Source organism: Rhinatrema bivittatum, chromosome 4 (assembly GCF_901001135.1).
Source record: "Rhinatrema bivittatum chromosome 4, aRhiBiv1.1, whole genome shotgun sequence".
NCBI classification, from domain to species: Eukaryota; Metazoa; Chordata; class Amphibia; order Gymnophiona; family Rhinatrematidae; genus Rhinatrema; species Rhinatrema bivittatum.
In genome coordinates this window covers 172,929,421-173,217,778 of record NC_042618.1, presented here as the reverse complement: position 1 = coordinate 173,217,778, position 288,358 = coordinate 172,929,421, and the positions used below count along the sequence as shown (strand labels likewise).

At 46.3% G+C, this 288,358-nt stretch overlaps 3 protein-coding genes and 2 long non-coding RNA genes across 7 annotated transcripts; 4 read left to right on the top strand and 1 right to left on the bottom strand.

The window, feature by feature from the left end:
- Positions 1-42,709: 42,709 nt before the first annotated feature.
- Positions 42,710-68,750, top strand: LOC115089470. Of its 2 annotated transcripts, none has more exons than XR_003856096.1 (3): positions 42,710-43,103; positions 46,111-46,262; positions 68,025-68,750. It is a non-coding gene; the product is annotated as an uncharacterized LOC115089470 (long non-coding RNA). The 2 variants fall into 2 exon arrangements; XR_003856097.1 differs by lacking the exon at positions 42,710-43,103 and adding an exon at positions 45,237-45,374.
- A 10,627-nt stretch (positions 68,751-79,377) lies between these two features.
- RPL38 (ribosomal protein L38) lies at positions 79,378-83,773 on the top strand. Its single transcript, XM_029599247.1, has 5 exons — positions 79,378-79,489; positions 79,664-79,692; positions 80,010-80,070; positions 82,575-82,697; positions 83,688-83,773. The coding sequence occupies exons 2-5, from the start codon at positions 79,690-79,692 to the stop codon at positions 83,711-83,713; spliced, it is 213 nt and encodes a 70-aa protein (XP_029455107.1). The 5' UTR covers positions 79,378-79,489; positions 79,664-79,689; the 3' UTR covers positions 83,714-83,773.
- Positions 83,774-107,964: 24,191 nt separating this feature from the next.
- On the top strand, positions 107,965-179,266 carry TTYH2 (tweety family member 2). The gene is made up of 14 exons (XM_029599246.1): positions 107,965-108,224; positions 119,599-119,771; positions 125,143-125,254; positions 134,332-134,552; positions 147,488-147,583; positions 150,403-150,475; positions 165,872-165,941; positions 167,008-167,063; positions 168,466-168,558; positions 170,118-170,210; positions 170,901-171,043; positions 171,488-171,673; positions 173,199-173,277; positions 175,979-179,266. The coding sequence occupies exons 1-14, from the start codon at positions 108,096-108,098 to the stop codon at positions 176,057-176,059; spliced, it is 1,605 nt and encodes a 534-aa protein (XP_029455106.1). The 5' UTR covers positions 107,965-108,095; the 3' UTR covers positions 176,060-179,266.
- Positions 179,267-193,461: 14,195 nt separating this feature from the next.
- Positions 193,462-198,239, bottom strand: LOC115090321. The gene is made up of 3 exons (XR_003856370.1): positions 198,196-198,239; positions 193,972-194,301; positions 193,462-193,520 (listed from the first exon to the last, which is right to left on the bottom strand). It is a non-coding gene; the product is annotated as an uncharacterized LOC115090321 (long non-coding RNA).
- Positions 197,858-281,356, top strand: DNAI2 (dynein axonemal intermediate chain 2). 2 transcript variants are annotated; one of them, XM_029599245.1, is made up of 15 exons: positions 197,858-197,955; positions 211,760-211,870; positions 213,269-213,457; positions 228,227-228,388; positions 229,460-229,581; positions 231,004-231,146; positions 231,731-231,844; positions 232,061-232,200; positions 232,381-232,503; positions 250,750-250,973; positions 264,668-264,803; positions 265,524-265,670; positions 266,240-266,467; positions 280,117-280,158; positions 281,215-281,356. In XM_029599245.1, exons 3-15 carry the CDS (start codon positions 213,275-213,277, stop codon positions 281,218-281,220), a joined length of 1,770 nt encoding a protein of 589 aa, XP_029455105.1. In that variant the 5' UTR covers positions 197,858-197,955; positions 211,760-211,870; positions 213,269-213,274; the 3' UTR covers positions 281,221-281,356. The 2 variants fall into 2 exon arrangements, with proteins under 2 accessions (XP_029455105.1, XP_029455104.1); XM_029599244.1 differs by having other exon boundaries at positions 197,868-198,013.
- The last annotated feature ends 7,002 nt before the right edge of the window (positions 281,357-288,358 follow it).

Below are 288,358 nucleotides of genomic sequence, written 5' to 3'. Positions count from 1 at the left end.
CTCATCTGTATCCGTGGAGACCAACGACAATACCAACCAGCCAGGTCTTGTTGAAGACCCAGTTGGACAAGTTAAGACAGAAGTAGGAATATTCTCTATCTCCTTTATCCCATTGAACTGGGACAGAATTATATCGACTTTGAGACTCTGTGGCGCTGGCTTACAACTGGTCCGGCTCACTCCGAAAATGATGAAACTTCATTCTTGGAGATCCTCCCGTCAGAAAATCTGAATTCATATGTTAGAGATTCCAAAGTACCTAAAACCTGTAGACAACACTGACAAGAGAAATGGAACTATTCCCAGCACAGAGATTACCCTGGGTGGCAACTCTTGAGTCAGAGAATGTGTACAAATGGTAGATGGAGATTTAATCCCTGTGGCTGAAGGTTGTAACCCAATTTCCTCTAATTCATAGTGAAGAAAGATTTGGTATAATGGGTAGCAAAAGGGAGTCTAGAAGGCGATACTTGTGAGCAACTCTTGGTACACCAGCCTTACTGCTAACAACTGCTGCAACTAACCTGCAACAACCTCCTAGGAGGCCACCTAAGGGAGAAGAAAGCTATTGAGAAAATCCTGATTCAGTTCTGTTGGCCTGGCTTGTACCTGCCCTATGTGTCAACTAACTAAACTTGCTGGATTTCAAAGAACTTGCCTGGTGCCGATGCCATTATAAAGACTGTCTTCAAAATTGTTGCTATGAACTTAATAGGACCCCTGGAGAAGTCCAGCTGAGGGAATAAATACATTTTGGTCATCCTTGACTACACAACCAGGCATCCAGAGGCTGTACCCTTGCAAAATATGAAGACTCAAAGAGTAGCCACAGCCTTGATGGAGGTCTTCTCCCAGGTTGCGTTACTCCAGGAGATATTGGCCAACTAAGGGACACCATTCATCTCCAAAGTGATGAAACAAGTTTGTGCCTTACTGGGAGTTAAAACTCTGCGAACCTCAGTTTACCATGCACGAACCGATGAGCTGTGGAATGCTTTAGAAAGAAACAACCCTCAATCAGATGCTGAGGAAGATGGCAAGAACTGGGACATGTTGTTGCTCTATATATTGTTTGCAGTCCGAGAAGTCCCTCAAAGCTCAACTGGGTTTACCCTGTTCAGACTAAGAGGGATTCTAGATGTAATCCAGGAGACCTGGGAGAAGGAACCAACATCTGGACAGAACCTGGTTGACTATGTGATGAAGATGCAGCAACAACTAAAAAAAGCAGAAGCTGCCCGTCTTTGCTTGGAGAAGGGCCAGGCTACCCAAACCTGGGAATATAATTGGTCTGTTGTTCAATGGGTCTTCCAACCCAGAGACTATTCTCGTACTGCTACCATCTTCAGAAAGTAAATTATTATGCCGGGTAGTGGAGAAAATAGGTTTCATGGATTACAAGGTGGCCCAATCGGATAAGAGGAAGAAGGTCTAAATCTTCCATGCGAACCTCCTAAAGAAGTGGGTTGCACCAACTTGTGGCCTTGTCCATGGAGAACATTTTGGCCTTGAAATATCTCCAAACCCTGGACCCTTACATGTCCCTTTTGGGGACCAACTCTCCGCCCCATGGAAAACAGATCTGGACCAGCTGGTAAACCAGAATAAAAATGTCTTTTCCATTATTCCAGGGCAAACTCACTTTGCTTGCCATGATATAATTACCCCCTCCTGGAATGGTAGTTTGATAGCGGCCATGTGGATTCTAGAGGCCATATGTCACATTCTAGAAACCGAGGTGAAAGAGATGCTCTGAATCGGCATAATACAAGAGTCCAATAGTGACTAGTCCTTACTTATTGTACTGGTTCCTAAACTAACTGACAGCATCCGTTTCTGCACTGACTTCAGAAAAGTCAATGAAGCTTCAAAGCTAAATGCCTGTACAATGTCCCATGTAGAGAAGCTCATCGAATGGCTGAGTGGCTGGGGACAGCCCATTTCATCTCCACGCTTGACCTAACAAAGAGATACTGGCAGGTCCCCCTCACATTGGCAGCAAAAGATAAACATCTTTCTTTACACCTGGGAGGGTACTTCTAGTTTATGGTGCTGCCATTTAGACTTCATGGAGCTCCAGCTACGTTCCAGAAGTTGGTCAACGACCTGCTGCGCCCACAACAGGGCTCCGCTGTGGCCTGACTTGATAACATTGTCATTTTCAGTGGTGACTGAAAAACACACCTAAACCAGGAAAGCCAGGCTGAGAGCCAACCCCAAGAAGTTCCTGCTAGAGGACCAAAAAGTACAATACCTGGGATACTCCCTTGGAAAAGAGGAAGATCCACCCCCCCAAGCATGTAAGACAGAAGTGATCACTGGGGTACCAGTCCTGCAAACGAAGAGTAAGCTGACAACCTATGTAGGCCTGATCGGATACTACAGATGATCTATACCAAACCTTTTGGAAAAGGCCACATGTTTGCTACAAAAGAAGGCCCCACAAAAGGTCAGATGGTCTGTGGAGGAAGAAGAGGCCTTACAAGGTCTAAAGAAGGCCCTATGCTCAGAGCCAGTTCTGCTGAGCCTGGACTTTACTAGGCCCTTCATAATAGACAGACGCATCGGAGATGGGGCTAGGAGCCCTCCTGGCACAAGAGAAAGAAGGCTGGAACATCCAGTAGCCTTCATTAGCAGGAAGCAAATGCCTAGAGAGAGAAAGTATTCCACAATCGAGAAAGAAGCCTTTGCTGTTGGCTTTAGAGGCTTTCCATTACTACCTACTGGGCCGCCAGTTTATACTGGTGACGGACTACCAACCACTCATGTGGATCGCACAGAACAAGGAATCTAATGGGTGGGAAATGAGATGGTTCTTGGCACTCCAGCTGTTGAATTTTGAACTACAGTACATCACAGAGCCAGGAAGGAGAATGCAAATGCTGACTTCCTTTCCAGGAAGGTGGCCCTGTAACCGGGAGGCACTCAACCAAAGAAGGTTGAGCTGAGGGGGAGGTTTGTGTGAAGGGTCTGTAAGAGGTTGTCCCAGAACACCTTAAGGGACTGGCTCCAAGTATCTGGTCTGGTCCACCTTAAGGTCCACCCCAGAAAGAAAGCTTAGTCCCAGAGCCTTTCCCTGAGCAGGGGGATAAGAAGGCAGGATCTGGAGGGGACAAGGAAGGCCCCAGGGAGGAGAAGGAAGCCGAGCATATGCTTATATTTAATTGCTGCAACTTTATTTTCAAGACTACAGCCCTTTTTCTGATTCTTCTGTGTAAATAAATAAAAGATTTTGTGAAGAAACAGCCGGAGTCCAGACTCTGTTCTCCAGCATGTTTCCCAAATTGTGGGTCGCTCCCATGGCTTTACAGTCAAACAGAAAGTCAGTGATTAAAGCTAGGATTAGAACCAAGGCACAAGAAGAAGGAATGACGTCCAACATCAGAGAGAGAGAGTGCCTGGCAGAGCCAGGATTAGAAACCGTCACTGTTGTCTCTCCAGATCACCTTCTGTCATCAGTGGATCAGTCTTTGTGATATAATTTTTTTTTTCATTCTCCATCCAGTATATGGAGAGCCAGGGGCCAGCAAAAGGGGTACATTCAGCATGCCCTCCATCGTTTCTGCTGGTCTGATGACCTGCACATTGTCTGCCTTTTACTGGTATTAAGATTTATTAATCTCAGGGAAGTCAATAAAGTCCTGGATATAAACCATTGCAAAATAAATTAAAAATTGGTTTTTCAATAGCCTCTGATGAAATTCTTTCAGTCCCATTTCAATTCAGTTCAGAATCATAATTCTGGCTGAGGAATGTTGCTGCATATCTCATATCCGGTCCCCCATTAATTCCTACTGTCAGATTTGTAGATTGGGAGGCAGGATTGATTTCCCTATTAGTTCACATTGTACTACCATTCTTTCCTCCCCTCTCCCCTCTCCCCTCCCTCCTTCCCACTTCCCACACCTTTGCTAATGGTTTGTTAGAAAATTGGTAATCCAGAGAGGCTCATTAATGCAGCCGAGGGACTCTGATATTACAGAAAAGGATTATGTTTTTTGTAATGTGCCTGCTCTTTATGAATGTGTTGATGTTCCTGTCAGAGGGGGGAGAGAAGGGGGGAAGCGAGGAGAGATAGCTTGCTTGGTCGAGACCAGAACTAACAAGCAGCAGGGGAGTTAGCTGCACGTTGGTAGCTTATGTACAGAGTAAATCCTTTCGATGAATACATATTAATGTCTTAAAGAGCCACGGCTGGAAGCGCTTGGCAATGGCACCCCTTGCCTTTATAGTTTTGTACTGCTGTTAAGAAATGGGGCCCCTAGATATAAGGATCAATACAAGCCTCAACTGACCACCCTCTAATCATATGTCTTTCTGGGGGCCATTACTTGAGGTGTGCATTAATAACACTCATTGGGGGGGAGGGGGCAGCGCAAGATTCTACTGAGGTATTTAAACTTCTCCAGTGATGCAAGGAATGAGATAGCGCATGCATTCGGTGTCATTGGCAACAGTGGTTTAGGAGCCTTGGACCTATTCTTCACGTGGGCATCACTTACCTACCTGATCACTTGTTGCTATTGCTAATCATGGAATGCTGTACCACGGGATTATTTTCCCGTAACCAGTTAATATAATGCTGCACTGTGGAATTATTTCCCCCAACAGCCCATCGCTGCAGTAGTGCATCCTGGGATAATTTCCCCCCCATAATCAGTCACTGTAAAGCTGTACTATTGGCCCACTGTCCACATTGCCAGTGGTTGCAAGGCTGGTACTGTATCAGAAGGGATAATTGTCTCAGCCATATTTTATGGGATGTCTATGAACTCAACCATCCTTTAAACACCTCTTTTATTGAGCAATCATTAAGTAAACTTCCTGCAGGCATTAAATATAGGGCTCTTTTTTTTTTTAATCTTTCCAGAGCTCTAAGCATTACTATAGAATTTAAATACCAAGACTGGCAGCTATTCTGTAAAATTCCTGAGCAGCCTAAGAGGATGCAGCTCTAAGAGTGCTGTCTTAGCCCACCCAAAATACAGTAAAAATAAACAACTTAAAATCAGTGGGATGATTTACTTTGCACTCATTTTATAAATCTGGAAATATTTGGCAAGTGACAATTTTACTCCTGCATGAGGAGCTATTTGGGCCAGCTCCAGGGATTGCATGATTTTGTCCTTCAGAGATTCATACCTCCACATTTTGCAAATCCGAAGAGAAATAAAAAAAACCCCACGTGTCAACTGTTAAATTGGATTCCCCATGTCCTGAGAGTTGAAATAATAAAGCATGGCCACTTTTTAAGACTACCTCCCCATTTTGGGAATCTGGTGATTTTCATCCTTGTGTTCTGGGGAATTTGATCAGGCTTTTCTACAGAAAGGATAAACTAAGAGCCCTGCTGACAGATTCGTGTGGAAGGTCGGGGATGGGGAACAGGAAAAGAGGAAGACAGAAGAGCAAGCAACTGGATGGGATCGTGACATATGTTTCTGCAGCAATTTAAGGATACATGTAGGTCATCTGGGAGAGAGCAGCTCCACCAGGAGTCAATGCTGACTTGGTTTTAGGTTTAATTACTCACCTGTTCAAATCCAAGATACATTCAGGTACCATAGGTATTTCCCTGCCCCAGAGGGCTTTCGCCCTAGATGCACTAAAGCAGGGCTTCCCAAACTTTTATCCGAAGTGACCCCATTTTGGAACTTGAAAATTCATATGACCCCAGAGGCATACCTAGGAACTTTTGATTTCCTGCCACCCTGAGATTGTCGAGGGGGGGGGGGGGGAAGGAGGCGATACCAGCATGCACACAAACTTTATCTCTCATACATAAGCCCACTCAAATGTTCACTCACTCACATACATGCTTATTCTCACATTTTCGTTCATTACTCTTCCTTATCCACATACATATGCACACTCACTTCTCTCCTTGTTCCACACATAAATGCACTCAGAACTCTCCATTTTATACACATACTCAATCTCTTCCAAACACATACATGCATTCACTCCTGTTTTCCACACACACACAAACTCACGTCTCTTCCTCTTCTATACATATACATGCACACTCACTCCTCTCCCTTTTCCACATATGACCATAAATTAATACACTCACACACACATACACACTCATTTACTTCTCTCCCTCTTCCACACACATATGAACTCATTCTCTCTTCTCACCTCAATTCTTATTAGCCACAGGAGCCTCCTCTTTCCCCAGGCCCACAGGACGTGCTCCACTTCCTCCTCCTCTTGCAGTGTCAGGCTGTTCTGTCCTTGTTTTATTTTCAGCACGCGACCCAACATTTGTTGCTCCTCCTTCTGAGTCTGTAGTTTCTTATTTCCCGTGGGGGAGGGCAACGCGCCTGCTCATCTCACTTTTCACGTCATTTTCCTGAGGCACAGGTGCTGACACTCCTCCTTCCTTGAGCCTGCGCTGCTCCAGACCCTTTTTCTTCCGGCCATCTGCAGCAGGGCACCCGGAGTTATCAGGTGTTGGCCCAGAGACCCAGCAATTTGTTCAGAATTCCGGAGTCTCCAGGCCAAATCCGGAGAGTTCCCAAGTATGCCCAGAGGACAACCAAAACAAATTAGCAGTGATGCAGTTCCCCTCCATCAATCTCTCCTTCTCACCCTTTCTGTACTCCATCTAATGCCCTCTCTTAACCTCCTCCCCTCTTTCAATCTCTGTATCTCTCACTCCCCAGCCCACCCCTTCTCTCTCACCTCTTCCAGTCCTTTTCACGTCTTCCAGTTGATTCTCTGTCATCCGCTCCCTCTCACGCCATCTCCCATTGCCTCCTCCCTCTCATCCTCTCTCTCAAACCTTCCAGCTTCATCTCCTCCCTCCAACCCTTTTTTCACATCTCCATTCTTTTTCCATCCCTCAGTTGATCTTCTGTCATTCCTTCTCTCTCACGCTCCAGAAGTAATCCCTCCCCACCTTATCCAACACAAAAAAAACCCTCTTGACTCTCATCCCTTTCTTCAGATAGCCCGGCCTCTTCCAAACATCTCACTGGCCAGAGTCAATGATAAAATTTTCCTTTGGGCTCTGGGCAAAAGGTGGATGATAACAATGGGAAGAGAGAGCAGGCTGATGACAGGGGCCAACATTTTTCTCTTGGTTAGGTTCAGTGGTTGCTGAGGGGAAGGCGGCAGTGAAAATCTCCACTGGCCATACACACAACCCTCCCCTTCTTTCATGGCTGGTCCCGAGCTGCTGCTGCACGCAGATCACATCAGGCCCTGCAGCAGCCCTGATCCCTCCTTGTGCGGGGCTTCCTGCAACTACAGAAACTCATGCACGGGCTGTGCCACTGCACAAAATATGAGTGTGTGCTTATTTACAGGCCCCCACTACTAATGCTGCTGGCGTGTAAAGAGTGCTGCCACTTGAGGCACTTGTGACCCCCAACTGAAGGATGTATGACCCCATTTGGGGTCCTGACCCACAGTTTGGGAAGCCCTGCACTAAAGAGTTTTCCCATTATGAGGAAAATTCTTAGTAGTTTGTACTTGGATAGTGAAGTGATTGGCCCAGGGTTATAAAGAATATCTGTAGGAGAAGCAGGATTTGAATTCTGACTTTCTTAGCACTCAGTCCATTGCGCGAACTCTAGGCTCTTCCTCCACTCTCCCCTTGATGGCACTTGAATAAATCATCTCCAACCCCAAACTGCCTCTGCTGCGGCGCCAGGATTATGGTAATCCTGACTGGGACCTGGTAAAAGGATTCAGTAGCAACTCCTTAGCTATGTTTTGCTGCCAGGTTTCAGTCCATAGCTGCCCTATGGTTAGTGGGGTTATTGCACAGCAGGAAGACAAAGTCAGGGACAGATTTTATAGCAGCACTTGTGGAAATGTGGCTTTTTTATTCTTTAACAAAATACATAAAATGAAGATGGCTAAATAAAAATAGCTCAGGATAGGTTATACACTGCCTGATCATTACTGTTTGAGAGGAAAAGCTGCCAGGCATCTTCCACCATTTGCTGAATAATAACACCTGGGGTTTATGGAAAACTTTTCTTCCATGTAGTTTTGCCAGGGGTTTTCCGATTATACTGCCCTATGCAGCCACCTCTGGATAGAAGGTCTGGCAACACATTTTTGGTGCCTTAACTTCATAAAAACTTGCAAAGGGGTGGAGAAACCACTGCTTATTCCTAGGAGTGAGCAGCAAGAAATAGATCTACTTTTCGGGATCTGCTGGGTACCTGTGACCCGGACAGTTCAAGGCGGGGTACAGATTAGCATTCATAAACACATTTACTATAAAAACTAGACAAACAAGCAAAGGACAGGAGCTACTTCAATGTCTGTCAAACTCATCTTGAGTTCACTCATCCCTCGTGTACAGCCTTGCGTCATTCTTGTCAATAGGCAGGGCGCGCACGGGATGCTGGGCTCGATGGACCTTTGGTCTGACCCAGCATAGCATTTCTTATGTTCTTAAGGGGCATTATTATTCTGACCATCAGGCTGCATGCAGATGGATAGTGTGAGGCACGGGGAGCTAGAGGGGCAGATACATAGCCACAAATACAAGGGCCCAGGTCCCGCTCTCCCCCCCTCCCTTCAGCAGAGTTGCTGAAACCCTCTTGCAGTCACACCCCGCTGAGAGTATAAGAAAAGATTCATGTTTTTAATGAGGAAGTTAATCATAGCCTGGAAGTCAGATGTAGACGTTCCACGAATCTTTGCTTGGTAGAAGGGGATTCGTTGAGTATCTCTTGCACAGCCCTGAGCGGTGCGAGCTGACTTCCTTCTTTCGGTCCCCTTTCCCCACGCATTTCCTTTGGCCGCTGGGAAGCCTTGCTGGGAACAGTCTTTTCCTGGGCGTGCACTCGCCATGGATTACAGAGCCCAGAAGGAGACAGACGCAGCATTAGTTCCGGCTCTGTGCTATCTGATCCCAAACAGGTAACACCTTCTCGCACCTGATCCACGGCAGCGAGAGGGCCTGAGGATGCTCGGTGAGGCCGGGACCTGAGTCTCAGCTTTCTCCAGGGGATGGCAGAGATTGCTGGCAAGTGTTTCATAGGGCTGGGGTTAATGAAAAGCATGACAAATGAAAGGATGGGGTTTTAATAAAAAGGACTTCTGCCTACATACATCTGTTTGCAGCAGTTCAGCTGCTGTCTGAGCCAGTGTTCTCACTGGCTTTCTTTTTCTTTGGCTGATGTCTCAGCTCCTCATCTGCCCCTGTACTGGGAATATTTATTTATTCAAATTTATATTCTGCTGGATCAATTATTCAAAGCGAATTACATATTTTACATACATAATAAGATGACAACTCTGTTAATGCAATTCAATTAAATAATATGATATAAAAATTAAATAAAACTGTTTGAGTTTTTTTTTAGCAAACAGTGCCCGGCATACTGCTTGAAAGTGATTAGGAGCATCCGATGGCACTGGAAGATGTGATGTGCAAAAATTCATGACATCTTTCTATGAGTGTCTGAACTTCACTGCCTTTTTCCCATGCTCTTCCTTCAGAGCCTCCCAGCTTTCATCTTGGCTCCTGGGTCTCTCAGTACTGGGCATACGATGTGAGCAGGCTGATCATTCGTACCGGTTCAAATTCTTCATTCTCAGTGGCAGATCCTGCAGTGATTGGGGGGCGGGGGAGGGCTAACTGCTCAGGATGTCCCCATGTTTACAAGGTGAAACATCACAGGTCAGCAGAGGTTAAAGGAATTACAGAACCAACCATTCTGAGGAACCAGTAGGGAGAGATGGGAAGGACAAAGTTAGAAAAAAAATGGGGCTAGGATGAAGAGAAGAGGAAGAGAAGTGATGCGAGAACAGGGGATGGAAGTGAAGGAAGAGGAAAGGAGGAGAAATGAGAGGGGAGTGGCCAAGAGGGAAGAAGAGAAATAAAAGTGAACAGGATAGCAGGAGTGGCCTCTTATTTGTATTTCATTGTGTATCATGCCTGTCTTGACTAGATTTTAAGCTCTAAGGGGTAGGGACTATCCATTATATGTCTCTGCGCAGCACTGTGTACGTCTGCCGTGCACTATACAAATGATTATTATTAGTGATAACAACACTAACAGAAGACAGGGAAGCAGAAACGAGAAGAGAAATTTCTGAGTCCGATTTTTAGGTGTGGGAGGGAGCAGAGGGGTAAAAAAAACTCTCCACTGGAGCAAGAAGGGACTCGGAATGAGAGCATGCGTGTAGGCCCTACTCCCAGCCTGTCATCCCCGCGGCCTGTCACCAGTGGCCCATTCCTCCCCCCCTTCCCCTCCCTCTGATAAATGAGAGTCATTTCCCAGCAAGCATAATTTCCTTAATTTATGGATCTGAAATAGAATCGGCTCGATAATAATAATAATAACAAAGTCTACTAATTCCTTTCATAGCGGTCACATTACCAGCCGTCCAGGCTCATTTGGTTTCCCTTTTGTTAGCACACCCGGCCCATTTCATTACATTTCAAAGAAAATATTATTCCATGCAGTGTAACTCTGCTGTTATTATTCATCTTCCCAGATCCCTACTGATGGAAGGGGCCCTGATCCTTCCTCTGTTTTTTTCCCATGTGCACCTTGTCTATTGACAAGAATGATGCAGGGCTGTCCACGTAGGATGAGTGAGCTCAGATGAGTTTGACAGACATTGAAGTGGCTCTTGTCCTTCACTTGTTTGTTCAATTTTTATGGCATATGTTTTTATGAATGTTGATCGGTGCCCCGCCTTGAACTGTGTACTAAATGCAGGTAACACATTTTTTAAAATAAATTGAGGGTGTGAAGCCACCCCATGTGCAGATCCCTAGGCAGGACTGTAACCGTCTCTTTTTAGTCAGTAAGGAGGCCCAGACAACTGATCCGTAAAGATAGACTTTTATTGCCAGCAAGATGCAGCTAAGACAAAGGCTCAGTACAACTGCATGCCACGCCCCCTTCGGAGCAAACCTTTATACACTTTACAGTTCTTATCTTTCACACATGCGTTCTGGTTTTGCTGAATAAACATTTTACAAACTGCTGAGCGAGCATATTCCGGCTGAAGGGGCTACTGACCCCCTCCCTAGACACCCTGGAACTTTCGTGAAACTTCTCCCATGTTCTGCAGGAGAGGCTGCCCCCATACGTGACTTGGTACATCTTCAAGTCTTTTGCCAGTTGCTCCCCGAACATCGTGGGTGAGTGCTTAAATCCTTGCGGTAAGCGAGTCCATGTGTACTGCTGCTTGATTCCAGTTTGTGCATTTTCCCATGTGAAGGCAAAGATCTTCTGGCATTCTTCTGCTACTGGAACGGAGAAGAAAGCATCTTTGAGGTCAATGACACTGTACCACTTGGAGGTAGGGGAAACTTGAGGTTACAGGACCAGTGGATGGCAGCAGCATCTCCGGAGGACAGGCACAGGAAGGAACTGGGGGAACACCTTATGCAACTTTTAGGTGCCTTGAGTTACATCAAGAGACTGGTTTTAATAACGTTACTTCTCTTAGAGCAGCTGGTCAGGACAACTCTACTGGCTCTTAAAGAAAATCATTAAGTATCTCCATTTTGTAAAAAGAATATTCTCACAAGGATTATATTTGTTTCAGGTTTCTGAAAGCTCTTCCTACTTAGTCACACGAAGCTCAGTGAACCAGGGTGATGATGCTGTGCTGATTATCATCAATCAACCCCCTCCCCTGTACCCCATGTTGGTGTCACACAGATATATGTAAAGCATAAATACAGCACAGAAAGCTGTTCTTCAGTAGAGGTGCATCATGTGGGTATCACACTGATGCATGAATACAGCACAGACATATAGTCATTTATTTAATTTATATGCTGCTTTTTCAGGCATTTCAAAGTGGATTACATTCAGGTACTCTAGGTATTTTTCTATCCCCAGGGAGCTTACAATCTGAGGGTCCTATTTATTAAGCATTTTTCCCATAGAACCAAAATGGGAGAAAACCTTTAGGTAATGATCCCCTAAATTTATACCTGAGGCAATGGAGGGTGAAGTGACTTATCCAAAGTCACAAAGAGTGGCAGCAGAATTTGAATGCTACTTTCTCTAGTTTGCAGCCCACTGCTCTAACCATGAGGCTACTCCTCCACTCCATGCCATTCCACTTCGGCAGCTGAAGAGCAGATCTTCATCAGACCCCCAGGTAGGTGTCATGCTAATACATGTTATTGTTACGCCCGTCGGTCACAGACGGCTGCGACCGCTGTTGCTCACCTCCTTCTTTGCAGCTTTGACTCCCGTGGGAAGATTTGCAGCCTCGGCCAGCTGTCGCCGGCCTGCCTACCACTCTCAGGCCTCCCTGGACGCTGCGGATGCTGCCGACCACCATCTTGCCCTCGGAATCCCTTAGGCGGGCGCGCGCATGAGCCAGTCTTAAGCACATCATGGTGGGAACCTCGGGGGTGTCCCCTCCGGATGATGTCATTCCTCTCCAATACTTAAGCCGGCTGGCCCTGCCTACCAAAGACTTTCCAACGAGTTCCCTCATTGCTGAATCCACTTCGCTCACTATGGACTTCCCGTTCCTGTTCCTACTTCATTGGCGTGAGATGCTCTGGGTATCTGCTCCATGGAGGCCCTTCCTCGTCTCTGGCTATCCGCTCCTCGGAGGGCCTATCGCCTTGGACTTCTGTTTGCCCCGTTTCCTGGGGCTTGGAACCTTCGCCTACTGTGAGTACTTATGTGCTGTGGGCCACTACCGTGCCAGCTCTAGTGAAGAACCCTCATCAGTGTACTCCGCGCTGTGGACCACTACCGTACAATCTCTATGTGAGGAACCTTCATCGGTGTACCCCGTGCTGTGGACCACTACTGTGTCATCTCTAGTGAGGAACCCTCATCGGTGTACCCCGCGCTGCGGACCACTACCGTACCTTCTCTATCTGAGGACCTCTCACCAGTGTATCCTGCTTCACGGACCACTATCGCATCACTTCTACTGAGGAGCTTCATCGGTGTACCCCGCTCTGCGGACCACTGCCGTATCTTCACTACAGAGGTATTCCCCTGGGTATACCTCACCGTACAGACTCTGTGACTCTCTCTTGCAAGCCCCGCTCCACGGGCCATGCTTCTCTATTTCTCTAATAAAGACTATTCCACAGCTGTGTCTGATGTCGGCTGAGACCTCGCCTCCCGACTGTGAGGCTCACAGGGCTCCTCCCTGTGGGCGGTACCATCTCTCACCTCGGCCCAGGGCCCACATACCTACAAATCCTAACAGTTATAAAGCATGAATACAGCACAGACATGGTTCTGCCGGATACATGTGAACCAGACTGGTCACTACTGGAGACAGGATACTGGACATAATGGACCTTCAGTCTGACCCTGCATGGCACTTCTATTGTTCTTATGACAGATGTGAAAGAGAGGGAAATAGGAGGAAAGCTTATGTAAATATTTATTTGATTTATAATTTTAAAAAAACCCACTCAAGGCTATAAACAATCAAAGGAGGGTGGAAAAGTAAAATTGCAAGAAATATTCCAAACAAATATAAAACTTATTATAAAAATGACTGGGAAAACAAAGGAGAATTATGAATAAGACCAAAAGAAGCAAGCTGATATTTTGTAAGTTGATATTTTGATGCATCCAGCTAATATTACTGGATTGAAGATTTTGACTGAGGATTCTTCGGCTTCATCTGGAAACAGGTCCTTGTCTTTGCTCTTTCTACCCATTTATTCCTCCTCTCTTGCTGCTTGCCTTCTATTGTGTCTGTGAACCCTTGGGCTGAGGTGAGATTGGCTCTGCCTGCAGGGAGGAGCCCTGCAGGTTCTCACAGTCAGCAGGCAGACTCAGGGGAAGCAGAGACCAGTCAGGAGCTTCACCTTTACCAGCCCATGTTCCCCTCGGGTGAACCTTTGGGTGCCAGGGCCGGCAGGATTTAGGTGAGGGTCTCTGCAGATGACTGGAGACGTTGTCCAAGGCCAGACTAGGGTCATAGGCAGGCAGAAACCAGGCATATCCAGAGTATAGGCGGGAGTCGAAACCAGGTATCCATCTCAGGAAGAGGAGAAGGGACGGATAGGGCTGAGGCAGGCTGGGCAGGCAAGGCAGGAACAGTCTGGGCAGATGGAGGCTGGAACAGGTTAGGTAGCAACACACACTACTTAAGGTAGCTGGACTTGTTTCAGAGGCAGGAAGCAACAGGGGAACTGCTCTTATATAGGTTAGTGCTAGTGACATCATCACTAGGGGCTGTGGGGACTTTCCCACCGCGGTCCCTTTAAATAGGCCGAAGTCGGGCATGCGTGCACCTGAGGAAAGGCATGGCACGTTGAGGCTGGCGGCATCCTGCAGTGTGTTCGGCAGCATGTTGGCAGCGTTTCACTGTGACGGGGGGCAGAGTGGCCTTACCTTACAAAGGTAAGGCCAGAGGTTTGCGAGGGCAGCCCACAGACTGCCAAATGCAACAGTACCCCCTCTCTCTAGCCCCCCCCCCCCCCCCCAAGGCTTTGGATTTCCTGGGGTACCATTGATAAAAGCCCTTTAGAAGGTTGGGATCCAATATGTTGGACAATCGCTCCCATGAATTTTCCTCTGGGGCATAGTTCTTCTAGGAGATCAAATATTCTATTCTTTAGCCCCTCCAGCGGGAATCCAGGACCTCTCAGACTTTGTATACTGTGTTTCCATCAGCAACAACCTCCTGGGGTTTGGGCAGCACTCTGAAAGGCCAAGAACGCACTACTGGCTTGAGCAGAGCGATGTGAAACATGCTGTGGATTTTTAAAGTAAGCGGCAGCTTTAGCTGGTATGTGACAGGGCCTACTTGCTGTGACATTGGAAAGGCCCAATGAAGCGTGGTGCCAAATGCATTGAGGGAAGCCGCAGTTGTAAGTGTTGGGGACTTAGCTAGACTTTTTCCCCTGTCTTAAATTGGGGGGTTGGCCTCCTTCGGGCATCTGCTGTCCTCTTGGCTCATGCGGCAGCCTTTTTAGTCAACAGATTGGTTTGTTCTCATAGATTATGCAATTCTTGTGCCGAGAGTTGAGCCACAGGTGAAGGAACTGTCATGGGTAGTGGCAGCGAAGGAAGGGTCTTTTTCCCATAAACCAACTGGAAAGGGGAAGAGTTGGTGGCTGTGTTGACATGATTGTCATGGGAGAATTCTCCCAAGGCAGGAGGGTGACCCAGTTGTTCTGGCGCTCATTGACATAGGAGTGGAGGAATGTTTTAAGAGTATGGTTAGTATGTTCCACTTGCCCATTGCGCACGAATGATAGACTGTCGTATAGTCAAGTGTGATACCAAACTTCTTGCAAAGAGAGCATCATTATTGTGCAGTGACGTGGACTCCTCTATCTGATAGGATATATTTTGGTAAGCCATGTTAGCGGAAGATATGAAGGATGAAAAGACGTGCCAATTCTGGAGTGGAAGAAAGACCAGACAATGGGACGAAGTATGTCATCTTGGAGAATCAATCAATTGCCACCCATATCATGAAGGTCCACAATAAAGTCCATGGACAAGTGACTCCAGGATTCCCTGAGGGCTGGCAATGGCTGTAACAGCCTCCAGCGTCAGCTATGCAGTTTTTTGCCATGCACAGGTAGGGCATGAGTTGGCATAGGCCTTAACATCCTGCTTCATTTGGGGCCACCAGTAGTGCCATTGAAGCAATTCAAGGGTTCAGGCACATCCAGGGTGTCCAGCTACACAGGAGTCATGGGCCCATTTTAACTTTCATGCACAATCTGGAAAGCATTACTGTCTTCCCTGAGGGACAGGTACCATTGTGGTCAGATGTATCTTGGTGGGATTGATGATATGCATTGGAGATTCCGGAACATCCTTGGTCTGAAAAGAACAGGAGAGGGCATCTGCTCATTAATTCTTGAGCGCAGGGTGATATCGCAACTCTAGTGATTTTTAAATGAAGTCACGGAATATAAAACCATTAATAAATAAATAAAATCAAAGCGGGCAAAGAACAAGGAGCAGTAGGTCTGCCTAGCATTGAGCTGCTGAGCTTGATGCAGATGTTCAAGGTTTTTGTGGTCCATGTATATAGTGACGCGATGTTGAGCCTCCTGAAGAAGATAGTGCCATTCTTCTAGGACCAACTTGATTGCCAAGAGCTCCTGATCTCCTGTAATTGCAGCTCTGCTGAGGAGAATTTCTTGGAGAAAAAGGAACAAGGACGAAGCACCCCTTCAGAGCTATGTTGACTGAGGACAGCCCCTATCCCAAGGGTAGAGGCATCTACCTCCAGGATGAAGGGCCATGTGGGATCCGGGTGGTATAGGCAAGGTCCATAAGCAAAGGTGTCTTTTAATTTCTGGAAAGCCTCAGTAGCCTCTGGTGGCCAGTCCTTGGTGTTAGCGCCCTTACAGGTGGTAAGTGGATTTGCCAAGGAAGAATAATTAGATATAAACTGGCGGTAATAATTAGCAAACTCCAGGAACCTTTGTAAGGCTCAGAGCCCTACCGGGTGAAGCCACTTCATGATGGCTTTTACCTTGGCTGGGTCCATCTGAAATCCGTCTCATGAGACTATATACCCAAGAAAGGGGAGTTCCTCTTGCTCGAAGAGATATTTTTCCAGTTTGGCATAGAGGTTATTTTCCTGAAGGCACTGCAAGACGGTTCGAACATCTTTATGATGGGAGCTCAAAGTCTGGGAAAAAATCAGTACATCATCTAGGTATATAATCATGTAAGGGTACAGCAGGTCACGAAAGATCTCATTAACCATTTTGTGAAAGACCACTGGGGCATTGCAAAGCCCAAAGGACATGACCAAATACTCGTAGTGCCCATTGCGGGTATTGAAAGTGGTCTTCCATTCATCACCAGCCTTGATGCTGTTGCGCCGGAGGTGGACCCTTGGGCCGAGGTGGGGTTGATGCTACCCGTAGGAGGGATCCTACGGGTCCCCACTGTCAGCAGGCGGAGTGGGCTGAAGGACCGAAGTCAGCTGGTACTTCACCAATACCAGCCCTCGTTCCCTGAGGGTTAAGCCTTTGGGGACCGGGGCCAGCTGGACTTAGGTGGGCCTCCATATGTTATCGTCGATGAAAGGATTGAGAGGTCAGCCCAGAGACAGCAACAATGGAGAAAAGGAGTCTGTACTGGATGAGGCGGAGTCCTGGAGACCCGGGCACCAATAGAACCAAAGTCAGACACGGTGCGCCTGAGCAAGAACAGGCCGAAGCCTGAATAGGCCAAGTCCAGGATATAGACTGAAGAAGCGTCATAGGGCAAGCTGGAGTCAGGGCAAGTGGCAATCTGGAAGCAGTGGCAAGCAGGTTGAGGTCTGGACGAGGAGAGAGTCAAGAACGTGGTCAGGCAATGCAGAGGTCCGGTGCTTGGAGAGAGGCAATAATGTAGTAAGCAATGCAGAGGTCTGGGCTTGGAGAGAGACAATGGAGTAGTCAGGCGATGCAGAGGTACGGTGCTTGGAGAGAGGCAATAGAGTAGTCAGGCAATGCAGAATTCTGGGCTTGGAGAGAGGCAATGGAGTAGTCAGCAATGCAGAGGTCTGGGCTTGGAGAGAGTCAACGGCGTGGTCAGGCAAAGCAGAGGTTCGGGCTTGGAGAGAGTCAACGGTGTGGTCAGGCAAAGCAGAGGTCCGGGCTTTGAGAGAGTCAATAGCGTGGTCAGGCAAAGCAGAAGTCGTAATTCGAGAAGGCAATCTGAGAGTAGGTTAGGAATGACAAAAATGTAAATGGAAAGTGTCATAAAATGATGGGATTCTTACCTATAAATTATAAAGGGTCTTCTCCCCAGTTAAGTTTCTCCCCTCCACCTCCCTTCATTAGGTCTATGTTTCTGCCAGCTGGAGACATATTGATAGTGGCAGAATAGTGCTATGGGAGTAAACAGTTTGCTATTGTATTCCCCTCTAGGAGCAGTCACAATAGTGCAGTCCTGGGCTGGGTTAGAGCAGACCCAGAATATTTTGGTCAGAAGGGTAGGAGCTGAGAGTAAGAGAAACCTCTCTGTAATGTTGGGAAGGGGGCAAATCTGTCTTTGGTCAATGTAATCCGAAATCAGGCCTAGGTCAATCTAGGTATCCATCCGAAGGGAAGAAGGGACTGATAGGCAGGGAGGTCCAGTGAGGTGAAGCACAGAAGGTAAGGGACATTGAAGACAGGACTGAACTGTAGACAATGAAGACGCTGAAGACAAGGCTGGGCTGAAGACAAGACGCTGTAGCAATACACTCCACTCGGAGTAGTGGGACCTATTGTTGAGGTGTGTTGCAGCTGGGAAGCTGCCCTTCTATAGACCAGCACCAGTGACATCTCCAGGTGCCGTGGGGGATTTCCCGTCATGGTCCCTTTAAATGTTTCAGCTTGATGCGTTGCACGCCTAGGGAGAGGTGAGAAGCGCTAAAGTCGGCAGCATCCCGCTGCGTGAAGCCCAAGAAGCTTCCTGGTGTGTCTGGGGTGGCATCCTGCCACGTGAAGGGATGGCAGGGCCCTGCCGCTATGAAGGAAGGCATGGCTGGCCTGAGACTGAAGGTGAGGGTGGCGGTTCGCGGGATTAGTCTTTGGACCGCCAAACGCAACAGCATCAGAGAATACATGCCAGGGTTTTAAGACTGAGTTGAGACTTAGCCCTAATATCAAGTGTGCTCTCCAGCTAACTGCTTCCACTGAGAAGAATGGCTACATATTTATAGATCAAGAGCTGCCTAGGCCCCTTTTTTAACATATTATTGATTTTGATTGGTCCCCTGGCTTTTTGACTGTCTCTTATTACAACAGTCTGGCCTCATGGGGCTAATTACCCATCAAAAATACAAAGGGGTTGAGTTAGCACAAGTTTAAACCTAGAAAGTGTAGGGCCAATGGTCAAGACTTCACCTTGAGCTATGGTTCATTTGTACATCTAATGAAGCCCCTTTGTATATGCTAAGAGGTGTCCAATATGTGCACATTCATCTTCCATCAAAATTAAAATCTGTCAATTAACTCCAACTCATCAGGGTCACCAGGAATCAGGCCAGGTTTGCAGAACTGCTTTTTTCCAAGAATATGGTTATGCAAAGCAGAAGAAACCACAGGAAACTAAAGGGTGACCCACTAACTACGGACCAATTACCTCACTTTCATTCCTTTCCAAACTCTTTGAAAAATTAATCCTCAAGCAAATACAGCATTTTCTGGATAATCTTGACACAAAAAATCTTTTGCTAACAACCTTAGATGTATTCAGACATGGTTTTGAGATGTCCACTAAGTATATTTTTGTCTTACTGGATATCTCGGCCACATTCAACACACTTAATCATCAGTTATTAATATCCCATGTGAAGGAAATCAGTATGTATACTAAAATGGTTTGAATCATTTCTCACAAATCGATTTTATGAAGTGAAGGTCGGTGCTCAACAATCAGTCTTGTATCCTGTAACTACTGGAGTCCCTTAAGGATCCACACTTTCCACCCTTTTATTCAATATCTATCTTCGGCCAGTCTGTAGCCTACTCGCCAATTTGGAAGTGGGCTATAGACTTTACGCAGATGATATACAATTCTTTATTCCTGTCACAACATCAGTGTCCAACGCATTTGTTGTGTTTGTGGCATTGTGTGGACCCTTAGTCGCAGTGGAGATGACTCCTCCCATGGGGAGGGGCCCCGTGGGGAACCACAGCGATAGGCTAAATGCAGAGAGGGGACACTTGTAGGTGGAAAGCTTTATTGTACTGCTGTAGATAGATGGTATGAGGCAGGAAGGAAAGGTATTGGAGTCCGGCAAGGTGCCAATATATTCAGACAGTCTCAGATGTAGAAGTCTCACCCAGATGTTCAAGGTAGATAGGAACCCGCGGTGCAGGCTAAGCCGAGCCTGGTGGGTGGAGTTGGAAAACCGGATCATAGAAGTACTCGCTGGAGTGTAGTGCAAGCGTCTTCCTGGCAATGAAGATGGTGGGACCGAAGGCCCATGGTGCAAGATACACAGACTGGTAGGCCCTCGAGGAGCGAGTACCTGATAGTACAGGAGATCCTGAAATAAAGAGAGAGACCCCCGAGGAATGGTTGTCAAGTTAGTAGAAACCCCGAAGGGTAGTTGGAAGCGAGAGGCCCCCGAGGAGCAGGTGCCTAGAGCTTCGTCAGGAGCGAGATTCCCCAGAGGGTAGTGAGGTGTCTAAGCGAGCAGCTTAGAGCAGTCAGAGTAGCTAAACCAAAGTCCTTGCTAACTCAAAGTAGGTAGCGTAGCAGAGGCTTAAATACCTGGGGGTAATGACGTCATGCGGTGGGGACGCCCCCGAGATTCCCGCCATGACGTGTACATAGGAGTAGGCAACGTGCGTGTGCGCACCCTAGGAGGCCACAGGAAGGAGCATGGCGGACTGGGATGCCCATGCTGAATTGGAGACACCAAGGGTTTCAGCACTTGGCACCAGAGGCAGCCCTATTGCCCAAGGAGGAGGAAAAGGATAGAAAAGAGGTAAGGCAGAATGGTCGCAGCTGTCTGTGACCGACGGACACAACAGCATTAAACACTGTGGGCCTTTGTTTAGGCTCCATTTATGAGTGGATGTTCGCAAACAAACTTGCCTTGAATATTGAGAAAACTAACCTAATAATATTTGATAATATTCCTTCTGGAAGTGGTCGTTAAAAATCTCAGCCTCTGTAAGGAACCTAAGCATACAACCAGAATCCAATTTGTTCCTAAGAGAGCAAATGAAAAGCATAGCATCTAGTGCATTCAATAAACTCCGCACTCTGCATGCTGTCAAGCCATTTTTAACCACTGAAGATTTTCACACTAATACAAGCATTTGTCATTTCTAAATTAGATTACTGCAAATCACCACATGTAGGATTATCAGCATATATGTTAAGATGTTTGCGAGCAGTCCAGAATTCAGTTTCCAGATTCATCACGGATGCCAGACCATATGACCATATTACCCCTATTCTATGCTCATTTCACTGGCTCGCTCTACAGTGGAGAAAAAAGTTTAAGATTGTCTTTTTAGTCCATTATGCCCTCAGGAAAGATACACCATTGTGCATCAGTGCGCTCCTCAAAGCAGCTGCGCGTCTAGGATTGTATTTTTAAACAATGTCCATGCCTGTTGAGTACTTTTAACCTTTGCAGCTGCATCTTTCTGTTTTTTTCTAACTATTTTACTCATTTTATCGAAGTTTCCCTTTTGAAAATTTAGTGTTAGAGCTGTAGATTTACTTGTCCCCTTCCAGTTATTAGTTTAACTTTGATCATGTTATGATCAATATTGCCAAGTGGCCCCACCACCATTACCTCTCTCGCCAAATCCTGTGTTCCACTAAGAATTAAATCTAAAATAGCTTCCTCTCTTGTTGGTTGCTGAACCAATTGCTCCATGAAGCAGTCGTTTATTACATCCAGGAACTTTATGTGTCTAGCATTTCCTGATGTTACATTTACCCAGTCAATATTGGGGTAATTGAAATCTGGCCAAAAGAACAGCGAGCATACGCTGCACTTCAACAAATACTATCCAACAAAAAGTGCAGACAAACCAGGTCAAGTCCCAATCGAGAATGAATTCCAAATAAAAGTTTATTGATATGTTGTTGTTTTTAGTTTGGCAACTCCACTGACTTAAATTACAAGCATCTTTTTACAAAAGTCCCCCAACACGGTCCCGTGTTTCGCCAGAGGCTGCATCGGGAGGGACCAAAAACTTCACAGGCAAATCTATAAATAAAGCATATAAACGATCAGGACAAAAAATGGACTTAATGCCAACCCACAAGAGTAGTACATGTCACATTCAACAGGTTACCATACCTGGATGCAGAAACTTCTAACATGGCAGGGAGTGCATTGAACCTCAATACAAGCAGGTATTTAAACCTAACAGAGTTAGGCGCGAAACTCAGGTGAAACGATCGTGATACTCCAGGAAGCCAATCAGCGGCTCTCCCGACCCTGAGGCGCCAATGGCAGTCAAGTGAACAGGTGCCATTCAAGTTCTCGATTCTCGATGGTAGTCAAGTGAACAGGTGCCATTCAAGTTCTCGATTTAAGGAAGAAGGGAAGGGACAGGATGAGAGAAGAAGCAAGGTGAAGGGAGTGAGAAGGTTGAGAGAATGAGTGGAGTGAATGAGAGAGGGAAAAGAAGGCAGAAGGTATGGAATAGGCTTAAATGAAGACAGGGAAGAGATGAAAGGGAAAGGTGGGAAGGAAGTGAATGTGTAGGAGGGAATATGAGAGGTGAGTGGAGGGAAGATCATAAAGAAGATGGGTGCTAGCAAGGCTCTCTCCTCCCCCCCCCCCCAGCAGAAAGACAACCTAAGAAGAGGAAGAATATTGGATGAGTGGGGGGGAAGGAAAGGGAAAGAAGGTGTGTGGGTGAGTAGGGAGGACAGAATTAAGCCTGGCATGGAAGAGAGGGAGAGATGTGTGTGCCGGGTAGCTTTTTTTTATGTTTTAAGGGGTGTGTGCATATATATATGTAAATTATATATGTAAATTATATTGTATATGTAATTGGGTACCCATGGGCCAGTATGGAGAAAAATCCCCCGGGCCACTATTTTCCCTCAATCCGCCCCTGATTACTGCACTGCCAAATTGGTTAGCTTCCCTGATTTCTCTTAGCATTTCATCATCTGTCTGAGTATTTTGTCCAGGTGGATGGTAGTATACTCCTATCACTATACTCTTACCTAACACACATGGGATTTCTACCCATATAGATTCTACTGAGCATTTAGTCACTTCTATGATCTTTACCCTGTTGGACTCTATACCCTCCCGGACATAAAGCGCCACACCCCACCAAGTTGATCCTCCCTAACATTGCGATATAATTTGTACCCTGATATAGCACTGTCCCATTGGTTATCCTCCTTCCACCAAGTCTCTGTGATGCCAATTATGTCAATCTCATCATTTGCTGCTATACACTCTAACTCTCCCATCTTACTTCTTAGGCTTCTGGCATTGGCATACAGACATTTCAAAGTGTGTTTTTTGTTTGTATTAACAACCTGCTTTTCAGTTGATAGGGATAATTTGGAAATCTTTTACATATAGGCACATGGACTACGTTTACTTTTATTGGAGCCTCTCTGTTGGGATGTCCTAACTCTCCTGTTTCATTAGTATCCTTCAAGGATACATTGCTCCGAACCATGCATTCCTGAGTGACTTTCAGATTTCCCCCTTGTTCTAGTTTAAAAGCTGCTCTATTTCCTTTTTATGTTTACACAATTTTTATTGAACAGTATTAGAATACAAGCCACTCGGTTGACACTGGTTTCCGGAACCAACCAAGTAACATTTACAGAGATCTAAGTTTTCCATTTTAATGTTACAATATTTTCCCCTTCCTCACCCACCCCCTCCTTCCCTTGACAAACATAAGTTCTATAGTAATTATACTTTCTGAGTCACCTTCTGAAGGATGTTAAAGCCTAAGTATTACGAATGAGGCTGCGGGATGAGGCTGCAGGATCTGTGAGATAACGACTGTATATATGGGCTCCAAATCAACAGGAATTCTCTGGGGAGAGCAATGTGATGAAGTATTTTCCATTTGCATCATTTTATGGAACATATTACTCCATTGCCAATATGGGGGTACTTTAGAGGACTTCCAATAGGTTAGAATTATCCATTTACCAGTTAGGCAGGCCTTCTGTATTAACATTTTACTTCCAGTCCCTTGTACCTTAAGATCAGTAAAGCTGGCAAAAAGAACTAGTCTATATGAAATAGGGAGTGTCACACCTATTAGGTTAGATAAATATTGTATATAAATCTTTCCCAGAAGGAGAAAATAAATGAACACTCCCAAAAAGCATGGGACAAGTGATTTACTCCCTGATAGCATTTACTGCAGACATCCGTATCAATTAATCCTGCTTGATAAGCCACATGCCGAGATATATATATGCCCTACATAAAAATTTGTATTGCATTTCTCGATAATACATATTCTGTGATACTGTCATTAACTTATGGAGGTTATCGTGCAGTACTTCAGCTTGTATACTAAACACTCCTTCTTTTGACCATCTTTCTGCAGAAGTTTGGATAAAATCTGTTTTTCTAGATTTCCAAATGGCTTTATTCGTGGCTGCTAGAGATAGCTTCCGTGTGCTGTGAAAGCGAAAGATGTTCTCGTATCGGTCCAAAACTGAAGAATGAAATGCGTTGATCGGCAATGATCTAATGTAATGGTGAAGCTGTAAATAAGAGAAATATTGTCTGTTAGTGAATCCATATGTTGTTTGGAGGACTGCAAAAGAGGAAACAGTCCCATCACTTTCTATCATATGAAAAATCAGGCTCAGGCCCTTCTGCCGAAATATTGCAAACCCTGCTGAGTCCATGCCTGGGGTAAAGTCCATATTGCCCTGAATAGGCAGAAAAGGAGAGTGACACTTTGAAGTCCCAAGCCGGTGGGAGAGTTGACTCCAGGCTCATCGAATAGGAGCAATCAAGGGTTGTTGGGTGATTTGAGATGAGAGTTGAGTAGGCTAAGTGTGTAGAATATAACGCAAATCTAAAGGTACACCCAACGCCTGTTCTTCATGAATGTTTATAGAGTCCTCAAGAAGCCAGTCTCAGACAATATGTAGTAAACTTGCCAGGGAATAGGACTCCAGATCAGGAAGACCCATACCTCCATGCTGCCATTTTGATTTGAGCCAATGTAGCGAAATTCTTGGCTTTTTCTTATTCCAAATAAACTTCCGAATCAAGGGGTCCAGTGTCTGTTGTTCTTTAGCTTTGAATGGAAATGGAAGATGCTGGAAAACATAAAGCCATTTTGGGAGGAGGGCCCTTTTAAACAGAATTATACGCCCTGCCAACGAGAGCGGCAGATCTTGCCATGCTCGTAACTAAGCCCGAAACACCTTCATTAATGTGGACACATTAAGCTCATAAATACCTTGAAGATCCAAGGTAATTTGTATTCCCAGATACCTGATAGAGCTCTCTACTGCTTTCAAAGGAAATGTTTCTTGACACTGAGTTAAAGTGGAATGTGGGTATGCCAAGGCTTCTGATTTTTCAATATTCAATTTAAATCCAGAAAAAGACCCAAATTTTTTGAATAACACCATTAGTGAGTTAAAGGACCAGACCAGATCTGTTAGAAAGACCAGAAGGTCAACTGCATGCGCTGCATATTTGAATGCTATTCCTCCCATCACGTTCCCTTTAATAAGCGACGAGGCCTGTATACGTAGCAATAAAGGCTCCAAGGCTAACACAAATAAAAGAGGGGATAAGGGACATCCCTGTCATGTTGCTCTGGTAATAGGGAACCTCGCTGATTGAGTCCCATTAACTAGTATCACTGCCTCTGGAGAAGCATAAAGTAAATGGATAGCCTGCAGAAATATACCATTAAAGCCCAGACCAGTTAAAATATAAAACAGATATCGCCATTCTACCCTGTCAAACGCTTTTTCAGCATCAAAACTGACTACTAGATACGGGCTGCCTTCTGCGCTGACAAAGACTGATTACTATCATCAAAGATCGTATATTTGTCTGCAAAGAACGCTGTTTTACAAATCCTACCTGGCATGGGCCTATAAGGGAAGGCAGTATTGCAGCCAGATGATCTGCCAAGATCTTTAATAGCAATTTCTGGTCAACATTTAGTAATGAAAATGGTCTTGTCCCCTGGTTTCACACTCTCAGCCTATAAGAGGAGGGAGACAGCGGATCTCGACCCAGCTTGGGTATTATCATTTGTGCTAAATTAATATGTAATGGGTTACCACCCTGTCTAATTAAGGTATTGAACGTAGAGCACAAGGGATCTACAATCAAATCCTGAAGTGTTTTTAAAAATTCAGAATTATATCCATCCGGGCCTGGGATCTTGAACCGTTTAGCTTGTTGTATACTCACCGTGACTTCTGCACTTGTAATAGGGTTATTTAATCGTTGTAACTGTTCCAGCGTTAACTTGGGGAATTGTAGCATGTCACAAAAGGTTTTACAACTTGATTCGTTCCAGCTCTATCTCCTTTTTAAAAGTTAGTGCCAGCAGCTTGGTTCCACTCTGGTTAAGGTGGAGCCCATCCTTTTGGAAAAGTCTTCCCCTTCCCCAAATGTTTCCCCAGTTCCTTACAAAACTGAGTCCCTCTTCCCTGCACCATTGTCTCATCCACGCATTGAAACTCTGGAGATCTGCCTGCCTCTGGGGACCTGCACGTGGAACAGAAAGCATTTCAGAGAATGCCACCCTGGAGGTTCTGGATTTCAGCTTTCTACCTAGAGAGTAGAGAGGGGATTGGACAATTCAGAGAAAGAGAGGGACAGAGCTAGAGAGAGGCAGAGCTCAATTTCCATATGTGGTAGTAGACAGTGGATTGGACAAAACAGAGAGAAAGAGGAGTGGAACTGGAGAGTGTAATGCCTTGTCAAAAGTGGATCCCAAACAGCATTTGACGCACCCTACCTTCTGGCAGCAATCAAAAGGCACCATAGCAACAGGTCCTCCTGCTTCAAATTAGTTGTTTGTTGCTTCATCCTCTTCATGCCTCATTCGAGCTCCCAGCCTGTCCCAGTTCCTTGCCTCGCTCCATTCTCCAGCCTGGCTCTAGTTACTTGCCTCATTCCAGCCCCAGCCCCAGCCTTGTCCCAGTTCCTTGCTTCGGCCCAGTATACAGCCTTGCTCCAACTCTTTGCCTCATTCCAGGTTCCTGCCTTGTCCTCGTTCCATGCCTTCTCCAGCTCCTTGACCAGCTCCAGATCCTTGCTCCTGTCCTTACCATGCTTCTGCTCCGTGCCTCGATCTTCCGCTTGGATACTGACTCTGCCTGACAACTGCCTGCCTTGACCTTCTGCTTGGATACTGACTCCGCTTTACCACTGCCTGCCTATCCCCTCGGACTTCTACTGTAGCTGTGGGCCTCCAATAAGTTCTGCTGGCCTCCAAACTCAAAGGCTCGACCCATGAGGGAAGAAGTTGGTATAGGTGAAGCTCCTTCTAGCCAGTAGCATGTCCACCTGCTATTGGCATGGGCCCAAACTGTGCTCCATGTGCTGGGCAGCATCAACCATGCCACAGCCCAGGGACTTAAACTCCATAACACAGAGAACAGGGTAAAAGAGGGGCAGAAGTCAATTTCCATACAGAGAGAGAAGGGGCAGAGCTGGAGAGTACAGGGAGGGAGAGGGACAGAGCTCAATTTGCATACCAGTTTTGCAGTTGTGGGGCAACTTTCCCATTTAGTATAGTTAGATGGTGAACCTTAGGAATGAATGACTCTTTGAAAGTGTTGAACTAAAATCAGAAAGCAATGAAAGGAAGAGGGTTTTTGGTGCAACACAATTTCTGCTTGGTATATTTATTTATTTATTTATTTATTTATTGGTTTTTATATACCGGAAGTTCCTGTATGCAATACATATCACTCCGGTTCACATTTAACAGGTATAACTATCGCCGGGGAGGCGGTTTACAAGGAACATATCGAATATAATGAACGGAAAACTAAAATACAGTATAATCTATTGTGAAGTAGAGGAACAATGAAATAATTGATATCTTGCACTGTTTGATTTTTGTTTATTCATTGTGATATATGTGCTATCAAATGTTATGAAGTATTTTCTGCCAATTGCTAGAGTTTGTTTTAGTAAAATGTCTTCATCTTAAAATAAAAGAAAAATATATTTGAAGTGTTACAATAACAAATTGTCATTTTTTTCAACCAAAATTTACTTGGCTCTTGTTTCCCCTTCCTGCTTCTGGGAAACAAACAGGTCAATACAGTAAAGTGCGGCTGCGGTTACCCTGCTTCTAACCCGCTTTCTACTCACTTTTCGGCCGCGTTAGTCCAACCCGCGATTCACTATCCCCTTTAACCCATTCTTACCGCCTCTTTAAATCACCGGGTAACCCCTTCCGCCCGCGGCATGTATATTAGATGTAAACGATCGAATTAGCTATTCCATCCCATACAGTAACGCGCGCCCCGACTATCAACTTTTTACCCTGCCGTTTTGCCGCGCGTTTAACCTGCTAACTTACCGCCTACCCTTACCCCTGCGTTAGAGGCAGGGGTAAGGGTAGGCGGCAAACTTTCCCCCAGCCCCGCTCACCTGCCCTGGCCGCGTCCATGGTTGCTGGTCTCCGGGGCAGCCCCAGTCCTCTCTCCCCTCCTCCCAAAGCAACGAAAGCGGAAAAAGCGAATTAAAAAAAAAAAAAGTAGCAACGAAGCGACTTACTTTTCTTGCAGCCCTCCTCCAGAGACGGACCGCGGCTCCCCTGCCTCCCGGAAGGGAAGCATTTGTGGTTTGCAAGCAAATCAACGAGTCTCCAGCGATCACGGATCCTCCGGAGACGGACCGCGGCGGAGACGGACCGCAGCTCCCCTGCCTCAGGACTTCAGCTGTCGGCGAAGATGGATGCCTGCACGGGCGAAAGCGGCCCCTGTGCGTGCAATTTGGCCGCTCAAGGCGTGACGTCACGACGTTTGGCGTCACGGCATGTGACGTCACGTCTTCAGCTGCCAAATTGCACGCACAGGGGCCGCTTTCGCCCGTGCAGGCATCCATCTTCGCCGGCGGGGCTGCTTTCGCCGCCGGCTGCCCCCCGGGAGGCAGGGGAGTCGCGGTCCGTCTCCGGAGGAGGGCTGCAAGAAAAGTAAGTCGCTTCGTTGCTTTACACTTTACATGTCGTTTCACCAGTCCTCTCTCCTCCCCTCCCTGCGCCTTGCTTCGGGAGGAGGGGAGAGAGGACTGGCAATCCCGAGCGTAGGAGAACCGTCCACTTCCTGGTACCTGTCATTTCAAATGACAAATGACAGTTCTTGCAGGATATTACTTCCTATTCAAGTCAATTTTCTTTGTTGCCTTCCTTTTTGGTTCTCCACCATCCTAGTTGATGAGCATACAAGTTCCCATACTTTGTCCAACATCAGTTGACCAGAAATGTTATCTGATGACTAAAAGATTGTTTCTTGAGGTCTTCAGATGGATCATGAATCCCTGAGGTTAGGACATTACCGGAAATGAAGGATTAAGCCCTGCGGTTAGGGTGGTACCTGAGATGGATTATTAATATCTGCTACATCTAGGTATGTTGGAAATTCCTCTGGTTTATGTACTGAACCTACAGGTAATTAAATATCGCTTTATCAGTTCTAACTTGTAACTAACTCTATGCTCGATATGCTATAGGCAGTAAATTATACAGCTTTTCATCTTTCCATAAGAGGCAAGAAAATTGTTTTGTTTTTTTATAAAGCACACAAATTGAAAAGGTTTGTTTTTCATCTTCTATGATTTAATTTTACAGTTTGTCAGGTTAATTAAGTGAAAGCATGCTTCAGTTTGGAAGAGTTACTACATTATTACTTACTTATCCAAACAGTAGAAGAATTTCATTATTAACTACACAGCTTCTCAGTCTCTCTCCCTGTTTCTTTCTCCTTCCTTTCTCCCTCTGGAGTTTTCTCTCAGCCTCTTGCATGTACAGTATTATAAAATTATTTCCTGTAGGATAATCATTTCCTGTTCCGTTTATCTTTCTCCATCTCTGTACCCCTCTCTCAGGCCGATGCTATCCCGTGTGCTGGCTGCAGCACACAGTTTAACCTGCAATTGGACGCGTGTTTTGGATGGGCGTCCATAACCCCCGATGTAAAACAGCACGTCCAAAACGCGCGTCCAATTGCACGCATAGGTAATAGTGCTCATCACAAGCACATGCATGTTGATGAGGCTATTATCTATTCCCCCCCATGCAAAAAAAAATTAACACCTGCTCCGGAGCAAGTGTTAATTTTGGAGAAGCCCAAAAAGTGTACAGAAAAGCAGAAAAATACTGCTTTTCTGTTCTTCCTCTGATTTAATATCATGGTGATATTAAGTCGGAAGAACTAAAAAATTAGAAATGTTCCCACCCCTCCCCCAAAAAAGAAAAGTGTACCGGCGGTCACATTAGGAAACGGACGCTCTAAAATTGAGCTTCCGTTTTCCTAACTGGCTGTCAGCCATTTCTCCCAGGCCGCCCGCTGCCGAGGAGATGCTAGGGGTGTGCAATTTGCATTTTGCATTGGGCACCCCAGAGATGTGGATCAGTGCACGTTGAGGGAGCAGGCGCTCAATATTGCATCAGCTTTTGTCTCTTCCCCCCCCCCCCCCCCCCCACCAGGGTTCCTGTGGAAAGTATTCCTCTTTAAGTGAACTGGGCTAGGCTCCAAACATCCTGTCAGGGAATGGCTGCTTTATTTCTCCAAGAGAGGGGCTAATTTTTTGGTTTGTAACACATAAAAGTAGGCCCCCAGCTGGGTATTTTCCGTAAGTGGAAGCATTTTAGATTGCAGTTTGCAATCACATTTTAATAGTCCCCAGTGCTTTTTTTTTTCTGGAAAGAAAGTTGACAATACTCAGGTTCAGAGCTATCCTGGGGGAAAGGGGGGAGGGAAAAATTGGGGCAATCGCTCCACTTCCTGCAAATGGCTGCAAGGTTCTGTCACTTCATAACTTTCCCCCCTCTCTCTGGCAGCAAACATAAAATAACACTGCTTTTACCTGCTGGTGGCCTTGTCTGCCACCTTTATGGCATTGGAAAAATAGTGGGGAAGGGGGTTGAAAGAGAGAGAGGCCCTCTTCCTCTCTCTACTGATACTTTGATCAAATTAGATTCAGGAAATTTTATTGTTATGACGAAAATGTGTATATAGGTTGCCAAAGTAATATGTAAACAGTTTAAAAGGTTCTCCTCACCTCGGTGGTGGGAAAATTAATGGAGACGCTGCTGAAGGAAAGGATAGTGAACTATCTACAATAGGTTGCTGGACCCGAGGTAGCATGGATTCACCAGAGGAAAATCCTGTCAGACAAATCTGATTGACGTTTTTGATTGGGCGACTAGAGAATTGGATCAAGGAAGAGCGCTCAATGAGATCTACTTGGATTCAACAAAGCATATGATAGGGTCCCGCAAAGGAGGCTTGTGAATAAAATAAGAAGCTTGGGAATGAGCACCAAGGTCGTGGTGTGGATTACAAACTGGCTGACTGATAGGACACAGTGTGTAATGGTAAATGGAATCTACTCTGAAGAGAAAGCCGTGTTAAGCTGAGTGTCACAGAGATAGGTGTTGGGACTGGTTCTGTTCAATATCTTTGTGAGCAACATTGCGGAAGGGATAAAAGGTAAAGTATGTTTATTTGTGGATGATACAAAGATCTGAAACAGAGTGGGCATGGCTGAAGGAGTAGAGAGAATGAATAGAGATTTAAGAAAGCTGGAAGAGTGGTCAAAGATTTGGCAGCTGGGGTTCAGAGTCAAGAAGTGCAGAGTCATACATCTGGGATGCGGTAATCCAAAAGAGCTGTATGTGATGGGGAGTGAAAAACTGATGTGCACGGACCAGGAGGGGGATCTTGAGGTGATAAGTGTCTGGGGATCTGAAGATGGCAAATCAATGTGACAAAGTGATAGCTAAAGCCAGAAGAATGCTGGGCTGCATAGAGAGAGGAATAACTAGTAAGAAAAAGGAGGTGATAATGTCCTTGTACAGATACTTGGTGAAGCCTCATCTGGAGTATTGTGTTCAGTTCTGGAGCCCATATCTCAAAAAGGATAGAGACAGGATGGAGGTGGTCCCGAGAAGGGCGATGGAAATGGTGTGAGGTCTGTATCAGAAGATCTATGAGGAGAGGCTGAAGGATCTGAATATGTATACCCTGGAAGAGAGGAGGTGCAGGAGAGATATGATAGACCTTCAGATACCTAAAAGGTTTCAATGATGTATGGACTTCGAACCTTTTCCGTTGGAAAGAAAACAGTAGAACTAGGGGTCATGAAATGAAACTCCAGGTGGGATGACTCAGAACCAACATCAGGAAATATTTCTTCATGGAGAGGGTGGTGGAGGCCTGGAATGCCCTTCTGGAGGAGGTGGTGAAGAAGAAAACAGTCAAAGATTTCAAAGAGGCATCGGACAAACACTGTGGATCTCTAAAGGCTAGAAGACAGAAATGAGATAAGCGTGCGGGGGGGGTAACTTGCTGGTACAGTGGTTACCACCTTAGCAGAAGGCATGGAGATGACTACCCATAACTGTAATGCTTTGCTGCTTTTAATGCAGCTGTAACATTGCTCCCCATTTAGTCGGCGGGAGAGAAGAGGAATTGGATTCAGAAGAAAACTGAGGGTCCCGACATCCATGGTCTGGGATAGTGATAAGCAGACATAAGGGAAAAAGCACAGGACTGCTTTTATGGCCATGTCCTAAAGGAAACGAAGAAAGAGTGCATGGGGATAACTTATTAGTGCGGCAGTTACTACCCTTAACCAATAAGCTTAGATACTTTTGATGCAACTTCAACATTTGCTCTCTGCTTCAACAGCAGGGGAAAAGGGGAATTGGATTTAGACAGCAACCAAAGAGGGCCCTGACTTTTAAGGTTTGGGAAACTGATAAGCACGGGAGTAACCTGAACAGAGCAGAAGTTACTACCCTTAGCAGACGACATGGATTGCTACCCTTAACAAATAAGCCTTGATGCTTTTGATGCAACTGCAACATTGCTCTGCTCTCTGCTTCATAGGAGGGGGGTGGAGGGTGGAGGGAAAGAGAAATTTGGATTCAGGGACAACCAACACAAGCCATGACGTTTTTACAGTCTGGAGTACTGATGCGCAGACATTAAGGAAAAAAAAAAACCTGGACCTCTTCTACAGCCAAGTCCATAGCATAGCACGTCAAGCTCTACTGACTGATACATGGGGGTACCCTGCATGGCAGATACTACAATGGGAAGATTGCTGAAAAGACTGGATGGATCATTGCTCCTTTTCTGCCATCATTTCAATGTTTCTATGAGAATAAAAAGAAAAAGAAAATACATGATATTGCTAACGACAGTAATTAAAATTATAGGGTACAGAATGATCATGGATCATTATTAGGTGCTGGTACTATTCTGTATTTTCCCTGTCAAAGCTTACAAGGCTAGTGCTCCAATTCTATTGGCCAGTGCTATGCAGAGAACAGCTCTCTGCTTCCTGCTCTGTCCAGTCCCTCCCAAGCAGCAGCCTGTAGAGATAAAGAGAGGAGGGGTAAGACTGGAGCAGACAAGAGTTACTCCTTTATCCAGCCCCTCTCCTCCTGTCATCTCCAGGAGCTGATGCAGAAGGGGAAAAAAAGGTGTCAGTACAAAAAAATAGGCCTGATGGTTCTAGAAATAAGGTTTTAAAAAATGAAGTTTCCTTTGAGGTCGATTTTAAAAGGAGCAGGCACATGGACGCGTGCATGTCATAAAATCCATTCGCCGGGAGCACATGCGAGCCGGATTAAAAAATCCACATGTGCATGTGCAGGCGGCATGCGCAGGGGGGGGGGGGGTGAATTTTACTAAATTATGTGCAGCAATGCAATTTGGCCTTCCCCAGTTCCCTAACCCAGTCTAACCTTCCTTCCCTTTCCCCTCTCCCCTCTCCACCCTGACCCCTATCCCCTACCTACCTACCCGAAAATTTTTATTTTATGACTTACTGCTGCCAGCATGTGCTTCCCTGGGACTGCGGATAATGGCCACTGTCCCAGTTGGCCTCCATCCCGCCCTGCCTCCTAGCCTGCCCCTTTTTCAGGGCCCAGCACTTGTGCGCGTATTGGTACTTATGCGCATGACCGGGCCCAGCACGTACTGTGCGCATTTTCAAAAGGGCCCGGCCGCGCGTGTAAGTGCCGATTTTTACACATGCGGCTGTTTTAAAATCCGGCCTTTGGTGTGTAATCGAAAAACAGGTCCTTGTCTCTTTTTGTCGTGCTGCTATCCCAGAAAACATCGTTTGCCCGGAAACATATTCGTAGTTCAGCCAATCAGAATTGTATCAAGTTGCAATGTCAGTTCTTGACTTTATGCACTAAAATACACCCTTTCTCAATTATAAATCTTTATTTCCAAGCCATGGTACTGGAAATTCCTCATACTACTCCAAACTCCTGAAAGTAGCCAAAGATCAGAACACTTTCACAAATGAGCTCACATGAAATGGGATCTCATTAGTTCACACAATTTATGTGATGTCATAGCATACAAGGCTAGTCAGTGAGGGCCAATTAGATCTGATGAATGTGCATTAATGTCTGCAGAGGGATTTCAGGGGACTAGTTTCAAGACTTTCAAAAGATAAGGTTCTAACTCTTGGTAGCACTGCTATATGAATCAGAGTGAGTGATGTAATATGTACATTATGGAAATATCACACAGTACCCAAAGGGGTGTGACTGTCAGATAGGGCCATGCTGCTCCAGAGATAGAAACGCAGAGACTGAGCAGTCACAGAAAGATGAGGAGTTACATGCAAGCCCTAGGTACCATGAACTCACAGGTATATGCATGATAGCACAAAATGGTTCATTAATGGATTTAAAACCTCAGGCCAGTAAATATGTGCATTCATTAGAAACAAATGGATAAAATCAATGAATGAGTCTATTTTTGTTTCATTTGTGGTTTCCTGAAACAAATGGAGGGGTCCACACAAACAAAACAAAAATGTTTGTCTCATTTGTTTGTTACTCATTTAAATCTATGGCACATTCAAATCTATGGCTGTGTATTGCTGAGCAAGAAAAAAAACAAACAACAAACTGATAACTATGGCAACCAGCCAGTCAGGGCAAGTTGGCAAAGAGACAAGATAGAGCACAAATTACAATGCAGCATCTTTTTAACTAGCTTATAACTGCCATCTGGATCAAGTGACACTGATATCCTCCCACTGAAAGTTCTGAGTTTATGCAAGACATTTCCATTTTCTCTCTAGTACTTGGTAAAGAAGGTTCTGTTTTTGAGAAGCTTCCTGAGAGTTCAAAAACAAAGCTTTAAAAAATCTTAGCTTTGGCATGGTTAAAGAGCTGTTTCTGATCTCTATTGCAGTGGCCTCAATCACTGTGCCAGAAAGACAGGCAGTGGCACTGCTGCTTTTTCTTTTCACTAGGGGAAGGTCAGGGTAGGAGTGTGGAGATTGCAGCAGTACTAGTGATTTTTTTGTCTCTATCTTGTGTGAGATAGGACAGAAGTGAGGGTAGCACACTGACAGACTGAAGAAAAGTCTTATCAGGCTGCCAGTCCTTTTGGTTCTATTTTAACAGGGTTTTTTTCTATGTGGCTTGGAAAAGGAGTCAGTCAGCACTGAGTGTACACAAAACCCATTGACACTATATGTGTGTGTGTGTGTGTGTGTGTGACAGACAGTTCTCCACACATACAGTAGAGTAATATTATCAATGGGGGTACAGTTACAGTACAAAAAAATAAATTCCTTTGTAACATCCAAACTCCAAATTCCACCATGACATTGAGAGGAAAAAGGAAAGCAGGGAATGGCAGGCTTGACAGCTTTGGCAGGGGTAGAGGATTTGCTGTAGTGCCAGTCCAGCCTAGCAGTAGCAGCAAAAAAAAAAAAAAAAGGCAGTCGAGTCCCTAAATTGAAAATAAATGTAGCTATAGAATACTGGCCATGCATCCACAGCAGCAACCCATCATAAAGGAAATGGGGGTGTTTCATATCACTGTCCAAGGGCAAGAGACAAGCAGCATCCAAAGTAGTACTGATGAGCATTAGGGAAATTATTGCCCTGGATGACCAATCCCTACAGGTAGTGAAGAACATGGGCTTTAAGCATCTGCTGTATGTGTTAACCTCCAGTTACAAAATCGCCTCCAGTACCACATTTAGAAGACAGGTCATCTCCACCCTGTAGAACTAGTCCTCCACTTCTCCCGCCGCCGGTGGGATCGGGTTAACCGGCGGTAACGCTGGTCTCTCCTTGTCCCGATGCCTCCCCACCGGGTATGCCACCCTGTGCAATTGCACGGTTTGCACACCTGGTGCATTGGGCCTGCTCGAAGGGTAGGAGAGTGAGATTGGACTGCCATTGCTTCCTTTTCTCTGAGTTGGGAAGTGGGAAGAATTTGATTTTTTTTCTTTGACATTTTTGGGAAATGTGCATCAAGTCATTTCTATTTTTTTCTTTAAAATCCGGGAAAATGCAATTTTTATTTATTTCTCTGGTGTTTTACGGCAGGTAGAGTCTGGCTTTTTGGGGTTTCCAGTTCCACTTTTGTTTCTCTGATTCTCTTTCTAATTTATGGTCATTTATTCTTTATTTGGTGAGGGGATAGGCCATGTGCTGTAATGAGACTGCAGTGACTAGTGCAAGTCTGGGAAAAAAGAACAAATTTGGAATAGTTTTTCCTTTTTATCCTGATGGTCAGAAGTGGAAAAATTGTAAATTTTTGGAAAAATTTAGAAATTTTCCATCCCAGTCCTTGACCGTCAGTCTCAGTCTTTCTCAGAGGCTGTTTTTGTTTGCTTACAGTACCACAGAGGGAAGGGGCAAAGGAAACTCTATTGGTGGCCTGTCTGCAGGCAGGGAAGATTTTTGTCCCATAGGCAGCTCACAATAGTCTGTCAGTTCATTTCTTTTCTGAGATTTGAATTAAGTGTGACCTTCTGTGACCGCAAGCATTTCTACAAGGAGGATGGTGGAGGAGAGGGTGGTGCAGGGAAGGCAACACAAATGCATTGGCCCCCACCCCGGGCGTCGGAGACCCTCAGTACTTCCCTGTCATGCAATATTCTATCAGCCATAAGAAGGGTGCTGGAGAGTTAGCAGCTGGATCGGAGAGGCAGGAGTGGTTAGGCAGGTTTCTTTGTGACAGACTGAGATGCAAAGATGGTAAAGGCAATAGAAGATGGGGGCTTTCAGGGTATCCATTACTTTGCACACTTGCTGCACCTGGCAGTGAGGGATGCCCTGGGGCTGCGGCTCAAGGATCACAGGAATCTGTTTCTGAAGGACATGGTAGAGAGGTGCGGGAAAATAGTGGGGCATTTCCATCAAAGCGTAAAGGGGTGGGGACAGCTTCTCTGTGATCAGGAAGTCTGATTCAAGATGTTGGCACCCACCAGAAATCTACCTATCTGATGCTGCAGAGTTAGTGGAGCAGCAGGCACCCTTTAATGATCTGTCTCTGGAAGCAGAGGCCTAGAGCCACTAAGCAGTGATTTATTTCCGTAAGAGGGGTCCCACTAGGGGGGAAGGGGGAGGTGCTGCCGCGATAGTGGGCCCTTCCACCAAAAAGAGATTGCAGTTCTATGGCGCATTCTTTTCTCCCACAGCCAAAAGGATGCGGCGAACAACTCTTTGGGTGTTGATAGCAGCCTCAACCTCAAGGGACTGCCATCGTCTTAAAGGGCCACTATCTGAAAAAAAAAAAACCCAACAACAACAAAAAAAAACAAAGCCTCAGCAAAAAGGAAAGGTTGAGCAGGGATCAGGGCTGACCCTCAGCTCAACCTGGTGCCGCCACTTGAGGCAGCCTGAATCCTTCATGTAAAAAAAATGCTTTAAATTTACACGTGGTGACAGCCCCCCTCCCCTCCAAAGTTTTAAATAAAGGTAATTAGAGATTCGGGGGTTCTCACCCCAATTGAGACGTAAAGGCATTGTGGTATAGGTTTCCCCTCAGGCACCCGCTCCTCCTCCCCCCCCCCCCCAAAGGTGTGAAATGAAAAAATTATGATTCAGGGACACCCCCCCCCCCCCCGCACTCCTAGGCACCCCTCTCTCTGACCCTCCTTCTGCTCCCCCCGAGCCTTCAAAATAATAATCCAGTCCTGCAATGGGGCCGGGGCACAACCTAGCACCCTGCCCAGTTGATTCCATTTTTCAAAATGAGACTGCAGTAACTAGTGCAAGTCTGGAAAAAAGAACAAATTTGGAATAGTTTTTCCTTTTTATCCCGTGACATGATGGGGCAAGATCCAGGGATAAGACCTAGACCATTCTGCCTTGCAGCTTCCTTGGCCTTCTGCCTTGCCTTGTGGCCTTTCAGTCTTGCCCTGTGGCTTTCTAGGTCTTCCTGCCTTGCTCTCTGGCCTTCTAGGCCCAGCAACCCAGCACCAGCAAAACTTTGATTCAGCATTTCAATTCCAAGTGGCCTTTTCTCCTTTCAGGACCTGGACTATGCCAGTTGGACTCCAGGAAACCACAGCCCCCATGGCAAATGGGACCCAGGAGGTGGGGGTCTTAAAAGGGCAGGGTACTGTCACTGTTCTGCCTGCTACGCAGCCCCCCCCCCCCCCTCCCTGCAAGCCTTGCTCCCAGCTGCTTTAGCTGCCTTCTTGCTGATCCTATGAAGAGGCGACTCCAGCCCTACTGAACCAGGTCTATCCATTCTCTCCTTGCTTCTTCATCAAGCCACCTTGACTCCTTGACCTGGCCATTCTGCCTTGCCCTGTGGCCTTCCAGGCTTTACTGCCTTTGCCTGTTATCTTCCAGGCTTCTTGCCTTGCTCTATGGCCTTCTAGGTTTTCCTGCTCTACCTTGCAGCCTTTGGGCCTTCTAGGTTCGTCTAGCCCAGCCTTGTACCCTGATTGGGCCTTCTTGTTTATTGTTGCTTGTTCAGGTCCTGTCCTTGTCCAGTCCTTGCTAGTCTTGTCCTGTTCGGTCCTGTCCTGCCTAGACCAATCCTTGTCTTGTCCTGTCCAGTCCCTGTCTCCAACCCAGGCCTTGTCTTGTCTTGTCCTGTCCAGTCCCTGTCTCCTACCTAAGCCTTGCTTTGTCTTGTCTTGTCCTGTCCAGGTGTGTCTCCAGCCCTAGCCTAGTCCTTGGTTCCAGCCCATGCCTCCAGCCCTGCCTGTACCCATCTCTTGCCTGCCACCTGTACCAGCCTTGTCTCCAGCTCTCAACCTGTGCCTTGTTTCAGCTCCCAGCCTGCGCCATGTTCCAGCTCCAGCCCTATTTCTAGTCCCAGCTTGTCCGGTTCCAGCTAAGTCCTGCCAACCACCAGAACCTAAGGGCTCAACCTGCGAGGGAGGTGGCTGAATCAGACAGAAGATCCAGTCTAGCCTTATCCCAGAGGCTGGCTCTGCTCCTGTAGGGGTGATCCCTGATCCCAGCCTTCCTGACCATGACAGTGCCATGCTTCCTTCTCCTTCCTAAGCCATCAAAGTACACCTTGGGGATTTTTTGGTTACTATTCTTGCTGTGTTGCTCTGTTCTTACAGTTTCAGATTTTAATAATTGCCAGTGCCACTGCTGCCACTGTCACTCCAAGCCAGTTTTCATACATTAGAGTGCTTTCTTCACTGGCCCAGCTGGCATCTTGGTGCTTTCTAAATCCCCTTCCCCATGATACTTGCCAACTCTTGATCTTACTATGGCCATCCTTTATTTTGCACGCTTGCTGCACCACTTCTCAGTCCTTTCATGCCACTCCAAGTACCACTTTGCCTCTCCTGGTGCCTTTGGCTTTTGATGCCATTCTTCTCCTCCTGCCTCAGCTCTCGAGGTAAACCTTGAGGGTTTTCATCTATTTCTCTTACTATTTTGCTCTGCTCCTACCATTTTTTTTTAAATTACCGCCGCTCCAAGCTAGTCATGGTACCTTAGGATAGTAGTTCTCAACCCAGTCCTCGGGGCGCACTTAGCCAGTCAGGTTTTCAGGATATCCACAATGAATATGCATGAGATAGATTTGCATGCACTGCTTCCATTGTATGCAAATCTCTCATACTTATTCATTGTAGATATCATGAAAATCTGACTGGCTAGGTATACTCTGAGGACAGGGTTGAGAATCTCTGCCTTAAGGTGCTTCCTCCACTGTTCCAGCTGTCTTTTTGGTGCTTTCCAAATCCCTTTTCCCTATGGTACTTGCCAATTCTTGGTCTGATGCATTTCATATGCCTTACCCACCCAGTTATTTTATTTATTTTTTTTTATTATATTTTCCAGGCAGAAGAGAAGGTAGGAGCAGGCAGCGAGTCAGGGAACATGGGCCCTCGAGGAGCGAGGAGCAAGTACCGGTTTCCTGATAGCAACCTGAAAAGCAAGTGAGGCCCCTGAGGAGCGGGTACCCCGTTAGCGTTAAGAGTCCAATGGAAAATTGGAGAGGCAGAGTAGCTGGGTACGGAGAGCGAATCCCATCCGTTGATTACCCCATTGCTAACTCAAAGGCTAGCAAACATCGAAGGCTTTAAATATCCGGGCAGCGTGACGTCATCACAGGGGGACGCCCCTGAGGTTCATGCCAAGTAGGAAATAAGAGTGAGGGTGCGCGGCGCGCGCACCCTAAGGTACCAGCGGTGCATGGCGGGAGGCAGTGCCCAAGCCGGTCTGGGGACGCCGGAGAGGACGGCAGGCAGACGCCGCGGCAGTCAGGCGTCCATCCATAGCGAGAGGAGGTGCAAAGAAAGAAAGGTAGGCGGAGTGAAGCCGTCGGGAAGGGACGGTTGCAACATGGTTTCATCCAGTATTTAGCCTTCAGTAGATTATGCCTCAGCAACAGGCAAGGGCTGCAGATGTGCAGCACCCAAAAGCAGGATAGTGCTCCTCTATGATTGCTGCTTCTGAGCTAATGGAGGTAATATTTGCAAAAACCAATTTAGAAGAAGAATTGGGTCCTGGATTCCCTGAATCACTGGATATTAAACAGCTAAAGACCATTTGGTGCTCCTGGTCAGTAATATCTTAGCATCCAGTAAAGACTAATTTCAAGCCCAAACAGCTAGCTCCTTCACTTAATGATGCCATACAGAAATTACAAAAAACCTCTTCCAGGAATTTCTTCTGGCTTCTCCCTGCTTAGGGCTTTCTACTAATTTGGTTATGACCTTTGCCCCTTGTTTGGCACCTTGGGGTGTTTTTGCCACTCTGGCTGGCTGAGTAGCTGATTTGCTTTGGGGTCTTCATACCACTCTTTCACTTACTGTGAAAATCTATAACTGTCTTGACAGGTTTTCTGCCTCTTTTGATGCTTTTTTCTGCCTTCATGGTGCCTTAAGCTATTCATACCACACTTGGAATAGCTTTGCTCCTCTTGTTCAGCCTTGGGGGGGGGGGGGGGGTACTTGCTAATGTTTGTAGCCTTTGTCCCACTTCTGCAGCCTTGCGGTGATATGGTCACTCTTACTGCTGTTCTGCTCCTCTGATGGTACCTTGGAAAACTCCTGCCACTTCTGGTACCATTTTGCCCCATTGCAAATCCTCTTCATGCCACTTTTGGTGCCACGTTGACATAGTCTTGATGCATTGGCATGCCTTCACCCTTCTGATGATGACTACCTACTAGTTTCGTTAGACATGATTAGAAAATCCCAATTTAGAAGCCCAAAGTAACCTGCGTTGCTTTCCTCATTCACTATAATGGTAAATAAAATGAACCAAAAAACTTAGCAAACTATTTTTTTTTTCATTTGAAATGAACCTAATCAATTACTAAGCAAATGAATAAACTGAAACCAATGTTTGACTCTACCCATGCCTATCGGCCAGCATAAGTCTATAACTTTCTAAGCGCCATTTGAATTCTGCATGTACAGCTATTTCAGGTTGAAAGGAGCGCAGCTGTTTTGTGATGTCATCAGGTGTAGTCTAGACCATATTTTCATTGGATGATATCTAAGCAGGTATGCAAATGAGAGTGAAGGCTTCACAGACCTGTGAAATCACCATACTATTGATTCAATTTAGAGCAGAGAGAGGTAAGAGAATTTAATGAGGGAATATGTAGGACAATATCTGAACATTTAGATGGCAGCTTAACCACCTCAAAAAAAACCTTGCTAAGATGAACATTTAACTGTGTGTGTAATTTATTTTGCTGCTGCTCAGCCCTGATCATCAATCTTGCAGTCCCCTGGCAACTGTGCAGATATGAAAGGTGGTGAAAAATTCCTCACAGCAATATAGCAAAATTGTGAAATGAATGTTCAGGGATCCCGCCTGCCCATTATACAGAAATAAACTCAACTAGCAGCACCCCCTGCAGGGAATGCATCTGCATGTGCCTACTACCACAGCAACTCAGAAAGAGGAAGGTATCCACTGACCTCTACTGGGAAACACACCGGCTCCCAGTTAACTATTTCACTGCCCAAATGCGCATCCACCACTCTAGCATCTTCTCCTCTCTCCTAGTCACTTTTATTTTCTTGTATCTGCCACTGATTTCTCTCTGTCTTCTCCCTGTCTTTCTCTAACTTCCTGTCTCTCTCTATAACAGATTCAATTGTGGTGGCTCCTGCTGTTTTACTGAAAGCTTTTACAGCTGGTTCACAGCAGCCACAGAGGTGCCAAGTGACCAAGGGGGGAGATTTTAAAACGTGTCCAGCTTTCTAACAACCCCTGTCCTGTTGGGGTCTGGGACCTGCAGCACTGGTTTCAAATGGCAGACCCAGGGACTACAAATACCATCATGCACTAGGATGTAAGTTCAAAGAGTAGAACTAGCCAAAAGTCTTCCACCTTCAGCTGGATCCCTGGACAGCTCTGCAGTCAGCACTGGGCTGCAGTATGGAACGAGACAGGATTACCTTGCCTTGATTACCCCAGTGATGAGGAGCTCATGCCTGGAACAGCATGTATACAGCAAATTATAACAACAGGACACCATCAACAATTTTAATTTCCTTTGTGTTGTTTCCAGTAAGAATCCCGAGATGAGTGTCTCAGGCAGTTTATTTACCACAACGCCTGCACAGCTAATTAAATTTGACTAGAAATTCGAATCCAATATGCTCGAAACTTGTGTGCTGCACCTGAGCTGACAAATGCACTGCAAATTAGATCCATCCTTGCAAAGGTTAGTGAGTTAGTTTATGACATTTAATTGTTCTGCTGATGAGAAGGCAAAATCCACATATGACCTGAATAAACTGACCTTCCTCATAATCAAACAGGATTCAAGGCTGAAGGTCATTAGATTATTCATGCATATACCAAAATGTGTCAGTAATAGAAGGGCAGCCCTTCCCTTGGTACAGACTGACCTGCAGTGTCAGGACTGGAAGGTCAGCACCTCTGTCTGTGCAGCCACCCTTTCCCTGTCTGCGCTGAATCTTTCCTGCCTTATATTTCTAACATGGTATTTGTCTGTAGCTGTAACCAAGACCCACCTCTTATTGACTACCAGTTTGAATCCATTTTACTAATTAATTAATGCAAATATGATATTTTTACTTCAGCAGTATCCTTGCATAAAAATGTTCCCTTTAGGGTTCATAAGTATTGTTTAATGAATGTGCACATTAGGTAGCATTTGGTGCTCAGAGAAGCAACATTAGAAGTAATCCTAGGGGCCAGAGGGCGCTATATGCCATCAGGCAGGGAATGTGTGCTGAGTTCCAGTGCAGGTCAGCTGTGTGTGAGCCTGTGGACCTTCACTTTTCAGGTGGGTTTCCAAATTCAAGCACAGTACGGGTATCTTAACCACTCTTGCTTGATATCTTTGACTTATTAAATCTCCTGCGCTTTATTACTAATGCCCTCAAGAGCGGCCACTATCTGTGTGTTATAGTGCGTACTCACGCAGAACATAAGAAACGCATTACTGGGTTAGAGCAAGCCCAGCATCCTGTCTCCGACAGTGACCAGTCCAGGTCACAAGTACCCAGCAGGATCCCAAAGAATAGATCCAATCCTTCTTGCTCATAAGCAGGGATAAGCACTGGCTTTCACTCAGTCTACATGGGTGATAATGGTTTATGGACTTATCCTCCAGGAACTTGTCCAAACCCTTTTTGAACATCTTTGTGGAAGATAACCTCCTACTTACAAGGTTCCTAACCCAAACTGCTTATAATTATAAGTTTGAATATCGAGGATCAGAGGTCACAGCATGAGGGGCAGAGGTGGAATTGGAACTTGCATTCTCAGGTTTGACAGTTTGAGCTGTGAGCATTAGTTGTTTTAGACAGCTGATGCCTTCCAGGCAGATCTGCACTCAGAAAATGCCATTCTATCCATTTTGGTCTTTTAAAAGTGATTCATATTTCTCAGTTTTAGTATAAGCACAATTCAGAAATGGTACTTGGCAGTATTAGAACCGCTGATTCACAAGCTGATTCTATTTACCTCTCTGATTCTATTCACTGCTGACTCACAATCTGAATCTATATACCTCTCTGAATCTATATACTGCTGACTCACAATCTGAGTCTATACATTGCTGATTAACAATTTGATTCTATTTACCTTTCTGGTTCTATATACCTCTGACACAATCTGAGTCTATATTCACAATCTGATTCTATATAACTCTGTGATTCTATATACTGCTGACTCACAATCTGATTCTGTAAACTCTCTGATTCTATATACTGCTGACTCACAATCTGATTCTATATACTGCTGATTAACAATCTGATTCTATATACCTCTCTGATTCTATATACTGCTGACTCACAATCTGAATCTATATACTGCTTACTCATAATTTGATTCTATATTTATCTCTGATTCTATATACTGCAAACTCACAATCTGAATCTATATACTTCTGAGTCTATATATTGCTGACTCACAATCTGATTCTATATATTGCTGATTAACAATTTGATTCTATTTACCTCTCTGATTCTATATACTGCTGACTCACAATCTGAATCTATATTCCGCTGACTCACAATTTGATTATACCACTGATTCTATATACTGCTTACTCACAATACGATTCTATATACCTCTCTGATTCTATATACTGCTGACTCACAATCTGATTTTATATACTGCTGACTCATAATCTGATTATACCACTGATTCTATATACTGCTTACTCACAATACGATTCTATATACCTCTCTGATTCTATATACTGCTGACTCACAATCTGATTTTATATACTGCTGACTCATAATCTGATTATACCACTGATTCTATATACTGCTTACTCACAATATAATTCTATATACCTCTCTGATTCTATATACTGCTGACTCACAATCTGATTCTATATACCGCTTACTCACAATCTGATTCTATACACTGCTGACTACAGTCTGTTTCTATATACCTCTCTAATTCTACATACCTTTGGCCCACATTCTGATTCTGTATATTGCTGACACACTCTGAGTCTGTATACTGCTGACTCTTAATCTGATTCTACATACCCCTCTGATTCTACATACTGCTGATTTACATTCTGATTCTGCATACATCTTCTTTACTTTGTTTTATTTTCCTGCTTTTGGTTTCTAGAATCAAGGATCCATCATTACCAATACATTTAAAGTCATTAAAATACAATAAAACAGAAATTAAACATAATTACTCTTAAAAGTATAACTAATTGAAACATCAATTGTAATTTTTATGATCTCCATTAGACATGTGATATTTCAGTGCAGACAGGAAAAGCAAAATTATTTTAGGGATTTATTGTGAACACATGATTGTTGTCAGTTCCACTACAATTCTTCCTTTGATGGTCAGATCTTCTTACTCAGAGGATCTCTTGCATCCTTTCACTTCTTCATACTCTCTTTTCTTTAAACTCTGGTTTGAAGGAGCTATTGCTCCTAACCACACTGAGCCACAGAAGCTGCCTTTCGGAGAGGTGGCCAGGATCCAGAGCTTGATGAAAGTGACAGGGCCGGAGAGTGAGAGAGTGGAAGCAAATGCCCCTGGGCCCCAGTGCTACAAGAGGCCCCCTTTTGAGAAGGTGAATGACAACACTAAAGCAGAGTTTCCTTAGTTGTTGCCTTTGGCTTGTGTGTATAACCCCAGCCCTAGAAAGTGGGTGCAGCAGGCTGACTGACTGCCTGTCATTGAATCAGGTGCCTACTGTCCTTGTCCAATCTCACATACATTGCACTGCCTCCCATTCCCCCCTCAAAGTCGTTGAAAGAACTGCATCCTGCCTTCTAATCTGCAAGATACTTCAGTTTAAATACAGCCCAGATGTTTGCGAAACCCAGGGATATAGCTTAAGCTGTGCATGATGACTCCCTGATGAGATCCAGATGGGACACAGAAAGGAAAGACTGAATGCCTGACTCCCAGCTGAGTGTTACTATGTGTGTGTTTGTTTAGCAGTTACCTGAAATTTCCTTCACTTTTAACTCTTTCTCCCCACACCTGGGTAGCTCAGCTATCACAGCTAGTCCTCATTCCTGGACAGCAGCAGAGAGGTCTTAGGGAAGGAGTTTAAAAACAACAAGAATCATGGTCATAATAAGCGTTACTACCTTTTATTTAAAAAATGTGTAAAGGTATAAGGAATGCACATTGTAACACAAAAGAAAGGAGACCTAGGAATAATACCAAAAGAGAAGCCATAGTGGCAAAAGCACCAGTTTTTCAGGCTCCTATATTTTAGTTTGTTCTTCTCAGACAGCACACCTTATTTGGTTAAGAGTTACTGTTTTCAGCTGCCTTTACTTTTTTTTAATCCACAGTTAGCTGGAGTTCAGATGCAAACCCAAAGACCAACGCAAGACCTCCAGCTATCTTTCCACCTCTAAAGAAGAGCTCTGGATCTCTTCCCCTCTGGCTGTGCTGGCACATATACATCAGGCTCCCATGATTAACACGTGTACTGCCCTTAATGGTAAGTTTTAAATAATGTAATTAAGCAATCTTTTATTCTGTCGGGAGGAATTCCTTTGGGAGGAAAAGGGACATCAGGAGAGGTGCCCTCTATCCAGGGATTTGCTGTACAGTACTGGGACACTTCTACCATGATGTGCTTGTATCACCAGAGCAGCACGAACAAACTCATTATAGAAATAAGCCTTGTGATACCTGCTGCAATCAGATCTAGTCTGTGACCATTAAGTGCTTCACTGGTACTCCAGCCACTTAATGGTCTCAAACCCTCTCCCTTACCACTGCCAGTTCATGCTGATCACAGCGGTTAGGCTAAGGAATTGTGTTTCCAATTTTAGGACAACCTATAATTTTGCCACTGATCCCTGACAGGTCAGGGTTACATAAATAACTCCACCTCCCAGCTGTGTAAAAAAGGATTATCGAGGTTCCTGATACAGTCTTGGGTTGTGAATCTAAGTGAGTGTTTTGCTAGGTTTCTTAGTACCAGTTAAGAACATAAGAACATGCCATACTGGGTCAGACCAAGGGTCCATCAAGCCCAGCATCCTGTTTCCAACAGTGGCCAATCCAGGCCATAAGAACCTGGCAAGTACCCAAAAACTAAGTCTATTCCATGTTACTGTTGCTAGTAATAGCAGTGGCTATTTTCTAAGTCAACTTAATTAATAGCAGGTAATGGACTTCTCCTCCAATAACTTATCCAATCCTTTTTTAAACACAGCTATACTAACTGAACTAACCACATCCTCTGGCAACAAATTCCAGAGTTTAATTGTGCGTTGAGTGAAAAAGAACTTTATCCAATTAGTTTTAAATGTGCTACTTGCTAACTTCATGGAGTGCCCCTTAGTCTTTCTGTTATCCAAAAGAGTAAATAACCGATTCACATCTACCCGTTCTAGACCTCTCATGATTTTAAACACCTCTATCATATCCCCCCTCAGCCGTCTCTTCTCCAAGCTGAAAAGTCCTAACCTCTTTAGTCTTTCCTCATAGGGGAGTTGTTCCATTCTCCTTATCATTTTGGTCGCCCTTCTCTGTACCTTCTCCATCGCAATTATATCTTTTTTGAGATGCGACGACCAGAATTGTACACAATATTCAAGGTGCGGTCTCACCATGGAGCGATACAGAGGCATTATGACATTTTCTGTTTTATTCACCATTCCCTTTCTAATAATTCCCAACATTCTGTTTGCTTTTTTGACTGCCGCAGCTCACTGAACCGACGATTTCAATGTGTTATCCACTATGACGCCTAGATCTCTTTCTTGGGTGGTAGCACCTAATATTGAATCTAACATTGTGTAACTATAGCATGGGTTATTTTTCCGTCTATGCATCACCTTGCACTTATCCACATTAAATTTCATCTGCCATTTGGATGCCCAATTTTCCAGTCTCACAAGGTCTTCCTGCAATTTATCACAATCTGCTTGTGATTTAAAGTTTTTCTCCAATTTCCTTTCTTCTGAATCTCCAGTGACATGCCTGTGGAGCTGGGAGTCTCTCTGAAGGACGTGCCTTCTCCTTCCTTACAAGGGCCAATTCTGACCAGGAAAGAAGAATTCTTGGTCCTTCGGTGCTCAGTTACCTGAAAGCGCTGTGCATCCTGAGTTTCATATAAGTCCCATGAGCTAAAGAGAGGTGGAATAGGCTATCCATGAGCGCACTGGGCTGTGATTTAGCAGGACAGGTGTTCAAGACTTATCTTTATTACTGACTCTATCTATGACTTTGGGCAAGTCATTGTCTCTCTCTGCCTCTGGACCCAGTTAAAAACAAAGCATTTGTCTTACTCTGTCTTTCTTTAAAGTGTCCCTGGGCTGATAAAAGTCACAATGTAAATTGAGCCTTTCCTCCTTCCAGTTCCCTTGGCTTTGACAGCCCTGAAACTTCCAGCGTGGTAAAAATGACTGGGTTTTTTTTCAGTGTAACTGCTCAGTGGTAATGGATAATGAATCTCAGGTAGTGTTCTTCCCTGAGATATAATTAGACAATTTTTATTTGGTGTTTTATCTGTATACGAACAGAAACCCCCCCACCCCCCAAAAAAAATAAATTCCAGATTAATACTCCCAACCCAACTGCACTACTGTTTACCCCCACCCCACCCTAAACTATCCCTACCACACTGTCTTCTCCCCACCATAACTCACCCTCATCACCCCTTCCCTAAACCCATCCCCACTACTGTCTCCCTTGCCAAAACCCATCCCCACTATTCTGTCTCCCTCACCACAACCCATCCCCACCATTCTGTTGCCCTCTTACCCCCACCATATTCCATTCTTACCATTCTCTCTCCCCCTCGTCATAATCCATCCTCATACATTAATTCTCTTCCTTCCCCCCCCAAACAACATATTCCCACCACTCTCTCTTGGTTTGAGTCCTGTTGCTTTATGACATCTCTAACCCCATTAAATCTGCAACTGAAAAAAAGGATTGCAGGAAACCTGGTGTTTCATTATGTACAGATTTTGCCTGCTTCTTGACATGGAGCCACTGCAGGAGATTTAACACAGGCAGCTGTTAGCATGACAGAGGAAGAGGATTATTTTTTTTTTAAATAGAGAGTGCTGGCTGTGTACACAGCACTGGACAAGATACACACATAGAGATACAATGAGTGAGCTGCACAAGTTACACAAGCTCTCTAGAGATTAGAAAAATCTCTGTACCAAAAAGTTTATAAACTAGAGAAGAAAGCAGGGCTTAATGGGTCTTATTCAATTAAGATTGTTTATCTGTAGGCACAGAATGGGGAAAAGTCTTTTTGGATTAAGGCTGATAAGGCCAGATGGACTAAGCATTTTCCCCATAGAAAGAAGAGATATGAAGATGGGGAGTAGCTGGCATGGTGTAGTGTTGGAGCACAGAAGGGATATTGGATTTAGTGCAGATTATCCTGATGCCTCTGAAGAAGTGCACCTTCACTATCCTGCAGTGGGATAGAAAGAAGACTTCCTGAGCTTTCTGTTCAGTTTTCATTATGCAGTAACCACAGGGGTTGTGTGGGGGGGGGGGATTTCAAGCAAGAAATGGGATAAATGTGTGCTAGAAATCACTAAGGAAACATGGCAAGGGTTAAGCGGTGTGCAGGCAGCAGCAGAGGAGGAGGATCCTTAAAGCAGGGTCATTCTTTTAAGGTTGCCAACCACGCAGACTTCATTTACTGTAATTAATTGGCATGCTGCTGCTGTCTTCTCCTATTAATGGCTGTTGTCCAGCAATGCAAACCGGCGGGAGGCAGCCATGAGCTGCCTGTCAGCCCTGAACATTTCCTCAGCAGCCGGCAGCTGAATTATTCAAACTTGCAGCTGTTGATTGCTTTCCATGCTGATTGACCTTTGGTGAGCAGTCCCACCTTGGCAGCGTGAAATAATCGTGCTTTGGGTAGGGCACTTTGCTTGCTTCCTCCTTACTTTTCCCCTTTAATCCATGCCTTCAGGACTGCTAAGTGACCCAGGCTCTGCAAGGACACGTTTGGTCACTCCTAATTTTGGAACTTATATCCACAGTGCATTGTAGGATTTGTAGTCCCTACTTTTTCCATTTGAAATCCACGTTGCAGGTTTTGATTTCAAATGGAAGAAGGTGCAGAAAACCAGACATTGTGCTAAAGGAGAAATCCACGGAGAGCGGATGACGTCACCGCGCAGGACGGACGGCTAAATCCGGCTGGCCGCCTCCCGCTCTGATAATCCGGTGGCATCGGCGCCCCTGCGCTTCGGTTTCCCTCCCAAACCGAGGAACGGCATCTGCAGGAGCTGCCATGGCAGCCACGAAAAAAAAACTGGACCTCAAGCGCTTCTCCTTTGCCGCAGCCGCGGCGGAGCTGGAGCTAGAGGGCGCAGACAAAATGGCGGACGGAGCGGCTCTGCTCGCGGTATCGGAGGAGGAGGCAACGTCGGGGCCTGTGGAATCGGGGGATAGTGGTGCACCTTCCCGGGCCGAATTTTCTGCTTGGTTTGGGGCTCTGAGAGCTGACATGGCTCAATATAAGAAAGATATGGAAGCTATCATGTCTGGGCTGAAAACGGAGGTCTCGGAGCTCGGTCACCGCGTGGAACTCGTGGAGGAGGGGCTGGAGGAACAGCAGATGCACAGCCAGGTACTCAGAGAGGAACACCAGAAAGCCAGAGAATCCCACGACAACTTAGCCAGGCAAGTGGAAGATTTGGAAAATAGACTAAGAAGGTCTAATCTAAGGTTTAGGGGTGTCCCTGAGATCCCTGAAAACGCGGATTGTATAAAAGTTGTTCAGGATATTTGCATGACCCTGCTTGGTGGGGACCAGGCTGCAGATGTAGAACCTTCTATTACATTGGACAGAGCTCATAGATCCTTGGGGACCCCCAGGAACAATCAAGCTAGGGACATCATCGCTTGTTTTCATAATTTTACAATGAAGGAACTGGTGATGAATGCTGCCCGGAAGCAGGGCTCTCTGCAGTGGCATGGGAACAAGATTGAAATTTTCCAGGACTTGGCATTCACCACAATTCAAAAACGGAGAGAGTTCCGGGCAGTGGTGCAGGTACTGCGAGATCAGAACTTTCGCTATAGATGGCTGTTTCCTTTTGGACTGAGTTTTTCTATCAATGGCATCACTTCTAAAGTGCAGCAAGTCTCGGAGGCTGAGGATATACTGAGAGCTGCGGGATTCATGTCGGAGCCACGGCAAACGTCGACAGCAGGGGCACCGGAGGCCCCCCAACTGAGAGAGTGCCCAAAGTGGCAGAGAGTGCCTAAAGGCGGGAAACGGCTGCGCAGGAATTCTGAGGACTCCACTGCATCCAAGGGCCCAGGATGAGGCGAAGGGACTCTGTGGTAACCATTCTAAAGTCTGGACTTGAGCTTCATGAGGAGGTCTGGGGTCACTGCGGCCTGCACAGGCTGGGTTCCTGGTTCGGTTAAGATTTTTCATTCTTACAGGTTGATAGGTCACCGTTGTTATGCATGTGTTTGTGGGAGCGGGCGGGAGGTGGGCTCGAGCTTGTCCGGTGATGTCATCACTCTCCAGGGTCGAAGCCCACGTAGTTAGTGGGCGCATTGGGGGCAGGGGAGGGGTAGCTGATGGGAGACCAGCTCGGCCTTATGCTATTCTTGGATCAGCAGGGGCTACAGTGGGGTGGGGTGTTAGGTGGATTCTCAGCCGGGCTACTTTGGGGAAGCGTCCCATACGGATCTCTAGGAAGGATGGGGCACGGGCAGTTCTACACACACCACTTAGATAGATGGATAGTTTAAAACTAATTTCTGTGAATACTAAAGGGCTGAATTCACCCATGAAAAGGAAAACCTTCTTACAGGATATGAAACGTGTCCATGCTGATATTGTGTTCTGTCAGGAAACACACTTGACCAAACGGTATGAAAAATTGCTGTCCTCCAGGGATTTTCCTCTCTTTTTCCACGCAGCAGCATCTAAAGGGAGTAAATACTGCGGGGCGGGCATTTTGTTCTCTCAGCATCTTACGCCGGAGATAGGAAACATTTTAAGGGACGTGGAGGGCCGTTTCATTATGTTAAAAGTGCGGATTCACCATACACTTTACACGTTGGTTAATGTCTATGCGCCCACAAGTGACCAGGCAGGCTTCTATGGGAAGATTTCCAAGATCTTGGCGGATTGGGCGGAGGGTCATGTCATTGTAGGTGGGGACTTCAATATCACCAGAAATCCATATCTGGATAACACGGGTTCTAGTTCGGGAGGGCGACGTAAGGATAGGCAAGCATTAAAGCATTTGATCGAGGACAGGGGCCTAACAGATATCTGGCGGTTATTGAACCCCACTGCTAAGAACTACACTTTCTTTTCTAACCCGCACCAATCTTATTCTAGGATAGATTATTTCTTAATCGATAAATCACTGGTGGGCCAAGTCCTTGACTCGGACGTGGGCAACATTACCTGGTCAGACCATGCTCCGGTTTGAGTTACCTTACACCAGACGGGGGGGGGAGCGGGGGACCCGGTTTTGGCGTCTTAATGAGCATTTACTTGATGATAAGGGTTTTGTTGAACAAATTAATGGGGCCATACGGGACTTTCTGGATACGAATGACACCAGGGAGGTGGGCCCATGTACACTTTGGGAGAGTTTGAAGGTGGTCCTCCGCGGCCTTTTTATCTCCCGGGCAGCGTTTGTCAAACGGGACAGTGCAAAGAAGCGATTACAGCTGCTTGAGTCCATTGCTCAACTAGAACTTCGCCACAAGCAGACTCTGGAGTCTTCTGTGGCACAACAGTTAAAAGAGGCCCGTAGGGCGCTTCACGATTTAGAGGTAGGAAAGATAGCCCATCAATTAGACCTCTTGAAACAGCGGCATTTTGAATATGGTAATCGGGCAAGCAAACAACTGGCACGTAAATTGAAAGAAAAGGAGGCTGCCACACAAATCACGAAAATTCGCAATATAGATGGGACATTTCTGCATGCACAGGGGGCAATTGGTGAGAGATTTAATGCTTTCTATCAGGAACTCTATGACTCTGACCAGACCATCACTGCTCCAGAGATCTCCAGGTATCTGGAGGGGGTTACTCTACCTGTTCTAGCTGAGGCAGATAGACAGCGGCTGGACAGAGAGGTGACACAAATAGAAGCTCTACAGGTTATTAAAGAGCTCAAGTTGGGAAAATCCCCTGGTCTGGACGGGTATTCGGGGAAGTTTTACAAAGTGTTCGGCCCCTTACTGGTGACCCCTCTTGTAAACATGTTTAACGATCTCAGAGATATGGGCCACATCTCCCAACAGGCTAATACCGCGGGCATTACTATTCTGGCCAAACCTGGGAGGGATCATACCTTGTGCGGCTCTTACAGGCCGATATCTCTTATTAATGTTGACTTAAAAATTTTGGCTAAAATTCTAGCCAGGAGGTTGGGACATGTGGCTCCTCTTTTGGTGGCTCAGGATCAGTCTGGGTTCATTCCTGGGAGGCTTGCATCCGATAATGTGCGCCGAGTTGTTGAACTGATTGAATTTGTACAGAATAACGATATACCTGCTACACTTCTCTCAGTTGATGCTGAAAAGGCATCAACTGAGAGTTGTGAACAGAGTTCACTGGCCCTATCTCTTCCAAGTATTGACAAAAATGGGGTTGGGAACCAATTTTCAGACCTGGGTAGCTAAACTGTATGACCACCCACACGCCCGTATTAAGATCAATGGTGCGTATTCCCCACCTTTTGAGGTTCGGAGGGGCACCAGGCAGGGATGCCCCTTGTCGCCTCTTCTATTTGCTTTGACACTGGAACCACTGGCAGAGACTATCAGATGTTCCCCGAATATCTCAGGGTTACCGGTGGGAGGGTCTGAGTATAAAATCTCCCTTTTTGCGGATGATCTGCTTTTCACTGTTACTAACCCTGCCACCTCCCTCTTTGAGCTAGCGCAAGCAATCAGATCTTTCGGGAGGGTGTCCGGGTTCAAGATGAACGAGGACAAATCTGAGTTGCTCAATGTCTCTATGCCGGAGTCTGCGTACACGCAGTTGGCGGCTCAACTACCCTTTAAGAAGGCTAAACAGTGGATTAAATATTTGGGGGTCAAGATCAGTCCTGATTTACGGCAACTATTTGAGTTAAACTATACGCCTCTTCTGCACTCCATCCAACATAGCTTTGATAGATGGGACAGATTAAGCCTGTCCTGGTTGGGGCGCATTGTGGCTGTTAAAATGACAATACTTCCTAAATTTTGTTATTTGTTCCAGACTCTACCTGCCAAGGTTCCTCTCAAAGCCTTGACTCTTTGGCAGCGGAAGTTATTTCGATTTGTTTGGAAGAGGAGACCCCCTTGGGTGGCTAGATCGGTGCTATATAGAGATAAATTGCATGGGGGACTTAACTTCCCTAACTTACTCTGGTACTATGTGGCTAATCTCCTAGCTGTGATAATTAATTGGCACTGCCAGACTCATCCCAGGCCCTGGATCTCCATAGAGAAGGAGATCGCCCGAGCTCCTCCACTGACAACCAGGGTTTGGGCGTACCCTATGCCACCGGGGGGTGGTTCAACAACCTTTACGCAATTGGTGCTGCAGACTTGGAAGCACTGGAAAAGCAAGCTGGTGGGCGACCATGTGGCGTATTTACTTACCTCCTTTCTACACAATCCATTGTTTCCCCCGGGGATGGATGAAGCGTTCATTAGCAAATGGCAGCGTAAGGGCATTACCACCTTGGGGCAACTTTGGAGGGGGGGTAAACTAATACCTTTCACTGACTTACGGGCCCAATACCACTTAGATCAGTCAGATCTATATCCCTACCTGCAACTATCTCACTTCTTCTCCACACATAGGTTAAACAGGCTGTTCGCCCAAGAGCAGCCGTTATTTCTGACCCTCTGTGGGAATGCGGATCGGGTTCAGCAGCACGTCTCCAGGCTTTATGCTTTGCTGAACGAGGGATCGGGAGGGAAGCCCGCACATCAGGCACTCTGGGACTCAGACCTGGGGGGTGCCTTGACTGGGAAGGCCTGGGACACTTGCTACCTACGTATTTCTCGGTGCTCAGTCTCAGCGACATTGAAAGAAAATGGTTATAAACTCCTTTATAGATGGTATCTCACTCCGGCTCGCCTGCATAGAATGTCCTTACGCCCCACTGCTAGATGTTGGAGGCGGTGTGGCCTGGAGGGCACCTTCTATCACATGTGGTGGGAATGCCCAGCAGTGGTAAAGACCTGGGCGGGCGTTCAGGACTATATTCAAAAGACTTTGCAATTCCAGATTAATTTAATGCCCCAGCTATGCCTCCTACAGGCTGATATGGAGGAGGGTAGCGCTGGGGAACGAGCGTTGACAACGCAGGTAGTGCTAGCGACCAGGTGCAAAATTGCGTTCTGGTGGAAACGGGCTGAAACTCCTTCTCTGGGTGATATTCTGCGGCGACTAGATAAGGTGTACCTTATGAGCCATCTTACCGCAATTAGGCAGGACCAGTTGCCTAAATTTCTGAAGATATGGGCGCCCTACGTTGGGGGGAAACTTCGGGACTGATCTGGTAGTCAATCCACTATGGGCGGGGTGGTGTCTTCCTCCTGGAGCTCTTAGGTTGTATATTTCTTCCTTTAATTATGCCACCTTCGCTTTACCCCACTGTCCCTATGATGGGACTTATTTATTTCTAAGGATGGGACTCATAGGGATTCACGGACGAGCTGGCTGGTGGGGGGGAGGGGGGCAGGGGGGAGGGGCAAAGGGAAGGGAGGGGTTCAGTGGCAGCAAAGATTGAGAGGGTCTCATTATAGTTTTAAAAGTTTTATTCATTAGTTAGTTTCACACCACTAAGTTGCTGTTACGCAGTGTGATGTACCTGATTCATATATATACTATGTCATGTTGCGATGCAGCGGTGCTTTTGAAGCCTGGAATTGGGTCCTCTCCTCGCGGGAGGGGGAATCCTCTTCAGCGGGTTCTTGATGTCTCCGAGGTTTGACACGCTTGTATAACAGTACTTTGCTTTCACTTTGCATTGTTTGGAGTGTACACTGTATATACTTCTGAGCCTTAATGTTTTCTTCATTGTGGAGTGATATTACCTTTTGTATGTCCTTCAGTTTTCCCAATAAAATACAAATTTCCAAAAAAAAAAAAAAGGAGAAATCCACAAAAACAGTATTGCTAATAGAAGTTTCAGTTCCAAGAAACTCTTTTGCACAACCTATTGAGAGAGAGAAGATCCCCAAGTGTTAGGTGCAGGGAGGCCTTGAGAGGCCTTCGCAAACTGTTATGTGAACGCAAGCTTTGGCTAGATGTAGCAAGAGATGCCATGAGCAGCTGCTGCAAGAGAATAGGAGATGTGTGCCCTTGGACCTCGGTGAACCCAGGGAGGAGCTCCGGGGAAACACCGAGGCTGGTGAGACAAATCGTGTCTGGGTTGAGACCAAGCCCAGGCCCCTGCCAACCTGCATGCCTCAGTGAGACCAACCACCCTTGGTTGGTCTCTGAGTGGTCCTCCGACTACTCCAAGCCCTTTCGGACCTGCCGCTGGGAACGGCAATGGCATCAGGCTGGAGAGGAGACGAGGGCAGACGAAGGCACTGGAACATGAACACTAAAACAGGAGACCTGGGGCGTGCAGACTCAAATGAGAAGCTTGGGATGTGAAGACTCAGACGAGAAGCTTGAGCACGAAGACTCAGGATCAAGGTTTAGGAACAAAGTCAAGTACTGGGTTGAGGCTGCCATGCAGCACGCCCTACACAGCCCTCCGACATGGGCGGACCCCATGGGCTGGTCACGGACCACGCTTGAGAGCAAAGCGGACTCCAGACAAATACGTGGTAATTGAAGCCGGAACATGGCGAAGATTCAGTAGAAGCCTGTACCAAGGCACGCCCTACACAGCTGCCCATGGCTGGTCGCGGACCATGCTGGAATGACACAGGTTCAGTCAGAGTCTTAGGCATGGACGGAGCAGCCACTAGAACATCCGAGGGCCAAGATGATTTCCAGAGTAAGGGACCAAGATGAGACTTGGCTTCAAGCATAGGGTAGGGGACCAAGACGAGACTTGGCTTTAGGCATGAAACATGGGACCAAGACAAGACTTGGCTTCAAGTGAAGATGGTCCTCCGGAGACTAGTGCTGCAAAACGAGAAGGCAGGCCCAAGCCATGTGATGAGACACAATGTGACACGCCAGAGAAGGTAGCAATGAGGAAACAAGGGTCCAGGAAGCAGAAGCGGAGACGAGGCATCAGGAAGGAACATCAGGAAGGCCACGAGACATCAGGAAGATGAGGGATAATCCAGAAGAGACCAGGAACATGAAGAACAATGAGGGATCCCACGAAGAACAGGAAATACCAGCAGGAGCGAAGTCGAGAAGTCCTTGAGACAAACTAACTCCTTGCGAAGGCAACTAAGGACTGGAAGCTGGGCCCTTATATAGGGCTGAAGATCAGGAGACGCCCTGGAAGGAGTCCAGGTGGGGCCCATGGCATTTCCGGCCATGGCCCTTTAAATCAGTGAAGGAGGCACGGCCTGCGCCCTAGGAGACAGGAAGCAGGAATTAATTCAGAACCATGGCCAGTGGCCATGCACAGACGCTGACAATGGAGGAGCAGGGCTGTGCCGAGGAGCAGGCCCCGATGTCAGCAGCGGCTCCTGCCGCTGCAGGAAGGATCGAGGGTGGCTCCAGCCGCCAGAAAAGCCCGAGGACTGCGGCCTCCGGGCCGCGAGGCTGAAGAGAGCGTCGGCGGCAATTCCTGCTGCGAGAAGGTCCCGGTAACAGCGGCTCCATGCCTCGCCGAAGGACGCCGAAGTCCGCGGCTCCCTGCCGCGGTGAAGAGAGGCTGACTGCGGCTCCGTGCTGTGAACGTAGTCGGCGGCTCCGTGCCGCGATGGTAAGTACAGAGTCATAAAACCAAGTACCAATTGATACAATCACAGACTTAGAAATCTGGCAGAAAGATACAGACAGAGCCCCAGTTGCACTGGGCACCACTGGCCTGATTAAAAAGGACTTCCAAGCACACCTTGATAGGTTGGCTATACATGTTACATCTTATGAACTCCAGAAGGAAGCTCTCTTTAGCACAATGCAAGTACTAGGAAGAGCACTAGAAATACATTTGAGAGCTTGAGATTGTATCCAACATACCCAGGCTTACGAAGGAAGTTCATTTTTGTCATGGTGTGTGCAAAACAGAGGATAACCAATGGGACACTCTGATACCAAGGTACAAATGATATTGGAATGATAGGGCAGGAGACAAAATGCCTTCTGGAATCTCTATAGCTAAAAATGCCATGTGTGATGGGGATGAGTGTATGGGGGGGGGGGGGGGGGGAAGGAGAGACAGTCTGCTGGCCAGAATGAAGAGACAGGCAGTAAAATGCTAACAGAAATTCTGAAACGCTAACAAATTAGGCTACAAAATAATAATGGGAGATTTCAGTTACCCCAATACTGAATGAGTAAATGTCTCATCAGGACATGTTAGGGGGGCTAAGTTTATATATGCTATAAGTGACTGCTTCGTAGAGCACTTGGTCCTGGAACAGATGAGTGGGGGTGCAGCTACTAATCCTCACTGCAATGCAGGATCTGGTGTGAGAGGTGACTGCGGTGGAGCTGCTTGGCAATAATGATCATTGCTTAATCACATTTTTATATAATCACTGAAGGGAGAACACAAAGGAAAACCGCAGCAGTAGTATTTAACTTTTAAAAGGGGGACTATGATAAAATGAGGAAATTAGAAAAAAAAACAAACCTAAAAGGAGCAGTTGCAAAGGTTAAAAGTTTGCATGCAACAATGGATACTGTTTTTTTGTGTAAATCATTTTTATTAATATGAGGAGCAGGGTTATACAGTATGACTTGTAACAGCCAAAAATGCCAAACCAGTAAACAGAAAAACATGGCTCGAAAGAACAGAAAGATCAGAATGCATAACAACCAGGAACATGCAATGTACTTTAACAGAGAAGGGACATATCGAGGCAAGGAGCTTCACCCGGTGAAACCAGGAGTCCCACATGCGGAGGAACCACGCTATCACCCATTTGTATGACATTAGTGAAAAAAAACCCCCTCTCTCATTTTTATATTTTCCCACTAGAACTCAAAAAACTTGCCCTCCCACCCCCCCCTCCCCCTGTTTCTACTGGTACCGACAGTGGAAGAATGACTGTTAAACTGCAAATGAGAACAACACAGAAGAAATCGAAAAATACAGAAGTGGCACAACCACAAAACCATTGCCCTAGGTACTGTTAGATACCGCAGTGTCCTATGTCCATCTAGGTGAGGCACCCACTTCCCATCCCAACGGAGCCAGATCAGAGTTCACCCCGGAGTTAGCGAGGCAATAGATCTCTCTCGCCCTCTGGAAGCCTAAAAATGTAGGCAGCCCAAAGTTGCTTAGTAGAGGCAAACTTGGAAACAGATATTTGCCTGGCAGTCAGCAATTCCATATGCAGAAGCCATGTCGTCTTCTTTTTCCACACAGGTATATACTGAGGTCTGTGCTCCGTCCACTGTGCCAAAATCGCAGTTTTTGCAATGAGAATGAACTTGTCCAATAATTTTGCCTGGCATTTTGTCAACGCACCCCTTGGACGCTCAGGCACTCCAATGAGCCACTGCCCAGGATCCAAGGGCGGAGTCCAGCCCCACAACTGGGCCACGAGATGTTGTAGAAAAAACCAAAGCGTCTGCACCGCTGGGCAGGTCCAGAAACCATGATAAAAGTTTGGAGAAGGGTCACCACAACGTATGCACTGACTGCCGGCAACCAGCCCCATGTGGAAGGCTTGGGTTTGAGAGTAATAGGCTTGATGCAGAAATCTGAACAGCTTTTCCCTCAAGGGCACATTTTCAACTGTGGTCGGAATTTTTAGAAAGCACGCTCTCACGTCCACCACCGAGATTGCATTTGGGAGAAATAAATTCCATTTTGCGGTAACGGCCAACAAGCCCTGGTGCTCAACAAGGCCCTGCATAGCGGCATAATATTGAGAGCAAGTGTGGCGTTTGCCATCTTCTCCAGCCAGCAGCTTGCCCAATACAGCATACTGAGAAAAGTTAGGTTGAAGCTGCAAGTCATGCAGGAGGAAATGCCTTAGTTGCAGGTAGCCATAGAAACCCTCCTTAGGAAGCTGATGACGGTCCCGCAACTCTTGGAAGCTTAAAAGTTGAGACGTGCCAGCCTCCGCCCCAAGGACCTGCCACATGCATCTGAGGCCCAAACTCGCCCATGTTTTAAAGAGGGGTTGAGACATGCCCGGCACAAATCGTGGATATCCTCGTATGGGCAGATATGCCGTGGAACGCGCATCTTGCTTGAGCTGTTTACAGAGAGCCCGCCACTGCAAACGTAGCGGCTTAATAATCACACTCCGTGCAATATAATCCGGCAAATCCCGGCTGTCCATATGTAATACAGCCCCAGGAGCATACGGGGCCAGCCAGTCTTTATACAAGTCCAGTGGGGAATGAAAGTTTGTATCCAGTATCCAGTCCCGCACATGTTGAAGTAAACTCGCTTGGTTATATCTTTCCAGGTCTGGGCAGTGGAGACCTCCTTCCCGCCTGGACAGCATGAGTGTCTGTAGGGGAATACGCGCTCGCTTACCATTCCACAAATAGCATCGGAGGCTCTTACGAACGTCCAGGATATCCTTCTTTTTAAGCCACACAGGGAGCATACTGAAGAGATAGAGCCATTTTGAAATTTCCATCATTTTCAATAGCAGTATTTTCCCCGAGAGGGAGAGAGGCAGTCCACGCCAACTGTCCAGGCGAGTAAGCAGTTTTTGTTTTAAGGGGCCTATATTTAAGTCATACAGTTGATATGGCTTGGCTGGTATATAAACCCCCAAGTACTTGAGAGCAGTTTGGACCCACCGCAGAGGGAAACACCCCGGCCAGGAAGCGTGCAACGATCCCAACACATCCAGGGCCTCAGATTTTTCAATATTGATCTTTAGCCCGGCAAACTGCCCAAAGTCAGATTGAAGCTGTAATACCTGTGGCAATGATGCCACTGGATCGGTTAAAAAAACCAGCATATCATCTGCAAAAGCAGCTACTTTAAATTGGCTCTGCTTATAGACGAGCCCTCTGATACCTGGAGCTTCAGCAATTTTCCGTAATAAGGGGTCCAAAATCAGGATGTACAAAATAGGGGACAGAGGGCAACCCTGACGGACTCCCCTCTGCAGTGGGATCGCTTGAGAGGTTACATCATTAGCCCTGATATATGAAATAGGAGACTGATACAGAATAGAAATAGCATCAATAAAAGGTACTGGAAACCCAAAACGGTGCAACACAGAGAACATATAGTCCCAGGATACTCGATCAAATGCTTTTTCTGAGTCGAATCCTACGGCTAAAGCTTCAATATGAGAGGCATGGGCCCGTTCTATCGCCGAGATTAACCGTAAGACATGAGCACCCGCGTTTCTGCCTTTCACAAACCCTGCTTGATAAGGGGATATGATTTCCTGTAACAGGGAGGTCATGCGCCCTGCAAGGATCCTAGCATAAAGCTTAAGGTCGCAATTTAAAAGGGAGATAGGGCGATAAGACGCCGCCTGACAAGGGTCTTTCCCCGGTTTGGGTAACACCACAATATGGGCATCCGTGAAATGTGCCGGGAAACCCCCGTTCTCTCGGGCACCATTAAAGAAGGCTGTCAGAGGCCCTAGTAAGCAAGGGGTTAAGATCTTATAATATTCGGCCGTAAGGCCGTCCGGCCCTGGGGATTTATGAGGCTTACTAGTATGAATGACGGCCCGAAGCTCCCCCTCTGTGATAGGCCTACTGAGGAGGGCCTGCTGGTCTAAGGGCACCTGGGGTAACTTTAATCCCTGAAAGAAAGCTGACTCTTCCAACCTCCCCCCTGGCCTGTCCTCTCTATAAAGACCCTCATAGAACTTGCGAAGGATTTCACAAATCTCGGGACTGGACGTGGCTGGAGACCCCAGCGGGGACTTCAGACACCCGATAAAGGTCTTTTTCCATTTAATAGCCACCAAGCGCGCCAATAACTTCCCAGATTTGTCCCCATAACGAAAAAAATTATGTTCCAAGGTCTTTAGGGACCGTTGGGCTCTTAAATGTAGGTGCGCATTTAACGCCGTCAAGCACGCTTTATAGGCCTCCTTATAGGGGGTAGTTGGGTACTCAGCTAAATCTTGTTTAGCTCGCGACAGCTGTGATTCTAATTCCAGAATGTCGGCATTGAGCTTTTTCCTGTGTGCTATGGAGTAAGCAATGATTTCCCCTCTCAGGACCACCTTACTCGTTTCCCAAAACAAAAGAGGGTCCCCCAGGTGTTGGCTGTTGTTTGTTGTATAGGCCTCCCATTTTTGCCGCAGAAACTGATGAAACGTCTTATCCGCTGTTAAATTACCCGGGAATCGCCATATTCTCTGACTCTGCCGAGGCCCAGAAAGCCAAAATTCCACCCAGATGGGGGCATGGTCGGCCACCACTATATCCCCTATCTCCGCCCCTTCCACCCGGGCAAAGAGAGGTGCCGGGATGAGAATATAATCAATCCGGAAGAGTGTATTGTGGGCCTTAGACACGTGAGTATACTCCCGCATTTCAGGGTGCAGCACCCGCCAGACATCCAACAGCCCCAGAGACTTACAGTAAGTGGAGACCCCTGGTTCATCTGCCAACCTATGCCGGACTGGCAGCTGCGACTTATCCAAAGTTGGGTCCAATACACTGTTAAAATCCCCAGCAAGAAAGAGATCCCCCTGCATGTTAGTTAACAGGACAGTAGTAAGCTGATTAACAAAAGCACTATCAGGTTTGTTAGGTGCGTATAAATTACATATGGTAACAAGCTGTCCCGCCAGCCGGCCTATAAGAATAATATATCTACCCTCTTCATCCTTAATTTCATGCGAAATGGAAAAGGGAGTGTTTTTGTGGATTAGTATCGCTACACCTCCCTTCTTTCCTTTAGCTGCGGAATAATGACATGCTATAGCCCATTCCCTACAAAGCTTTGCACTCTCCATGGGGCCCTGGTGAATTTCCTGGAGGCATGCAATATTTACGTGCAAACGCTGTAAATGTTGAAAAACCTTTTTCCTCTTGATTGGGGAGCCGAGCCCGTTAACATTCCAAGAAATTAAGCGATATTTGTTCCCCATCTAACCGGGATCCCATTGAAAGTAAGATGGACTAATACAGGGGAAAAGATACTTGTAGAGAGCAGGCTCCCAGCCTAACCCGCCCTCCTGCCAAAACAACTGCAGAGTCAACACACGGGCCCGCAGGGAGCAGCCTAGCCCCAAGGAGTAGTACAGAGCAACAAGGCCACCCAAAGCAAAAAACAGAATCAGTACCAGTAGATTCCCCCTCCCCACCCTTTCCCCATTACCCCATAGGAAACCCCTCAAAAGAACAGGACACATCAGGTCCCACAAGGAGGTCAGAGTCGTGTGCGTGATCAGGAAGCACAGCGCTCCCACCCGCCACCCTAAGGAGCTGGTATACTGCTAGCCACAGAGAAAAAGAAAACATAGCATCACATCAAGATATGCTACTTATTAAGCGAGTCCAGAAACTTTTTCGCCTCTTCAGCCGATTCATAGGCCGTCCATGTTCCTCCATGGTTAATCCTCAATTTCGCTGGGAATTGGACCGAAAACCGCATATTCAGGTCAATTAGCTTACTACATATTGGCCCGTAGGCGCGCCGCATAGCTGCCACCTTGACCGAGTAATCTGGAGCCAAACGAATCGCAGCCCCCTGAAAGCTCAGCGCTGGGTGCTTCCTTGCCGCTTGTAAGATCAGGTGTTTGTGGTGAAAGTTTAAAATTTTAGCAATCACCGTGCGAGGGCGAGTCATCCCCTCCCTCCGTGCCCCGATGCGATGAATCCGTTCGATCTCCAGGGTATCCTGTAATTCGGAGAGCTCCAGCACCTCTGGCAGCCATTTTAAAAGCGCGGGCCGAAGGAGGTGATCCTCAAGAGTCTCAGGGATGCCAATAAAACGTATATTGGCCCGTCTAGCCCTGTTTTCAAGGTCCTCTAATTTGTCCTCTTGTGCTTTCACCGTGTTTTCCAATGTTAACACCTTCCCTTGTAAAGCGGTGACGCCATCTTCTAAAGAAGAGGTTCTGTCTTCTATCTGGGCAATACGCGGAGCATAGTCCCGCAGGGCCTCTTGCAAGGAGGAAAGTTGCGCCGATATCCCCTCCAATTTTGTGTCTAACACTGCACTCACAGCCTCCTTGATCTCCGCCGTCATCGGGTGCACCGCCAGCCCCTGCTGCTCCTTTCTTCCAATCCCTGCTTCAGGGGAAGCGACCGCCATTTTGGGGTCCGGGCTGCGAGATTTTTCTTTGTCCTTTTTTGCTAATTTCGGAGGCATCACGGAGGGCGATTTTGACATAAATGAGGTTATCGACATAGGCGGTTCAAGAATAATCAAGTTTAAATAGCGTAGTAGGTCTCTATCTGGCGGATGGTGGCGGGTAGGAGATGTGCCGCCCGGAGCGAGAAACGGTGCGACCGGTCTCGCTCACCACATCACGTGACCTCCATGGATACTGTTTAATAACACCATCTTGAATACCCAAACAAGATGTATTCCATGCATTAATAAAAGTAGAAAGAAAACCAAATGACTGCCAGCATGGTTAAATGATGAGTTGAAAGAGTCCATTAAAGCCCTAAGGACGTCCATTAAAAACTGGAAGGTGGATCCAAATGAGGAAAATAGGAAAGAGCATAAGCACTGGCAAGTTAGATGTAAAGCATTAATAAGGCAGGCCAAAAGAGAATTTGAAAATAAACTTGCCAGAGAGGCAAAAACTTGGAATTGAAATTTCTTCAAGTATATTCGAAGCAGGAAGCCAGTGAAGGAGTTGCTTGGACAATTAGACGACGGAGAGTTCAAGGGGCACTCGGGGGAGAAACAATAAACTAAATTAATGATTTGCTTCGGTTTTTACTGCGGAGGGTATTGGGGGGGGATATGTACACTGGTAACATTCTGTGAGAGTGATGATTCAGATGAAATGAATGAAATCACAGCGAACCAGGAAGATGTAATAGAGCAAATCGACAAACTATAACTAAAGAGTAACAAATCACCAGGACAGTCTGGTATAGACCTGAAAGAACTAATAAATGAGACTGTAGACTTACTGCTAGTAATCTCTAACTTCTTAATCAAATTGACTATGGTGCCTGAGGGTGGCCAAAGTAACACCCATTTAAAAAAAAAAAAAAAAAAAAAAAGGCTCCAGAGGTTTATTCAGGAAACTACAGACCAGTGAGCCTGGATTTGGTGCCAGGAAAAATGGAGAAGCTATTCTGAAAAACAACATTAGTGACCATACGGATAAGCGCAGACTATTGGAGCAGAGCCAAAATGGATTTAGCAAAGGAAAGTTTTGGCTTACAAATTTGTTAGATTATTTTGAAGGAAATAAACATGTGGATTCGGGCGAGTTGGTTGATATAGTGTATCTGGATTTTCAGAAAGCATTTGACAAAGTCCCTCATGATAGACCCACCAGAGAATTAAAGAGTCATGGGAGAGGAGACAAGGTGAATTGGTAACTGGATAAAATATAAGAAACAGAGAATAGGACTGAATGGTTATTTTTCTCAATGGAGAAAGGTAAATAGTGGAGTGCCCCAGGGATCGGTACTGGGACTGGTGCTTTATAATATATTTATAAATGATCTGGAAAAGGGAGTGATGAGTGAGGTGATCAAATTGTCAGATGACAAAGATTGTTCAAAGCTGTCACATCACCAGCCAATTGTGATGAATTGCAAGAGGACCTTGCAAGACTGGGGGATTAGGAATCTGCATGGCAGATGAAATTTAATGTTGACAAGTGCAAAGTGATGAATATAGGAAAGAATAACTCAAACTATAGGTAAATGCTGGGTTCCATATTAGGTATCATCACTTAGGAAAATAATTTTGGAGTCATTGTGGGCAATAATTTGAAATCCTTGGCCCAAAGAAAACAAACAAAATGTTAGGTATTATTAGGAAAGGAATGTAAAATAAAATAGAGGATATCATAATGGCTCTGTAGTGATCCATGGTGTGACCGCAGCTTGAGTAATGTGTGCAATTCTGGTCGCCCCATTTAAAAAAAGATATAGCAGAGCTAATAAAGGTACAGAGAAGGGTGACCAAAATGATAAACATGTTGGAACGGCTCCCCTATAAGGTAAGGCTAAACAAGTTAGTGTTCTTCAGCTTGAACAAGAGATGACTGAGAAGAGATATGATAGAGGTACATAAAAGCATGAATGGGGTAGAATGGATAAACAAAGAATGGTTATTTATCCTTTCAAATAATGCTAGGACTAGGGGACAATCCATGAAGCTAGTAGGTGGAACATTTAAAACAAATTGGAAAAAGTATTTTTTTCACTCAGTGCACAAATAAACTATGGAATTTGTTAACAGAGGATGTGGTGAAAGCGGTACAGCTGGGTTCAAAAAGGGTTTGGACAAGTTCCTGGAGGAAAAGTCCATAAACCACTGTTTATCCCTGCTTATGAGCAAGAAGGATTGGATCTATTCTTTGGGATCCTGCTGGGTATTCGTGACGTGGCTTGGCCACTGTCTGAGACAGGATGCTGAGCTTGGTGGGCCTTTGGTCTGTCCCAGGATGGCATTTCTTATGTTCTCTTGATCCATTTGGAGACAGTAACACTGTGAGAGGCCCCAGGAAGGCAAGGGGTGGATGGTGTCAAAGGCTGGACTGGCCTAAAGTTTCCAGCCTGAATCTGAGTCTTGAAGCACTTCTAGCTCTTTCTGTCATTTTTTTGGACATCATGGTGCTGGATTCAGTTATCATACAGGTTCTGGTTTTATCCAATGTTATTTAATTCTGAGGGGTCGTCATGACTTGTGCCCCCACCAGGACAGAGAAAAAGCAAAGAAGGGTCAAAAGTGTGCCAAGATTGGTAATGTTTAAAAGCATTTTTTTTTTAAAGCTTCTCTACTTTTTAAATTTTAAATGGGCATGTCTTCCCTTGCTACCAGCTGTCTTTTTGGATTGTTTGCCTGCTCTTCTCCTCGCCCCCTCACCCAGCATTCAGGGTGATTTTTCCTGTCACGTCTTTAGATGCATACACAAAACCTGCAGTTGTAACCAGAATGTCTAACAAAGCTGTTAAAAGGTCAAAATCATTTGCACTTGTCCTCATGTAACATCAATGCAGACACTTACAGTAATCACAGCCCCTAAATTCCCCCAAATAACACTCATGCCCCCCCCCCCCCCCCAGCTGTCCCCTTAGCCTGTTTAGCTTCTTCTGGATTTCATATTAAAACTGGAATGCTTTCATTTACAAATGCAGAGAGATCTTAATGGCTCAACATGTTCTAGGTAGGTAGGGCCAGTGCGTCCATTAAGCAAATTAGGTGGTTGCCTAGAGCGCCAAAATATTGGGAGGGTAGCAAAATCCCACCAGTGCAAGGCCTAGAGGGCTGATGTGCCAGAACCAATGACACCAAGGAAGGGAGCGCTCTGCTGCAGCCATTGGCGCCAGTAGGAGGGAGCAGTGTGTTAGAGTTGCCTCCAATAGATAAGTTGGGAGAGGTGGGGGGGAATGACTGAGAGTTCTCCTGGGGCCCCAAATACTCTTCCACCAGTCCTGTAGTAGGTAATGTTTCTCAGATTTTCAAGTTGTTTAATGGGCAGGATAAAATCGTCCTTTGCTGCTGACATCTTCTGTGTTTCCAGGGGCCTGATTTACTTCTTCCATTCTGTGTCTATAGTAAAAAAATAAAAAATAAAAAAGCAAGCTTAGTAAATCAGGCTCCTGTGTTCCTAACATTTTCTCAAAGATGCGAGCGTGCTCATTCAAGAGAAATCCACACTATTGTAAATCAAACCTTCCTTTCCTTTCCCCGAGCTGTTCTTTAACCTTTTCTATGTCCCACAGGTTGTTCTTAACCTCTTTCAGTCAATTTGCCCTTTGCAACCTAAGGTGGGGATGAAATTGAAAGTGAAAAAAAAAAAATTAGCAGATTAATATAAAAGTGAGCTTCTGATCCCCAGAGGGCTCCCTGAGCAGACCTGCTATTGCTGTTCTATTTCACAGTTTCTGTTTGGCTGGGAGGTCTAATTTTTTTTTTCTCTTTGGGTTACAAACTATGGCCGCTACCTTCATTGAAAGCACTGAACCCCAATAATGGAAGAGATTGGAACAATCTGGGGATTACTTCAGTCGTTCTTTTCCTCCCTTTGTAATTTGCTTTATCTTCACCAGGGACTGATGGGGTTACCAAACCGTCGAAGAAAGAAAAGTCAAGGTCTTTCTTCTCTGGCAGTTTGAAATCACTCGAAGACTTTCAGCACAAGGAAATAATGGCAAAGCAATGTGGGGAAGCGCATCACCGTGTTCACAAAATACCTTTTTCCCATTGTCTGTCTATGGAAACATCTTTATTGACTTCTAAGGTTCAACAGAAGGCTGAATTTATCAGATATAAATAGTTTCTGCAGCCACCTCTGGGGTGGAGCAAATACATGATTTTGGGAGCAGCGTGCTGGTGACTGGTCAAAGACAGGAAAGCAAATATCAGAGAGGCAGTTCAGCGTACTGAGGAGAAGTCATCGGCTCGGCTCCTGACTTTATCCGCCTGGCACATACCTCAGGGGTTTGGTCCCGCTCTGGCGTGAGTTTGTTAAATCGGCACGCCTTGAGGAAACTCACGGAAAATCGTTCTCCATAGCAGGTCCGGCTTTTTGGAATAGTCTCCCTGGACATTTGTGAACATCCTGCAATAAGTCTTTCAAGAAACTATTGAAGATGCATCTGTTCCAGTTAGCATTGGATGAGCTGTGCACTTTGTGATCTGGCTCTTTATTTGTATTTGTATTCTATTGTATTTTGTTTTCAGAGTCTTTTACTATTGTTCCTGTCTTCTTTTTGTTGATTTTCTGAATGTAACATTGTAAACCGCTTTGAACCTAGACTAAGGGGCAGATTTTAATAAAGTACACCCGCGCGTACTTTTGTTCGCGCACCAGGTGCGAACAAGAGTACGCCGGATTTTAATAGATACACGCATAGCCGCGCGTATCCTTTAAAATTCGGGGTTGGCGCGCGCAAGGCTGTGCAAAATCGGCAGCCTGCGCGCCCAGAGCAGCACAGCCTGCCTCCGTTCCCTCCACACACACACACACACACACACACACACACCCCGCACCTTCCCCCCCCCCCAGCCCTATCTAAACCCCCCTACCTTTGTTTGAAGAGTTACGCCTGCCAGCTGCACGATTCCCCGGCCTGGGAGCAGTTTCGGAGGCCTCGACCACGCCCCTGAAATGCCCCTGGGCTGGAACCATGCCCGCAGCCCCGCCCCTGATGACACGCCACCACGACATGCCCCCGACACACCCCCCTAGCAAAACCCTGAGACTTACGCGTGTCCCAGGGCTTGTGCGCGCCGTTGAGCCTATTCAACATAGGCTCAGCGTGCGCAGGGGGAGGTTGGGGCAGGTTTTCGGGGGGTACGCGCGTATCTTACGCGTGTACCCCTTTGAAAATCTGCCCCTAAGTGTTATAGAAATGAGTTAAGTAAATAAATAACCGTGCTCAGGATTGCCATGGCCGAGGTATGATGACCTCAGCCAGCCTGAGCATTCAGGACGGCGGTTTAAAAACCGTGACCAACTCCAAGTGTCTCTGATAGTCTGTAAGCTGCTTGGAACATTATATGGAATGGTGGACTATACATCCAAAGTATTATTGTTACCATAGCTGGGTGGGGCACAGGGAGTTACTAGTCATCAGCTCAGATAAGCTCTGAAAGACATCTGATTGAAGTTGTAGGGTAGTACACTTGTCAGTTATTACATATATCGTTTTAAACAATTAATTTAATTTATTTTCCTTACTCCTTGTAAAAAAAAATACTATCAATAAGTTACAAATTAAAAATAATACAGATATTTGTAACTTGTAATATACAGACAGTACAGACAACAAATGGCACCACAGTAATTGTACAAAAAAATCTCCTTTCAAGAACCCCCCCTCCCCACCACCTGTGATCAAAGCTGGAGGCGGTGCTGTGAATGCAAGTGCAGCTTTCAGCAAACTTGGGCCAGAATTCTACTTTTTGCATTGCTTCCTGTCTCCTTGTGGGGAGACGCAAAGTCTGTGTTTACCAGGTGGCTTCTACTCCACAGACCAGCCCAATGGACAGCTTTGGGGTGCATACAGTGGCAGCTGTGGTGCAGGTTCTGGCAGTTTAATTCCTATAGCTAGGGATAGAAAGGTGGAGATTGTGGGGAGGTAGCATTTGCTAGAGCCCCTCCCTTTGAGGGAGCTGGGATGGATGTTTCCCCTGCTGAGGAAATAAAAGCAGCTCTCTCCTGAGAGCTCTGGAGGCAATGCAGTTTGAGTTTAGAGTTTGGAGGACATACAGGAGGTTTTCCTTCATTTGATTTTTGAGCCTACTTGGAGGATCTGGGCAAACTCTGCCTGGTGTCCTTCAGAAAGGTCAAGAAACTGCCTTCCAGTCCACTCTGTGGCTGGCTGGGTGTTTTTTCCAGGGTTATTTTGTTTTTTTTTGTAATTTTTTTGGTAAGTAGCTTGTGAGATCCCTGGGCATTGCCTGGAGAGAGGTCATGGGTAAAAACTTTCCCTGGGGCGCCCAGGGTAAGGAAGACTTGCCCTTCTGCAACCTCCTAGAGGACAGAGGTACGGTGGTGACTTGCTGCAAGACGTTTCTGGTGATCTAGAATTGTTTTTTTGGGAGAAGACTTTTTGGTTAGAGGAACTCGGAGAAAGAATTTTGCTGACCCCTTCCTACCCTGAAAGAGGAACATCTGAGTGGATTCAAGATAGACATTTGGAGAACTATGAGTAAGATCAAACTAAATCTAATTCTGCGGACCCCCACTTGGAGTCTTCACCCCTGGGGAGAGGAAACTGGGACTCTGTATGTAGACTGTTTCTATCATTTTTGCCAGCATTGGATAGGTTTTTCCTGCCCACTTGGAAACCTCATTAGTCCAAGCCCTGGAGGATGAGTGGTTCCCCTGCCCTGGTATTAAGAGACCCCCTGCACAGATAGAGGAGGGACTGTAAACTGCAAAGATTAAGCCGTGGCGATAAGTGTCTGAACTGTGCCAATTAATTATCTGATTCACCTTCAGTAAAGTATTTATTTTGGACACTCAAAATCTAAGACTCCTGTGCATTATTGGCACCTTCAGTACCCATAGTAGTGAAAAAAATGTACCTCTCCCAGGGAAAAGTTACAGAATCACCCCTGCTACTCTGGGTCTTGAAGGAGAAATGTTTCCCCCCATCATCAAAGGACATAAACCCTGGGGAAAGAGAATTGTATAAGAGCTAGTACGAGTGGATCCAGCTCCCAAGAAATACAAATCCTCTTATGGCCCTGTTGGTAGCTAGCTGCTACCTCAAAATAGGGTTACATGTAGAAATGACAAGTAGAGGTTGATTGGATCAGTTAATGACAATGAGATGAGATGCGCATAGGTGAGAAAGCACCTCCAGGGAAGATAATCAAGGAACCACTATGACTTACTATAACCCAGCTGGAGGTTCTTAAGGCTACTGGGTTTGAAACTCAGTGTTTGAACTTTCCTTTCAAGATCCCGGAAGCAAAATCTAAAACCTTTGAAGAAAAAGTGGTATCTGAGGAGAAGAGTTTTTCTGGGATGAAGGTTCTTTGTGATACTTTGCAGAAAGAGAACATTTCTCTTTGGAAAAATGTGAAAGATCAGGAAATCAGACTAAAGAATTCAAATCTTGGGTTGTTGATACGCATTCCCGAACTGGCCTCTGGTACTGCTTGTGATCTTTTTCATGGGTATTTGCTTGACATATTAACATTTCCAGAAACCCCCTCCCCCACCAGTGGCTAAAGCATGTTGGGACTCCTTTTCTTTTTTTGAAGAAGGGGTAATCTCAAAGCCATTTATGAGCATAAAACACAGTTAATGTGCGTATATGGCTTGCTGTAAAACTATGCGAGGTTTATGCAGGGTTGGTGCTAGATTTTATGCTGCCCTGGGAGAACAATTACTGTGCAGTAGGGATGTGAATCGTGTGATCGATCGTCTTAACGATCGATTTTGGCTGGGGGGGGGGGGGAATCTGATCGTCTTAGTTTTTTAGGTTAAAAAATCGTTTTATCGGGGGAGGGGGGAGGGCGGGAAAACCGGCACACCAAAACAACCCTAAAACCCACCCCGACCCTTTAAAATAAATCCTCCACCCTCCAGAACCCCCCCAAAATGTTTTAAATTACCTGGGGTCCAGTAGGGTCCAGTGGGGGGGGGGCCCGGCGCAATCTCCCGCTCTCTGGCCACGGCTGCGTTACGAGAAATGGCGCCGGTGGCCCGAGTGCAGAAGGTCGCTCCCGGACCCCCGCTGGACTTTTGGCAAGTCTTGTGGGGGTCAGGAGGCCCCCCCAAGCTGGCCAAAAGTCCCTGGGGGTCCAGCAGGGGTCCGGGAGCGATCTCCTGCACTCGTGACGTCAGGTCACAGGAACCAAAATGGTGCCGGCGCTACCGGTATGATTTACATCCGATGAAAGAATGTCGGTATATAAAAATTAAAAATAAATAAATAAATAAAATAATACTAAAATCATACTAATATTTCAAAAAAAGCTGATGAATAAAAGATCAAATAATTAAAAACTCATATACAAGTTTTTTTAAATGTCCCAAACACCAATGAAATATTTCAAAACAGCAGACACCTCAAATAAGACCTGAAAAATAAAAGTAAAAAGGATTTTAAAAATTCACTCTCTCCATACCTGGGAACTTTGATTTCCAGTCACCCTGAAATTGTCATAGATTAGTGGGAGAGGAATGCACAAACTTTCTCCTCTCTTTCTTATATATATACACACATACCTCCATCTCAGACAAACCCACAGGCATCTCCAGCTCTTCTTTAGATGGGATCTACAACAGTGTCAGGCCCACATCTTTATTTCAGCTGCTGGCAGGTTGGAATCCACCTGCAGCACCCATTCTTTCGCTCTCTCTCTCACACACACACACACACACAAAACCCAGGCAGCTCCCTTTCTCTCTCTCACACACACAACCCAAACCCCCTCTCTTTCTTTTGCCAGCAACCTCTGAGCCTCTCTCATTCCTCTGCTGCCGCTGTCACTGCTGTCATGTGGCTATTGAGGAGGTGCCGATCACTGCTATTGGCACTGAAGCCCATTCTGCTGCCTCCTCTGTGCAGGCCCCGCGGTATTAAACATTTCCAGGGCTTCCAGTTCCTCTGTGCTGATGTCGTACATTGCGAGTTCAGAATAGAAAAAGTGCTACTCTTGCACATTCCCAAAGATAACATATGCCTAAAAATTAAAAAATGATTTTTTTTTATCTTTGCTGTCTGTTCTTAGTTTTCTAATCAGTTGGTCACAGGCTTTTTTTTTCCACCTTCCCTTTCTTGGTCTTTTACAGGGTCTCTTTTTTTTCTGTTTCTTCTCTACCTGTTTTTTTTTCCTTCTTCCCTCCTTCCCTCAAACACACACTCAGGTTCTCATTCTCACATGCTGTCTCTATCTTTCTCGCATACACAAACACACTCACAAACACAGACACAAGCTCTCACATTCACATGCAGTATTACACACAGCTCTCATTCTAAAATGCTCTCTCTTTCAAATGCTGTCTCACTTTCACACACACACAGGCTCTCACTCTCACATGCTATCTTACACACACACACACAAAGGCTCTCACATGCTGTCTCTCCGATCATACAGTCTCTCACTCCCACGCACAAAGTCTCAACTCTCTCTCACACACACACTCAATCTCTCAACTCACTCTCATATACACACACTATACAGGGCCTCAGCCTCTCTCTCACCTCTGGGGATCCACTTTGCGAATCGCCAAGGGGTGGGCTCCACGGTGGTGTTGATCTTCTCGGGCCGCCGCGAGGTGGAATCCGTATTGGCCTGTTGCTGGGCCTCCTCTTCTCGGGCCACCATGAGGTGGGATCTCATCTCGCAGCAGCCCTGACACAAACCCTGCTCCTCTTCTGCATGCGGCCGATGCTCCTCCTCCTTCCTGCCTGTGCGGCTCCAGCAACATTTTTCTTCCGGGGCTGTGCAGGCAGGAAAGAGAAGGAGCACTTGGACGTGACTTTTTCTTCTGCCACCAGAGGACCCAATCCCACCGGCAGCACCACGCCTCCACTTCTTCCACAGCCGATGGGAACGGGTCCACCGGCAGCAACATGGGCCACTCTCTCCTCCCAATGCTGCCCCACCGAGTGTGCCACCCTGTGCAATTGTATGGTTTTTACACCTGGTGACGCTGGGCCTGAGTTTATGTGCATAACTGTATGCAACAGAACCAGATTTTGTACAAAGTTTTATGCACAAAAAAGATAGGCATTCTGTTGATTTTAAAAAGTATGCGCGTAAATTAACACACACAGGTTAGGCCCTGCAAAGAGCAGGTTGTAAGTTTGTACGGGTTATATCATTTTCAAAGAAAACGTATGCAGATATATTTTTGGAAAACATAAGTTAGATGGGTTGTCATGAAGTTACCCTCTCTACGTGCGAGATCCAAAAATAAAGTCATCTGGGGAAAGTTGAGGCCAACAAAAGGTTATTCCATCTGATATGATAAAATAACCTGAAAGCGTTCTGTCTATATCCCCACTGAAAGCCAAATTTATTGTTTGAATTTGTATTCCCTAAGGATTGGGACCTTGTCCTGTAGAACTTTTTTTTTTCTAACAGAAAGAGAAATATTATTTTGTCTCTTAAAATTGCTGTTCCTCGGACATTTCCAGGCCCAAAGAAAAAAAAATGTCTAAACCTTCAGAATGAGGTTTTGAAACTTGAAGCTATTTTCTCAGTACAATTTCCTGCTAAATGTACAGTGATTTCTAAAGATGCAGCTTGTCTCCAGTGATGGGGGCCAACTGGAAGAGTCACTCTCTGACATTGTGTTCTGTTTAGGCTGTTCAGGAGAGTCTGACAGATTCTTTATCAGAATGGGTTGGTAACGTACGAGATTGCTCTTGCTTTTCTCTTATTCTGTTTCCTAGCAATTATTTTCCACCCTCTTGATCTAAGTTTCTTTTTTTTATCTGTGCTCTTTCTCCTAAGTGACAGGTCTGGGCTTCAATATGGTTCTGTTTTTATTCCTATTCTCATTTAATTTGTGAAAAATGTGTACTTAAGGGGAAAAAAAATGTGAGTTTTCTGTTTATTTGCTCAATTCAATAAATATAATACTAAAACTGTACAGAAAATGTAATAGCTTGATACTGCAATGCCTTACATATTCCAATAACTACCAAAAACAAAACTATTTTTTCTATCAGTGTTGACTAAGGGATTTTTTTTTCCATTACAAGGTTTAGCAATCTTTGCTCTTGTCTGTGATCTGAGTCCTTTTCTTGGTTTTCCCCTTTTTACTTTTCTTTATGTCTCCTCCTTTCTCCATCTCTCCCGCCCCTTCCACCTCTCTTGCCAACATTCTCATTTTCAACTCACTTTCTTCTTCTAATCTTCACCTCTAACCTTCTGCTATACAAAAACCCCTGCACTTCTCCCCATTTCGCCTATCTTTCATATTCATCTTTATCTCCCACTTTGCCAGCTCCCCCTCTCAATCTCTAACCTCCACTTCCCCCTTTTCTACCCCCTTCTCTTTCCTTTTCCCTTTCTCTCACTCACCCTCTTGCTTGCCTTTCTCATCTATGCCCCTCTCTGGCTTTCAACTGTTATCTTAAGCCCTCTACCTCCCATTTTCCCCTCTCAGTGAAACACAGTCTTCCACCTTCCCCTTTCAGTCCCTCATCACTTTGCCCTATTTCCCCTTCTAAGTCTCTCTTCTTAATCTCCCTCCCTTAGTGCTACACCCAGCCTTACTCACCCTTCTCCAACAGAACATAGCTGGCCGTGTGTGCCGCGGGAACATCGAAGAGAAGGTGCACACTCACTGTCACCAAGGCAGTTCTGCCGCCATCTCCAGTCTCAAAGAGCTGCTGGCTGTGATCCTCAGGGGGAAGATGAGTGGGGCTGGAAGAGGGCAGAAGCACGGTGGGGTACCTACATTGCATTGCATTGCACTCAGCTGGCCACGTTCCACTGTTGCCAGATGCAGAGCACCGAGAGTCATTAGAAGCACAGGCCAGCGCAGGGGCAGTAATTTGAATGAAAATCTGGAGACCATGGTTGGAATCTGGAGAGTTTGCAGCTTTATTAATGACTTCTTTTTTGGGGGATGCCAGCAGAAACCGAGGGAAGGCAATGGCGGAAAAAGAGGCAGACAAGTATATACGAACTTCAGAAAGTTCACTGAAGTTTGAAAAAATAATATTTCAGGGATCCCAAAACCAACCAAGTTTAAGGGGGTCACCAAAGTGTTCCTTACTATTGTGTCATCATGGACACTGGTACCTGAGATTGAAGGGAGTAGAGTGCAAACATATGTCTAGAAGAAGTCTCAAAGAAGAGGGGAGTTAGTCTCATTATCCTTGTCTGTCAGAAAGAGAGCTCTTCAGTGTTTTGGATATGGATGTGATTGGGACAAAATGTCTTTTTTTAGCTCACGTTTCATTTCGGGGGCTTTTTTAATTTTGGGTTTTTCTTCATTTTTAATGCTTATTTTGGTTCAGTTCATTTACCAAACTGAAATAAACATTTAAAGTAAAAAAGAGCAGAAGAACAGAAATGATGCTTCCTGCACCCCTCTGGCTCCTGTTTTCTTCCCCCATCAATTTTGTATTTACAAGGTGAAGGGCTTTGGGCCTGGAGGTAGGGCTTAGCACAGGCCACTTTTTTTAAATTTTGAAATTCGTGCTGCTTTAGGAGCAGTAGAGAGGTGGGAGAGAGGGTCTCAGACCCTCACACGCAGATTTCTACACTCAGGCTGGGGGGGATCACCTTAGTAAAATGGGCAGGAGTGGACCCCAGTTGCTCCTGCTCCACAGCTCCTGCTAGAAAAATGGTGCTGGCGAGCTCTGAGATCTACACCAAAATGTTTTAAGGACTGTGCCTGCCCCTTTTTTCTGTGGAGACCTCCATGGAAAGGGTAAGAGGAACCAGGAAGGTTGCTGAAGGTAGTGGAAGGTGGCAGGGTTTTAAAAATATCACTATTTGCTGAAACAAAAATATCCCAAAAATGTTTGTGGTTTTCAGAATGATTTGGTTTTCTGTTTGGCTTAATGAACCAATCCAAAAAACGAGTAATGTATCATATTTTTAACAAATGTATATCCCTAGCTTTGGAGAAGGAAGATATTCTTTGTGGGGAGTCAGAGAGCAGATTGTCTTGCAGAGAGAAAGTCCAAAAGTCCTTTGTAGACACACATGCAGCCCTGGATTTGTCAATAGACACCCATTATATCTGTGCCTAGGGGCAGCAGGATGGCTAAGATTTGTTGCCTTCCAGCTCTGCTGAATCTGCTGTAATATACCCTTACAGGAGGTGGGGGTAAAAGCACCAAATGTGCCTAGGAGCACAAAATCCTAAATGTGTCTCTGCAAAGGTGGAGCAGAGCTGCAGTGGTATTTTCATCTACTGGGTTTGTTTGTGTTACTGTGGCTCCCTCTAATGGCAGAGAAAAGCAATGTACCGCAAACATAAGAATGATACAGGTGTGTGTGTATTGTAAAGATGTCATCAAATGGTACAGATGCAGCCCCTTAGGTGAGATAGCAGATTTCAATTAGTGGAAACAAAAAGCAAAGCTGTAAGCAACAAACTGTGCTGTAAATGTTGGCAAAATATGAGACAGTTTCCTGTGAAACATATGGATCTGGTGAGTGGTAATAAGAAAATCCCAACATACTTTGGTTGTGTCAGTTTGACACTGTTGGTGTCAAACTGACACCAACAGTGAGTTTCATTCTTCAAACTAATTCACATGCAAGGGTGTTAAAAAATCACTTTAGAAGCTTCCTACTTTAAAAAAGAATTCAATTATTTGTGTGGCCAAGGCATGATTTGAAGGAAATTATGTTTTGTGGTCTGCTTTCTTTCTTGTGTTTGTTCTGTGCATAACATGCCAGGATTGAACCTTACTCTTAAACTGAATGACATTGGATATGATCTTGGTCTCTCAAATTTATTCCTATTGCTCTTAATTCTTGCATGGAATGGCTGTGTTTCCTTTTGTTGTTGTGATGTAGGCGCTAATTTCTCCGGGCACCGGGAAAGTGCACAGAAAAGCAGTAAAAACTGCTTTTCTGTGCACCCTCCGACTTAATATCATGGCGATATTAAGTCGGAGGTCCCGAAAGTTTAAAAAAGTTGAAGTCGGCCCGCGGCTCGCAGGTTGAAAACCGGATGCTCAATTTTGCCGGTGTCCAGTTTCCGAACCCATAGCTGTCAGCGGGCTTGAGAAACGATGCCGGCAAAATTGAGCGTCGGCTGTCAAACCCGCTGACAGCCGTTGTTCCTGTCCAAAAAGAGGTGCTAGGGACGCGCTAGTGTCCCTAGTGCCTCTTTTTACCGCCGGGCCTAATTTGAATACTGAATTGCGTGCACCCACTCTCCTGCGGACTTTACTGTATCGGCCCGTTTGTCTGTTAGCATCAGTTACTCACACTGAACCTCAGATTGCACATGCAAGAAGCAGGACAAAAAAAAAATGACAGCTGTATATTGTGCTTGCAAACGCCACCCAAAATATGGGTGTGTGCTGGCAAGTGGGGCGTTTACCATCATGCTCTTCTAAAATGAAATATAAATAATGCAGGAAAGAAATGAAACAGATAAAATGTCAAACTTGCAATTAGCACACCATCACTGTTGCAAATCCAAACTCAGCAACTGGCCAAAAGCCTCCATGCAGAGACTGGGTGTCCACCATCTTGAATCATTAAACTGTTATTTTCAGCTGCTTATTATTATTAACATTTAGTGTTGAAATTCAGTGAGAAAGAGGAACTGTGAGATATGAAAACAGCCAGTGCAGGATATTACTGTGTGAAAAAAGTGCTTGCCAAATATTAATTATCTTCAGATAATGATGCCACACAAGTAGATTTCTAATATTTGAGGTTATCATATAAAAGCTATTTACAGTGCACTCACTGGAAACAAAAAGTTGTGCTTACATACACATAATCATTTATTCTGCCCCCCTCCCCCCCAAAATGGGATTCATTTATGCCCCTTTTGTTTTATGCACAGAATATTACAGAAGATGGCTTCATTCAAAGGTTCAGTTGCATCTTCAAGCTTTAAGTAAAAAACAAACAAATAACTTGGCTTTTAATTTTAATATTACTTACTACCCTTAACATAAGGCTTGGGAGTAACCTGCATAGAGCGCCAGTTACTACCCTTAACAGAAACATGGGGGTAACCTGCACGGAGCGGCAGTTACTACCATAAGAAGCTTGCAATGCTGGGCAGACTGGATGGACCATTTGGTCTTTTTCTGCAGTCTTTACTATGTTATTACATTAACTTCGTCCACTATTTAAATTTTGGGATGATTTTCATGTTTTAGATAGAAAATAAAAATGGTATACTCGCAGAACCTTTAAACCATTTGGGTAACTGTTTCTTCCACAGAGGGACAGCTCTGGTCCTGTTGCTATAGTTCTCTCTTTAAGGTGCAAGGACTGCGCCTTAGCCTGGTTTGTTCCTGCGCAGCCACCGTAGCGGCGTCCGGCCGCTTTAATTTCCCGGATCCGGAAGTGCCGGGTCTTTCTTCCCTTAAGGCGCTGGCGAAGAGTGAGTAGGTTTTGGGTTCTGTGGGGTATCCAGTATCATCCTGAGCTGCGAGAGCCCGGACTATGCCGGATCCTGTCCAGACTGGGAGGATGGTAGAGGGGAGATGAGAAGAGGTGTTGGGCAGGCGGATGCGGCGCAACGCTGACGTCTTGTTTCTCTTTCTTTCTCTTTTAGGTTTCTGACTCCAGTCCCGGCCCGCCATGGTAAGGTTTTCTGGGTCTCGGGGTGTGGTGCGGAGTAGCGTTCTTACTGGGCATGGGGGTTGGGGTAAAGAGGATGTGTTTAGATCCTAGTTGAGGCGGTGGGGTGGGGGATTAGTGTATGGGGTTGGTCATGAGACGATGTAAGCGCTCCCCAGGCCTTCGATAGGGGAGGCAGTCCCTAGTACTGAGTCTGGGTTCGGTTTCTAGGCTTTCTAGCGCTGGCTGTGGGAACGGGAATCATTGGTTTTCTTCAGCTATGAAGCTGTTGCCGTGACAAGACTTCTATACCGTGTGCTTAACTTTCATTTTCTTTTCAGCCTCGCAAAATTGAAGAGATTAAAGACTTTCTGCTGACGGCCAGGAGAAAAGATGCAAAATGTAAGTCTGATCATTATTAGGTCCAAATGCCATTGGCTGTGGGGAACAAGTGACATAGCCAGCTATGGTGTATTCTTTGAGACCTGTACTGAGTGGAAGAGGCCTGACTGGGAGCAAAGTTTGTAGTTAAAATGTTTCCCCAGTTTTTTGGGTTTTTTTTTAAATCAACTAGTGTAAGGGCTTATCAACAATGACAGGTTAAAAAGGATTTGTGTGTGCAGGTGTTCTATGCTGTTTGTTGTAACAACCGAGTCTTGGATAACTTTTTTAGATGTTCAAACACAGGGGCACAAATCTAACAATTTATCTTTAGGGGGGGAGCCATGCATAGCACAGCAGCCCTTGCTTTCACAGAAGCAATTCTCATGTTGATTGATACAAGAGGCTTTTTGCTTTATTTACAGAAGGCATGCTATAACTCAAATGAGGAAACTGCCTGTCTGGTACTTGCAGTTGGATTCATTAGTGTAGAAGACTTGTATGTCTTTTTGTGTGTTGCTGATAAAGCTGTTCACCTGCAGACCACCTGAACTTTGACATGTTTCTAGTACCTGTAATTATTCAGGCTGAATTGGGTGAAACCATTGGACCCTTAGCTGAGCAGCTCTCACCAGCTCCTTGATCCAGATTGTTCTTTGAATAGGCTTTCTGATTCTCCTATGAAACTCTCTCCTCACTAGATGTCTCACTTCCTCCACACAGGATATAATGCAGAAGACAAGATTTAGACAAGTCTCACTTTTAAATTACTGTATACTTCCAAAACTATGGACTATGTGGTGTTTGTAATATGGGAGTTATTGTGTAAAAGCTGGGCATGTTTGGAACACTTTCACACTTGTGAAAAAGACAATTCAATCATTACATATTCTGTGAGACATTTTAATTGTTTTTCATATTTACTGAAGGCTTTTTAAAGGATGGTAAGATAATTAGTGGGATGGGAAGAAGAGATTGTAAAGTGAAAAAATCATTAAATCTTCAGAAAAGGGACTACAAGCATGACTAGCACACATGTAGCTTGCATATAAAAAAGTTTTCTTTTTTTCTTCTGATAGTCAGTTTAGTTCTGTTCAGCTTATGGTGTGCTACCTATTGTAAAACAGAGGCGGGGTCAATGGGTGTCGTGTGGTAAATGGTGAGGGGGGGGGTTCCTTTATGGTACCTTGAAGACTTTTTGTTTAGATTGTTTGTTTCTGGTCTTAAGCATGTCTTTTTATGTAGGCATTGTGTTTCCTCTGTTCAGTGTGTACAGTTCCTGCAGTGAAAGTATTAAGAAAATGACATACTGGGTCAGACCAAGGGTCCATCAAGCCCAGCATCCTGTTTCCAACAGTGGCCAGGCCATAAGAACCTGGCAAGTTGCCCCCACCTCATACCCTTTTAAAATATCTTTTGGGGTGCCTTAGTTTTTACTCTCAAATGTTGGTACTCTAAGCACAAATGTCTGAGTAGGGGTACCAGGTCTAGTTTTCAGGGTATCCACAACAAATATGCATCAGGTATATTTGCATACATAGCCTCCATTGTATGCAAATCTCATATATAGTCATTGTTGCTATCTTGAAAACCAGATCTGACTAGCATTCCAGTACTAGAGTTGCCTACACAAGTATCTTGCAGTATTTAGATCTGCAGCTGGGAGTGATTAATTTACTTTAAATACAAAACTTACATCCAGTAGAAAGAAATTAAGCATAGCCTGCTGTCTGTGTTCCCAAGAGTGAGGTTCCTTGACATGCTACAGGATCTGCTGCCTAATAACACTTCTGCAAGGATGGTGGCTTGAGGGGCAGAATTTAAAATATTTTCATGCCTTGGTAGGAGAGAAAGTACAGTTGGGATGATGCAAGGGCCCAGTGAAGACAGTTGTACTGTTAAGCTAGTCAAAGGAAAACTTATCTGAAAATCTGCCATGGTATCCAGTGCAATACAGTTCATGCTGCCCACCCTGCTTTTAATTCTCAACTCAGGTGAATTTGCAATGGTCATAACAGTTCCACTTATTGAACCTGTGTGGTGGCTAAGACCTGCTGAGAGTAACTTACTAAAGTTGATAAGTGATGTAGTCTGACATGGCTGGCAGGATCAGATTTGTCAATTTGTGTAGAGCTGGCCCAGTGGTTCAGTGACAAGTGCTGTACACTTCCATGCAGAAAGTCCCTGGTTCCAGTTTTGGGTTGTCTGAGGGTACTGTGGAGGTAGTGCTCACAGCCCCTGCTAAAGGGAGGGAGTCATGATCTACCATAAGGGTGACACCTGGTGACTAACTGTAGAGTCCATTATACAGGGTTCCGTAAGCCCTGATGCCTGACTCCTGGTCTTAGTCTGCTCATTGCAATAGTCTGAAGAAAAGTGAGGGTACATAAAAACAGGGGGGAAATTCCTGGGTAGTTGTGAACTTAATGGTGCCAGGATCCCAGCATGCAACTTTCCTTGGAGAGAAGGAACTACTGGGCCAAAAGGTCTGTGCTGTGCTGAGTGGTGTCTTTCTAACTTTGCAGCTGTTAAAATCAAGAAAAACAAGGACAATGTGAAATTCAAGGTGCGTTGCAGCAAATACCTGTACACCCTGGTCATCACAGACAAAGAAAAAGCTGAGAAACTCAAACAGTCCCTACCTCCAGGTGAGTCCCATACATGCCTTAGGTAGATGAGGTGACTGGACTCTTGCTGTAAATATTATATGCCATGGATTGTGCCTTGCAGGCAGAAAGTGGGTGACTAGAAGTGTTTCCAAGGCATACTGCTTTGGACAACTTGAAGGTTTGACCTTTTATGGAAAGGCAAGGTCCATAGAGGGCATCGTGTCTGCCTCCTTGACTTCAAGTAGCAGTTGTAAGCTGTGACTTCTTCCTTGAAAAATCAAATTCACAAGCATTCTCTAAAAATGAATAAGCTAATGGCAAGCTTAGTAGCAAGTGTTGTATGCTGCTATGTGGAGGATTTGGGTTCAGTTGCTGCAGAGGTAGCATTCACAACCCTTTGGAGAGTGTCTTGGCCATCACTCAACAGCATTACTTAATCGTCAGACTTAGGATCTATATTAGCCAAGTTCTAGAGGGAGCCATAGTTTGTGGTCTCCAGTCAATGACACTTGCTGGGGGGAGGGATCCCAGGTAGCTGTGAATGAGGCTTATAGTACCAGATACCAGTTCCAGTTCTGAATGACCTAGAAAACCCAAGAGGAAATGGCTGTGTCCAAAAATAAAGCACTATGTGCAGCTACATGTGTGTACCTGCAGAAATATACCAATGGTTAGAACATTTCATGGAAGATGGTGTGGCCATGATTCAGTAACCTCCTGTGACAAAAAGCTTTGAAGTACATTAATTACATTCTTGTGATGACATTTGATGGCAGATCTGTGGTGTATAACCTGGTGTGATCAATGTTCTTTTTGGACTTGTAGTTTGCATGGCATGTAGTCTGAACCAGTGTTCCAGTATAAGCTGCAGCTTGTTGCATTAATTAGGCAATTAGTGTTTCACAAGCAGTCCTGTCTTTAAGAACAGGCATGAGCTTCTGCTTCAGCACAAGCAGGGTTCCTAATAGTCATGTAATGGCAATGTAGAGTCCACTTCTTGTTCTTCATCTGTCTTGTCTTATTTTCTAGGTTTGGCTGTCAAGGAGCTGAAGTGAACTTGCTGTGTACAGAATTTCACTGTTGTATTATAATAAAAACATGGAAAAAAACTGACAGTCCTGTGTCTGTCATACTGACTTCTGGAAAGTATTGAAATTCTAAATGTAAATAAGCAGAACATCTGTGGTAAAATTCATAGTGAAACTAAATTGATAACAAACTGACTTTCATGGATGCATAACAAGGTAACTTATTGCCTCTTGCTGGAAATGTGCTTTAGCCAAGTTTAGAGATGAGAACTGTAAATACAATTTACCACTAATTATCTAAATATTTTTTTACAAACATGTGTCTCAAAACTTCCCAAAAAGTGCTATACTTGTCCTTTAGAAACCAGCATTTAGGCTTTTTTAATGGCATAGATCACTTGTTTCCACTCTATTAAACCCAAACCGGACCATGTTTTGATAACATAGTTGGGGGTCAACTCTAAATCAAAACTATTTAAAAATACAGGATTAACACAAAGCAATAAATGCATATAGAGGACAGTTATCTACATATATCCCACCCACACACACTTAAGTTCTACAAATTCAAAACAATGCATGTGGGAGATGCTGTAAGTTCCCTTTGTAAAGACTAACACTGCCAACCAATCACCATGATGAAAAGTGGCCAATGGGAAACTTCCATAGACACAGAAAAACTATTGGCTGAGTGTGGAGACTAACTTGCATTCAAATGACTTACCAACCTCACCATATCAAAAAATCTTAAAGCTTATCCACTTGATCTCTTTATTGAACTCTCTTGGTCTTTGTACTTTTAGTTGCCTCAGGCTATAGATCAACTAAAAAAAAAAGTAAAAGTAGAAAAGGAGTGCAATTCCTCCCAAGGGGTTCCAGCCTATCCCCCTTGGTAGTAGGCAAGGCTGGGGTATTTGCTTGGAGTCTGTTCTCTTAACCCGGTAATTAGGGGGATTTACCGGTGGGCCAGTCCCTCCCCCTAGCAGCTGAGGCATGGTTATTCCTCTGGTGGGAGCCTCTGTTGCTCATCTCAGACCCAGGGACGTTTCTTTCCCCTGGTTGATTAAGAGCAACACACAAAAAAATCTCTGGGTCTCCGGAGGGGATATTTGTTTTGTACCCAGCTGCTTACTTCACCATGGCTCAGTGTTAAATGCCACATGGGTCGCAGTACTCAGCCTGCAGGGAACCAGCAGCGTGGCTCTCCCGTGATGGCATCTGCTCCCGATGCATTCCTGAGGGAGAGGGTCTGTTGGAGCTGCCTACTTAAAGCAGGGGGAGTGTCCATCAGGTGGTCACGAGGTGCAGGAAGGACTCTGCAGGCTCACAGACCTCGGCCTGCCCTGTTCCCGATCAGCGCGGGAACAGTGGCCATTTTAGCTCCTCCAGGCTCTGAAGTGCAGTGCTCGGGGGGGAGGGGAATTCCCACCGCAGCTTTCACCGCCCAGTTTGAACCCTGTAAGGCCTCCAGATTCAGTTCCTGATTCTCCCCTCCCCCCCCCCCCCCCCCGGTCAATCTTTGCGGGGGGGGGGGTTCGTCTTAGAGTCAGCACCCTTTTTCCTCAGTTTGTGCTTTTGTTGCACAAAGCATATAGGGAGGCAGAGGTGGATTTTCAATTGCAGGAGCCTCCTCCAGCAAAGGTCCCCAGGTCTGCTGAGGGTCAGGATGCTCCTCGGGTGCGAAAGGTCAGTGTGCCTCCGGAGGTGTCAGTGGCCCTGCTAGCTGACCCCCCCCCCCACCCCCAAATCTTACACCCCAGGATCCTCCCAACGTGGATATGACTGACCCTGAATCTGTCCGGTAGAAGGGGATGAGCAGTGTGTACTCCAGTTGTTTCACAGGGAGGAGCTGGACCCTATGATTCCTCATGTTCTGTCGGAACTCGGGATTCAGACTCTGCAGCAAGAGAAGCTGGAAAGCTATGAGCACAAATGCTGGTAGTTTGGGCAATAAAATCTCAGATCTGCAAGCCCTAATGTTGGAAGCGGACTTGGATGTTGTTGCTGTCATGGAGACATGGTTCACAGCATCTCATGATTCGGATAGCGCAATACTAGGCTAAACTTGTTAAGGAAGGACGGGGAGGAGTGGCTCTTTATGTCAAACAATATCAAAGCATCTGAGCTGCAAAGAAGAAGCACCATGGGATGACCTAAAAAAAAAAATGGGGCATCCATTTTTATTGGAGTAAACTTTATTGGAGTGGGTTACAGGCCTCCAAATCAAAAAGGAGAGTTTGACAGAGATCTGGTTGAAGACATCCAAAAGATGGAAAAGAAGGGAGAAGTGGTGGTTGGCAATTTTAATCTGCTGGATGTAGACTGGAGAATCCCTTCTGCAGAATCTAACAATAGTAGAGAGATGGTGGATGCCCTGCATGGGGCTCTGTTCAAACAAATGGTAATGAAACCCATGAGGGAGGGATGTTATACTTGTTTTAGTGCGCACTAATGGAGATAATGTCTCTAATGTCCAGGTGGGTGCCCACCTCGGCACCAGTGATCATCACACAATATAGTTTCATATCACAAATAGGATACGGAGAAGAAGCAGGAAGACCCAAGTTTTGCAGTTCAAAAACAGACTTGGATGAAATGGGGAAGTTCCTGGAGGAAGAACTAGAAGGCTGGGAGAACAAGAGATGTGGAACAAAAATGGACCAAACTAAAAGGAGCAGTTACCAAGGCAACTAATCTATTTGTTAGAAAGTAAAGAAAAGCAAAAGAAAAATGAAACCTATCTGGTTCTCAAAGGAGGTGACTGACAAAATAAAAGCTAAAAACAGTGTTCAAGAAATATATATAAAGGATCTCAAAGGGAGGAGCACAAGGAAGAATATCTGGAACTGAGGGAGATGAAGAAAGTAGTCAAGCGGAAGAAAGGATTGCCAAAGCGGTAAAGCGAGGTGACACAACATTTTTCAGATACACAGTGAAAGGAGAAAAGTCCAAAGTGGTATACTGAAATCGAAAGGTGAAAAGGATCAATGGGTGGAGACAGATGAAGAAATGGCAGAAATATTAAACGAATATTTCAGTTCAGTGTTCACTAAAGAAGACCCTGGAGAAGGACCGTCGCTAGTTACAAGAAACTGGAGAAGAGTGGAATGGATGAAACTCCGTTTACGGAAGAGAATGTATGGGAAGAGTTAGGAAAACTGAAGATGGACAAAGTCATGGGGCCTGATGAGGTTCATACCAGGATACTGAGGGAGCTCAGATGTGCTGGAAGCTCCACTGTGTGACCTGTTCAATAGGGATGTGCAGAGGGATGCCATAAGTTATTCGGATTCGTTGGGAGGCAGATATATTGCATTCGCCCGTATGGCGCCCTGATACGTTGATTCCTATTCGTTTCCCTACTAAAATTAAATTAACTATGGCCGGAGTGCAGGAGGTCATTCTCTGACATAGTGAGGGCAAAGGCTATCGGTGCCATTTTGAGTACTGGCACCCGATGGCCCGAGTGCAGGAGGTCGCTCCCGGACCCCCACTGTACTTTTGGCAAGTCTTGTGGGGGTCAGGATGGTCCCCCAAGACTTGCCAAAAGTCCCTGGTGGTCCAGCGGGGGTCCGGGAGCGACCTCCTGCACTCGGGCTGTCAGCTGCCAGTAATCAAAATGGTGCCAATAGCCTTTGCCCTTACTATGTCACAGGGGCTACTGGTGCCATTGGTCAGCCCCTGTCACATGGTAAGAGCACAAGATGGTGCCGGTGGCCATGTGACAGGGGCTGACCAATGGCACTGATAGCCCCTGTGACATAGTAGGTCAAAGGCTATTGGTGCCATTTTGAAACTGGCACCGAGAGTGTGAGCAGGGGATGGCTCCTGGACCCTGTCCTGGACCACCATGAAGTTTTGGTAAGGCTTGGGAGGGTGGGGGATTTGTTTAAATTGGCTCCTAGGCAGCCGACTAATTCGGTGAAGATTCGTTGTATTTGTGGGGGAATTGCGATACGTTTCGCTTCCCCACAAATACAACGAATAGGGCCCTATATGTTGCAGATTCCCAATTCGTAGGGAACGAATGCACACCCCTACTGTTCAATAGATCCCTGGAAATGGAGTGGTGCCAAGTGATTTGGAGAAGAGTGATGGTGGTCCTGTTTCACAAGAGTGGGAGCAGAGAGGAGGCTGGAAACTACAGGCCGGTTAACCTCACCTCAGTGGTGGGAAAAGTACTGGAGTTGCTGCTGAAGGAAAGAATAGTGAACTATCTGTTATTGTTGGTAAGGTTTTGGGTGGACCCTTGGACACTATGGCAGATGACCATGACCATGGCGGGGGGGGGGGAAGTCCCATGAGGGGCCACAGGTCAGGCTCAGCTTTAGGACACACAACACAGAATTATCTTTTATTAAACAGAGTTGAGAAGCCACCAGAGGTGGCAGTAGTGAGTAGAGATGAAGCCCGGCTGGGCTTGTAGTCCCTCAGGACACTGGAACAGCAATCCCTCAATAGCTGTGCTGTAGTGGAGAGAAACTGAGATAGTGAGTACAGTGGAGCATACACAGGGTTCTGGTATAGAGCCTCGTTGATTAAGTACACACACAGCGGTTTCTCCCGAAAGGTAACACAGAAGCTGGAATAGAGGCAGGTCCTCAAGGAGCGAGTTACCTGGTTCCAGGGAACAGCTCTGAGAGAATAGAGATGGTAACTCACTGATGGTGTAGGCAGCGGTTTCTTCCAAGCAGAAGTGAGCTCAGGCAGCGAGTCCGGGACCATGGGCCCTCGAGGAGCAAGTACCGGTTCCAGAAAGCGACCTGAAAGAAAAGAAAGAGGCCCCCAAGGAGCGGGTACCCCGATTAGAGTAAGTCCAATTAAGGAGAGGCAGAGTATCTAGGTACGGAGAGCGAATTCCATCCATAAGGAGTCCCTTCACCCCCTTGTTAACTCGATTAGCTAGCAAACAGAGTAGGCTTTTGTATCCGGGATGCGTGATGTCATCACGGGGATGCCCGAGGTTCGCGCCAAAGAAGGAATAAGAAGCAGGGCTGCGCAGCGCGCCCTATGGTAGCTGAACAACATGGGATGCGGCGCCCAAGCCGGACCAGGGATGCCAGAGAGGACGGCAGGCAGATGTCGCAGCAGCCAAATGTCCATCAACCGCGGGAGGAGTCGCCAAAGAGGTAAGGAGGGTGAAGTGGAGACATCGGGCAGCGACAGTCGTAACACTATCTATAAGCTGCAGAACTGATGGACCAGAGGCAGCATGGTTTCACCAAGTGAAGATCCTGTCAGACTAATCTGACTTTTTTTTTTGATTGGGTGACTAAGGAATTGGATCGAGGAAGAGCGCTCTGTCATCTGCTTGGATTTTAGAAAAGCTTTTGATGCGGTCCTGCACAGGAGGCTTGTGAATAAAACGAGATGCTTGGGTGTGAGTGCCAAGGTGGTGGCCTGGATAGCAAACTGGTTGAAAGACAGAAGACAATGTGTGATGGTCAATGGAACTTACTCTAAAGAGAGAGCAGTGATGAGCAGAGTGCCGCAAGGGTCAGTGTTGGGACCGGTCCTGTTCGATAACTTTGTGAGCGACATCGCGGATGGGATAGAAGGTAAGGTTTGTCTATTTACGGATGATATTAAGATCTGCAACAGAGTGGACAGGCCGGAAGTAATGGAGAGAATGAGACGGGATTTAAGGAAGCTGGAAGACTGGTCGAAGTTATAGCAGCTGAAATTCAATGCCAAGAAGTGCAGAGTCATGGAAATCCGAAAGAAATGTATTCGGTTGGGGTAGGGGGTGAAGGGCTGATGTGCATGGAGCAGGAGAGAGACCTTGGGGTGATAGTGTCTAACAATCTGAAGTTGGCGAAACAATGTGACAAGACGATATCTAGAGCCAGAATAATGCTGGGCTGCATAGAGAGGAATATAGAGTAAGAAAAGGGAAGTGATCATCCCTTAGTACAGGTCCTTGGTGAGGCCTCACCTGGAGTACTGTCCTCAGTTCTGGAGACTGTATCTCCGAAGGGACAGAGACAGGATGGAGGTGGTCCAGAGAAGGGTGACCAAAAAGGTGGATGGTCTTCATCGAATGACTTAGGAGGAGAGATTGAAGAATCTAAATATGTATACCCTGGAGGAAAGGAGGAGCAGGGGTGATATGATAAAGACTTTCAGATACTTAAAAGGTTTTAGTGATCCAAAGTCAACAACAAACCTTTTCCGTTGGAAAAAAATCAGCAGAACCAGGGATCATGATTTAAAACTCCAGGGAGGAAGACGCAGAACTAATGTCAGGAAGTATTTCTTCATGGAGAGGGTGGTGGATGCCTGGAACACCCTTCCGGAGGAAGTGGTGAAGACCAAAACTGTAAAGGATTTCAAAGGTGCGTGGGAAAAACACTGTGGATCCATAAAGGCTTGAGCATGTGCATGAAGAGAAGCGGCATGGGGGTGGCTTGCAGGAATGATGGCTACTACCTGGTGATCAATACCCTTATTCAATAAACTTTCACATGTTGCGACTCCAACATTGCTCTATGCTTCATTGGCAAGAGGAAATGTGGAAAAGAGGATTTACATTCAGGCAACAACCAACAAAGTAGCACAGTCTGGGTAAACAAATAAGCATGGGAGTAGCTTGCTTGTTGCAGCGGTTACTACCCTGAACCAATTAAGCCTGTTACTTCACTTGGAAAGCATATCCAGTGCAGCTCACTGCTTCAATGGCAGGGCGGAGTAAAGAAATAGGATGTACATCCAGACAACATCTAACAAGGCATTGACCTGAGCAGTATGAATATACAAACATCGGGATAACTTGCTTGATACGATGGTTAATACCCTCAAACATTAAACCTTATACTTCACTTTGATGCAGCTCCAACACTGCTCTCTGCATCAATGGCGGGGGTGGAAGGAAATTAGAATAAAAAAAGTTACCAATAAGGGCCCTGAACTCAGCGATCGGAGTAACAGAAGCATGAGAAAATAAATGTGAAAGCTTGCTGGGCAGACTGGATGGGTCAATTGGTCGTCTTCTGCCGTCATTTTTATATTTCTATGATGGTGCCTATAAGCAACAATAGAGGCCATCCTATGGTAAAAGTGCAGCCTTTGTAAAACTGGTTGTAATGAGGGGACTTCCATACACTTCTAATAGAGTGCCAATTCACTTCTTGCAGCTATGAATACCTGCTGATAAAAGCATTGGTACTTATCCAGAGGTGGGTGGGGTATGGACAAATCCCATACTCCTATAATGGTTTCAACCCATTGTAATATTTGGGACCAGAATGTAGCAACTCTGGGACAATCCCACCAAATATGCATAAATGTACTTCACCCATTACAGTTCTTCCAGCATTTATCATCAATTCTGTGATTCATGTGATGCTATCGGGAAGGGATGAGGTACCATTTCAATATTTTATAACAATTTTCCTGTAGAGAAGAGGAAAGCGAGCATTTGCTTGTAGAGAGAAATACTTGGTCCCATGTTTCAGGGGTTAAGGTAGTGCCCAAATCAGTCTCATAGGCTCGAGAGTATGGAAAGGGTTCCTTTACTATACCTAATACTAGGAATGTGAATCGTGTGCCTGATCGTTTTAACAATCTGGATCGGCTGGGGGGAGAAAAAAATCGGATCAGGATGATTTTTTTTTTTTAAATCGTTTTTCTGAATGGTGTGCACTAACGCGCGTTGGTGCGCACTATCAAAAATTGTTTCTTAATGGTTTAAAAGTAACATTTGAGGAAATGTTCATTAGCTAGAGGTGTACACTAAGCCGCGCATGCTTGGTGCTGTCCCCCGTGGCCATTTTGCTACCAGATATAGCACGCACTAGCCAGGAAGAGAAAAAAAGTGCCAGCAGGCTGCAGCAGCGACAGTGCCAGCTGTAGCCAGTCTAGCCTCAGCCTGCTCTTTAAATATAACCACTGTACATATAATAAATTAATAATAAAGTTATTTTGTTTAGTTTTTATATAGTATGTTAATGTTTTGAAGTTCAGGTTGCAAGTTTCTTTATTAAATGTTTTGTTTCACTAAAGTAGAATATAGAGAAGTATTTAATTTCATGTTATGTAAAGTTTCTTTAGTTTAATACATAAAGTACCTCATTTTATTTTATTCTACTCTACTGAAAAAAAAGTTTAGTTTAACACAGGAACCGCAAACTTGACCACAGTGAATGGGGAGGGGAGGGGGGGGGAGGGGAGGGGGAGACAGCCCCTGCATTCAGCAGCTCTGATTTTCTCAAGAGATCTGCCCTTCAGAGACCAGAGAGTGGGACTGCTTGGCCCTTCATCTCCCCCGTTCCCTCCCCTTTGTCAAGCTACCAACTGTTTCCATTTCCCATCCCCCATATATTAAACCATCACCTCAGTGGGAACCTTGGTAACATAATAAATAAGAGGGCAGCCAATAGGAATACATATTCATTCCTAACTGACCTGAAAAGTGTCAAATTGTATCATTTTCTGTTAGTGCGCACTAACTTCCGTTAGTGCGCACTAACCCGATTAACGATGTTTTACGATAAATCGGTGGAATTCCTATTGTATCGCACTCTTTAACGATTAATGACTGTATTAAAAATATCGGACGATAATTTAAATCGTTAAAAAACGATTCACATCCCTACCCAATACCATGGAATAGATTTTTGACACCAGCCCCTTTTTCTTGTCAACTTCTGTACACATGTTCAAACAGGCTTTCCCATGGCCAATGAGGTGGAAACTGCATGGGATAATAGGAAATGTCGCAGTTGGGCATATGCTAAGAAATCTGACAGGTTCAATTGATAACATTCCTTAAGTTCAGTAGCCGACATTCTCAAAATTACTAATGCCCTTGGTTCTCCATTCCTGGAATGTTTTATTTTGAAATCCTGCTGGAAAAACTGTATTATAAAAAAAGATAGGACATATACAAATATTCCCTCTTTCCCACTAATTTTACCTTCCATTTCTCCCAGACTGTAATGTTGTTTGGAGGGCACTAGGTACATTGCCATGTGGTGGCCATGTACAGCACGGTTGCCAAGGTAAGGCACAGAGGGGTTCACCGCCCATTAAACTCTGTTTCAAGAGGACCCATTGTTTTATGAAATTTTGCCTATGGACATCAAGGATTGCCTGCAATTGCGCTGCTGTGAAGTACCAGGAGAGGCAGGGAACCCCCAGTCCTCTCCGTTCCTTGGGCTGGAACATTAAAATACGGGATACCCGAGGAGGATGCCTCTTCCATATAAAATAAAAAATCCTCCTTTGCCAAGACTGGAGAATGGCAATCGAGATAAACACTGGGAGAGTAATAAACAGGAATAAAAATCTGGGTAGAATATTTATTTTTATAATTGCAATTCTGCCTATACATGAGAAATGTTATCTGTCCCATCAATGGAGAACGGCCTCAATTTTCTTCAAAAGGCGTTGATAGTTTAGCTCAAAAAGGTCTCGAGTGTTAGGCCCACTCCGAATATTGATTTTTTTTTTTTTGGCCCATCGAAATGCAAAAGTGGTTCATAAAAGTGGGACCTCAGCTTCTGGGATAGACACATTCAGGATCTTGCATTTGTCAAAATTTACTTTAAACCCTGAGACTGCCCCAAATTTAGTTCTGAGGTGACTGACTGTAAAGATTGGTAAGGGTTGGTCAGAGTAAAGAGGATGACATTGGTAAACAAGGAAAGTTTATAATGCATGTCCCTTGTTAGGACTCCGGTGCTACCTGAAGCTCCTTGAATTCGGGAGGCGAAGGGTTTGAGAAAAATGGTGAATAACAAGGGGGATAATGGACAACCCTGTCTTGTGCTATGCTCCCCCGGGAAGCTTCTAACATAACCCCTGTTAATCTTAACCTGTGCTCTGGGATCGCAATAAAAGGGATCTGATCTAAGATATTAAAAAAAAAAAGGTCCAAATCTCAGCTTCTCAAGAATGGAAAATTAGGGCCAGTGGACCATGTCAAATGCTTTTTCAGCCTCTAAGGAAAGCAACAAAAAGGGGATCTTTTTTTCCTAACTCACCAAAGGATATCTATGATTTTCCTAACATTATCTGCCACCATTCTTTGGGGGATAAAGCCAACTTGGTATGAGTGAACTAAATCAGGTAGTATCCCATTAAGTCGCCTCGCTAAGATGCCAGCCAATAATTTGAGATCTATAATGAGAGAAATTGGGCGGTAGGATCCGCAAAGCGTGAGATCACGACCTGATTTAGCTATGAGGGAGATTCCTACTATGTTAGAATGAGCTGGTAACTGTGCCTCTGTTCTAAGGCTATTAAAATAGTCTGTTAGAGGGCCTACCAGATCAGTGGTGAAACTTTTATAATAGGCACTAGTAAAGCCATCCAGGCCAGGGGCTTTTCCCAGTTTAAGCTGTTTTATGGCATACTCAACTTCTAATATACTAAGAATTCTTGTTGGGTGGGTGTTAAGGATGGTAAAGATACAGACTAAGTAATCTGCAATCTCATAGAAACATAGAAATGACAGCAGAAGAAGACCAAACGGCCCATCCATTCTGCCCAGCAAGCTTTCACAGTTATTTTCTCATACTTATCTGTTACTCTGACCGTTGAGGTCAGGGCCTTTATTGGAAACGCTTTGGTTCTAATTTCCTTCCACCCCTGCCATTGATGTAGAGAGCAGTGCTGGAGCTGCATAAAAGTGAAGTAACAAGCCTAATTGGTTCAGAGTAGTAACCGCCACAACAAGCAAGCTACTCCCACGCTTATTTGTGAATGCAAATCCTTTGTTCCACATTTCCTCTTGCTGTTGAAGCATAGAGCAATGTTGGAGTCGCATTAACCGTGTGTATGTTTATTGAATAAGGGTATTGATCACCAGGTAGTAGCCATCATTCCTGCAAGCCACCCCCATGCCTCTTCTCTTCATTCACATGCTCAAGACTTTATGGATCCACAGTGTTTATCCCACGCCCCTTTGAAATCCTTCACAGTTTTAGTCTTCACCACTTCCGCCGGAAGGGCATTCCAGTCATCCACCACCCTCTCCGTGAAGAAATACTTCCTAACATTGGTTCTGAGTCTTCCTCCCTGCAGTTTTAAATCGTCTCAATAGAGGGGTTTATGGAATACAGAGAGGAGGACACGAAGCATTCCCTTATGTCTGCTGAGTGTCACTATTCTCCCACAACTATCTCTTTTTATTTTGGCAATTGCATTTTGAGCAGAGTGCTTTTAAGTTTCCGGGCTAAAAATCTACCAGCCTTGTTGTTCCCTTCAAAATATGTTTGCTTAACTCTATCCAACTGGTGGACCACATATTCTGAATCTAAAAGCACTAACTTGTGGTGGGCAGTAATTAATTACATCAGAAGGGAAGTAGAGGTGTTTCGTATATGTAATGAGACAAATCTGAGATCCTGGAGAGCAAATTAAGCATACATTCCTCCTTTTGTTTCTTAAGATGAGAATCCTCTCATCACCACTTTGGAGCATTCCCAAAGTATGCCTGCTGAGATTGTGGAAGAGGCATTCTCTTGGAAATATTCCTGTAACCTAGTTGTCAATACTTCACGTAGCCCCTCATCATGTAACAGACTGTCATTTAGTCGCCAAGTCGTCTGCCCTGCATCCAAGTCTTTAAGGGTCATGGAGAACCAAACAGGTGCATGATCAGACCAAGTAATATCTTCTATTTTGTACCAGCTTGTCGATGAGAAGTTAATCTATGTGAATAAGAACTATGAGGGGCGGAGTAAAAAGTGTAGGCCCTGGAATGTGGATATCTTTGGCACCAGATGTCAACTAGGTAGTGGCACTGCATGAGATGTGACAGCTCCTTCCTTGCATTAGTTTATGAATGCCCCCTGCCTCTGGAAGTGTTTAAATTCTTCATGTTTCTGGCAACATTAAAGTCCCCACCTAATATCAGGGTGCCCTCTCCATACCGGTCTAGCTTGTCACTTAGGCATTTGAAAAAAACATGTTCTACATTAGGGGCATATATATATATATATTTATAATTGTGAAAATGTCCTTCCCAAGCTTCAACTTAACAAGTACATATCTGCCTTAGGGATCTGTTACATGCACGATATAAGCATAAGCCGAGGTATGAGATATGAGGATTCCAACCCCCCCGTATATTTTGCTCTTTGTGTACTGGCTGATAAATACTGGTGAGGGAATTGCGAGGACCTTAAAACGTATTCATGCTGGTGCTTTAAATGCGTCTCTTGTATCAGGGCTATTGTAACTTTGTGGGTTTGCAGGTCCCGAAATAGAAGGCTTCGCTTCCTTTATGTGTTTAGTCCCTTAACATTAAGGGATATCATTTGCAAAGATGTCATCTTTGCAACTAAAACAATACACTTTCAAGAGAAAAGACCGGACACCTCCCATAACTTCCATTTGAAATCTATTGCTATCTGGATAAAACAGGAAAAATAACATTCCCTTCCCCCCTGTTCTCTGTCCACCTTGACACTCTGTGGGGTAAGTCATTCAAAGAAAACAGTCTCCCAACCCAGCCAGCCCCGCAACATAACTATTAACACGCTGATATATAGTAAACCCTGCCACATCAATAATAGCTAGAGATGTGAATCGTGTGATCGATCGTTTTAACGATCGATTTTGGCTGGGGGGGGGAGGGAATCTGATCGTCGCAGTTTTGTTTTTTTAAAAATCGTAAATCGGGGGAGGGCGGGAAAACCGGCACACTAAAACAACCCTAAAACCCACCCCGACCCTTTAAAGTAAATCCCCCACCCTCCCGAACCCCCCCAAAATGTTTTAAATTACCTGGGGTCCAGTGGGGGGGGGGGGGTCCCGGTGTGATCTTCCACTCTCGGGCCATGGCTGCGTTAATAGAAATGGCGCCGGCGCTACCTTTGCCCTGTCATGACAAGGTATCCGGCAATACGGCCATACGGCCGGCGCCATTTTGCAATACGGCCCGAGTGCAGGAGGTCGCTCCCAGACCCCTGCTGGACTTTTGGCAAGTCTTGTGGAGGTCAGGAGGCCCCCCCAAGCTGGCCAAAAGTCCCTGGGGGTCCAGCGGGGGTCCGGGAGCGATCTCCTGCGCTCGTGACGTCGGGGGACAGGAGCCAAAATGGCGCCGGCGCTACCTTTGCCCTGTCATATGACAGGGCAAAGGTAGTGCCGGCACCATTTCTATTAACGCAGCCGTGGCACGAGAGTGGAAGATCACACCGGGACACCCCCCCCCCCCCCCACTGGACCCCAGGTAATTTAAAACATTTTGGGGGGGGTTCGGGAGGGTTGTTTAGTGTGCCGATTTTCCCGCCTTCCCCTCCCCCTCCCCCGATTTACGATTTTTGACGATAAATCGGGGGAATTCCTATTGTATCGTGCCTCTAATGATTTTTGACGATTTAAAATATATCGGACGATTTTTTAAATCGTCAAAAAACGATTCACATCCCTAATAATAGCTAAGTTTTTACCAGACTTATTCTTCTGCATATGCTATCACTCCAAACATGTGAATATTACTCCATATTCCCTGCAACTAAACTCTTGCTGCTAAAGCAAGCATTTGTCCAACCTCTGTGAAATTTACAAGCAAATACCCAAGAGTCAGCCATTACCTGTGGAAGCAATGCAGGAAGAGGTAACTTGACATTCTAACCATTGGCAGCTGCCGGCCCGTTGCCATTTTGGAGCTGCATCACTTTTTTTGGATGGGCTCCTGTGGCTGGTGCTTGAAAGTTGATTGGTAAATTGGCCTGTTTGAATGTTAGTTCGGCCTCCATCATATTCTTGATCTTGTAAGTGGTGCTGCTCACTGTGAAAGAAAGGCTGAATGGGAAATTCCATCTGTACTTGATGTTTTCTGAACGAAGAATTGTGGTTACTGCTTTGAGATCGAATCTCTTATGTAGTGTAATTGGGGCTAGGTCATTTAAATAGCATAAAGTTGTTACCCTCCCATTGCCAATCAGTAGATCTTCTTTCTGCAATCATTATCTTTTCTTTCAGGTCATAATGGTGTAAACAGACTACAATGTCCCGAGCTTTGTTGGCAACCTTTGCAGCTGCTCAATTTTAATCTGGGGTGCTTTCACCTCCCGTTCCTGAGCGTTCAATTGGATAGTAAACAGGGAGTGAAAAATGGCCATAGCCACAGCCTTACAGTCTGAGTGTTCCGGCATCTTCGGCACGCCACTTATCCGAACATTGCACCGGTGTGTTCTATTCTCCAAGTCCTCCATTTTGTCTGATAAGAGAGCATGTTCCTCCATAATTCTTTAAATTGCACTGTCTGTTGTCATACTGTCTTCTTGCCCCTCTAACCTCACATCCATCTCATCAACACGCGTTCCCAAAGTGGCAACATCTTCTCATCTCTGCAATGGATGCCAATAGCTCCGTTTTTAATTGCTTGACATCTGCACGGATGTCCATAAACCAATTTCAGAGCTAGTCTCTCGTTGGGAGCTCGGAGTGTGTAGTGGGTAGGTCTTGCTCACCCGAGTCTGCTGCGGCCTGGTCGGCCATATCTGCTCTGATATCTACGGCGTTTTTGGCATAGGAAAAACTGCCTTAAATCTGCAGTTTTCCTCTTGGATGCCATCGGGGGTTGTTATTGCACAATGCATGACATTGGAGAGCCCAAAAATAATGCAGATGGCAAGGGTTTACATTCGAATCTGCTGGGTTGTAGTGGGAGCTATCGGGTTAGCAGCCATCTATCTCGGTGACGTCAACAGCCCCCCCCCCCCCCACACACACACCTATGTGTCCCTTTAACCCTTCAGACATCTAATAGTCCAACAGACTCCCTTGCAGACTTTCTACTTTGGATATATTTAAAGTTTTTATTATGAGTTTTTGCCTCAGTGGCCAATTTCTTTTCAAATTCTCTTAGCCTGTCTTATCAATGTCTTACATTTAACTTGCCAGTGCTTATGCTTTAATCCTGTTTTCCTCTGATGGATCCTTCTAGTTTTTGAATGAAGATCTTTTGGTTAAAATAACTGCTTTCACCTCACTTTTTAACCATGCTGGCAATCGTTTGACCTTCCTTCCACCTTTCTTAATGTGTGGAATATATCTGGACTGTGCTTCTAAGATTGTTTGTTTAAAAATACCATGTCCATGTCTTTTTTGCACACACTTTTGTAGCTGCTCCTTTCCCTTTTTTTTTTTTTTTAAACTATTTTCCTCATTTTGTCAGTTTCCCTTTTGTACGTTTAGTGCTAGAGCCATGGATTTACTTATTGTACCCCTTCCTGTCATTAATTTAAATTTGATCATATTATGATCACTATTGCCAAGTGGTCCCACCAACATTACCTCTCTCACCAGATCCTGGTCTCCACTGAGAATTAGATTTAAAATTGCTCCCTCTTGGTTCCTGAACCTATTGCTTAATAAAACTGTCATTTATTCCATCCAGGAACTTTATCGCTCTAACATGTCCTGTTGTTTCTCTTACCCAGTCAATATTGAGGTAATTGAAATCTCCCATTAGTATTGCACAATCAATTTGGTTAGCTTCCCTAATTCTCTTAGCATTTCACTATCTGTCTTATTTTGATCAGGTGGATGGTAGTATAGTCTTATGGTTATACTCTTCCCTAACACATAAGGGATTTCTACACATAAAGGTTCGATTGTGCATTTAGTCTTGTAGGATCGTTATCCTGTTGGACTCTGTGCCATCCCGGATATAAAGCACCACCCCGCCACCAAGTTGCTCTGCTCTATCATAGTGCTGTACCAGAGTACAAGTTATATCGCAATCCCATTGGTTATCCTCGTTCCACCATGTCTCTGAGATGTCAATTAAGTCTGTCATCATCCACTGCTATACACTCTAATTAACCCATCTTACTTCTTAGTCTTCTGGCATTATCATACAAACATTTCAAAGTGTGTGTTTTGTTTGTATTAACATTCTGCTTTTCAGTTGACAGGGATAAACTGGAGTCTTCTGGCTCAGGTGAGTTTTTAAATTATAGGTACTTGGACTACTTTTCTTATTGGAACCTCTCTATTTGGGATGCCCTAGCTCTAATGCTTCATTAGTATCCTTCGAAGATACTTCCCTCCGATCCATGTGCTGCTGAGCAACTGTCTGCTTTCCCCTTAGAACTAGTTAAAAAACTTCCCTAGATCTACGAATAGGTCATAAATTTGGTGAAAGAGTCAAGTTAAACTGGGTAACCAGAAATTTATCTGGAAAGAGTTCTTGAGGTTTGAAAGCCACTGAAAGTTGAAGTGCTGCAGCAGTCAAAAAAGCAAATAGAATGTTAGGAATTATTAGGAAGGGAATGGTTAATAGAACGGAAAATGTCATAATGCCTCTGTATCGCTCCATGGTGAGACCGCACCTTGAATACTGTGTACAATTCTGGTCGCCGCATCTCAAAAAAGATATAGTTGCGATGGAGAAGGTACAGAGAAGGGCAACCAAAATGATAAAGGGGATGGAACAGCTCCCCTATGAAGAAAGGCTGAAGAGGTTAGGGCTGTTCAGCCTGGAGAAGAGACGGCTGAGGAGGGATATGATAGAGGTCTTTAAGATCATGAGAGGTCTTGAACGAGTAGATGTGACTCGGTTATTTACACTTTCGAATAATAGAAGGACTAGGGGGCATTCCATGAAGTTAGCAAGTAACACATTTAAGACTAATCGGAGAAAATTCTTTCACTCAACGCACAATAAAGCTCTGGAATTTGTTGCCAGAGAAGGTAGTTAGTGCAGTTAGTGTAGCTGGGTTCAAAAAAGGTTTGGATAAGTTCTTGGAGGAGAAGTCCATTAATGGCTATTAATCAATTATACTTAGGGAATAGCCACTGCTATTAATTGCATCAGTAGCATGGGTTCTTCTTAGTGTTTGGGTAATTGCCAGGTTCTTGTGGCCTGGTTTTTGGCCTCTGTTGGAAACAGGATGCTGGGCTTGATGGACCCTTGGTCTGTCCCAGCATGGCAATTTCTTATGTTCTTATGTAATATGAAGCACCTTGGGCACAGAGGAGTGGGTCTAAGGCTATGGTTATTTGTATTGAGATGCTCTAGGACATGAGGTTGACTTCTGTCACCAGCTTTGACCTTGAGCAAGTTCCATTCTCTTCTTTCAGGACCTAGATAAAAACAAGGCATTTCACTTTGTGTCAGCCATTCATGGAATCAATTTTGTTGGTTTTTGTTTGTATGTTTGTTTTTTTCTTTCTTTCTTTTTTCTTGAAAGGGGGGTTTTGCTAAGTTAATTTGATGTGTCTTTCTGGTAGCAGAGACCCATGGCCTCACTTTGGCTGTAAACATGCTTTTATGGGGCCACTAGGTGGCAGCAATCACTAATCTCAAGAAATTGACTTGTGAATCTCTTGCCCAGTCATGAATCCAGTGTATGGAGCACATGCTTGAGTATGTATTGCGCTCAGACTTGCACACAGCGTGAGTGCCTACCTAAGTATGTGCTAACTTTGTACACTGGGTGCCTACTTGAGTGCGAGTGTGCTGTGACTTCTTGAATGCATCTTTTATTTCGGCACATAAGGAAAGGGAGGCAGTATGGGGCTGGTGACAAATAAGTCTAAGCGCCTAGCACAACAGCCAAGGATTTCCGTGAGTCTGTGCTAGTGCTGCCTGTTTGCTGGGCTGTCCCCTCAGGCAAGGGCAATTGGAGCTGAAGCTGACTCATTGCAGGTGTGTCCCCCTTTAGTGGACCCTAGGATGGAAATATCTTCAGGGGATGTTTTGATCTGAGGACATCAGTGGGGCCTGTAGGCCCATCCTTTTCCTGAGTGGGATTTTCGAGGGACTACAGTTATTTCTGCAGGCATGCCCACCAGAGACGGCGATGCCTTCAAAGCTGAGTCACGTACCCAGTGGTTGTTACCGTGTGTAAGTGCCGTGATCCTGGAGTCCTTGATATGCAGGTAGCTGTGTATACAAATGATTCTGACAGATTTGGGTTTCACCCCTCTGGTTGAGAGGGAAATCACACTGGATTTAGAGCCACATAACTCTCCTCCATTTCTTGATGAGTTACCTGGTCTGTTATCTCACTCAAACCAAGTGCTGGAAATGGTATTTGGCAAATGAAAGTTGAAGTGACATTGCCACTGTATGATTTGTGCACTTCAAAAATGAGATGTTTCAGGATTTGGGACTATAGTTAAGTGAGAGTACATCACCTTGTCTTGATGGATAGCTGTCAGGATGATGGGTTTGCTTGTATGTTCAAAGAACTAACTTTTCTAAATGCTGGTGCAATCTTGTTGAGGGGGATGCTTACGAGTGCAGTTATTTCAAAATTAAAATTAGATTTTACAGCTCTTATTCTTAAAAAAAAAAGCTATTGCATGTAGTTATAACTAAATTTTATGGATACATTAAACATCTAGTTTTGAGCAGGTATTGCAGGTGAGGGTGGGAGTACTAATGTTTTGTGACATTTAGAGGCCTGTTTTAATTGCCAGGCCGATAAAGTAAACTGTGTGGGAGCGCCCGCTCTCCCGACGCGTGCCCAGGCTCCTTTCCTGGGCGCGCGATTTTGTATTCAAATTAGGGCCCATGCTAATAAGTAGGCGGTAGGGTCACTAGCGCGCCCTTAGTGCCTCCTTATTGGCAGAAGCGGCGGCTGTCAGCGGGTTTGACAGCCGACGCTTAATTTTACCGGCGTCTGTTGTCGAACCCGCTGACAGCCACAGGTTCAGAAAATGGGCACCGGCCCAATTGAGCGTTCATTTTCGAACCCGCGGGCAGCATGCAGATTTTATTTTTCAGAAGATTTTTTTTTGTTTTTGGGGCCTCTGACTTAATATCTCTATGATATTAAGTCAGAGGGTGTACAGAAAAGCAGTTTTCTTTCTGCTTTTCTGTACACTTACCCGGTGCCATCAATGGTTAACGCCTGCCTTTGGGCAGGCGTTAATTTCTGAAGTAAAATGCGCAGCTTTCTGTATTGCGGGTGAATAGCTAGGTTCATCAACATGCATTTGCATGTGATAAGCGCTATTAGTTGCGGGGGGGAGGGGGGGTAATAATAGCGGGTCAAGTGTGTGACCAAACGGGGGCTAGCGGTCTGCTCGGCTAGGCACACATACTGTATTGGCCTGAATGTGATGTGCCCCTATGGATTACTGATTGTGCACAGCAGGGGTAGAAGGTGTTGAAGACTAGAGTTGCCACTGGAGGTGGGGTTGGAACCTGGTGCTGTAGTTCTTGCGGGTCTGTGCAGGTGGACTGGTCAAACAGCCACATCATGCTCTTACTATGAGTGAACATTTTGTCCAGAACAAGCAGCTAAGGACAATGAATTAGCAAGGTGGCTGGAGCAGATGTTGCAGCTGAAGACTAGTGAAAAGGCTTAGTTATAGAAGATGTCACCTTCTATATAAGGCAATGATGTAAAGTCCCAGATCTGATGTTGGTGATTTCAGATAGCATACCGTAGTATGAGTAAAACACAGACCACTGCTTTACTCCAATTTGTACCTACACTGTGCTGTTCTGGCATGGGCATTTAATTTAAAACTTGTTTGGAAAATACTGTTCGTGGTGAGTGAAGTAGTGGCCTCATGCTTAAAATCAGGGTTTAAATCCCACTTATTTTGCTTATCAGCTTTTGTGTAAGTCACTCTTGTTTCAGGCACAGTTTGTGAGCCCTCTGAGGCCAAGGCAATGCCTGTTTTACCTGAATATAACCTGCCCTAAGCTACCTCTCAAAAGGTATGAGCTAAGTCTGAATAAATAACCTTCCTCTGGTAACATAAGGTGTTCTCAGTTTGAATCTGTTTTTGAAGAAATATGTAAATGGTATAAGGGATTTCAGAAAAAAACATTGGCTGTTTTATTTTTAGGAAGAGTTGCCTGTTCGAGGCCACGGATATCCCTACTCAGCTTTTCTTGCTTGCAGCTTTCTCAGCAGCTGAATGCAATGTGTTTAAAAGGGAGCTCATATGACTTCTCAAGGAGACAGCCTCACGGATTACTTTGGTGAAGGAGGAGGAAGAGGATCTTGATTACTGTGGGTCATATTGCTGCTGAATAACTAGAAGGAAAAATCTGGATGGGGAAGAGAGAGCTGACCTCTACTTCTAGAGCTGGAGTGGAAGAGTAACCTAGTGCGGTGGTTCTCAACCTTTTTTTTTTCCCATCAGGTCCCACCTGAGAGATGATGCTCACTTGTGTGACACACTGAACAAATGTCCATCATGGGACTTACTATAAGTATATGCTCTGCATCCACAGGAGTGCTCAGTGCCCTAACAATGGGTGCAGAGCAAAACTAAGACATTTCTCTGTACAACTCACCATACAAAAATAGATATTCTGATTATGGTGTCATCTTAATAACATCACCAACTCCTTTTACTACCAGGTCCATGGTAAAATAATACAAACAAACCCCCCTCTGTAGGTCTAGCAACCTGCCCTACCCTCAGCAGCACTAACTTCAAGAAATGAAACAGCAATCGCCCTATCCATGAAAAGGCAGCAATTCACTACCCGTGCAGTATCATATTGAGAAAATACAACAATTAAAATTGATACAAATCTCCATAAAGTACCTAATCTCAGTCACATGCACACAGAGCACAGACAGACAAACCTGCCTTCACCAAATAGAGAATAAAAGGCCACAAATTACAAATGTGGAAACAAAACCTGGAATGGAAACCCCAAGACCACCATCTGCATGCAGTGCAAAACTGGAGACCAGAAACAAAAATATATTCCTCCTACACTAAGCAAAGTTCAAAGAAAGAAGAAATGCGTATTCTCAAAACTGACATAGTAAGGCCCTTGTATCCCATCATTCCCCTCCATGCCCCCCATCGCTTCTCACAACTCTATCATCCTTTCACATGCTCATAACCCTGACCAACATTCCCAATACACCCTCCATCCTCTTCCCTGTGCTCCCTTTCTCCCCTCTTCAACTCTTTCTGCCCTTCCCTAACCAGAATACATCTACTCACCTCTTTCTCAACCCTTCCTGCTCAGCAGGCCCCACACATCCATCTCACTTTCCTGCCCAGCAGTCCCGAACCCCTCCCTCCTGTACCTCTTCCTACCTAGCAACCCCATCCTCCTTTCCCCCACCTCTTCCTATCCAGTAGACTCTTGAACTCCTTTCTTCTCATGCCTTCCTGTCCAATACATTTCCCCCCTCCTGGCTCCTAGCCAGCCAACGAGACTTGTCCAATCCAGAGTCTCCTTCCCTCTTTATCAGCAGCAGTTGAGGGCAAGAAGTAGTGAGAGGAACATGAGGAGGCAGCAGCAGATCGACAGAGCACTCACCTTTCTCCCTTATGCTCCTGCTTTCACATCCAGGCACCATGAGGTGAAGAGAGCATCAGCAGCCTCACTACCAGGCCAAGCAGAGGAAGATAAAGTCCCATGTCCTGCAGGGCCCATATGAACAGGAGTTGGTGGTATTGTGCTCTGATCTGGGTGAAGGAGGAGGGAACAACCTCCCTCTAGCTAGGAAGAGGAGAAGGAAGCTACACCAGCTTCCTGTCCTACCCCATAAAAGAGAAGTCAGCCAACTCCTGCCCAACCTGATGAGGAAAGATCAGTCTTCTGCTGGCTCTGCGACATACTAGTGTGTCCCAACAGCCCTGTGGAGAACCACTGTCACGCCTTGTGACCTTGGGCAAGTCACTTTAACCTCTGTTGCCTCAGGTACAAAATTAGATTGTAAGCCTTTGGGCTAGGGAAATACCTACAGTACCTGAATATAATCTGCTTTGAAGGCCAAAAAGTATAACAAATAAATAAATAAATATAAACCCACAGGCCTCTTGTAGCTCTAGTTTGTATTGCAGTGGTTAAAATAGGTTGTCACACCTCCAGCAGCAGCCTTCTCTTCCATTATTAAAATTTATGTTCCCTTTTGGAAATACCCAAGAAGCACTGAAGCAGTATTGCATGACTTTCTTATTATAAAGCTCAGACTTGCTAAGCATTTTTTTCCATAAACAAAACGGTAGAAATCTTTTCATAGAGCTGGCCTAAGAGCTTTATGAATTGACCATGTAAGTTGGGTTTGAAGTCGTGTGCCTGGCAGCTGAGCATAAAAAATAAAGGCAGTCTCTTAATTTGCTTAGTGACTGGGTCCATCTGTTTCCTATACGTGCACAGAAATAAAAGGTAACAACAAAACAGGATTATTTGCTTAGAAATGTCAAAGCTAGTCTTGAATGTTTCTAATACACACTATATATAGCTTAATACAGGGGGCAGTATTTTCTATCAATCTAGCAGGTGAAAAGCTATTATTGATAAAAGAGCTGTGCCAGGGTTATTAGACATTTTAGGAAAACCTTCAGTCTTGCGCCCTGTCCCTTACATTCCTGCCTATCAGCAGCATCTCTGGCACAGTAACCACCTCTTACTCTCTGCTAAATCCTGTATCCCCCTCCCTTTTCCCCCTGTCCACTGTACCCAGCATACCTTCCAGCTCCCTGTCTAGCATTTCTTCTCCTTTCATTCTCTGCTCAACACACGAGCATCACCCTGGTTTCTTTACCCTCTTTCGTACTGCTCAGAATCCTTTTCCCCTACCCCACCCTCCGCTGCCTAGCACCCTCTATCCACAACTCCTTCACTCACTCACCTTCCTCTTGTCTCTACACCCACCCCACTATCGAGCATCTATTCCATTCTCCTACTGCTCTGCCTTAAAAGTGAGTTAAGTGGCAGCTGAGTGGTTCTGGGGATTCTGTCTGCCCCACCCCAAAGCAAACCAGAATGTGATGTCTTAGGTTATTGTCTGGTTTACTTAATTAAAGCACTAGCTGTCTCCGGCAACCAGGAGCAAACTGACCATTTGCACATAGGGCAATGCCCGAGGGTCCACCGCATTCTCCCCTTGCCTCGGATGGGGTGGTTAGGGGGCCAATGACCCTTATTTGCACATCAGTCTATCCCTTCTGGCAAGTAATGTCATCATCTTCATTGTTTATTTGCCCCTGACTTACCCTGTAATAGAATGTTTTTGGACCCCTGTATTAATTAAAAGATACTTCTAGCTGGGATTTTACGAGAGATTTAATGCTCTTGCAGGCCGATATAAGAAGCATGGGAGAACAGGTGCTCCGTGTTGAGCGCCCGCTCTCCCAACACTCATCCAGCCATCTTTCCTGGGCATGCGATTCTGTATTTAAATGAGGGGGTCATGCTAAAAAGGAGGCACTAGGAACAATAGCACATCCCTAGCACCTCATTAGCAACAACCCAGGAGAGGTGACTGTCAGTGGGTTCAGGACACTGATGCTCAATTTTATGAATGTCAGTTTTCCGAATCCGCTGACAGTCATAGGTTAGGAAAACGGACACCAGTAAAATTGAGCATCTGTTCTCCTAACGTGACCGGCTGGCACTTTTTTTTATTTTTTAACATTTTTTGTTCCTCTGACTTAATATCGCTAGGATATTAAGTCAGAGGAACATATCCTAGCGATATTAAGGTGGAGGGTGTACCGAAAAGTGGTTTTTTTCTGCTTTTCTCCTTAATTTCTGAGAGTAAAATGTGTGGATTGGCCGGGTGAATAACTAATAGCCTCATCAACATCCATTTGCATGAGATGAGTGCTATTAGTTTGCTTGGGGGGGGAGGAGGTTGGCTGCATGTCAGGCCGATTCAAAAAAACCCGTGGGAGAGCCGGGGCTCCATGTTGAGCGCCCACTCTCCCGATGCGCACCTCTCCTGGGCCTGCGATTCTGTATTTAAATTAGGGCCCACGCTAATAAGGAGTAGCTAGGGACGCTAGCACGGCCCTAGCACCTCCTTATTAGCGGAAGCGGTGGCTGTCAGCGGGTCTGACAACTGACGCTTACTTTTTGGGGCCTCTGACTTAAGTCGGAGGGTGTACAGAAAAGCAGTTTTTTCTGCTTTTCTGTACACTTACCGGTGCTGTCTATGGTTAACGCCTGCCTTTGGGCAGGCGTAACTTTCAGTATTCTGGGGAAATAATTAATAGGCTCATTAACATGTATTTGCATGTGAGGAGCGGTATTAGTTTCGGAGTGGTTGGCTGCGCGTTTTCCACGCGCTATTACCCCTATTAGGCGCGGCCAAACGGGGGAGCGCACCGTTCTGTATCGGCCTGACAGTAGCGGCAAGCTAGTTTGGCCACGATCTTAGCTAAAAGGAGGTCGCTATGTAATGCTATGGCTAAAATCTGTGCAATTTGGGAGCCTGCGCAAGTATAGAGTAACCTAATTTTACCTGAGAGCAGAACCCATTCCTCTAATGAACACATAGCGTCTCCTGTCCAGGTTAAAAATGTATCACCTGGCGTAATAGGCGTACGAGATTGAGAGGGCGATAGAGCAGCTTGCGCCAACGAGAGGGGGCGGGGTTTTGGGTTATGCCCCGCTCTATGGGCGGATCCGCTGCGGCCCCGCCTCCTTGGCCAGTCCCCCACCGCGCGGCCCCATAGCTCGCTCCCGCCGTGGTCGCTGCAGTGGAATCGCTGCCCGGGGCGGCAAGCGATGGCCGCGGCCAGGGTGGATTATATTGCTCCCTGGTGGATTTACTGGCTGCACTCCTTCCCCCATTTGGACTTCTCCTTCCGGCTGGTTGATAGCAGCTTCCAGCCCGGGCAAGGACGGTACCAGCAGGTTAGTAGTCCGCAGGCCACCTCGGTGCTGAGGCTTCGGGCTTATAAATTGTAGCTTTGCCCCGGGGGAGCAGTTTTCGGGGGATGGAGGAGGGGGGGTGTATAGTTGGTTCAGCAGAAACTTGTCACAAAGTCCGTTTCTGCAGGGAATAATTTATTTCTCTTGTTTGAGTTCCAGTTACTGCTCCTCCCGAGCTGGAGGCTGGCCATCTGCACACATGAGGTTTATATTGTCAGGAAATCGGTGAAAGCTGGCCATCCATGTAGTTTTCTTTCTCTCTCCACTTATTATTTGGAGGTTGAAGAGGGAGGAATAATCCAAATGTAAGAAAAAATTTATTTTAAAAAAGAAATCACTTTTAAGCACATAGGGTGCCCCTGACAAGCTTTGATAAACTGCTACTCCGGACCTGGAGCTGATACTGTAATACTTTTTCTGTAGGTGTGTGTGTGTTTGCCAACAGTGGTAAACACAACACAGATCACCTCTCCCTGATTACAGTGGAGTTTGCTCAATGTTGGGGGTGCTACAGCACCCATTGCCCCTATAGAGCTGACAATGCCAGTGTCACACAGATGGTCCCGTGTTTGGGGATCAGCAGTAAATTCACAGTGAATTTGCTCACCGTTATTTAGGGGCTTCCAGCTTCTGGCTTGAATTAGTCTGGCTAAAACAGGGCATTAATTGCAAGGCTTTTGGGCCACACGAGTTATGTGATGTGGATCCTGCTGGTGGTATCAGTCCACCACAGTATGCTCTCGAATTAAACAGAAAGCCTGGTGCAGGTTGTGCCTTAGTCTTTGATTGTAAATGAATATTTCTAAGAGAGATCTTTTATTTAATGCATAATTTCATGAATGCCGGTATAGAAAAACGCTAAATAAATAAATAAATAAATAAGGAACAATTAACAGAATTTGCATCCCAGAAATGGTGTTACCCTTCTGCTTTTGGAAGACTTTTTGTACATTTTGCATGGGACATGGTGGAAGGTGCTAGAGCTCAGGAGGAGGTACAATGAAACCTGTCTACTATGGATATAGAAACTTTACATTCTTGTCCTTAATAGCCAGGCGGTCTGCTATGCAGATGGTACTGTCTGATGTGTGTGCACATACATGATTTTATTTAAAGTATGTTGGAGTGCTGCCTTTAGAGGGGGCTCTGTAGGCAGCCATCAGGAATTCTGCATTAGGCAGTGCTGACATTTATTCCTCTATCTGTCCAGTTACAACAAAGGTCAGTGGTGCCTTTCTGTCTCTGTATGTGTAATGACCAGGTTATTTAAGATAACACATGTTTTGGAGGGGGTGGGGGAGAGAGGACTTAATCCTCAACTGGGAGGGGGGGGGGGCTTTGTCTACATAAACAGAGAGATGGATTAGATCTGAAAAGGGTCTTCCTCAGAGGTCATCAAACATGTAAACATTATTAGGTCAGAGGTTTACCCAGTGCTGTGAAACCACAATTACAATAGAAAAGCAAGGAAACAGTGTAAAACAAATTCTGCACAGAGAACAGATCACAGGTGCACCAAGAGAATCAAGAAACTGAAGCCAGAACTGTAAAGTCCCACTACCTAAGCACCTAGGGCCAGTGTGAACAAAGTTCTCTTCCCTTGGATGGATGTGAATTTGCTGCAGATGGTAGAAACATTTTCCCATAACCAGACTTTTTTTTTTTTTTCATAATGCTGTACAAGTCTTCCAAATTACCCCCATTACTGCTTTCTGGATAGATAGGGATGGGCAAATATCGCCTTATTGTTTAGAGGGCACCTCCTAACTCTTTCTTTTGAGCGCCCCTTTTCCAAAGTGCACAGTTTCTGCCTAGGCTTAGTGGGGTTCTCTTTTTTTTTTTCAGCTGTCCTAACATTTTCACTTATATTCTCATCGCCTCTTGTTAAAACTGTGGGCTTAAGTTCCACCGGAATTGTGTCCTTGTGCCGCTTTCGCTGAGGCTGGTTCTGAGATGGAGCAGGCACTACGTGCCCCAGTCCCTGCAGGGCATTCTGGGTGAGAGCAGGCGCTGGGTGTTCCCCCTTCCCAGCAGGTGGTGCAGGGTGGGATTCCCCCACAGGGTGGGAGAAGGCACATGCACAATGGGGACTGCTTTGTTGTTGCGGAAAGTGTTTATGTGGTGATAATGGTCACGTGAAAGATAGGAGGGACTGTGCCTCCAGTTCCCCCAGTGCTGGCCTTCTTTGGAAGATTAGCATAAAACAGTGGAAAGCCTCCTCCAACCTTAGTAGCACAGCTATGAAATCCTCACATTCCAAGACAGAGGAGAATGGGTGGAAGGCCACAAAAGGATAACGTCCCTTCACCCTGCCAAAGAGCCCAGGCCTAGAGAGCTTGGAGAGGCCCCAGGGAGTTGGTAGGACTTTATGATTCCTCAGTTGATGATGTTTACCCGTTAGTTGTGCCTGACACCAGGTGAACTATTTTGATTCTTGTGTCTTAGAAGCACTGTAAATAAATACCTGCACCGTAACTAAGTTGGTCCAGTCTTATTGTATTCCTGAAGGTTGCAGCAGGCCTGAATGCGTTAAGCCTATAAGAGCCATGTAAAGAAAAAAAAAAAATCACCAAGAGAATCAACAAAGTTCCCAAGGAAAACCCATGGATGGAGCTCTAGTCTGATATTCTTAAACGGTCACCAGTTGATTGCCATTGGGAGCTCCCACAGAGACGGGAGGTAACTAATTACAAAGTTTAATCTAAGAAAAAGGGCTCGGGCACCTGCCCCAGATGTTAGGGATTGCGGCCAAAATTTTGGAATAAATCATTGACCCAACCCCTGCTTGACCAGAACTCAACCCGTCTCTTGATCTGAGCAACCCTGCTAAGGAGTGTTGTTCGTCTCCTAAATCTGTTTCAGGAGGTGGTTTGATATTCTAAGTGTGGAGAAGAATATTGCGAGCATGTCGGCATGATTCCTTATCAGTTGTCTTTATTAAATGACATTTTACTATGATCTTAGTAGTTGGCTGGCTATTAAACATTCTCGGGGATGGGACAGGGGCTATGGAGAGAAGGGACTTCTGATGGAGTACAAAAGCTGTCTTGTGCGAGTAGCCACAGCTCATTCTACTTGTGAAGCCCAATGCGAAGTTCCCCTGGCCCATTCCTGTCTCTTGTAATTAGCACTTGCTGGCTACGGCTTGTGTTCTGATTGTATTTTTCCATTTGTGGAAGTTGGAGCTAAGAGTTTGGTAGGTTGTGTGACCCTTTTTTTTTTTTTTTTTTTTTAAGCACCAACGGAACAGTTTTGGCACAGGAGCTCTGGCGAGCGCACGGGCCCCTCCATCAGATTCTAGGAGCGAGCGTCTTCTGTTTCTGCTATCTGTGTGTAGCCAGAGGGAGAGACTTGCTCTCGGTTGGAGACTGCTCTCTGCAGCCGGTGCTGAGCTAATGCCGGGCACCGACCCAAATGTGGGGATATTTCTACGTCCTCTGCTTTGTTGTAAGGGAGTTTTCAGCTGCAGGAAATGGGAGAGCTTCCTGCCCGATTAAAACTGACCCATCTCCTCCCCCCAACTGTATCTTATTACTTCCTCTGGAAATCCAGAATCTGTGTGGGAAAAGAGGGCTGTGGGAAGCCATGTGACAGCTGCCTGGGGCTGCAGCAGCTGCTAACATCTGCCCAGAAGTGAGCTGCAATTCATTCGGAACTCCTTGCATTAGGGGATAGAGAAGGGCTATAATCTCCTATTGGGATGCAGTGGTATTGGAATGTTTTTAGAAGGGAACCGATTGGGGTGGGTAAATGGTGAAGCTGGCCAGATAAGAGGATGTGTCTCCCCTTGGGAGGAAGTGTTGGCATCAATATGGAGATTTACTAACTGCAGACACGCCATATGCTGTATGTACCAGACCCAGTGTTGGCTTCTCTCTGCACCTGTTGTATTATATCACAGGTCCTTGAAGGGTTCACGGCCTGCTACGGTAAGGACCGGGGCCTGAACCTAGGCCTGGCATGTGGTGACCAGCATTTGGGGGATTGGGCTGGAGGAGCCCTGTACTGGAAGGTTCAGTAAAGGCTGAGGATTTAAACTTCGACCCATGGCACACCACTTCCAGTAAATGGCTGAAAGAGCAGATGTGCCAGTGTGGCTAATGGGTCCTGATGGGCTCAAGGCATTCCCCCACATCTAGCCAGCATATGCCACGTGAAGAGGCGTGCCTAGCCGTTACCACAGAGGGATTGTGCTTCCCCACTCTGCGGGACTAAGGGTACCCCAGCTAACAGGGTCATGTGAAGAAATGCTTCAAGTGGAGCCATGCTCGTGCGATGTCCCCTCTGCTAGGGAAGGAAGGGGCTGCTTTAAAGTCAAGGGGTTTTTTTTTTCATTTCTCACGCCAGCAGAATCCCAGAGACATGAAAAGAAAAAAAAATACAAGTGTGATTTAATACCATGAAAAATGCGGTTCCACAAGATAAGATAGGAAAAGACCCACCAACCAACTAATGAAGCCTAACGAGCGACAGCTTATCTTGGTGATGGGGGGGAAAAGCCTTGGCTGTGCTCCTCATGACCTCACCAGAAAGGTCTGCCTCGGCTGGATATCCCCTCACGTGTTAAGCTTCTAAGTAATAAACTTCAACTCGGTAGCACGTTTAATATGTAAAGGGTGTCGCTGTGTCTCTGCCAGTAATGGCCTGCTTTAAAACGTGTAATGTACCACTGTAATATTGATTGTAACGGGGTTTTTTGTGATCCGCTTAGAACGGCTAGTTCGGGTTAAGTGGAATCAAAGTATTTTAAAATAAACGATGCTTTCATGCTGTCCCTATACTTTCTCTCTCCCTTTTTTGTTCTACTCTTTCTCATATTCTCCCCAGCTCTCTCCTCCTCCTTGGGTGCTCTGTTTCTTTCTCTCCTGTCCTCCCGCCTTTGCTGTCTCTCTGGTTATTTCCACTTTGTGATAGACTGGCTCCTAGACTCATTCCCCTCTGCTGAACTGCTAAAGCATTTACCACTTATGCCACCGTGAAGCTTCACTCTAAACCTCTGTACTACCCACAGAATAACTCAAGTTGGCGAGCTTCTGAATTTATTGTTTATGGATGGTGGTGTCACTGACACGTGTGTTTAATAAGATGAGACATGACCTCCGTGAATGTTAACAAACACAAGAGGCTACTACCTACCCTTATACTTATCAAACAAGGTAACAATACATAAGGGTCATTATTTATAATTTTTAAATTATATAATATTACACGTATACAATCTAGGGACCTGAACATAGGCATGCCAGGCCTAAGTTCAGGTCCCAGTCCTTACCGTAGCAGGCCGTGAACCCTTCAAGGGTTTAATGATTATTCAATCATTAAAACATTATTAAACAATTCAGTATCTCAATACATAATCACCAATATTAATTTTAAATCATTGGACACCTGATTAGTGCACAAAAAACCTCCCTGTTACACTATCAGTCCCCCTTTAAAAATTCACATCACATTCATCTATCCATCCACATTCATCCTTGTTATCCGTTCACAGGACACATTAAAATTAATACCACCCCCCCCCTATAACTTATTGCACCATATCCCGAACTCTCAATGTATATATTTCTCATCTTTTCAATACACGAGTGTTCAATATTACTCTTTATCCATAACCGTAGTCTTCACATATGTTATTCTCTCACTTCCCGGCTAAACATTTTATGTCTCCACGTCCCTACAAGGAACCTTGTTTCGCAATACAAGGCTTCTTCAGGGTTTATCTTCTTCAATTATCTCTATACATCATGTTTCACTTCAATGTAGATATAATTATTCCCCGCTGTCCCGGACTTTCAATTTCGTATGCACCGGTGTCAGATAAATTCTCTTTGCGGCGTCTCTTATATCACCAATTCATCTCATACCAATACCGGAAATCCTCCGTGATTTTTATTCACAACGAATTAAAGATGTTTGCGAAATCCTATTCGTGTTATTCCATTATTCCTCCCTACCCTGGACTATCCTCCGGATGTACATCATTCACATCCACCACATTTATCCATCGATTCTCAAAACGCCTACAACTCCATGGAGTTTCCGGTATGGTGATATGTTGGTTGTAGGCGTTTTGAGAATCGATGGATAAATGTGGTGGATGTGAATGATGTACATCCGGAGGATAGTCCAGGGTAGGGAGGAATAATGGAATAACGCGAATAGGATTTCGCAAACATCTTTAATTCGTTGTGAATAAAAATCACGGAGGATTTCCGGTATTGGTATGAGATGATATGGAGATATAAGAGACGCCGCAAAGAGAATTTATCGGACACCGGTGCTTAAGAAATTGAAAGTCCGGGACAGCGGGGAATAATTATATCTACATTGAAGTGAAACATGATGTATAGAGATAATTGAAGAAGATAAACCCTGAAGAAGCCTTGTATTGCGAAACAAGGTTCCTTGTAGGGAAGTGGAGACATAAAATGTTTAGCCGGGAAGTGAGAGAATAACATATGTGAAGACTACGGTTATGGATAAAGAGTAATATTGAACACTCGTGTATTGAAAAGAAGAGAAATATATACATTGAGAGTTCGGGATATGGTGCAATAAGTTATAGGGGGAGGGGTATTAATTTTAATGTGTCCTGTGAAGGGATAACATGGATGAATGTGATGTGTGAATTTTTAAGGGAGATTGATAGTAGTGTAACGGAGTTTTTTTTTGTGCACTAATCAGGTGTCCAATGATTTAAAATTGATATTGGTGATTATGTATTGAGATACTGAATTGTTTAATAATGTTTTAATGATTGAATAATAAAGAATACATATTGTATACGTATAATGTATAATTTAAAAATTATAAATAATGACCCTTGTGTATTGTTACCTCCATGAATGTTAGCTAGGAATGGTGGAGGGACTTGCCAGGGTATTGGGCACCCTAGGCGAACCTTCAGCTTTGAACGTCCTCATCTCCACCCCCGGTCGTGCGCCCCCCCCCCCCCACACACACACAACACACTTAATATTGAGCAAGAGAGAGCAAGGAAAACAGCAGCAGTGGCCATGACCACCAGTCATCTAGGGCCCGACCTGCTGGTGAGGAGGGCAGCAGTAAGAAATTGAGCTGGCGGTAGGTGGGAGCATGTCTTGATAGCTCTTATTCAGTTAAAGGAGGAGAGAATATAAGACTTGCCAAACTGGATCAGACTAAAGGTCCATGAAGCCCAGTATCCTATTTCCAACAGTGGCCAATCCATGTCACAGGAACCTGGCAGGATCGCAAGGGATAGATAGATTCCATGCTGCTTATCCCGGAGATAAGCAGTAGATTTCTGCAACGCCAGTTTACTGATGATTTATAAACCTTCTTCCAGGAACTTATCTAAACCTTTTTTTTTAAAGCAGCTACACTAACAGCTTTCACCACATCCTTCGACAACGAATTCCAGAGAGATCTGGGATGAGAGTGTCAATGGAAATGCTTTGGCTTAGCTGCGACTGTTGATGTGTGGCGGGAAAGACCCAGAATTACTGGGTCGTAAAAGCAGGTGGTTTCTGGGATTTTGTGGTGCCACTCCCTCCCCCAAAACATCCAGATTTTGTTGCACTACTAGACGACCACCTAGTTTACATAATGGAAGAGCCAGCCCTAGGAATTGCTGAGATGTGAAATTAACAATGAAAACTTAAAGTGCTTGTCCTCTGTTCAGTGCTGGGAACAGAATGCCTGTAGTGACACACACCCCCACGGCATGCCACCAGCACGAAACCACTATAACGGTTCAGACGCATAGCACATTACCAGTACGGAACTACTGTAGTGGAACAGAGACAGCATACCACTGTAATGGTACAGACACACAGCACACCAGCAGCACAGAAACCCTATTTTATTTGTTTTCTATTTATTTAAAACAAAAGATATTCTAAAATAATGTAGAATTATTTTCATTAAAACAATTATTTAAATAACATTTTCAAAGTCCTGATATTTACATTATACTTGCTCAGGCACACTTGACTTCTAGCACACAAATTTGAATTCAGCTTGTAAAAAGTTGCCCAAAAGAAATTTTTGTGCACTTTGGAGCTAATTTTAAGAGTTATGCATGTAGATGTGTTATAGCAATTTTCAAAAGCCAATTTACACAGGTAAAGTACACTACACATTAAAACCCAGTTTTAAGTGTGTAAATCCTTTTGAAAATTACTCCATAGTCTGTCAAAAATTAGAGGGAATATTGCCTGTAATGGCACAGATCTGCAGCATGCGACAAGCACAGAACTCATGGAATGCCTGTAATGGTACAGACCCATGGCACACCACCAGCACAGAACCCTGTAGTGGTACAGAGACGTGGAATGCCTGTAATGGCACATATATGAAACTCCTACAGCTGCACAGACTGATGTCGCACCATAAACACAGTACTCCTGTAACTGCACGGAATCCCTGCAACAGCATGTCACCGACGTGGAACAAGTGTTTTGGAATAATAGAAGGAAAAAACGCACTGAAGAATGCATGAAGCTAATGTGAAGAGGAAGATGAGAGAAGAACATAAGAATTGCCATATTGGGTCAAACTGAGGGGCCATTAATCCCAGTATTCTGTTTCCAGCAGTGGCCAATCCAGGTCACAAGTACCCAGCAAGATCCCAAACTGTAAATAGATCCCATGCTGCTATCGCACAATGTTGAGTAATGGCTATTCCCTAAGTCCACTTGGTTTGTGGACTTGTCCAAACTTTTTTTTTTTAAACCCAGCTATGCTAACTGCATTAATCACATCCTCCGGCGATGAATTCCAGAAGCAAGATGAATTGTTTCGTGCCCTGAGAGCCATTGAGAGAAACACGAGTGGGAAGGTGTTTGTGGACTGGAGAGAGAAAGAGAGAAGGTTTTGGTGTCAACCAGGATCAGGAGGAGAGAAGAAGGATGGAGAGGACACACAGCAGAACTAGCTCTTGTACCATGCATGAGGTCATGTATACAAATAACGACGTGATAAAAATGTGACCCCCAGATGGGTGCGAACAGAGAGGCCTGTATCCAGAATCAGGGCAATTTTTGAATTATCGTGTTGTTCGCAGTCTGATGAGGAACTTTTGTGCCTGTGGAGCTGCAAGCATGTTTTCAAAAGTTGTTTGCCTTTGGAAATTTGGGTACTTCTCTACCTGCAGGTGTAAAGTTGGCTCTGAAGCATGTGCGAAGATTTTAAACTTAAAGCTCCTCACATTGTTTGCCCCTTTGCAAATGTGATGCAAGTAAAAGTACCGGTGCTGTAAAACAATGAGGGCACTCTTTTATTCCCAGGGGGACAGCAGTGTTCAGCTGCTAGGAAAATCATGTTTACCTGAGTAAAATCATTTGAACATTTTACTCATTATGGATAAATTGTGGTGGTGCAGGTACAGGTGTAGGTTTTTGATGACAAACAGTACAGCAGCTTCCTGGTTTGTGTTATCTATACTGAAATAGGCTAGTAAGAGCCAGTTTTGAGGATTATGGGAATTGGAAAAGAATACGTTGATGGTTTTGGTGAAGTTTTAAGCGCTACGAGATGCTTTCAAATTATGTTAATTCTCCAGACAAAGCAGCTCTTTGCTCCTAAGCTATTCTTTGTAGTTTGAGGCCCTCGCTAGAAGAGGTTCTGGCCTGTGGTTCCCCCCCGCCCCCCCCCATCTCTTCTCACCAGGTCATGACCCCAGTCAGTTGCTACCTACTCCGTCTCTGGTGAGCCTGCGGATTGGGGGCTGAAAACAGAATCCAGCACTGTGGGAAGCTTTGCTGCTCCCAGTCTCCTGCTCCCTGCCCCAGCACTGAGGGCGATCAGGAGGAAGTGGTTTAACAAGAAGCTCCTTTCATAGGAGCCTCTGAGTCAGCGTCAGCAGGCAGTTATGCTGTCCTGAGCCCAGGGCTCCATTAACTCCAGAGCATGTTGCATCCTTAGTCCAGGGAGTGCTAATGTCCGTGAATGCCTGGGTTCGCTCTTTTGCTAAAAGTGACCGCAAACAAAAATGAAAAACTGCAGCGTTTTAATGCTTAATGGTGAAAACATCAAAGTGGATGCTAGGCTGCTGAATTTCAGGGGATGCATGGTTTTCAAATATACCTTTCACAAGCACACGTGCAGTGCATTGATAACTCTAAACTGCATGTCCTATGTTTCCTATACCTTTTTTTTTTTTTTTTTTAAATATCTGTTTTTCTCTAGTTTCTGGCTGTTGTTGTTGTTATGGACTTTTTCCCATTATAGTCAGATATGAGAATCCGGTGGCATCAGATCTCCAGCAAATATACGGAGTGTTCTGGAACATTATCTGTAATCAATTGAATATACTGAAGGAAAGAGGAGACTTTGGGAGGCAGAGATGGTTAGAAGAGCCTTAGTTGTGGGATGTGGGCAGTGTACTGTCAGCCAGGAGAAGTAAGCTTAAGTGAGCTCTGGGAAGGCTTCCAGATATGGACCCTTCATCTTCCTCCTTCCCCTCCCCCATAGCCTCTGTCCCAGGCCAAAAGAACATCACAAGATCTGTGGGGATGGGGTTGGGGAAGTTTTTTATCATAAGCGGTCAAACATAAGGCTGATTGGGCAGTCCTGCTGAGGTGGAGCAGAAACCACACAAGACGGCCTGGCTTGAACAAGGGGCCATTTATTAGCCACTCTGTTGACACAGGATGGCTGCCTCTCAAATTGCAGTGGGCTTGCCACAGCTGATAGCTTTAGGTTTGGATGCAGACTTTTGAATAATGAAACGTGCTCAGTGACTCTTTAAAATAAAATTTCAGGTAGCCTGATTGTCCTGTCAGATGAAAGTACCTCTCTGCTGAACAAGAAGCATAAAATCATGCAGATTATGTGGAAGCTTGCCTTGAAGAAAGTCTCTTTTTACTGCTGCTGGGAGCAGCCATTTTGTGTCAGCTACAGAAGAGCAGCCAGTGATGTCACAAAGCATCTGTTCCCCACATTGCTGATATACAGAATGATTATAATAAAAGGATATTACTTTGGCAAGACATGTAAAATTGTCATGCCAATAAAGTTCTCTGAATCTGATAGCATAAAATGGCTGTCCCCAGAGACCATCACCAAGGCAGGTTAGCTCAGTCTAAAACTTTTTCTCCGGCCAGGCGATCTTTTTGTCTTGTCGGACAATAGGCTGCCTTGAGTTTTGATCACGGAGTTCTGTTTTCTTTGGTGCTAGGTTTAACTTGATGGAGATTTTAACAGGCTTCTTCCTTTGTGTTCAGCAGCTCTGTCCTGAACTACCTGCTCATGGTGCAGGTAGTCCAGGACAGGGCGCTCAACAATACAGGGTTCCCTTCTATCGCTTGTTGCACTCTCTCTGGTAATGAGCCAACGTTGCAGTCTAGACTAAAGTAATCTTATTTTCCAGTCTCTGCTGTTTCTGGGTGCGGTTGCTGCCGTCTGCCTGGGTGTGAACCTTCTCGTCCTCACCATCTACCTGCTCTGCGTGTGCTGCTGTAAGAGAGAGGAGGCAACCGAGACCAAGAGGCCCAGTTCCCGCTGCATAACATGGACAGCTGTGGTCGCCGGCCTCATCTGCTGGTGAGTTTGGGGGATTTTGCTTAGCGCTAACCCACCTGCCTCCAGCATTCTCAGGTGGAAGGCCAGCTTAGGTGGAAGAGCAAAGAGGATGCTGTTCTCTTATCCCATTCTATTGCTTTCTGGGGTTAGCAGCATTCCACACTTGTTGCTAAATACTGGTCGATTCCCTTGCTAGGCTTAACTCTCTCAGTTTCAAGCAAGTTTGATTCTTTTATTCTGGCTGTCAACTCTAGCCACAGCTCGCCATAGCCCAGCTTCCCTCAGCTGCGGCTGCGTGGCTTAGCTGAATTTTTGGGCAGACTGTACCGTGAATCACTTAAATTAGGTAGATTCATCCCTTTGCAGGGCTTGAAGAGTGATAGGCTTGAATGGGCACTGCCTGCATTTGCACTATGGGGTGTAGGGTGAGCCTGAGAGGATGGAGGACATACCAGGAGCTGGAGGAGTTTCTGCGATGGCTTGCTTGCTTCTCTGTTAATGTCTAGCATGCGTTCTTTGCTGCTCTTGCTGTTCTCGTGAGAGATCCAGAGGGAGAGCGTGAGTTTTGGTCACTGTAATCACAGCCTATGAGCAGACGGTATGACAGAGTCTGGCACAGTTGCTGTTCTTTAGGCCAAAAAGGCTCAGGGTTAATTGTAACTGTTGAATGCATTAGTAGCCAGAGGAAGGGGGGGGGGGTTTAGATGGCAGAGCAGTCAGCAGATATGGGGAATCCCCAAGTGAAAGCTGTATAGAGCAGTGCCCTGGCTTGCCTTTGGGGCTCTGACACAGATTCTTTCTTACCCTGGGATTCGGATTGAATTATTTACTTGTCTTTCCAAACCTTGCTGGGGTAGTTCAAGCACAGTAGGTAGGTCCCTTCCCCAGCAGACTTAGTCTAAGTTGGGGTAATGGAGAGTGAAGTGACTTGCCCAAGATCTTAAGGAGAAGTGGGATTTAACCCCTGGCTTCCCTGGTTCTCGGCCCGCTGCTGTAAAACACTAGGCGGCTCCTCCACGCTTTGGGAGCCAGGCCTCTATGCCACCAGAATGGTGCTGGCCACGATGGGCACAGCTGGGATTTGGCACTTGGTGCACCTGCGGTGTCTGCTGTGTGTCGAACGCCCTTTGCACTACCCGTCAGCAGGACTTTTGGGGCGTTTTCACTAGGACAGAAGGTGAAAGGGGCTTGTAAGGAGGAAACCTTACAAAGGGTTAAAAAAAAAATGACCTTTTGTAATTCACATACTGTGCCCCAGGGGAAGACCTGCAAGGGGTTTTTCTCTCTGTGAAAGTCAGTCTGTCATCTAGAATGCTCCTGACTGACTTGGGCAGATCCTATGCCTTGCGGCTCTAAACTCACTTTCACGTTTAAGATTATCACATTTTTTGATTACTGAGTTTAGGTGACTCCTTAGAGCCTTGGTACTGTTGACATGCAGAGTAAATCTGAGGGGCATGCTCCTCACTCAGGGGTAGACTTTAAAAGCCCTGCGCGCCGGTGCGCCTATTTTGCATAGGCCGCCGGCACGCGCAAAGCCCCGGGACGTCCGTAAGTCCCGGGGCTTTGCTTGGGGGGGCATGTCTGGGGCGGGGCCAAGTGCTCCGGCACAGCGGCCTATGCTGGGGCAGGGAGCCAGTGACACGCGCAAGTTACGCCTGCCAGAGGCAGGCGTAACTCAATGAAATAAGGTAGGGGAGGGGGATTTAGTTAGGGCTGGGGGGTGGGTTAGATAGGGGAAGGGAGGGATAGGTGGGGGGGGAACAAAATAAAAGTTCCCTCCGAGGCCGCTCCGATTTCGGAGCGGCCTTGGAGGGAACAGAGGCAGGCTGAGTGGCTCGGTGCGCGGAAGCTGCCGATTTTTGCCAGTCTTGCGCGCGCAGACCCCAAATTTTAAAAGATACATGCGTATCTTTTAAAATCCAGCGTACATTTTTTAAATCTGCCCCTCATTGTCCCGGCTTTTTCAATCCCATTTGTGATGGGTTTTTCATTTTAAGACAATTAAGATAACTTGCTGCACAGAGTGATTCTGGTGTGGTAGAGTCAGAACTAATGAACCTTTTAATAGGAAGAGAAGACTTCCTCCTGTGGGTCTGTGTCTTCCTCTGTTTCCCTTTTCTCTCTTTGCTTTCCTGTCCTCTCTGGCTCTTTCCCCTTGCTGGGTCTTAAACGTGCTAAAGTGTGTGTGTGTGTGTGTGTGCGCGCGCGTGTTTTGTGGGGCAGGGAGTTATTCTTCGGTTCACATGACAGAGGCATTACAAAGCCATGGGGCAGAGCGGATGGCCAGTAATTGGCTGAAAAATTTTTAAGTGCCGTGTTTTAATTTCTTTCTATAGTTTTGCCTTTTATTTCTTGTTTACAGCTCCTTAAAGTGAGAGGAACCAGGGAATCCACAAATCTGTGCTCCTGAAACATTTAATCTTTTTTGCTCTTGAATTCTGTGTGCAGTTTTGGTCGCCGCATCTCAAAAAAGATATAGTTGCCCTGGAGAAGGTACGGAGAAGGGCGACCAAAATGATAAAGGGGATGGAACAGCTCCCCTATGAGGAAAGACTAAAGAGGTTGGGGCTGTTCAGCTTGGAGAAGAGACGGCAGAGGGGGGATATGATAGAGGTCTTTAAGATCATGAGAGATCTAGAAGGGGTAAATGTGAATTGGGTATTTACTCTTTCAGATAATAGAAGAACTAGGGGCACGCCATGAAGTTAGCAAGTAGAACACTTTAAAACCGGAAAAATTCTTTTTTCACTCAACGCACAATTAAGCTCTGGAATTCATTGCCAGAGGATGTGGTTAAGGAAGTCTGAGCTGGGTTTAAAAAAGATTTGGATAAGTTCCTGTGGGAAAAGTCCATAAACTGCTATTAACCATTTTGATTTAGGGAGTAGCTGCTGCTTATTACCGGCATCAGTAGCATGGGATCTGTTTAATGTCTGGGTACTTGCCAGATACTTGTAACCTGGATTGGCCACTGTTGACGGGATGCTGGGCTTGATGGACCCTCAATGTGACCCAGTAAGGCAACTTCTTATATTCTTATGCTCTCTTAGAGAGAAACAAAGCAATCTACACCCTTGCCCCCAGAAAACCTACCAGTGAAGCAGTAAAATATCTTTCTGAGATGGAGATACTTGCCTTTCTGAGAATGCAATTGGTTTTCACACAGGGAAGGGATACAATAGTGCCTCTAATCATCTCACAGACTAGGAAAATATCTCAAATCTTGGATGTTAGTAACATAAAGCACTCTTGCAACATCTGTCCAGAGTAAATGTAGTGTTCTTGTGAAATGGTTTTAAAATATTGAGCCATATACACGTGGCAGGATGTGTTCCCAGATGCTGCACTCCCAGGCCATGTCGAATGAGAATCTTTAAGAATTAGAGGGTGGGCCAGCTCGTCAGCAGCCATGCAAAGGGACTCTGGCTTAAATTTCTGGGTCAGGTCTTTCACTCCTTGGGGATGCTGCAAAGGCTGCACTTGTAGCCCCCGGAGAAGCAGGAGGCTCGGTCATTGCCCAGTGGTAAACCTAATGGCCGGGTATAAAGCCCACGCTGGCCAGGTTCTAGAAGGAGCTGTGGTTTGTGGCCTCTGGCCTAGGACTATCGCTACAATGGACCAGGCTGAGCTGGGAGGGTGATGTAAAACAGAGAGGAGAAAATCTGGGGTAGTTGAGAGTGAGGCTTGTGGCATTGTAGCCCATGAGAGGCAGTTTCAGATTGAGCCGGAAGCCTCTAGGCAATAAAAAAAAAAAAAAAAAAAAGAGGAGCTGGAAGTTTTTGACTTGACATTTTTTTTCTTTAAACTATGGGAATGTCTTACTATTTTATCTTTTAAAAGTACAAGAATACTTCCAAATCTGGATATATGAAAATTAATTTTTTTTTTGTTTTTGTGACTTCCAAAGCCGAAAATGTGCTGCGAACCTCACTTTTCAGCATTTTGCCGCAGATCCGTAGCTGGGAGACCTTTTCTGCAGATGAACTCTGCTCTCGCTGTCCTTCCAGGTCGAGAGCATATCCCTTCCCCCTCTTGGGTACAGGAATCCAAGCTGCTAGAAAACCAGGCTCATCTCAGTCACTGCACTGTCCGGTTGGGGAGGTGCTTTCCCAGTGTTTGAAGGGACAAGCCCCTTATTTTGAAAAACTATATATATTTTTTTTAATCCTTTGCTACAAAAGTAAAAAGAGAATTTTGTCCCATGTATTTCAGTGGGGCATCTGGTGCCTTTTGCTCCCACCCCAGTGTTTCAAGATGTCTCTTGCTGGAACTCACTTGTGTCTCTGGGTGAACGCTACACCGAGGGGGAAGACATGTGATGTGTCAGGGCGAGGGGAAGCATGTATTCATAATTCTGCCATTATTGGCATCACTTAAAGGGCACAGCAGTTAAAAACAGATGCAATTAATACTGTAGTTACATGTCTGTGCAAATCATTTTAAAGCACGCTGACAGATGGGAGAGGTGCCTGTGCTGTTGAAAGAGGGAGAAAGCTCCACATTAGTGTTCTGTGTCCCTGCGCCTGCCTCCTGGACCATCTAGTCTTTTTGAAAAGATGCACTCTGTATCCCTGAGCCCGTCTCCAGAGCCCTCCAGTCCTAGAGGTGTGAAGCTCTGCATCCTGCGTCTGTCCCCTGAGCCCTCCCAGTCCTAGAGGTGACAGGCTCTGAATCCCGAGATGACCAGTGGCTCTCCGCTACAGCTGTGTCCCAGGCATGAGAGGACTGGAAGAGAGTCTATGACAGACTCCCAGTGAGATGCTCTTATTCTTCCACGAACAAACCCCTGCCTGTTCTGAGCACGAGCATCACGGTACTGAGGCTCCTCTTAGGGAGGGCCGTTTTTAAATTGGGGAAAGTCTCTGGATGTGTTATGCCTTCAAACATTTTCCACAAATTTTCAGAACAAAAGTGCACGTGCAAACTCCCTTGGATACAGTTGTACCTGCTCCTGGCGTGGCGCAGATTTAGGCGCATGCTTCTTAAAAACTGAAAGTATGTTCATAGCACTGGGCTACACCTCTCAGAATGCCCCCTTATTACGTGCACGGAATTCAGCTACGTGCAAACGTTTTGCATGCAAAGACTGACGCACATTGTAATGTGCTATTTATGTACATAAAACTGCATTCAGTGCGCAGAAATGGCATTGAGAGTTTGGTCCTTAATGATAGCAGGAGCACAGTTGGCCATCGGCATACTAGACCCTACTTTTACATTTTGGCATTTGAGCTTGAAATACATTCCAATTCTTTGGCTTTTCCAGCATGGCAGATTGAGGATGGAGAGACACAGAAGGAACAGGTGTGCCAGGAAGGAGGGAGGGAGGGGATTTGTAGAGCTGCAAATAACAGCCCCAAATGTAAATAACTCTTCTTCATCTTTCCAGCACTGCTGTTGGGATTGGATTCTATGGAAATAGTGAAACCAGTGATGGTGTGTACCAGCTGACCTATTCTCTCGATAACACCAACCATACCCTCGCTGGGATTGATGAGCTGGTAAGGATGCTGGGGGGGGGGGGGGGAGGGGGTTATGAACTGATTTTACCATCAGCAAGAATGTAAATTGCCATCCTGTTTGAATGAGATAAATCCCATGAATTCTCTTTTCCTAGTGTGTAGCAGATGGACTCAGGACCAATGGGGTATAGTGTGCTCCTGGTAGCAGTTGGAGACGGAGTCAGATTTCACTCTGACGTCAGCACTACATATACCCATGCACGTGGCTCTGTTTCTCAGTTTTTTCCGTCTCCATAGCAGTTCGGGACTTCACACACGCTTGCACAGCGTTAAAAAAAAAAAAAACCAAACTCCAAATTCAAAGAAAAAAAGAGAGAATCTTACCTCCTTACGAGCCCCGCTGTCCTGCGGTGATACCTAAGGGTCCCTCCCCCAGTCGAGAATTCCTGAGGTGATTTCCAAGATCCCTCAGAGTTAAGCCTCGGTCCCGGCGTGGACTTAGCCCCATGAAAAGGGAGCGGCTGCGAGGCAGCGGGCGCAAGACCGAGCGTGGCGGTGAAGGTATTCCCCTCTTCCCCCCCCCCCCCGCAGCCGGAGACCGCCCGGCAAGAGACCAGGAAGCGCCGAGACAAGGTAAGGTAGAAAACTTTTCATCTAAGTCTCTGGACTCCGAGGCTCGGATATCCGCACAGATCGTCCCTCCGGAGTCTGTCTATTTGGGTGAGCAGCCCCGTCTGGGCTAGACCCCGATCCAGCTCGAGGGTCCTCCCACATGGAGACACTCTGGGGGGAGGGCACCATCTTGCCCATGTAGTCGCCGGCACCATTTCCCCCCCCCCCCTCCCCTTAGTCACCGCTTGTCTGCACAACTGAGCCGTGCGCACAGCAGTGAGCCGGGCACATAAAATACTTGTGCGCACAGCGCCGCATACAACTAGGCCCGTGCGCACAGCCACACGCGCATCTCCCATTCCTAGGCACATGACGTAGGCGCACCCGGAATGCATAACCAGGCCTCTCGGCACGCGCATTTGTACAAGATACACATGCAAATCATGGCACCGCCGTCAAAGACAGCTAAAGCCCCAGTTCTCTGCCCAGCATGCCACCTGAGAGTGGCACAGCCCGAGGTGACCTCCGCCCTGTGCCTGTTGTGCGAAGAAGCTCGGGGGGAGCCGAAACAAGGTCCCCCTCAGCCTGTAGAGGACTCCGGGTCTACCAGCAAGACTACCCTGGATCTCTCTATTCCCGACTCGGCCATCCCACAGTGGGGGCCTCTGGGAGCACCACCAGATCCAATGCGGTCTCAGGCCACTTCACCTAGGCGGGATTCTTCGCAGAACTACAATCCTACATCCACGCACAGATAGGACCACCAGCGGCACAACTGCCACCCCTGGACAAATACCTCCCCTTAGGGGACACAGATGATTCGGAGGAGGAACAAGAACCCCTGGAAGAAGGGGGACTCCCTCCAGGAACGGAACCGCATCGCACCATTAACATAAGAAAATGCCATATTGGGTCAGACCAAGGGTCCATCAAGCCCAGCATCCTGTTCCCACAGTGGCCAATCCAGGCCATAAGAACCTGGCAAGTACCCAAAAGAACCTGGCAAGTACCCAAGAAGCGCATTGATGCGCTTTGATGCGCTTCTTCCCAAAAGACGAATTATCAGATCTCGTAGCTACGAGTCTGAAGGCATTGGCCATTCCGGACACATGCAACACAGCAGAGTCCAAGGCGAGCCCCTTCCTGGCCGGGTCTGCCAAACCTCACGCCATTTCCCTATGCTACAGGCTGTACATCAACTGATCGATCTGGAATGGGACGCCCCAGAGGCCACCTTCAAGGGGGGTTGAGCCCTAGAAGCTCTCTACCTCTTGGACCCCGCAATGAAGGAACTCCTGAGGTTTCCCAAGGTCGACGCCTTGGTCTGCGTCACCACAAAGCGTACCACCGAACCAGTCGAGGGTGGGGCTTCCCTCAAGGACGCCAATGACAGACGGCAGGAATCCATCCTCAAGCAGTCTTGCGATTTATCAGCTATGACCCTATGGGATCGCTGCTTGCTGCGCTGTGGTATCATGCGCCTGCCTGGCGATGGCCAGGGACGCAACTACGCCAGTCGAGGCATTAGACCCGGCAATATCATTCCTCATGGATGCAACCTCAGACCTGATGCGCACCTCAGCCTCTTGTCCATAGTGGCAGCCAGAAGACAGCTCTGGCTCAGAAGCTGGTCAGCTGACGCATCCTCTAAGACGAAGCTCAAGAGAGTGCCCTCTAGAGGATCACTCCTCTTCGGAAGCGACCTGGGCAAACTAGCCGACAAATGGGGCGAGTCCCCAGTACCCCGCTACCGGAGGACAGAAACAAGAGGAACAAACGCCCCCCGCCCCGCTGGCAAGGGGCAGTCCTTTCGGAACAGATGCAACAAAAGAGGAGCCGGCTCAGGACCCAGGCCCCAGCCGCAACAGGCAATGAGAATCAGCAGACCCATCTACAGGAAGAGATCATAGGGGCTTGCCCTCTTCTACCACAGATGGGTCAAAATAACGTCTCACAATTGGGTCCTATCCATCATCAGAGAGGGATACTACCTGGACTTCCACAGCATCCCTCCGGACAAGTTTGTGATTTCTCCGTGCCACGACCCCTCCAAGAGGAAGGCAGTGGAAACCACACTATCAAAACTACTTGCCCTAAAGGCAATAACACCGGTGCCTCCGCACCAACAAAATTCGGGGCACTATTCCATCTACTTCATCATGCCCAAGAAAAAGGGACTATTCCGGCCCATACTGGACCACAAGACCGTCAATCGCTACCTGAAGGTACCCTGCTTCCGCATGGAAACCCTGCGTGCGGTCATAAAGGCGGTACAGCCAGGAGAATTCCTGATCTCCCTGGATCTGTCAGAAGCCTATCTCCACATACCAATCCAGCGCACCCACCAGCGTTTCTTACACTTCGCGATATTGGGCCATCACTACCAGTTCCAGGCCCTACCATTCGGGCTGGCTATGGCTCCCCAAACGTTCACCAAGATCATGGTGGTAGTAGCGGAGCACTGAGGAAAGGGGGAATCCTCGTGCATCCATACCTGGACGATTGGCTGATCAGAGCGAAATCACCAGAGGAAAGCCAGCAGGCAACCACCAGAGTCAAGGAACTACTGCGGAACCTCAGGTGGGTTGTCAACACACCCAAGAGCTACCTGCAGCCCTCCCAATGCCTGGAATACCTGGGAGTCCAGTTCGACACCAAAGGGAACAAAGTCACCCTTCCCCCGACAAGGAGGAGATTGGTGGAACAACTACGAGCATTGTTGAATTCCACTCTCCCCATGACGTGGGACTATCTCCAAGTCCTCGGACTCATGACATCAACCATAGAAGTCATCCCGTGGGCAAGGGTCCACATGCGGCCCTTACAACACTCCCTACTGTCTCGATGGAACCCGATGTTTCAAAGCTACTCTGTCCCCCTCCGGCTACCAGCGAAGGTTCAGAGCCAACTACAGTGGTGGCTACAAGAAGCCCACCTGAGCGAGGGAACAAGCCTGTCCCCACCGGAATGGACCTTTCTCACCATGAATGCAAGCCTGCGGGAGCTAACTGCTTAAGGGCAATGGAACGAAGAAGAGTCGGCATGGAACATAAACCGACTGGAAGCCAGAGCAGTCAGACTAGCCTGTCTACGGTTCAGCCACAGACTCCAGGGCAAATCAGAGTCATGTCAGACAACGCCACAACAGTGGCCTACATCAACTGCCAGGGGGGGAACCAGGAGCCAGCAGGTGTCCCTGGAAATAGAACCCCTAATGACATGGGCAGAATCAAATCTACAAGGGATATCAGCTGCCCACATCGCGGGAAAAGACAACGTCACGGCAGACTACCTCAGCAGAGAGAATCTGGATCCAGGGGAATGGACACTGTTGACAACAGCCTTCCAGCGGATAGTAAACCACTGGGGAACACCAGCTATGGATCTTCTGGCAACCGGGTCCAATGCCCGGGTTCCCAAGTTCTTCAGCCGAAGACGGGAACCAATGTCCCAGGGAATTGACGCCCTCATCCAGACCTGGCCTCAAGAGGATCTACTGTACGCCTTTCCTCCATGGCCACTACTGGGCGGAATCATCCGAAGATAGAACACCACAGAGAGCTGGTACTTCTAGTGGCCCCGGACTGGCCAAGAAGGCCATGGTACGCAGATTGCGAAGACTTCTGGCGGGAAACCCTCTACGCCTACCTCCACACAGGGATCTATTCCAACAAGGACCGATCCTCCATGAAGGCCCAACTCGTTTCTCGCTTACAGTCTGGCCATTGAGAGGTCTCGCCTGAAAAAGAGTGGATACTCAGGACCAGTGATTGACACACTGCTCCGAGCGCGCAAGTTCTCCACCTCCTTAACATACATACAAGTATGGAGAATATGCGAAGCCTAGTGCGAGGACCACGACATCCTTCCACGGACAGTCAAAATCCCCATGATCCTGGAATTTCTGCAGGACGGCGTGAACAAAGGGTTGTCTCTCAACTCCATCAAGGTACAACTGGCTGTCCTGGCCAGCTTCAGACCCAGGGTGGACGGCAACAGCCTAGTGGCCCACCCAGATGTCTCCCGCTTCTTAAAAGGGGTCAAGCACATTCGACCACCTCTAAAGTGGCCGATACCCCTATTGAATCTCAATCTAGTGTTAGACTTCTAGCGGGAGCCTCTTTCAGACCAACTCATGGTCTGTCCCTATGGCTCCTGACCTTGAAGACTGCATTCCTCGTGGCAATTTGCTCAGCCCGTCGAATCTCCAAACTTCAAGCACTATTATGCCGGGAGCCGTTCCTCAGATTCACGCCGGGATCCATACAGCTGCGCACTGTACCTTCCTTCCTGCCAAAGATGGTTTCGCACTTCCGTTTAAACCAAATCATCTCGCTGCCATCACCAGATGAGCATAAGGACTCAGAAGAATCACGCCGCCTTCGCCACCTGAACATCAGCAGACTCCTAGTCCGATACCTGGAAAGATCGGAACCTGTACGAAAGACGGACCATCTGTTTGTTATTCACAGTGGGAAGAGGCAAGGGGAAGCGGCCTCGTGGGCAACCATCACCCGCTGGATCAAAGAAGTAGTCAAGGTGGCCTACGTAGAGGCAGGCAAGCCCCCACCGCTACAAGTCAAGGCCCATTCCACAAGGGCCCAGGCAGTGTCCTGGGCAAAAACCAAGATGCTTTCACCCGCAGAGATCTGTCAGGCAGCAACGTGGTCCTCCATCCACACCTTCTCGAGAGTCTATTGCCTGGATGTTCAGGCCAAGGAGGACACTGTATTTGCAAAGGCAGTACTAAATGGGCCACGGGCAGCTTCCCGCCCGGTTCATGAGTAGCTTTTGTACATCCCATTGATCCTGAGTCCATCTGCTTCATGCTAGGAAATGGAGAATTTACTTACCTGATAATTTTATTTTCCTTAGTGTAGACAGATGGACTCAGCACCCTGCCCATGGCTGCTTCGCAATCAAGAAGCCCCGGGGGAACCTCCCCCCGAGTGCAACACAAGCACGGGTAAGCCAACCCTTATTGCTACTTCAGACACCCATATTACCCGGTGTCTGCGCTTCTCGGTTGAATGTCCCAGCGGTCTCCAGCTAGAAACCTCGTCATCCAATCCGAGTAATCAAGTTCAAGTTAATCAAGTTAACCAAATTAATCAACATTATCCAAACACACATATATCCATAATTGCTTTTCGAGGAGAAAACTGAGAAACAGAGCCTCGTGCACGAGTATATCAAGTGCTGACATCAGATTGAAATCTGACTCAGTCTCCAATTGCTATCAGGAGCACATTATACCCATTGGTCCTGAGCCCATCTGCCTACACTAAGGAAAATGAAATTATCAGGTAAGTAATTTCTCCATTATTAAACATCCTGCCCATTAGTTCATGTCCAGGATTTAGAGCCTTCTAAATCTATCCCCTGTAGGAAGCTGGTAGAACAGGCTTGGGTCTCCACGACTTCTGTGATGTCACAATATCACAGGTTCTGTGATGTCGCACTCTCCCAGGTTTTCCCTGCGGCTCCCAGACTCTGTAACGGGTGTGTATGTTGCTAATACTGTCCAGTCAGTGCTGAGTGGGTCACTGTTTGCCCAGCAGTATCCTGGAGACAGGACTGCTGGATTTGTGATTTCCATCCTGCCTACTTGGCAGCAGGGCTATGCAGCCTAGAGATGCATTTGTGCTGTTATCTCAAGGCTCAGGCCAGCAAGGTGGTGAGACTTGCAGCCTTCCAGGCACATCTGCACTTGCTTGGGCATTGCAGACACTGATTATAATTAATCCCAGGATGCAGCTGCTCCTTCTAGGGACTGATCCGCTAGATTTTTTTTCATCTTGTAGCCCAAGAAGAAATGGGAGGAGAACTATAGGGCCCGATATTCAAAGCGCGTTCAACGCTATTTAGCCAGATAAGTGGGACTTATGCGGTTAAGTAGCAGTCGCTGAATATATGGATAGGTTTGGCAGGGTCATAACAGAGCACACACTGTATGGCAGAAGATTTTTCTCTCCAGTATTGCCCAGCACAAGCCATTTACAACTCTGATGAATTTCAGCAGTGCATGACCAAAGCACATAATTTTAGGCAAGTTCCCCCCAAGAGATGTAACTGGCTGAATGATGCCACCATCACAGTGTGCACTGGATGCTGTAGTGCTGCTTCACGCCTCCTTGAGGGTTTCATGTGCAAATATCCTTGGAAATCTCACCTGGCTTTTAGTTTTCAGTCTGCTGATCTTGTGCTAGTGCAGTAAACACCATTGGGATTGTTGGCCATGGAGATTGAAATCTCTTCTTAAAACTCAGATATCTTCTTCTCCCAGTTAGCTTTCCTGGTGCCTCGTCAATAACGTTAGTTCTCTGCTGTTTGTTGTACGACCCACATAAAGCACCTCATGACAGATCGCTGTACTGCGGTGGTAATCCCATGACAAGCTTGCTGTGTGCTTGCCATCTTTTCTCTAATACTGGCAGAAGGGGCAGCCTTTGTACTCTGCTCTTTAGCGAGGGCAGCAGGTCTTCTCTCTGCCCTATGCCTGAGGCCTGTGTGATGTAATCACTGTTGACAGCAATGTGATGGTGCAGGGAACTGTTCCATGTCTGTATCTGGCATCCGAAGAACTAGTCTCACTAGCCACTGGTGGCCCAGCAAAGTGATAAGGATCAGCTGTAGTACATAAATTCAAGTCTTTTCAGAGAGGCAAGCATTCACAGTCAATAGAATAAATAAAAAGGCACACATACACAGTACATAAGTCACAGAGTTCTGTATGGTGGAACGTTTTATTTTAAACACTAGAAGAAATCTTCAGGTATTTAGTGTCGTGGTAGTTTCTTCCCCCCCCCCCCCCCCCCCTGCCGCAACTACACATTTCATAGCAGCTATGCTGACTTTCTCCTCCAGAGGGCGAAAGCACCTTTGACCCTAGGAGGAGGATAATTATTTTTTTAAGACTCTTTTGGCCTCTCGTGGAGTCTGGCACATGCTGGAAGCCCTGGTCACGATGGCATGAGAGAAACCTCCTGTAACCCTCATGAACAGCAGCAGAGGCTTTCCTACTGCTATCAGCAGTTCATAACCACACAGTAAACTTGAATTCTCCAGGCAGAAAGAGGAACTATTTTTTTTTTTCATCCTGTCTGCACACACTATGCAGAGATACAGAGACAAACGCATTGGCATAGTCGAAGCCCATCACATGCAGATTAAAATGAGAACAATGTCTCTCTCTCTTTGCCCCAAGATGTGTGTGTATATACTGTTCTTTTGCTCTGCAATCTGACAGCTGTGCCATGGATTCCTGGAGCTGCACAGCCGGGTGCCAGCTGTGCTGTCTTTACGCCAGGAATCCGTGGCTCCTGCCAGGCCTGAGGATGTCGGTGGAATGGTTTACCCGAGATAAGCTGGCTAAAGATCACGTGACTGTGTCCTAGTTTTCCTGAGATGGCGAGGATGGGAGGATCAGAATTGCTTGCCAGAGCTTCAAAGGAGAAGTCTTAGCCACAGGAGCATCAGCCTTTCAGCACCTTTTAGAAACAGACCAATGTCCTGTTATAAACGGACCTCCCCGGCTACAGTCCCTTTTCTTGCAAGAGATGTAATGTAATGAAATTGCAATGAAATGAGAAAATTGTGTTACAGGAAATGATTTGTATAAGGAATGCTGGGACTATACAGGCTCTGTCATACAGTGCGCTGCAATTTGCAGTTTCATATGCAGGAGAAATTGAAAACTGGAAAAGCAGCAGGAATGAGGTGATTTGGCACAGCTATGTGGGGGGATAACCTCCATACTGGAATGGAAGAAGGTAGAATGGTGCTTTGCTGCCATAAGCAGGTTATGAGCAACTAAATAAAAATAAAATAGGTACTGCAGGGAAGGAATGAGGTGCATTAGCAGAGCTGTGTGTGTAGGTCTCTATATAAATAGTAGGATGTGTGGCGGGGTGGAGTGAGGTGCATTGGGCAGAGTTGCATGAGAGAGGGTCTTTGTAGCTAAATAGCAGGAGGATATGGCAAGGCAGGAGTGAGGTGCGCTGGCGGAACTGTGTGAGGCTCTCGGAACTGGAATTGCAGGGGTGAGTGCTGCAGGAAAGGAGTGAGGTGCATTGACACAGATGTGTAGGGGGTCTCTGTACCTGAATAGTAGAGGGTTCTAGAGGACAGGAGTGAGTTGCATTGACAGCTGTGTGTAAAGGGTTTGTTCGGGGGGAGTGCAGGGAAGCTTTCAGTAGTGCAGTAATGTGCCCATATCATAGCCAGGTGTGTTACTGGGTGTGTGCACTTGTGCCATGAATCAAGCCCCTGACTCGGGGTCACCAACAAATTCCATGTCAATAGGGATAGACTGAGTCAGTCCTGCTTTCACCTCCTTGCATTTGTGGGCTTAAGTTTCAAATTTTCAAAGAAAAAGAGGAGTAGAGGTCCTTAGACAGCAAAGGGATAAATCCTGGACTGTCTCTAGCACGCTCTTCCGACATGCAGCGCAGGGACTACACACTTCCTTCTCCTGAGCACCAGCATTTTCCCTTCCTTTGCAGGTTTCTGCCACATCCCAGAAGATGAAAGTGGGCTTGGAGCAGCACCTGGCACGGCTGAACGAGATCTTCGCCACACGAGGTGACTATGTGCAGTCCCTGAAGTTCATGCAGCAGATGGCAGGAAACATCGTCGTGCAGCTCTCAGGGTTGCCCGTCTGGCACAACGTCAGCGGGAGCCTGGCAGACATGGCTGACAAGACCAGTTATGTGGAGTACTACAGGTGGGTGAAGGGCACAGAGGAGGAGCCCAAGATCTTAAGTCGGTGCTGTCGGGTTTAAAGTTGTCGACTGCTGCGTCACATGGGACAGGCTGGGCCGATCTTGGTTTTAACCTGCTCCGTCTGTGGAGAAACTGGAATTATAAATTCATAGATTCTGTGGTAAAACCAGGACTGAATCATCTTGTTTCTTATGACATGAAGGGGTGTGATTTTTTTTTTTTCCCTTTGGAGCCATTTTACCCAGGGTACAAATATCAATTAAACTGTTTTATTTGTCAAGCAAGCTTACTTTATAATTATGATAGAGGAGCAGAAGTCCATCAAGTGAAGCTTCACTCCTTCTAAATTGATATCCACCTATAGGAACTCTCCAGATTTCAAGCAGAAACTCCAGGAATTTGTGTCAATTGCCAGTGTCTGGGGGAAACACTAGAAAGCAGAGCCATAGCCAGGCAATTTGGCACCTATGGCCAAGTAGAAAAACTGCACCCTCACCCATTACACACAACATGACACCACGAGCTGGGAGTTTCTAGTAAATATTTGTACAGCAATGTCCAAGGCTCATGCCTAAGTTCACTTAGAGAATAGCCACTGCCATTAACAATGGTTACATGGAATAGACTTAGTTTTTGGGTACTTGCCAGGTTCTTATGGCCTGGATTGGCCACTGTTGGAAACAGGATGCTGGGCTTGATGGACCCTTGGTCTGACCCAGTATGGCATTTTCTTATGTTCTTATGCAAGGCTATTAAGTGCCCTAGGAGAATCTTACAGCCTTGTGTCCACCCTGTTATACTCTCCCCACTCACACATATAATCTAAAATTTATGCATTTATAATAATTTTTACATGAAAGGATATTCAAAGTACAGTCTTCTGAGTAAAAATATCACAATATGAATATTATAATTATACATACTGCTGTGGTGCCAAGCACAAAACACTGCAAAAAAAATGAATGAAATTTGGAACCCATGTGATATTAGGCCTACTTTAACTTATCTTGGGCATGGGCTTGGCCCTCAGAAAACCACAAGAAAGCAGAGTTACAATACAATAAGAACATAAGACTTTCCATACTGGGTCAGACCAAAGGTCCATCAAGACCAGTATCCTGTTTCCAACAGTGGCCAATCCAGGTCACAAGTACCTCTGGCAACACATTCCAGAGCTTATTTTCCTAGCGTGTAGCCAGATGGACTCAGGACCAGTGGGTTTTGTGCTCTTCTGCTAGCAGATGGGAGACGGAGTCAGAGTTCAAAGCTGACGTCACTCTAGATATACCCCTGCAGTGACCTCAGCTCTTCAGTATCTCTGTCTCCTAACAGATGCGGACACTATCCCACACACTAGAATAGTGTTAACAAATACAGGAAAGAAGAGAGAAAAAGAAAATTTACCTTGAGAAGATCGAGCCCCGCCCTCCTGCGGTGAAACCTAAGGGTCCCTCCCCCAGTTGAGAATTCCTGAGGTGATTTCCGATATCCCTCAGAGGTGTGCCTTGGTCCGGTAGCTGTTTCCTGGCATGGACTTAGCCCCCAGAGTAGCTGAAAGGCAGCAGGTGCACAACCGAGCGCGGCGGTGAAGCTAAAGCCCTCTCCTCCCCCCCCCCCCCCCCCCTCAGCTGGAGACTGTCCCGGCACTCGATCGGTAAGCGAAGGGACCAGGTAAGCAGAAAACTTTAAATTCAGGTCTCCGAGGCTTGGATTGCTGTACCGATTCGATTTCCTTCCCGGCGAGGGAAAAAGGGAGCACTGATCCGGTGCAGGGGTCCACACGAGACCCTCGGGGCCGCCATCTTACGTGCGGGGGGCGTTGGCGCCATCTTCCCTTCTCAACTGGCGGTATGCGCGGGGCAGGCTGGGCAGCCAATGCGCCTAACTTGTGCGCGTCCAATACAGACGCGCACATAACTGAGCACATCCCGTGTGCACAGCTACACGCACAGCCACGTTTACAGCTACACGCGCGCATTGACGCTAGAGGCAATGGCACCGGCACCCAAGAAGGCCAGAAAGCACTCTTCGCACAGCCTGCCGCATAAGAGCCGCGCAGCCTGAACTGGAGTCCTGCCTGCGCCAGCATTGCGAGGAAGCCCAGGGGAACCAAAGCCTGGTCCCTCACTGTCTGGGGATGGGTCTGGAGCTACTACAGACAATAGTTCCCCGGATCTTTGCATCTCTGAGATGGCTTCTCCACAAGAGGGCACCTCAGGGGCTCCTACGCTGACTCCCCCTGGGATTAACATGGACCCAGGGACCTTCTCCTGGTTAGAATTTTTCCAAGGGCTGCAAGCCTTCGTTCAGGCGCAATCAGCCCCGGCTGCGTCCTGGGCTCAACTCCTGCCGGAAGCACAAGATCCTCCCGGCCCAGCTTGGATGCCTCGAGACATGCCTCGCCTAACCAAGAATTTCCCTGACAGGGACCCAGACACCTCAGATGATGATGGCGACTCCCTGGAAGAAGGAGAAATTCTCCAGCCCTGGAACCATACCGAACCATGCTTCGCTTCTTCCACAAGGATGAATTACCAGCCCTTGTTTCCTTCCCGGCGAGGTAAAAAGGGAGCACCGATCGGGTTGAGCAGCCCTGGTTGGGCTAGGCCCAGAGAAGACGCAGCCTTCGCAAAGGCAGTATTAAGTGGGCCATGGGCAGTATTAAGTGGGCCTTGAGCAACCTCCCGCCCTGTCCGGGAGTAGCTTTTGTACATCCTACTGGTCCTGAGTCCATCTGCTACACGCTAGGAAATGGAGAAATTACTTACCTGATAATTTTGTTTTCCTTAGTGTAGACAGATGGACTCGGCATCCCGCCCACGGCTGCCCCAGAGAAGGCGAACCTTGAGACTAAGCAAATACGGGTAAGCCACTGCCTACTCCTAGTTGAAGACACCCACAGTTAATTGGTTGAGTGCACTGGCGGTCTCCAATCTTGAAATCAGTTGAACCAGTTCAATCAAGTTAATTGAGCAGGCTTTTTGAAGAGAATACTGAAGAGCTGAGGTTACTGCAGGGGTATATCTAGGGTAACATCAGCTTTGAAATCAGACTTCATCTCCATCTGCTGGCAGAAGAGCACATAACCCACTGGTCCTGAGTCCATCTGTCTACACTAAGGAAAACGAAATTATCAGGTAAGTAATTTCTCCATTATGCATGGAGTAAACAAATATTTTTTCTTATTTTCCTAGTGTGTAGCCAGATGGACTTAGGACCAGTGGTTTTGCTCCCTGCCAGCAGATGGAGATGGAGTCTGATTTCAAAGCTGATGTTACCCTAGATACACCCCCAGTTGAGAATTCCTGAGGTGATTTCTGAGAGCCCTCAGAGGTTTTCTTTGGTCTGGTAGCTGGTTCCTGGCATGAACTTTGCTGCTTAAGCAACTGAAAGGCAGTGGGTGCAGGAAGCGGAGCATGGCGGTGACAGCCAAAGCCCTCTCCCCCAGTAGTCTCTGTACTCCTCCAGTAAGTGCTAAGCCCAGGTAAGAGAGAGAGAGAGAAGACTTACCTCCCGATTCAGAGATTATTGGTAAGACTTCCTCTGGTCTCCTTGCTTGGCATGCCATACCATCATCGTTCTTGATCCCATAGGGGTAAGGGGAAGTGAGCTTCTGAGTGGGTTGAGTGGCCCCCTGGTGGGCTAGGCTCCACTTTAGGCTTGGTCAGCACACCGCGTGGTAGGCCGTGGTGGTGCCATCTTGCATGCGTCTTCGTGCATACCATATTGCCCTCCATAGAATGCCGGTGTGCGCATAACGTCGAGCGCGTACATACGCACACAACCTACTAAGCGCAGAATACAGATAAAGCCGGGCACATGGGCTGTGCGTGCGCCTCGCCGCCTCCTGCCTAGGTGCCTGAAATCTGTGCACATAATATTTTAAGTGCAAGCTGACAGAACACAGAGTTACCACCGTTAATGGCTCTAGCAGCCAAGAAACATAAGCACCTTTCTGTCTGCGCTGTTTGTCATATTAGGGCTTCACAGTCTGACCTGGATTCCAACTTATGTCAGCACTGTGAGGAAGCCCAGGGAGAGTTGGGCCTCCCCAGACTTTGCTAAGCCTGGCTCCACCCATTCAGAGGATGGTTTAGCCACAGCCTTAATTAGAAGTACCCCACATCTGAGTACCCCCAGGACTGGGTCATCCATGGGAGAGGAAAATTCAGTGGCACCTACCTCAGTACTTCCTTGGCAATGCGTGGTCCCAGCTGCCTTTTCTTGGATGGGCGTTTTCCAGGGCCTTCAAGCCTTTGTACAGGCATAGTCTCCTACCTCACTTGCTCCGGTCTAGACAGAACTTCAGCCGGTAAGCCCTCCCTCTCCCAATCCTATCTGCAGACCGCGAGGCATGCCTCGTCTCAACATGGGTATCCCTGGCAGGGACCTGGATTGCACAGACGAAGAGGAAGATACAGATTTCTTAGAAGATGGGGAAATTCCCCCTTGGTTTAGAACTGTTTCGGACCAGATTACATTTTTCATAGAGACTAATTGCTGGCCCTGGTTTCCCAGACCCTGAAAGTGCTGGGAGTTCCTGGGACGGACTCTCTGACGGAACCTAAGAAGAACCCCATTCTGATTTCCCTACAGAAAGCCTCTTGCCTCTTTCCAGTACTGGAAGTCATCTAGGATTTGATTGACCTGGAATGGGATGCCCCAGAAGCAAATTTTAAAGGGGGAAGAGTGTTAGAAGCTCTATACCTACTGTATCTGGCAGTGAGAGAGCGTTTGTGTTTCCCTAAAGTAGATGCGCTGGTCTGTGCCTTCTCTAAGTGAACAACTGTCCCAGTGGAGGGAGGAGCAGCCTAAAAAAAAAATGCACATAATAGACGGATGGAGTCCATCCTTAAACAGGTCTTTGACACAGTAGCAATGACCTTACAGATTGCTTCTTGTTGTGCCCTGGTAGCTTGTTCATGCCTACTAATCTCTCAGGAGGTGGATGACTCGGGGGGGGGGGGGGGTGAATTCCAGAGTAGTTATGGAACCCGCTGCCTCCTTTTTAGCTGACACAGGTTTGGATCTAGTCTGTACTTCGGCCAGAGGAGTGGCCTCAGTGGTGGCGGCCAGTAAACAGCTATGGCTGCAGAATTGGACAGCAGACACAACCTCCAAGGCAAATCTTACAAAGATGCCCTTTAAAGGATCACTTCTTTTTGGAAGCAAATTAGAAAATCTGGCTAGTAAATGGGGCGAGTCTCCAGTTTCCCCGGCCACCAGAAGATAAGAGAAAGCAGTTACAGTGCCCCTTACCTTTGAGGGGTCGATCTAGGGGCTCCCAATGCTTTCACCCCTACAGAAACTTGACATTTCAGAGGTCTCAGCCCTTTGGGAAGTCTCAGTCCTTTCACAGTTGACAGCCCAAGAGAGGAGGCAGGCTCAGGTTCAGGTTCATTCAAACCCCCCCCCCCCCCCCCCCCCCAATGAAAATTTGCCAACCCACACTCGGAACGAGGAGATAGAGGGTCAACTGCCCCTCTCCTACCAGAGGTGGGTTGAGATCACTTCGAACAAATGGGTACTGGAGGTCATATAAGAAGGATATGCACTGGAATTTCACAGCACTCCTCGGGACATATTCATGGTGTCTCCTTGCCACTCGCAGCACAAGAAACAGGCACTGGAGACTACTCTCTTTTAAGGCTGCTCAGGATGAGGGCTATAATCCCAGTACCTGCGCCCCAGGAAAATGCAGGGTACTTATTCCACCTATTTCATTCTATCCAAGAAGGAAATTTCCTTTCACCCCCATCCTGGACCTCAAGAGTGTCAACCGACATCAATGAATTAATTATTTCCGCATGGAAACCCTTCACTCCGTGATAATGGCCATACAATCGGGAGAGTTCTTAACCTCCCTGGACCTATCCAAGACCTACCTACATGTTCCAATCCGTCAAGAACACCAGTGTTTCCTACGCTTTGCTGTACTGGGTCGTCATTATCAGTTCCGGGCACTGCCCTGTGGCCTAGTCACTGCCCCCAGAACATTTTCCAAGATTATGGTGGTCGTAGCAGCAGCATTGAGAAAAGAGGGAATCCTGGTGTACCTGTACTTGGATGACTGGTTGATCCGGGCCAAGTCCATGGAAGAGAGTCTCCGGGTGGCCAACAGGGTGACTTCCTTGCTTCAGGAACTCGGTTGGGTCGTAAACCTGGACAAAAGCAGTCTCGAGCCTTTCCGGTCTTTGGAATAATCTGAGAGTCTGGCTAACACCAAGCAAGGCAAGGTCTTTCTTCCGATCATGTGGATAAGGAAGTTGATGTCCCAAGTGTGTCAGTTGATGAGCACGATGTGCCCGACATTGTGGCACTATCTCCAAGTTCTCAGTATTGCGGCAACCCTGGAGGTACTGCCATGGGCGAAGGCACTCATGCGCTCACTACTGTCGCGTTGAAAACCGCAGTCTCAAGACTATTCGATTCACCTTCACTTATCGATGGGAGTATGCTCTCTGCTCCAGTTGTGGCTACAGGAAGCTCATATATAGTGGTGTACAGGTGTACCCCTGACCTCTAAACTAGCTGGTCCTCACAACAGACGCGAGCCTCCGGGGTCCTTTTGCAATTTCTCACAATCCTCTTGTGATTTTAACAACTTTGAATAATTTGGTGTCATCTGCAAATTTGATCACCTCACTCGTAGCCCCCATTTCCAGGTTGTTTATACTGTAAATATATTAAAAAGCAGTGGTCCCAGAACAGAAAAACTTTCTATAATCAAAACAGCACTATCTGCCAGCACTCAATAAGCTATATATCAACTAACCTCGTTGCCTTGTGCAATGACTCTGCAACACTCTACATAACAAGGACACTGCTCGTTATGAGGACATTTGTGCGGGCGCCGATCCTGAAGCAGTCTTATGTTCTGACTGCTCCCCTATGGTCGGCTCCCGTGTTTTATTCTTTATTATATATTCAAATCCGTATTTTATTTAGTTTTTATTATTTTACTAAAAAGTCCACTGCCCAATTCCCTCGACAGTCTCACCCGTGTAGCAGACCGACCCTTCACCTTAAAATTGTTTAAATGTTTATATACACTTGCTGAATGAGTTTTAACAGCTAGATCCAGTGAGGTTCAGGACAGGTCTGCCAGCCCGACACGGTCCATGTTTCGGCGGTTGCCTGCTTCAGGGGCTGCGGGGACTGGACTGGAACCGGGACTTTCTATAGACCTGTGGATACCATTATTATTATCTCTTAACTAAGAAATTCATGCACAATTGTTTGAATATCTCGGTACCTCAATCTTGAGCTATATCAAGTACTCACTGTTTTTTCTCCGTGATCTCATTCCTGTGAGCGGCGCCTTCACTTACGAATCCGGCGTCTCTCTCTACACAGCTGTTTTATAACCCTCTGACGTCAAACCGTGGGCCAATCACAATGTCTCCCTGCGATCTTCGGTGTTCGCCTTGACACGAGCTAAGAACCTCAAAGACATAGTGGTCCACTCAAATCTACGAATACAGGAGGAAGGTAGTCCACTGGATCAAACAGGACATTGGCCTTGTACAAGATGTAATGTATGTTGTCACATGCATCAAGGCATCTCATTAGATATTCCAGGACTGAGACAATTCCGGTTCAAGGAACACTTTACATGTGATTCTATGAATGTCATCTATGTGCTATGGTGCCCCTGTAACTTAGTATACATAGGCAAAACTACACGAAAAATCAAGACAAGAGTCCAAGAGCATCTTAGTAGACTACGGCATCATACAGAAGGGGCTCCGCTAGTTGATCACTGGCGGGAAACTGGGCACTCTATACAGGATTTAAAAGTGGCAGTCATCTTTCAAATTAAAAAGCATCCAAGGGGAGGGGATCTTAATTTGAAATTGGAACAAATGGAACAGAGGTTCATTCATACGTGGAGCACAGTGGCCCCTCAGGGTTTGAATAAAGAAATAAATTGGTCCATTCTATGATAATGTAAATAATGGTTGGGCACGACACGGACTTGGGCGAAGGTAAAATTGACAATCCGAGTTATTTACCCCGTAGTACAATCAACACAGCAGATCCGGGGGGTAGTCTCTTCCTTAGAGACTAGCGTGACTCACCTATAAAAGGCTGGGGTTGGTCCATAATGAAAATTAGGAAAATCTATCTCACCAGTAATGATAGTATGTACCACTCCAGCCATAGGTAAATAAAGTGATATTGTATAAAATATAAAATATACTATAAATTTTACAAATTTACAGATTTAGCAACAGTCAAAATAAATACATGTTTCACACCATATTAATAGTGATAAAAAAGCAATATCACACTTCTGCAAGCATCCTAGTGGAGCTTTCAATAGCTTCAATTATATGAAAAATTCGAAGTTCCTATATAGGTGATGTCACTTCCCCATGGCAGTAGAGCACCCTTGGTGCTCACACCGAGGATCGCAGGGAGACATTGTGATTGGCCCACGGTTTGACGTCAGAGGGTTATAAAACAGCTGTGTAGAGAGAGACGCCGGATTCGTAAGTGAAGGCGCCGCTCACAGGAATGAGATCACGGAGAAAAAACAGTGAGTACTTGATATAGCTCAAGATTGAGGTACCGAGATATTCAAACAATTGTGCATGAATTTCTTAGTTAAGAGATAATAATAATGGTATCCACAGGTCTATAGAAAGTCCCGGTTCCAGTCCAGTCCCCGCAGCCCCTGAAGCAGGCAACCGCCGAAGCATGGACCGTGTCGGGCTGGCAGACCTGTCCTGAACCTCACTGGATCTAGCTGTTAAAACTCATTCAGCAAGTGTATATAAACATTTAAACAATTTTAAGGTGAAGGGTCGGTCTGCTACACGGGTGAGACTGTCGAGGGAATTGGGCAGTGGACTTTTTAGTAAAATAATAAAAACTAAATAAAATACGGATTTGAATATATAATAAAGAATAAAACACGGGAGCCGACCATAGGGGAGCAGTCAGAACATAAGACTGCTTCAGGATCGGCGCCCGCACAAATGTCCTCATAACGAGCAGTGTCCTTGTTATGTAGAGTGTTGCAGAGCACTCAATAAGCAACAGTCCTACTTATGAAAAGGCGACACTACAAGTATTCCACCAGGCCCTAAAACAAAAATACAGCCCCTATTAGAGAAACAGAACAAGCCAAGCTGCTATAGATCCTACATAGAAACTGCACACTATTGGAATACCTCACTTCAGTCACATATGCAAAACATAGATAGACCTTCAAATACAGAATAAACAGACCATAAAATATAAATAGAAATGTGCAGACAAAAACTGAAGTGGAAACTACAATAAGCCAAATTCTGAATGCAGTGCAACAGTGGAAAAATGGAAACATCACCATTCCTCATAAAACAATAAAATCTTCAATAGTAGTAAAGCCATACAAATAAAAAGAATAATTAAAAACAGTTAAGTCATAGAATAATATCCAAAAATTAAAAACTCACTCATAAAATTTTTCCAAACACTAATAAAATATTTCAAATCAGACAATCAAATAACTTCTAATAAATAAAACTAATAAGGATTTTTAAAAATACCCTCTCTTCCATACCTGGATACTTTTTGATTTCCAGATGCCCTGAGATTGTCATGGATTAGCAGGCAAAGGAGACTGGCGTAGACTTTCTTCTCTCTCACAAACACACAGACAGGAGCTCTCTTTCTCTTGTGAACACACATGAGCTCTTTCTTTCACACACACGTTCGCGGTGTCACACAAACACGTGTGCTCTCTCACATGCAAACATGCGCTCTCGCACGCAGACTTTTCTATCACTCACACGTGCTCTCTCGTGCTCGCACTCATACAAACATGCATGCTCTCACACACACAGAGGCTCTTTTACTGTCTCTCACATACACAGTATCAAATATGTACACTTACGCAAGCATACGCACTCTCTCCCACACACACAGGCACTCTTACTTGCGCGCACACACATAGTTATGTAGATACTCTCGCTCACACACACCCCCCCCCCCCTTCCTTCTTTCATTCACTCGAAGCAGTAGCAATATCTCCTTCAGTGCTCCTCCCCCTCTTGTGACACAGGACTGCTCCTTTGGGCAGCAAGGACCAACTCTTCTCTGTCCATGTGTTCTTTCCTGCAGCGCAGTCCGTGCATCTCCTCATCTTCCTAGGCTCTGCTGGTGAAGCTGCCACTTCCAATGGGGCAGCACAGAACTGTTCAGCAGCTCCTCCTCCTAAGCCCCGAGGCTACTCTTCTTTCTAAGGTCCCGCGTGTTTACTTCTTAGGCCCCACCCTTCATGCTGCCAGTTCCGGTGGGACCATGCTGCTTTTGATGGCTGCAGTAGGCAACATCTTCTTTCTGCTCTGGCAGTACTATGGCGCCCTTTGAATAGCGGCACCTATGGGTGAGACCATATTGGCCATAGGCACGCTACGGATCTGCTAGAAAGCTCCAAGCATCACTGTTTACTGCCCCACCCTTTCCTCTTCAGGAAGCCTGCAGCGAATAGGAGGGGAAGGACAGAAGGTAGGGATCAGAGCAGAAGTGTCTGCTCCAACCTTACCCCCTCCCCTTCTTCAGGAAGCCTGACTGGAACAGGGAGGAGAGGGGTGAACCAGGAGCAGTCACTGCTGGCACCATGAAGAACAGAAGCTGGAATAGACACAGCTCAATGTGCAGCTGTGATTCCAGGATGTGGGATTCAGCTGTGGGGGTAGTGCGAGGGAGCACAAGTCAGGAAACATGGCTTATTGGGAAGTGGGGGGAAAGAGTGCTGGGAGTCATCCATGGATAGTGGGGTGGGGGGGCGGGGTAGTGGGCAAGAGAAAGCTAATACAGATTTCCTCACCCAACCCCTGCTAATCAACAGCAATCTCAGGGTGATCACATCACAAAAGTTCCCAGGTATGCTGATATCTTGAAAATCTGGGTTTAAACTTGGCTGTGAAACTGTTGAGTGCCTGCAAGTTGTAATCAGCTCTAGAGTCGGGAAGTGATTTCCCGCCAGTGTGCCACGTATGTTGGTCTGACAGTAATGACACTTCCTGGCCCAGATTCTATGAAGCGTCTGCTGTATCACTTCAGGGCTAGTTCAGATGCAAACCCTGCGCAGAATCCGTTTGTTTTCAAAAGGGCTGCTTTGAAAAGGACTTGGGCAGGTTCACGTGGGACATGTGGTGGCCAAGAGGAGACTCGTAACCTACAAGAACTATCCTCGTGGGCTGGTTGGGGTAGATATAGATGATTGAGATAGGATGTGACATGTTCTGGAACCAGGCACATTACAGGATGTTAATTAGCATCTTTGTGAAACTAGTAGAAGAGCATGCGAACCTCTCGCTGTCTATGGATGATGAGGGCCAAGAATAATCTCTCATTGGAGGCAGCATCAGAAGTCTTACAGAGTATAAGCCAGATATTTTGCTGCCTGCCACATTTACTATATCAGTGGGTGTAAAGAATATGTATGGTGCTTGTGGGGGAAATATCCAAGGGGCATCTCAGTACCAGTACTCTTATTATGTAGAGAGTTAGGCAGTGCCCTTTTCTTAACTTTGGTTGTCTTTTTTTTTTTTTCTCTATGAGAGGTTTAATCCTCCTGGTTTGGTCCAGATCCAAACAGCTTCGTGTCCCCCAAGGGAGTTGAGTGACAGGGCGTTAACCCTCCATATTATCTTATAATCAAAGAGACCATACTTGGTTCGGGTGGAAGGCGATGAGCTGGCATTTCGTCAGGCCCCCCTGCACATCGTCTGCCTTCCACTGTACTGCACTTCTCAGAAACAATCCATTTCATTTCATCTCTTTACTCTGGATTGCTCCCTCTGGGTATCTCCTGCTCGGTTCACCTACAAATACTCCTCCTCTCTAGAATGGAAAGGAGAGTGCTTGGCTTTAGTAAGCAGAGTAATAACTTGCTTTCTATGTCACTCCATCTGATTAAAATCAGTTTTAGATAAATGTTGCAATTGGCTTGCTCCCACAATCCATGAGGGCTCTGCTGTGCTGCTAAGTAAAGCCTTCAGGCGTTAGACGCAGCTGCTTGGGGACATCCAGCGACTCTGCATCTTTCTTTTTTCTTTCTTATTTCCCTTTGCACTTTTTTTTATTTTACTGCTTGTGTCTTTCTCTCTGTTCTCCTTAATTCATGGCACATCTGTGCTCACTCTCTCTCTCTCTTCCCTTTCCCTGATTTCTCTCCTCTTCCTCATTCTTTCCACATCTCTCCCCGTATTTCTCTCTCCTCCCTCTCTGTCGTGTTTAATGATCAAATTACTGCAGAAAGTCAACAGCTGGGAAATGGAATTAGGTGTGCTCATTAGGCTCCTCTATCTGAAAATCAATTAGCTAAAAGTCCTTCTTCTAGGTTAGTAGAAAAGAAGTTCAAATGTCCTTGGGCCTTTCACCGCACAGCATACAAGTACTTCTTTCAGGCAGTTTTACTAAGCAAAGAATCAAAACTGGGAGAAAGCTCTGAATAAAACAGGAACAGACTACTGACCAGGCCTTCCTTCCAAAGAACGTTTTATAATACAAAATGTCTAATTTGCATTTTTTTTTTCTTAGTTTTGCTGTGACATCTGCTGTAAAGTAGCAGAGCGATTGTTAGGGTTACCGGTAACACACGGGCCATGGATCAGAGGTCAAAGCGCTTCCCTGGTCCTGCAAGAAACTAGATTCTTTCCATGATCTGATAATCTTCTGTCGGACCAACATAAAAGTTATCCCAAGAGGAGAATGATGAATGTGAATTTTTGAAGCCATGTCTGAAGTAGGGGGGGACCCCTTGTGTTCTCCAAAGCTTGCGCACACTGTCGCCCTTGGATATACTCATTATATATTGGTCCAGCCTTGCTGGCTGGTGCTTTCAAATGGTGACACTTTTGGACGTTGGGGTGTACTTTTTTTTGGATGTGTTGGGGGGGCAGCTGGGAGACCAATAACAACCCTCTCCTTTTTCAGGTGGCTCTCGTATCTCCTGCTGTTCATCCTGGACTTGGTTGTCTGCCTCATAGCCTGCCTTGGCTTGGCCAAGCACTCAAAATGTCTCCTGATCATGTAAGTACAAAGCTGCAAGTCCAGATTTACCCAGGAGTGGAGGCGTGGTTAGGGCAGCAGGCTGAGAACTAGGCAAGCCAGGATTCAGATCCTGCTGCTCACACCGACGCTCCTTGTGACCTTAGGCAAGTCACTTCATCCCCCACTGCTCCTCTGCAGACTCGGTTTGTAAGCCCTCTGGGGCAGGAACCTACCTGAATTGCAAGTCTCCTTGAGCACGGGTTTGGAAAGGCGAGTCGTCGCATCTAAAATCCACATCCAGTGCAGTCTGATGAGATGTTAGTGCGCCCTGTGGAAGGTGGCACCTCTTTAGTGGCTGTATAGTCATGGCGAGGCACTGTGAGAGGCCTTTTTCTGCCTGCCTGCCACGTTACAGCACATTATTGGGATGGGTTTTGAAGAGTCCACGGCATATGTAATATTTATGGGCACTTCTAGCCCGCATCCGTTAAGGCCGGCTTTGGAAAGGAAACCATTCGCATTGCTTTCCCTTTGGAAACCGCCTGCCGTTTTGTGTGGGCGACCGAGCGGGCGGGCAAAGCAGCATGTGCTGGTTTGGAAAAATGTAAATAATATGCATGTGGTTTTACTCCTCCCTGCCTAAAAACCCCTCCAGTAATGCCTCCTTGTCATTCGGCTAAGAGTACACATGCTGTGGAGGCCCGGGCATGCTTTTAACCAGGCAGAGGAGGGGAAAGTTCAGCGAGGTCCGTTTACCCAGCTTGAGTGGCTTTGAAAATTGCTTTGACATTACCTTGGAGTGCCAGTTTGGGCCCTCGTGCTGTAACTTCAGCCCTTTAGCTTATAAAGCATCGCAGTCTGACCAGGATTTCAGGGCAGCGGCAAAGCAGTTTCCTGCCACTGGATCCCAGAACATTGGCTTCTGAGAGGCATGTAACACACATGTCTCTGTAGCGTGTGCAAAAACCATGTATGCATCCCACAGTCTGCAGTGGCTGGCCATGCACACATCCTGTGGCTCTGTGCGTACACATCCTGCAGCGCCGTTCTCATTGTTTTGCTGCCCTGTGAGCATCATCTCCTGTCATGATCAATTAGCAGCTTCTGGAGGAATAAGTGAAGGACGCCTGTTTTCGATGCACGTCCACTACTCCTTATACTGTAAGGGGTTTAGTGCGTCAAAAACGCATGTCTGACTCTTCCCCCCCCCCCCCCCCCTCCGAAACTAATAGCCTCATCAACATGCATTTACATGTGTTGAGCACTATTAGTTATGAAACCCGCCAAGCTCCACATTTTATGTTGCGGAATTACAGAAATTAGCGCATGCCCAAGGAAAGGCGTTAATTTCTGAGCAGCCTGGAAGTGTACACAAAAGCAGAAAATACTACTTTTCTGAACACCTGCCGACTTAATATCCTAGTGATATTTAAGTTTGAGGAACCAAAAATTTAAAAAAAAAAAAGTGCGGTCAGGTTAGGAAAACGGACGCTCAGTTTTACCGGTGTCCGTTTTCCTAGCACATGGCTGTCGGCAGGTTTGGAAAATCGATGCTCGAAAAATTGAGCATCTGTTTCCTGAAACTGCTGGCAGCCACCTCTCCTGGGTTTCTGCTAATAAGGAGGCGCTAGGGACACGCTAATGTCTAGCGCCTCCTTTTTAGCTCAACCCTTCATTTAAACATAGGACGCGTGCCCAGGAGAGGTGGCTGGGTGCACGTTGGGAGAGTGGGCGCTCGCCACTGAGGGCCTGTTTTCCCGCACCCTTATTGTATCGGCCTGCTGGTGTGTACTAAAACCAGGAAATAAAGCCATTTCTGTCCTGTGGACTCAGACCTGTGTATGCAGAGAGTTCAGAGCTCAAACTCTATGATTGTCCTGTCCTGCTGAAGATGTATTTCTGCCGTTCTCAGGACCTCACCCATAAACAGGTCTGCGGTGTGAGTGTGGGAAGGGGGAGACAGGCTGGAGGCCAGCTGACTGATTACTTAAAAGGATGATTAAAAAAAGTAACAATCCAAAGGCAGCTTGTATTAATAATTCAGGAATGGAGTGGGGCACAGTTAAAGGAAGGAAATTAGCCTTAGCCTGAGAGAGTTAGGAAAAAGGGGAGATTTGTGCTGGAGAGGATTATGCAGTCCATATGCTAATTTAGCTTGCAGCATTTCCTTAAGCCTAAGTGTTATAATTAGGCTGCGTTTCAGGCCAAGAGGAGTAGCGTTCTCAGGAGGAACGAGAGCTGGCCAGTGGTGACAGACTGCTGTGGAAAGGGAAAGGGGAATTGCAGAGTGTATCGTGGGTTTTGCAGTTGCAGTACTGCAGTTGCCCAGATATAGTTCAGCAAAAGGATGCAGGGGAATGAGTGACTTGTGGGTTATACAGAGCCAGTGGCAGAGACATGGTTCCAAATGAGGCACCGAGCGATACAGTAACTTGGCAAAGATATGTAGCAGGGAGCTAGTGCCAGAGCTGGGATTAGAACAAGGTGCAGGGAGATAAAAATGCCATGCCCAAAAATAACACAGGCACGGCGGAGGAGCTGTGATTGGAACTGGCGAAGTTCTGTGTCCTGGGCACCAGCCAATAGATCGCACATACCTGACTCCAAAGCCGAAGGAGGTAATTAGCTGTGCAGTCGAGCACTGTTAATACTGTCACTGCGTTCTGTTATAACTCGCTGATAACGTCCGTCTCTCTCTCTCTCTCTCTCTCTCTCTCTCTCTCTCTCTCTCTCTCTCTCTCTCTCTCTCTCTCCTCTCTCTCTCTCTCCTCTCCTCTCTTCTCTCTCTCTCTCTCTCTCTCTCTCTCTCTGCGACTTGGTGTGGATTAAGTTACCAGTAGATGGATTCTCTCTTTCAGAATGCTTTGCTGTGTGCTGGTGACGCTGGTACTCAGCTGGATCTCTTTGGCCATGGATACCGCTGCAGCTGTGGTAAGGCAGACTTCTGTCCGTCTGTCTCTGTTTAGCTTATGTGTACACTGTTTTCTGAAACATGCACCCAAGGCCGCCGTACGTTGTCAGGGAGCCACTAAGATATTTTTCTAAAACGCTTTCCAGCCATGTGTGAAAATTAATCGGACAGGGACACCTGTCCGATAAAACCAGGAATATATATTCCAGATTGTGGTGATGACATTAGTTGGTCAGATGCCCCAGTTACCCTCCACCGGATGGCTGCTCAAAAGTGCCTCAAACCCAAGCATCAAGATTATAGGAGTTGCCTGTTTGCTCTCCATGCATCACAGGCTCTGGGGTCAGCAGGACTAAAGTAGGACAGGGGACAGTAAGTGTCTTCATCTTTAACATGGAGGCTGTGGACCTGCACATCCCTGTGGCCAAAACGTTTCTCTCTTACTATGAACTGCATATAGAGAAAAATAACCCATGCTATAGTTACACAATGTTGGGTTCCATATTAGGTGCTACAACCCAAGAAAGAGATCTAGGCGTCATAGTGGATAACACATTGAAATCGTCGGTTCAGTGTGCTGCAGCAGTCAAAAAAGCAAACAGAATGTTGGGAATTATTAGAAAGGGAATGGTGAATAAAATGGAAAATGTCATAATGCCTCTGTATCGCTCCATGGTGAGACCGCACCTTGAATACTGTGTACAATTCGGGTCGCCACATCTCAAAAAAGATATAATTGTGATGGAGAAGATACAGAGAAGGGCTACCAAAATGATAAGGGGAATGGAACAGCTTCCCTATGAGGAAAGACTAAAGAGGTTAGGACTTTTCAGCTTGGAGAAGAGACGACTGAGGGGGGATATGATAGAGGTGTTTAAAATCATGAGAGGTCTAGAACGAGTAGATGTGAATCGGTTATTTACTCTTTCGGATAGTAGAAAGACTAGGGGGCACTCCATGAAGTTAGCATGGGGCACATTTAAAACTAATCGGAGGAAGTTCTTTTTTACTCAACGCACAATTAAACTCTGGAATTTGTTGCCAGAGGATGTGGTTAGTGCAGTTAGTATAGCTGTGTTTAAAAAAGGATTGGATAAGTTCCTGGAGGAGAAGCCCATTACCTGCTATTAAGTTCACTTAGAGAATAGCCACTGCCATTAGCAACGGTAACATGAAATAGACTTAGTTTTTGGGTATTTGCCAAGTTCTTATGGCCTGGATTGGCCACCGTTGGAAACAGGATGCTGGGCTTGATGGACCCTTGGTCTGACCCAGTATGGCATGTTCTTATGTTCTTATGTCCCTTTCAGGAGTTTTCATGTATTGGCCAGTATAGAGGGGAAAGGAAATCCTAAAATTTAGCTTCTGGAAGGAATACCGACTGATTTAAAAATAAATCTAATGATCTTCTGCTCGTGCAGAAGCTTGAAAGGCCATTGCATGGAGCACCCCAGACATGGCAGGGAGATGTGGGGCCTAATTTAAGACCAATTGCTCCATGGTCTGTTCGGTTTCTCTCATTTTCATTAATCTGTTCCTGTGGGAGTTTTTTGTGTTAACTCCAGCACTTAAAACTCTTGTTTCCTAATTAGGTTAACGAAATCCTTGGGAGCTGGACAGAGCTTGATATGTCCTTGATTGGATTTGAAGGCCTAGGGGGGATTGTTGGCTATCAGGAGAGAGCCCGAAAACCTTTTCTTACTGGAGATTTCTCTAGTGCCGTGTGTGACCCTTTTTTCCAATTATATTGATTTCTTAAAATGTGTGCTCTGCTTATGACTGCTAAGAGCTTTCTGGTTTTCTGGTAATGTGAAGCCTCTCAGGCCCGCAGGGAAATAAGGAGAGTGGTGGGACACCCATCTGCCTCTTTCCCTAGTTATACGATTACTAGGGTGAGGGCAGCCTGACACATACAACCATGTGTAAGGCTTGGAGATTTAGCCATTTGTGGAACTCTTTGGGCCTTCGGTGAAAAGACGTAATTAACACAAACATAAAAAATCCAGACCTCTGGTTGGCCAAGGATTACACTGGCAGCTTTTGATGGGAGAAAACGATTACAAAAAATCTGACTTTTTGTCATTGCCTGTCAAATGACGTGGACACTGGGGAAGACGTACCTGGAGATGAATCGTTCATTCTGGTAGATGCAGCTGTTGTACAGTTGCAGCTTTGACCTTGTGTGTGTGTGTGTGTGATGTTTTGGTGGAAGCAGCAGAGAGGTGGCTGCAGAAGATGCGGTTTGGAATGCTACAGGCTAAACAGTGGCCTTCAGTTCCTGCCACACAGACGTAAACCAAGTCATTATGGCCACAAGTAACTTCCTTCCCTGCTGCTGTTACTGTTTCTGCTCCATGCTCTGAGCTCGTCTGCTTTTGACTCCTTCAGGTAGTAGACTGCACTATGTTAAAACAAACAAGTGTGTGGTGGGGGGGGGGGAGCCCACTCCAGAAAATGGGGAACCAACTTCTGGGTTTTGCCTCCCTTCCAGCAGATGGAGACAGAGAAAGTTTCTTAGGCATGCCCTATAACCCGGTGTGCTACCTGCATCTCCTCAGTATTTCTCTGTCTCCGGCAGATGGAGGTGGTGCAAAACCTGCGGTTCTACACCAGAGTTTAAAAAAAAAAAAAAAAGAATTAACAGAAGAAGCGAATTTTATCCTCCCCAGGGTGTTGGCAGGTCCTGGTGGGACCATTCCCCCCTGGTAGTAGGCTGAGGACGAGCAGGGATTGGGAACCCCAAATTTGCTCTTATTGGGCACTGGGGGTGACAGCTGGTGGTCCAGCTCGCTCCCCATCAGTGAGGATTCTGAGCAGCCTCTGCCACCTTTCTTCAGGAAATTATTCCTTTATTTGTTTTTAATAAAGATTAAAAAAAAAAAAAGTTTCCTGGCGTGTAGCCAGATGGACTCAGAACGAATGGGATAGTATCCGCGTGCTATCCAGGACCATTCGTTCTGAGTCCATCTGTCTACACTAAGGAAAAGGAGATTATCAGGTAAGTAATCTCAACATTTCCTGGCGTGTAGCCAGATGGACTCAGAACGAATGGTCCTGGATAGCACGCAGATACTATCCCATTCGTTCTGAGTCCATCTGTCTACACTAAGGAAAAGGAGATTACTTACCTGATAATCTCAACATTTCCTAGCGTGTAGCCAGATGGACTCAGGACCAATGGGTTATGTGCTCCCCTGCCAACAGATGGATGTGCGCAGATGTGTGCACGTTAGGTGCACAACAGGCCCGGCCCGCACCACGCATACCGATGGTCAATGGGGGAAAATGGTGCCACACCTGACCGTGTACAAGATGGCGCTGCTGCGGCCTTCTATGTGGAGTGCCCACCGAGCCTGAAGTGGGGCCTAGCCCATCGGGGAGCCGCTCAGAAACCCCCTTCCCTTGCCCGAACGGGATCGGGAACATCGTTGGTACAGTGCGCCGAGCAAGGAGACCGGAGGAAGGACTTACCGAAGCCCTTCCACATCTCTGAATCGGAGGAGTTCTCTACTTACCTGGGCTCAGTGCTTACTGGCTGAGTACAGAGATGGTCTCCGGCTGCAGAGGGAGAGGGCTTAGGCCGTCACCGCTGCACTCAGCTTCCTGCACCTGCTGCCTTTCAGCTGCTTCAGCAGCAAAATCCATGCTGGGAACCGGCTACCAGACCAAGGCACAGCTCTGAAGGATCTCTGAAATCACCTTAGGAATTCTCAACTGGGGGAGGGACCTTTAGGTATCACCACAGGAGAGCAGGGCTCGATCTTTCTCCAATTTAAAGGTACATTTTCTTCTTCAAACTAGTACTGCAATCCGGCTAAATGCCAATGCTGGTGTGGGGATAGCACATCCACATCTGCTAGGAGACAGAGAGATACTGAATGGCTGAGGTCACTGTAGGGGTGTATCTAAAGTGACGTCAACTTTGAAACCTGACGCCATCTCCATCTGCTAGTAGGGGAGTACATAACTCGTTGGTCTGGAGTCCATCTATCTACACTAAGGAAAACAAAATTATCAGGTAAGTAATTTCTCCATTAAAGGGGAAAGGAAGTTGAGACGGGCTGGTTGCGGTGCTAAGCGCTCTGTTGCGGGAAGTGGCGGAAGGCAGTGAGTTCAGACTAATTTTGTTTTGCTTTGGTTGCAGCTTCTAGCTCCTGTTTCCCGTTGCTTGCCGGTGCTGGCTGCGTGGTCACGCCACGCTGTACCTCACATGAGCTGCTGCTTGCTTTGTGGAGAGTAACAGTTTTATCTCGCCAAGGCCAATGGATGTTCCCACTTCCTCCCGGGGGGGTGGGGGGAGACGGACACTTTACAGGAGACCGCAACGACACCAAGAAAGCAGTGAGGCCTTAGACGGTTGCCGGCTGCCCCGGAGGATGAGGCCAACCTGTTCCCTCTAAGCGTGGAAACAGTGGCCGTTTTGAGTACGTTTAAGGCTGCTGAATAGAGTGTGGCAGGTGGAGGGGGATCTCCTGCCAGCGCTGTCGCCTGTTGATTTGAGCCCTGATGAGGCCCAGGAAGCCTTGGGAGACCTGTCAGGGGAGGATCCTAATCCCCTAGAAGGGGATTTGGGGGGTCCTTATTTTTCTATGGACTTTGTGCTTTTATTGCACCAGTAGTCTTTGGCCAGTAAATACAAGAGGGTTTCTACCAGGCGTATATTTTCTGAAAGCCACCCAAGAAAGGGCCTAGGTGCTCAGAGACACTGGGGACCACAAGGGTCCAGAAAATTCAGGGTCCAGTGGTACGGCGTATCACGGATGACCTTTACTCTGAGGAGTAAAGGATGCCATGAGGACCAGCAGGGGATGGTCCTCATGGCATCCCCCTTCCTAGAGGTAGTCCTAATCAAGAGGAAGAGCATTGGAAGATTCCTTGCGTGGAAGGGGACTATCCAAAAGTGGTTCACTTATTCCAGCAAGAAGAACTGGTTCCTATGATCCCGCATGTCCTAGCGGAATTAGGAATAGCTGATCCGCAAGAGGAGTCAAACCAGGAAACTGTCATGGCGGGTTTGTGGGATCTGGCCAGAATTTTCCCCTTCCATAGCATGGTTAAGCAGTTGATAATCAAGGTGTGGGATACTCCTGAGACAGGGCTCAGTCAGTAGAGCTATGGACAAGCTTTATCCTTTGCCTGAAGAAACTCTGGAGCTTTTAAGGGTGTCTAAGATGGATGCATCTGTATCGGCGGTCACTAAAAGAACCACCATACCAGTAGCGGGAGCGGCAGCTTTGAAATGTCTCCAGGATAGGAAGCTCGAAGTGCATCTTAAGAAGATTTTTTCTGTCTCTGCTCTAAGCATCTGGGCAGCAGTGTGCAGCAGTTTTATGCTTCGAGCAAGCCTAAAATGGGTGCAACAGCTGCAGAGTGCCAGGGATCTCTCGCCCCAGGAGTCTGAGCAGGTGGAACGCTTAGAGGCAGCGGTGGCTTATGGGGCTGACGCTTTACATGATCTTATTCGCACCTCTTCCAGGACAATGGTGTCTGCAGTCTCTGCTAGGAGACTCTTGTGGTTGCGAAACTGGTCAGTGGATGTTTCATTAAAGGCTCAGCTTGGAGCGCTCCCCTTTAAGGGCAAGCTACTTTTGGTGAAGACTTAGAACTGCTAATAAAGCAGCTCGGAGATAAGGTGCATAAGCTCCCGGAGGACAAGCCAAAAGGGCCTAATGTATTTCTACATGTTTGCTTTCATTTTCGCGGCCAAAGGAATTTCCGTTAGAGCAGTGCTCCTGGCGCAAGCCAGAGGCAGACCTCGGGGAGTCCCAGTCTTGGCCCCAATCTTTTTGTGGACATAAAGCAAATCAGGAAGGCTCCGGCCAAGGGCCTAGTGGAGTCAAATCCATGCAATGAGGTGCGGCCGACCCACTCCTTGGTTCCTGTCATTGGGAGTCGGTTGACTCTGTTTTTTATGAGAAGTGGGTCAAGATCACATCGGACCAGTGGGTTCTAAGCATGATAGAACAAGATTATGCATTAGAACTTGCTCGGCTGCTAAGAAATCTATTTATGATATCTCCTTGTGTTTCCCCAGCAAAGAAACTCATTATTCAGCAGAGCATCCATAGGCTGAGAATGCTGGGGGCCATTGTTCTTGTCCCCCAGGAGGAGAAAGGGACAGGATATTCTATTTATTTCGTGGTACCAAAGAAGGAAGGAACCTTTTATTCAATTCTGTACTTAAAAAAGGTGAATGTGGTTCTCAGGGTCCCTCATTTTCGGATCGAGATTATCCGGTCTGTTGTAGCGGCAGTGCAAAGGGGGGAGTTCTTGGCTTCGCTGGATTTAAGAGAAGCGTATCTGCACATCGGGATCCACCAGGATCATCAGAGATACCTCAGATTCATAATCCTCAGATAGCATTTTCAGTTTTGCGCTCTTCTATTCAGTCTAGCCACTGCTCCAAGAACTTTCACCAAGTTAATGGTGGTGGTAGCAGCAGCCCTCAGAAAGGAGGGGGTGCTGGTTCATCCATACCTGGAGGACCAGCTCATCTGAGCAAAGTCGATTGGACTTTTGCAGGCAGGCGGTGGAGGTGGTCTTACACTGCCTGAGATCCCTGGGCCAGGTTGTGAACCTTTCTCCTCAGGTTCTGGAGTTCTTAGGCACGTGCTTTGATACCCATGTGGACAAGGTTTTTCTCACGGAGGAGCAGATTGTCTAGCTGCAAGCGCAAGTTCAGAACCTGTTGGACACCCGAGTGCCCAGGGTCTGGGATTACTTGCAGATCCTTGGTTCCATGGTCTTGACCTTGGAGCTGGTCCCATGGGCGTTTTGCACATATGAGTCACCTACAGAAAGTGTTGCTATCCTGCTGGGATCCGCTGTTGAAGCCATTTCATCTTCTGTTGCTGCTTACAGAAGTTGCCAATTCCACTGTTTGGCTTGGCCAGGGCCATTTGGAGTGCAGAGTGGACCCCAAAGTGCCTCAATGGATAGTGGTGATTATCAACGCCAGTCTCTCCGGCTGGGGGGCTGTTTGTCAGGCCCAGTCGGTACAGGGCCAATGGTCGGCAGAGGAAGCAACTTGGTCGATCAGTCGGTTAGAGATGAGCGGTGTGTTTGGTTCTGGAGAGGTTTCTTCCCCTCCTGCACAACCAGACAGTCTGAGTCCTATCAGACAATGCGACTACCGTGGCCTACATCTGCCATCGGGGAGGAACTAAGAGTTAACAAGTAGCTCTGGAAGCGGAGATACTGATATCTTGGGTGAAGCAGCATCTGGCGTTGATAACGACATAGCTGGCTCAGACAATGTGCAAGTGGATTTTCTCAGCCGGCAGCAATTGGATCCCGGGGAATGGGAGCTGTCAGGCAATGCAATGAGCCAGTCCTCATATGGATCTGATGGCAACTCTGAGGACTGCAAGGCACTGCATTTTTTCAGTCGCAGAAAAGAGCATGGAGTGGAAGAGGTGGATGCCCTGGTGCTGCCTTGGTCACACGACATTCTGCTCTACGTGTTCACTCTGTGGCCTCTGGGGGGCAAAGTTGTCAGGAGGCTAGAGGTCCACCCAGGAAAGGTGATCCTCGTGGCTCTGGAGTGACCGTGCCAGCCTTAATTTGCGGATCTGGTCAGTCTAGGAGTAGATGGGGCCCCTGAGACTGAGTCATCTGCCAGATCTTCTGAAGCAGGGCCCTATATTTTTCGATCAAGCAGATTGCTTTTGTCTAACTGTTTGGCTTTTGAAAGGAGGCAGTTAAGGAAGAAAGGCTATCCGGAGGATGTTATTTCTACTCTTCTGAGGGCTCGAAAAACCTCTACTTCCTTGGCGTATGTCCGGGTTTGGAGAGTCTTCGAGTCTTGGTGTATGGAACAGGGAGTTTATCCTCGCTGAGCATCAGTTGCAGAGATTCTGACATTTTTGCAGAGAGGCCTTGCAAAAGGTTTCTCCTTTAGTTCCCTGAGGGTGCAGGTGTCTGTCTTGGGCTGTTGGCGGGGCAAGACTGATGGTTTAACTCTGGTCATGCATCTGGATATAGTGTGTTTTTTCCTCCGAGGAGCGAAACACCTGTGCCCCCCTGTTTGTAAGGTGTGTCCTCCTTGGAGCTTTAGCTTGGGCCTCAAGGGCATGTGTGAAGCACCGTTTGAGCCTCTCAAGAGGGCCACCATAAAAGATCTGACTTTGAAGATGGTTTTCTTGGTGGCGATTTGTTCAGCCAGGAGAATGACTGAACTTCAAGTGCTATCATGCAGGGAACCTTTTTTGTGCATTTTGGATTCCAGAATCTCTCTGAGGACAGTTCCGTCTTTTCTGCCGAAGATAGTTTCAACATTCCACTTAAGTCAGTCCGTGGAACTTCTGGCCTTTACAAATCTGGATATTGATGCACCTCATACAAAGGAGTTAAGGCGTCTGGATGTTAGAATTTACCATACTGAGTTAGACAAAGGGTTCATGAAGCCCAGCATCCTGTTTCCAACAGTGTTCAATCCAGGTTATAAGTACCTGGCAAGTACCCAAACACTAAGAAGATCCCATGTCACTGATAGCAGTGGCTATTCTCTAAGACAACTTGATTAATAGCAGTTGAAGGACGGCTTCTCCATGAACATATCCAAACTTTTTTTTAAACCCAGCTATACTAACTGCACTAACCATATCCTCTGGCAACAAATTCCAGAGCTTAATTGTGTGTTGAATGAAAGAATTTTCTCTGATTAGTTTTAAATGTGCTTCTTGCTGGCTTCATGGGGTGCCCTCTAGTCCTTCTATTATCCGAAAAAGTAAATAACTGATTCACATTTACCCATTGTAGACATCTCATGATTTTAAACACCTCTATCGTATCCCCCCTCAGCTGTCTCTTCTCCAAGCTGAACAGCTTTTAGCCTTTTCTCATAGGGGAGCCATTCCATGCCCTTTATCATTTTGGTCTCCCTTCTCTGTACCTTCTCCATCTCAACTCTATTTTGAGATGAGGCAACCAGAATTGTATACAGCACTCAAGGTGTGGTCTCACCATGGAGCGATACAGAGGCATTTTGACATTTTCCATTTTACTCACCATTTCTTTCCTAACATTCTGTTTGCTTTTTTGACTGCCACAGCACACTGAGCCAACTATTTCAATGTATTATCCACTATGACGCCTAGATCTTTTTCCTGGGTGGAAGCTCCTAATATGGAACCCAACATCGTGTAACTACAGCAAGGGTTATTTTTCCCTATGTGCATCACCTTGCAGTTGTCAGCATTAAATTTAATTTGCCATGGATGCCCAGTTTTCCAGAGGGACCTCTAGAGATCACCACCAATAGTTTCAGGTTGTCAGATCACCTTTATGTGTTATGGAGTGGTGCAAAAAAAAGGGTCAAAAGGTATCAAAGGCCACGATAGCCCATTGGTTGAAAGAGGCTATTGGTTCCGCATATATCTCTTGTGGTCGTCCTGTCCTGGAGGGGTTAAGGGCTAATTCTACCTGTTTGCAGACTGCCTCCTGGGCTGAGTGCCAACTGGTTTCGCTGTAAGAGATTTGCAGGGTGGCTGCTTGGAAGTCTTTATATACCTTTGCCAGACACTACCATTTGGACATCCAGGCTCTGGATGTCGACAGTTATGGTGGAAGCGTTCTTCAAGCTGGACTCTCACAATCCCACTCAGGATAGGGAAGCTTTGGTACATCCCAGGAGTCTGGACTGATCTGGGTATGCACAGGGAAAGGAAAAGTGGTTCTTACCTGCTAATTTTCATTCCTCTAGTACCACAGATCAGTCCAGACGCCTCCCACTGAAGGAGAGAGTTTCTGGAGCGTCTGCTCGATCTGTTTGTTAATTCTGATTATTTTTTTTTCTGAAGAATGGCACAGGTTTCTCAATCTTTTTAAGAAGTTCTCTAGATTTAATTACGAATTTTCCTTGTCCTCTTGCTCATTCTGAAAGAGAGATTTAGAGTTAATCGATTAAAGGTTTTTGGTCACACATTTCTGCTTGTGTACTGATAAATACTGAGGACATGCAGGTGGCACACCAGGTTATAGGGCGGTGTCTAAGAAACTGGAAGGGAGGCAAAACCCAGGAGTCTGGACTGATCTGTGGTACTACAGGAACAGAAATTAGCAGGTAGGAACCAATTTTCCTTTGTATCTGTTTCCCCCAACCTGGCCTGAGCGCTTCCCCCTGCATGCAGATTTCTCAGGTATATCCAGTATGGATAGCTTGAAGACCAGGTGTGGATTTGTGATTAATCTTCCTTAGCGGAAGCCACATGATTAATCTTGACGTTTATCTCATTACCTCCGACAGAGGTTTTGACATAAGGAAGATAGATTGAGACTTGATTATTGTCTTGGAAGCGAGAGGCAAGGGTCCCTTCTGCAATCGGAAGGCAGAACCAGGTCTCCTGTAACCCTTTTTTGTGCCAGACTGGGCATGCTAGCAAGGGCTTTCTCTCAAATTTTCCATTTATACTGGATTTTTAAATAAATCTTCAAGAACTTCTTGAGAGGAGAAATGCAAGTTACAGAAATTAACCTCAAAATTTGAAGCAGACCCTGCCATTCATGGGAGAACTAGCTCCACGCCGCAACAGGTAATTGCTAGAAAAAGCAAAACCAAAAATGAAAGTCAGAGGAGAGAAGATGAAGGGGCCAGAGTCTGCCCCCTTGCTTAAGAAAATAGATGACCTGGATCAAAAATACATAAATGGACATTTATTAAAAAACAAACAAAAAAAAAACCCATAGAAGCGGATAACTTATCCAGCTGAATATCCTCAGTTAAAATTATTCAGCTGAAGATGGCAGCGTGACTCCGGATTGCTTTTGTTTGCTTCTCAGTTTGGTTTTCCCAAGTTCCTTTTTCCTGCTTGGAAGAGAAGCCTTCTAAGAAGAAAGGTAAAATAAAGGAGTTTACCTGTCTTGTCATTGACCCAGTTGCCGATATTTGGCTTGTTTCTGGAGAGAGGTCCAGGAGTTTGAAGGAGAAGGCTCCACTGTCGTGTCTGCTGGAGGAGAGCTCAGCCCGGCAGGAAAGGAGATTTCCCTTGCTCTCCCCGACTCTGTGCCGTCAACTTGTTGTAGCGTGACGACGCAAGGCAACTGCTCAGCAGGCAGGAAGCTTTGCTGGTCTGGAAGAGAAGTTCCTATTTTTTTTCAGCAGTTTTGCAAGCTCAAGATAATGTAGAAGGTACTGTTCCAGGATATTCATTTGTTTTATCCCTGTCTCCAATTGTTAAACCTCCAGTTGTGATGTTGGATTCTCTTTGGGCTGTTTTTCAGTCAGACTGGATTCTTCCATTACAGCCACCGCTAGAGATGTTTCTAAGCTAGCAGATTCAGTAAAAGTTCTTACTAAAAGACAAGAAGATGATTGAAATAATTTTAACAAGGATACTGTGGACATTAAGGATATTAAATCTATAAATGGTTCCTTAATTCAGGGCAAGATATCTGTTCAGACGATTGTTACAATTAGAGAACCAAGTTAAGCAGTTGAATCTGCATTTTGTACATTTTCCTAGGTCATCTCAGTCCTTTTAATAAATATTCTACTGAAATCCTTTCTATCCCAGCTGATGCAGTTCCCCCTTTTAAATAAAGAGTATCATATGCCATATAAGAAGAAATCTGCACAGTTTTGGGACTGATGATCTTCCAGTGTCTGGGGAAGGATTGAATTCAATTGACATTTTGGCAAGAACTGAGTGTGAAGAACCCATTTGGGCTACTTTGTTGACCTCTCTTGTGTTTAAGAATGATTGGGGCTTGGGTTTCGCTCTTAGAAATTCATGGGACAGTGTATATGGGTATTTCCTGTTGATGTTAGGTCAACTCAAGAGGGAAAGAAATCATTTTTTGACTATGCGCCAAGAGATTAGGACCCTTGGCACTTCACTTCTTTAGCGTTATCCATGCAAATGTTTAGTTACATATGGATAGATTAATTATGGTTTTTTTGTCTCTTCAGAACAATAGAGAGTTTATTTTAGATATGAAGAAGCTTAGTGGTGCTGTCGCAACTGGGGGTAGCAATGGCACTGTGACCGGATGAGAGTTTGTAATCAACCTGGATCTTCTGTATGCCATCACCTTCATTTTTTTTATATTTCCTTTATTTGGTAGAGCCTCCTTTTGGAATTGTCTGGGTTTGGGGGGTTTTTTTGTTGGCTCTATTGTGATTTCTTGATGTTTACTATGCTTTCTTGACAAGGTGGACTCTGCCCTTGAAAGTTCATGCCTCAATAAATTAGTTAGTCTATAAGGTGCCACCCGCCTCTTGTCATTTTTGCTATACCAGACTAACACGGTTATCATTCTGAATATATATAATTTTTTTTAAATCTTAATATTTCTGTAAAAAGGATACTCTTGTATAATTGTTTAAAAATTGCAAATAACAAAAATATTATCTGGCTAGCTTTAGCCAGATTACTCTAAATGTAACCGGCAATATTCAAATATAGCCGGTTAGGTTTAAAAGTTATGTAGCTGGATAATTTTATCCTTAACCAGCTGTATTCAAAAGAATATAGCCAGTTAAGAGGCATTAATGTTGCACAAAAAAAATTCCCCCATGGGTTGGCAGGCTGAATCATAGACCCCCTACCGAATCTGTAAACTCTGGGCTCTGCCTGGCCAAGCAAACCCCGCCCCCCCCCCTACAGTCACCCAAACCCCTCAGAGCATTTTAACCCTAAAAGTGCCAGAGGTTCAGGATCAGATTCCCCCTGCCCGCTTCCCAGTTCAACATACTTTTGCAGCAATGGAGCCTTTTTCGCCACCCTCCCGGCACTTTCTCAGATCTCTACCTTCTGCCGGGATCACGGTAGTGACGTACCGCAATTCTGGCAGAATGTAGGGGTTTTGAAAAGATACTAGGAGGGTTAGGGTTGGAGAGGGAGGCAGAAGAGAGCTCATTGATTCTAAACTGTAAGAACCACGGAGCAGGCAGAGGGAGGGGAGAGCTCAGCCCTGGATCCCCAGCACTTCTAGTACTAAATGCTCTCAGAAGGGCAAGGTTGGGGGAGGCTCAATTTGGCAGGGCCCATGGTTTATAGATTCAGTGGGGGTCTGTGATCTGAGCTGCTAGGCCCACGAGGCAGATTTTTTTTTTTTTTTTTTTCCTGCAACAGTTAGGCCACATAAGGGTGGATAACTTTTAGACCTGCTCCAGAGCATGGCTAGTGTTAGCCAAAACCCTTACTCAGCTATTTCCTAATAGCGGTGTAAGTTGGATAAGTTAGCTGGCTAACTCATCCCCGCCCCCGGGAACACCTCTGGCCAAATGACTTTGAATGTTGGCCTTTTTTTTTTTAATTTATATTTAACTAAACATTAACACAGAAACTTCAGGAAAATGTAAAACTCCCAGCTGGAGTACCCTGGTCCTCATTAAAAGAAGCTACCTTTTTTTCTTATTTTGGGTAGCCTGGGCCAGGTCTGGCTTTCTTACCTCCCCTGTAAATCAGTCAATAAAGCATGAGGGAAAAGTGTACAGGCACCTGGAATATACTAAAATTTACGTCATTTTGGGAAGAATACAAAATTCGCAGATTTGCTCTCTTTAGATAACTTATAGTATCTGGAAACAGAAAGGAATGCATACTCTGGAGTAATTATTTAATGAGGACTCTCTCTTAAAACATTTTGAGCAACTAAAAGCTGAATATGCTAACTTACAGATAGACTTCTTCAGATATCTATAATTGCTTCATGTTTTATTGCTGTATTGGGAGGGGCGAGCAATTTGCTATCAATGTCTTCTGTGGAGAAAGTGATGCTGAAATGTTGCTATAAGGTCATCTTGACCTTCTATACGAAGGAATGATGAAGAGCGCACACCGCAGTCTTTAACACAGAAATGGGCCAGCGATTGTGTTACCTTTTCTGATGAAGCTTGGGAAGATGCATTTATGTCTTCAAAACTTGTCTCTCTAAATACTAATTTAAGAATTAAAATCCCAGAAAGGCATTTCAAAATAGGGTGGAATGAGTCTTCGACTTGCACGGTGGTCACTTTCTTCCATGTGGACTGGCAGTGTGGGGCTGTAGAAGACTATTGGAATGATATTGCATTAATCACTAATAAAACTTTGCAGTATGGTAATTCCTGTTCACCCTTTCTCTTCTTTTGGGTTGTTTGGAAGAAGTTGAAGGTATGGGCATTTCTCACTATTCTGATTTTAGCGCTGTATTGGAAAGATTGACAGATGCTGGATGGGCAGACATTTTACTTGCAGAAACATAGAAACGTGACCATATGGCTCATCTGTCCAGTTAATTTAGCATCACTTCCTTAGAGATCCCCCTGTATTTATCCCCCTGCTTTCTTGAATTCAGACACTGTTTTTGTCTCCATCACTTCCGCCACCCTCTCTGTAAAGAAATATTTCTTAAGATTACTCCTGAATCTTTCACCCTCCTCCCATGACCCCTCGTTCTGGAGCCTCCTTTCCATTGTAAAAGGCTTACCTCCTGTGCGTGGAAATCTTTGGGATATTTGAATGGCTATATCATATCTCCCCTATCTCGCTTTTCCTCTAGGGTGTATTTGTCTATCCTCATAAGCTGTAGAACAAAGTCCACCGACCATTTTAGTAGCCATCCTCTGGACCGACCACATCCTATTTATTTCCTTTTTGAAGGTGTGGTCCCAAAAGAGAGAGTTTATCTGCATAGGTAGTGCATTTTCACATTTAAGAAAATTTGGAAATATTGGCTTAATGTTTCAAAATTGCTGAGAAGATATGAATTATATGGGGCAGTTGAAGATTGTGATCTGGGAGTTAGAACTGTATTCTTACCGTATACAAAAATGCAGGCTCCTTGTTTTGTTTTGTTCAGTTTGTATTGCATTATTTGTTATAAACTGATTGAAATCAAAGAAATGGCTTAAACCCTCGTAGTGGCTGAAAATTATTGTTGTCTGAAAATCGGTTGGTGGGCTTGGTCCCATTCTCAGTGGAGAGGTGCCAGTGTCACTAAAACTGCCCTCACCATCTAGCAGTTATTGGCACTTGCAAAGATGTTAAAGATTGCATGGGGAAACTTACATTGCTGCTGCTTATGCTTTGTGTGTGTGTGTGTGTGTGTGTGACTTTCACTGTTCCTGACTGGAGGGGCAGTATCGGAGAAGCTTGCACCAATACTGCCTACGCTGTACCTGTTCCGTGCCGGGGCAGTGTGGTGTCTCTGTGAGGGGAAACTTGCACTGCTGCTGCCTGTGCTATGTCTGTCCTGTGGATAAATGGCAGATGTTGCTTTCCTTTGTTGTTAATCTGGCGCTCTTCAAAAATATTAAATTCACTAGGGGAGAGTTTAAAAAAAAAAAAAAAGACTATTTATGGCTCAAGGCCGTGCTGGTTAGGCGCTGTTACTTCAGTATTATTTCCTGCTGATGCTGTATTTCCTTCCTCTAGGATTAAATATCTGGAATCTATTAACCGCCTTGACATTTTTTTTTTTCCCTTTGGCAGGGGACAAGTGATTTCTGCATCGCTCCAGACAAGTTTATAATGAACCAAACACAGAATGAAATAAGTGCAGGTAATTAATAAATGTAAAAACCCTAAATCCATCGCTAGGTTTTCAATCCAGAGACCTTTTATGAGCTTTATGTAATCTTACATTTAAAGCTTAAAGGAAAAATTTGCAATCTGTGGCCAAAAAGGCTGTCCAGACTCTCTCATACGGAGAGGCCAGAAACTGCTTTTTTGGGGGCGGGGGTGTGTGTGTGTGTGTGACATTTTGGAGGCTTTTGAAACTGTTCCTAGTCCCCAATGACATCAGTATGTGTCTCTGTGTTATGGCATTCACATGGGGCGGTTTCTTAATCCTTTGGATTTAAATGGTGTGCTTCATGCACACAGGCGCCTGGCGTGCTTTACAATATAAGGGCCGTACCAATGGCTTTTTCCCATTTTGAGGGTCATTTTCAAAATGTTGTATGTGGGTAAGCCATCAGAATATTGCCCCTCCCATACACCTGGATAAAAATTTGCACGCTGTGAGCAGGGCATGAGCTTTTACCCACGGGGATAAAGGAGCGAGGTCAGGTCGAGGAGGAAGGTATGCACGGAGATTTCATTTTTAAATCCCCACGTGTACGTTGCAAAGTATGGGGGAGTGGAGGTGGGTACAAGGTACCTACGTTATCCCATTGGTCCCTCTATTCAAAGGCAAACTCGCTGGAGAGTTTCCTTTTAAACTGTGGCTAGTCTCAAAATAGCCCCCTTTGTGTCTTTTTTTTTTTTTTTGAGAAAATGTTCATCACATCTGGTCCTTAGTCTTTAGTAATCTGTTTGTTGCCACTTCTGAGGTGCATCCTGGTAGCACATTCCCGCTGCTTGGAAGCCTGCGGAGGCGCAGGAGCAGAGTTAACTGTCCAGTGATTAATTGAGTAAACCAAGGCACAAAGAGAGATGACGTGGACTTGCCCAGGATCGCACAGACTCGGCTGGGAGCTGGGGACTTCCCTTCCTCAGCGAATAGCTGTGTCTCCCTCCAGAGATGTAACTGCATTCCCTGATGGAAGGGGGGGGGGGGTGTGTCTGAGTCAGGGCTGTCAGCATCACTGATGGAAGGGCTTGTGTGTGTGTGTTTTGTATTTCAGAAGTGGTCCATTACTACCTGTACTGCAGCCAGAGCCTCCGCAACCCCTTTCAGCAGGTACGGGGAGGGGGGGGGGGTTAGTTGTCTCACTGCTGGAGGCAAGTCAGAAAACAAATATTTGAGCCATCTGTTATCCGACTCCTGGGTGCCCACCGTACAAAATAGATCGCTCTGTAAAGTAGACCCTGGTGTAAGCTGGAAATCTGTCTCTGACTTAGGGGGGGCATTTACTAAGCTGTGTTAGGGCTTTACTGCACAATAAACAGCAGGGGATTGGGGAGGGTGAGGTGGAAGGGTTTTGAGGGGCAGGATAAGTTCCAGGCTATTTTTTTTTTTTTTTTAATGTTAGGGAAACTTGGGCAGTCCAGAGGAAGAGGATTGGGGGAGAAGAGGTCTTAATAGACCCTCTACTGATTTTATAGCTTGGGGGGAGTACAAGGGGCCACACCGGCCCTATTAAAATATTGCAACCTGGAATGTGAGGCCGCCATTGCATGGTGCGCTGATGTATTTTTCCTGGTGGTATCTTACTGCCGGGGGAAAATACATCAGAATTCATAAACCTGCAGAACTCTGTGCCGCTAGTTAATGATTCCCACAGTATTTTCCCTAAATAAATAGATTTTGTTACCAATGTGATTTTGCTTGTCTCGTGTAATGTAAGGTTAACCTAGCTGAGGAAAACCAGCCTGTGTTCTTGTGGTATTGGTATTGATATGTATAGCCGGTCCATATATACTGGCCGTAGGTGAAGGCCATTCAGCTTCACGCACAATCTAGTTTGGCTGCCTCAACATACATTACTGTATGTCTGAAAATGCTTAAAACCTGGGTATATGCCATGGAAAGAGGAGAGAGAGTATAGCCATGCAAAAGACAGCAGTGATCCTGTAGATAATGGATTTATTCTCTGGTCGTGTTCCCTTCATTCCACCCTGTGCTATACTCATGCTGTCTGTCTTCTGTTTCCTTCCCCCACCCCCAACTCCCTTTCACTCTGTTAGTAATCTGTAGCCCCACAACCCCCACTCCAGGGCACTCTTTCTTCCCCTTTCTGTCTTGGTTTGTTTCGGCTTTGTGCTTCTGCATTTTGATGTGCACAGGTCACTAGCTGAGTCAGGCCAGGGTGACAGCATCGCATCTGCAGACCCGCTGGGCCTAATGGTTTGGTTGCAGCAGTGGCGCTTGTGACCTGTGAAGGTCAGTAAGCAGCTCGTGCTTTGGTTTGTGCTTACATAGATGTAGATTCTGGTTTTGGAACTCGTGTTTTGTATATGGTAAATGATATATATTCTAATAGTTATGGGGGAACAGCTATGTTCTTACTGTTTCCCATGTTTTACACTGTCCTCCTTTTTTGGAGAGAGTAAGAGAGAAGGGGGTAACAAAACATGGATCAGCAGCTGACCCCGTTCGAGGATGTGGATGTGGAAGATGACTTGTTTGTTTGATTGTCCAGGCGCTGACCACTTTCCAGCGATCTCTGACCACGATGCAGATCCAGATTCAAGGTTTGCTGCAGTTTGCTGTACCCATCTTCCCCACGGCTGAGGTAAGCCGGCTAGGACTGTATTAAAACACAGGGATGTGAAGTGACTTCCCCAAAGCCACGTACAGAATAGGTGGCAGAGCTGGGATTAAAAATGGGGCATTGAGAGATCCTTGCTGTAATTTTGTTTTCTGGGGGAGGGGAGAAAGTTGAAGTGGAGGGGGGGAACAGAGAGAGAAGGAGCAAAGAGCAAGGAAACAGAAGAGAGATGCAGAAGGCATGAAAAGAGAGAAGCTTGAAAAAACAGGAAATTCAGCTTCGTTTATTTGGCTCTGCTATTAAACTTTCTGGCCTGTCCACTTTGAATAGGGAGTAAGAGAGAGAAGAAAAAGTGGGAGATGGGGTAAAAAGAGATGATAGGAGGGAAATGAGAGGGAGAGAGCCAGAGGGTGAGGGGCAGAAGAATGTGATTGTGCCCTACGATCCTGTGAAGCTTTGAGCCCGGCCCTGGCGAGGTTTAGAACTCCAGTACCAGGAATTCTCCTGCCTTGGTTGTGCTTCTTGCTGTGGAATATACATAAAAGCAGAGCCTGGTTCCATTCAAGTAGCTCTGGGTTGCTAACTGCAGTTACTTCTCCGGCCTGAGCCTGGTCAGTATGAAACTAGAATTCCCAGAAGTCCTCTGAGAATGACTCATAAGGGGGAAAAATCAGTGAAATAAGACAGGAGGGGTCAGGCTCTAGGTTGCTGATACTTTTTAAACTCTGCAGGAAATGTGGTGAGAATGTGGCTGCCTTTCATCCAACATGTATTCATTTATTTAGACATTTATATACCACCATCCCAAGTAAAGCTCACAAAGATTTACAATAATGACATTCATAGATATAAATCTGCAAATAATGATGGATTACATAGGAAGTATTCATTACCAGGCATTAACATCTATCAGGCGAATTGTTCAAATACATATTAGTTAAAGATTAAGGACATGGTACGTGAAGTACAAAATAAATAGAATAAAATAAAGTAGAAATAAAAATTAACAAGATAAGATTTCACATATTATTCTGTCTCTTTGTATCGAGATTCTTACGATCTCTCGTTACTAATGATTCTTGAGAAACAAATTATCTCCTGTCCTTTTATTGTAGCTCTTTACTTTCTGATGTTAAAGTTAGGTTACATGCGCCAGCCGAACCTTTAAAATTTGAGAACTGGAGTCTCTCACAGAAGGAACATGACTTGATTTGTTCTATGCCTTGTTGGCTACGCATGACTCCTGAGCCAGGCCCTGGACACAAAGAAGCCCATTTTGGGCCTAGGTGGATGAATGATGGGATGCCAGGGTGAAATGTTCCCTATTTATTTATTTATTTTGTAACTTCACCCAGCCCTTTCTGCGGTCCCTTCCTCATTATCTGAAGAGTGGGAAACATTGCCATTAGCTGCTTACCTGTGCCCTGCCTAGAGCATCTACCATAGGTCACCGGCATCTCTTCTCTCTGAGCCTCTCATTGCTCCTTTTCTTGATCTCCTTTTCCCCCCTCTTTCTTTTCCTTCCCCCTCCCCACGCACTGGAGCTCTTTCTAATCTGGTTCTCTTCCCTTTATCTGCTACAGAAAGACCTGCGCGGGATCCAGCAGTTACTGAACTCTTCGGAGACCAGCCTCCATCAACTCACAGCCATGTTAGACTGCCGGGGCTTGCACAAGGTAAGCCGAGGAGGGCGTCGCAGTGCCAGCGCAACGGCCTTAGCATAGTCACACGTGCACTTGTGGAATACGGCTTTAGGGCAGTCTAATTTTGCGGCGTGACAATCGGGTAACCACAGCCGAGGCCCCAGGTTTTAGTTCTGGACAAATGTGTGGGAGGTTGGGGGAAGGCGCGCACAGCCCATGCAAGTTGGGCCCGCTTGCTTGACTTCTGCCCTGATGCATTATTTGTTCAGAGCTTTCATTTCCTGAAAATCTAAAAGGGGAAAAAAATCTTCCCCGGGGGAAAAAGAAATCCTGTAAATAAGAACGTGTGCAGAAAGCAGAGTGAGACTTACGCCTAATTCCTATTAAATTCTGCAGTGTTTTCTGGCAGCAGTTTCTGCTTGCACAGTTTTTTTCTCCTGCCTGAAGTTACAGGAAATTGAATCTTTGGGTATATTGTTTAAAAATTGTGGAAGCACACAGACTTGCCAGCTGTGTTCCCCCCCCCCCCCCCCCACTTCAGCCTAGAACTTCAGTCTTTCCCTAAATCTGAGGGCATCACTCTCTGATAATCAGATGACCCCTGCCGGGCAGTTTCCGTGCCTAGTGATCATGCCTTGTTATGATCATTGCATGTGATTGCTATGCCATGCCATGTATTGCATTTTCAGGAGAGAGATTTGTCCCTTTCTTGCCTTACTGCAGGACTATCTGGATGCTGTCATTGGTATCTGCTATGATGGAGTGGAAGGATTGTTGTATTTGGCCTTATACTCACTCCTGGCTGCGTTTGCATTCTCAGCCATGGTATGTGCAATGCCTCGTTCCTGGAAACATTTGGCCGGCAGGTAAGTGATCACAGATTAAAGCCTTGTGAGCAATAATGTGACACTTCAAGGCCTAAGTTTGCTATTCGGTATTATAATAATGATAGCTATTAGCAGTGCAGGAAACCTGGACTCGGGGCTCCTGGCAGATGGTATCCGTTGTTGCCTTGTTGATGTGATGCACTGAATGGCATTGGGTGTGAGATGTTTTGCTATATAGGTAACCAGCAGCACCACAAGTGTCTGTCCTGCCCATGGCCAGCAAGGGGGCCCAAAATCACCCGGTGACAGTGAGCCATCTATTACCCTGGGTGGATCCCAGTTTGGATCTCAGTGGGCACGTTGCCAAGAAGCGCCCAATCGCAGTTGGCTCTGACTGGCATTTCAGTTGGTAGTCTGAATAAGTTGGCCAGGAGGGGGGTGAACAGGAATTGGAGACTGAACGTGTACCCTCTTTCCTTGCAGCGTTCGAGGTTATGACGACATTGATGAGGAAGACCCCTTTAACCCTCAGGCTCGGCGCATCGCGGGACACAACCCTCCCCGGGGCCAGATGCGCAGTTTCTGCAGTTACAGCAGCAGCCTGGGCAGTCAAACCAGCCTCCACCCTCCAGCACAGGCTATCTCTAATGCGCCCGTCTCGGAGTATATGTAAGGACAGCTGCATGATTTTACTGCTGCCACAGCCAGCTCACCGCAGGACCTACCTTGGCGCTTCACACTGTTCTAGAGCTTACATCCCCTCGCCATCCTCTCAACAAGGCCTTGGCTAGGAGAAGAGTTGAGGAATAGATTCCGATTCTTGTGATGGATGGGACCTGAGAAATTTTCATGGCTTAACTTTATTCATTTGCACTGTTTTCGCTAGCCCTTTCCCCCTCCCATTAAATTGGTTCTTTTGGTCCCAGCTGAAGTTGAGAGACAGATGTTTTGCCCTCAGGATCTGCCCCATGCCTCTCATGCACGTCTCTCTAATGCTGATGTACTCCCCTCGGAGTTCGATGTCTAGCTTGAACCCCTAGACAGTCAGTCTAACCTCTACCTCAGCTGCAGATATCAGATAAACTCAGTTCTTGGTTACCAAAAACATGTTTTTGAGTGAAGAACAGTTCAACACCCACAGTAGATGACAGAGTCCGAAGAGTAGGGAACAGGTTGATGAGACTGTTGCAGCTCTAATAGGTTTCTTTGAATGGGTTAATAATATATAAGAGGTGAAAAGATGATGCTTCTCAGAGCCCTCTTCTAAGGAAATAAACTGTCCCAGGCATTCCTTGGGTTGAGGGACCAATCTGAAGAAGGAGAAAGGCAGATAGAGAGAGAGAAAGACAGTCAGAGCAAAATAGCAATAGATCCAATAGGGAGCTCGGAGACATTCAAACAGCAACTAACAATAGCCAATCAGGAACAAGATCTCTACAACCTGAAGAAACTCTAAGCTAAGCAATATCTTAAAGTGACACAGCATAGCAGCATATTAGAGAAACACATACATACACTGTGGAGACAGAACAGCTGCTCTTTGGCTGTTGAGAGGGCATCACTATAAGACCAGGGCCTGTGAATGCATGCCAGCCTGGGGGAGCAGGAGCCTAGAAACAGAGAATCATGACAGCAGCAAAAGACCAGTCTATCTAGCCTGCCCATTCATGCCAACTGCTCAGTCCTACCATCCCTACCCACTCCCTCAGAAATCCTGTGTGTTTGTCTCATGCTTTCTTGAATTCGGATACTGTTCTAGAAACTCAGATCCCAAGTCTTGGCCTTGGCAGAGCTCTGCCCGATTGCTTTGCTCGTTTTCTTCCATGTCTGCCCATCTCCTGCCACCATGTGGGACGGCACTTTTGTCGTCCAGCCTGTGTCCAAGTGAGGTGCGTTTGGCCAGCCCTGGTTTTTCAGTGTTTGTCCACACCGAAATATTTCTTGCATATTTCTGTTTCTCTCTTACAACTGTTTCTTTGCAGCACCTGTAAGCATTGTTGTTATGGTTGCCCCCTCGCCCTCTTGTACTCCTGTCATAAATGTCTTCTTTCAGCTGCCATGGATGTTGATCACGGCTGTTGCTTTCACCAATCCGAGCAATATCCCTGCCATGTGTCCTTGCCGCACCTGTGAGCATTATCAGCACTGTTGCTTTCACTGCCATTTAAGTGTTATCGCCCCCTCACCCTTGCAGGAACCAGGCGGTGCTGTTTGGAGGAAACCCACGCTACGAAAACGTCCCGCTGATCGGAAGAGGATCCCCTCCCCCCACGGTATGCTGGGCTTCAGAGGCAAAGTCCTTCCTGTAGTGCAGATTTCCCCTTTGCTGTTCCCTCTAAGAAATAATACAAAATCTAGTGATATTTTTAAACCTTGCTGGTGAGAATCCTCTAGTTCCAGTTTCCTCTGCTTGTCCTTTGGACAAGTAACAAAACCCTTTTGGATACCTTTTGGGGTGAAATTCAGTGATTCTGAAATCATAAAGATATTTCTCTTGGCCTTCCATCTTGCAAGCTGGAGATTAACATTATATTACTAATGACAGCAGTAATATTGGCTTTGCTGATGTGCTCCCCATTGGCATCTTTCCCCCTTCTGAAGAGAAATTAACTGTAAAAATGACTTTTGCCATAATTTTAGTTATTTTCCTGGTACTGTGCTTTTGCCTGCCCTGCAGCTCCTGCCTGTGTATTGCAGAACAGCTTTGGGGTGCGGGCAGGAATACAGCACTGCCACAGACGGGCTGGTGCGTAAATAACAATAGAGAGCTAAGGGAAGAGAGCTTTATAAGAAATCATTTTCATGTTCTCGCACACCAAACTTCTCTTAACATGAACGCTGCGGAGAAGATCATTTTCTAAGACATTGTCTTCCTGTAGCACTACACTGGCACGGCAACAAGTTAAATCTTCTGGGCTGGTGCCATATTCCTGGTGCTTTCTCGTGTGTGGGCCAGAAATCTTCCCTGCGTGTTAGACTTTTTAGGAGGGCAGTTTCCTTAACGCTGTTTATCTGGGTAAGTACCGAATAAGCCGGGTAAAAGGACTGTCTCAAAACCACTCATTCTTAAACCCAGCTAAAAGGACGGATGGGCTCCGTAATGCGTGCACTATTAGCTGCATTAGAAGGGAGGCAGTCCCCGGGGGGGTGGGGGTGTCTTTAGGTCGGGGGTTGGAAAATGAAGCGCATGGATTGCATTTTCAAATCCACACACCCCATGGAGAACGTTCCCGCAGGAAAGATAGGCACAAATCTATCAGCAGCAGGGTCCAAAAGTGAAAGTACATGCGTACGTTGCCTCTGAGAACTGGTGCAAAGGCCTCAATGAAAATCTCTCTTTGGAGTTTGTATCGCTGTGGGCAGTTTGAAAATAATCCTTCCACCCCCCTCGTGCTCTGTAGCTCCCCCCACCACCACCAAAAAGCACATTCGTCCAAAACCAGGAGGCAAGTAACCCTCTAATGAGGTACTTGTTCTAATCTTTTCCCTAAAGACCAGCCACGGTCTATCAAATTGTTTTTGTTGGCATAGGCTAAAAATTCTTTCTCTGGAACTTTCTTCATTGTCTGAACTGCTAACTTTTGCTTTGTTGTTAGTACATCACCATATTTGGTGAGTTGTTTCTTTTTATCTAAATTATCATTCACGAGTTAAGTTTTTTTATTTTATTTTTTTGTTTTCGTCTTTTGATCGCACTCTTCCACTGTCATTAGGATCGAGGAGCTTGGTTCCTCTTGTCTCTCCATCGTCGCCATTGGTTCTTTTCCAGTTGTTGCGTCTCAGTGAATAAAAGGCATAACCATTAAAGAGCCGGAAGCAGGAGATCTCTACCTGTAACCTGAATGTAGGCTATCTAGGGGAAAGGTGAAGGGTCTGATAATTTGAAGCCCCCTTAGAGAAATCTGCAGCAAGGCACAGCACGGTCACACCTGATGTCGGGATGGTTTTCAAGTCGTAGGATCGTGGTTTGCCGTGCAGCTCAAATGTTTCAGAAAGGGCCATGCAGCCACTTCCCGGGCTGATGGTGTGGCTGCGTGATATTTCCAAAGAGCTGACTAAAGGGGGGGGCTGAGCTTTTGGGCCTAACGTGCAAAATGTGCTGAGAATCTACATGTGGACTTGTGCCCCTACCCCATGTAATGTGTGCAATAGAGCCTATCATCGGTTTGGGACGAAGAAATAAAGATTTGTAAGTACAAATTGGTGCCTTCAAGCCTTGGCGATCACTCTGAGTTTCCTTTGTAGAAGCTTATTAGGCTGCACCCCTGCCTTACATGATGGTGTCTGAAGAGAGGCATTTTCCTAACTCTGAAAAACCTCTAGCTGAGTGTACTTGACACTTGCTATTCATTTAACTGCCTTTTAATGGTTCTACATCATTGTGCCCTAATCCATCTATAAATCCTTGATTTAATCTGTTAATTTACCCCTATGCCATTCGTTCAGCTGTACCCATATGGGTACAGTAATTTTATGTAAAATTGTATATTTTTCTCGTACGAGAGTAACTTCCAGCTAGAGATGTTTTCTTGGCTTTTCAGAAATTCCAGCCATCAGTGACCAAGGTTGAAAATAGTTCAGAAGTGGGAAGAAACCCCTGAGAGGGTTGATTCAGATAGATCTGTCACTTGGGGCAGAGACCCCCACAGCAACCTCTGGGGTTCCATCCGTGTGAGGAACCCTCTGTGGGTGATGAGTTCTCTCTTGATGGGGGAGGTTTATGAAACCAGGGCCTTGCACCATCTGGCGATACTAGACAATGCAGATTCTTTCCTAAAAGCAGATGCAGCTGATCTCGTACATAACTCTTGTACATACTTTCAAGCTACCAAAAAAAAATTCCATGCATTAAATGGTTAATGTTGTTCCCTGACTAACAAAGATTGAATTATATGAACAGGCAGGCTTTTGGCTGTCCCATGGTTTGTTGCTGGCTCTGAATTTCTTTTTTTTTCTCTCTCTCTTCCCATCTAGTACTCTCCTAGCATGAGAGCCACGTATCTCTCAGTCGGTGAGGACCAGCGGCGGCATTATGGGAATGAGTTTCCAGCTTGAGACCGTGCTGCCTCCTTGTTTCTAAAACAAGACCAAGAAGTAGAGACACAGGGCAGGGGCTAGGATGACTTTTTTTTTTTTTTAAACAATTCTTTTATATATAACCGAAGCAGAAAGTTCCATAATTGTCAACGATGAAAGGGAAAAAGACTCTCAGGACCAGAGAAGACACCCCCTGGCACTGACCTGGCCATGGACTATTGTACTGCTCGCACGTGTAGGATCTGATGTTGAGAGCATCGCCGGCAAGCTTTACCGTGCGCCCTCTGACACCTGCGAGGATGAAGAAAGAGGCAGTGTCTCTTGACTTGGTGTCACTTGAAAATGGAGATTCAGCACATCAGCCTCCACCCAGAAACCTGGCCCAGGTGGGCCCAGGACTCGCCCTTGGTGGTGGTTTTCCAATTGGTCCTAGATCTGCAGCCGGCATCAAAACCAAGGGCATGAGAGTGTTTTTTTTGTGCTCCTCGTGCATCGCCAACGATGATGAGAAATTGTTAGCTGGGGTTTTGGAGAGAGCAGGTGGGGTGAGCTGTCCGAGTAACAGTAAATGGTTTGCCTGCTCCTGCGCACACAGAAATATAGTTATTTAAAATATTTGATTGCAGCGATTGCCTTCCTGGCTTGTTTTTATACCATTACACTGTGATGGAGAGGAGGCATTGGATGTAAATCTGTATCGCTATATTTGATCTGCTCAAGTGGAAAAGCCAGAGGTGGCTGATGGGGTGGGGGTGATCAGGAAGTGTGCTGATGGGGGATGTGGAATTAGGCTGTTCGCCAATCTTCTGTTAGCTACAGCCTGGGGAAAATAAGTGACCGTGGCTAGAAGTGGCACTTCTTACAAAAAAGATCAATTACATCTTGTTTTTAAGAAAAAATAGAAAAACACAATACCATTTTAAGGTCCGGGTAAGCTTAAAAAATCTTTGGTCTTGTGATTCTGTTGTATCCATAGTGAGCAACAGGCAATTTAGTCTGTTAAATCACTAGATATGACCAGCATGTCTCCACCAGTTGCTGACCTTGTTAAGGATTAAAAAAAAAAAAAAATCACTCCTCACACAATACAAGAAGCCTTTGCTGGAGGGGAGCGATACTTCTCGCCTGGAAAGCAAAACAATTTTGTCCTTCCCAAAGGAACAACCTCTGACCTGGCTTCCTAACCCAGCGCAGAAAGTCCTGCGCCCAGGCATGTGCTGGGAAACCATGAGGAGGGACAAGTTAATCCCTGCGGGGAGGACAAAATGGTTTTGCTATCCACGCTGCTGGCGATGAACACTGAACAGACGTGTCTTGCATTTTTCGGGGAACAGCTGCTGGTACGTGTTGTTTTTTTTTGTTTTTTTTTTAAATGGCTGAGAAATGGATGCAGCACAAGAGCGAGTGTTTTGGTGTTGGAGGTACTTGTGTTTCATGAACTGATTTGGGAGACTTTTTTGCAGTGGAGATGATTTTAGCAGTCCTGGATTACAACAGTTGTCGGAGGACTTTCCGCTTTCACCTTTGTTTTCTATTTTTCCAGTCTGCAAAGAATGATTTAGGATTTTGCTAAGAGATACTGGTCTTGACCACAACTTTTTTTTTTTTATACTTTTACACCTGTTTGGCTCGTTTTTGTTAAAACAAATTTTTAAAAATATAAATACATCATTTTTGATCAATTTCTATGAAAACAAGTTATTTTTTAAATTAACAGATGGTGCTGATTCCAGGCAGGAGCTGGAATTAAAATTCAGATGTAATCTTCCATTTGCTGGCCATAAGTATTAACCTGTGGGACTCTTGGCTGGCCCTTAAATATGTAAATTTGATTTTAAAACAGTTTGTTGTAATGTAGTGTGTGTTGTTTTTTGGTTTTTTTAAGTGCACAAAATTGGAACCCTGTACAGTATAGACTGTTTTTGAGTCTGCGATGTTTCCGTTCTAGACCCAGTTGCTATTTTACGCTGTAGAGCAGGGCTTTCCAATCCTGTTCTGAGGGCCCCCCCCCCCCACACACACACAGGTTTTCAGGATATGCACAATGAATATGCATGAGATACATTTGTATATCATGGAGACTCTACATATGCAAATGTATCTCATGCATACTCATTGTGCATTTTCTGAAAAACTTGATGGGCTGTGGCGTCCCTAGGACAGATTTGTGAAGCCCTGCTGTAGATGTAGCTCTTGACAGGTGCTCTAATGCTGGCTGAACCAATTTTTCCTCCTTTTAGACTAACGGGCCGATACTGTAAAGTGCGTTCAGCTGAGTGCACTGTTTTACCCCTTATACAGTAAGGGGTTTAGTGTGTTTAAAATATGCATCCAACTCCCCACCCCCCCGACACTAATAGCGCTTAGTACATGCAAATGCATAGTGATGAGGCTATTAGTAATTCGCCCAGGATACAGAAAAAAAATGTCTGCTCTGCACATTTTACACTCGGAAATTAACGCCTGCCCAAAAATGTAATAAATAAATAAAAAGTGCCGGCCGGTCAGGTTAGGAAAACGGATGCTTGATTTTACCGGCGTCCATTTTCCTAGCCCATGGCTGTCAGGGGGTTAGGAAAACAGATGCTCATAAAATTAAGGATTGGTTTTCTGAATTCGCTGACAGCCACCTCTTGGGCCAAGGAGGTGATAAGGGTGTGTAATCGTCCCTAGCACCTCCTTTTAGCGGGACCCCTCATTTGAATACAGGATCGCGCGCCCAAGAAAGCTGGCTGGGCACACGTTGGCAGAGCAGGCGCTCAACACAGAGTGCCTGTTTTCCTGCGGAGCTTACTTGAATCGGCCTGTTTGCCTGAGGACTAAAAATTCTGAGAACAACCCATAGCTCCATCTCCCACTGCTGTCACCTGAGCCATTGGGATCACTTGGCCAGTGGTTTTTGGTTTTTTTCCCAGCCCATTTCCTCGTGCTTTGGAAAAGAAGATGCTAGCGCCTAGGAGCTGCCTGTTTTTAAGGATGCTCAGTGCAGGCCTCAGGGAGCTGCTGTCCTTTAGGGAGCGTGTTAACCTATACATACCTTGTACTGTACTGTCATTTGTATGTCGGTCTGTGCTCTGCATGCATGTACATGCAGATGAGAAACCATAAGGAGTAGGTCTGTTTGTATTGCATGCAAATCTCCTCAGCTGTGCCAAGGCTAAGGAGCCCTGCCTGATTTCTATGAGCCCCTTGTGAGAGGGAAATAAAATGCGAGATGAAAGCGTGCTCTTCTGTCTCTTCTTCCCAGCAGTTCTACGACAAGAAAGCATCAGGAATCCTGCCTCAGTACTGACTGTTAGGCTAGTGTTTGAGTAAGCAGTGCCCTCTCCTGTCAGAAATTATTCATGCACCAGCCAATGCACTGAGTTAACCAGTAAGGAGCACATCAAGGCATTGGCTGCTATTCACATCCGTTTTCTCAAAACATTTCAGCTGTACCTGTATGGACAGGTTTTGACTTCAGGGTGGTTGTTGTTGTTTGGCCACCTAAAGCCTTCGTTCTGCTCTTTCACCTTGCCCCCCACCTATGTTAAGAATACTGTTGAAAAGTAATGCAACAGATGGCACATAAAGACCAAAATGGTCTATATAGCCTGCCCAGCAAGGAGTTAGTTGTAACTGCTGCTTCAGGCGGGTTACTCCCGTGCCTTTTGTTTAGGGTTGTAACTACTGCTCAGTGTATGTTACCCCCCTCCCCCCCCCCCCCCCCCGCCTTCTATAGGGTTGCATCTGCTGATCTGTGCATGTTCCCTATACGTACCCAGTCAGTCCAGACTCCTGGGTTTTGCCTCCCCGCCAGCAGATGGAGACAGAGAAAGTTTCACTGACACTGTACATAACCCAGTGTGCCACCTGCAGTCCCTCAGGATTTCTCTGTCTCCAGCAGATGGTAGATGGTGCAAAACCTGCAGTTCTGCAGTCAGGAGTGTGTTGGTTTTATGTTCCTTCCAGGGGGTTTTTGCGTCCCAGTGGGTCCTTCCCTGTCTGGTCAAGGTAGACGAGCTGGGGGTTGGTGACCCTTTTGTACGTTCGCTCCTTTCCTCTGTGGGGTGTAAATCTGGTGGTCCAGATCCCTCCCCTTCATGAGGCAGCTACAGGCTCAGGGTGGCTGTTTTCTTTTAGTCCGTCCCTTTTTTTAATTTGGTGGGTTGTTTTTTTTCTGCTAGCAGCTCTGTTTTCCATTGTAGGGAGTAGGTATTGTAAGTTTTGAAGAAAAAAAAAAGGTCTGGCTTTTTTTCTGATCTGCCATGTGGCCTGAACCTCTGCACCAAAGGAAAGTATGGGTTTCTATTTGTTCCCAGAGCGTTTAAAAAAACCAAACCAAAGAACTATATAGAGGAATCTGTACAGCAGTGAGGTTCTGGGGGGCGGGGAAGCTACCTTAGCAGCTCGGGCAGCTCAGCAATGAGGTTTTTCAGTAGCTTCTCTGCCTGCAGAGGAGACCGGGTGGTGCTGAGGGACTGTTCCCCTGGTGGTGCCATGGGTGCAGGGAGGGGCAGCGTATGCGTGCAGCCAAAGCATTCAAGGGTCCACATCAAGCATGGCCGCACCAGTAGAAAAAGCCGCATGGATGACAGGGTCTAGCAGTGAGGTTTTCCCCGTCAGTGCGGAAATGGTGGCCATTTTAGATTCCCTAGCAGCATTGACGGGAGAGGCAGAGGAATCCCCTCCTCAACTATCGCCGGCAGTTCCCTGTCCCACAGTGGTACAGAGAGGCACTTGCACTGAGGAGGAGTAGAGGTCTTCTGCTGATTTTAATTTGCTTATATACAAAGTGTTTACAGAGATGCTGGCTTTTGACTCGTCTCCATGGATTCTTGGGCAGTCAAGAGGCCTGAGTTGTTGAGAAGCTCTTCAGGCTGATGATTTTCGGTGCCGGATGTTAAATGGATCCGGGCCTAAATGCGTTGAAGGTGCAGGCAGGCTTTACTTAGCCGTGTGGTAGGCCACTGCAGCGGTTCTTTCCATGTGTGCATGCATTCTCGCCGCATAGTGGTTGCATGTGCAGAGACCTGTGTGCAGAAGGCCATGGCCTAGATTTGAGCATGTACGTCTGTGACCTATACTTGAGCACGTATTTGCGAGGGTACTTGTGCACATAAGACTGCAGCCTAAACTTGATCACATACTTGTGCAGCAACTTGTTAGTGTGCAACCATGGCCTATATGAGCATGTATTTGCACATGTACTGGTGCATGTACAACCACAATCTAGTCTTGAGTGCATATTTGCATGCGTCCTGGAGGGGTTTGTGTGTACGCCTAGGTGGCATTGGTGTGCACACAGGAGACCACCTAGAGCTGAAGTTCAGGAGAGCTAGGCGCCAGGGACGAACAGGTCCAAGCACCTTGCTAACTGTGAGGCTTGCCGTCTGATTGCAATTCAGTCCTCACTCTCTCTTCGTTGGTGTCGGTGCTGTTTAGATGCTCAAAGCAATTTGACTACTATAGCTTTTGCCCATGTTGGGACACCCCCTCAGCCTATGGTGTCACTGGAGGGGGAGGTGAGACAATGGTCAGTTCTCCTTTGTTTCAAAGGGCAGAAGGTTCCCCGAGAGAGGTTGGAGATAGCAAGGTTGGGCCTATAGACTGTGATATAGATCCATCCTCCTCCTGTGAAATGTTTCCAGGACCTTACACCCCTTTTATTTTTATTTATTTATTAACTTTTTTATAGTGACATTCGTGCGAACATCACGCCGGTTTACAAAAAACTGAAAAAGGGTGGGAAAATACAAATAGCCTTTCTGCAGGGGTGTCCAGCAAAGCAACCTACTATGTAGGGATCATGTGCTTGGGCCTCCCTAATAAGGAGGTGCTAGGGACACTAGCTCGTCCCTAGCACCTCCTTATTGGCAGAAGTGGCGGCTGTCAGCAGGTCTGACAGCCGATGCTTAATTTTACTGGCGTCTGTTGTCAAACCCGCTGACAGCCACGGATTCGGAAAATGGACACCAGCAAAGCTGAGCGTCCGTTTTCCAACCTGCGGGTCATGGGCAGATTTTTATTTTTATTTTTTTTATTTTTGGGGCCTCAGACTTAATATCGCTATGATATTAAGTCGGAGGGAGTACACTTTGCATGGGCAAAGGTAGCGCCGGCGCCATTTCTATCAACGCACCCGTGGCCTGAGAGTGGAAGATCACACCGGGACCCCCCCACTGGACCCCAGGTAATTTAAGACATTTTGGGGGGTTCGGGAGGGTGGGGGATTTATTTCAAAGGGTCGGGGTGGGTTTTAGGGTTGTTTTAGTGTGCCGGTTTTCCCGCCCTCCCCCGATTTACACGATATTTAAAAAAACAAAACCGCGACGATCCGATTCCCTCCCTCCCCCCCCCCCCCCCCCAGCCAAAATAGATCGTTAAGACTATGGATCACACGATTCACATCTCTACCCTCTACCTCACCACAGCCTGTCCAGAATCAGCTCCCTCTTCCTCACCAACTCTTTGACCAACTGCAGCCCCCCTGGCCCCCTCCTGCCCAGCAGCAGTCCCTTTTATCTCCCTTTCACCCTGTGCAGAGTGGCAGGCCCCTCCCTCTCCCTTCTCTCCTCCCTTCTATGCTGCTCGGGCTGCAATGTTGTAGATCTTTGTGCAGCAGCAAGAACTACAGAAACTTAAAATCACTATGGGGCCTGTGCACCACCACACAGCCCCGACCTGTTTCCCACACAAGCTTATTCACTTATGTGTCATCTGTGAATTTTTGGAAAAATATTGCAAAAAATTATCTTAGTCATACCTACAGTGCATTCAGAAAGATTCAGATCCCTTCACTTTTTCCACATTTTGTTACATTACAGCCTTATTCTAAAATGGATAATTTCCTGGCGTGTAGCCAGATGGACTCAGGACAAATGGGATAGTATCCGCGTGCTAGCAGTTGGAGACGGATCTGACGTCAGCACAGGGGCGTGTATATATCCCCACAGGAAGCGCAGCTGTTCAGTAATTTCCGTCTCCAAAGCAGTTTGGAGTGCCTGCACGCTGGTTCAGCGTGCTTTCCAAGACTACTTTCATTTTTGTTTTCTTCTCTTCTAGATTCTACTTTACCTTTCTTCAACACCTTTTTGAGCCCCGCGCTCCTCAGGGGCCGTTCTGGCCGTGCCCCCCAGTTGAGCTTCCCGGGGTGACTCCCGTGGTCCCCCGGAGGTGTAAGTCCTCGGTTCAGCCGAGGCCCTCGCTCCCGGCGTGGACGAGGTAGCGGGTGCAGTGCCTCAACCGCGGCGGTGAAAGGTATCGGCCCTTTCCCCTCGCAGCCGGAGACCGCCTGTGATCCTGCCCGGCAGCGCTGCAGATTTGGTACGGCGTACGTCTCTTCACCCAGGTCTCCGCTATCTAGAGGACCGGCGGCGTGGCAAGCCGTGGAGGACGCCATTTGTGGCCTTACTCAGGTATTCCGCGCCTGTAATGGGCGCGGCTTTTATTTTTATTTTTTTTTTTTTCTCCTCTCCTCCTTGTTCTTGCTTCTTGGCTACCACTGTGAGTATGTGCCGCATATTGCTGCTGTATGCCTATTGACTGCCCTTAGGTGTATATTGCTACCTGCTTCGTATTGTGCGGCTGTTTTTTCAGCGCCTATTGCTGTCGCATACTCTTCCTATTGGGCGCCTGTTCCTACTCAGCGCCTATTGCTGCCGCTTCCTATTGCTATTGTGCGCTTGTTTTGCTCAGCGCCTATTGCTGCCGCTTCCTATTGCTATTGTGCGCTTGTTTTGCTCAGCGCCTATTGCTGCCGCATCCTATTGCTATTGTGCGCCTGTTCTAGCCTGCGCCTATTGCTGCCGCATAGGAAGCGCACGCTTGCTATATTCTGCTCATGGATCAGCTCGCAGCCGCGGCCGCAGCTGCGCCGCCACTTGCCCTAGACGTTTCAGCTCTGGGCCTCTGCTCCGCGTGCCACCTTCGTGCCACGCGCGGTACTGACCCCGACTCCCTGTGTACCCAATGTGCGGCGGCCGGGGGACCCTCCGGCCAGGACCAATCTCAGCCACAGTTTTTTGATAGTTCACCTGCGGCTACCCCGGATTTGGGAGGCGGTCTCGACCGCTCGGGAATCCCGGGGGATCTGGTACCCCGGCGTTTTGAGGCGGCTTCCATTTCCTGGGTGGATCTTTTTCAGGGAATTCATGCCTTTGTCCAGATGCAGACGGCTTCGCGTCCTGCCCCTACGGTCCTTGCTGCACCTGTTCTTCCGGCGGTTGCTGCGGTTCCTGCGGGGGCGGCGTCTCCGGCGCATACTGCGGCTGCCGCCATGATGGCAGCCTCTAGGGATCCGGTTCCGGGACCCTCGCAGCCTTCTCGGGAGCGGGACCTCCCGCTATTGGACAGTCCCGATCACTCGGACCTGGAGGTTTCACCGGACGAGTCCGAACTCCCGGACGAAGGGGACCTCCCCCCGGGGATTGCGCCATACCGGACTATGCGGCGCTTTTTCCCTAAGGAGGACCTCTCGGACCTCGTGTCTCAGTGTCTGGCGGAGTTGGAGATCACTGGACCCAGTGCTTCGATTCCTTCTGCGCAGAACCCCCTGCTGGAAGGTCTTCGTCCTACAGCCCGCCATTTTCCTTTCTTGCAGGCAGCTCAGCAACTCATTGATTTGGAATGGGCAGCACCGGCGGCCTCCTTTCAAGGGGGCCGGGCCCTGAAAGGCATGTACCCATTGGCACCGGCTCTCCAGGACCTCCTGGCATGCCCTCAGGTGGACGCCTTAATTAGCGCTGTGGTCAAGCGCACTACCATTCCTGTGGAAGGGGGTTTGGCCCTCAGGGAGCCCCAGGACAGGCGGATGGACGCCATTCTGAAGCAAAATTTTGAGGTGGCAGCTCTTTCTTTGAGGATTGCGGCCTGTTGCACGGTGGTCACTCGTGCCTGCTTGTCTCAGGTCCGGAACAACGCTCCGGCGGCTGACATGGAGCCCGCTCTTTCCTTCCTCACCGATGCCGCATCGGATTTGGTTCGAACCACGGCTAAGGGGATCTCGTCTTCCGTGGCCGCCAGGAGACACCTATGGATCCAGCCATGGTCCGCTGATGCCCCTTCCAAGTCTCGCCTCACCAAATTGCCTTTTCAGGGCTCGTTTCTGTTTGGCAGTGACCTTGATAAGCTTGTCGCTTCCTGGGGTGCCTCTCCTGTGCCTCGCCTACCAGAAGACCGGTCCAGGAGGGGACAGCGCTCCGGTCCCCGGCCCTCCAGGGGCAGGGGTTCACAGCGATTTGTTCCATATAGAGGGCGCTACCAGACGCCGCGTCCTCCGGCCAGGAATCAGTCCTTTCGGTCCAGGCTGAGCAGACGGGGGAACGGGCCGGGCGGGGGTCCCGGTCGCATCCCACAATGAGAATTTGCCGATTCATCTGGGGGACGAAGCCATAGGGGGCAGGTTGACCCTCTTCTACCCCAGATGGGTCGAGATCACGTCGGACCAGTGGGTCCTCGCAGTTATCCGAGAGGGGTATTATCTGGACTTTCATCATCTTCCTCCGGACAAGTTTGTGGAGTCTTCATGTTCCCCGCTCAAGAAGGCAGCATTGGCGGCCACCCTGACGAGGCTCCTGACCTTGAACGCCATCCTCCCAGTGCCTGCCTGGGAAGTGAATTCTGGACACTATTCCATTTATTTCATAGTACCCAAGAAAGGGGGCACTTTTCGGCCTGTGCTGGACCTCAAATCCCTCAATCGGTACTTACGGGTGCCGAGGTTTCGCATGGAAACTCTGCGCTCCGTCAAAGCCGCAGTCCAGCCCGGAGAGTTCCTCACGGCATTAGACCTGTCCGAAGCCTATCTTCATATTCCGATACATCCGGATCATCAGCGCTTCCTCCGCTTCAAGGTTCTGGACCGCCACTTCCAGTTTCGAGCTCTCCCCTTCGGGTTGGCCACCTCCCCGAGGACATTCACCAAGGTGATCGTGGTTGTGGCGGCGGCACTCAGGCGGGACGGGATCTTGGTCCATCCCTACCTAGACGACTGGTTGATCAGGGCGAAGTCCCGAGCGGAGAGCCTGCGGACAACCGACAGGGTGATCGCCCTTCTGGAAAGCTTGGGCTGGGTCATCAACCTCAGCAAGAGCTGCCTACAGCCTTCCCAGTCCATAGAATATCTGGGGGTAAGGTTCGACACTCGGGCGGACACGGTCAGTCTTACGTCCAAGAGACAGTTGAAACTTCGGCAGCGTATCCAGTATCTGTTGGGAACCAGTCGGCCGTTAGCTTGGGATTATCTGCAAGTTCTGGGTCTCATGGCCTCCACTCTGGACGTGGTGCCTTGGGCACGAGCCCATATGAGACCACTACAGCATTCCCTGCTCTCTCGCTGGAGCCCCCATCACCGAGCCTATTCCACGCGCCTCCCTCTGCCGGTCCATGTTCGGACCCAGCTGCGGTGGTGGTTGCGGTCCGACCACCTGAGCAGGGGGTCGCGGATGTCCTCGCCCACGTGGATCTTGCTCACCACGGATGCCAGCCTCAGCGGCTGGGGAGCACATTGCAAAGAACTCACTGCGCAAGGGCGTTGGAACAGGGAGGAGTCCACATGGAACATCAATCGCCTGGAAGCCCGGGCAGTCAGACTGGCCTGCCTTCGTTTCGCGCTGCGGCACAGAGCTGTCAGGGTGATGTCCGACAACGCCACCACGGTGGCCTACATCAACCGTCAGGGCGGAACCAGAAGCCGACAGGTATCTCTGGAAATCGCCCCACTCATGGTTTGGGCAGAGGCGAATCTGCGGGACATCTCCGCCGTCCACATTGCCGGGAAGGACAATACCACAGCAGACTTCCTCAGCAGGGGACGCCTGAATCCAGGCGAGTGGCAGCTGTCCCCCACAGCTTTCCAGATGATTGTCGATCACTGGGGGATCCCGGCCATGGATTTACTGGCAGACAAGTCCAATGCTCAGGTACCCAGATACTTCAGCCGCAGGCGCGACCCGTGCTCGCACGGCATCGATGCTCTGGTCCAGCCGTGGCCTCCGGGGACTCTTCTATATGCCTTTCCCCCGTGGCCTCTACTGGGTGCCCTCATCCACAGGATTCGGTCACACCAGGGCCTAGTTCTTCTGGTGGCCCCGGACTGGCCGAGAAGACCCTGGTACGCGGACCTCAGACGCCTGCTGGCAGGGGAGCCTCTCCCCCTGCCTCCTCTCCGGGACCTTCTACGTCAAGGTCCCATTCTGCACGAGGATCCGGCTCAGTTCTCTCTTACGGTCTGGCCATTGAGAGGGCTCGACTGAAGAAAAAGGGTTACTCGGGGCCTGTGATTACTACACTCCTCCGGGCTCGCAAGTTTTCCACTTCCCTCACCTACGTACGGATCTGGAGAATCTTTGAAGCATGGTGCGACTCTCATGGCACCAGTCCACATGCCGCCACTATTCCTATTGTGTTGGATTTCTTGCAGGATGGGCTTCAGAAGGGTCTCTCCCTCAGCTCCATCAAGGTTCAGGTAGCGGCACTATCGTGCTATGGACCCAGGAGAGGTGGCAAGACTATCGCCAAGCACCCTGATGTTTCTCGTTTCCTGCAAGGCGTCAAGCATATTCGTCCGCCACTAAAGTGGCCTATACCCTTCTGGAACCTTAATCTGGTTCTGGATTTCCTTGCGGGATCCACCTTCCGACCCCTTCGGGGCTTGTCTCTACGGTCTCTAACCCTGAAGTTGGTATTCCTGCTGGCCGTATGCTCCGCACGCCGCGTCTCTGAACTACAGGCGCTGTCCTGCCGTGACCCCTTTCTACGTATCACTTCGGAGTCTATCCATCTTCGGACGGTTCCCTCCTTTCTCCCTAAAGTGGTTTCACAGTTTCATCTTAACCAAACCATATCCTTGCCTACCACGGTAGGTTTGAAGAAATCTGAAGAAGGCCGTTTATTACGCCATCTCGACCTCGGCAGATTGCTGCCCAGGTATCTGACAATGACTCAAGACCTGCGGAAGACAGACCATCTGTTCGTCCTACACAGCGGGAAGAAGCAAGGTGAAGCGGCCTCTCGGCCCACCATTGCCCGCTGGATTAAAGACGTGGTCAGAGCCGCCTACGTGGCGGCTGGGAAGGCTCCGCCTCTACAGGTTAAGGCTCATTCTACCAGAGCCCAAGCGGCGTCTTGGGCTGAATCCCGGATGCTGTCACCGGCGGACATCTGTAAAGCGGCGACATGGTCCTCCCTCCATACCTTTTCTCGGTTCTACCGTCTGGATGTCCAGGCCAGGGAGGACTCGGCCTTTGCGAGGGCGGTACTGCATGGTCCTCAGGCAGCCTCCCGCCCAGGCGGGGTGTAAAGCTTTGGTACATCCCATTTGTCCTGAGTCCATCTGGCTACACGCCAGGAAATGTTCAGATTACTTACCTGGTAATCTTGTTTTCCTTAGTGTAGACAGATGGACTCAGCATCCCGCCCAGCTGCCTGTGTCCATGGGTTTCACTGATTCCGGGTACGCCTTTGACTTTTGTGTTCCTAAGAGCGTACACTCTGCCTATATCCACGCCTTCCGGTTGGGAAGGCTGGCGGTCTCCGGCCACTGTCAATCGGTCAGGGGAGGCCTGTTTTCACTTTTTTCTTTACTTTTCATTGAGCGTCAGTACACACATCCCTAACAGCTTTTGCAAGGAAGATTACTGAACAGCTGCGCTTCCTGTGGGGATATATACACGCCCCTGTGCTGACGTCAGATCCGTCTCCAACTGCTAGCACGCGGATACTATCCCATTTGTCCTGAGTCCATCTGTCTACACTAAGGAAAACAAGATTACCAGGTAAGTAATCTGAACATTTGCAATCTACACACACTATCCCATAATGACAAAGAAAACTCAGGTTTGTAGAAATATGTGCAAATTAATTTTAAAAAAGAAACTGAATTATCACATTTACATAAGTATTCAGACCCTTTGCTATGACACTCAAAAGTGAGCTCAGGTGCATCCTGTTTCCATTGATCATCCTTGAGATGTTTCTCCAACTTGGAGTCCACCTGTGGTAAATTCAATTGATTGGACATGATTTGGAAAGGCGCACACCTGTCCATAAAAGTCTCTCATGTCAGAGCAAAATCAAAGCCATGACATTGAAGGAATTGTCTGTAGACCTCCATAACAGGACTGGGTCAAGGCACAGATCTGGGGAAGGGTACAAGAAAATTGCTGCAGCATTGAAGGTCACGAATAACAAAGTGGCCATCATCATTCTTAAATGGAAGAAGTTCGGAACCACCAGGTCTCTTCCTGGAGCTGGCCACCCACCCAAACCAAGCAATCGAGTAAGAAGGGCCTTAGTCAGGGAGGTGACCAAGAACCCAATGGTCACTCTGACAGAGCTCCAGAGTTCCGCTGTTGTGGGACAATTATTCAGGACGTTATTGAAGCAGATTGGAACAATTATTGTACACAAAGGTGGGGTTAATAGTGGACCCAAGCAATCACCAATAAACTGATAAATGTGGATCTATAAATAGCACAGGATTTGGACTGCAAGAAGTCATTGAAATCTGCTCCAGATATAGCTCCAGCTAAAAGACAAGTAAAGGCTTCCAACATGCTAACAAGACATTAAAAATCCACAGAGGATTATGCTGCATTTAGCAAGCTGTTAATTAACAGTTGAAGTCTTGAGACACTGAATTGGCAAAATCAGTAAAGTAGAATCAACAACAAGAGATCAACTTTTCTTCACTCAATACAGTCCATTGTATCATTGCAAGAATAATTATGAACCATATTTTTCCCTGAAGAAGCTGTTTCCATGGCGAAACAGAGGCCTTTGTAGGGACAGAAAGAACACAGGATAAAGCAGAAGTATAACAGAGACTACATACAAACCATAATCATCATTGCAACAACGCTCCTGTGAAACAATTACAAAGTATCCTTTTTTGTAGACTGTGGTTCAACTATATCCCCTTTTTAAAGACAGCATCATCCATCTGACTCATTTACAATTCACTAAGTCCAGCTCTATTGCAAGTGATTTATGTTTCATTACTAGCACTCTGTACATATTTTGACAATGTTTTATGTAGATATCTATGTACACTATATATGCATAACACTATAGAGAGTTTAGAAGTGGTGTGAATGAGGAATGATTGATTAGGACAGATGATAAATATATGCGCATATTTGTTATTGTGCCAATTTTATGTTTTCAATAGTTTCAATATTCTTTGCCATTATATAATAAATCTTGCTACATTAAGTATCTTTCAAATCTTTTAAAATATTAGTGGTGTTACTTACCCTTTTTTAGGGTTCTCTGACAGATATACCATTTAGGTACGCACATATCATTTTTATTTAAAGCCTAGGTCCAATATACAATATATATATTACACATAACTTAGCCTAAGGATCATTAAGGCATGAAAACAGCACACTGACTTTGTCTTTTGTTTTTTCTCTCTAGTTAGACTGTGTGGTATTAATGAGCTAAAAGATAAGGAGGAAGAAATTTGTTTTTCTAAGAGATAACTCTGCTGAAGGCCAGTGTTTAGAGACTAGCACAGGATACTTCCCTTAATAGCCATTGCTGGGCTATGAATCCTATTGTAACTTTGAGTCTTAACTGGCCATAGCATAACGAGTTGTAGCCGGCCTGGCCATAAACAATGTCAGAGCTATATGAGGGCAAACTGAAACATTTAACACTTGCAGATTCTGGATTAAAGCCAGAAAATGAGATATAAAAGAAGCTACATGTAACAGTGAATAGCCCACGGACAAAGAGCAAGGAGCTGGTTTGTGGAGTTCCCAAACTCAAATAGCCTTTTGTTTTTTCGGAAAAATACTATCTCATAGAAAGGAAGGCCTAGGAAGAAAGTATTTCCAATATAAGCTCCTTATTTAAATTTCTATCTTTATTTCAATAACTTTGTCTTGATTTATCTATATAATGCTTATTGTGATGCTGTGTGCTTATGTCAGAGTCATTTTTAGTACTTTTGCTGAGAATGTATGTAGAGGTTAGGCTATATATGAATTCAGAGTTTTCACCCAGACACAGACTAGTTTGAAGGTCACAGGCCAACCTCTGAGTGAACTCCTATTTTCTGTTTTGCACTGTGAAATGTTTACAAACAGGCAAGAGTCTGTTCATTTTAGTTATTCCAGTAGGTCTATGATGAGAAAGCAAGCAATTAACTTATACTAAAGCCTGAGAGAGAATGAAGGCCACACAGCTGCTGCGCCTGAAATTTGATAAGAACTTAGAGGAAGGGAACATCACTGCTTTCCCAAGCATTGTAGTGTATAAGGAAAATAACACTGAGAGAGAGATAGAGAGCGCCCTCTGGACGTGATAGCACAGGCTAATCCTTTGGAAACATGTAAGCTTTATATATCTGTATAGCACTTGTTATTATCTACAATTACTTCTTTTGTATGATATGATTTTATTTGTTCTATCCTCCTATTGCTCAAGTAATTTACTTTCTTAAGTACCTGGAACTGTGATGTACTGAATCAAAGTTTGTGGAGGGAATAAGCTCCTGGGTTCAAGCCCCCTCTAGTATAATCCCCATAATTGTGTGTGGCTATTTGTGTAGGGAATAAGCTCCTGGGTTCAAGCCCCCTGGTATAATCCCAGTAATTGTGTGTGTTTTATATTGGGTAAGTCCCCGAGGTAGTCCTGTGTACACGCAGGCAATAAGCTCCTCAGGTAGCTCCCAGTGTAGACCTCTGTGAGATTAGCCCCCCCCCCCCCAGGACAGAGCCCCTGGGCAGAATGCCAGTGTGCATGGAAAGCTTATTACTGATATTCACTTTTGATCTTTTTTACAATATTTAGTAAACTGAGGTTTGCTTTTACAAGATTGTGTGTGTGTTCTAGGATATAATATACCGCCATTCTTGGTCACTTCTCACAGCTGTGGAGATGGGAGAACTTTCCAGAAGGACAACAATCGCTGCAGCACTCCACCAATCATGCCTTTATGGTAGAGTGGCCAGATAGAGGCCACTCCTCAGTAAAGGCACATGACAGCCTGCTTGGAGTTTGCCAAAAGGCACTTAAAGGACTCTCGGAGCATGAGAAACAAGATTATCTGTTGTGATGAATCCAAGATTGAATTCTTTGGCCTAAATGCCAAGTGTCATCTTTGGAGGAAACCAAGCATTGGTCACCACCTAGGAAATACCATCCCTACAGGGAAGCATGGTGGTAGCAGCATCATGCTGTGGGGATTTTTTTCAGCTGCAGGAACTGGGACCCTAGTCAGGATCGATGGAAAGATGAATGGAGCAAAGTACTGAGAGATCCTTGATGGAAACCTGCTCTAGAATGCTCTGGACCTCAGCCTGGGGCTACGATTCACCTTCCAAGAGGACAATGACCCTAAGCAGAGAGCCAACATAGGAGTGGCGTTGAGACAAGCCTGTGAATGTCCTTGAGTGGCCCAGCTATAGCCTGGACTTGAACCCAATCAAACATCTCTGCGAGACCTGAAAATAGTTGTGCATCAATGCTCCTCATCCAATCTGACTGAGCTTGAGAGGATCTGCAGAGAAGATTGGGAGAAAATCCCAAATCTAGGTGTGCCAAGTTTGTAGCACCATACCCAAGAAGACTTGAGGCTATAATTGCTGCAAAAGATACCTCACAAAGTACTTAGTAAAGGTCTGAATACTTATGTAAATGTGATATGTCAGGTTTTTTTTTAATTAATTTGCACAAATTTCTACAAACCTGAATGTGTAGATTGAAGGAAAATTGCATATTATCCATTTTACAATAAGGCTGTAAAGTAACAAAATGTGAAAAAAGTGATGGAGTCTGAATGCTTTCTAAATACACGGTAAATGTATCAATAAAAACACATTCATACTACATTGTGTTGCGCTGAAGGTGGACCCTTGGCCTGGGGTAGGATTGGTACGGCTCTCTGGTCGGACCCAGAGAATGCCTGCCACCAGGAGGCGGAGCACACAAGGAGACAGAGGCTAGCTGGAGCTTCACCAATAACAGTCTGGGGTTTCTGCAGGTTGAGCCCTTGGGTACCCGGACCGCCTGGACTTAGGTAGGCCTCCGGTTGTCTCCCGGAGAGGTATCGGAGAGGTGTTCCCACCACGAGCAAGGGTGCGTGGCTGATGCAGAGTGGAGAAGCTAGACCTGAACCGGAAGCTCCGGAGACTTCGGAAAGGCAACAGTTCAGAGAGGTCCTCCAGACAAGACAGGCAGCACCTGCAGGTCTAGCCATGTGGAAGCCGTGGTTGTTATCCAAGTCCATTGGCCCGAAGGTCACCGGGAGCCAGAAGAGTGTCCGAGTGAAGCGCAAGGGTCAGAGCCAGAGTATCAGTCCAAGAGAGGTCAGACAAAGCGAGGGCCAATACCAGAATCAGTCCGTGCATTGTCGAGGCAAGCGAGGGTCGGTTCCAGGCGGCAGACAGGAGAATGGTCAGGCAGGCAGTGGTCAGTTCCAGATGGCAGACAGTAGAATGGTCAGGCAGGCAGAGGTCAGTACCAAGAAGTCAGTCCGAATAGGTACTACCTGGAAAGGACACAGGAACAAGGAGACACTGGAACAAGAGACACTTGGAACAGAGGCAAACTATCACACCAATAGTGTTGACCTGATTGCCAAGGCAAAGAGCAGTAGTCTGATCCCTGCTTATATACAGGGCTCAGGTGACATCATCGGGGTGTGCCGCAGATGGGTTTCCCGCACTTGGCCCTTTAAATGTCCAGGAATTCCGCACGCGCAAGCTAGGGGGCGGGGCTGACGCTGTGGAGAACTCCAAACCCCGACGCGAGGAGTGCTGTGAGAGAGAAGGCCCCGATGGGCCTGGAGACGTCTGGGGACGCCGCAGACTAGCAGCGCTGGCGGAGGCCGCAAGTGAGGAGGAGCTAGTAGAAGGGCACGCCAGGTGAGCAGGCCCGGCCGCGGCACCAACACGGCCGGGAAGCGCAAGAGTACCCCCCCTTCTAGGCCTCCCCCTTACCGGCCTGGGCTTCTCAGGATGACTGATGGAAGGCAGCAAGGAGATCTTTGTCGTAGATGTGGTGGGAGGGCTCCCAGGATTTCTCTTCCGGACCGAAGCCCTCCTCCGACAGAAGATATTCCCAATGACCTCTATGACGCCGAACATCTAAGACGACCTTCATCTGTAGGGTGTTCTTGGGCTCAGCAGCGTGTTGAGTAGGCGGAGGAGGCTTTCGGGAAGGCCAGGACAGAACCAATGGTTTTAGCAGTGACATGTGGAACATGTTATGGATTCCCATAGAGGCAGGAAGTTGCAATTGATAGGGGACAGCACTGATGCGTCGAAGAACTGGAAAAATAGTGGAAAGTGTTCTAAATATCAAAATCACAGAACATATAGAAAGACATGGTTTAATGGAACAAAGTCAGCATGGCTTTACCCAGGGCAAGTCTTGCCTCACAAATCTGCTTCACTTTTTTGAAGGAGTTAATAAACATGTGGATAAAGGTGAACCGGTAGATATAGTATACTTGGATTTTCAGAAGGCGTTTGACAAAGTTCCTCATGAGAGGCTTCTAGGAAAAGTAAAAAGTCATGGGATGGGTGGTGATGTCCTTTCGTGGATTGCAAACTGGCTAAAAGACAGGAAACAGAGAGTAGGATTAAATGGGCAATTTTCTCAGTGGAAGGGAGTGGACAGTGGAGTGCCTCAGGGATCTGTATTGGGACCCTTACTTTTCAATATATTTATAAATGATCTGGAAAGAAATACGATGAGTGAGATAATCAAATTTGCAGATGACACAAAATTGTTCAGAGTAGTTAAATCACAAGCAGATTGTGATAAATTGCAGGAAGACCTTGTGAGATTGGAAAATTGGGCATCCAAATGGCAGATGAAATTTAATGTGAATAAGTGCAAGGTGATGCATATAGGGAAAAATAACCCATGCTATAATTACACAATGTTGGGTTCCATATTAGGTGCTACAACCCAAGAAAGAGATCTAGGTGTCATAGTAGATAACACATTGAAATCGTCGGTACAGTGTGCTGCGGCAGTCAAAAAAGCAAACATAATGTTGGGAATTATTAGAAAGGGAATGGTGAATAAAACGGAAAATGTCATAATGCCTCTGTATCGCTCCATGGTGAGACCGCACCTTGAATACTGTGTACAATTCTGGTCGCCGCATCTCAAAAAAGATATAATTGCGATGAAGAAGGTACAGAGAAGGGCTACCAAAATGATAAGGGGAATGGAACAACTTCCCTATGAGGAAAGACTAAAGAGGTTAGGACTTTTCAGCTTGGAGAAGAGACGACTGAGGGGGGACATGATAGAGGTGTTTAAAATCATGAGAGGTCTAGAACGGGTAGATGTGAATCGGTTATTTACTCTTTCGAATAGTAGAAAGACTAGGGGCTCTCCATGAAGTTAGCATGGGGCACATTTAAAACTAATCGGAGAAAGTTCTTTTTTACTCAACGCACAATTAAACTCTGGAATTTGTTGCCAGAGGATGTGGTTAGTGCAGTTAGTATAGCGGTGTTTAAAAAAGGATTGGATAAGTTCTTGGAGGAGAAGTCCATTACCTGCTATTAAGTTCACTTAGAGAATAGCCACTGCCATTAGCAATGGTAACATGGAATACATTTAGTTTTTGGGTACTTGCCAGGTTCTTATGGCCTGGATTGGCCACTATTGGAAACAGGATGCTGGGCTTGATGGACCCTTGGTCTGACCCAGTATGGCATTTTCTTATGTTCTTATGTTCTTACCTAGGGTGGAAGCCAGAGAGGCCTACTCTGAGCACTCCTTCTCCAAATCCCCCGGAATCTGAAGCCTGAACATCCAATCGGTAATGCCTTGCAAAAGTGTGCAAAGATTTCCAAGTAGCCGCCCTGCAAATTTCCTGGGGTGAAACTTGATGACACTCCGCCCAAGAAGTGGCTTGCGACCTAGTAGAATGGGTGCAAAGTCCCACCGGCACCATCTTACCATGCAGTAAATACGCTGAGCTGATAGCTTTTTTAAGCCATCGAGCAATCGTAGTCTTTGAGGCCATACTACCTCTTTTCAAACCACTCCACAGCACAAAGAGATGGTCCGATACACGGAAGGGATTCGTAACCTCTAGGTATCGCATCAGAGCCCTGCGGACATCCAGCTTCCGTAAATCCTTCAACACCGGATCCAATCGATCCGCATCTGAGAATGAGGGTAACTCAGGGCTATCCTCTAGTACTGGAGAGGCTGCCCCTGCAGAGAGCGCCCCCCCCCCCCCCCCGGCAGGAATTTGTTGCGGGGAAAGCGAGGGGGGTAAAATCCCCTCCCCCATCGCAGTGGGAACGGATCCCCTGCCAACATATCACTAGTCTCTGCACGCGTTGCTGAGTGTGGTGCCCGACTGCGACCCCCCCCCCCCCCCCCGAATTGAAACGGATAGCCCCTCGCCCCCCTGTACACACTCAGAGCAGAGGCCTGCCCGTGACAGCCGCGAGCGCAATGAGCTGCACGCGCGGCAAGAAGAGCCCAAAGGCATAGAAGAGCCGCCGGGAAAAACAGAGAGAACAAGACTGCGAAATAAAAATAAAAATGAGCCACGCAGCCCCCTCCCCCCGATAACCCTAGCAGGTCGCAGAGAGCCGGCGCGCACAAAACAAAACACTTTGTTGGTTTTTTTTAAGAGATGTAAACTTGCCGCTTGCTGTCCCAGGTTCTGGAAGGGCAGGTCCTGCTCCTGTGGGGGTGAGTGAGCTGGGCTCCCCGGTATCATCCCTCAACCCTTAGCAGCGGCCTCAACCAGGGGGGGTTGGTCCCCTCAGGACCTAGCAACCCCCTGGAAGGCTCACAAAACCACTGACTTTCAGTGGTTTTGTGAGCCTTCACTTACTTTCAGTTTTGAAGTTTGTTTTTTTTTTAAACTTAGAGATACAGCTCCCTAATTATAAATCTAAACCCTGACTACACTCCTGCACTATCAACTTGCAGCAGAGAATCAGAAGAGACTATGGGTTTGCACCTCCGCCATCTGTTGGAGACAGAGTAAGTCTGAGGGACAGTGAGTGGCACCTTGGTATAAATGGCAGGGTTGTTTGAAAAAAAACCAAACTTCTCTGTCTCCATCTGCTGGAGGGGAAGCAAAACCCAGGTGTCTGGACTGATCCGGGTACGTCAGGGAACATGCATTTGCATGTTGCGGGTGCTATTAGTTTCGGGGGGGTTGGCTGCGCGTTTTCCATGCGCTATTACCCCTTACTGTATAAGGGATAAAAATAGCACGTGGAAAATGTGCGGCCAAACGGGGGCTAACGGTGCGCTCAGCCAAGCGCACCATACAGCGTCGGCCCATAGGTTATTACATGCATACATAAGACTAGTGTGAGAAAAAAGTGCAAAAACCCGCGCAAGCACAGGCGCAGCTTTAGCGCAGTTTATTACATCGGCCCCTAGGTGGCTCCTATCTGTCTTGAATTCTTCTACTATTTTTGTCCTATTAGCCCGGGAGACTGTTCTGTTGTATCCACCCATCACCGAGATCCTCTTAACATGTCCTCTTACTCTAGGACTTCCTACCCAAAGAAAAAGGTTTGCTTCTTGTGCATTGTTTGTACTTTCCAGGCATCTGAACGTCGCCATCAATCTCAAACTTCCCTACTGCTCCTTTGTAGCATTTGAGCTCCGGCACCTTTCGGACTAGGATTAAAAAGACTAGTATTGCTTTCCCCGCTCCCAACATTTCTGGCCTCTAACGGGAATTCAAGACATTGTCTATCCCGAAACGCTGTCTGTTTCCCGACTTCCCCGGAGAGCTGCGAGAACGGGACGCGCCACCATAAACATGGCAGCGGCGACGGGATGCGTCACGCAGGGGAAGCTTCCGGGCTTCCCGTTGCTAGGCAACGGTAAACGAGGCGCTGCAAGCGGAGTGCGGCGATTTGCAGGAGCTCGGCGCCAGAAGGGAAGAGAGAGAAGACGGAGAGCGGCCCTGGGAACAGGTTAAATAGGCGAAGCAACGGGAATCCGGGCCTGCTGCACCTCTGATTTTCCTATTATGTATGCCTGGTAGCTGCATTGTGAGAAAGGGAAGGGGGCGGGGTGGGGGAAGCGAGGTGTTATACTCTATCAAGCACACTTTCTTATGGTAGAAGGTGCGTGCATGTTGTTAAGAGATGAGCATTAAACCGGCAGAGTGAGGCTGTCCGTTAGCTCCTGAGCTAAGAGTGATGCACACCTACCGATAGATTCTGGCAGCGGCTTGAAGAATGATAGGGTGATGTCGGCACACTTGACGCACTGTGATGACACTTTGCATAAAACGTCATGTTTGGCCTGGGATTGTGCCATGATGGTATTTCATGCTCAAGCAAGGAAGTCAGTAGTCCATGCTGCGGTCAAGTGATTTTCCCAGATTTCAGTACCAAAAAGTGATTCAGTGATGAAACTATGCCATTTGGCAACTTTTGTACAGCTGTGATGCATTTCTTTCAAATGTGTGATGTCAGGGCCAGCATTACTGTCATATTGTGCAGTTTATTTCAGCCCATCTGCAACAGTTTAATGTGATATACATTAGATTAACATGTTAGAGTGAAAAGAGAAAATACATTGGTGTGTATATATATATTTATAAAGTGCTTGCAGGAGTTGACCCCATCAGACATATTCTCATTTAATACAGTGGTTCTCAGACTGGGGGTCGAGACCCCATATGGGGAAGCACAAAATCAGTAGATGGGAGAGGGGTGTCACAAGAAGCAGTGCCACTCCCTGCGCATGGATCTTTGATTCACCGCCCTCTATCTCTCCAGCCACTCTTGACTTCAGCAGAAGTAGGTGCAGAACCTTACAACCTATATGCATTGACAGGTCTGCTCCCTGCTCCTGCGTGGTCTTCCTGATAGACCAGAAACCTGTGCAAGGGTCCCAAGCATGTAAGCAAACATCGACTCACAGGCCCTGCACAAACTGCTGATTTTCCATTCCAGGCCAGAGGGTGGGGAGGAGTGGACGTCAACTATTTTGTTTTTAGTTGTCTATGGTCATGTGAATTTTCAAGTTTTAAAACAAGGTCACACTGGCTAAGTGTTTGGTAAGCACTGCACTAATACATTGTCTGGCTGATGCAATACCATGCACTGGCTGCAGCGCACAGCTCAACACGCGATTTGACACACGTTTTGGATGCCCATCCATAAACCTTGATGCAAAATGGGGGTTAGCACGTCCAAAACGTGCATCCAATCGAGGCTATTAGCTAATCCCCGCGATGCAAAAAAATTTCTCAGGGCTGGCATAAATGTCTGCCGCACTCAAGGGCGTGTTGTAAAAAAACCCAAAATTCCTGCTTTCTGTGATCCCTCCTACAAGTATCGTCGTGATGCTAAGTAGGAGGGACCACAGAAAGCGGAATCATTTAAAAAAAAGAAAAAAATGTCTGGGTGTCCAATATACGCCCACAATATACACGGTCCAGGCCATGTATATTGTGATTGTATATTGTGCCGGTAGCGGGAGAAACGGATGCTTGTATGGAAAATATGTTTCCTAACACACTGACAGCACCTTTCCTGGGCACCCAATACCGAGGAGGCGCTAGGGACGCACAGTTTCCCCTAGTGCCTCATTTTAACCGCGGCACCTAGGAGAGGTAGAGCATTGCACAGTAAGAGAACGGGTGCTTAATAATGAGCGCCCGTTTAATGTGCGCTGATTTTGCATTGGCCCGTGTGACTGGTTAATAACTGAACCAGAGTTGACATATGACCCACTTTTCTGGAAAGAGACTTTGGTTTCCCATTATTGGCAATCACCATATGCACTCTGCTACTTAGGGCCATGCTAGCACTTTTGCTGCCCTGTGCAAACAATTAATGTGCTGCCCCCCTCCTCATTATGTTTCTTCATCAATGAGTTTTTGTTTTTCCAATAAACAACTCCCAATAGAAACTGTCAGTCTCACACTCTGTCCCAGGCCCCCCTTCCCTGCTGAAAAAAAGCCCTGTTCCTTCTAGACTTTAAAAACTGGCACACTCCCTGAACCTATCTAACCTCATCTGCAAGTCCCAAATTCCTAAATTGGGCAGATGTGATCCCCAGGTGCTCCTGCCTCACCTATCTGTATGTAAAAATGGTACCGACTGGCCCTGTAGCCAGCACCATTTTGTTGTACAGAAATTCATGTACTGTTGTTGTGTCACCCAGAAAACCCTGCAAAAAACCCACATGGAACCCTTAGGTATTAGCTCTACTGTAATGTATGTTGGGTATGGGTTTGGCCCTTGGAAAACCTTGACTAAACTGAATTACAATTACAAAATAATAAACTTCCTGTACTAAAACAGTGCTAACTGCCAGTATTCAAACAGGAACAACTTTACCTATGAAAAGACAACACTGCAAATTCAACACTAGGCCCAAAAACACCAATACACCTTCTATTAGGGAAATAGAACAAGCCAGGCCACTATAGAACCCTACACAGGAACCAAACACTAGCAGAGTAACTCACCTTGGTCACATATGCAGAACACAGATAGACCCTCACCAAATACAGAATAGAGAAACCATAAAGTATAAATAGAAATGTTTTGATAGTCACTGAACTGGAAACTGCAACAAGCTAGACTCAGTATGCAATGCAAGAATGGAAAAACAGAAGCATCACAAATCCTCATAAATTAAACAATAAAATCAAGAAATTTAAATCAATCTTAATATTAAAACCATTCTAATAAAAATGTTTCTAAAGAACTGATAAATAGAATAGCATCCAATAATTAAGAACTCTTAAGTTGTAAACATTTTTTAAACAGCAATAAAATATTTCAAAATAACAGACATATCAAACACCCAATAATTAACACTTAAGGATAGAAAAATTCCCCGCTCTCCATACTGAAAACTTTTGATTTCTAGTCATCTTGAGCTTGTTGTAGATTAGTGGGGAGGCACAAACTTTCTTCACACACAGCCCAGGCAAGCCCCCTCATGATCTCTTTCACACATATACACAACCCAGCAGATTACCATTTTCTCTCTTTTTCATTCTCACATACACACAAACAACCCAGGCAGGCTCCCATTCTCTCTCTCACACACATACAACCCAGGCAGGCTTCCATTTGCTCTCTCTCTCTCACACACTCACACACACACACACACACACACACAGAGCCTAGACAGGCTCCTATTCTCTCTCTCACATACACTCACATAGACACACATTCATACAAAACCCAGGCAGCTTCCATTTTATCTCTCCCTCACACACACACACACACACATGCATACACAAACCAGGCAGACCCCCTCTTTTTGCTGGCAGGCTCCCATTCTCTCTTTCATACATATACAACCCAGGCAGGCTTCCATTCGCTCTCCTCTCATACACACACTCATACTCACGCCTGCACATGAGAATGAGTAGCAGAACGGGCTCGCTCTTCTGCTTCCACTTAGGTCATGTGCACAGGCCTCTTCCTTCTTCATCCACTAGTGGGACAGGGTCCACTTGCAGCCACATGGACCTCTTTTCATTCTTCAGCCACCACTGGGATGAGGTCCACCAGCAGCCACACAGGCCTCTCTTTTTTTTAGCTACCAAGGGAAGGGGATCACCAGTAGCCATACAGGCCTCTCTTCTTTTTTCAGCTCCTGGTGGGTTGGGGGTTCATTGGTGGCCGCACAGGCCTCTTTTTTTTCCACCACTAGTGGGATGGGTTGTCCATGTCCACTAGCAGTCAAATTGACCTCTTCTTTATGCTTCCTTTCTTAAGAAACATAAGAAATTGCCGTACTGGGTCAGACGAAGGGTCCATCAAGTCCAGTATCCTGTTTCCAACAGTGGACAATCCAGGCTACAAGTACTCAGACACTAGATCCCATGCTACTGATACCAGTAATAGCAGTGGCTAATACCTATGTCAACTTGATTAATAGCAGTTAATGGATTTCTCCTCCAAGAACTTATCCAAAACTTTTTTAAACCCAGTTATACTAACTACACCAACCACATCCTCTGGCAACAAATTCCAGAGCTTAATTATGCATTGAGTGAAAAAAAGTTTCTTGTATTAAGTGTGCTACTTGCTAACTTCATGGAGTGCCCCCTCCATGAAAGAGTAAATAACTATTCAACATATATATGCTGCCTTTATGTCACCTGCTAGCAGGTTTAGGAATTTCGCATTATATCTAGCCGATGATATTCAGTTAATACTCCCAATTGACGACACAATTGAGAAAACATTAAACTTAGCTAACATGTACCTAGATATAATAAAACAACTTCTAAACCAAATGGAACTAGTGATCAATATAGAGAAAACTGAATTCTTACACCTAGAACGAAAAAACATAGCGATCATTCAGAACCCAATTACACTCAACAACAACCAAAAAATACAACTAGCTGAGAAAGTACGAAACCTGGGAGTGATAATCGATTCAGAACTAAGTATGAAACAACACATATCTCAAAAAGTAAGAGAAGGATATGCCAAACTCATGACTCTTAGAAGACTAAAACCACTACTAACGCCTCCAACTTCTGCTCAGTCTTACAAGCCTTAATTTTTTCCAGTACTGACTACTGTAATGCCCTCCTACTGGGCCTGCCGTACACCACAATAAGACCACTACAGATACTACAAAATAAAGCGGCAAGAATTTTAACTGGGAAAAGTAAAAGAGACCATGTCACTGAAACCTTAATAGAATTACACTGGTTACCCATTGAACAAAGAATACAGTACAAGACTTTATGCACCATACACAAATTAATACACGACGAAAAAGCAGAGTGGCTGAACACAGCCCTCCGCGTACATACCCCCCACAGAAACCTGAAATCAGCAAACAAAGCACTGCTAACTATTCCCTCAGTCAAGATGGCCAGACTAACCCAAGTAAGGAATAGGGCCCTATCCCTAGCAGGACCCCCACAATATGCCTTTAGAAATCAGACAGCAAAGAAACATCAAAACCTTCAGAAAAAGTTTAAAAACATGGCTATTTAAGCAAGCATACCACAAAGAGAATTGAGAAGAGAACCTAGGGAAATGTTGGTAACGGTCAGTCAAACTCCCACACACACACACCTTTTTTTCTTAAAGCATGTGTTTCTCATTTTTTATATTCTAAATTCTTCCTTTTTATTTTTAAACAACAAAGAACTAGAGTTAAGTAGTACCATATCTTATAGGGATGTGAATCGGATCCGATATTGGATCCGATTCACATCCGATATCGGATCCGATTCACATCTATAGAGATGTGAATCGGAACCAGAATCGGATCCGATATCGGATCCGATTCACATCCCTAATATCTTATAGCGGAGTAAGAAAAAACTGGACATGACTTATAACACCCACCAAATAATATTTATTGTGAAATTATGTTACAGTATTTTGATGGCACCTGTTTAAGAGTTAGAATTCCAGACACTTTATGCAACATATAGTTTTGTGCCCTATTGTGAACCGTTGTGATGGCACCCGCTTAACGACGGTATAGAAAAGATTGTAAATAAATAAATAAATAAATGAATAAATCTACCCATTCTAGACCTCTCATGATTTTAAACACTTCTATCATATTCCCCCTCAGCCATCTCTTCTCCAAGCTGAACAGCCCTAACCTCTTTAGCCTTTCCTCATGGGGGAGCTCTTCTATCCCCTTTATCATTTTGGTCGCCCTTTTCTGTACCTTCTCTAAGGCAACTATATCTTTTTTGAGATGTGGTGACCAGAATTGTACACAGTACTTAAGGTGTGGTCTCACCATGGTGTGATACAGAGGCATTATGTCATTTTCCGTTTTATTCACCATTTCCTTCCTAATAATTCGTAACATTCTGTTTGCTTTTTTGACTGCCACTGCACACTGAGCCGACGATTTCAATGTATTATCCACTATGATGCCTAGATCTTTTTCCTGGGTGGTAAAAGTGCAAAAGCGGAATATAAATCTAAATAAATAAATAAATAAACTCCTAATATGTGTTAGAGATCAGCTCCCCCAGAGGGGAGGAGTTAAAAATCTGTTAAGGATCGACTCCCCCAGAGGAGGAGGAGCTAGCAATCTGTTATGGATCAGCTTCCCGAGGGGAGGAGCTAGCAATCTGTCAGAGTATGTTCCTCTAGAGGGGAGGAGTTAGCAGTCCGTTAGTGACTCGGCTACGGAGTTAGCAATCTGATATACTCCGTAGACGGAGTTAGCAATCTTTTGGTGCCCACTCCTCGAGAGAGGAGGAGTTTGTACTCTGATACGGATCTTGCTAAGAAGGTAGCAATCTGTTAAGGCTTTGCTCCCCCAGAGGGGAGGAGCTAGCAATCTGGTAGAGGTCAGCTCTTAAAGTGTGAGGGATGAGCACTCTAATGTGAATTGGTGAATCCTTGGGTCGATGGCAGATGACAGCGCCCTCAGGAGGATGCTCTGAGAGGAACCACCGACTAGGCTGGAGTATGGAGACAGACACAGATAGTTCTTTATTAGACAGTTAGTAGAACCACCAGAGGTGGCAGTAGTGAGCTGATGTGCCCGGCAGGGCTGAAGTCCCTCAGATACTGGAACTGCAGTCTCTGGGTTTGCTGAGCTGTAGAGAGAGACTATAGGTAGTGAGTAGACAGGGTATCCTGGATACATAACCAGTAATAGATGGTACATCACAGATGTATATCTCTATAATGGCTTCTATGCAATAAAGAGTCTTCACTATATTCAGGAGCAAGAGCCTCTATGCGAGTACTGGTTCCTGTATGCAAACTGAAATAAGAACTCACAAGATATGGGTATGCGATAGCTTCTGAGATAGAAGAGAGTCTTCGGAGGATTTTAGGAACATGGGCCCTCGAGGAATGAGTGCCGGTTCCTATCTGCAATCTGTGATAGTAACTCACGATCTCTGTACCTGCGATAGTGTCTAGACAGAAGAGAATCTTCAGTGTTCTAGGAACATGGGCCCTTGAGAAGCGAGTACCGGTTTCTGTCGTAGTCTGAATAGAAACTCACAATATTCAGCCGGCGATCGCTTCCAGGCAATATGAGTCTTCTGAGTGTTCAGGGACGTAGGCCCTCGAGGAGCGAGTACCGGATCCTGTATTAGCAATCTGAAATCAAGAAGAGAGAGCGGGGCCCCAGAGGAGCGGGTACCCCTGGTAAGTTGTGGAGGCAGAGTAGCAGAGAATGAAGCGGGTCGAGATGATCCCTGCCTAACTCCTTGCTAACTCGATTCGCAAGCGTAAGCGAAGACCTTTTAAGTTGGAAGCAGATGACGTCACTACGGGGGACGCCCCCGAGGTTCGTGCCCTTGCTGGTACAAAGTTCAGAGCGCGCGCCCTTACGTCATCAGGAACATGGCGGATCCGCAGGTCAGGCCAGCCTGGGGATTCCGGAGAGAAGTGGCGAGGAGAAGCAACGGCAGCATCTGTCCGTCAGAACCGAAGGGAGTCGCCACAGAGGTAGAGAGGGTGGAGCGAGGGCAAGAGCAGGCACGAACGCAACAATATGGAACCTAACATCATGTAACTATAGCATGGGTTATTTTTCCCTATATGCAGCACCTTGCACTTGTCCACATTAAATTTCATCTGCCTTTTGGATGCCCAATCTTCCAGTCTCACAAGGTCCTCCTGCAATTTATCACAATCTGCTTGTGATTTAACTACTCTGAATAATTTTGTATCATCTGCAAATTTGATTACCTCACTCGTCGTATTCCTTTCCAGATCATTTATAAATATATTGAAAAGCACCGGTCCAAGTACAGATCCCTGAGGCACTCCACTGTTTACCTTTTTCTACTGAGAAAACTGACCATTTAATACTACTTTCCTTTTCCTGTCTTTTAACCAGTTTGTAATCCACGAAAGGACATCGCCTCCTATCCCATGACTTTAGTTTTCTTAGAAGCCTACATATATCACAGTCAATAATTACTCATAACACTGTGCTTGTGTAATTACTGGACATATTCAATTGTGAACAAGCGTTATATTAAAACATCAATAACATCAAAAATCAATTAATATAACGCTTGCTCACAATTGAATATGTCCAGTAATTACACAAGCACAGTGTTATGAGTAATTATTGACTGTGATATATGTATCTGAGTATACAGTGTGAATATTCTACTTAATGTATAACAATATAAAAAAAAATTTGTATACTGATATTTACTCTTGTGGTATGAATTGATGTATTTTAAAAACATTCTTCTTTGTATTTGTTTAATAACATGAAACACAATATATGATTCCCATATTTATGATATTGTCTAAGCAGTAGGGGAATGTTTGATTTTCTCTCTAGTAGTGCTACCAGAAGAGTTTACCTGATGTTACATTTAGCCAGTCAATATTGGGGTAATTGAAATCTCCCATTATTATTGCACTGCCAAATTGGTTAGCTTCCCTGATTTCTCTTAGCATATCATCATCTGTCTGACCATTTTGGCCAGGTGTATGGTAGTATATTCCTATCATTATACTCTTACCCAACACACATGGGATTTTTACCCATATAGATTCTACCGAGGATTTAGTCTCTAGTATGATCTTTATCCTGAGGGACTGTATACCCTCCCGGACATAAAGTGCCACACCCCTACCAAGTTGATCCTCCTATTATTGCAATATAATGTACCATGATATAGCACTGTCCCATTGTTTATCCTCCTTCCACCAGGTCTCTGAGATGCCAATTATGTCTATCTCATCCTTCACTACTATACATTCTAACTTTCCTTTCTTATTTCTTAGACTTCTGGCATTGGCATACAGACATTTCAAAGTGCATTTTTTGTTTGTATTAAAATTCTGCTTTTCAGTTGATAGGGATATGAAATTCTTTAGCTCAGGTGATTCTTTACTTTTAGGCCATGGACTATGTTTGCTTTTCTTGGCCACTTCTTCACTTCCACCACTCTCGCCATCATCACCCCTACCCTGGTATACCACCTTATGCGATTGCACAATTTTAACATCCAGAAGTGCCAGGCCTGCTGCTGCCCTATCTCAAGAAGGGCTTATTAAAGGGGCATCATCAAGGTTGGTAAAGTGGACATTTGAAAGTATCTGATGTGTTTTCACATATGGAAATTGAGAAAACGGGATTGACTTCGCAATCGTAGAGATACCAAGGATAGTCCATCCCAATTAGTGAAACTGTAGGCTAAAGACTGAGATTTTTCAGATGATGTGTCTGGGGTATCGGTTGGCTGCTCTCTGTACCATGGGAAACAGTTGGCGCTTTCCTTGTTACGGGACAGTAAACACAGTTAGACTCTGCTGTGCTCAACAATTTAGGGAATATATCACTGACCTCCCTCCCAGCTCCCAGTCTCCTGCTCTCTGACAGGCCGATGCAATATCGGCACGTGTTAAATGGGCACTCATGATTAAGCGCCCACTCCTTTAACGCATGCTGATCCATCTATTCTGGGCACCCAATTTAATCGGGTGCCATGGTAAAAAGGAGGTGCTAGGGGAAATTGTGCACCCCTACCACATCCTTGGCAGCAGGTGCCCAGGACAAGTGGAGGTCATGTTAGAAAAATGGGTGCTCAATTTTATGCGTGTCTGTTTCCTAACCTGTGGCTGATGCTCGTTAATTGAGTGTACCTTTTCCTAACCTGACCGCTGGCACAATTTTTTTTTTTTTAATTCTCCTATTTCGGTTCCTCTAACATAATATTGGAACAATATTAAGTCAGAGGAACTGAAAACGCGTCGGGTACACATTTTTTTTTTTGAATCGGGAGAAATAGGTAATAGGCTCATCAACATGAATTTACATGTGATAAACGCTATTACGTATGCACTCAATTGGACGTGTGTTTTGGATGTGTTAACCCCCGTTTTGCATCAGGGGTTATGGACGCACGTCCAAAATGCATGTCCAATAGTGTGGTGAGCCACAGTGCACGGTATTGCATCAGCCTGTTAGTTTCCTCTCTCTGCCTGTGTGTGGCTGTAGGCACTACTGTGATCTCCCTTTTCTCTCCTTGTGCACTGTCTGCATGTGGCTCCAGACCAGGGCCAATGCAAGGTATTAGACGTCTTAGGCGAAACTTATAGCCTTGCACCCCCTCCCTCCCTTGTCCCCATGGCTCTCTCCACACAGAGTTAAAAATTATGCATTTTTGTACAGATTTTACATGAAAAAGGACATTCAAAGTACAATCTTCTGAGGTAAAAATATCATTTAAAATAACATGTATATTATATTTATATGCAGGACTGTTATGCTGACCATAAAACCCTGCAAAAAAAACAAAAAAGACATTTGAACCCATATGGCATTAAGCCTATTGTAACATCTGTTGGGTGTGGAGGGGGCACTCAGAAAGCCATGAATAAACAATTACAATACAGTAAAGCTCCTATACTGAAACAGTACTAATTGCTACCACTCAAATAGTAACAATCCTACCTATAAAAAGGCAACACTGTAAATAATACACCAGGCTATAACACCAATATACCTCCTTTTGGGAAAACAGAATAACCCATGCATTATAGATCCCTACACAGAAACAACATGCTCACAGAACACAGAGAGACCTTCACCAAATACAGAATAAACAGACCATAAAATACAAAAAGAGATGCAGACAAAAACTGAACTGGAAACCACAACAAGCCAGACTCTGTATGCAATGCAACAATGAAAAAAACGAAACATCACCATTCCTCATATAACATCAAAGAACAAAAGAAAGAAATATAAAATATCAATCATAATAATAAAATCATATCAAGAAAAATAATATTTCAAAACTGATGACAAATAGAACATTCAATAATTGAACTCATAAAAATATTTAGAAAGTTCCCAAAAATTAATAAAATATTTCAAAAGAGCAGCCATATCAATTAATACCCAATAATTAAAACTAATAAGGATAAAAGAAATTCCCCACTCTCCATACTTGGCAACTTTTGATTTCTAACCTTGAGATTGTCCTGGATTAGCTGGGGGAGAAGGGGGATGCACATACCTTGCCCTCTCTTGTATACTTTCACTTATACACACATTTTCATTCTCTCGTATATACGCACTCAAGGTATTCAAGGTGCGGTCTCACCATGGAGCGATACAGAGGCATTATGACATTTTCCGTTTTATTCATCATTCCTTTTCTAATAATTCCCAACATTCTGTTTGCTTTTTTGACTGCCGCAGCACACTGAACCGACGATTTCAATGTGTTATCCACTATGACACCTAGATCTCTTTCTTGGGTTGTAGCACCTAATATGGAACCCAACATCGTGTAATTATAGCATGGGTTATTTTTCCCTATATGCATCACCTTGCACTTATCCACATTAAATTTCATCTGCCATTTGGATGCCCAATTTTCCAGTCTCACAAGGTCTTCCTGCAATTTATCACAATCTGCTTGTGATTTAACTACTCTGTCTCTCTCTCTCTCTCACACACACACTCTTTTCCTCCTCCATAATGCACAAATTGTGGCAGCCTCCACCTCTAGCCCACACAGCTGACAGGACTATTCCTCTTTCCTCTCGTGCGTGGGCCAGCACTGCTCCTTCTGCTTCCTTCTCAGTCATCATTCCCCTTTGCTTTTCCCCATCCCTCTCTACCTTCCCTCTCACTAACTCACCCTCTTTTCTTAATCTTCTCTCACCCCTCTCATCCCCTTCCCTCTCATAATCCTCTTTCTTCGTTTCCCTCCCCTCTCACATCCCCCTTCCCCTCACTTATACCTCTTACCTTCCCCCTTCCCACTCCCTTCTCTTCCCTCTTACTCACACTTCCCCTCACTCACAACTCCCTCCATTCCTTTTACTTATCTTTCAGTTACTCAGTTCAGCTCCCCTTTTCTCCCCTCCCTTCTCACTGAGAAAGGAGGGGAGGAGGGAGAGTGAGTTTTCACTCCCTCTCTCTTTCCTTTCACTGCTTGCCTCGCCTTCACCTCCTCTGGCCTGCCGGGCATGCTGTTTGGCACCACCATGCGTGAGGGGTGGGAACCCTGTGGGCGCATCATCATCACAGCACTGCCGCAGTTCAGATTTGTGAGAGAAGGGGCTCACAGCGTGAGAGTGTGAGATCCCCTACTGATGTGTGACGTGAGACTCGGCATGCCTGCCTCCTGCATATCATAGCCAGGGGTGGCTCAAGGCAATCTGCCACCTGAGGCGAGGGACAAGATGGTGCCCCCTCTCACCCTGCCCCCTGCGGCCCCCTCACCCCACTCCTTGCTCCCTTCTTCAGCCGCCACCGGCCTGGCCGGCCCGCAGCAGCATCCCGCCTGTCTCAGCCACTGCCGGCCTGGCCTCTGGTGGCGGTGGCCTGCAGCAACATCCTGCCTGTCCGGCCCGCAGCAGCCCGCAGCATCCCTCAGCCGCAGTAGGGGCAGGCAGTGTGAGGCGGATGCCACAGTTACGTTCTGAAAGAGGCATTTTTTTGCCGCCTCAAATTTCTGCCGCCTGAAGCAGCCACTTCACCCTGCCTCATTATAGAACCGCCCCTGTCATAGGCCTAAACTGTTCATCTTTTATTTTAAGAAAAGAGACAAAACCCAATTGGCTAAAATGAAATGAAAGAGATAGGAAACAAGATAGAAATGATTAACAACGCAGTAACACAATGTATCTTTTAGAAATGTCACTTGACAATATTGTTAATCCACATTCATAGTTGGTTTGTATATTTCTTACATTTCAACAATTAGCTGGAGAGGGAGGGACCAATACCATCCTTCCCACAGTGCAGTTCTCAACACTGCCCCTTGTGGCCTGCCAACAAATCCAGCTTACAGGGCAGTCAAATGAGCAAATGAGCCTGCTTCTTAGACTAAAGTTGTCAGACATCACTCATGAATATTTATGGTGGTCACACTGATTAGCAAACCTACTTGGGGGCCATGAAAACTAACAATCGGGCCGATACAGTAAACTGCGCGGGAGAGCCAGCGAGCGCCCGCTTTCCCGACGCGCGCCCAGGCCACTCTCCTGGGCGCGTGATTCACTAAGGAAAGGTATGCAAATTAGAGCCCATGGTAATGAGACGCTAGACGTCCCTAGCGCCTCCTTATTGACAGAAGCGGTGGCTGTCAGCGGGTTTGACAGCCGATGCTTAATTTTACCGGCGTCGGTTGTCAAACCCGCTGACAGCCATGGGTTTGGAAAATGGATGCCGGCAAAATTGAGCGTCCATTTTCCAACCCGTGGGCCGCAGGCAGTTGTTTTTTTATTTTTTTTTTATTTTTGGGGCCTCCGACTTAATATCGCCATGATTTTTTCTGCTTTTCTGTACACTTGCCCGGTGCTGGCCGAAATTAACTCCTGAGAGTAAAATGTGCGGCTTGGTTGCACATTTTACTTTCTGTATCACGCGGGAATAACTAATAGGCCCATCAACATGCATTTGTATGTTGCGGGCGCTATTAGTTTTTATGGGGGGGGGGGGTTCGCCCCGTGTTTTCAACATGCTATTACCCCTTACTGTATAACGGGTAAAAATAGCGCGTCAAAAACGCGCTGCCAAATGGGGGCTAACGGTGCGCTCAGATGAGCGCACCATACTGCATTGGCCCGAATGAGGAGCAGTGTTTTGGAAGCTCCTTAATCAAACTTTAAAAAATCTAAACAGCCTCAAGTCTCTGCCACTTCCTAGAACTTGTGACGTAAATTTGCTGACATCCTTAATTTCAGAGCCAGATCACCGGCCATGGCTGGGCTGCTCAGTATCATAGCACAAGTTGCCTACTTGACCATTGCTATGATTACTCTCTGATCGCTTTACCTGGTCTGTTTTTTTTTTTAGTGGTCTACCGGTGGACTTTGAACAAGTGAGATTGCTGATTTATATCCAAGGATTCAGGCAGATCTTTGCTTGCCAGCCCATGCTTGACAGTAGCAGTTGCAGCAAAAGTCAGTAAGTCCCTTGTTTATTTTCATTCTTTTCCTTCAAACCCAGAGGAGAAGCAAGTGCTTGAAGTTTTCAATGACCTCTTCTTTTCGGTAACCACCATCACTAGCAGTATAGATGTAAGGTGCTGCTGGACTGGTCCTTGTCATTCACCTGTTCTTGCATCACCCCAAAACAGCCCAAAGGACAACTTGGTACAGAAAAAGGTATGACCATAAGGGGAAGGGGAAGATTTTGCAAAACAAAGATTGACGGTAATGAAAAGTGGCACCTTCTATGTCACAACACCCCCCCTCCCCCCAAAATAAATAACCCAAATGAAAGCATGGAAATATTTGTGGGGAAAAACAGGACAAGAATTGGGTAGCAAATAAAATGTTAGGATCTATTTGCAAAAGAATGCAGAACATCATAATGCCTCTGTATCGATACTTTGTGCAACCACGCCTTGAGTGGTTTGTGCAGTTCTAGTCATCCCATCTGAAAAAAGATAGAGTGTAACTAGGACAGGTACAGAGAAGGGCTACAAAATAATAAAGGGGGTGGGATGGGAAAGGCTACACAGGTTAGGACTCTTCAACTTGGAAAAAAGACGACTGAGAGGGGATATGAGTGGGATGGATCGGGTAACAGGGAATGGTTGTTTACCCTTTTGAATAGGCACAAGGAATATGGGACACTCCAAGAAACTAATATCAAATTTAGAACAAATCAGGGAAGGTATTCCTTTACTCAGTGCACAATTAAGCTATGTAAATTGTTGCCAGAGGATGTCGAGATCACATTGCTGGGTTTAAAAGGGGGGTTGGACAAATTCCTAGAGGAAATACCCTTAAGCGATTATTATCCCTGTGGAATTGGGGAAAACCCACTGCTTATCACTGAGAGTGAGCATCAAGGAATGGATCTACTCTTTGGGATCTGCCTGGTATCTCCTACTAATCCAGATTGAGACAGGATGCTGCTGGGCTTGATGAACCTTTGGTCTGACCCAGCATGGCACATCTTATGCTCTTATCTAGATTGGCATTTTGACTGCTGAAGTGGTGTGGCTGCTTTTGAAAGTTGTGAACTTTCCATCTGCCCCCCAAACGTAAAATGTGAAAAAATGCTCTTTGGTAATCTGAACTAGTAAATCAAGCATTCATGTGCCATGTGTGTGTGTCTGTGGGGGGGGGGGGGGTGGGGGGGGGAGGGTGCTTGCCTTCTGATGCCCACCTGAGCGGCTGGCAACGTGACCTTCCTTTCCTATTCATGTAAGGACCTAATGTTGTGGTTGGGGCTGCCTCAAAATAGACAACAACAAAAAGCAGAAGGGTCAAAAGCAGAGCAAAATACCCAAATCTCTCGGATAAAAACGTGACCAGCTGTTCTCTTTTTTTTTTTTTTTTTTAATTTCCGCAGGCAACCATGGAGATCGTTTACATTTACACAAGAAAGCGGAGTGAGTTTGGCCGACAGTGTAACTTCTCAGACCGCCCAGCCGAGCTGCATGTGGACATCCTCCCAGACCCCTTCCAAGCCTTAAACTTCATAGAGAAAAACCCGTGTGACACGACAGCCCAGTGCTCTGAAGACATGTCCGAACATGAGGTAGATCTGCCCTTCAGACATCCCAGACTCTCTGACAGGGGACTGATGCAAAAAAGGAAACAACCGTTAAAGGAACGTGTCAGGGACAACACGACAAAACATAATATTATATACGTGTGCTCATGCAGGAAAATGAATATTTAAGTTAGTTTTTTTTACAGTTATTTGAACAGCTCTGCAAACATTCATCTGCTTCTTTGTCACACATGGCATCGCACAAACACATAATGCCAACCAGTAATTGTGATGCCATTTATGACACTTATGTCAACATGGCAGCTCTCAGCAAAAGATAAGGGAGCTGGTGACACAAGGTCTGTGATACTAAGGGGCTGATGCAATACAGTGTGCTCAGCCGAGCTCACTGTATAACCCGCAGTTGGACACGGGTTAAATAGGCGCTAATCCACCCCCTAATGCAATAGGGGGATCAGCGCCTATTTAACGCACGTCTGACGCGGAGTGAATGAGATAGCGCTCATCACATGCAAATGCATGTGAATGAGGCTATTATTCATTCCAAATGCAAAAAAATAAATGTGCGTCTCAGACGCACATTTTTTGCTCAGTTCCCTGTATGAACCCGGATCAGTCCAGACTGTGGGTTGAGCCTCCTTTCCAGCAGGTGGAGACAGACTAAAACTGAAAGGATATCCTATATGAGGACAGAGCCTATCCTGTAACCCCCCAATATTTGTCTGTCTCCAGCAGGTGCAGCACGTCTCCCTTCGGTCTCCTGATCTAGGCTAGTCAGCCTTCTTTCTCTTCCTTCCTTCTGGGATCAAGCAAGTACTTATTCCTTAGGGATTTTGTAGTTGTTTTCTTCCTGTTAAAATAAAGTTAAAAAGTTTAGTCAGGAAGTAGTGGATTTTTTCTTCAGGAGACGGTTCCGTCTCCTGGCTCTTGCCGGACTCAGGGGGGCTTTGCCCCTTGTGCAGTGCATAGTCAGTGTCCGTTACCGCTTCCAGGTGTGGGGACCGAGTCTGTCCAGGGCTTGTCTCCGCCCCCTCTGGCTGCCGAAGGGTCTTAATGTTACGCTGCTGTGCTCAGTTTATTTACCAAAAAAAAAAAAGTGACACAGAAACAGGCTTAAGTTTAAAAGTGCTCCCAGTGCTTTTAATATTTATTTATTTATTTTATTTATTTATTTAGCGATTTTTTTATATACCGCGGCACGTGCAGCACATCACCTCGGTTTACAGCAAACAGTAATGCAGCAACAGGCTTTACAATAAAATATTAAACGGAGCAAAAAACAACAAGAAACAAAAAAACAAATAGCATGTTTAACAGATAACTTAGCAATTAAATATCATTGACGTAACAGTAACAAGGATTACTTACCTACAGCAAGTAACAAGGATTACTTATCTACAGCAGCAGACCAATATTCTGTGTCTTTCTCCCCCACCTGGGTTGAACCAGCAGCCAGACAGGCAGGAGTCAGCAGGATCTCCCCCCTGCTTCACTCCAGGCCTCCAGGCTGTCAATCAAACTTTTTCTCTGCAGCCTTTTTTTCTTCAGAGCGGCTCTCTTTGCCGCGGCAGGCAGCCTGCCTCTTCTCTGCCAGCCCCTTCGTGTTTTTTTGCGAGGGGACCTCTCCTCTGCCTCCCTGCCGGGTGGGGTAGGTCCCTCCTCGGCAGGGCTGGCAAATTTAGCCCAGGGATCAACTCCCCAGAGCTTGGCCAGGCCGGGAAAGCCCGGGAATGGTGGCCATTTTGGATTTTTTGTCGGCTCCGTTTTCGGAGCTCCCTGGGGCTGGGGGCTGATTTTTTTTGCAGCTACCCCCCGATTTCAGCCCCCTGGCCCCCAGGATGGGTTTTCTGTCACCCTCTTGCCTCTCCCTCCCCTCCGCCACCCGGGACTTCCAGGGCTCGTTTTGTATCTGATTTTGCCCTCCTCCTGCGAAGATTTTATTTAGCTAGCCTGCAGGAGGAGGAGGAAGGTTCCCCCCTCCATGCCCCCCCCCAGCAAAAAAAAAAATGTCCTCGCTCCGCGCCATTGATGGTTAGACCGGCTGCGGAGCCCCCGGGGTCCCTTGGGGCGCGGGTGGTCTCGGGAGTACCCCTCCCCCAACCTCCCGGTGGATCCGGTACCCCCGGATCCTGCCGCTAATCCGGATGCGGAGGAGGATACCCTTCCACCCCTTACAGCCTCTTTGCCCAAGGATATGGACCCGGTCCTGGCGGGAATCAGGGATCCGGCAATCGCCTTCCCCTCTCATCCCACGCACAAGTTGTAGCGCCTGTGGGAATGGAACGCTCCCGAGACGGGAGACGCACTAGATAAGCTCCCCCTCCCGGAGGTATGCTTAGATTTAAAAAAAACAAAAAAAACAAAACCAAAAGGCAATAATCCCTCCGGGGACTACTTATGTGATCACAATACAGGAGGGTTTCCCGGCTTTTAAAGCCGCACAGGTCTGCATGCTCAAGGCTCATGTGATGCGCATTTTTGATGTCCTGGCGCTGGGGGTGCGTGAGCCTATTTGCAACAGTCTCATGCTGCCCCCGTGGGCAGAGGCTGCGCTTACGACCTTCTCCACGTCCAGGCAAAAGCGATGGCTACGGCTAGGTCCACCAAACGGAAGCTCTGGCTGCGCCATTGGTCAGCCGATCCGTCCTCCAAAGCCCGGTTGGACACGTTGCTGTTCAAAGGTAAGCTGCTCCTTGGCAAGGGCCTTGAGAAACTATGGATTCCTTGGGGGAAAGTAAGGTCCATAGGCTTCCGAAGGACTGTCCGAAACCATCCCGTTCCTTTACACCCTCTTGTCCACGTTATCTGGACCAGAGACGGTATAACCCCATGCGGGCAGGGTGACTCCTCAGGGGGTTTTTTTCCGTCTTGCTCGCAGTCTTGGTCGCAGCCTTCCCTTGGGCGCCATCCCTTTCGTGAGGGCCAGCCCACGCGCTCCATCCTTACGCCTGCCACACAATGAAGTTCACTTGACTCTTTCCTCGGTCCCCTTCCTAGGCGGTCGACTCTCCCTGTTTTTCGTGGCATGGGTCAAATTCATGTCTGACCAGTGAGTCCTCGACGTCCTCAGAGACGGGTACGCCTTCGCTTTGCTCGAGATTCTCGAGATCCTTTTTCTATTACCCTGTGCGGTCGGTCTCAGCGGCAAGCGGTGGAGCAAACCCCCGCCTGGCCCCTGTGTCTGGGCGTGGTGTTCCCGGTTCCAGACAGCAAACTTGCCGCAGGCCAGTATTCTATTTACTTCGACGTTCCCTAACAGGACGGGTCTTCGTCCGATCTTAGACCTCACAAGAGTCAACCGGGCTCTCAAGATCCCGCTTTCCACATGAAAACTCTGCGAGTGGTCCTCATGCTGTTTTGCCCCGGAGAGTTCCTCGCCTCACTTGCTTTGACAGAGGCGTGTTTCCATATTCCGATTCATCGTGGCTACCGTAGTCTCTTCGTGTTCACATCCTCCACCGGGACTTCCAGTTCAGGGCGCTTCCCTTTGGTCTCGCGATGGCACCTCGCGCCTTCACCAAAGTCATGGTGGTGGTGGCAGCTGCTCTCCGCCAGAAAGGGACCCTTGTTCACCCCTACCGGGACGTCTGGCTCGTCAGGGCCAAGGCGGAGGCTCTTGCCGGCAGACGGTGGATCGCGTGTTACCTCTCCTCGCGTCTCTCGGGTGCATACTGAATTTCTCCAAGAGCTACCTTCAGCCCTCCCAGGAGTTAGGGTTCCTGGGAGCCCACCTCGACAACCGGGTGGGCAAGGTCTTCTTCCCTTGCGCGCGGGCTCTCCGAGTTGATCGGTCGGTTTCAGAGTCGGGTCTTGCTGTCTTCTCCGGCGGCCTGTGTCTGCCTGCAGGTCTCGGGCCCCTTGGCTTCTGCCATTGACCTTGTCCCTTGGGCTTTTGCTCATATGCTACCGTTCCAGAAAGCTTTGCTGTCCCGTTGGCAGACAGTGTCGGAACAGTTTCACACAGTCCTCCCGTTTTTTGGGCCTTACCATCGCTGACTTGCAGTGGTGGCTTTCCCTTCCTCATTTGCTACAGGGAAAGCCTCTCCAGTCCCTTAGTAGACGATAGTAACCACGGACGCCAGTCTCTCGGGCTGGGGTGCGGTCTGCCTCTCCCAGTACGCCCAGGGGATCTGACCGGCAGCTCAGTCTCACTGGCACATCATTCGGTTGGAGGCTCAGGTGATGTTTCTAGCTCTTCTGGAGTTTCTCCCCCTCATCCACGGCAAGGCAATACGGGTCTTGTCCGACAGCTCCTCCACTGTGGCTGGTCAATTGCCAAGGAGGCGCCCGCAGTCCGCTGATGGCCCTGGAAACAAGCCGTCTCTTCGCCTGAGCAGAGCGACATCTACAGTGCCCGGCGGCCTCCCACATTGTGGGCAAGGGGAATGTTCAGGCCGATTTTCTCAGTCAGTCGCTCAATCCCGGGGAGTGGGAACTCTGACGCAGCCATGAATCTCATCGTCGACAGGTGCTCCCCCACCACCTGGGCCTCATGGCGACCCTTTGCAATGCCAAGGCAAATTGGTTCTTCCGCCACTGGAGGGAACACGGCTCGGAGGATGTAGATGCTTTGGCTCTCCTTGGCCGGCGGACGTCCTTCTGTACTTGGCCCCGTGGCCCCTGGTCGGGAAAGTTCTCAGAGAATGGAACTCCACTGGGGTCCCATGGTTCTAGTAGCACCAGAGTGGCTGGGCAGGGCCATGATTCGCGGATTTTCTCAACCTACCGCCGGACGGACCTCTACGGCTACACCATTTTCCTCGGCTCCTTCGTCAAGGATCTGTATTTTTTGACCAGGCCGATCACTCCTGTCTAGCGGCCTGGTTTTTGAAAGATGACGCCTAAGGCGCAATGGCTATTAGGAGGAGGTCATCTTCACCTTGTTGCGGGCCCGGAAACAGTCGACTTCCCTGGCGTACGCGCGTATCTGGAATGTGTTTGAAGCTGTTTGTGCGGAGTCGGGTATCTCAGCGCTCTCTGCCCCGATCTTGTTAGTCCTCTCTTCCCCAAGAAGATCTTCTCCCCTCTCGGCTCTTTCCTGGTCGGTAAAATGTCATCACTGAACGGGCCACCCGATGTGATTGGTGCTTGAAGGGCATCAAGCATCTACGTCCAACTTCTCGGCTGCTTGCCCGTGGGGAGTTTTAGTCTGATCCTTCGGGCCTTCTGTGCGGCTCTGTTCAAACCTCTCTGTCACGCTACCTTGAAAGCTCTTACGCTTAAGACTGTCTTTCTGGTCTCTATCTCTTATGCTCGTCGGATCTCGGTGATCCACGCGCTGTCCTGTCGGGAACCTTTTGTTTTGCAATTTTCCGATTCCGGGGTATCCCTCGTGACGGGCCCTTCCTTCTTAGTGAAGGTTCTTCTAACCTCCATGTCATCCTGTCGGCAGAACTCCCTGCGTTTTCCCCTGCAACTGGGGACGATTTCCGTAAACTTGATACTATACGAGTTCTACTTCGCTATCTCCAGGTTACCCATGGCTTTCGGGTCTTGGTTCATCTTTTGTCCTCTGGAGTGGGCCCATTCGGGGTACGCCAGCTTCTAAGACCACTATCGCGCGGTGGGTGAGGAAGCAATCTCCTTGGCCTCTCTTTGTCGAGGATGGGCGGTTCCCGAGGGCCTTACGGCTCATTCACTGCGTTCTCAAACTACTTCCTGGGTGGACAGTCAATCAGTCCCTCCGCAGGAGATTTGCAGTGTTGCCACTTGGATGTCCTTGCATACTTTTGATCGACACTACCGTCTGGATGTGCAAGCTCCGCTTCTTGGTTCTTTTGGGCTACAAGTCTTCGAGCGGGACTGTCTCAGTCCCACCCGGTTTAGGGAAGCTTTGGTACATCCCACAGTCTGGACTAATCCGGGTACGTACAGGGAAAGGAAAATTAGTTCTTACCTGTTAATTTTCTTTCCTGTAGTACCACGGATCAGTCCAGACACCCTTCCCTGTTTGTCTTTTTTCTGTCCTCTCGAAGCTTGTTTGTCTTGCAGATTCGTAGATTTGTAGATTCCACACATCTTTTTTGTGCATGAATACTGAGCAAATATACCGGAAGCCTTGGTTGCCCAGCACCAAGTATATGCAAGAGTGGTTAGTCATACCATATCTATTACATTGTTCTACATCTGCTCCATTGAGCTTTATGGTTACTTGCTTGATCCTACTCTGGTTTTGTTATTTTCTGTTTTGACATTCGTTATACTGAAGGGTTACAGGATAGGCTCTGTCCTCATATAGGATATCCTTTCAGTTTTAGTCTGTCTCCACCTGCTGGAAAGGAGGCTCAACCCACAGTCTGGACTGATCCGTGGTACTACAGGAACGAAAATTAACAGGTAAGAACTAATTTTCCTTTATTAATGCCTGCCTGGAGCAGGCGTTAATAGCTGAGCGCATTGAAAAAAAGTACAGAAAAGCAGAAAAAACTGCTTTTCCCTGTACATACCTGGATCAGTCCAGACCATGGGTTATGTCCCCCTTCCAGCAGATGGAGTCAGAGCAAAAACTGAAAGGACACCCACTTATAAGCAGGTGCACTCTCTGCGTCCCCTCAGTATTTCCTCTGACTCAGCAGATGAGAGTTGCACCTGCGGTTCCCCCTCTGTGTGTTGAGAGAATAGTTTTTCTTTCTTGTTTGACTTTCTGCTTTGGATGGAGCAAGTTTAAAAAAAAAGAGAGAGATAGAGATTCGTGTGAGGGAATTCATAATTACCTCCTCAGCAGTACTTCATCTTGCAGACTGATCCCTGGGTGCTGGCTCATTGTCCATGTTTGGGGTTTAAGTTGTTTGGCTGTTGGGGTGAGTTCTCTCTGTTCTTCTATTTATTTTACAGGGATTTCCTTTCTCTCTCTCACTAGGGGTGTAAGTTGGTGGTCCAATCTCTTCCCCCCCTCCGTCAGCCCGACTTGCTGCCCTGAGAAGCCATTTTTGCCTCGGGGCAGCACAGACAGAGAAGCGGCATTCCTGTCATAAAAAAAAAAAAAAGTTTTGTTTTGCAGCACCCGGTATCGTGCTTTGAATCGGAGTCGGCCTAATTGCGCTCTCCTTCTGCCTTCCTACAGGAAGCCTCAAGGGGTGAATTTTTCCTTCAGTTGGTTTCCCCCCATGCTGCGGTCAACGCGATACAGCGCCGTGGCGCGCGGCCATGCCGAGTCGCTGTCTGGGAGGCCGGCCCTGTTCCCGAGCAGCGCGGGAACAGCGTCCATTTTGTCTGCAGGGGAGCTGGCACCATTACAGCAGGATGCCAGTGCAGACCTTGGCCATTCACCCTCCCCCCGGTCTTGATTCTGGCCCACCTCCCAACGATAAGACACCTCTGGGTGACCCTCCTTCAGTGCCCCCTGCGTCGGTGCCCCCCCGGGGGTTTTACCGGAGCCATTCTCAGCGGAGTTTATCCTCCTGATGCACAATGCATATTTGGCTAGGCAGAGCCAGCCTCAGGATCCAGCATCAGTTCCTCCATCCCCCCAAGGTGCCCAGGTTGGTGGACCCTTTACCTGTGCCACTCCCAGGAGTGCCTCACGGTCTACAGGATCTGTCACTAATCAGAGGCCAGGAGGCTCCCAGGGACCAGTTGGCTCTCAAGGGCCCTCCTGAGTTCGGTTGGTGTCCCCTCCGGTCGTGCCCGAACGCAGCTCCTGCTCTAGACCCTTCAGGGACCCAGATCTGGATGATCCAGGGTCCCAGCACAAATGGAGGGAGATGACCCCCGTGTTTTGCGCCTTTTTCAGCGGGACAAGCTAGATCCCATCATACCGCATGTTGTGGACGAATTGGACGTTGACCCTGCTTTGGAGACCATGGGTCCACAGAGCGTGAATAAGCAAGGAGACCCCGTTCTAGCAGGTCTTCGGCCTCCTGCCAAGATTTTTCCTTCCCATCCAACGATACTGGAATTGCTTTCCCGGGAATGTGACACTCTGGAGGCATCGCTCCGGGTGGGCAGGGCTATGAATAGCTTTATTATCCGCTCCCAGAGGACTTCCTAGAGCTCCTCAAGCTCCCGAAGGTTGATGCTTCCGTGACTACGGTCACAAAGAGAGCCACCATTCCGGTCACTGGAGGTGCTGCCTAACAGGACGTTCAGGATAGAAAGTTGGAGGTCTATCTGAAGAGGATTTTTGAAGTCTCCGCCTTGGGCATTCGAGTGGCGGTCTGCAGCTCGTTCATGCAAAGAGCAGGTCTCAGATGGGTACAACAGCTCCTGGGAGCACAGGACCTACCCCCAGAGGAAGCACAGCAGGCGGAACGCCTAGAGGCTGTCATAGCATACGGGGCAAATGCTCTGTATGATCTTCTGCAGGTACTAGCCAGATCAATGGTCTTGTCGGTCTCGGCAAGGCATCTCCTCTGGCTCCATAACTGGTCAGTGGATGCTTCTTCGAAGGCAAAGCTTGGTTCTCTGTCCTTCAAAGGCAAATTACTTTTTAATGATGAGCTGGATCAGATGATTAAGTCTCTCGGGGAGAATAAGGTACACAAGCTGCCAGAGGATTGGCCTCGGCCAGCCAGAACATTCAGCTCCACGCGAAGCTGCTTCCGGGGTCAGCGACGCTTCCAACAGACCAGACCGGTGAACCAGAGAGCGCCCTCCTCTCAGTCCCAAGCCTGGTCTCATTCCTTTTGGGGCCGACGTCCAGCCCGGGAAGCACTCTCCCAAGGGGGAGCGTCCAAGCCTACCCAATGAAGTCTTGCCGTCCACTCTTCCTTTCCCAAAATAGGAAGTCGCCTATCTCTCTTCTATGAAGAGTGGACCAAGATCACCTCAGACTAATGGGTCCTGGATATTCTAAAAGACAGCTACGCCTTAGAATTTGCGCGACCCCTAAGAGACAGGTTTCTCTTCTCTCCCTGCAGGCCTCAGAAGAAGCAAGCGATTGTGCACCAGACGTTGGATCGGCTTCTCGGCTTAGGGGCGATCCTGCTGGTCCCAATGTCGGAACACAGGTTAGGCCATTATTCCGTCTACTTCATGGTTCCCAAGAAGGAAGGCTCTTTCTGACCCATTCTGGACCTCAAGATGGTCAACAGGGCTCTCAAGATCCCTCATTTCTGGATGGAAACGTTACGCTCGGTCATAGTGGCCATGCATCGAGGGGAGTTTCTAGCCTCCTTGGACCTGACGGAAGCCTATCTCCACATCCCAATCCTATGGGATCATCAACGATTTCTTCGCTTCAAAATCCTCGGTCGGCATTTTTAGTTCCAAGCCCTGCCATTTGGCCTAGCGACTGCACCCCGCACCTTTACCAAGGTAATGGTGGTGGTAGAGGCGGCGCTCCGGAGAGGTGGTGTTCTAGCCAATTCGTACCTGGACGATTGGCTCATCCGAGCAAAATCCGAGACCTAGTGTCAACAGTCGGTCGGCAAGGTCCTGCACCTCCTCCACTCTCTAGGATGGGTCATCAATTTTGGCAAGAGCTGTCTGGTGCCTTCGCAGGAGCTCGACTTCCTGGGAGCACACTTCAACACCAAGGTGGGCAAAGTTTTTCTCTGCCAGGACTGAGCGCATGCTTTCCTTGGCCAGCTACAGCGCTTTTGTTGCATCTCGCCCCCGACAGCGTGGGACTATCTGCAGGCCCTAGGTACTATGGCTTCCACTATAGATGTGGTTCCGTGGGCTTTTGCGCATATGCGTCCTTTGCAGAGGGTGCTGCTTTCCTGCTGGAAGCCTGTGTCCCAGGAATTTCAGACACCCCTGCCACTGCCGGATGTGGCCAATCACAGCCTTTCCTGGTGGCTCCAACTGGATCATCTGTTGCAGGGGGTGGAGTTGGAAATTCCACAATGGATCATAGTAACCTCGGATGCCAGTCTCTCCGGTTGGGGGGCAGTGTGCGGGAGGACCTCCATACAGGGACAATGGACGGCAGTGCAGTCTTTGTGGCCTATCAATCGCCTGGAAACCAGGGCGGTTTGACTGGCCCTGAGGCGGTTCCTTCCTCTCATTCAGGGCAGGGCCATAAGAGTGCTGTCTGACAACGCGACCACAGTGGCTTATATAAATCGTCAGGGAGGCACAAGAAGTCGACATGTCTCGCTGGAGACGGACAGCCTGATGGACTGGGTGGAATGCCACTTCTCCTGTCTAGCAGCTTCGCACATAGCCGGGGTGAACAATGTCCACGTGGATTTCCTGAGCCGTCAACGCATAGGCCCAGGGGAGTGGGAACTCTCTGAGGAGGCGGTGGAGCTTGTTTTTGGCAGGTGGGGAGTTCCTCGTCTGGACCTCATGGCCACTCAGCAGAACGCGAAGGCCCCGCGATTCTTCAGCCGCAGAAGGGAGCATGGCGCAGAAGGCATGGATGCTCTGGTTCTCCCTTGGCCTCAAAAGATCTTACTCTACGTGTTTCCGCCGTGGCCCATAGTTGGAAAGGTGCTGTGAAGAATAGAGTCTCATTGGGAGTCAGTGATTCTGATAGCTCCAGAGTGGCCTCGGCCATGGTTTGCAGACCTGGTCAATCTCGAAGTGGAGGGACCCCTCCGGCTCGGACACCTGTCGAACCTTCTCCACCAGGGTCCCGTATTTTTCGACCAGGCAGATCGCTTCTGTCTTGCGGCCTGGCTTTTGAAATGCGCCACCTGAGGAGATGGAGGTACCCAGAGGATGTTATTTCCACACTGCTCAAGGCGAGAAAGACTTCCACTTCCATTTCATATGTCCAAGTCTGGAAGGTATTTGAAGCTTGGTGTGAAATGGTGCCGGTTCTCCCTCGTCAAGCGTCTGTGCCACAGATTCTCTCCTTTTTACAGCAAGGACTGGATAAAGGACTGGCTTACAATTCCCTGAGAGTTCAAGTGGCTGCCCTTGGAGCTCTGATTCCTTCTCTCATCCTACCCGGATATAGTCCGTTTCTGAAGGGAGTGAAGCACGTCAAGCCACCAGCGCATTCAGTTGTGCCTTTGTGGACTGAATCTGGTTCTTCGGATCCTCGCCGGACCACCTTTCCAACCTTTGAAGAGAGCATCTCTGAAGGATCTTACACTCAAGACAGTGTTTTTAGTGTCCATTTCCTCTGTCAGGAGATTTCGGAGATTCAAGCCTTATCTTGTCGGGAGTCTTATCTTCGTTTCACAGACTCAGGAGTCTCGCTGACCACAGTGCCGTCCTTTCTACCTAAGGTCATGTCGACTTTCCATTTGAATCAGTCAGTGGAGCTTCCCTCCTTCTCAGACGAGGATTCCAGGGAGCTTAGGCGCCTCGATGTCAAACGGGTCCTGATTCGATACCTGGAGGCGACGAATGATTTCCGCCTCTCGGACCATCTGTTTGTCTTATGGCACGGCCCTAAGAGGGGACACAAGGCGACAAAAACCACCATCGCTCAGTGGTTAAAAAAAGCTAGCACCTTGGCCTACATCGGCGCAGGCAGTTCTCCTCTGGAAGGTATTAGAGCTCATTCACTCTGGGCTCAAGCGGTGTCTTGGGCAGAAAGTCGTTCGGTTTCTCCACAGAAGATATGTCGTGCAGCTACTTGGAAGTCGTTGCACACTTTTGCATGTCATTACCGGCTGAATCTCCAGGCGCTGGTATTTGGCTCTTTAGGTGCTCAGGTAATTCGAGCCAGGCTATCAGGGGCCCATCCTGTGTAAGGGAAGCTTTGATACATCCCATGGTCTGGACTGATCCGGGTACGTACAGGGAAAAGAAAATTATTCCTTACCTGCTAATTTTCATTCCTGTAGTACAACGGATCAGTCCAGACGCCCACCCTAAAGCTAAGAATCTACTGGGGTTCCGGGTGTCGAAGGGACTAGTGGCTCAATTACTCAGCTCAGGTTATTCAGTACTGTTCGGCGGAGTGCTGATCGTTCTTTTTGCAAGTTGATGTTTCTGGATGTTTAGTTACTTGTTCCAGGTTACCAGTTTTGTTGTTGAATATCTTGCTCCATCCACTACATTCGTTCTTGCTTTGATATACTCTATACTGAGGGGACGCAGAGAGTGCACCTGCTTATAAGTGGGTGTCCTTTCAGTTTTTGCTCTGACTCCATCTGCTGGAAGGGGGACATCACCCATGGTCTGGACTGATCCGTGATACTACAGGAACGAAAATTAGCAGGTAAGGAATAATTTTCTTTTCTGTACTTCTTTAAAAGTAAAAAGAAAAAAAAACCTCAGCGAGTTTATCGGCGTCGGTGTTCATAACCGGCAGACCACCGGTAACCGCGGGGTCGCATTAGCAAAGAGGCACTAAGGTCGCACAAGCTATCACCTCGGCCTACATCGGCGCAGGCAGTTCTCCTCCGGAAGGTGTTAGAGCTCATTCACTCCGGGCTCAAGCGGTGTCTTGGGCAGAAAGTCGTTCGGTTTCTCCACAGGAGATATGTTGTGCGGCTACTTGGAAGTCGTTGCACACTTTTGCGCGTCATTACCGGCTGAATCTCCAGGCCACCGGTATTTGGCTCCTTGCTAGCGCGACCCCCTAATTTGTTTATAGCATGGCGTCCTCCTTGCGGGCGCCATGCGCACGTTAAGAAAGCGGGCGCTGAAAAGTCAGCGCCTGCTTTCCGCATTTAATATTGCATCGGCCCCTAACTTGGTATCATTTTCAGCTAAGTACCCCTGCTGGAGCAGCTCCTACTGTCTGGAGTTCCCTACAGAAATTAGGGAACATTTCCAGAATGTTGCAGATACCAGACTGGACTGTGAAGGGTTAGCTTAACAGCAATGCCAGTGCTATGGAACCAGCAAGAGAGTGACCCAAGATCATTGTGTAGAACATAAACTCCAGCTATTACAGCAAGCATTAATTAGGGCTTTAATTTGTAATCATTTTGCAGTTGCTAATTATCACTGTAAATCTGACCAGCCCGTATGCAGCAAATTCTTCTTCATCTCCTTGTACGAAACACCAAGGTTTCATTGAGGAAGTAGCTTTGAGTATGCCGATGATTGATTGAGACCTATTAGTTAATTATAGTATAGGTTTTTTACATAGTGCTTTCCTATCCCTTTTTGTTCAGAACATTTAACAATTTAGGTATACAAAAATAGATTATTCTGCTTATAATGATAGACTAAAGATTGCTCTAATTCAGTCTCTAATTCTTTGAACATTTTTGCCGTAAAACATAATGATACTAGTTGATAGCTTATTATTTGTAGTAATTGTGTAATAATGAAGTTGATATGTCATCTATCCCTTAGAGTCCAAGTGCAGTTTACACCTTATTGATTATAGGATTGGCAACTGGCTCCAGATTTTCAGAACAGGTTGATCCAGTCCTGGTTTTATTCCATTGCATGCAGGGACTTGTAGTCTTGCTCTTCTAAGGAAATGCAATAGGAAAGTCAGAACTACAAGTCCCTGTATGCAATGGGATAAAACCAGGAAGGCTCAGCCTATTCTGAAAATCTGGAGCCAGTTGGCAACCCTAATTGACTAGTGCATTTAAGATGTGTTTTTAGATTTTGTCAAATGTAGAAAGAATTAACAGGAGGTAAAAGATGTGAAATAATGCAGATTGTCTTTTCAACCTACTCATTACCTCTGTGATCACTGTAACAGTTCACAAGTTAAAAAAAACGTATTTGTTTACATAGAATTGCACAGGTACCACAAAAAGTAAGGCAAAATGAAATAGAAATGGCAGCATCATTCAGAACAAAGAATAACTGAAAAAAGGAAGAGGCTGATTGCCCGGAAGCATCCCACTGGGCTATGCAGAAGCAGGCCTGGGGAGCTGTACTGTTACTGTCGCTGCAACTTGCATGTGGCTGAGCCTTCATGCTCCCAGAATGGCAGCCTGGTTTATCAAAGGATTTCACCCTATCAACTGATGTGACATGATGATGTTTCATGTAAATCCTCACTACCATGTCACATCTCTTGCATAGAGCATCATCAGAGTAGACACAGCATGACTCCATTCACCCAGGCAAACCTCAGCAGAGCTTGGTAGGTATGGCCCTTAGGAAGCACCTTAATGTGTTACAGTTCTTAGAGAAGAGCAGGTGTATGTTTCTTATCAACTGATGAACATAAGCTCATAGCATGGGATAAATATCCTTCTAACCAGTTTTAGAAGGATATGAGATGGTTTTCTGGTTGCAGGATGGACGATGCAGGAATTTTCAGATGAGTTCAGCTTTTTTGATTATGATCCCAAAAACTGATTAGTAAATGATTTGGCAAGAGGCAGGAGGCATGTCAAACTCATCTGATCATGTTTCAGGCCCTTTAACTGTGTCTTTGCAATCCAAGAACTATCCCATCACTGACAGCAGTGCACAGTAATGCAGTAAATGACGGCAGATAAAGACCAGCTAGCTCATCCAGTCTTTCCCAGTTGAGATTCTTCCTCTGGTTTTCTACCATTTTGAGTAGATAAATACCCATTAAAAAAATCCAACACCAGCTGCCTTCTTTCCTCACCCTCTGCACCCCACTCTATCTTTTATCCAACCTCTCCAAACGTTTCACGCCACTGCCCTCTATATCCATCCTGAGCATGTCCAAAATCTGCTACAGTTCTGCTGACCTTCACCACCTCCTCTGATAGGCCATTTCAGATCTTGTCATCTGAACAAAATCAGTATTTAATCCAACACCCAGGCCCCTTTCCATGTCTTATTGCCACATTTTGTACTACTTCACATAGCCATTGTAATGAATGAAATGGTTGTCCAAAACATTAGGCCTTGCCTTGCTCATATTGCTGCAATATTCTAGTCTATGGGTTTGTGGAGGTGCTGTGTACTCTGGATTGAGCCTTCTCTAATCTTTTAGCACCACAAAGGCTGTGGTGTTTTGCTTTCTTTTTCAACTCCCCTTTCTTTGTGTTTTAGGTCAACACAGAAAGGTTTGAGATGGAATCCCGGGGAATCAACCATGTGGAAGGCGGGTGGCCCAAAGACATCAACCCTCAAGAAGTAGAGCAAACCATCCGCTTTCGGAAAAAAGTGGAGAAGGAAGAGAACTATATAAATACCATTGTACAGCTGGGCAGTGTAAGACCACAGCTTCATCCTGGCCTTTACGTCTGCCACCTCTGACCTGAGCTGATCTCTCAACCCAAGCACCCATCTGTGTCATGTTCATTATCCATTCAGAGTTTGTTAGTATGGGTCAGGGTCAATGATTGGCTGCTTCTCTGTCATGGAATGAAAATGCTTCCTGTGGTCTCTCCATTCCAAATCTGATAAAGGGCTCTCAGTCAGTGCTGGCAGAGAGTGTTCAAGGTGCTGACTGTACTGACAGTTTACCTAGGGACAGCATTTCCAGCTGGGATGGAGTCCCTAGATCCAGTACCAGTGTGGTACCCTTGCCTAGCGGGCTTCTGCATAAAAAAACCGTATGAGAGTCACCCCGGTTGCCTGTTCATGCTCTGTAGTGTCTGTTAGCTGTTAGGTTTGATGCTAGGTTCCTGTTCCGAGAGCTGGAAATGCTGTTGGACTAATACAGTCCTTAAAGGGAGTCAGCCTATGTGCAATGTTTCTTCTCCATGACTGGCTAGTTTCTTGCTTGGACTATAGTTAATCTGGCTTTGGTCTCCCATCCCACATGGAGTCACAGATTATGTAGGGTAATTAAAGTACCTTGTAATTGATATCAGTAATAGATTACAACAGGGAATTAAGTAATTTAGACAAGTAATCAGATTATTTTCCAAGTGCAAAAGAAAGGAATATAGGTCCCCCATCTACAGAGGGATCTCAGGAAGCCTGAGACCTTCTAAAAGAAGTTCCCTTTTCTATGTATGTGGCAAAATATTTTAGAAAACAGAGTCCAGCATGACTCTGGGAATTTAATGTAAGTACACATTTCTATTCACACCTCCAAAAAAAGTTAACCTTTGTTGGCAATTTGAGTATTTTAAGAGGGACTTTGTAAAAAATGTGATATTTTTTAAAGGTAATGCTGAGAGGCCTGAGAGTGTTGGCAACTCAGCCATCAACACTTTTTTTCCCTTTCTCTTCCTCTGAGACAGACAGATGGAGAGTACCACGGCTGCCATTTTGACTCAACAGTATTGTTACTACCTTGCTTTTGGTCACGAGTCTCTTTTGTTTATGCACCAGGTGATGGAACATTGCATCAGACAGAACAATGCAATCAACATCTACGAGGAATATTTTGAAGAGGAGGCAGCAGTGGAGGGGACAGATGAGGCCCCTTCAGCAAAAACCATCAACATCTTCAGGTGGTAATGGAGACTTCCTGCTCCTAGAATCCTGCACCATTAGCATGGCTTGTTCAATGGGCTGCATTAAACGTAGCTCCATAGGGGATGCCTGCCTCACATGCTGAAGTAGGACTTGCTGAGGCACATTAAGATAGGCAGGAACAAATTCTTCACATCTGCTGGGGATCCAGTGGCTGTCTAGGTGACATGTATGCAGTGCTTGCTGCTGATATATGCAGAATATACCGATGTGATGGTCCCTAGTGGATCAATCCTTGTAGTTCTAATAGATAATATATTCTGTATTTCCTGGGACAGTTCTGTGCAGCGCTTGCTTTATTTCTTTGGTCATGGGCTCTGTGTCTAAATTGCTCTACAGTAAATGGGCCCTCAGATCTCTCGGGCTGCCACCATTTCCTTAACACTGCCAAATCTGTCAGCAGTCTTTGTGGGTTGTGAGACCTTTTAAAGAATTGGCAAGAAAGATATTGTAGTGCAAGAGCTTTGGAGGCCTCACTCACCTCTTCTTCAGATGTGATTGTATTCTGGAGGAGGAAACATATCTAGAAAATGTTGTGGAGTAGGAATTCCCCCAGTCACAGTCACACCTGAAGAAAAGACCTTTTCTGGCCTCAAAAGCTTATTTACTTTAACATCTTTTTTGTTGCTTCTTTAAAAGGTATTGCAGCCTGTTAAGACTCCAGTTTCCTCCAGGACCAACACAGCTACTAGCAGTCTGCATTACACATAATGCATGATCTCAGCACACGGATATGCTGGAGATAAACTTAACTCGTCATAGTATGATTCTAGTGTTCCCGGTAACAACTCTATGCCTGGTAAAATAGCAACAGTTCTAATACTTAAAAGAACACTTAGTAAAATGACATTTCTTTCTGAATGGCATTCCTGTTCCCTTTAGCAAAGGACAGGATCCAATTGGTAAATCTGCTCTTCAGCAGCTGGTCTCGGATTGAGCCATGCTACAGTGCTATGAGCAGCTGGGGTGGAAGAAAGAATCATAGAAAGGACCGAAAGGGACCTTGAGGGGTCTTCTTGTCCTTCCCTCCAGGTTTATTTGGTACATTTTTATTCCCCCTTTTTCAATTATTTTGTTCTGCCAATCTATATCATCCCACTGCCATTAGCAATGGTTACATGGAATAGACTTAGTTTTTGGGTACTTGCCAGGTTCTTATGGCCTGGATTGGCCACTGTTGGAAACAGGATGCTGGGCTTGATGGACCCTTGGTCTGACCCAGTATGGCATTTTCTTATGTTCTTATCCCATGTTTACCCCCTGTATCATTGAAAGGAGGCCTTCTAGTGAATTCCATATTCAGGGTTTGATAAAGTGTTGTTAAGCTGAGATTGTGCAAAGCACTGAAAGGTGACAAGATTTGCCCTGTTGCCTGACAATAATGTTTTGTCCCTCGGAAGAGACCCTCATGAAATCAAGCGGACAGCAACACATCTGTCCTGGCACCCAGACAGAGGCAAGAAACTGGCTGTGGCTTACTCCAGCCTGGAGTTCCAGCGAGCCCCTAAAAACATGAGCTACGACTCCTACATCTGGGATATTGGTAAGGATAAGTGACGCATAGTCCAGGATCCTGGACTATGCGTATGAGTAAGGGGCATTTAGACGCGTTCAGCAAATGATGAAGACTCTCTTCACATTATTTAATGCCTTTTATCTTATTCCACACTTCTGTGACAAAATATCTTAAGTTTTCTCTCCATTTTATGTCAAAATAAAGGTCAATAGACCATCTGTAGGTGATACATTGTTATTGGACTAATTTAATACATTTGAGACTGGCATTTAAGAGTATTGCTCCATCAGGTTAATGCAAAATGGCATGCAAGTTTTTTACAGTATATTTTTAAATAAGCAAAGACCTACAAAGGTAGCTCTCCTACCTGAGGCTCTGCAACCCAGCCCAACTTTTCATTCTCCTGAGACACCCAAAACGAGCACCAGTTGTAACTGACTAATAGTAATTGTGAGTCAGGGCTGTAAATACTTTGTGTAAGTGCAAGATCTTTAATAATATCATTAGCATTATTTGCCGAATCCGATTTATAAAAGGGACTGAAAGTTCCTCTCTTCTTAGAATAGTGTTTACTGATACATGCTTCTCTTTTTTTTCTTTTAACTTTGCAGAAAACGCAAACAAACCTGATTTGGTTTTTAAACCTGCATCTCCACTACTCTCCCTGGAGTATAACCCCAAAGATTCCCATATTCTAGCAGGAGGGTGCTACAACGGGCAGCTCAGTAAGGACTTCTGCAGTAATACTGTTACCAATATACAGGATTTATCATCTTCTGAATGTAATTTTTTTTTGTTTCGCATTCATAGACTCACAGAAGAAACCTCATGTAACTGTATAACCTCAGGCAGATGTTTATGCAATCTGCTTTTAAACAACTTTAATTGCAATCCAACATCATTTGACGTTTGAACCTGAATGGCCATATCTTCCTTCACAGCCTACTGGGATACTCGGAAAGGAGGGCAGGCAGTGGAGCTGTCCAGCATAGAGCACAGTCACCGAGACCCTGTCTATAAAGTCATTTGGCTGCAGTCAAAGACAGGCACTGATTGCTTCTCGGCTTCTACAGACGGGCAGGTAAAACAGTGGGGATGGGGACAAGATAGGGGAATATTCTCTTAAACCAGGGCCACCATTTTGATCTGATCAGCCGGTGCTAGGGCTGATGAGGTACCTTTAGTTGTGACGATCAGCAGGGACAATGTAATGAAACCCCCCCCCCCTTCTCCCCCTCCTCCCTCCCCTTTGCTGCTGCAGGTGTTGTGGTGGGACATTCGGAAGATGAGCGAGCCTACTGAGACCTTAGTCCTGGACCCGTCCAAGAAAGGAGACCTGAACAATGCCTTAGGAGGCATCTCTCTGGAGTTTGAATCAAGCATGGTAAGGAGCTTCTCTTTGCCTTAGACTCAGTACTTTCTGCTCAAAGACAGTGGGGTAAAGAGAATCCACTGAAGGATGTGAGTAACTCTGACATGTCCTGTACTTTAGGGAACCAGAAGGAAGGGGGTGCATATCTACACCTTTTATTTTAACTCTGTGTACATTTCTCTTTGGGAATGTTATCAGATTTCTCCCAAGACCAAAGCTTGGCTTGTTTATTTATTTATTTATTTATTTGTAATTTACATTTCCTTATCACTAAATCCAAGCAAATCTGCAGTGGTTTACAAACCAATATAAAATATCCACGAAATACAAACATCCCTATAACCACCCCTTAAAATTTTAATTTAATTTAGTTTCTGGATCGCCTCCTATAGTAACATAGTAACATAGTAATGATGGCAGAATAAGACCAAAATGGTCCATCTAGTCTGCCCTGCAAGCTTCCCAAGGTAGTAACTGCCGCTCCGTGCAGGTTACCTCCATGTTTCTCTTAAGGGTAGTAACTGCTGCTCCAAGCAGGTTACCCCCATGTTTCCCTTAAGGGTAGTAACTGCCGCTCTGTGCAGGTTACCCCCATGTTTCCCTTAAGGGTAGTAACTGCCATTCCATGCCGGTTTAGCTTTTTTATTTATTCCCATCCTCTAGCCTTTTAGGGATCCACAGTATTTATCCTATGCCCCTTTGAAATTCTTCACAGTTTTAGTCTTCACTACTTCCTCCGGAAGGACATTCCAGGCATCCATCACCCTCTCATTGAAGAAATATTTCCTGACATCTGAGTCCTCCTCCCTGGAGTTTCAAATCATGACCCCTAGTTCTACTAAATTGTTTCCAATGGAAAAGGTTTATTGACGACCATGGATCATTAAAACCTTTCAAGTATCTGAAGGTCTGTATCCTCCAGTGTATACATATTCATGTATACACTGGATCATTAAAACCTTTCAAGTATCTGAAGGTCTGTATCCTCCAGTGTATACATATTCATGTTCCTCAACCTCTCCTCATAAGTCATTCGATGGAGACCATCCACCATTTTGGTCACCCTTCTCTGAATCGCCTCCATCCTATCTCTGTCTCCTTTGAGATGCGGTCTCCAGAACTGAACACAGTACTCCAGGTGAGGCCTCACCAAGGACCTGTGCAAGGGGATTATCACTTCCCTTTTCTTACTAGATATTCCTCTCTCTATGCAGCCCAGCATTCTCCTGGCTTTGGCTATCACCGTGTCACACTGCCATGTTGACTTCAGGTCATTAGACACTATCACCCCAAGGTCTCTCTCCTGCTCCGTGCACATCAGCCCTTCACCCCCCAACACATATAGTTCTTTTGGATTACCACACCCCAGATGCATGACTCTGCATTTCTTGGCATTGAATCCCAGCTGCCAAATGTTGACCACTCTTCCAGCTTCTTTAAATCCCATCTCATTCTCTGTACTGCTTCCAGCATGTCCACTCTGTTGTAGATCTTAGTATCATCCGCAAATAGACAAACTTTACTTTCTAACCCTTCCAAAATGTTGCTCACGAATATGTTGAACAGTACTGGTCCCAACACCAATCTTTTGGCACTCCACTTAACACTATTCTCTCTTAAGAGTAGGTTCCATTTACCATCACCCATTGTCTTCTATCTGTCAACCAGTTTGTAATCCACGCCAACACTTTGGAGCTGATTCCCAAGCTTCTCATTTTGTTGATGAGTCTTCAGTGTGGGACCATATCAAAAGTTTTACTAAAATCCAAGTAAATTATATCGAGTGCTCTTCCCTGATTCAGTTCTCTACTTACCCCATCAAAGAAATCAATTAGATTCGTCTGACAGGACCTTCCCCTGGTGAATCCATGCTGCTTCTGATCGAGCAACCCACCAGATTGCTCGATCCAGTTCACTCGATCCAGTTCACTATCCTTTCAGCAGAGTCTCCATTAATTTTCCCACCACCGAGGTGATGCTAACTGGCCTGTAGTTTCCAGCTTCTTCTCTGCTCCCACTCTTGTGAAGCAGGACCACCACCGCTCTTCTCCAGTCACTAGGCACTACACCCTTTTCCAAAGATCTAATGAACAGTTCACACAGTAGACCCGCCAGCACATCTCTGAGTTCCCTCAGTATTCTGGGTTGAACCTCTTCATGCCCCATGGCTTTGTCCACTTTCAGTTTTCTTAGCTCTTCCATAAATGGAGTTTTGTCTACTCCAACCCCTTCTATAGTCTTGATTACAAGTGATGGTCCTTCTTCAGGGTCTTCTTTTGTGAACACTGAACAGAAGTATTTGTTTAATATTTCTGCTAATTCCTCATCTCTCTCCACCCAGTGATCCTTATCCCCTTTCAGTTTCACTATACCACTATGTACCTTTCTCTTTTCTCTGATATATCTAGCACCTACCTCTGGAACTCCCTCCCCCCTTCCCTCCGAATAGAAACATCACTTAACAAATTCAAAAAAGGAGTCAAAACATGGCTCTTCAAGCAGGCATACCCCGACTCAACCAATACGTAGACTTCTCCTAAATGGACCTTTCTAAATGGACCTTTCTAAGAATCTCCACTACCTGCCCTCCCCACCTCCTTCCCCCACTCCCGTGCCCCTCCCCCCCTTGCTCTTCTCCTTTTCCATCTGTGTCCCTACCCTCCCCCCCTGGAACTTTGCTGCACTTCATAACCCCTATACCACTTTCTCATTGTTAAAGATAAAGTTTTCTTAGTTTGTACAAAGTTTCTCTTTCTTTCTTTCTACCTTTTTCCTCCATAGCTTTTTAGTTCTTTTATGTTATTATATATAATCTCAGAATGTTTTTACGATGCTTATATCTTACACCATTTGCGTTTAACTATGACATGTTATTCTGTTCATTGTATTTTCCTCCTTTCAGTTCAATGTAAGCCGGTATGATGTGCCTCACGAATGTCGGCAAAGAAAAGTCTATAAATAAATAAAATAAATAAATATATCTGAAAAATGTTTTGTCACCTCGCTTTATCTCCTTGGCAATCCTTTCCTCTGCCTGACTTTTGCTTTTTTGATTACTTTTTTCATCTCCCTCAGGTTCACCAGATAATCCTCCCTGTGTTCCACTCTTTGGGATTCTTTATATTTCTTAAAAGCTGGTTTTTTTTTTGCTTTTATTAAATCAGCCACCTCCTTTGTGAACCAGATTGGATTCTTATTTCTTTTACTTTTGTTTACTTTTCTAACATACAAATTTGTTGCTTTTGTAATTGCTCCTTTTAGTTTGGCCCACTGTTGTTCGACTTCTCCCATTTTCTCCCAGTCTTCAAGTTCTGCCTCCAGATATTTCCCCATTTCGACAAAGTCTGTTTTTTTGAAATTCAAAACTCGGGTCTTTGTGACACTTCTCCGGATCCTATTTGCAATATCAAACCATACTGTTTGATGATCACTAGTGCTGAGGTGGGCACCCACCCGGACATTGGAGACATTATCCCTGTTAGTAGGCACTAGGTCAAGTAAAACTCCCTCTCTGGTGGGTTCCATTACCATTTGTTTGAAGAGAGCCCCTTTCAGGGCATCCACTATCTCTCTACTTCTGTTAGATTCTGCAGATTAAAATCACCAACAATCAACACTTCCCCCTTCTTTCCCACCTTTATAATGTCTTTGATCAGATCTCTGTCTAGTTCTTCCGTTTGAGTTGGAGGCCTGTAAACCACTCCAGTAAAGATGGATGTACCGTCATCTTTTTTTAGGATGGCCCATAATGCCTCTTCTCTACCCCACTTTCCTTGCAGTTCAGTTGCTTGGATATTATTTTTGACATAAAGCGCTACTCCTCCCCCTTTTTTGTCCTTTCTGTCATTCCTTAACAAGTTATAGCCTGGTATGGCCGTATCCCAGTCCTATGCATACAGCTCAAAGCAATTTACAATCATCATCATAAAATCATTCAAAATGTTCATAGAATTGTAAAATGTAAATTATAAAATGACTTCATAAAATATAGTTTATACCTATAAATGTCCATATATCCTGGCCTGTCACATAAATCCCTCTAAGAGATCACTATTCCCAATAAGGGCTCTTATTCTCTTATGAACTCGCATTTTCCACTACCACTTGGCAGCCCTTTTATATGTTTCATCTACATTCTTTTTCCCTCTGGTGCTCAGTGTTTAATTCTGGTAATCTATCCCCATTTCCTGACCCTAACATTTTGCCACATATCTCATGTAAAGGATTACGGTCACCCTTGTGCTATCAAAACCTACTGAAAGCAATCTGGATAAACCTGTCTAAACAGCCATGCTTTTGTGTGCTTTCTGAACTGTAAGCAGTCTTTTTGTTGTTGCAGCTCGTCCAGTAGACTATTCTGCATTTTCAGTGCTGTGAAGGAGAAAACTCTTCATTCCATTTTCCCCTAAATGAGTATCTGATATATCCAGAATTTTCAATAGTTCTTTTTGTACATCTCCCTCTGCATCCTTCCTCAGGAATTCCATTCATCGGGCAACCTGCTCTTACCTGTGTCCTTCTTGTTGCAAGTGTGGACCTTGGACAGAGGTGAGGTTAGCACTACCCACGGGGAGGAGCCCTGCAGGTCCTCACTGTTGACAGGCAGAGCTGGTTGGAGCAGAAGCCTAACAGGAACTTCACTAATACCAGCCCATATTTCCCGCAGCTTGAGCCTTTGGGTGCCGGGACCATTTGGACAGGCGCAGGCCTCTGGATGATAGATGATTGTAGTGGAAGTAGAAGGCCAATGAGAAGAAGACAAATCAGTTTGGGCAGGGGTCGAGGCAAGCAGTAGACAGCAGAAACGAAGACTAACTGAGGTCAGGGCAGGCAGCAATCCAGTGAAGTTTAGGAGGTCCGAGGTTAGCCAAGACTCCAATACCGAAGAAGAAGCCTGGGTCCAAGCCGAGGTGCAAAAAGTCAAAGAGACCATCCGAAGGAAGACAAGATGGGGCAGCAGGGAGAAGACAAACAGGGAATCACCAGACAAGGAGGCAGAACCAACTAGGACACAGGAACAGGAACCAAGGATCAGGAGCCAAAGACAGGGTGCAGGAACAGCATGGCAAACAGCTACTCAATGGAGTTCGACCTATTGCCGAGGTGTCTGATGCTGGACAGAGCAGACCTTAAGTAGGAAAGGCTGGGGAGGATATGAAATCATCAGGGCTGTCGGAAGCCTAAATGAGAGCTCCTCAGTCCTCCGAGTAAATCTTATTATTAGCTTTGGCATCCACTAATATCTTTATCCCAAAAACTGATAGCTTTCTCAGAGACAGTTCATTGATGTCTTTGAAATGAAAATTGGTTGATTTTTGCAAATTTTCATACCAAAAACAAGATGGTGATCATGAGGCCTCAGTGGAGAAGATGGCGACGGATGATGGCTCAGATACAGTGGTAGACCCTGTTGATGATCCTCCCTTTCAAGATTCTGAAATGCCGACTCGAGCAGAATTTCATAGCTGGTTCTGCGATTTACAGGAGGACATTAAAAATTATAAGCAAGAATTGCTGGAATTGATGGGGGACATGAAGGAAGAAATTTATGAGATGGGCCGGTGCCTTTTTGATTTAGAATCTAACAGCAATTCACAAGCTGAAGAGATTCACGGCCTACAAGTGGAATATAACATGCTTCAATCGGTGTTTACATATATGACCGACTGTTGCGTTCATGCCTATTCTTGCCCTCGCTCCACCCTCTCTACCTTTGTGGCGACTCCCTTCGGCTCAGATGGACAGATGCAGCCACGGCTTCTCCCTGCCTCTTGCTCCCGGTATCCCCGGGCTGGCTTGATGCTACGGATCCGCCATGTTCCTGATGACATAAGGGTGCACGCATGCGCGCTCCAGACTTTGTACCAGCAAGGGCATGAACCTCGGGGGCATCCCCCCGTAATGACATCATCCGTTTTCAATTTAAAAGTTCTTTGTTTGCTAACTACAAGCGATTAGCAAGGAACTCCAACGGGACTTGCTTCGGCAGTCCACACTACTTGCAACTATGTTCCGAGTCAGCAAGGAGAATTCTTCTCCACTGCTCGGCCTTTTCAAACTTACCAGGAGTTCCCGCTCCTCGGGGGCTCCGCTCTCTCTATTCTTGATTTCAGATTGTTGGACGGGATCTGGTATTTGCTCCTCGAGGGCCTACGTTCCCGAAGACTCAGAAGACTCCTATTGCCTGGAGGCAATCGCAGATGTGAACACAGTGAGTCCTATTACAGACAGGAACCGGTACTCGCTCCACGAGGGCCATTGTTCCTAATCGCTAAGGCTCCCTTCAGTCTAAGCCGTTATTGCAGGTACAGAGATCGTGAGTTACCATTGCAGATAGGAATCAGTACTCGCTTCACGAGGGCCTATGTTCCTAATTCCTTTCTCATACTCTCTTCTTCCTCAGAAGATATCCATTACCTATATCTTATGGATTATTATTACAGATTAACAAATAGGAACCGGTACTCGCTCCACGAGGGCCTACATTCCTAAATCTCTCCTAGCCTCTCTTCTAGTCCAGAAGCCATCCCATACACAGTTATTGTGAGTTCTGTTTCAGACTGCTTACAAGAACCAATACTCGCCTGCGGCTCCTGTTCCTGAATACTGAAGACTCTGTTGCATAAAGAAGACACTACAGAGATCTACAATTGTGAGTGAATCATCTACCATTGGTTATGCCCAGCATACCCTGTCTACTCACTACCTATGGTCTCTCCTTACAGCTCAGCAACTCAGAGATCGTTGTTCCAGTATCAGAGGGACTTCAGCCCTGCTGGGCATATCGACTCATTACTGCCACCTCTGGTGGTTCTACTTCCAGTCTAATAAAGAACTATCTGTGTTTGTCTCAATACTCCAGCCTAGCCGGTGGTCCCTCTCAGGATCTCCACTTGAGGGCGCTGTCATCTGCCATCGGCCCAGGGATTCACTATTTCTACTAAGTGTTATTCCTACACTAATAAGAGCAGTATCATCATCTACCACTCTGTGGGAGCCAACCCACATCAGACCATCACTCCTCTCTCTGCGGAAGCTGATCCATATCAGATAGCTTTCTCCCCGTGGGAATCATACAGGTTGCTGGTTCATCTTTCTACAGGAACAAAGCATAACAGTTGCTACTCCTTCCCTCTGGAAGAGCAGAGCACTAACAGATTGCTACTCCTTAGCAAGATCCGTAACAGAGTGCTACTTCGCCCCCTGGCGGGGTGATCGCTTATAGATTGTTAACTCCTCCTTCAATGGGAGCATCCAGCATCCAGATTCATAACAGATTACTAACTCCTCCCCTCTGGGGGAGCAGATCTATAACAGATTGCTAACTCCTCCCCTCTGGGGAGCTGGTCTCTAACAGATTGCTAACTCCTCCTCTCTGGGGAGCTGGTCTCTAATACCAATAAACTAGAGGATCTAGAAAATAGATCTCGCCAGTCTAACTTGCAGTTTAGAGTCAGAATTTGCTGACTTCATCACTCTCACTGGATTGCCATGAGCCTTCGCAGCCAGTCATTGAAAGAGCTCGCCGCGCCCATGGTCAAAAATCTGCAAATAGACTGCGGGAGATAATTGCATGTTTTCACAGCTATGCTATAAAAGATAAAATCTTTACTATGGCCAGGAAGCATCCACTTGACAGTGGGAAGGACATGCTATATCGATCTATACTGATCTTTCTCCAATAATTCTCTGGAGGTGACAAGAAATGCAATCTGATACTGACCTTCTCCATAGAGAAAATCTTCAATATCACTGGCTTCATCCATTTGGACTTGGATTCTCTATAAATGGAAGATCTCATCGGGCACACTCTTCCAAGGAGGTGATAGCGATCCTGATTGAAGTGGGCTTTAAAATCACCGGAAGTGTGCAATGGCCTCAGGTCACGACCCACCAAAAGGAAGATGTTCCGTGCTGGCAAAGGGTCAGTAAGGGAGGCCATTGACTCTGCAGGAACTCTGAAGGATCCCCTCCGGCACAAGATAATGCAAGAAACTGCCGTTTATAATTGGTTTTCTTTTTGATTCCTGTTGCGGTGACAGTTCACTGCACTATTGTTGGGCTAACTATTGTTATTTCATGTGATATGCCATTTCATGCTTTCACATTTGCCAATAATATTCTGTATGTATAACATATTTTGCTAGTAAGTACTGTAATTACTCGGGGACTGGGAGCCCGACAGTTTTGGTGAGCAGTCTTCCAATGCTCCATGGTTCTACAAGCTTGTCTTAGTAGATCCGGTTGGGAAGGGGGGGAGTGTATAGTGGGTTGGGTTATAGCCTACTTAGTCTATAAAGTTTATTTTTATGGTTGCTTCATTATTAATATTCGATATAGAGATAACATTAATGGATTAGTTTATACTTCTAGGTGTGGAAAAATATGGCTACTTCCCCTGAAACAGGCTATTCTCCCAGTATATCAAAGATTTTATATGTTGCTTACTTTCACTTACCCTTTTACTGAATGATGAACATTAAAATATTCTCTTTGAATGTCAAAGGGCTAAATACCTATCGTAAAAGACATTTATTATTTTCAGACCTAAACTGATCACAGGTCTCAATTTCAGTGTTACAAGAGACCCATCTCAAAAGCAGATACGAGCATCTCATGTGCTCTGATATATACATCTCTCATTATTGGGCTGCATGCTCTAAAGAGGCAAAATACACTGGGGTAGGTATTCTTATTAGGAAGGATCTTATGAACTTCTTTTTCGTTACAAGGATCTTAATGGTAGATTTCTTATATTGGTGATCCTGGTAGGAGGAGAGAAATATATGCTTGTAAATCTTTATGCACTTAATACGAGACAGGGCATGTTTTTCTCTGCTTTGGAGGAAATTCTTAGTGCACGCTCAGAAGGCCATTTGCTGATTGGGAGGGGACGGGGATTTTAATATCACAATCAATCCTACTATAGATAATTCTCAGGGTTCTGGATCTGTTTCCTCAAATGACTGAACTCTGTTTAAAAGGTTTATGTCCCAGAGAGAAGTTTTGGATATATGGAGATCTCGCTACCCTAGATCTTGAAACTATACTTACTTCTCCAGTTCCCATAACTCTTACTCCAGGATCAATTTATTGCTTGTTGATAAAGGTTTAGTTAACAGAGTTTTATAGGTGGATATTGATCCTGTCACCTGGTATGATCACACTCCCACCTGGTTATCCCTGAATTTTTTTTTAACTATAAGAACATAAGAACATAAGAAATTGCCATGCTGGGTCAGACCAAGGGTCCATCAAGCCCAGCATCCTGTTTCCAACAGAGGCCAAAACCAGGCCACAAGAACCTGGCAATTACCCAAACACTAAGAAGATCCCATGCTACTGATGCAATTAATAGCAGTGGCTATTCCCTAAGTAAAATTGATTAATAGCCATTAATGGACTTCTCCTCCAAGAACTTATCCAAACCTTTTTTGAACCCAGCTACACTAACTGCACTAACCACATCCCCTGGCAACAAATTCAGAGCTTTATTGTGCGTTGAGTGAAAAAGAATTTTCTCCGATTAGTCTTAAATGTGCTACTTGCTAACTTCATGGAATGCCCCCTAGTCCTTCTATTAGTCGAAAGTGAAAATAACCGAGTCACATCTACTCGTTCAAGACCTCTCATGATCTTAAAGACCTCTATCATATCCCCCCTCAGCCGTCTCTTCTCCAAGCTGAACAGCCCTAACCTCTTCAGCCTTTCCTCATAGGGAAGTTGTTCCATCCCCTTTATCATTTTGGTTGCCCTTCTCTGTACCTTCTCCATCGCAACTATATCTTTTTTGAGATGCGGCGACCAGAATTGTACACAGTATTCAAGGTGTGGTCTCACCATGGAGCGATATAGAGGCATTATGACATTTTCCGTTCTATTAACCATTCCCTTCCTAATAATTCCTAACATTCTATTTGCTTTTTTGACTGCTGCAGCACACTGAGCTGACGATTTTAAAGTATTATCCACTATGATGCCTAGATCTTTTTCCTGGGTGGTAGCTCCTAATATGGAACCTAACATCGTGTAACTACAGCAACGGTTATTTTTCCCTATATGCAACACCTTGCACTTGTCCACATTAAATTTCATCTGCCATTTGGATGCCCAATTTTCAAGTCTTGCAAGGTCCTCCTGCAATGTATCACAGTCTGCTTGTGATTTAACTATTCTGAATAATTTTGTATCATCTGCAAATTTGATAACCTCACTTGTCGTATTCCTTTCCAGATCATTTATATATATATTGAAAAGCACCAGTCCAAGTACAGATCCCTGAGGCACTCCACTATTTACCCTTTTCCACTGAGAAAATTGACCATTTAATGCTACTCTCTGTTTCCTGTCTTTTAACCAGCTTGTAATCCACGAAAGGACATCGCCTCCTATCCCATGACTTTTTAGTTTTCTTAGAAGCCTCTCATGAGGAACTTTGTCAAACGCCTTCTGAAAATCCAAATACACGACATCTACCGCTTCACCTTTATCCACATGTTTATTAACCCCTTCAAAAAAAATGAAGCAGATTTGTTAGGCAAGACTTCCCTTGGGTAAATCCATGTTGACTATGTTCCATTAAATCATGTCTTTCTATATGCTTTACAATTTTGTTCTTGAGAATAGTTTCCACTATTTTCCCGGCACTGAAGTCAGGCTCACTGGTCTATAGTTACCCGGATCGCCCCTGGAGCCTTTTTTAAATATTGAGGTTACATTGGCCACCCTCCAGTCTACAGGTACAATGGATGATTTTAATGATAGGTTACAAATTTTAACTAATAGATCAGAAATTTCATTTTTGAGTTCCTTCAGAATCCTAGGATGCATACCATCCGGTCCAGGTGATTTGCTACTCATTAGTTTGTCAATCTGGCCTACTACATCTTCCAGGTTCACAGTGATTTTGATCAGTTCGTCTGACTCATCACCCCTGAAAACCATCTCCGGAACTGGTATCTCCCCAACATCCTCATTAGTAAACACGGAGGCAAAGAATTCATTTAGTCTTTCTGCAATGGCCTTATCTTCCTAAGAGCCCCTTTAACCCCTCTGTCATCTAATGGTCCAACCGACTCCCTCACAGGTTTCTTGCTTTGGATATATTTAAAAAAGTTTTTATTATGAGTTTTTGCCTCTATGGCCAGTTTCATTTCAAATTCTCTCTTCGCCTGTCTTATCAATGTTTTACACTTAGCTTGACAATGCTTATGTTTTATCCTATTTTCTTCAGATGGATCCTTCTTCCAATTTTTGAAGGATTTTTTTTTGGCTAAAATAGCCTCTTTCACCTCACCTTTTAACCATGACGGTAATCGTTTTGCCTTCCTTCCACCTTTCTTAATGCGCGGAATACATATGGACTGCGCCTCTAGGATTGTATTTTTAAACAATGTCCATGCCTGTTGAACACTTTTAACCTTTGCAGCTGCACCTTTCAGTTTTTTTCTAACTATTTTTCTCATTTTATCAAAGTTTCCCTTTTTAAAATTTAGTGTTAGAGCTGCAGATTTACTTATTGTCCCCCTTCCAGTTATTAGTTTAAATGTGATCATGTTATGATCACTGTTGCCAAGTGGCCCCACCACCATTACCTCGCTCACCAAATCATGCGTTCCACTAAGAATTACATCTAAAATAGCTCCCTCTCTTGTTGGTTCCTGAACCAATTGCTCCATGAAGCAATCATTTATTACATCCAGGAACTTTGGGCGGATTTTAAAAGCCCTGCTCGCGTAAATCCGCCCAGATTTATGCGAGCAGGGCCTTGCGCACCGGCGCGCCTATTTTCCATAGGCCGCCGGCGTGCGCAGAACCCCGGGACGCGCCTAGGTCCCGGGTTTTTCGGAAGGGGGCGTGTCGGGGCGTGTCGGGGGCGGGACCCAATGACGCGGCGTTTCGGGGGCGTGCTGTTTCGGGGGCGGGACCGGGGGCATGGCACCGGCCCGGGGGCGTGGTCCAGGCCTTCGGACCAGCCCCTGGGTCGGAGCACGGCGCGCTAGCACTCCGCTGGCGCTCTTAGTTTTACGTCTGCTTCTTGCAGGCGTAAATCTACGGACAAAGGTAAGGGGGGGGTTTAGATAGGGCCGGGGGGGGTGGGTTAGGTAGAGGAAGGGAAGGTGAGGGGAGGGCGAAAGAGAGTTCCTTCCGAGGCCGCTCCGATTTCGGAGCGGCCTCAGAGGGAACGGTGACAGGCTGCGCGGCTCGGCGCGCGCCGGCTGCCCAAAATCGGCAGCCTTGCGCACGCCGATCCAGGATTTTAGAAGATACGCGCGGCTACGCGCGTATCTTCTAAAATCCAGCGTACTTTTGTTTGCGCCTGGTGCGCAAACAAAAGTACGCGAACGCGCTTTTTTTGAAAATCTACCCCTATATGTCTCTAGCAAGTCCTGATGTTACATTTACCCAGTCAATATTGGGGTAATTGAAATCTCCCATTATTATTGCACTGCCAAATTGGTTTGCTTCCCTGATTTCTCTTAGCATTTCATCATCTGTCTGACCATTTTGTCCAGGTGGACGGTAGTATACTCCTATCACTATACTCTTACCCAACACACATGGGATTTCTACCCATATAGATTCTACTGAGCATTTAGTCTCTTGTATGAGCTTAATCCTGTTGGACTCTATACCCTCCCGGACATAAGTGCCACACCCCACCAAGTTGATCCTCCCTATCATTGCGATATAATTTGTACCCTGATATAGCACTGTCCCATTGGTTATCCTCCTTCCACCAAGTCTCTGTGATGCCAATTATGTCAATCTCATCATTTGCTGCTATACACTCTAACTCTCCCATCTTACTACTTAGACTTCTGGCATTGGCATACAGACATTTCAAAGTGTGTTTTTTTTGCTTGTTTTAACAACCTGCTTTTCAGTTGTTTGGGATAATTCGGAAATCATTAGCGTTGGTGATTTTTTTACATATAGGTATATGAACTTTGTTTGCATTTAATGGAACCTCTCTGTTGGGATGCCCTAACTCTCCTGTTTCATTAGTATCCTTCAAGGATACATTTCTCCGAACCATGCACTGCTGAGTGACTGTCGGCTTTCCCCCTTGTTCTAGTTTAAAAGCTGCTCTATCTCCTTTTTGAAAGTTAGTGCCAGCAGCTTGGTTCCACTCTGGTTAAGGTGGAGCCCATCCTTTCGGAAAAGTCTCCCCTTTCCTATGATAAGGGGCAACTTTTTTGGAGACTTAATGACAGTTTATTGAAGAACAAGGACTTTGTTGCACAATTACAGAAATTGAGGATTATTTGAGCATCAGTGATACAAATGATATGTCTCCAGTCGTATTAAGGGACTGCCTGAAAGTGGTAATTCAGGGGAAATTAATTGCTAGAGGCTCTTATATTAAAAAACAAAAGGAAAAAGATAGATTAGCTTTATTGGAACAAACAGCTTACTGGGAACATACCCATAAACAAACATCTTCCAAATCAAGCCTTAGCCAGTTGGAGACTTGCAGAAATAAGTTGGCAGGTCTGGATGTGGCCTTAGTAGCACATCACCTCGATCTCATAAGACAAACATATTTTGAAGGAGGTAATAAAGCTGGCAAATTGCTAGCTAATAAATTAAAGGCAAAAAATGTACAGAATAATGTGGTTAAAATTAAAGATGAAAAAGGCACCATATTGACTCCAACTTGGACACAAGAAAGCGTTTTTTGCATTTTTATTTGGATTTATATAGTGTGGATACCAATTTAAAATACAGGAAGTAGAGCGATTTTTAGATGGAATCTCTACTCCTGTTTTGTCTGATATGCAGCAAATTAATTTGGACCAAGAAATATCTCAAGTGGAGGTCTCTACAGTGATTAAACAGTTAAAACATGGTAAATCACCAGGATTGGATGGGTTCACAGCCCACTTTTTATCAGACATTTCCAATTTTCTTATTCCTCCTTTGACGAAAATGTATAATTCATTACGTGGAGGCTATTCCTTTTACATGACTCCAATATGGCTGGCATTACTATATTAGCCAAGCCAGGTCACGACCAAATGGTTTGAGGGTCCTAGCATCCAATTTCACTTATTAACATTGATTTGAAGTTATTCGCTAAAATTCTAACTAATAGATTAAATGGCTTTATAGCCAATATCATACATCCCGACCAAGCCAGCTTTATCCCCAGGCGGATGGCCTCTGATAACGTCCGTAAAATAGTGGACTTTATATGGTGGGCCTGACGACAGAAATTTCCTTTTTTGCTTCTCACAGTGGATGCAGAAAAGGCATTCCACTTGGTACATTGGCCTTTTTTTGTTCAAAGTCTTATAGAAAATGCAATTTGGGTCTTTTTTTTATTACCTGGATTGGTACATTATACGATACCCCAAAGGCTCGCATAAAGGTCAATAGAGGCTACTCGGCTGCTTTTTCAGTTTGTAGGGGTACTACAGGGATGCCCATTGTCTCCTCTTCTTTTTGCTTTATTTTTAGAATCCTTCGCACTCCGAATCAGGGGCAACCCTCTGATAGATGGAATACGGATAGGAGAATTTTCATCCAAAATATCTCTATTCACTGATGATATTTTATTTACCCTGATGAATCCTTATACATCTTTGAAGGAAGTGGTGGAAGAAATGTCTCAATTCAGCTCTGTATCGGGATTTAAAATCAACTGGGATAAGTTGTAAATATTAAATATTTCAGTGCCTACTTATGAGATAGATTTACTTAAGACGGCCTTCCCATTTAAATGGGCTACTCAAAAACTAAAGTATTTAGGGGTATAAATAGGCGTCACTAGAGATTTATTCCAGTTGAATTACCCTCTGTTGCTAGCTCGCATGTATAAAGAGATGGAGTAATGGGATTGATACCATATATCCTAGTTAGGCAGGATTGCTATAGCAAAAATGAACCTACTACCTAGAATTAGCTATCTTTTCCAGATGTCACACTTAGAAGTTCCACATGCATTACTGATATGATGGCAAAGGCACATATTGCAGTTCATTTGAATGGGGAAGTTCCCAAGGATCTCTAAAAGAGTCCTTTTCGAATCTAAATTGCAGGGAGGACTCGGAGTCCCCAATTTGCTCTGGTATCATGCAGCCTCCCAACTCAGGGCGATTGTTGATTGGCATAAGATGGGTGTTCGGAAACCATGGATATTGTTGGAACAAGCAATCATTGGTGAGATGCCTCTCTCAGACATGCTATGACAACCTAATAAATCCTGGACATTAATACAAGATATGCTGAGCTCATTGTCCCATACTTTGCATGTTTGGGCAACATGGAGGACAACATTGACTGGTAAAAGGGATTATTACTATAGTACTTCATTGTTCATTAATAATTTGTTCACCCTGGGTCTAGTAGTCACAGCCTTTTCTCTCTGGAAAGCACAGGATATTTTTTAATGGGAACATATATGGGGCTCCAACTGTCTTCTAGATTTTTCAGATATTCAACTCAATTTTCACCTACCAGATGCTGAGGTATTCTCCTATTTGCAATTGAGGCATTTTATGCTGGGAGCTAGCTTAAAGGCAGACTTGTCGAAAGGAGTCTACTTATTTTAGTCTATGTGTAGACAAACTGACAAATTATGAAAGTCATGTCAAAATATATATGTTGTTAAACCAAGACTCCTTGGCTAAACCCTCACATATTAAAGCCTGGGAACATGACCTTAGGGAGTAACTCTCGGAAGATTATTGGAAAGACATATTCCGAGTCACAGGTAATGAACTAATTTCAGCTAATCTAATAGAAAATCGGTATAAGGTTTTATACCAGTGGTACTTTACACCGATGAGATTGCATAAAATCTTTCCTTCAATGTTGGATAGATATGTTTCTTGAGCAGCCATTTCTTTGTTATTATTTATTAATGGCTAAGAATCGAATGGAAGGGTAAGGGAGGGAGGGACGGGTAAGATTTCTTTAAGAAAAAAGGATTCCACACATGTGGACAATTTCGAATATGCATATGCCTGTCATTTTTGTTAATGTTTGTAGCATACTGTATATGATAGGCACATCCCATTGTTCTTTTAGTATATGTCTTTTTATTAGGGCATACCTCACTATTGGAAGTTGTAAGAAATTTTTATTTCTTTGTGAAATGACTACTTGTTATTATACTAATGTGGTTTCTAATAAAATATACTAATTATTAAAAAAAAAAGTAGGAAAGGCCTGGGACGTCATCTCAGGGCGCCACAGGGGATTTCCAGCTGCGAGCCCTTTAAGAGTGCACCAGCAGAGCGATGGTCCTTGTGCGGCGCATTGGGCCTTTGCAGTGGCCAACTGCGTCTTCGTCCTGTTGGCATCGGGAGTCTGTCTGCGGCCCAGAGGGTGAGATAAGAGCAGCCGGTTGAGGACGGGACCGCGACCGGCCGAACACAACACTTCTCTTCAATCACCAATGCCCATCTCTATAATTTTCACCTTACTGCATGTCACAAGGGTTTTCCTCCAGGGAGAGCAAGGAAAAAATCAGAAGGAGAACAGGGGCAGTCTCTAATCAGTGGTCTAAGGATGGAAACTGAGTCAAGGAAGGTAGCCCACTATGCAAAGCAGCCAGGCGGGGTCTTCGCCTGATACCATGGCCGTTCCTCGTGGGTTGAACCCAAGAGTGCAGGCTGCAGCCAAGATTTGGTGTTTCAGCAAATACCTGAAAGTTTGGGTGAGCCAAGGACATCAAGGGCTGGGAACTAGGAAGGATCAGGAATACAATGTGGATTAAGAATCAGGCATGGATCATAATCCAGCAAAAATTAGGAATCAGGACTAGTCAGGCAAAAATCACCCACCCTGCTAATATAGAGTCATCAAATCTATCTAATTACCTCATCATAATGTTTTTATAAAATGTCTTCTAGCATCTTCTTAATTAATGGGCATCTCAACAGTAACTTCATCATTATTTGTTTGTGCCTATTGTAAACCGTTGTGACGGAAACTACTAAACGACGGTATAGAAAAGACTTAAATAAAAATAAATAAATAAACCTGCTGAAACAGCTTTATGGAAAATAAGATAATTGTTTGAAGATGAATTACACTAGACAGGCTATACCATAATACCGGAGCCATAACTGAAAAAGCTCAACTCCTGATATATTGCAAACTAGCCACCTACCTAGTAAGAGGCACCAACAGCTTATCTTGGGAAGACTGTAAACATCTTTGAGGCACATAGGAGATCTTATCTCTAAAGTATTTGGGCCATGAATCCTATAACACCTTGAATACCAGTATTAAAATCTTAAATTTACACCCTGCCTCTAGGAATAACCAACAGAGCCTTTTCAAAAGAGGGGAGGAGATATGATCCTTCATTCTTAGACTACCCAAGATCCTGGCTGCAGTGTTCTGCACCATCTTTAATCTCTTTACAGCATTTTGCAGCAGTGTAGATTAAATTATAGTATTTCAGTCAGAATATTATCAAAGTCTGTACTACCAAAGTCAGATTAGCAAAAGATAAATACAGACAAATCTGTTAGATCATCTGTAATAACCAAAAGACGACTGTGCAACCACTGGAATTTGTTGATCGAGTGACAGTTCCTGATGCAATCTTATACCCAATTGTGAGCTGAAGTTCAAAATGGAATCTGCACACCATCTATCAAATTCAAAAAATCTGTGTACAGTTTCACCCTCCCTAACCGAAGATCCTGTGATTTATTGATATTTAATTTCACTTCATTTTGCTGTAACCATGTAATCCCAAATTGATCTTAGTTATCTCTTCCAACCCTCCACTTACAATTGGATGAAAGATTGTAATTTGTCTGTATAGCAGTGAAGTGTGGCCTCCTGCTGTCCATAATCCTCCTGCTGTCCATAATCCTATGTTTGTTCATGGTGCAATCCCTTGGGGGCCAATCACAGTGCTTCTTTCATCCAAATCATTTTATCCATGGTTTTTGCATTTTTATTTCAGCATGTCTAATGTGTTCTACAGTAGGGCATCCTATAACAAACAAACATTTTAAACAAGTCCCTGCCCCAAAAAGCTTATGAACATAAGTGGTGCCATGCAGAGGTCCGTGAAGCCCAGTGTCCTGTCTTCAGCCATGGCTAATCTGGGTCACAAATACCTGGCAGGATCCCAGAAGAATAGATCTTTTCCTTACAGTCTTAAGTGGCTACATTCTGATTGACTGAGCCCCTTGCCAAGAAACGCAGTTCTGTTGAGAAATGTTTTATTCTGCAGGCCGAGGAGGGAGTATTCACACCTCTAGTAATGGTGGCATTCTCTGTTTACAGCCAACGAAGTTCATGGTGGGCACAGAACAGGGGATCGTGATCGCCTGCAACCGCAAAGCCAAGACTCCCGCAGAGAAGATTGTCTGTACCTACAGCGGGCACCATGGCCCCATCTACTCTCTGCAGAGGAACCCCTTTTTCTTAAAAAACTTTATCACAGTGGGAGACTGGACCGCCCGCATCTGGTCTGAGGACAGCCGGGAGTCATCCATCATGTGGACCAAGTAGGAGAATTAACATTTTTCCAGTCTTTTAAAAAATTGTTTGTTATTGCATCGTGCTCTTTGCCTTTCAGAGAGAACTGGTGAAGAAAACTACCCATGGGCTTAGCAGCAATCGTCATAGTTTTAAGACTACCCCCTAAAAGTATTGTGGGCAAGTTTTTGGAGGAACTAGATTGTAGTGATGATACAGTTAAGACTGTAAGGAACAGTGCGAATTGTCAGGAAGAAATCTTTCCACAGCTGGCGACCTGGCTACTGCTGGGCTGCATTTTCTCCTTTCACTGGGGTTACTAAAAAATAAAACAACTGTTGGCTGGGTTGGTGACTCAGCAGCCTTACCTGGTGGATTTGGTCATGCAGAGGACCTAGGTTTCATTCCTGGGTCAGGATTTATGCTCCTTGGATTAGCCAGAGCTGGAGATGCTACAGAAGCAGTGGTTTATAGCCTCTGTGTGGAGGGAGGCTGTTATCACACAAGAGGTGACAGCTAGTGGCCATATTTGGGGCCCAAGAATTCAGTTACTGTATTTGCCCAGACAAAATTTACCTGGATAGCAGGGGCAAAATGTAAACTTAGAGGGTTTGTACTATAATCTTCAAAAGTTAGCCCCATAAGTGGTTAAAGCAGCTTTGGATCCAGGACAGGAGTCACAGCTGGGCCCAGGATGGAGGAGGAGATAATGCCTGGAAAGAAAGAAAGAGGAGAGAATACTGGGAGGGAGGTGGGGTGGGGGAAAGAGATAGACAATGCTTGGAGGGAAGAAGATTAAGAGTGAGAGAATGTCGCTTGAGGCAGAAGGGAGAATGCTGGGAGGGAGGGGGAGAGAGAATGCCTGGAGGCAGGGAGGAGAAGGGAGAAAGAGAGAGGAGAGAATGGATGGAGGGAGTAGAAAATGGGGAGAATACCTAGAGGAAATGGGGAGAGAATAGACAGAAGGAGAAAGGATGGGATAATGCCAGGAGGGAAGATGAAAGGGGAGAGAATTTATTTTATTTAAAACATTTGTATGCTGCATTATCCCAAGTCCTAAGCAGTTCCCAGATATACATACATAATAAAAACAAAACATACTCACGGACCAATATCGTAATGTCAAAAGTATCCAATATTGCACAAAATGATATAAAGAAAGCCTAGACCATTCTAAGTGCTTCTGCAAAAAGAAAAGCCTTCAATGGTTTCCTGAAAGTTTTTGCACATGCTTCCTTCCTTAGTAATTCCAGGAGCCTGTGCCAGAAATCAGGGGCCACAGTAGCAAAAGGAAAATTAGTTTCTTACCTGATAATTTTCGTTCCTGTAGTACCAAGGATCAGTCCAGGACACCTGGGTTGTGACTCCGCACCAGTAGATGGAGACAGACTAAAACTTGTGGGCGGAGCCATATATAAGCCCCTGTGCCAGTCACAGCCCCCCAGTCATACGTAATGTCAAAGTAGAAAAAAAATCCAAAAGCCAACATAGCTAACCATAGAAAACTTACTAAGTAAACGAAAATAACTCCAACACCCCTACAGGAAAACAGACTCCCCAACCGGGAGAGCGAACAAAACAAGGGGTCAGCGTATTAAAAACAACAATGAGCGGACTCTCCGTTACTATAGCGCAACACTGTGGGTGGGATCCTGGACCTGATCCTTGGTACTACAGGAACGAAAATATCAGGTAAGAAACTAATTTTCCTTTTCCCTGTACGTACCAGGATCAGTCCAGGACACCTGGGATGTACCAGAGCTAAGTCATCGAGGGTGGGAAGCAGAGAGTCCCGCTCGGAGAACCCTCTCTCAAAACCCCCAGTATCAGTGGCCTGAACATCCAATCGGTAATGTTTAATGAAGGTATGCAACGATTTCCAGGTAGCCGCCCTGCAAATCTCTTGAGGCGACACCTGAGAAGATTCCGCCCAAGACGCAGCATGAGATCTCGTCGAATGAGCTCGAAGACCCACCGGCGGAGATTGAGACTACCGCGCAGAATATACGCGGAACCAATGGCCTCCTTGAGCCAACGGGCGATCGTTGTGCGGGACGCCGCAGAACCTTTCTTCGGACCCGACGTCAACACAAAACAGATGATCTGTCAAACGAAAAGAATTTGAGACCCTCTAGATAGCGAAGAAGAGACCTCCGCACATCTAGTTTTCTCAAGTCCCTCAACTTCGGGTCGGAAGAATCCCCAAACCGCGAAAGCGGGGAAGTTCAATCGATTGATTCAAATGAAAAGGCGATACGACCTTAGCAGGAAAGAGGGAACGGTCCGCAAGGAAACCCCTGAATCAGAAATGCGCAAGAAGGGCTCTCTACAGGACAGAGCCTGCAACTCGGAAACCCGACGAGCGGACGCAATCGCTACCAGGAATACAGTCTTCAACGTGAGATCTTTGAATGTAGAACGCTTCAAAGGCTCAAACGGAGCTGAGCATAGGGCCGAGAGCACCCAGTTGAGGTTCCAAGATGGACAAGGGAGCCGTAAAGGAGGACGGAGGTGCTTCACTCCCCTAAGAAAACGGGAGATATCCGGGTGGAGAGCCAGGGAGACTCCCCGGATTTTACCACGCAAACAACCAAGCGCCGCGACTTGGACCCGAAGGGACTGCACGCTAAACCTTTGGCCAGCCCAGCCTGGAGAAAAGACAAAATATCAGGAATAGAAGCGGAAGTGGGATCCGACCCCGCTCTACGCACCATTCTTCAAAAACTACCCAGACTCTAACATAAGCCAGAGATGTAGACTGCTTCCTGGATCTCAGTAACGTGGCAACTACCGCATCTGAGTAACCTTTGCGCTTCAATCGATTCCTCTCAAAAGCCATGCCGCGAGACAGAAGTGATCCGCATCCTCTAAACAGACGGGACCCTGACGAAGGAGCCCTGGAAACCCCTGTAGACGAAGGGGCGGCGCCACCGACAATTGGATCAGATCCGCAAACCACGGACGGCGCGGCCATTCCCGGCGCCACCATGATCACGTTGGACGGGTGCAATTCTATGCGCCGCAGGATTTGCCGATCATGGGCCACGGTGGGAACACATACAGTAGCACCTCCGCTGGCCAGGGAAGAGCTAACGCGTCGACCCCTTCTGCTCCTCTTTCTCGGCGTCGACTGAAAAATCTTGGAGCTTTTGAGTTGTTCCACGTGGCCATCAGGTCCATGTGGGGCGTTCCCCAAGTCCTGCAAATGAGAAGGAATGCTTCTTCCGCCAGCTCCCACTCTCCCGGATCCAGGTGGTGCCGGCTGAGGAAGTCCGCCTGGACATTGTCGACTCCTGCTATGTGAGACGCAGCGAGATCGCTGAGATGCCGCTCTGCCCAGGCCATCAAGGAACGCGCTTCCTCCGCTACTTGAGGGCTTTTCGTCCCGCCCTGGCGATTGATGTAAGCCACGGTGGTAGCGTTGTCCGACAATACTCGGATCGCCTTTCCTCGTACGAGGGGTAGAAAAGCTTGCAATGCCAGACGGACCGCCCTGGACTCTAGGCGGTTGATAGACCACCGGGTCTGATCTTCTGACCACAGACCTTGAACCGATTTCCCTTGGCAAACTGCACCCCAACCGGAAAGACTGGCATCCGTGGTCACCACTGTCCAGTTGGGAAGGAGAAGAGATACTCCACAGGAAAGATGTTTGGAATCCAGCCACCAGCTCAGGCTGGAGCGCGCCTGACTGTCGAGAGGCAGTGGAAGATAAAATTCCTCTGAAATCGGTTTCCAGCGGGAAAGCAATGAAGACTGCAGCGGCCGCAGGTGAGCGAATGCCCAAGGGACTAACGCCAGCGTGGAGGCCATAGATCCGAGAACCGTCAGGTAATCGCAGACTCGCGGACGGTGCTGAGACAAAAGACGTTGCACTTGAGACTGTAGTTTGCATATCCGTTCCTGAGAGAGAATCACTCTGCCCCGTTTTGTGTCGAAGACAGCTCCTAGATACTCCAAGGACTGAGTGGGTTCCAGATGACTCTTGTTGTAGTTGACTACCCAGCCCAGGGACTGCAAGAATTGAAGCACCTTGGCTACCGCCTGCCGACACAAGCTCTCTGACTTTGCCTGAATCAACCAATCGTCGAGGTAAGGGTGAACCAGGAGGCCTTCCCGACGTAAGTGCGCCGCCACCACCACCATCACTTTCGTGAATGTCCGAGGCGCTGTCGCCAGGCCGAACGGAAGAGCCCGGAACTGGAAGTGTCTTCCCAGAATGCAAAACCGCAGGAACCGCTGGAACGCTGGTTGGATGCCCACATGAAGGTATGCTTCTGTGAGATCTAGTGACGCAAGGAATTCTCCTGGCCGCACTGACGCGATCACCGAACGAATGGTCTCCATCTTGAAGTGAGGGACCCGAAGGCATCTGTTGACTCCTTTCAGATCCAGAATGGGTCGGAAAGTGCCGTCTTTCTTGGGAACTTTGAAGTAAATGGAATAACGGCCCTTGCCATACTGATCGACCGGAACCGGAGAGATGGCCCCCAAGCTTTCTAGTTTTCGAATGGTGTCTAGCACCGCCACCTTCTTCATGGGATCCTTGCAGGGCGAGATCAGGAACTTGTCCGCTGGAATGCGAGCAAAATCTAACTCGTAGCCGTGTCTTATCACATTGAGGACCCACTGATCCGACGTAATGCTGGCCCATACCTCGAGGAACAAGGATAGACGCGCCCCCACGTTTGGGACAACGTGGTGAGGACGCAAGGAGGGATGGGCCGGCCGAACTTCATTGCGAAGGCTTGGACCCCGCACCCGATGGGGCCCCTCCTTGCCTGCCAAAGCGTTTACCTCGAAAGGACTGCTGCCAGTGAGTGTTTCGAGAAGAGGACGATCTATAAGAGGACCCGGTGGATCTTTGTGGCCTGGACTTTCGGGGACCCCGGAAACGAGCTCTGCTGGAAAACGAAGAGCGCGCCCGGGCCCTATCCTCTGGCAGCTTAAACGCTCGGTTCTCGCCTAGCGAAACCATCAAGTCATCTAACTCCTTTCCGAACAGCAATTTCCCTTTAAAGGGTAACGCCCCGAGGTGAGCCTTGGACGAACCATCCGCTGCCCAGTTGCGCAGCCAAAGGAGACGGCGTGCCGACACTGCCGAAACCATGGACCTAGCTGAAGTGCGTAAAAGATCATGGAGCGCATCAGCCCCATACGCAATAGCTGCTTCCAACCTATCTGCTTGGGAAGACTCCTCCGGAGAGAGATCTGCATTAGCCTGCAGAACCTGGGCCCAGCGCAGACTAGCTCGCATGGCGAAGTTCGTGCAAATGGCGGCTCGCACTCCCAGGGCGGAAACCTCAAAAATCTTTTTGAGTTGTACCTCCAACTTCCGGTCTTGAATATCCCGGAGGGCCGTAGCTCCCGTGACCGGGATGGTAGACCTCTTCGTGACAGCAGACACTGCCGAATCCACCTTAGGAAGTCTGAGGAGCTCCAGCGCCTCCTCCGGTAAAGGATAAAGTTTATCCATGGCCTTGCTGACTTTCAAACCCAGCTCCGGAGTATCCCATTCCTTGAATAGGATATCCGTAGATGAAAAATGAAAAGGGAAGGCGACTGCCGGCCCTGTGAGACCGAGCAGAACAGGATCCATATTCGCCTCCTGGCGGACCACCACCGGGGGAGCCTCAATCCCCAGCTCCTGGAGAATAGCTGGGATGAGAGGTGACAGTTCCTCCCTGCGGAATAGCCGAACTACTTTGGGGTCGTCCCCGTCTAAGGCCTGTGCACTTTTCCCTGCACTGGGCTGCGCCGTTCCATCCGGTGCTGCCGTCCCGGCCCCCATCAGGGGCTCTTCGGAGGCCTCAGAATCCGTTCCGGAAAAATCCTCGGAATCCGATTCTTGCGGGAGCCCCCGGGGAAGTCGCTTGTCCCTGGACGAGCCCTGGGCCATTTCCGCACTCTTCCTGGCCTTCTTTTTCCGTGGTGGGGACTTGCGGACAGCCGCACGCGAGATTTTCCCCCGTATGCGCTTGTTGCGCTTATATTTGAGGACTTTGCGCAGCAACAGCGCAAAGTCCTCAGAAAATTCTCCGGAATCCGCTGAATCGCTACACGAATCCTCCTGGGACCGAATCCCCTCCGAGGGGACCTCTCCCGCCTTGGCACGCTGCGGGGAAAGCGCGAGAGGCAGAGACGAAGCCCCCACCGTCTCCCTGGAAATTTCCCGGCCGGTGGCCAAAATGGCTGCCACTCCCGCGCTAAGCGGGAACAGCTCCTGAGGCGTGTCAGAGGGGCCCCCACCTCGCGGCGGCGATCGCACGACCCTGGACCGAGCTCCCCGAGGTGCTGCTGAGGTGCCCTCATCACCCGGGACACAAGCCGAACAAAGGCTGTCCCGGGAGAGACGCGCGCGCGCCGAGCCGCAGGCCTTGCACTGCGAACCGCGAGGCATGCCGGCGAACGCGGGAAACAGAGGCGCGACGAAAAAAAAAGTTACCTCAGAGGAAAAAATTGAAAATTTAAAAAATGATCAAAACGGTGCAATTCGGCGACCTCCCCCCAGCTGGCGACGCCCCCTCACCGACGAAAACGGAGCGGCAACGCCAAGGAACGGAGAGCCGCAAGAAAATAAAAGTAAAACTTTTTTTTTTTACAGAAAAAAGCGCTGTCCCTGGTTCTGAAAGCCCTTTTTCCTGCAGGGGTGAGTGAACCAGGCTCCCTGGTGTCACCCCTGACGCTGCCACTAGTTTAGCCGGGTCCTCAACCCTGGCAGCGGCCTCAACCGGGGGAGGGTAGTCCCCTCAGGACCTCTCAACTCCCCTGGGAGGCAGGGCACCCGGGAAAGAATTAAAAAAACAAAAACCCAATTTAAACAATTAAACTAAGACAAAAAACTAACTCAAAATCAAACCTGACTAAACACCAGAATCAGGTCAGGCAGAGGCTGTGACTGGACCTGCACCATCTACTGGAGACAGAGTAAGACTGGGGGGCTGTGACTGGCACAGGGGCTTATATATGGCTCCGCCCACAAGTTTTAGTCTGTCTCCATCTACTGGTGCGGAGTCACAACCCAGGTGTCCTGGACTGATCCTGGTACGTACAGGGAACATTCTTTCACAAGATTCATTCAGCCTTATTAATCTGGGATCAGGAACATCAAACAAACGTTTGTCAGCAGAACCCAAGGTTCTGGTGGGGTGATAGACCTTCAAAAATGAGCTAATACAAAGCGGAGTATCATGATTTAAAGCCTTGTGAATCAATATTAGAATGTTAAACTGAACCCTCCATGTAACTGGTAGCCAATGTAATGCATGAGATTCTGGTGTGATATGGTCCGAGGATGCGCTAGAGCTTCTCATGATCCCGAAGGTGGATGCCTCTGTGTCAGCAGTTACTAAGAAGACGACCATCCCCGTGGCCGGTGTGACAGCACTGAAGGATCTTCAGGATCGGAAACTGGAGGAGCACTTCAAAAATACTTTTGAGGTGTCTGCCCTGGGCATTCGAGCAACTATGTGCAGCAATTTTATGTTGAGAGCCGGTTTGCGCTGGGTGCAACAGCTACAGGCTATGTCCTTATCTGAGTCAGAGGCGTGACATGCTGAACGTCTGGAGGCCATGGTGGCGTATAGTGCTGATGCCTTATATAAACTCATTTGGACTTCCTCAAGAACTATGATGTCGGCAGTTTCGGCTTGGAGCCTCCTCTGGCTGAGGAACTGGACGGCCGATGTTTCATCCAAGGTCCAGTTGGGTTCATTGCCTTTTAAAGGAAAATTGCTGTTTGCCTTCCCGCTCCACTTCAGAGCCAGTCGGCGGTTTCGTCTGTCCAGGCCTTCGAGTGGTTCTCAGAGACATTCCTCTGGTAGGCAATCATCTTGGAACCAGTCCTTTCGGGGACGCAGTTCAGGCAGGGATGCCTCCTCCCTCGGTGGTGGAGGAGCCAAATCCGCACAATGAGGTGAGGCCGGTCCACTCCTCAGTCCCATTGATCGGGGGCCAGCTGGTTCTGTATTACAAGGAGTGGGTCAATATCAAGTCGGATCAGTGGGTCCTAAATGTGATAAGTCAAGGCTACGCCTTAGAATTTGCTTGTCCGTTAGATCAGTTCCTCATCTCCCCTTGCTCTTATCGTGCAAAGAAATTGGCAGTGCGGGAAACCGTCACTCGTCTATGCCAGCTTCGGGTCTTCGTGCCTATTCATAGTCCCCAAAAAGGAAGGCACGTTCAGGCCGATCCTCGATCTCAAGGTCAACGTCACTCTCAAGGTCCCTCGCTTTCGGATTACCAGGTTCAGTAATCACCTCGGTGCACAAAGGACAGTGTACTTGCATATCGGCATCCGTCCCAACAATCAGAGATATCTGAGATTCATGATTCTGGGGGAAAATTTCCAGTTTTGTGCTCTGCCTTTCGGTCTGGTGATGTCGCCCAGGACCTTTACCAAGGTGATGGTCGTGGTGGCGGTGGCGCTTCGGAGGGACGGAATCCTGGTTCATCCTTATCTGGACGACTGGTTGATCTGGTCCAAGTCGGAGATCCTCTGTCGAGAAGCAGTGGACGTAGTCCTCCATTGACTGCGCTCTCTTGGTTGGATAGACAATCTGAGCAAGATTCAGCTAGTCCCTTCCCAGCATTTAGAGTTTCTGGGGGAGCTTTTCGATACCAGGTTGGGGAAGGTTTTCCTCTCCGAGGATCGGATTTCCAAGTTACAAATGCAAGTTCTCAGCTTATTGCAGAAGTGGGTGCCCAGGATCTGGGATTACTAACAAGTTCTCGGGTCTATGGCTTCTACCCTGGAGTTGGTTCTATGGGCGTTTGTGCATAGGCAGCCTCTTCAGTCAGCATTGCTATCCCGTTGGGACCCACAATCAGAACAATTTCAGCTCCTGCTCCCCCTGCCGGAGTTCGCTCGATCCAGTCTTGCCTGGTGGCTCCTGCCAGTCAAGCTAAGATGGGCGTGGACTTGGAAATACCAAACTGGACAATAGTCACCACCAATGCCAGTCTCTCTGGTTGGGGAGCGGTGTGTCAGAACCAGTCCATTCAAGGCCGGTGGTCGACAGAGGAAGCCTCATGGTATATCAATTGTTTGGAAACGAGAGCTGTATGTTTAGCCCTGCAAGTGCTTCTACCCCTGGTGAGGGGCCATCCAGTGTGTGTGTTGTCGGACAGTGCGACCATGGTGGCTTACATCAATTGGCACCAAAAGCCTAGCAGTAGCTCAGGAGGCCCAAGAGTTGATCAGATCGGAGGAACGGCATGTGGATTGAATAGCTGCCTCTCACATAGCGGGCATGGACAATGTGCAAGCGGAATTTCTGAGCCGGCATCAGTTGGACCCCAGAGAGTGGGAGCTGTCGGAGGACCACTATGCCTCATCCGACGAAAGTGGGGCATACTGGGCATGGATCTGATGGTGACTTTTTGCAATGCCAAAGCCCCATGGTTCTTCAGTCGGCAAAGGGAAAGAGGGGCAGAAGGAGTGGATGCGTTAGTTCTGCCTTGGCTGACAGGAGTCCTTCTGTATGTGTTTCCGCCTTGGCCATTGGTAGGCAAGAATTTGTGTCGCATAGAAGTCCATCCAGGCGAGGTGGTTCTCATTGCCCCAGAATGGCCGAGGTGTCCGTAGTTTGTGGACTTGGTCAACCTGGCTGTGGACATTCTGTTGCGGCTGGCACATCTGCCCAATCTTCTGCGTCAAGATCCCATCTGTTTGGATCAGGCAGATTGCTTTTGTCTAATGGCTTGGCTTTTGAGAGGGAGTGCTTGAGGAATAAGGGTTATTCAGAAGGACTTATCATGACTCTCTTGCAATCTAGGAAACCTTCCACTTCCCTGGCATACGTGAGAGTTTGGAAAGTATTTGAGTTGTGGTGGACCCTCGGTGAGCCTCAGTTGTGGATGTTTTAGCATTCCTATAGGACGGTTTGACTAAAGGTCCTTCCTTTAATTCCCTGAGGGTTCAAGTGGTGGCCTTAGGCTGTCTTCGATGCAAAGTTGGTGGAATTTCTTTGGTGGCACATCCAGATGTGGTGCGTTTTCTTAGGGGGGCTAAGCATTTACGTCCTCCGATCTGAAAACCTTGTCCATCATGGAACCTTAATGTGGTCCTTAAAGGCTTGTGTGCTGCCCCCTTTGAACACCTGAAGCGATCTTCTATGAAGGTCCTCACTTTGAAAGTGGTTTTTCTGGTGGCAATCTGTTCAGCTTGTCGAATTTTCACGCTTCAGGCCTTGTCATGAAGAGAGCCCTTTTTGAGAAATTCAGATACAGGAGTTTCCCTGCAAACAGTCCTGTCCTTTTTGCCGAAGGTGTTTTTTTCTTTTCTCTTGAATCAGTCAGTGGAACTTCCATCCTTCCCAGTTTTGGATCCCGCTTCTCCTCATGCAAAGGAATTGCGTCAGTTAGATGTGAGGTGTGCTTTACTTCATTACCTGAAGGTTACAGATGACTTCTGCCTGTCGGATCATCTTTTTGTGTTGTGAAGTGGTGCCAAAAAAGGTCATAAGGCTTATATCAGTTAGGGTCATCCTGTCCTTGAAGGATTTCGGGCACATTCGACTCTGTCTCAGGCGGCGCCTTGGGCCGAATGGCAGCAGGGTTCACCGCAAGAGATCTGTTGAGCGCGACCTGGAAGTCATTGCACACTTTCGCCAGGCATTACCATTTGGATGTTCAGGCCCCAGAGGCCATGGGCTTTGATGAAAGTGTAATTTGAGCGGAACTCTCACAGTCCCACCCCTCTTAGGGAAGTTTAGGTACATCCCAGGAGTCTGGACTGATCTGGGTACATACAGGGAAAGGAAAATTGGTTCTTACCAGTCCAGAGTTCCCGCCCTCTGCAGGAGAGGGGAATTAGAGAGTCGGCTCAATCTGTTTTGTTCTACTTTCTCTGAAGAAAGCACAGGCTGTTTTTTGGTCCTGCATAGAGATTGTGTGGGCATTGTTGGGATTCCCAGGTTTTCTTTTCCCACTGCTCCTTCAGGGCAGATTAGTTAATTCTTTTTTTTTTTTTTGCAATTTATACTTTATTAGTTTTTCAAATACACATTCATGTATTCAATAATTTCCATACTCTTCAAAAAGTAAATATATTCATACCATATAATAACACAAATAACAATTTAACCAGTAACATTCATATATTGGCTGATTATATCCCAATAATAAGGGGGGTCTTTAAAATAAAGTTTAAACAAAAAACAAATAAGATACAGAGAGAGAGTGAGGTCTCATTAATACTTAAACCATTTCTGTTGTTAGAGCCTGATTTAACTTTTCAAGTTCTTTATCCCTTAAAAAAACTTCCATATGCTCTGGCAATGTAAAGACAAATTTTTTCCCTTGATAATTAACAAAACATCGACAGGGGAACTTTAAATAAAAAGTTGCCCCAATCTCTAATGTTTTGGCTATTAATTTAAGAAACTGTTTCCTATGACTTTGAGTAGTCTTGGAAACATCCGGAAAGGAAAAAACTTTTTGCCCACAAAATAACATTTCACGGTTTTTTAGAGATTTCTCAAAAATGATCTCCTTGTCTCTTTCCTGAACAAAGGACACGAACAATGTTGTCCTTTTATGTATCACATCCAAGGAATCTTCCAAGAATGTTGATATGCCTGGGGATTGTAAATCATCCAATTCCCCAGGTCTATCAACTCTCTTCAACGGGAAATAGTAAATCTTTGAAATAGATGGAATTTCTTCATCTTTATAGGCTAAAATTTCTTTTAGATATTTAAGAAACATTTCAAATGGAGATATTAATCTAGTATATGGAAAGTTTACATACCGTAAATTCTTAATCCGTAACATATTTTCTAAATTCTCTATTTCATTATGAAGTATCAGATTATCTGATACTCGTATACTTTCCACACTTTGTACATTCTGAACATTAGTTGTTAAAGAATTTACTTTAGCCTCTATTTCTACCAACTTTTTCCCTTGTTCAATTATTTCACTTTTATTAGAATTTACCATCGTTGAAAGAGAAGAGTTCATTTGAGAAACGTTAGAATCAAGTTTTAACAACATCCTCCACAAGTCCCCTAATGTCACTTTGGAAGCATCCATTTCCACTGGTTGGTTGCTTACTTGTAATGACGCTGTTGTGCCATTAACTACTTCTTGATGTAAAGAAGACAAAGTTTGTGGAGATTCATGACCTACCTCACCGGATAGGACTCCCTCTCCACTTATATTGGCAGTCTTACTTCCACTGGAACTATCCAAGGATGCTGCCACAGGGGGTTGTGAAGGCATGGAATTTATGCCGGGACTCAGTGAGACTTCAAAAGAGTCTCCATTGACGTTCCCTTGTGGCATGTTGAGCCGACTCAAATGAGCGTCCATTGGTCCGAGCTTAGGAGTGAGAGGAGACGAAGTGTAGGCTTTAGCTTTCCTTTTCCGCCCCATAGAAACAATATAACTTTCAACACTCACTCAGTCCAAGGCAGTCAAAGGCGGTCAAAGCCAGTCTAAGCCGCGCGCGCCCCTTCGGCGCGCGCGGCTTAGGCGACGCGCCGGCGGCGACTAAGCGCCGCTTCTCGCGGGGTTTTAAGCCCGGTCCCAGGCAGTGATGTCACTCTCGGCAACTCACAGTTTCTTACAAGAGATTGCGACACCTGGTATGCAGCGGTCCTCCTCTCTCTCTCGAGCTCCTCCAACCCCGTCCAAAACGCCGCTTCTCGCGGGGTTTTAAGCCCGGTCCCAGGCAGTGATGTCACTCGGCAAACTCACAGTTCTTACAAGAGATTGCCGACACCTGGTTATGCAGCGGTCCTCCTCTCTCTCTCGAGCTCCTTCCAACCCCGTCCAAACGCCGCTTCTCGCGGGTTTTAAGCCCGGTCCCAGGCAGTGATGTCACTTGGCAAACTCACAGTTCTTACAAGAGATTGCCGACACCTGGTATGCAGCGGTCCTCCTCTCTCTCTCGAGCTCCTCCAACCCCCATCCAAACGCCGCTTCTCGCGGGTTTTAAGCCCGGTCCCAGGCAGTGATGTCACTCGGCAAACTCACAGTTCTTACAAGAGATTGCCGACACCTGGTATGCAGCGGTCCTCCTCTCTCTCTCGAGCTCCTCCAACCCCGTCCAAACGCCGCTTCTCGCGGGGTTTTAAGCCCGGTCCCAGGCAGTGATGTCACTTGGCAAACTCACAGTTCTTACAAGAGATTGCCGACACCTGGTATGCAGCGGTCCTCCTCTCTCTCTCGAGCTCCTCCAACCCCGTCCAAACGCCGCTTCTCGCGGGGGTTTATTAAGCCCGGGTCCCAGGCCAGTGATGTCACTTGGCAAACTCACAGTTCTTACAAGAGATTGCCGACACCTGGTATGCAGCGGTCTCCTCTCTCTCTCGAGCTCCTCCAACCCCATCCAAACGCCGCTTCTCGCGGGGTTTTAAGCCCGGTCCCCAGGCAGTGATGTCACTCGGCAAACTCACAGTTCTTACAAGAGATTGCCCGACACCTGGTATGCAGCGGTCCTCCTCTCTCTCTCGAGTTCCTCCAACCCCAGATTAGTTAATTCTGAGGTTATTTTTGGTTTTTCACTTCTGGCTTGGGTTCAATTCAATACTGAGTGACTGCAGATGGCACCTCGAGTTATGTAGCAATGTCAGTAAAACTTTCGCTGTCTCCATCTTCTGGAGGGGAGGCACAAACCCAGGAGTCTGGACTGATCTATGGTACTATAGGTAATAAAAATTAGCAGGTAAGAACCAATTTTCCTTTCTTTGAGATGTGCTGCAATCTCTTTTTACAGGCACCAGATGGCGTACGTGACAGATGGCTGCTGGAGCCCCACCAGACCCACCGTATTCTTCACTACCAAAATGGATGGGACCCTTGATGTTTGGGACTTCGTGTTCAAACAGAGTGATCCTGCTCTCAGCCTGAAGGTAACAGCTTGCCATCTCATGCCTTAAGTTTTCTACATGCAGGTCTGCAATATTCAGAGTTCCTGCTCCTCCTTGTTCCACTTTAAAACATTTCTAGGACATGTCTAGGAAATGGGTCGCAGCATTTTATGAAAGAAAAGGACATTTTTGTCCTTCATCTTCCTCCATACTGTTTTCCAACTAGATCTCATCAGGAAGTCATTGCGCATGGCCATTTCCCTTTTTCCTTCCCCTCTGCCTCTCATCAGGGAGCCATCTTGAAAAGTCTGGCCCTCTTTGCAGACCCATTATGCACTTTTCTCTGCCATTGATACTAGCTCCTTTGACTGAGAGAAAAAGATGCAGCTGTCCCCAGATGTTTTTCTGTAAGCTGTCAGTAGTTACCATTGTCAGAGCTGCATGTGGCTGAACCTTCCCTATGAACAGTGGATACTCCTTCAGTGGGATATTCAGCTGCTCTGCTTGGCAGTATGGACAACTGCTGGACCATAATTCCAGTCAAGGTGTTTCCAGTGGTCATTGTGTAATAGCAGTAATGCCCATAAGTGTGCTGTACAATATGTTCCATAGAATAGATAGGCACAAGGTAGAGGTATCTCTCCCTTTTGATGGTGGCTCTTGCATTGTAGTGGATCACGTACAAAGTGCCCATTCCTTTGGCAGACTGAGGAAACATTGCTATTGGATTTCTGGGATTTTCTTCTCTCCCCCCCCCCACAGGTGTGTGACGAGCCCTTGTACAGCCTCCGCATACAGGATAATGGACGATATATGGCTTGTGGTGCTAAGAATGGGACAGCAACGTTACTGGAATTCTCCTCCGGCCTTTGCACACTGCAACGAAATGAAAAAAACCTAGCCACAGCTGTAAGTCATTCTCTTGGCTACTAGCAGCGAATTGGGGCAGATTCCATATCTCACAATTCACACTTTTTGGGGTGCTCTGTGATACAGTAAAGGACATTAGTGGGAGAATGTACAGTCTGGGATCACTTCCCTGGGAAAGAGAAGATTATGGGGAGGGTGCTGTGGCTTGAGCTTATACACTAAGAGGGAAAGTGAATGTGGACAGGAGGCATTGGTTCTGCATCGTACAAAAGCTGGGCATTTTGGTGGGAATCTGTTAGTCCGGTTTGCTCACTGAGTGCCTTGAATACCTACTGAGACAGATCCTAGTGGGGAGGGCAATAATAGCTCTGGTAATGCTTACAAGGTCTGTTTGATGAATTTGCTGTACCTTTTGTACATGTTTTTTGTGTTCTTAAACAAATTCTGCCTTTTACTTAACAGCAGAAGCTTACTCCCAAAAATTGCTTTCTACAAAAGCATCTAAATTTGTGAAACCCACAGGTTCCCAGGGTTCTTTGTGAATACTGACCTGGTATCAGGCTGGTCCTACAGAGCACTCAGTACTTTCCACATTTCTCTCCTCTTAGATGTTTGATCGAGAGACAAAGAGAGAAAAGATCTTGGAAGCCCGTCACCGGGAGTTGCGGCTAAAAGAACGCGGAAAATCTGAGCAAAGTAGACAGTCTGATACAGCGGAGAAACCAGGGAGCGTGGAGGAACAGATTGCCACAGCTGAGAATGATTTCTTTGAGATTTTGGAGGCAGAAAACAAGAAGCGTGAGAAAATGCTAGCCAAAAAGAAAGAGGCTGAGCTGGTAAGTACAGCACACCATACCGTACGCAGATCACAAGAGGCCACTACTGCACAGTCCAGCCCACCATACCATATGCAGATCACAAGAGGCCAGTACAGCACACTCCAGCCCACCATACCATATGCAGATCACAGAGCCAGTACAGCACAGTCCAGCCCACCATACCTTATGCAGATCACAAGGAGACCAGTACAGCACAGTCCAGCCCACCATACCATATGCAGATCACAGAGGCCAGTTCAGCACAGTCCAGCCCACCATACCACATGCAGATCACAAGGAGACCAGTACAGCATAGTCCAGCCCACCATACCATACGCAGATCACAAGAGGCCAGTACAGCACAGTCCAGCCCACCATACCACATACAGATCACAAGGAGACCAGTATAGCACAGTCCAGCCCACCATACCATACGCAGATCACAAGAGGCCAGTACAGCACAGTCCAGCCCACCATACCATATGCAGATCACAGGAGGCCAGTACAGCACAGTCCAGCCCACCATACCATATGCAGATCACAGAGGCCAGTACAGCACAGTCCAGCCCACCATACCACATGCAGATCACAAGAAGACCAGTACAGCACAGTCCAGCCCACCATATCCATATGCAGATCACAGAGGCAGTACAGCACAGTCCAGCCCACCATACCATACACAAAGCACAAAAGGCCAGTACAGCACAGTCCAGCCCACCATACCATTCGCAAAACACAAGAGGCCACTACAGCACAGTTCAGCCCACCATACATATACATATCACAAGAGGGCCAGTACAGCACCGTCCAGCCCACCATACCATATGCGATCACAAGGAGACCAGTACAGACAGTCCAGCCACCAATACCATATGCACAGGCCCAGCACCACCGGGTGTGGATCGGGTTCACCAGCGGCAGAAAAAGCCAGCAAGCAGTTTCGTATCCGGGGGGGGGGGGGGGAGAGAAGGGGGCTGTGTTACTTTGACAGCTCATCCCACCATGGCCTGAAGAGAAATTCACATCCAGGTGCCCCTCCTCCTTCCTGCCTGCACAGCCCCGGAAGAAAAACTTTGCCAAAGTCGCACAGGCAGGAGAGAGGAGGAGCAGCATCAGCCGCTTGCAGAGGAGCAGTAGTGAGTGTAGCAGGGCAGCCGCGGATCCTATCTTGGCGGCAGCCCAAGAACAGGAGGCCCAGTAGCAGGGCCGCTGTGGATCCCACCTCGCAGCAGCCTGAGAAGATCAGGGGCACTGCGGAGCCCATCCCACGGTGACAGGCAAAGAGGAGGCCAAGAGGTGAGAGAGAGGTTGAGGCCCTGTAGGGGGTGTGTGTGTGTGTGTGTGTGTGTGTGTATGAGAGTGAGTTGAGAGACTGTGTGTGGGAGTGAGAGCCTCTATAATTGGAGAGACAGCATGTGAGAGCCTTTGTGTTTGTGAGACAGCATGTGAGAGTGAGAGCCTGTGCCTTTGTGTGAGACAGCATGTGAGAGCTGTGTGTTTGTGTGAGATAGCATGTGAAGTAAGAGAGCCTGTGTGTGTGAGAGAGATAGCATGTGAAAGAAAGTGTGTATTTATGTATGAGAGACAGCATTTGAGAGTGAGAGCAGTGTGTGTGGGTGAGACAGCATGTGAGTGTGAGATTATGTGGCCTGCGGTGTGTATGTGTGAGAGAGAGACAGCATGTGAGAATGAGAGCCTGAGTGTGTGTTTGAGGGAAGAAAAGAAGACAGGTGGATAGAGGAAGAAATAGAAAAAAACAGAGACCCTATGAAAAGAATTGGCCGAAGACCAAGAAAGGGAAGGTGGAAAAAAAAGCCTGTAACCAACCAGTTAGAAAGCTAATATCAGATAAAAAAGGTAAAAATTAAAAAAATCCTTTTGATGTTTTAGGTGATTGGCATACGTTATCTTTGGGAATGTGCAAAAGCAGCACTTTCTTTATGCCAATCTCGTGATGTACGAGATCAGTATGGAGGAACTGGAAGCCCTGCAAATTTTTAATACCGCGGGGCCTGCACAGAGGAGGCAGCAGAATGGGCTTCAGTGCCAGTAGCAGCAATCGATGCCTCCCCAATAGCCTCGAGGCAGCAGTGACAGCGGCAGCAGAGGAATGAGAGAGGCTCCAAGGTTGCTGGGAAAAGAAACGTGTGTGTGTGTGTATGAGAGAGAGAAAGAAAGAGAATGGGTGCTACAGATGGATTCCAACCTGCCAGCAGCTGAAATGAAGATGATAGCCTGTCGTTGCTGGTAGATCCCAACCAAAGAAAAGCTGGAGATGCCTGCGGGTTTGTCTGAGAGAGAGCGTATGTGTGTATGAGCTTGTGTGTGTGTGTGTGTATATAAGAAAGAAAGAAACAAGTTTGTGCATCCCTCTTCCACTAATCCATGACAATCTCGGGATGACTGAAAATCAAAGTTCCCGGGTATGAAGAGCGTGAATCTTTAAAATCCTTTTTAGTTTTATTTTTCAGGTGTTATTTGCTGTGTCTGCTGTTTTGAAATATTTTTTTGGTGTTTGGGGCATTTAAAAAAACTTGTATATGAGTTTTTAATTATTTAATTTTTTATTCACCAGTTTTTAAATAATATTATTAGTATGTTTTTAGTATTATGATTATGTATTTATTTTATTTCTTGATTTATTGTGTGATGTTTGAGGAATGGTGATGGCTCTGTTTTTTCATTGTTGCACTGCATAGATAGTCTGGCTTCTTGCGGTTTCCAAGTTCAGTTTTGTCTGCATGTTTTTATTTCTACTTTATGGTTGCTCTATTCTGTATTTGGTGAGGGTCTGTTATGATCTGCTTATGTGACTGAGGTGAGGCATTTTCCTAATAGGAAGTGTATTAGTGTTTTAAGGCTTTCGGAGGGTCAAGCCGACACCCAGCATACATCACAGTAGGCCTAATACCATATGGGTTCCAAGTGTCTTTTTTGCGGGGATTTCTGGTTGGCATCACAGCAGTGCATGTAAATATAATATAAGTGATCGTTTTACCACAGAATACTGTACTTTGATATTTTTCATGTAAAATATAATGCATAACTTAACTGTGTATGTGGAATGGGGAGTGGGCCATTGTGCAAAGCCTATAAGATTCGCTTAGGGCACCTAATACCCTTGCACCAGCCATGATTCAGGGGGGGTGAGAAGATGGTATCAGACTTTCTCACAGGACAAGCAGGATGGTAGTCCTCACATATGGCTGACATCATCAGGATGGAGCTCAATCACTGAACACTTTTGTCAAAGTTTCTAGAACTTTGACTGGCACCTACTGGGCATGCCCAGCCTGGCACTATCCCTGCATCCAGTAGGGGTCCCCCTTCAGTCTCTTTTTTTCCGCGCAGCAGTAGCCACGCGGGTTTAAGGAGCTCTCTAGAGATTCCTGACAGGAATTTCCTCACAGAACGTCTTTCAAATTTTCAAAATATTCTACCCCATAGGGGTCCCCCTATCGATTCCGTACTCAGCAGTCGAAGGTAAGGCTTTACCCTCATTTGCGGTCGATTCCCGTCAAGTTTTCACCTTCGGGGCCTATTGGCCTTCGACTGCACCACGGCTAAATTTTGTCGAAGCCATGGCGTCCGGGTTTTCGTCGGTGCCCGACTGTCCTCGGACAATGTCCATCACAGACCCGCATAGGGTTTGTGTATTATGTTTGGGGTCCAACCATGACATCCCAACTTGCACCAAATGTGCCCAATGACACCGAAGGGCCGTAAGGCCCCGCTCAGAGAAGATAGAGTTTCTTTTCAGGTCAAAACCCTCCGACTCCATCGCCCACTTCGACATCGTCTGAGCCGGTTGCAATCGACCTCTCACCAGCGCGGGACACTGGTGCTGCCCAAACCGGCATTGATTACTCCGAAGGTGTCGACTTCTTCCTCATTGGCCCAGGAGAAGGACCGAGGAGAACATCGTGAAAAGCGTCGACACCATCATCGGAAGGCTCAGTCCACTGATCCAGGCAAGCCTCGGCATTGGTGCCAACAGAGCCACCAACAAAGAAATCCCGTTCAGAGAAGGCCCCATCCTCTGTGACCGGGTCACCGAGGCGTTCCCCACCTTCATCAGTGCAGGGGAGCTGCGACTCCACTTTCACCAGTGGACCTTCCGGCTACGCCAGTATTGCCTCCCACTCCAGAGCTGGGGTTACATCCCAGGCTTCCACGAGGAATTGGATCAGATGATCCAAGAGGCCATCGTAAAGCTCTGCAGGGCTTCCAAACTCCATCGGTGCCAGCCCCAGTCATCTACCTGATACCCACGGTGCTCGCACTGCTTCTAGGCAGAATGGATGTGCTGAATCAGTGCCCTTTGACCGGTGGAACCGAGGATGCCAGTTATATCCACCGCCTTCCACGCCGATACCTTTGTCATCGGAAGATGAGGAAACACCGATACTGATACCGCCGTCTGGGATCTTGCCCACCGACTTGCCCGTCGATGTCACCGGTTCCATCAGTGCCTATTCTGCCATCAGTACCGCATCATCCTCAATCGGTGTAGCCACCATCGATGCCCTCAGTGCCACCATCAATGCCGTTGGTGCCACCTTCGATGCCGTCGGTGCCTAGGCCTGATCCTTCAGGAAAGCACCATTTCTCCCCTCTGGAGATCCTAGGGGAGCTGGTGATCAACCTTACGATCCTTGGACTGATGATTCTTCCCAGGATTCTGATGATCTACCGTCAGAGCCGTCTCCCCCGAGGAGAGAAGATGTTCTCCTCCAGAGGACTTGTCCTTTATTAATTTTATAAAAGAAATGTCAGAAGCCATACCATTCCAACTTCAGACAGAAGAGGATTCCAGAATCCAGTTCTTAGATGCACCCAAAGTCATCATGTCCATACCTGTTCATGAAGTTCTCCAAGAGGAATTGGGAGCATCCAGGCTCTGTACCACCGGTAAATCGGAAAACAGATGTGGTTTCCAAAAACCACAGCTGGACCACCATTCTGTGGTTGTGGAGTCAGCTCAAAAAAAAAGCACGACGTTCTAAAGCCTTCTTCTTCCATTCCTCCAGGGGAAGAACAAAGGTCCCTCAATGCATTTGGCTGTCGTGTTTTCCATGGATCTATGCTTATTTCTCGCATTGCTTCCTACCAGTTATACATGACCCAGTATAACAGAGACCTGTTCAAGAAGATCCAGGATTTCTCTGAATCTTTACCTGACCAGCTTCAGGATCAGCTGCATGCCCTGGCTCAGAAGGGTCTAGATGCTGGCAAGCACGAGTTCCGCGCTGCCTATGATATTTTTGACACTGCCTCTAGGGTGTCTACAGCGGGGATTAGTGCACGAAGGTGGGCTTGGCTAAAGTCCTTTGACTTGAGACCAGAGGTACAGGTCCGATTGGCTGACCTGCCCTGTGCTGGAGATAATCTCTTCGGGGATAAAATTCAGGAAACTGTAGCACAGCTCAAAGACCACCACGAAGACGTTACGCCAACTTTCGTCCGTGCCTACTGATTTCCCATCCACCTCTAAAAGGACATTCCAACGAGACTCTAAGCGGCCGTCCTTCAAGCCACTGAGATATTATCCTCCTGCTACTCGAGGCCGCCCCTCCAGACCTTACCAGAAAGGTCAAGTCAGACAATCCGGCCTCAGAAGACTCAGCCAGCCCCTCCACCGGGCTCAGCCGCTGGATTTTGACTCCTCGCTGGAGAGCATAAGCCAACCTCCTCTACCATCCATACCTGTCAGTGGTCGGTTGTGCCACTTCACCAACATATGGCACACGATCATTTCGGATCAGTGGGTACTTGCTGTACTGACCCAAGGCTACCACCTCAACTTCCTGTCTGTACCAGCAGACTCTCCACCTCGGCTGATGTGGGGATCATTAGACCACTCCTCTCTTCTGGAGGAGGAGGTTTCAACCCTCCTGAAATCCCGTGCAATAGAACCAGCCCCTCTCCCAGCAGGGGCAGGGGTTCTATTCCAGGTATTTCCTCATCCCAAAAAAGTCAGGAGGCATTCGTCCAAGTGCCTCGTAGTGGTCGCGGCCTACCTGAGATGTCAAGGCGTCAATGTCTACCCTTATCTCGATGATTGGCTGATAAGGACTCCAACTCAAAGGGATGCACTAGCCTCCTTACGTCTAACTATCCATATGTTGCTGTCTCGAGATGTTTCTGATCAACTACCCCAAGTCCAGCCTAGTTCTATCTCAAACCCTATCCTTCATAGGAGCCGACCTGAACACCATACAGGCAAAAGCATTCCTCCCTCAGGATCGAGCTCATACTCTCATATCCCTCGCACAATGCCTCCAAAATTGCTGTTGCTTGATAGATCGTCATTTCCTCATTTCGCTGGGTCACATGGCATCCTCTGTACATGTCACTCTAATGACACGCCTTGCCATGAGATTCATACAGTGGACTCTGAAGTCCCAGTGGACTCAGGCTTACCATCTAATGTCCAGCATTGTCCACGTTACCAAGCAGCTCTGCCTGTCGCTAGCCTGGTGGATGCAGCTCTCCAACCTCCTTCAAGGCCTTCCCTTTCAGGTTCCAGAGCCTCAAATTATCCTAACGACAGACACCTCCAATCTAGGTTGGGGTGCTCATGTCAATGGCCTACAGACTCAGGGTCCCTGGTCTCCAGAGGAAGCCAAAAGTCAGATAAATTTCCTGGAGCTTCAGGCGATCAGATATGCCCTCAGAGTCTTTCAGGATTGCCTCTCAAGCAAGACCATCCTGATTCAAACCGACAACCAGGTAGTGATGTGGTACATCAACAAGCAAGGGGGAACGGGCTCCTACCTTCTGTGTCAGGAAGCTGCACAGATATGGGCGTGAGCTCTTTCCCACTCGATGTACCTCAGAGCGACCTACTTGGCGGGCGTGGACAATGTTCTAGCGGACCAGTTGAGTCAAACCTTCCATCCGCACAAATGGTTTCTCAACCCCACAGTAGTGGACACAATCTTCCAATGTTGGGGTATCCACACATCGACCTCTTTGCGTCCATCCACAACCGCAAAGTAGAGAACTGCTTCCTCACTCGCAGCCGCCATTCACAGCCGAGGGACACTTTCGCCCTCTCGTGGTCCAGCAGTCTCCTCTACGCATACCCTCCACTTCCACTCATAACGAAGACTCTTGTGAAGTTACGAAGGGATAATGGCTTAATGATTCTGATACTGACCATGCCAGGTCTGGTTCCCAATTCTTCGGGACCTATCAGTTCGCCGGCGCATCCCTCTAGGAGAGGATTCGCTTCTGATAACTCAGAACAACGGGTGCCTCCGCCACCCTAACCTCCAGGCCCTGTCGCTGATGGCCTGGATGTTGAAAGGTTAATACTTTAACCCCTTAACCTTTCAGAGTCGGTATCCCGAGTCCTGGTAGCTTCACGAAAGCCTTCCACGAGATGGTCTTATTGTTCTAAGTGGAAAAGGTTTACGGTCTGGTGCACGTCCATGTCCGTAGACCCCTTCACTTGTTCCACCGCGAAGTTTCTGGACTATCTCTGGCATCTGTCTGAGTCAGGCCTAAAAACATCCTCTATAAGAGTGCATGTCAGTGCGGTAGCTGCTTTCCACAATGGAGTGGGAGATGTCTCTATCTCGACACAATCCTAAGTCACACGCTTCATGAGAGGTTTGCTTCACCTGAAACCTCCATTGCGTCCTCCGGCCCCTACTTGGACCTCAATGTAGTCTTAGGATGCCTCATGAAACCTCCATTTAATCCTCTCTACTCCTGCAATCTCCGCTGTCTCACTTGGAAAGTGATTTTCCTTCTCGCTATCACATCCGCTTGCAGAGTTAGTGAATTACAGGCATTAGTCACCTACCCGCCTTACATTAAAATTCTGCATGACAGAGTGGTCCTCTGTACACACCCTAAGTTTTTACCAAAGGTAATGTCAGAATTTCATCTTAATCTTAACCTATTTTCTTTCCAAGGCCCCATTCAAACCCAGGAGAAAAGGCTCTACATTCTCTGAACTGCAAACATGCCCTAGCCGTTTATCTAGAGCGCACGTCAGCCCACAGGAAGTCCACTCAATTATTTGTTTCTTTCGATTCCATCAAATTGGGAAATCCAGTGGGAAAACAGACCCTTTCTTCCTGGTTGGCGGACTATATCTCTTTTTGCTACCAGCAAGCAGGCATTCCACTACAACACCCTGTGAAAGCACACTCTGTTAGGGCCGTGGCAACTTCAGTGGCACACCTTCGTTCGGTGCCACTTATTGATATTTGTAAGGCTGCAACCTGGAGCTCACTCCATACTGTTGTTATTACGGGTGTTTTAGTGGATCCTTGGGTGCTGTGGAGATGTCCACGCCCACGGGGAGGAGCCCCGTGAGGAGCCACAGCACTGGGCTAGACTCTATACACAAAACACCGGAATTGAACTCTTTTATTATACAACTTGAAGATAGCCACCAGGTGGCAGTGATGAGATGTAGTCTCAGGGACCTCGGCAGAGGGAGCCCTTCTCTCCAAGATGACGTCAGGAGGTTCCGCAGCCAGGATAACTGTGGATGAGACAGATGAGATGTTAGAGTACTCACTCGGTGTTAGCTGTTATGGATGCGATTCCACCAGATAGTTGTCGTAGGTACAGGCACTGAGGCAGGGAGAGCAGGCCCTCGAGAAGCGAGTATCTGTTCCCTGAATGGCACCTGAAAATAGAACAGAGGGCCCCCAAGGAGCGGGTACCCAAGTTAGTAGTAAAACCCCGAAGGGCAGAAGGAAAGCTTTCTGCAGGCAGCAGGGAAGCAGCAGAGTAGTGCAGACAGGAACAGTTCAAGTCTATTCGAGCCTTTGCCAACTCACGGGCCGATACAGTAAGGAGCGGTAGGAAGAGCTGTGTTAGTGCCGGGCGCACCTGCGTTTGCCGCACGCATGGTCCAGCTCACCTACCGCTCGATACTGTATTTAAATGGCTTGCAAATGCAAGCTGTGTCCAAGAAGCGTCCATGAAGCGTTAGGCCCGCGCAATCCATTTTACTGTATAGAGCGCTATACAGCGCCTATACAGTATCCTGGGTGCGCTGGTACCTGTCATTTCAAATGTCATTTCAAATGACATTTGAAATGACAGGTACCAGGAAGTGGATGGTCTTCTCTCCCTCCCTCCCGAAGCAAGGCACAGGGCGAAAGTTAAAACAAAAGGGAATAATGTGTGATAAAAGTAAACTTACTGGTGGGAGCCAGTGGGCGCGCATTCGTCGAGGCGGGAGGCGGCGGGTGCGCATTCTTCGAGGCGGGAGCCGGCGGGCGCGCATTCACCGAGGCGGAGGGAGCCGGCAGCGAAAGCGGCCTCCAACAGCCCCTGCCGGCGGTGAATGAATGCACGCCTGTATACGCCTGTGCAATTGGGGCGCTCAAGGCATGACGTTACGACGTTTGGCATCATGGCGTGTGATGTCGGCGTTCGCTAATGCGCTGCCTTGAGCGCCCAAATTCCATTCATTCACCTTCACCAGCGGGGGCAGGGGAGCCAAAGTGGCTTCCAGCAGCCGAAGGTGAATGAATGCAATTTGGGCGCTCAAGGCAGCGCATTAGCGAACGCCGATGTCTCATGCCGTGACGCCAAACGTCGTGACGTCACGCCTTGAGCGCCCCAATTACATAGGCGTATACAGGCGTGCATTCATTCACCGCCGGCAGGGGCTGTTGGAGGCTGCTTTCGCCGCCAGCTCCCTCCACCTCGGTGAATGCGCGCCCGCCGGCTCCCGCCTCGAAGAATGCGCGCCCGCCGGCTCCCGCCAGTAAGTTTACATTTATCACACTTTATTCCCTTTTGTTTTAACCCGGCTTCATGCAAGGAACAGAAGTTGCAATTGTTCCTGCCGTTAAGAAACGCGTTTGCAAGAAGAAAGGAAACTTTTTTTTTTGCAAGACTGGGGCAGAGCTGGGTTGCAGCTCCGGAGAGCCCGGGGGGATTGGCCCGTCAATTTGAGAGGACTGGGGCTGCCCCGGAGACCGGCACCCATGGATGCGGCCAGGGCAGGTGAGCGGGGGCTGGGGGAAAGTTTGCCGCCTACCCTTACCCCTGCCTCTAACGCAGGGGTAAGGGTAGGCAGTAAGTTAACAGGTTAAACACGCGGGAAAAGTGCAGGTTTAAAAAGCGATAATCGGGGCGCACATTACTGTATGGGAGGGAATAGCTAATCCGATCATTTACATCTCATATACATGCCGCGGGCGGAAAGGGTTACCCGTTGAGTTAAAGAGGCGGTAAGGATGGGTTAAAGGGGATAGTGAATAGCAGGTTGGGCTAACGCGGGTTAGAAGCAGGGTAACCGCAGGTTAGAAGCAGGGTAACCGTGGCCGCACTTTACTGTATTGGCCTGTCAATGAGCTAGCAATCTTGAGAAGTAGATATACCCGGATTGGCGTGACGTCAGATGAGAGAACGCCCTCTAGGTTCGCACCACTGGGCGTACTTAGACGTGGGTTGCACGCGCACCCTAGCAGGTACCTGGGAGGAGCAATGCGTATGGCTGCACCATAGCCGTTCCAGGGACGCCAGAGAAGTCGGCTTGACGATGCTGCGGTAGCCATCTTGCCCAGGTAAGCAGGAGGAGCTGAGATGGGGTGAAACAAGCGGGGCGAAGCCGTCGAAGACCGGACGCAACACATACCTTCGCAGCCCATTATTGCTTAGATAAGGCTGGCAGGCAAGATTCCATTTTTGGCCAATCTGTTCTACGCAACTTATTCTCAGCTTAACTATCCAACATCCTACCAGCGACCTGTCCAGGGTTTCAGGATGCCCTCCTACCCAAATCCACCCCTGTTGTTGTGCCTGTTTCACGTTTTTGGGTGTATTTGGTGCATTGCTCGGGCATCCTCAGCTCGCTACTCACCCATATATGAGGACTACCTCATATATTATTATATGGGAATTATTAGAAAGGGAATGGTGAATAAAATGAAAAATGTCATAATGCTTCTGTATCGCTCCATGGTGAGACTGCACCTTGAATACTGTGTACAATTCTGGTCGCCGCATCTCAAAAAAGATATAATTGCGATGGAGAAGGTACAGAGAAGGGCAACCAAAATGATAAGGGGAATGGAACAACTCCCCTATGAGGAAAGACTAAAGAGGTTAGGACTTTTCAGCTTGGAGAAGAGACGACTGAGGGGGGATATGATAGAAGTGTTTAAAATCATGAGAGATCTAGAATGGGTAGATGTGAATTGGTTATTTACTCTTTCGGATAGTAGAAAGACTAGGGGGCACTCCATGAAGTTAGCATGGGGCACATTTAAAACTAATCGGAGAAAGTTCTTTTTTACTCAACGCACAATTAAACTCTGGAATTTGTTGCCAGAGGATGTGGTTAGTGCAGTTAATATAGCTGTGTTTAAAAAAGGATTGGATAAGTTCTTGGAGGAGAAGTCCATTACCTGCTATTAAGTTCACTTAGAGAATAGCCACTGCCATTAGCAATGGTTACATGGAATAGACTTAGTTTTTGGGTACTTGCCAGGTTCTTATAGCCTGGATTGGCCACTGTTGGAAACAGGATGCTGGGCTTGATGGACCCTTGGTCTGACCCAGTATGGCATTTTCTTATGTTCTTACCATCCTGCTTGACCTGTGAGAAAGCAGAGTTGCTTACCTGTAACAGGTGTTCTCACAGGACAGCAGGTTGTTAGTCCTCACGAAACCCGCCCGCCACCCCACAGAGTTGGATTTGCTTGCCATTTGTTATTTTATTTTTCGGAAGTATTTTTTGCTATACACGAGACTGAAGGGGGGACCCCTACTGGATGCAGGGTTAGTGCCATGCTGGGCATGCCCAGTAGGTGCCAGTCAAAGTTCTAGAAACCTTGACAAAAGTGCTCCGTGATTGGGCTCCATCCTGATGATGTCACCCATATGTGAGGACTAACATCCTGCTGTCCTGTGAGAGCACCTGTTACAGGTAAGCAACTCTGCTTGAAGTTTGTATCACTGAAGGGACTGAAAGGACTTGGGTGTTTTTTAGGTGGTCCCGGGATGGGGGGCGGGGGGGGGGGGGCAGCTCAATAATTGTTCACACAGGGCAGCAAAAAGCTAGCACTGACCCTGGATGCACAGAACACAAGGAGGCAGGTACAGCACGATACAGCCCACTGTACCATACATACCGCACAAGGAGGCCAATGCAACATGTTAGTGCCCACTGTACCATATGGCAGTACAAGGAGACCGATACAGCACTATACAGCCTACTATAGCATACATGCAGTGCAGGAAGGTTGATACAGCATGCTACTGCCCATTATACTGTATACAGAGCACAGGGAGGCCAGTACAGCACAGTATAACTCACCATTATTTATGTACGACATGCGGAGGCCAGTACAGCATGGTATAGCTCACTGTATCAGGGGTCAATTTTCAAAGATGCCCTGATTTTATAACATGAGCGTGTCACTGCACTCATGTTATAAAATATGCAAGGGGGGAATATTTTACAAAAATATGCACAGCAACGCAGGTAGGCCTTTCCCAGTTCCCTTCCAGTCTGCTCCAATTAAGGAGCGGACTGGGAGGGAGCTTCCTTATACCCCTACCTAACCTTCCTACCTTTTCTCCTCTCCTCTCCTCTCCTCCCCGACCCCTAACCCCTACCTGTTTACCCTATTTTTTGTTGTTGTTTTTCAACTTACCTGCTCCTTCGTAGCAGAAATAAGTTACGTAAGCCATCTGGCTGCCGGCACGCGCTTCCCCAGGACAGGGCCTAATGACCGCTGTCCCGGCCTGCCCCCTTCCTGCCCAGACCACGCCTCTCCACCCCGCCCCTTTTGGCTGGCCCAGCACATCTGCACATATCAGGAGATACATGCATGGCCGGGCCCTTTTGAAAATGCACTCAGCACACACAGGGCCCGGCTATGCGCATATCCCCTGTTATTTGCACGCACATGCATTTTAAAATTCGCCCGTCAGAGCACAAGGAGGCTAGTGCTGCACAGTACAACCTACTTTTCTGTGTGTCTAGTGCAAGTAAGTTGATACAGCTTATACAACCCACTATACCGTTCCTACAAAGCAAGGAGGCTGATATTGCATGATACAGCCCACTACACTGTTTAACTGCTTAATTCAGGAGAATATGATGATGTGATCTGTAATTATTAATATTTATTTTTTATTTATTTATTTAATATCTTTTATATACCGACGAACGTTGGGAACATCTCGTCGGTTTACAGAGAACAGAACTTAGCAACAGGCTTTACAATTATCACATGATTATAAGAGGAACAGTAATTATAATAATAATAACATATAAATAAGAGGGTGGATTATACAAGTAATAATTAACTAGGTGGGATACAGGGTAGGGGTTACCTAATAAAGGGGGGGGGGCAGGGAGGTTCTGATAATTTGGGATGGACATCAACATTTGTAGGAGGTAAATATTTGTATTTACAATTATTGTCAAGGGATATATGCTGTATATTGTATATATGCTGTATATTGTATGTTCCTATTGATGGGGTCAGCTGTCACCCTGGGGTCTGCTATCAGGTCATTGGGACAGCCACATGAAGGCAGCTTAGAAGACTCTAAGAATATTTTTAAAGAGATACAAATGTCCATATCACAGGGAACAGAAGTTAGAACTCTAAATATTAATCTAAACTCCAGCTACTAAGTCAGAGCTTAATATTTCCCCATGTGCTTTTCAGGAGAAGGCTTACTTTGATGAAAAAGACGAGGATGAAATCGAGGTAATTTATTAGCATGTGCTACTTCTCTCTCACCCTCTGTATATCAGGCTTTATTCGTGCCTGAGGAGAGCTGCATATCGCACAGATAATAGTACGTGATTCCATGGCCTGGTAGAGGGAATCCTGCCATTTCTCCATTCCTGCCTCGCTCTCCTTCTCTCCATCCCCTGCATTGCTCTCCCGTCTCTCTGACCTCTGCCACTGCCTGCTGTCTTTCTGCCCCTGCTTTACTCCCCTCATCACTCCAACCTCTGCCTCCCATCCCCCCCCCTCATTCGCTGACATTCAGGCCGATACAGAAAAACGCGCGGGAGCGCACTCCCAGCACGCGCACAGGCCACTCTCCTGGGCACGCGATTCAGGAGGGTGGCCTATGCAAATTAGGGCCCACGGTAAAAGGAGGTGCTAGGGACACTAGCGCGTCCCTAGAGCCTCTTTTTTGACAGGAGCGGCGGCTGTCAACGGGTTTGACAGCCAATGCTCAATTTTACCGGCTTCGGTTCTCAAACCCGCTGACAGCCATGGGTTTGGAAACCGGACGCCGGCAAAATTGAGCATCCGTCTTCTGACCCGCGGGCCGATTTTTAATTTTTTTTTTTAAATTTTTACTTTTTTTACTTTTGGGGTCTCCGACTTAATATCGCTATGATACTAAGTCGGAGGGTGTACAGAAAAGCAGTTTTTTCTGCTTTTCTGTACACTTTCCCGGCGCCGGCAGAAATTAACGCCAGCCTTTGGGCAGGCGTTAATTTCTGAAAGTAAAATGTGCGGTTTGGCTGCACATTTTACTTTCTGTATAACTGAATAACTAATAGGGCCATCAATATGCATTTGCATGTTGCGGGCGCTATTAGTTTCGGGAGGGTTGAAGGCGCGTTTTCGACGCGCTATTACCCCTTACTATATAAGGGGTAAAGCTAGCGCGACGAAAATGCGCGTCCAGACCTGGGCTAACGGTGCACTCCGCCGGAGCACACTGTACTGTATCGGCCTGTTAATGAGTTAATTCTTTTTTGTGACAGCTGTGGGATACTGAGTGCACTTTTGTCTTTTTAGGACTGAACATGAGAACAGGGGCTAGCGCTTCTTCAAAACCCAGCACTGAAGAATATGCAGCACCATTAATTTATGCTTTTACAATAGTTTTTTGGTTTTTTTTTTTCTGTATGGTCTCAATAAACTTTTTATGACACTTTTACCTACAAGTTGTATTTCTTGTACAGAACTTAATTGTTTGGTTCAACAGATGATTCAGTTTGGTCCCTGCAAGAAAAGTCAGTGTGGGTAGGGGAGGGGGGGGCCTTTTTATCTCCCTGGGTCTCATTTCTAATCCCCAACGCTGCCACTGGCTCTTCTGTGACCCTGGGTGAGTCCCTTTGCTTCTGAGCACCTCTGTGTCCCCCAATGACACTTTCAGGATAACATCATTCCTTTTCCATTCTTCCCTTTGGGTGCATGTTGCCGAAGTCTTGCAGTGGGAAAGAGTGGTGGGATCCTGTGTAGATGAAAAACACCCTACACATTAGAATGCTTCTCATTATTACCCTACACTGGTGTCATGAAACATCAGACACAAAGCATGTCTGACCAGAGCCTTGTCCATAAAGTCTTGAGAAGGAATCCCTGTTAGAGAGCATTTTACCCCAATGCTGAAGTCCCTTCACTGGTTACCCATTCAGTTTAGAGTGCAATTCAAAATGCTAGGTTTCGTTTTTAAGAATGTCCATCAAGATAGTCCTACCTAGCTCTCTAATTTGCTCTCTTTTCATCTGCCTTCACGGGACCTGCGTTTAACAGGTATTTGGCTGCCTTCGGTACCCCCTGGCTTGCAGTCCACAAGCTTGACATTGTTTTCCATGGTGGGTCCTAGCTTGTGGAATGCTCTGAGCTTCGCAATGTACTTGACTATGCTCAGTTCAGAAAATTGCCTACAACTTTCTTGTTTACCCTTGCTTTTAACTGATTATTTTAGTGATGATTATTTTAGGTGTTTGATGCTTGTTACTTACAATGATTTCTTTATAGGGTTAGTAAATGAGCATAGTTTATTTTAGGTTTAAAATTGTAGATTTATTTTTTTGTAATCCATTCAGTGCAGATATTCTGATATTATCGGAAAATGAAGTGTCTATAAATTAATTAACTAATAAACTTAAATAGATAGGTAGATAGATAAGTCCCGCATTATTGAATGTAAGGTTTGAATGTGTGATTAGAGCAAAGAGAATTTGAAAAGAAGTTTGCCAGAGAGGCAAAAACTCAAAATAAAAACTTTTTCAAGTATATTTAAAACAAGAAGCTTGTGAGGGAGTCAAATGGACCTCTAGATGAACAAGGGATAAAAGAGGCATGCGAATAAAACAAGGCCATAGCAGAAAAACTAAATGAATTCTTTGCTTCATCTTTACTGAGTGGGGTGTTGGGGAGAGACCTATTTCGGAAAAATTCTTTGAGGGTGATGGTTCAGAGGAATTGAATCAAATCATGGTGAACCAGGAAGATGTCATAGATCAAACAGACAAACTATAGAGTTGCAGATCACTGAGACCAGATAATATACATCCCAGAGTTCTGAAAGAACTGAAAAAATGAAATTGCAGATTTATTACTAGTAATTTCTAACTTCTCATTCAAATCAGCTATGGTACTTGAGGATTGAAGAGTGGCCAATGTGACCCGGGAAACCACAGACCAATGAACCTGACATTGGTGTTGGGCAAAATAGTAGAAGCTATTCTAAAGAACAAATTTACTGACCATCTGGATAGACAGAGTAATGGGGCAGAGTGAACATGAATTTAGCAAAGGGAATTCTTGCCTTAAAAATCTGTTAGATTTTTTTGAATGGGTTAACAAACATGTGGACAAGGGTATGCTGATTGATATAGTGTATCTGGATTTCCAAAAGGCATTTGACAAAGTCTCTCATGAGAGACTCATCAGGAAATTAAAAAGTCATGGGATAGGAGATAATGTCCTTTTGTGGATTGATAACTGCCTAAAGGATAGGAAACAGAGAGAGTAGGCCTGAATGGCCTGGTACGTTTTAATATATTTATAAATATTCTAGTGAGGTAACCAAATTTGCAAATGATACAAAATTATTGAAAGCTGTTAGATCACCATCTGATTATGAGAAATTTTCAGAGGACCTTGTGAGACTGGGAGATTGGGCATCTAAATGGCAGATGAAATTGAATGTGGACAAGTGCAAAGTGATGCATATAAGAATAATCCAAACTATAGGTACTAGGTATCACCTCCCAGGAAAAGGATCTTGGAATCATTATGGATAATACTTTGAAACCGTCGGCCAAACGCGTAGTGGCGGTCACAAAAGCAAATAGAATGTTAGGTATTTTTAGAGAGGAAAAGAAAATAAAACAGATGATATAATGCCTCTGTATTGATCCCTGGTGTGTATTGTGTACATTTCTTGGTTTCCCATCTCAGAAAATATATAATGGAACTAAAAACGTTACAGAGAAATGCAACCAAAACAATAAAGGAGAACAGCTCTTCTATGAGCAAAGGTTAAACAGGTTGGGGATCTTTAGCCTGGAGAAGAGATAACTGAGAGGAGAAATGATAGAGGTCTATAAAATCATGAGTGGAGTGGAATGGGTAAATTGAGAACATTTATTTACCCTTTTCAACAGTTCTAGGACTAGAGAGTCACACCATGAAGCTAGTAGGTAGCACATTTAAAACAATTTGAAGGAAATAATTTTTTTCACTCGGCACACAATTAAACTATAGAATTTGTTGCCAAAGGATGTGGTGAAAGCAGTTAGCTGGGTTCAAAAAGAGTTTAGAGAAGTTTCTGGAGGAAAAGTCCATAAATCATTATTAGATATGTAGACTTGAGAAAGGCATTTCTTATTCCTGGTTATGAGCAAGAAGGATTGGCTCTGTTCTTTGAGGTCCTGCTTGGTACTTGTGACCTGGCTTGGCCACTGTTGGAGGCAGGATGTTGGGCTTCATGGATCTTTGGTCTGACCCAGTATGGCACCTCTTATGTTTGAAAGGACTGCAAACCAGGTTCAAATGCTGCTTCTCCCACTGACATTCCTTGTGACTTTAGGCAATTTACTTCATCTCCAGTTGCCTCAGGTACCCACTTAAGATTGCAAGATCTTTAGGGCAGGGACTTGTATCTGAAGAAATGTAAACCACCTTGAGCTAAAACTGGAAAGGCAATCTAGAAATACAAATAATAATAATATGTAATAATTACTTTGGCATTTGAGTATCTCCACTTTCCCAGTGTTACCATGCATGTGGACCTTTCATTTCAGGCACATTAGACAGAAGAAGAAGGCTCAATATTCTCTTTTTGGGTTTTTGAGCTGATGTTGCCTCCATCATAGAAAGTTAGCGCTGAGTACTATAATGAACTTTTCTGGGCTCTGCATCTGTTTTAGGGTATGCATTACTCTACACTGCAAACCTTTCAAATTCCCGGGCACCTGTACCTGGAATGAGGAGGACCAAGAATCACCTGACTCCTGAGATTCTGAATAAACTTCCTTTTGAAGAACTCCTGAGAATTCAGTTTATCTCACATGGTACATACAGGAACATTTTCTTATAGGACTGTTGTCTGGGGGTTTATTTACTCTCATAAAGTGAGAAGATTCACAAAATTACAACATGGGGGAATTTTATTTTGACTCACAAAAACTATTAAAAATCTCATAATGTGCATTTGAGAAGCAAGAACAGTATGTGAGACTGGAATCTCCCAAAACAGGTAAGAGGCAAAGGTCAGATAAAAGAGGCAGGAACACTGCACGATATCCAAGTCTTGACGTGTAATGATTTCAATACTGCCACACGATCTTAACATGGCTACAAGACACATGACCTTCGGCCCTTCCTCTGCTTCACATATCTGCTGAATTCATAACAATGAGGCATATAGTGTTTGCCTGTTTGGACCCAAAGCTTTGGAACTCTCTTCCACTAGATCTCCAGAGCAAGCATAATTACCTACATTTTAGAAAGAAATCGTGTAAATTCCTGGCTCATTGCCCAAGCATTTACACGATTGAGACTGCAGTGCCGCAGACTTCTGCCTTGTCAGCAACCCTTTTTTAATATCTGTCTTAGCCCCTCTGTGCTGTGCTATCTTGCCTTGATGCGCATTACCAGATTTCACACGGATGAGATCCAGTTTTATTTTCCCAGTGTTTGCCTTAGTCTAGGACATTTTAGTTTTTTGTCTCTATATCTTTCCACCATTAAGAACTGGCTATCACACAATAGGCAGCTTCTTCATGTTTCGAAGACTGAGATTATGATTGTTGAGAGTGACACATTGAGAGAGAAACCCCTGTAGTTTATTTATTTATTTAGACATTTTATATACCGTGGTTCCACGTAAAGATCACGACAGTTTACAAAGTAACATTCATAGCTATAATCGTCAGATAATGATGGGTTACCGAGGTAGTATTCATAAACAGGCATTAACAGCTAACAAAAGAGTGTTCCACTACATATTAACTAAAGATCTAGAACAAAAGATGTGAAGTATAGAAATAAAATAAAATTTCACATATTAGTCAGTACGTGGAGCTTTATACAATCTCTTGTTTAATTTGTTCCTCATGCATATTAGTATTTCTTGTCCTTTTGTTGTTGTGGGTCTCTCCATTCTGATGTTTTAAGTTAGGCTGTATGCATTCTTTAAAAGCCATGTTTTTAGCTCACATTTAAATCTCTTTCTATCTGGTATCAAATGTAACATCTCAGGTAGGGAATTCCAAAGTTTTGGACCCGCTCTGGAGAACACACAATTCCCTACATGCGCCAGGTGTGAGCTCCATATTATGGGGACATTCAGTAGTCTTTTATTTTGAGATCTTGGTAGATTTTTAAAAGCCTATGCATGTAGATCCAATGGATTTACGCGCGCCAGGACTATTTTAGAAAGGCTCAGTGACGCGCGTAAATCCCCAGGACACGCATATGTCCCGGGGCTTCGAAAAAGGGGCGGGGAGGAGGCGGGGCCAGAGGCTATTTGCCGCTGTGTTGGAGGATCGCATGCTGGCAGGCTGCCGGCATGTGCAGCAGGTAAAATAAAGGTCCGGGGGGGGGGGGGGATTTAGGATAGGGTTAGGGAGCGGGAGGGTTAGGGGAAGGGGAAAGGAGGTTAGGTTAGGGGGTTGGGAAGTTCCCTCCGAGGCCACTTCGAAATCATAGCGGCCTGGGAAGGAATGGGGGAAGGTCGCGGGCGTCGACGTGCGCAAGTTGCACAATTGTGCATCCCCTTGCACGCGCCAACCCCCGATTTTACAACATGTGCGTGCATGTTATAAAATTGAGCGTCCATGTGCGAATGCCGGGTAGCGCGCGCACTCTTTTAAAATCTACCCCATAGTGTTCACTATGGTATGGTAGTATTGTCATGTCTATCATACCGGTGTTACTCAAATGAGTAGATTCGGGATTATACTGGAGCCAGTGCAGTGAAATCAGCGAGGGAGTAATGTGATCACATTTCCTAGTTCCTAACAATAGTCTTGCTGAGGCATTTTGAAGTACTTGTAATGGCTTTAAGAAACATGCAGGAAGACCGAGAAATAAGGAGTTACAATAGTCTAGGTTTGAGAAAATTAGAGTCTGCAATACAGTTCAGAAATCTTCGAAAGTTAATAAAGGTTTCAACCGATGTAATATACGTAGCTTGGCGTAGCCTATATTAATTAATTTGTTTATATACTTTTTCATAGTAAGGTGAATAAAACGGAAAATGTCATAATGCCTCTGTATCGCTCCATGGTGAGACCGCACCTTGAATACTGTGTACAATTCTGGTCGCCGCATCTCAAAAAAAAGATATAGTTGCAATGGAGAAGGTACAGAGAAGGGCAACCAAAATGATAAAGGGAATGGAACAGCTCCCCTATGAGGAAAGACTAAAGAGGTTAGGACTTTTCAGCATGGAGAAGAGACGGCTGAGGGGGGATATGATAGAGGTGTTTAAAATCATGAGAGTTCTAGAACGGGTTAATGTGAATCAGTTATTTACTCTTTCGGATAAAAGAAAGACTAGGGGGCACTCCATGAAGTTAGCATGTTTCACATTTAAAAGTAATCGGCGAAAGTTCTTTTTCACTCAACGCACAATTAAACTCTGGAATTTGTTGCCAGAGGATGTGGTTAGTGCAGTTAGTATAGCTGTGTTTACAAAAGGATTGGATAAGTTCTTGGAGGAGAAGTCCATTACCTGCTATTAATTAAGTTGACTTAGAAAATAGCCACTGCTATTACTAGCAACAGTAGCATGGAATAGACTTAGTTTTTGGGTACTTGCCAGGTTCTTATGGCCTGGATTGGCCACTGTTGGAAACAGGATGCTGGGCTTGATGGACCCTTGGCCTGACCTAGTATGGCATGTTCTTATGTTCTCATCTAGTTGGATACCTAAGTCCCGTACTTGGTTTGAGGGAGTAATTTGAAAATTACCCAGATCTAGCTATCGGAGAGTTTCTTCTTAACTAGATGATTTCAGTCTTTTTAGGGTTTAATGTTAGTGTAAGTTGCGATAATTCCTGCTGTATTTCTTTCATAAAAGATTGACAGTGTCGATACTGTTTTCTCAAGTGATTTGGAGAATGTAATGTACATCATCAGCATACAGGAAGAATGTAATTCCTAAATCCGCCAGTAATATGCACAGTTGGAGCATATAAATATTGAAAAGTGCTGCGAGAGTGATGAGCTTTGAGGGATACCTGTATCAATATGGAAAGTATCAGATATGTGATTGCCCAGTTTGACTTGGAATGTTCTATTAGATAGGAGAATCATTTGAGAACACTACCTTCGATCCCAATGTTGCTTAATTGATGACACAACAGGATATGGTCCACAGTGTTAAAGGCGGCTGTTAAGTTGATCAGCACAAGAAGATAAGATTCCTCCGCATAAAAACCTCATAAAACAGAGTCTGTTAATGAAAGTAGTGTCTCAGTTGAAGTATGTTATCTAAATCCGAATTGATTTGGGAAGAGAATATCTTGGTCTTCCAAATGATTTACAAGTTGAGTTAATACTGCTTTTTCAAGTACTTTTGATAGAAAACACAATATGGATATTGGATGATAGTTGTCCCAATCATCGATTCTACCAGTTTTCTTTTTAGGAATCAGCTTTATCACTGTGCCCTGGATTTTAAAAGCCTTACACGTGT

What these genes read in the sequence shown, in the direction of transcription:
- TTYH2 (XM_029599246.1), top strand. Translation starts at nt 108,096, where the DNA reads ATGGCCGCGGCCAGGGTGGATTATATTGCTCCCTGGTGGATTTACTGG. An exon ending in ACAGAATGAAATAAGTGCAG is followed by an intron (nt 165,942 to 167,007) that starts GTAATTAATAAA and finishes TTTGTATTTCAG; the next exon opens with AAGTGGTCCATTACTACCTG. An exon ending in TGGAAACATTTGGCCGGCAG is followed by an intron (nt 171,044 to 171,487) that starts GTAAGTGATCAC and finishes CTTTCCTTGCAG; the next exon opens with CGTTCGAGGTTATGACGACA.
- DNAI2 (XM_029599245.1), top strand. Translation starts at nt 213,275, where the DNA reads ATGGAGATCGTTTACATTTACACAAGAAAGCGGAGTGAGTTTGGCCGA. An exon ending in AAAACCATCAACATCTTCAG is followed by an intron (nt 229,582 to 231,003) that starts GTGGTAATGGAG and finishes GTCCCTCGGAAG; the next exon opens with AGACCCTCATGAAATCAAGC. An exon ending in AAAAGAAAGAGGCTGAGCTG is followed by an intron (nt 266,468 to 280,116) that starts GTAAGTACAGCA and finishes TGTGCTTTTCAG; the next exon opens with GAGAAGGCTTACTTTGATGA.
- RPL38 (XM_029599247.1), top strand. An exon ending in CAGGAGAAAAGATGCAAAAT is followed by an intron (nt 80,071 to 82,574) that starts GTAAGTCTGATC and finishes CTAACTTTGCAG; the next exon opens with CTGTTAAAATCAAGAAAAAC. An exon ending in CAAACAGTCCCTACCTCCAG is followed by an intron (nt 82,698 to 83,687) that starts GTGAGTCCCATA and finishes CTTATTTTCTAG; the next exon opens with GTTTGGCTGTCAAGGAGCTG.